Below are 288,358 nucleotides of genomic sequence, written 5' to 3' on the forward strand. Positions count from 1 at the left end.
TTATCGTTGCATGTTCTACGAAGGAACCAAAGAACAACGACTTGCCTTTCTCAGAAAGAAAATGGCGGCTGGGGCGGATATTGCTCTCCTTCCATCTTCCATTAGCGTTTCACACATCTGTGCAGTAGGTGCAAGATGCAGTGGCAGGTAGTTTGGGTACACTCCGTGAATGGGACGAAGAAACGAGGGTACATAGCCATTCCAGCGTCTGTGAGGGGCGCACACGCACAATCACTCGCACATACACACACACACAAACATAAACACGCACGCAAACACACACATGTACATACACACAAACACACACACACTCACACACACACACACACACTTAAGCACGCACACACACGCACACACACACGCACACACACACACACTCAAATACACACACACACACGCACACACACACACGCACACACACGCACACACACACACACACACACACACACATGAATAGTCCATGAGCAGAAAACAAGATACGTCTAGAGTTTTCATCCCCCTCTTTTACCTAAATTTACTCCCAAGCCCGGTCTAGTTGGCATCAGGAAACTAAAGGCGTACTCAGAGTCATACTGGTGTGCATATACAGAATGATGTACTACGCCGCATACATTTCTGAAAATCCAGACACTGCGGAAAGTAAAACTGGTACTGTAGCATATTTTGTATCTATTCAACATGTCCTGGCTCATCGAACGACTGAATGCGAAATGAAGGGTGATAGCCAACCATGGCAACAGCCTATCCCTACACATTTTGAGAACACAATGGTCCAGTCGAAAACACGCGGGAACATTCGCAAGCAAGCAATAATGCAACGTTTGAATGAAAGCATGTGAGCACGCACGCACACACACACACACACACTGGCGTGTGGGCGTGCGCACATACGCACACACACACACACACACACACACACACACACACACACACACACACACACACACACACACACACACACACACACACACACACACACACACACACACACACATTCAATCTCTGGACAGCCAGCTGTGTTGATCCTTTTTTCTTAGCTCGTCAGCAGAGCTCAGAGTTACTGGCTGAACAGATTTTTAAACTGAATGATCCAAGTCAGAGTCCTCTAACTGAGATAAACTCAGAGAGCTTTGCACCATGTACAATGTATGCCCGACGCAAATGAAGAAAGCATAGCAATATGCACTGAATGTACACCCACAATTGTTCTCTTTATAACAACGCAAACAGGCGTATTTCTCGCCGGCCGAGACACCAGCAAGGCGCTATGTCATCCATCGATCAATGCGCGAGCCTGATGTACACATGAAACAAACTCCTGAGAATTGCGGAGGGATAAAGTTTGGGATATTGCGGTGATGATTTGATGCTGGTGATGACGCTGCACGCAAAACTGGCAGGACGAAGAACCATGCCATCTCCAGCAAAATCAGTGACCACTGCAGTTGCTACAGTAGCCTATAGCTGCAGCTGCCACTGGGTAATCAGCCGTCGCCAGGGGCGAGATCAGTCACATCTGGCTGCGGCCAACTACCCTTCACTTTGTACGTTATCACTATTGCTGTCTATGTCTCTGTGTGTGCCCGTATATGTGGAGGGAGAAAATATCTGAATGAAACAGATCAAGACTCGCGCCGGATACCTGCCTCATCCACAATAATGTGTAGCCATGAGAAGCGAACCCAAAGCACACTTGGTCTACACCATACAGAGCACACCGGAATAGGACGGCAAAGGCAGCAACCTATGCACACCCTACACTTACTGCAAACCTTTGTAAAACAGTACGTTACTTTGATAGAACCGGACACCATGTTTCACCCTTGCAAACCAACACACACAAACACATGAACGCACTCACACACACACCCATGTAGCCCTCCCCCCCCCCCCCCCCCCTCCGCATACCCCCACAAGCAACCACCCCCGTCCAACCGCCCACCCACACGCACACACATACATACACACACAAACTCAGAGGGAGAAAGTGGTGCATTCGGCCACCACCGTGCCGTTAATTCAGACCGGAGCTGGTCGACTCCCCCCCCCCCCCCACCCTAGCAATTACATCACCCTAAATTCTAAATTCCTGTCTTGGAGAGTAATCAATAGAAAAGCCGCACATTTTACTTACCTGGCGAAGAAGCCACATTGCCGTTCCGCATACTCCTTGGTCCAGTGATCCTGTACTGGTCCGCTATTCATGCTCTCCACAAGGTCGTCTGGGTGACGCGGCTGCACCACCAGGATCTCTCCCGTTTGAACCACTTCCAAGACACCATCCTCGAGCCTGGACACATACTCCACCTGCACAGAACAAAACAAAGAGGAACGAAAATAATTTCACATCCGGGCGCCAATACAGAACGGAGAAGGTACAACCAGAGAGAGAAAAAATGGGATCTGTAACCTATTGTGACTATGGTGTTTAGGCTGCGGTGGTGCCCTGTACCGACTTCAAGAGGCCAAGATCCTAAAAAAACTATTTATGGAAAAAATCACTCTGAGGGGCCATCCGCAAATACCGATATTTATTTAGAAACGAAAACCAGTCATTTCTCTTTCATTAAAATGATGTAATCTGTGATTTTCGCCGCTGTGACAGCAACCCATTCGAGCTCTATACTCTGGGTTTGAGGTACTTTTGCTAACAAGGATCAAGTTAAAATCTTGTAGGACGCATCTCGCAGCTTCATAAGTAAAAAATGGCTTGTGAGCAACACCGGCTCACACTCAATCACTGATTTTCACAAATTCATTTCAGGAAAAAATTCAAAGTTTCGGTCACAAACCATCATCAGGAAAGAAGTGGGCACGCTGGTTAGGATGGGTTAATAAATGAGGAGCGCTGCGAGGACATAACAATTCACACCTGCATGTACTATTAAAACTTTAACATGAAACTCAATCACTTGGCTAACAGTTAGACCTGACTCCAAATTTGCTTCAATGCACGTATCAATGTTTTAGATTCAAAACTCACAACCAGACGGTAGCAGTGTGGTGATTTGCCGCCTGTCGCCGCGCCCATCGCCCGGATCAAGTCCTCGTCGACATCCTCTCCTGTCAGCGTCTTGAACCGGCACTCGAGCCACTGCCTGGCAAAGTCCATGGCCACCGTGAGCAGTTCTGAATGATCGCCAGTGTAGTACGCTGAGGCATCCAGGAGGACTATCCTAAGCAGCGGGGATGGCATGTTTCCAGAACACACAATACCGTAAACTGCCTACTATTCTCAAATTTTCGCCTGTAGAGCGTAATGCGAAAATCAACCATCGTGAAATCTAAGTTCAAAAGTGAGTGTATATAATTGCGTGTAACTCCGAATCACACACATCTTTGATGGCGAAAAGGCCAAAGATATTGCATATGACGTCACTATTGCCACGAAAAGTGAAAAAAGAGTAGTAATATTTCCACATAAACTCACCCAAAAAGGGTGCTCGGCAGATCGAAGTGCCCGTAACTTCGGAGTCCGGATAATCAAGGTATGAGTGTAGCGGGAAACACACATATCGCTGCCTGTGTTACACTACTGTATATACTTGGGTGTTGGCTGTTCATCCAGTATCAGTTGTCTGATGATTGCCTATGGCCATGAAACTATTAGTTACAACGAATGATGCGTGGTGCTCTGTGCCGTGTGTCAGATAGCTCTATTCGAATGAATATTGAGCACTGCATAAAGTCGGAGGACACTCATTTGTAATAATAATGATAAGTCACGCTTGCCGACTCGTACCTCCTTATCCGTCATTGAGTGCAAGTGTAACAAGGTGCTATTTATATCTGGGGAAATACGGTAGTTGATAAAGATACATCAACCCCCCCCCCCCCCCCCCTGTACAGCACACACTACTACATCACATCACCCCCCCCCCCCCCCGTACAGCTCTCTAGTTAAGCTGATCGTGGCATGGCATACTTGGAAGTTCGTCGTCGGAGCAGAGGCAGCAAGCCAAGGTTATCAAGGTGTGCGCCATCGGACAGGTTCAGCACAAAGTCAGGATACTTGCCGCAGGTGTCGCCTAGCACCACCTCTCGCAGTAGCAGTGACGGTGTGCAGTGCGTTACTAGCATTCTGTAGAAACAGAGATCAAGCCACAAGCACAAAACACAGATGCACACACATCAACACGCACACACACACACACACACACACACGGACACACACACACACGCATGCACCCACACCCGGGCCCACAGACACACACAAGCACATAGAGATACTGTATGCATGTGCAGTCAAACCTCGATAGTGCGAACAATGATAAGGCGAACGGTCCATTAGTACGAACTAGGGTCAGTCCTATGGTTTGGCCGGGCACCATATCAAGTCAAAATTGTTCCTTTACGAAAAACTCCTGTACTGGGAATTTTCGTGAAGACAAACTAATTTCAAGCGTGATTAGAACAAAATCAGCGCCTAGTGCGAACTTTCGGTACATGCGCGTGTGCTAGCTGTAGTATTTTTGTCCGATAGTCGAGGCCTCTTGTACGGGCAAAAGGAATTGACAGCATGTTCCAAGTTCGAGGACATGCTGTCATGAATTCATTGCACATTGTAAATACCTGTTGCTGGCTTATGCTTTGAAGAAAGCTTTACATGTGCCACAGCAATCACCTTCTCATAAATACAATTCATATGATACGCATATCAATTTTTGGATCGGATCTCAGTAAGAAGACCGCCTTAGGGGCCATCCGTAATTATCGATCTTTTCCACGAAACGAAAAAGTTTCGTTTATGGGTGGGTGGGTAGCGACCGGTTTCGTTTTGAAAAAACATCGAAAGCGGAAAAATCAACGCTCACTGCATCAGTGCATGCATACATAATGATTGTGTACATCGAAGTAGATCGACAGTAGACTCTAGTCTATGTCGCGCGGCCAAGCAAGTGCTGCATGGATGCACTGATACCACTCTGTACTCAGTGCAGTGAGTTCCTTTCGTCTTTGGATGACTTCTCCGACGAGGACCTAGCAGTCATCATGGTCATTCACTCTGGGACCGACGACAGATAGATAATAACGTTACTTCGTTCCAGCCGCCGATGCAAGAGAATATCAAATTACGGAGCGGGGCGCACGCCAAGTAAATTCTCACGCAAAGATGGGGAGCGCCAGCCGCTGAAGACGATGTCGTCGTAAAGACTCGTAATGTACCTGGAAGAATCTGATCGTGCTTATGCTGGGGAAGCCATGGAGAGTGATCCCCGTGTCGACAGTCTTCCGGAGACGGAAAATTAGGCCATCGACTTTCTACGTACCTGATAGACGGCAGCGCAGCGCGGCGTGCGTGCGACCTTACGGAGCTTTACGACAGCGATTCTGGGGCGATGCTGCTCTCATTTGCGAGCGAGGCACACCCACTGAAGTCTGTGATAGCTATGGCGTTTGTTTCCGCTCCGAAGTCGACTTGTTTTGGCAGTATCATGTCAATGTCGGGACTCTGACGATTTGCAAGTGTACAATTCCCGTGTTTAGACGTAGAGGTGCCAGCAGCGTATGTGTGTGGTTGGTGAAAATAAAATGTGTCCATGGTCAAGAAGTAGTACCAGACTTCCAAGAAAACATAACTAACGTTGTTACTTACTTGCACAATCACACAAAATGTGGCCTCGCTGTGTTGTAACAGCCAATCAAGATCATTTTCTGCACAAAGTCTCAAGTCAATTAATTTTTTCGTTTCAGGGGGGTGGGTGGGTGGGTGTGGGTCATAACTAAACTTTTTCGTTTCGTGAAAAAAATCGATAATTACGGATGGCCCCTTATAAGACAAACAAACTTGTTCAGTCCCTTGAAGTTCGTCCTGACAAGGTTTGACTGTGTTAGGTATGTGAGAACACACTCCTATAAGTTAACATTTACAAGAGGACGTCCATAGTTCAACAATGATGTCCAATGACCGAAACGATTGACATTTCACCCTTGGTTTTGTTTCCAGTGAAAGTTTGGAAAGGAGAAAATCCGTAGACAAAGAGAAGGCCATTTACCTTGCCATATTTCCGACAGTCTTTGTTAGTCCAGTGCTGTTACGATATTGATCAGACGACGGAAACAGCGACAACAGGAAGAACACCAGGTCAAAAGTAGCGCCAGCAATCAACAACAGTGTTCGGCTGACGACTAGGTCAGGAAACAGGTGAGGCAGAACAAGTCCGGCAAAGAGAAGCATTTGAAGCGAGAATGACCACAGCAGCTAGAAAGCAGAGACAAGAAATAAGACAGAACGATGACGTGCAATGTGCACACCAGCTTCCAATCATTATCGCACACATTGGAAAGATGTATACCGTACACAGTGACACATCATTATTTCGACCTTTTGACGCTCATCACCGGAGGCGATGATAGCGATGCCACAGCAGAAGCCATAGCAACTTGTGCTGGGATTCCACCATTCCATAGCTTGGAAGGCTGATGAATTGACAACCACTATTCAGCCTGGTCTACACCCTAGAGCTATGAAGTGGCTTTTTCTGGCCAGTGAATCCCTACTTTTTGGTCTTTTTTCATTTTTCTTCCCGCACACACATCACACCACATACTCCGGCATGCACTGGCTGTTGGTAACCACCCATTAGAATGAAAGAAAAGTCAGGAGGAGTCTGAGAAAGAGAAGAAAGACGAGTGTGACCATAACCGTCGGGAGTCGATCCCGCAACCCATCGATTGGAAATCGCTGCACATACCACTGCACCATATGGCACACACACACACACACACACACGCGCGCGCGCGCTTGCGCGTGCAGCCCTTGAATTGCAAAGTTTATTATTAACAATGTGAAGATGCTACAGGCAGGAGAAAATGCTAATTTTACACTCAGCAATAAATTAATATACTTAGATCCTCCATAGGTACACTCATGCATTCCTTACAGACTTAATGAAGAAGAAGACACTCTTTGTCCGGTGCTCGCCGACGAACCAAGCGGGTATGTGCGTGTCGACGTGCAGGCCAACGAACAGGACCAGTTCACGCAACGTATCCATCAGTGTACCCGTCAGATGACCTGCATGCAGTCCAGATAACAAGACAAGAACACAACCTTGAACGAACGACATTCAATCTTGCGGATAACGACTCTCGGTGGTGCATGAGAAAGGTGTAAATATTCGTGAAAGTGTCATGAGGTGAAAAGGGGGGGGGGGGGGCAGGGAGGGGAGGGGGGGGGGGTGTGATCGAGATAGAGTACAGTACATGGTAAAATTGCCTGTGAAGAGAGCTAGCATGGAAGCACTTATGGTCATAGCTGTACTGAGGGTGACATCCTGCGGAGTCAGATCCAAGTACTTGGACATGTCAGCATCACGGTAGTCAATGATATCAACCTGGGGACGACATAGGATGCAACACAAGCATGACCTCTACAGCATCTATAAGAAATACGCTACACCGTCAAATGCAACGCAGCACAAACGTCAGAGGAGTATAGCAAACACATCGCCACGTCTAGCCCATAAGGAATATGTCCAGTCCATTACTACTTCTCTCACCGCCAGCGAGCATCCATCACTTCACTCATTTATAACATCTCTTCCTAAACCAGCATTGTCAGTGGGCTCGAGTCTAACAGCAATCACACGGTCTGACCAAAGTCCTCCTATCCACCAAATACCTATAGAGTCAACGTTTACATCGCTGGCGATTTCACCCCATACTATAACCAAATACATACGCAGTCTCCCCAATAAAAAGTCTCCTGGTTACGTTGGTATACCAAACGAAATCCTGAAACAGCCCCAAGACAGCTTAGCATATCCGCTATCGCTGTTCTTTAACATCTCTCTCTGTCGTCTGGAATTTTCCTTCCGCTTGGAAATACGCATTGATGGTCCCAATTTATAAGAGCAAAGGTTGCCGGTCGGGCGCACAAGACTACAGTAGGCCTAGCTTACAGACCCATCTCCCTACTGTGCTGTATTTCAAAGCCGTTTGAGCTATATCGACCCTTGTCCCCGTACTTGCATACAATGCAGTCTGTTTTTTTGGCGAGGGGACCCCACAGCTATGCATCTAGTCCACGTAATCCAAAACATCATGATTTTTGAGTTTCGGAGAGAAAAGAGCGGTACGCGGCATGTGGCCTCTAATTTCCTAATACTTTGAAATTCTCCGTGAAGTCCAAATTTGAAATTGCAATTTGTGTTTGCTCGCAGTGTACATAGTTTGATGAGCTCCCCATGATATCAAGCGAATGGCCGAGGGCCCTCTTGAGTGGTGTGGGTTGCCAGTACGAACCAAGCCAGATATTGATTGATCGATGAAGGATAAATTTGCCATCACTGTAGATAAGAGTCATACTGTACCCAAGTTGGCTAGAGCACTGCTCGCGAAAAGCAAGGTCCCTGGTTCGAGCCATAGAAGGCGGAGAGACGGACTACGCGGTGCTTCGGAGTGCCAATGAATGGTGTGCCAATGAATGGTGTGCCAATGAATCATGCAATGAACACAAAGCATGACTCATCCATAAACAAATATCACGTACCACTACACATATTGACGTGGTACATTGTCCTAACTTACGAGTCTATTGGACAACGTTAAGCATTTGCAGTTGATGTCTCGCGGATCTTCTGCATCATACTTCCACTTGTTCAGCGTCATTTGACATATCCATTCCGGCTTCATGTCGCACAGGTCACCCAATCTTAGTTCTATGAAGAACATAGGTCACAGCAACAATACATGGTCATTGGCCTGCACGTCATACAGATGGAAAGTGTTGCCAGAGATAGAAAGATAGACAAAGTGTGATGGAATGAGAGTGATACTACAGGAGAGAGAGAGAAAGAGAGAGAGAGAGAGAAATATAGAGAAAAAGAAAGATAGAGAGAGGCGCGGAGAGAGAGAGAGAGAGAGAGAGAGAGAGAGAGAGAGAGAGAGAGAGAGAGAGAGAGAGAGAGAGAGAGAGAGAGAGAGAGAGAGAGAGAGAGAAAGAGAGAGAGAGATACAGGAAGAGATAAAAGAGAAATGAAAATTTTGAACTTTTGACAGAAAGAGAAGGCAAGAGAGTATGCTCCTCAAGAATAATGTATGCAAAAACTAAGACAATACCATCTTTCTGCTGGTTCCCAATCCGTTTGTCATGGCCACCTTTGCCAAACAACCAAGACGAGAATCCTCGTTCCCGCACCAAGCTTTCAGCAAAAGGACAGAACCTTTGCTTTAGCGAAGTGGTGAGGTTGCCGTCCGGGTGGAAGAAGCCTCTTCGCATACAGCCCCTGAAAGGAGAAAGAAAACCCAAAGCCAATGACACACAGGTATGAATAGACTACTTTGAAATAGGACGCATATTTAGATGCAACTGTGAAGGCAACGTGGGCAAACATTGCTTGATCAGGCAAGCTCTTTGAGGACTATCATCCATAGTGTAGCTCAAATATCCTTGGATGTGAAAAATAAACGTTGCCATTATATTATGAGTTGTCATCTGGCATGCCTTGACCCCAGACATTTTGTTTATACGGGAGGGCAAGGCCTGATTGGACTCAGTCAAGACAGTGTCGGGCTACAGGCTTCTTCGTTCAGGTGGTACTTTCCCTTCAAATGGCATTTTCAGGGCTCCAATACACAAAGAAGTTTGTGTCTACCAGAACCACAACAGAAATGCATGTGGGTTAATCCTGCTAAATACAAAACACAATACCAGTGCCAGTACCAAACATGAGTAGAAGAAATGAGCTGCGAGTGCAGCGTAACAGAGTGCAGAAGGAAATCCGAATCCTGTCTCGACAGCTGGCGTTACAGCATCTTGAGAGCCGCATCAGAGAAGTGGAGTCACTCAAGAACGGGCCAATGATGTTTGCAGCGATAAAACTGCTGAAACCAAAGTGCCCACGAGATTTAACCTTTGTAGACAACAACGGCAAGGCTGTCCTTGGGCCAGGAGAGCAAGCGGATAGAATAGCTGAGCATTACACTGGGAAATTCTCTCCTACTGCTGCAGAGCCAGCGGTTACGCCATTCACAGGAACACCGAAACCCCTCGATAAACCGATTTCCACAGCAGAGGTAGCGAGCGCAATGAGTCGTCTAAAGAACCAACGCTCCTGCGGGCCTGATGACATACCGGCCGAGCTGGTCAAATACGGAGGCCCTGCACTTGCAGAATGCCTGAGCAGCATTTTCAACGATGTATTCACTCAGCACAGCCAAGCGTCCCTTGGAGATGGTGTACTAATCGCTCTGCATAAGCCAGGTAAACCCAAAGGCCCCATGAACAATTTGCGTCCGATAACATTGCTGACTACTGCCAGAAAAATCTTGTCCCTCATCACACTTAGCCGGATCAGAGCTGACGTAGAGCGATATATATCTCCATCGCAAGCCGGGTTCCGTCAAAACAGATCAACCGCAGACATTGTGTTTTGCAAACGGATCCTGGCATCAATTGTTGAACGCTTCAACACTACCATCTACGTGCTAGGGCTGGACCTGAGCAAGGCTTTTGACACAATAAACCGCACAAAGCTGCTTGATGTCATGGAGCAAGAGAAAATTGGAGACGCGGACGGTTTACGACTGGTTAGGTACCTGCTATCTGGCATGGCGCTGACAGTTCGCGTGAACGAAGCACAGTCCGCACCTTTTGAGACACCTCGGGGGGTCCCCCAGGGCGATGGTTTGTCACCGGTACTGTTCACGGTTTATTTGGAAGCAGCCCTACGAATGGTACGTGACCGACTGCCAGCCCGACCATCAGCAGACAACATTCTACCTGAAGAAACAGCTTACGCCGATGACGTAGACTTCATCTCCACATCAAAATCATTCCTTACCAGCGCCCTACCCGTCATCGCAGGCGTCTTCTCCGAATGGGGTCTTACCGTCAATACCAGTAAGACTGAGTGGATCCGTATTTACCTGGAACCCACTTTGGGAGATGCCACCTCTACAACATCTAGAAAGGTCGGCACAACTCGTGGTAAAGAAGCTTGGCGACAGGTGAAGACACTCGGCTCGCTATACGGCTCCGGGGAGGACGTAACGCGCCGTATTGGCTTGGCCGCAAGAGCATTTGGAGACACTCTGAAGTTATGGTTCAAACACAACCTGCTTTCTACACCCATCAAAATTCGTTTATACAACACTTTCGTTCTACCAATCTTGACCTACAACCTTGCTTGCCATGGCCTGTCCCGTGCACAAGAAAAGCGCCTAGATGTGTTTCATAGGAAACAGCTGCGGTGTACCCTTGGAATTACCTACCCAGATGTCATCTCGAATGCAGATTTATATGCTGTTACTGGCCAGTGCTCTGTATCTGAAATGGCCAAGCGGGACAGGTGGAAGCTATTAGGACATATATTACGCCAGCCAAGTGACATCCCTGCGAATGTTGCTCTCACTGCTTTCTGTACATATGCTACCAGTCAGCCCTTTCGAATAGGTGCACCCCGCTCTTGCCTCACCACAAGTCTCCAGCGAGACGTCCGCCTCACACCTATCTGCATTTTTAAGCCCAGCTGCCTTCGTGATCTCGGCACCTATGCCCGCGACAGAAAACAATGGAGTAACATCTGCTCAGCCATTTAGTCTAGTACTGCTCTTCTTAAATTTGACCTTATTACAAGACTTCTTTTCTTTTTCATTTCGTTCTCCCACTCTCACACACACATGCTCACGGTTAATTCTGCCGTCGTGAGTCCCATTCGGGACGGATACGAGAATAATAATAATAATAATAATAATAATACCAGTGCTTGCCACCTTCAGCATTTTTCAGTATTTCTACAGAAAATCACGCCTCCGTTCGTACTACAGAATTTGAGCAAGATGTTACGGGAAATGGAATGGGATCAATCAGCTACTGTATAAGCAGAAATAGTCGTCTGGAATTTAATTTCGTCTCTTTCCGTCCAAGTTGCTTTTGGACTAAATAAAATGCCGGACTAATTTCGTCTCTTTCCGTCCAAGTTGCTTTTGGACTAAATAAAAAGCCGGACTAATGTACATTTGTCCAGCTTTCCAATACACTCTTATGATCCATCGACGAAAGTTTCAACCAGACCAACTCCGTTTTTTTGGAGTCGGCCGAAAATATTGACCGACGAAATTTTCGGCCTCCACAGTATGTAGAAACATGGGAAGTGCAAGCCAAGCGGTGAACATCCGTGTGCCAAAGCGAGCGCTACAACTACATGAAGTAGGACCAAAATCATAATATTATCGTGGTACAAGTCACGCATGTCATGCACAAACAAGTACAGCAAGAGACTGGCCTGTGCGTGTGAAGAAACACGGTACAAGCAATATAAACTTTTCACGACAGTACATTGGCAGAGTATGCAAAAAACACTGCAACATACGGAAAATCAACGTCACATTACGCAAAACAGACCCAGTTGGTTGGCGGCACTGCAGTACGGATTATGCGTACAGTGCTGATCAATGAAACGAGATCATGCGGGTAAAGTTTGCTCAATGACCCTTTGCACAGCCCAGTGCTTGCAGATCAAGGGCACACGCCACGTCCTTGACTCATGCCATCGGATTTCACTGAGCGGCACTCTTCTCATACTTACTTGTATGCAAGGAAAGAAAAGTTCTGCTGGTACACCATCAGGATTGGGTTGAGCAGCGAACACAGAATCATGAAGTAGCGAATGTTGTGCCATTTTTCTGATTCTTCCAGGAACACTTCCCTCTGCATAGAGAAGCGGTTCACAGGGCATGTGCACAAACACACACACACATACACATACACACACACACACACACATGTGCACAGTTGCACACGCACGCACACACACACACACACACACACACACACACACACACACACACACACACACACACACACACACATGGAAACAGATACACACACAGAAACACACACACACACAATAGTATACAATACGAAAAACATATTATGGCAGATGTGGCAAATATAATTTTTTAAATTCATCTGGTTCGAATTTTCACTGACGGCATTTGGGGTTGCTGCTGCTTCTGGCTGGCTTCACTTCGGATGGCTGTTTGGTGTCTAGATGTTTTTCAGCGCCGTCGGTGAGCAGCCTTTGTAAGAATAGACCCTTTTGCGAAGACTGCATGTAGCCCCGTTCTTCGCTGCATCGCAGGAGAAAACTTCCAAACGACTGAGCGTAACTTTCCCTTGAACGGAGACTTGACAGATGCATGTTCTGTGAAAGGTCAGCAGATGCTGAACAAGACACCAGTGGAGTCCAAACAAAGCTGGAAAGACAGCTGAAGCAACTCAGTGTCGTGCAGGCATACAGTCACCGTGACTGCGAGTGATTTTCACTTTGCGCTGGAATGGACTATCGGCCAGGGAGACGTGAAATATTTCACGACACCCTGGTCGACATGTACTGCCATGTTTACGGCTTACAGTATACAGTGTCCGTTAGTGAAAATCAGCTGGCCGCACTAACGAGCCGAGTTTCTGGCAAGGGAGGTAACGAGTATCCAGTGAGATCGTTTCACTAGTACACGCCTCACTCAAGTGCATGCATCACACCCTACACATGTCACTTCTGTTGGCTGTATGCGCCGGCTTCTGAGCCCACTTCAACCCTGTTCCAGTCAAGCCTGCCAGCCAGGATAGCACTTTTGGCTCGTTTTGGTCGCTCTACGAAGGTCAGACATGGCACTTGGTACACTAAACGTCGGTCATTGGTCGCTAGACAGGTAGTCGCTGTATCCATTGCAGTTTCTGTGTAAAACAGTCCGTGCATGAGGGAATGGGTCAGTAACAGCAGGTACTGTACACTATACTTCACAAAACCCCATCTTCCGTTCCATATGTTACCAAGAACCTGTAAAACAGAGAGGTTCCAGGCTGTCCAATAGTTCAATACCGAAAGGCAGAGCTACTCGTAGTTCAAACGATAACAAGAGGATGGAAAAAGTGTTTTAACTCCGAGTTTCACACAGTACACTGTTTTCTGATGCTGTTTTCTGATGATCGCTTAGTCCGTGACACTAAGAGTTAAAATACTTCTTTCATCCTCTTACTATTGTTTGTTAACAAGAACCAAGAGAGATTCGTCTGTGAATTATACTAGTCTTACCTCCAAGATAAAGACCGATAAAGACACATATACTATGTAGATTGGCAGTCGAGACGTATCACTGGCGGGAAGCAGTCTGGTACAGATCCATATGACGAGCAGCGGAGCGACGGAAAACAACAGAGATAAGACCGTGCACTCTCGCGACGACATGGCGTCAGTTGCCTCGCACGTCGAGCACAGCAACTCCGACAGCTCGGCATACTCGCGGCGTGCGCAGATCTGCAGGATAGTCGCAAACAGAACAAGAAGCATGGCCAGCAGCTATGTACATTAACAAGAGGATGAAAGAAGTGTTTTGAGTTTCACGCACTAAGCAATCATCAGAAAACATAGTTTTCTGATGATCACTGTATGAAACTCGGATTTAAAACACTTTTTCCATCCTCTTGTTATCGTTTGCACTACGAGTAGCTCTGCCTTTTCACGTATCAAAGGTAAGCAAATCGATGCTGTCGATGTTTTTCGTTCTTTCTGGACCATTATATTCAAAGACCATCCAAAAAAGCAAAAACAGAAATACCGTGTCGTGTAAACAAGCAGGTGCTTTCATACGGCCATTTAGGCTGGGGTTCAAATCATGCTACTCTTTAAGTTATGCTTCTCAAAACATGCTTCCATTCAAGTCATTCTTTCATGCAAACCATGCTTCTATTCAACTTACGCTTCTATTCAAAACATGCTTCGACGTGAACATCATCAGTCTACACATGCAAGTACTTGCACGTGTACTTGGCAGAGAGCACTTGGCAGAGATCAGCTTTCCTTCTATGTTACCGTGAGCTTTGAAAAATCGGCTTCTACTCCAGCCATGCCCTCATGCTTTTATACAATAGCAAAGCAAACTGCCATGGCTGGCTTAAAATGTATCCTGTAGAGGCAGGTACTGGACTGATGGCTATATACGCAGGGTTCAAATCATGCTTCTATTCAAGTTATGCTTCTACGTCAACATCTTCAGTCAACTATCACACATGAACTGTGCAACTACATGTATTTGCACAGTTATCTGGCGCAAGTCTTGATCTGTCTCATTCAGATCTTGTTCTCTATCGTTGCCATGCTATAAGAGAAAATCTGTGGGTGCGCATCCAGTGCATTTGCAGATTTGCCTGCTTCTCTTGCGACGGGCGTATACATGGGACGTGGTACTTGCACGTATGCTTCAAATGGTGCTTCTGTGTCATGGTGCGCTTTGAAAAATCCACTTCTATTAGAATCGTGTTTTTAACACTCGACATTAGGGTACAGACTTCCAGATCAACACTGGAGATGTGCGTCCATAGCGTGCGCTTGACGGGCAAGCACAGGCAAGCATGCATGTCTGTACCATGCAAAGTGTGGACAGTAAGATTAGACTGCTTGGTCACATTCAAACCAGTCTTTGTCCAAACTAAGGTTGGGTTTGTTCGGTGCGTCGTTCCAAGGTAATCCCGAAGTCATTCCGAAAGGTTTTTGGTCCTGATGCGTTTGTTGGGCATGATTTCAACTCCAGTCTCGGTAAGAATAGTGCAGAATCAAATCTGGCGATTCCAAAGAAAAAGTGAAATGTGTACTCATTCCGCACAGAATGAGTACACATTCCGCGCGGGATGAAAATGCGTGGTAGATAGATGCAGAATTTTCCAAATTCAGGTTTGGCAGTCTACCGATTATGTTTACAAATAGGAAACAGGGTGTATGATGAAGATGAATGATAGCGAGTGGTGAGAAAGATGTTTGTGTCCATCTGCAACACTCCAAACACGGTTCCTGCCATGCGAAAACATGCCTGATGTCACAAGAAAAAGATGCAAAGATCTTCCCTGGCTCTGCTATGGAGGTTTCCAAAATACTTTTTTAACTGACATAAGGGTCCATCCGGCATCAATGATCATCCATAATTTTCATGAAACGAAAAGTTTAGTTAGGACCCTCCCCCACCCACCCACCCCAATGAACGAAAAATAGATTGACTTGACAGCTAGAATACGTTCATGTCTCACATATCAATGTTTTTTTAAAACGAAACTCTCCTTCACCCACCCATCCATAAACGTAACTTTTTCTTTTCGTGCAAAAGATCGATAATAAGGCCATCGTTTTTCATATCTATGTTTTGCGTCGTCCGCGCGCATTTGTTTAAAAAATTTTTCGGAAATAAAAAAAAGAAAATGCATATGTACAGTGAGTGTACGATCGTGTGAGTCATCATGCGCGTGGACTGGTTGCATACGTCGAAGCTGGGATTCAAAAATGGCCTTGAGGCCAGCGTTGGCATATCGATTGTTCTGCAGCTGCGATCAGTATTCTATGAGCTTACACCAGACCGCATCGATCGCTTCAAGCTGAGAGGATGCGTTGTTCCACAGCTCTTTGCACCGCTGCTGAAGTCCGAGTACGATAACCCAGCGAAGCATGGACACCAAAGGTCGCCTTTTCTGTCCAAAGTGAATATTTATTCATGCTGATAACCCAGATGTTGTGCTTCGTGGTTTGATTTTTCTTTCAAATGTACACCAGGCACAAGCTATTGTGCTATATACATGCTATACAACTCTGATGAGCCTTTATTTTTGATTATTTTGCTCCCTTATTTTTCTTCAACCCCCGCATACAGTCAACTTCGCAAATAACGACTGCGGATATAACGACAATTCGCGAATAACGACAGAATTTCCATGCCCAGAGCAAAGTCCCATCCCACTGTAATACATAATTATAATGAGACTTCGGGTATAACGATACTTCGCGAATAAGGACACTTTTCTGATGCCCCGCTGAGTGTCGTTGTAAGCGAAGTTGACTGTAATTATGATTCTGGAAGTTGAACTGGCGCGAAACATAGAAATATAGAAATGGCGGCCTAATATTATAGAAAGTCATCAAGAGAAACAATAATCATTTCTTCAGAATCTTACCAGAGACGCGATAAGTCCATGGCGGCACAGAGCACCCACTAGCGAAATGAGAACGTAATGCCGCAACATAAATGATCTCCCGGATTCCAATAGCTCGTTCAGCCAGTTTGAGAACAGGCTCAAGAGGAAGCAGGTCACCAACAGAAATAGGCACACTGGCAAGTGCGATCCAATGTTTGACGGAGGTCGTACGTCAAACAAACTGCGGACTGGCTCTTTGACGGTGGTTGCGTACAGCAACTGGATGCAGAAGAGTATCGAGAATGGTGCGCAGAACGTCATGAAGCCCACACCCCATGCCAATGCGAACGCTCTGTACACCATATCGAGACATCCTAGATAGTTACTGATCTCGAAACGCGCAAACTGCAGCACGAAATTGTCGACTATGTGACGGAAGTAGCGCTGATGCCAAACGGGCGAATCTTTGCCTCCGTTGCGGAACTTCCAGTCCATGTAGGAGCTGCCAACATATCCGCCTCCGCTCACCGTGCTCAGATAGTCCACTTCTAGATCCCGCTCCAGAATACTTTCAAATGCACCGGCGCAGAACATTGCGCTGCGGACTCCCCCACCGGACATACACACTCCAAATGTCTCATCCAGTGGCCCTTCGCCATACCTCTTCCTAAAGTCAACCAGCACGGCAGTACTACCGCGACGACGTAGAGTTTTTTGTCGTCCCAGTACTGTTCGTGTCTTAGTCTCGCTACTGGTATCAAGGCATTCAAGGAGATTTCTGAGCATTGTAACGTTCTCTGGCCTCTGGATAAGATCCTGCAAAAATAACGTGCGCAAACAACCAACAAACATCACCTGGTAGATACGCGTAGATCTACCGTACATGTACTAGTAGTACCACATGTACTTGTACTTGTACTTGCTCACTGCCAAAACTGGTCACGTGGGTCTCCCCGGGAGAGGGGAGAGAGACTCAAAAGGAACCTTGGAAAGATGACTCAATTGGCCATTGAACCACCCAACGGCCGACACCCCCCTGAAACCCCCAAACTAGGGTGGACTTGAAATGATCCCACTTATGGGCTCACCACACCTCAGTAAGTGGGTGAGGACAAGGTGCAGAAAAAGGATTGACGGCATCAGGGTATCCGTCCCGGGATCCAACTGCAGGTACCCCTGCCCTCAGTAGAGGTAATACTTGGTACTAGTGTGGGTGGCTAAATCAGAGTGGATCTGATAAAAGCTTCACTAGCACCATTGATTACACAAGAGTTTATCTAGCCAGTACCACATACTACATGTATTAGTAATGATTATTGAGTTGAACTAACTAATTACTTGAAGTCAGCTGAGACAGGCTCTTGCGCCGCGCCACCGCACTTTCGCACCTGGTATCGCTGCGATGTTTCGCTGTATGCCAGTCTTTCTGCAAGTGCAACACCCTTTTCAGGCTCTTGCCGCACACACACACACTCAGAAAAACACAAAACGGACGGGTGCACCCTACCTTGTACATCTACTAGTACAGTGGTAGATCTACCAAGCCTACATGTAGTAGTAGGCAGGAGCGATACCGGTAGTCTGTATCCGTACAAAGTAATAATACTATTATAATAGGGCCTAGCCGCCTAGCTAGGGGCACGAAATAACTAAAGACAACACGTACCCTCGTTAGTCTTTTCTGAACATTCTGAGTGACGCGTAGCCAGAGTGGATACTACATGTACAACTACTTTGCAGCCAGGTATCCATACATGTACGTGGTTGGCCAGCACATGTCGAAAATGCAATTTCTCCTTGGGCACCCTGTAAGAAGGCCATAGGCCTGTTGGGTATACCCAAGTAAAATAATAAATACTACTACTACTACTAGCTCCAGAGAGCCAAAAAGAAACTTCAGGTTGGCCTCGACAGACCCGAGGAAAAGCACAATTTACTCAATTTGTTACATAATATTGAAATATGTTACAATAATAGCAGATCACCTCGTCGTGTGCATTATCGTACTTTGCAAAGGGACTGCAACATTAGCCGTCACGTACAGACTTTGTTCATATACAACGTAGTGCTTACGCGAATATCACTTTGACACGTGAATAGAAAATACCTGACCTAGAGGTACAATGTATCTTGCCGCGAAAGTGCCTTCAGCAGTTCAGGAATCGGTGAGGCCGTCCGTTGTACGATAAGGGCAGTGAAATGTTTGAAGTACTTTACGCATTCCTTCCAGTACAGTAGAGTGAACTGAATTTGTCAAGTAGTGCTAGTGGTGAGGTGAATGGACACAACCGGTTAACCAGAGGGGGGAGCCACTCTAGATGCTAATTTGCACACTTGACAATACGCATGCGGCTAGCTGTCCAAGGATAGAAGAGTGCAATGCTGTATGTGACAGCTTGGGATAGGCGACAGTGACAAATGAGTCTCAAAGATCCGCACTGACCGACAACATACAATGTAACTTCTCGCGATATACTAGTACTTAGCACTACATTGTACTGCCACACAAGTGGCTGGAAAGGTGTCCTTGTCTTGGGTTTTGCAGCTTGATATTACCGTGCCCTCGCAGTCTCTATTCTAGTCCATACAATAATGATTATTATCAAAACAGCTGGATTTACTTGTACTTGTGACAAGAAGGCTATAGACTACTATTACACTTAGATTTTCACGCGAGTGCACTATTTGACTGAGGTATGGCTGTTTGACGTCATCGACGGAATAGCGCGGAGCCAAAGGATCAAGCTGAAGTCAGTGTCCGGTAGAGATGGCAAAAACCATGGTCGTCGTAGGGCTGCTTCCGGCGCTCTTGCTCCTGGCGTGCTCACCATTGAGCAGAGCAGTGCCGGCAAGAACGGCAAGAAACGTGCCAAGTAACCCCGGGATCCGGGAAACCGACCTGGAAGACTTGCTCAACGACGTTGCGTTAGGTTAGTCTGAATGCTCGTCGAGTCGAAATTGTCTCGAGTTGGGACTCTGCATACTACTACTCGTACTTGGCTTCTGCGCGCACATTTATATTGAAAGAATACTGAATTCTATCCTTTTCCCAATCAAACCTACCAACTGGCTCCGTTATAAAGAGGGAAATGTTCGACAGTGCTATCATGTGTAACGGATTAGTACAACTGCAGAACTACGAGCAGAAGAGAACTGATTCCACTCGTAAAATATTTTCCTTCTCCTTGTTTCACCAGAAGAGAACTACAGTATACTTATACGTGTACTCTGAGGAGACGCATACTTGCCCTGTGCATATTACATTGTTCGGGGTAGGTCTACGGATTAACATGATATTGTATTCCCCCATAAAAGTGTGTCCTGATAGGAAAGTGTAGTTTAAATTTCGTATCCGAGATACTTCTCAATTTTGAGCAGTCCAAAGCTACCCCAAACATGTACCTGTACATGTACATGTACATGTCCGTAAAAAACAGTGTACTACGGAGATTCAGCATGACTAATCAGCGATCAAAATACCCAATTATGACGTCATCATTTGTATTGCCACATCACTGTTCACTGGTCTAATAAGTACAGTATTAGGGATCAATGTCATTTGTACGCAGAAATACTTTCATCATTAGGTCGTATTGATTTTAGCACATCTGTTGTCGTCATAATGTAAGAACTTGTATATCTCTCTGTTTCTGTCTCTGTCTCTCCCTCTCCCTCTCTCTCCCTTTCTCCCTCTCTCTCCCTCTCTCTCTCTCTCTCTCTCTCTCTCTCTCTCTCTCTCTCTCTCTCTCTCTCTCTCTCTCTCTCTCTCTCTCTCTCTCTCTCTCTCTCTCTCTCTCTCTCTCCCTCTCTCTTTCTCTCACTATCTCTCTCTCTCTCACTCTCTCTCTCTCTCACTCTCTCTCTATCTTTCTCTCTCTGTCCTTTTTTTGCTTTGTTTCCATTTTCTTGCACTTCGGTGGGAAGTTGCTATCTGGAAACAAAAATATGTACATGTACTCAAACGGTAAAATGTTGTGATTGTGTGTGGATGCTTGCGTGTGATTGTTTCCTTGCATATGGTTTTCATCTTGTAGATCACCAAAGGGACGAGGACGAGTTGAAGGCAAATGAGGAGGATGCTGCAGCATATTACAAGCACATTGTCAAGATAATTGAAGGTATGTCATGGTTTTATGTTTAAAAAAATGCTCTTTGTATTTCCAATACTTCTATCTCGAAATGGCCTCCCTGCTCTCTTCCTTACCCACGAACTCTTTTCTCCTCACTCTCCCGTCAACCACTACCCTTTTTATCAACCCAATGTTCTTCTTGTCTTTCTCCTTGTGGTGACAGTGAATTGTCTTCCGATTTTCCGCAGACTTTTGCCCTCAATTGATGAATTTAATTTCGATTGTATTTTGGGTATTCAACATGTAGATGAAGATGCAGAAATTCAGCAAGCCTCGCAACGGAGCAGTTTGGCGTCAACGAGTAAGTCAGTGTCAATCATAGATGCAAGTTATCTGCTTCTGCCTGCAGAGATTGGCTGCTGAATGTGGACATAAAGAAACTCTAACGCATTCAAAATGACGATGAGAACATCCGCGTGACACAATGGAAAAAATCGTCAGAAAAGAACATCAACACATTTGGGATTATTAATTTTGTTGCCAAATGGGTGGCAATGACAGATTGGGACTTATTATTAGATACCGGCTGCCTCTGCAGGCAGAAGCAGAACCGCTGCTCCTCTACGTTGTGTGGCTATGTGAACCTATACTCATGTGCTGTGTGTGTTTGGCTTGGCCATGTGCTATCCTTCGCACCATGTTGCTGCCTTCCTCCTTGCTACTGTTTTTAATACCAGGCGTAGCTGTATTGCTGCTACGTTGACCTACTTCGTTCATTCCCCATCATTTACCAGACGTAGTTAGTAATGAAATATGGAGAAAGGTTTTCTGTCATAAGGAATCGGTGTCCGTTGATTATAGATTTTGTTGTGTCATATTTCTATCAAAAATAGATAATCTTGTCTCCAAGTACAAGAGGTAAATGCAGATAAGAGGAAAGGATTTTGGGGAATTCTCTACCGAGTTACACATTTATCTCAGATGATGAACCAGTAATGAATGTAAAATATTGGACGAAAACACAAGGAACGAGTTATGAGGCAACTACCCACGACTGTAAGAAGAATGATATGCAGTCAGACAGTGCGAAAAGAGGTCGTTGAATGTCTCATTAGACTGTCAGTTGTGTGCCCTGTTATCGCACTTTCTGACTGCTTATTATCTTCATAGTTCATACAGTCGAGGATATTTGCTTCATACCTCGTTTCCTTGTGTTTTCTTCTATTATTATTTTGCTATTATAGATTTCGTCTATTTTCGCAAATTTCACTGTTCTTGGAGCCAAAAATGCAAATTCGCGAGCTTCGTCCGCCGAGGTTTGGGGCGCGGAATGTCTGATGGGGTATCTAATGTTTTCTGCCACGACAGTAATCCCAGTGTATTTCTGCTGTGCAGCTCAGGGGATGCGTTCGCCAGCGCAGGTAACTCCAGCAGAATTGGGCGTGTTTCGAGCTAGCCCGTTGCATGGTGTACTACGTCTGATTCAACAGCGCCTCAACGACCAGCACAGCAAGCAGCAACAACAGCTACAGCAACGACGGCATGCAATTCGAGCCAGGCTACAACACCTGCTACAGCAACGACGGTCTGCAGTTCCAGCGAACCAGCAGCAGCTTCGAAACGCCGCACTAGAACTACTGCTGATGATTTGTTGCGGAAGACGGTTTACTTGAACGAAGAAAAACAAGGCAAGCTCTCACAACCCGACTGCAAAATAAGCAGCATAGTTAACCAACGCTCCCTTTAGGTTCTGCAGTATGCGCTAAGTGTTTTTTAGGTACACAGAAGTCCCTGCGGGCACAAGTCTGTGTACAAGTCTGTGTACCTGTCTTCCTGCTTGGCTATATTTCTTCGTCTATGATATCTCACCTCATGCTAGCCCCATGTGCCTGCCGGTGAGTTGTGTATTTTGTAAAAATTCATGCTTTCGTTAGTGTGCAGTAACGTTGAACAAGCTACATCACTGGATATGTGCTTTTGGATAATGGCATTATGTACTGGTCTTGTTGCTTTCATGCATGGTTGACGTAACCCCGTTGTTCAACAATATCTCCGTGTTGGGAGACGCGATCCTGTTGTACAAGAAATAGAGTGCATGTTCTCAAGGTATCACACAACTCTTGATTTTTTTAAATCTGGACCCGCCTCTTGTACGGGCCAAATTCAATACAGTTCATTGAAAACCAGCTCAGCATGTCCCGGCTGTGGCCGCCTTCTCCTTGAAAAAATAGAATGAAATGCAGCAACTACAAATACCATACCACAGTCATGGACAAAAAAACCTCTTTTTTTGGAACATGTCTTGATAGGCACCCTGCAGTGCAGGAACAAACAAGCACATGTATACAGTACCTAGTGCCTGATGATATTGACTGTACATGTTTTGGACCCTGGCTAGTACTAGACGCCACTATTCATGATGTGTGTTTCCCTAGCTTTTCGGAAAAAGAATACTGAACGCGGCTTACAAAGTCACATGCATGCAAGGTTCTTGTCACCTGAATAGAGAAATATTCTTGCGAATCTTGCTGCCAGACGAAGAAGTGCCCTAGGCCTCTCGCACGTGCACTGCTAACTTGCGCAATGGGACGAGGCCGTCCCTTCAAGGGCTTGTTCTCACTTCGACAAAACTCTTCACAAAGAGCTGCGGTAACCACTGTAATCACCACCTAAACGGATGGCAACGGAAATCCGAGCCCCTGGGTGGAGCGTTCACTTTCTAGCGTCCTCTTTTTTGTAGTGTTACAATCCCACACGGGGTCTTTGCGATGTGAGCGCACCGCTTGGGGAGGGGGGGGGGGGGGGAGAAGGGAGGTCCGATTTCCGGTGCTGTAGTACTGTATACTGGTGATCACAGTTACTGCAGCGCCCCATTCAGTGAAACGAACACTTTACGTACATACATACATGTACGTATGCTGTAGTATTAAGTGACGGAAATGTGTCAAGTGATAGTCGTAATAAAGGTGAATTGACACAACTAGAGGGGTTGGCCACTCTAGATGCTAATTTTCACACTTAACAATTAGCATGTGGAGTGACTACCTGTTCAACGATAGAGGAGTATTGTGGCATTGGTGCAATCTTGTACGCGACAGCTTGTAATTCGTAAAGAATGCCACTGACCCGCTATAGTTTCTCGCAATAATGTGCTGGGCACTACAACCACCAAACCAACAGCATGCAGGTATGTCCTTGAGTTTTGCAGGTTGATAATACCGTGTCCTCGCAGCCCTGTGTGCTTGATAATACAATAATTTATCATCAAAACATTTGGATTCGCTCGTCATGTTCAGAGAAGTTCATACCTCTATAACTGGTCAAACTAAAATCAGTGTCACCTTCTTTAGTCTGTATCGGACGGCGGCTGGGAGAGATGGCAAAAGCCATGGTCCACCAAGGCCTGCTTCTGGCGCTCTTGCTCCTGGCGTTCTCAACATTGAGCTCAGCAGTGCCAGACAGAACGGCAAGACAGGTGCCAAGTAACCTAGGGATCAGAGAAAGCGTCCTGGACGACTTGCTCAACGCGGTCGGCTCGACAGGTCAGTCTGAATGTGACGTGAGAGTCACGAGTGGCTATCTTGCACACCGGTACTAGTACTGGCATGTTGCTGAAGTAGCGAAGAGTGCTGAAGTATTATTTCATTCAAAATCCAACATAATAATTATCATTATGTACTTGAAGTGTAAACGATACGGCTATGGCCTCGGAATAAAGAGGAAAACGGGGGAGGGGGAGCGGGATAAAGAAGCAAAAGACCAAGGGAGGACCCAAGAGTATAGAGAGATTCAGATGAGGATGTTGAGTCTTTGCGGAATAATAATATTTTTTTACTTCTGAATAAGAGTATAAGCGCTGATGTACTTCTAGCTTTTGAAGAAGCATTTTTGACAGGCCACATCAAGCAGTATCACAATAGTCGAATATGAGTAAGATAAAGGCCCTTGTGTCCCTCCATAGAAGTGTGTCCGGTTTAATAACTACCTACTTCAGAAATAGGACACTGAGGAGACTGACACTTTGATACCTCTATACGTAATAAGCAGTATACTTTAGAGATAATTTTAGTTTGGCTTATTGCTCATAAAGAAACCCCCAGCTATGACATCATCACGACTCATTTCTTCCTAGTAATAGTTCAATGACGGGAAACTCCACTGAGCCTGTACAAGCTACCATGGTGATCTTTGACATTTTCTTGTTGTACTGCCTACACTCTTTCTACGGCCGGTATTAATTTAATTTGATATATTTTTAAACTTCACGCACATCTTGTTGAACTTATGTGTTTTGTGGTCGGAGGACATTGTTTTCTTTGACTGGCGTGATGCAGTCATCTCCCCCATCCCCACGAATGGCGGCTTACACCAGTGCGAAATTTGGAGGGGAATCAGCTTGTTGGACGTTCCGGCAAATCTCTTTGCACCCATTATCCAGGGCCCCCTGCCAACATTCGTCGAGTCCGTGCTCCAGAGTTCTCGATTCTCAGTGCAGTTTCAGGTCGCCGATGCGTGGATATGATCAATGACTATTTCGCTTCAGCTGGTGGAAAAATCCACTGAGCATTACGTGAGTGTCGGCTAGCTTGGCTCCTTCATGTTGGTCGCATGGACGATGACCGTCTGCCCAAGTGTACCCTGCTTTCTGGAACTCGGCCTCGACACGGACCATGCAAGCGTTGGCGGCATATAGTTGGGCACAAATTCAACCGCATTCATTCACATCTCTTGGAGAAGAAATAGTTCGACACTATGCAGAACCGCGCGGAGTTTAGGGAGGTAATCCACCGTCGTCCGAGGCCCCGTGATGTCTCCTTCGAACCAGAATATTTTAGTGAGTGAGGGATGACCTGTCGCCGTACCAGCCACCTCAAATTCCATGAACCTCTCTGCCTGTCCCTGCCAAATTTATCCTTTCACTATCATTGCCTTCGGCAAAGGGCAAGTTGAAGTTTCAGGGTGTGTGTGTATGAGTGTGTGTGTGGGTGTGTGGGTGTGCGTTTCTGAACGCAATTTGTTGAATGGGAGGAGGGGTAAAAATGAACAACAGAGTGTCTAATCTATTACCAATCCTATTCCATTTTCTTCAATTTGGATACTGTCTGTTTAGATGCGGGGAATCTAAAGGCCTTGTTTAGTATCCTTTCGATGGACAACATCGGCGGGGAAGGGACCCTGAATGTTGGCTCTAAGGTGATTCCTATCACATTAGCCACAAATCCGGGTAAGTCAGAATCTGTCTTAAAATGGAATTGGCTTTTTTCCTGAAGACAAGAAGAGTCTGAAACATTGAAGTCTTTAAAAGGATGAAACATTGCATGTGTTAGGCGGTGGAAGGAAGAAGTCAACTATTGTTCATATAAATGTACTTCATAATGTATCAAACCTTTCCTTTGTCCAACTTTCCCTCGAACTATTGTAAGTTTATGTATTGGAGCTGCGCGCTCTAGTTTTTACGTGCAGAGTTTGGGTTTGCAGTTAGGGCTGCATCCCGCGAGTCTGTGTGGATTCACAGGAAGAGGGAGTTTGGAAGTCTGGGGAAATTGTTGAACGGTCGCTACCTGGATGCCAACTACACCATAGCTTGGTGGTAGAGCATCGCTGGTTCGAGTCCTGATTGCGACAGCCATTTTTACTTCAGACTTTTCCAGTTTGCAAATTTCCCTCAAATTTGTGAATAGTGTAATACTTTAGTCGAGTTATAACACTGTAAAAAAATAATGCTCCACAAAAAGGATGGCACGATATCTCCTTCATCCTCTCCCTCGACCTCAAACCATCATCTTCCAGATGCCATCTTTATCTGCACGCTTTCATCTTTCGTCTTTATGCCTCTCGTCCTTCTTCAAGTCTTTCAATGGCGAGGATGTTCTCAACCAACCTGAAAGTTAAAAAAAAACACTTTGTGAAGGGCAAAAGTGCATCTCAGATACTGTAATAGAAAAGGTTATTTGAGGTTAACGAGGTCTAATAGACAACGCACACCTTTCTATTATCTTATGTGTACTGTATATTTTCTAATATCTGAGGTGGTATTCAATTGTATGGGTGTATTATATATGCAAAGAGCGCAGTGTGGAAAGGTGGACAGTTTTGTACTACATGTATATACAATAAACTGATACACTGATGTGTGCATGGGCTCCAGCTATAAGGATATACTAGAATATTGCGTCTATTCTGTTATTGATATTAATCTCATTTCTCTGTATGTTATCTTACAAGATAGATGCGATCATACGTGCCTTGACGTTGCCGGACGGGACTGCTGTTGCTGATGAAGAGTCCGCGCGGAGAGAGATGACAGATGAGTTTTCGCTGGCTAAAAAAAGGACTAAGGGTAAGTCAGTATCTATCGAACTTGGAAGTATCTTTTGATCTGAATACAAGAGCCCTGTGTAGTGAAATTGGCAGAACCATACAAACCTTATGGCGGGCAATTCCTCGAATTCTGCTCCATTTCTTTATCCACATACCAAACATGCATGAAACTTACCAGAAAAAGTACCGAATTCTGCCAATTTTTCTGCCGGAATTATCCGCAAAGGCCTAGCACTGTGGACCATTTCAGTATAATTTTTTTACAATTGGGCATGGGCTGGGCTGTAAAAAGCAAGGTGAAAGCGCACACGGTGGACACTGGAGAAGTCAATCATCCTTCTTGACTCGAATAAATCACCAGAATGAATAGATTGGATGACATCAACTGACGACAAGCAAGGGAAACTGACTGCGTGAAAGGCAAAAGATGTGAGAAGAAGGAGCGTGCAAGTGTGCCCAGTGTCAAGAGTGCATATGCCACATTATACGAGGTAGATAACAGTAAGAGCTTTAGCTGGTGAAGATGACGCATGCATTAGCACGCATGCTAAATACTTCCCCTGCTATAGTAAAATGATGGAAAAGTGAATTCAAATCAATGTCTAAAACGAATTCAATTTTATACAAAAGAGAAAGGACCAAGGAACTACAAGTTACGCTATACTGTCCACTAACACCACCAGTTACTAACCAGTTACTAACTAGTGACACTCAGCTCATACGATAACATGATCCTGGTCCTTGGTCCTTTATCTTTTGTATAAATTAATCATTGGCTCTCCATCCGAGTACAAATTCAAATTATTTAAAAATTAATTGAAATAATACAATTCTCGAAGCATTCAGTATTCAGTAATATAGAGTAGGTATAATTATGGAGTTTAGCTAGTCGATTTTATGCTTTCATGTGACAAAGTCTCTCAATCTGACTGGAATCTGAACTCTGCGCCCAGGCCGTGTTGCACGCGTGGCCTGCTGAGGCACTGGCTCCGACGGTCCCCTGAGGCGGCTGGCTTGAGAGCTCTCCAAAACCGCTATCAAAGAAGGCTGGCTTCAATTTATCAACAGAGACTGCATCGATTCGACTGTTGATATAATATCTCTACGGCTGATTATTTGTTAAGGTTCGTCATAGGGTCGCTGCAGAGGTAATTCCGCACGTCATGTCGAAAAAATACATATGTACCGGACATAAGGTCAGTCGGAATATACACATGTAGGGGGGCTGTTCGCGTTGGGCCGCCGGCTTAGGGTCTGTCATGGCTACCCGGAGACCGTTAACAAAGTCTGCTGGTTACAATACGGCCAAAGAACTAGGAGTAATCATGTCACCAGGTAGCCGGAGTGTTTCTTTTTATCACCTTCGGACGCCACTCTTCTCTCTATCTCTCTCTCTCTCTCATCGCCATTAGTCTATTCTATCTAATGGAGTATCTGTTGAGGGCAGAAAAGTCCAGGAACAGAGAAATAGAAATTCAGCCAGGTTTTACAAAATTAGGACAGGTATGGCATGGCAAAATGTTTGGAAAAGCAGATCCCAAACCCAGATTTCTTCAATTAAAAATTGGAGTTTTGATCCTCAATTCGGCCCAAATCGGACTTTCAAAAGCCTGCGGGACTGTTTCCGATGAATGGACTGTAGGTTTCTGTCCTCATAACAATCCCAGTGTATTAATGTTTCCTGCTGCGTGCTGTCCAGCTCAGGGGATGCGTTCGCCAGCGCAGATACTTCCATCAGAATTGGACGAGGTCCGTCGTTCTGCTAGTCCGTTGCATGGTGTGCTACGTGTGCTTCGACAGCGCCTCAGCGACCAGCAACGCCAGCACCTGCAGCAACAGGCACAGCAACGACGTCATGCATTTCGAGCCCGGCTACCACACATGCTACAGCAATGGCGGTCTGCAGTTCAAGCTGCGTTGCGGCAAAAGCAGCAGCAGCGTCGACGTGCCGTATTGAAACTACTGGCTTCTGTTGCTTCGTCGCAGAGCCGTTCGAACGACTGAATACAACTTCAAGGCAAGCTTTCACAATCCGGCTGCAAGAAAAACGGCTTAAGCGCTCCCAATGGGTTCTGCAGTATGCGCTATGACAACACTCTCTCCTGCCCCAATAACCCTCTTTCTTTCTGCTCCTAGTCGTGTTGCTGGCATGCTTGGTTGATGTAACATGACGTTGTTCACCAACACGTGCATGTGGGGTGACGCAATACTGTTGTGTAAGAAGTAGAGTGTAAGTTCTACAGGTAGTTAGATAGCAAGTTAGGGCCTCTGTGTACTGATGCACACCGATGTACAATCGTGAGTTTTGCGTTGCCTCTGTCAGCGTGCCCAAATGCAATGTCTGGAAGGCATTTCTCATAAGCTGGAGAAATCGGCACAACTTGACTGAGCGCTGGGATAATGGTGCGTATGTTGGGTGTGAGGTGTGTGCGTGGGGATACTTATGGAGTGGCTATAATGATTTCACAGCGTGGTTAAATTGGTGGGAGGAGCGTCCAATTTCTAGGCTACTGTGATCTTCAGGCTGGCTAGTGGAGTTTGCTGCGGTCATAGTGAGGTGCGATACCCTTCTAAACAACAATGTTAGGAGGTACAAGAAAACGTTGATGGCTGACAAAGTTTATTGCTTCTTTAGCTAATGACGTCGCAGTAAAACAGGCACACGCCCAGCCCTCAAATATACCTTTGCAAGGTGGACCCTCAAACAAAACCTATGAAAAGCTACCACTAAAGAAAACTAACCAATGTAGTCAACATGTACAAGCGGTCTTCTTATGCAGAAGTTGTATAATTTGTATAATTTCCTTCAAGGTTCATTGGACTCAGGATCACATCCCTTGTTCCAAGTAGTTGTCCTCTGGGACGGGTCATCACCTTTTCAGAGCGGTTGTTTTGACTGCTTTTTCTGTTTGTTGTATGTTTATGCACCCTAACGCACCTCATTCGACAAAGTATTCCTAAATCACCCACAGTTTTGTATACTGCAAAAGGTTCCTAGACGATCCACGGTATTAAATACTTCAAAATTCGTTCCTCCACATCACAACATTCTTGCACGAGTAAAGTTGTATCTTCTCACTTTGGGATGTCAAGCATGGAGAACTCACGAATATCGCACCCTCTGTACGGTAGCCGTTGATGGATAATGCACGAAAAATCGGCAGATTCTGCTCGAAATGCAATGAATTTGGCAATCTTTGTGCTCCGCCCGTACTACACATCACACAACAACAGAGTTGAAAAGCCAGTGGCTGGCAATGGCAAAGTAAGCATACAAACGCTATCGCAAGTAATCCCTTTAAATTCCGCACACACATGTACATTATACCAAACATGCACGAAACATACCAGAAAAAGTAACATCTTCAATTGTTCTGCCGGCTTCAATTCCCAAAGCCTCTTACTGCATAGGGTCCGGAGGATTCTGCCGGCAGAGAAAAATTGGCAGAATTCGGTACTTTTTCTGGTAAGTTTCATGCATGTTTGGTATGTGGATAAAAAAATGGAGCAGAATTCGAGGAATTGCCCGCCATAAGGTTTGTATGGTTCTGCCAATTTCACTGCTTTTCGAGCAGAATCTGCCACCTTGTGGAGCAGAATCCGCCGGTCCCTACTACTGCACGGTGATACAGCAGAATGAGGGGACGGTGACTTCTAAGCTGTGATGCACAGTAATATTCTAGTATTCGGAATATTCTAGAATACCGACACCAGAAAGAATATTCGAACGGAGGAAGAATATTCGAATACCCGAGGATTCGTGCTGCATTGCAGCTCCAACCATAATATCCCCTTTGGTGACTGTGTTGAGCATGAGAAGGAAAAAAATATGTTCTGAGAACTGTGAAGCTTGTTCTTCGGTCAAATTTCCTCTTTCACCATTGGATATTTACTATCCACGTGATATGCTTTAAATATGGCTGTTGGGTCTGATTGAGTGAAGTGATGGAGCCAGAACAGATGCATATAGAATATCCGTTCGTTCGCCAAAGCAACATTCGAGGTAATAATTATCCGTTCGAAGAAAACACCATTTGGAGCATCACTGCTTCTAAGCAAGATTTGAACTTCTCGTCGTGGAGGTGTCCTCAACTATGGTCAGTGGTCATAAGCGATTGTGACGGTGATGTAAACTGGGTATACATGCATGTAGGTAGAAAGTTTTGAGCGCAAGCTGTGTACGCAGTGTTTCATGGAGCAGTTCTACTCGCGCGCCCTTCCAACACAGTCTCCGTGGCTGTCAATCTCAAATTGGTTCCACGAAATGATTAGACAATCTAGTACGTACAAGAGTGTAGCTACGAGCATTCCTAGCATTATCCCGCGGCAGAAACGCAGACCCTGACACCCCCGACATCCCGACAAGTGATCTTCATACAAGGCTGTTCTGCGTTGGTAAAATGTTAATCGCCTCACTCATAGACTGTGTAGTAGGCACCTGGAGACGAAGGGGGATATAGTACAAGTAGTGCATACCTTTACCAGCTGATTCTGATGCCCACAACTCTTCATAGCCACGGGCACTTGGCATAAATGCGCCAGAGCATGCATTCATACCAAATACCGAATAAGATCGGGTCCCAAAGCTGCGAGAGTGTATATTTTATATGTCGTGGCAAAGGATTGCGCTCTGTTTGAGCGTCTGATGGCTACCCATAATTATACATGTAGTACAATAAGTATGTGTTGTGGATCCTGGTTAGTGGTAGATGCCACAATCCCTTATGTATTTTGTTACTTCGTGGGAAAAGAATAATATGAATGCGGCTCTCTTGCAGGCAAGTATTCGTGTCACGTGAATAGAAGATAACGAATGCGAATGACCCGCAGAAATCTTGGTGCCAGACGAAGAAGTGCCCTAGGTCTCACGAGTGTGCACTGCGTATTTGAGGAATTTGGTGACGCCATCCATTGTTCTCACTCCGACAAAGTTCTGCCCCATTCAGTGAGAGGAACGCTTTATGTACATGTATGCAGTACTATGAAGTGAAGACAATTTGTCAAGTAATACTTGTAAGGTGAATGGACACAACTAGAGGGGTTAGCCACTCTAGATGCTAATTTGCACACTTAACAATTAGCATGTAGAGTGACTACATGCACCGCTTCAACGATAGAGTAGTATTGTGGTATTGGTGCAATCCCCCCCCCCCTCCCTTGTACGCGACAGCTTGGAATTGTCGACAGTTACAGATGGGTCGGAATGACCCGCACTGACTCGCTATAATTTCCCGCAATATGCAATGTGCTGGGCACCACAACACCACCACCGACAGCAGAGATCTCCTTGACTTTTACAGGTTGATGATTCCGTGCAGTCACAGCCCTGTGTGCTTGCCAACACAATATCTTTATCATTGCAACAGCTGGATTTGCTCTCACATGTTCAGAGAAGCATATGTATAAGCAGGTCCAGTTGAAAGTAGTGTCATTTTTTAGCATTCATCTCATGACAGCATTGCTGGTAGAGATGGCAAAAGCCATGGTCCTCCAAGGCCTGCTTCCAGCTCTCTTTCTTCTGGCGTTCTCAACACTGAGCTCAGCAGTGCCAGTTAGAACGGCAAGACAGGTGCCAAGTAACCTTGGAATCGAGGACACCAACCTGGGCGACTTGCTCAACGCGGCCTCGTCAACCACAGGTTAGTCTGATTGTGACGTGGAGTCACTAGTTGCTAGTGGAGTCACTAGTTGCTAGTGGAGTCACTAGTTGCTAGTGGAGTCACTAGTTGCTAGTGGAGTCACTAGTTGCTAGTGGAGTCACTAGTTGCTAGTGGAGTCACTAGTTGCTAGAGGAGTCACTAGTTGCTAGTGGAGTCACTAGTTGCTAGTGGAGTCACTAGTTGCTAGTGGAGTCACTAGTTGCTAGTGGAGTCACTAGTTGCTAGTGGAGTCACTAGTTGCTAGTGGAGTCACTAGTTGCTAGTGGAGTCACTAGTTGCTAGTGGAGTCACTAGTTGCTAGTGGAGTCACTAGTTGCTAGTGGAGTCACTAGTTGCTAGTGGAGTCACTAGTTGCTAGTGGAGTCACTAGTTGCTAGTGGAGTCACTAGTTGCTAGTGGAGTCACTAGTTGCTAGTGGAGTCACTAGTTGCTAGTGGAGTCACTAGTTGCTAGTGGAGTCACTAGTTGCTATCTTGCATACTGGTACTGGTACATGTATGTTGCATCTGTAGCGAAAATTGACGAATATTCCATTCCAAATCAAACCTACAATTGATAAGGCCATGGCTCCTTAGTAAAGAGGATAACGTTCGAAAAATAATTATCACCATGTGGAAAGTTTACAACTACACTGTATGCAGAAAAGACTTATAGTACAGGCATGTAGAATCATGTATTCTGTGAAAACACAACCTGGCTGGACAGGCACATAATCATTGGTTAGGGCATAGAGTCACGTGACATTGTACCCCTCCGAAGAAGTGTGTCCGGTTGTGAATAACTACCTATTTCAGAAATAGGACACTGAGGAGACTGACACTTTGATGATACCTCTATACGTAATAAGCAGTATACTTTAGAGGTAGTTTAAGTGTGGCTTATTGTTCATCAGGAAACCCCAGCTATGACATCATCACGACTCTCTTCTTCTTAGCAACAGTCCAATGAACAGAAACTCCACAGTCCCTGTACAGGCTGCCATAATAATCGTTGACATTGATTCAGATTCCAGCAGGCGGATAATAATATTGGGCAGCCATGCTCGTTTCATATCGATATAAAATGAATACAGATACAACAGATAAATAAATAGGATAAAATCTGCCATCATCATTGAACATCAACGAAGTAAGAAAGGTTTCCTAAAATCAATTTTCACGTCACACTCAACAGTGGAATATCGTGCGTGACCGAAGGTTTACCCTGCAAAACAGTTTTTTTAATTTTTTAATTTTTTACAAGGACCACTTAAATGCCAAACATGAGATGCAGCTAGGGGAAGCACGCACAACCTGAATCGTGACAGTGGTGGTGAGGATTAGGGAGCTCCGCCGACCTAGGGTGTCGATTTCATGGCCACCTAGACGCACCAAGAGTGGATGGGGGAGGGAGAGCGAGAGAGAGAGAGAGAGCGAGAGAGCGAGAGAGAGAAAGAGACCGAGAGAGAGAGAGCGAGAGAGAGAGCGAGAGAGAGAGAGAGAGAGCGAGAGAGCGAGAGAGAGAGAGCGAGAGAGCAAGAGAGAGAAAGAGAGAGAGAGCGAGAGAGAGAGAGAATGTGATCAAAAGTATACCTTATAATAGTGCGTGCCCAGAACGAAATAAAATGCTATATAGAAGGCAAAGATGTGAGAAAATAAAATGTGACACGAAAGCTGAGTGTAAAGGGGTGAGACAAAAAGTAAAGCCTATCTTTAGCACTTTATTTACTTTTTGGCTCACACTATAGAATGTATACTTTGAGTGTTCGACCTCATTTTCTCTTTGTTGCGCTGATGAGTCCAAAAAGGACGAAGCAGATTCAGTATTTCTCTCACCCTCTTACAGTAGTTGAGCACTCTCGTGTGGGGTAGTTCCTTTTCTGTTTGCGTAACGCGCAGTTGACTTGTCAGTTGGAGCACTCTGGCAAGGTAGGTTTGGGCCTGGCTTTGGAGAGATTTGTTTTTCATTGCTACAACGTTCGGCCTCATTTTCTCTAGGATGCGCCTCATGAGTCCAAGAGGACGAAACAGTTCTGTCCACAGATGGAGTAATAATTGTTCGTCATGGTAAACTTTCAGTGACAAAATTACACTCATCACTGTGACATGAAAATCGATTTTGGAAAACATTCTTGTTGTTCGTCAATATGTATTTCTGATCGCAGAACGTACCTTATTATTGCTTCTTGTCTCCATATACGGCATAAAAATGACGTAGCAAGTTATCTGTACGAATTATGAATTTTAGCACATTCGTTTGCTGTTGCGAGTTCATCTCTTCCTCTATGCCTCTCTCGCTCTGTCTATCTATTGCTCTCTCTCTCTCCCTCTCTCTCTCTCCATCTACCAGTCTTTTTCTCTTTCTCTCTCTCTCTCCGTCTCTCTGTGTCTGTCTCTCTTTCTCTCTATCTCTCTTTCTCTGTCTTTCTCTCCCTTTCTCTCTCCCTCTCTCTCTCTCTCTCTCTCTCTCTCTCTCTCTCTCCTCTCTCTCTCTTTCTCTCTCTTTCTCTCTCTAAGTCTCTGTCTCTCCCTGTCTCTCTCTCTCTCGCCTTCTATTTGCTATGTGGTTTGCTAACTATGATTGCAGTACATGTACTCTTGTAACGAAAAAGAGACAAATGGTGTATAATAGTCTGTGATTGTTTGGTTGAATCCAGATGCAGATCCGTTGCATGCAGTTGATTAGCAATTTTCCATCAGTCGAATCCGGATACAATAATATAGATTAGATTTTCATCTGATGAACCCTGCGAAAGGAGCAGTGTGATGGCTGGCTCCCACAGGTGTTTGGGCGTCCTCACGGGTATGTGTATAGAGGGTAACACTCACTGTGGTAACCATGCAGATGAGTGCGACGCGTAGCAACCTTGAAGACATTTTTCGCAATGTTTTCTACCTAGGTGAGGTCACGACATGATGTATTTGGGCCTCTAGATCCGAAAAGGGAGCTTATGTCGTTTTGCGCAGTATTGAGAAAAATGCATTTGGATTTTGAAAGTTGAGTTTTGCGTATTCAGCGATGTATAAATCACTTATTGAAACGCCCATAGCTCTGTGAAAGATAAAGATTTTGGACCTAGTTTTTTTAAAGAGAGATTTGCTTGTATACAGCAATGCCATGGTATAGATAACCCCCAAAGGGATAAAACCTTCATAAATGACGTAAAGCCCCCTCTTTTATGGATCCAGAGGCTCAGTTAGTAGTCATCTCTATTGCTCAATGCACAAAAAGCGATACAGAATGTGAGCAACCATCCGAGGTTAATAGCCACTGCAAAAATGAAAAAATGTTATTATGCCATGCCAGCCGGCTTTTATTATCATGTATGAACCTACAAAGGTGCAGGCAAACATTTTGTTACTGTACTTCCTCCGCGTCATTAAAATTGTCGCTTCGCACATCGCAATATTTGTGACTTGGCTCGTCTTAGTCAGACTGTCGGAATCGCTGTTTTCTGTGTTCGAACACTGGTTTGACCCTTCCTGCGCAATGTCTACTTGTCACTGAAGCCGTGGTGGTCTCGAACTTTGTCAGCTCTCTTCCGCACCAAGTGAATTCATCGCGCTCCGCACTATTCCGCCCCAGAGCGCATTTCGTTTTCTGGAGTTCATGCCGTCCCACATCGTTCGCGTGGGCATTTGTCGAGACTGCAAGCTCGGGTATAAGAATCCTGGTATCTCTCCTGAATACGAACTGCTGAAGTTGACGATGGCAAGAACAAACAAATTGAAAGTGATCTCGAATTCCTAAAATGCGCTACTTGTGGCGCATGTTGCTGCGAAGGTAGCAGGTCTGAAAACACCAACAAAACCAGCGAAGCGCTTGCCAAGGAAAGAAGGCGCGGAACTGCTTACCCTATCCCACTGGAAGGTCGTTACAGTGTACTTGAAAAATGCTAGCTTGCCTTCATCGCCTGCCAACTGGGGGCATGGATCGCCTGAAAACGGAATTTCTTGACCTGAATTTGAACGCGCGTCTTGTTCAGCGTATTGTGGAGTGCTGAAGGGTCTGCCTCAAAGTCTGATGAAGACGTCGACCTTAGGTGCAAGTGCAGCGAAACGGGGGGCCACAAACTAAAGCTTGGTCCGTCGACAATGCTCTGCCTCAATTATTAGCTGATTTCTTTGCCCTTCGAGTGGACAAATAATTTTCGAAAAATCGCTCGGGAAGCGACAATTTTAATGACGCGGAGGAAGTACATACCCACAGTATGCATGCACCTACAGCAGGAATGTATTGAATTTACCAGCAGGCCTCCACAGCACATGAAGGGCCTATCTATTTCCACTCACAACTGCAGCAAACGACATTGCTGCAGAAATGAAACTGCTACACGCTTTCGGCAGTATGAAACTCTGAACCCACGAAAGCAAGTTATCCGGCCAGTTCAGTAAAATAAATGAAATCTTGCAGCGCAAATGCGACATTACTATTGAATTATTAATCTCTGACTGCTTCTCGACAATCAGCTGAACAATGTTTTTTTTGAGAGCACGGGAACATTCTGAAACGCACATACCGTTGGTCGCGAAAACCAAAGATGTGAAGAGGCCTCGCTTAGAAGATCATACGAGGAGGACACAAGAGCAAGGAACTCCTAGATATACAACCCATATTACGAAATAGGAGCGAAAGCCGAACTCATCGTCGATACTTCTCCTCTATTTTTCCTTGTGTATCCTCCCTGTCTGATTTTTAAGTAGCAAGCCGGCTTCCATCTGTTTAAATATAACTTTCACTGTCGAGTAATGGATTAGATGCCACTCTGCTATCCTCCCATTGTTCTTCTGTCTTTGATTTATTATGCTTTGTGTGCCTTACATTATCCTATTGCTTACTCCAATCTAGTTTTTTGTTTGCTTCTTCGTTTTCCTTTCTTACTCTTCTTTTTTTCTTCCTCCTCTCTTACCAGTTTTCCATTCCACGGATCTCATTACTCAAGAGAAAACAGGAAACCCTTCGACAGGTGAACAGCCTTTGGGAATCCTTTAAATAAACGAGAGAGCTTGGAAGCTCAGGGCCCTACGCTATGCTTTTTTTGCCTTGATGACCTAGACAAAAAAAAAGCATAGGGATGTTATAAATTCTTTTAAAAAATCCATTTTTTTTTAAGACATAACCTGGGATTCGAACCCGCACTATCGCGCGCCCTGCATGCATCCCCCGATACACTTCGCATACATTTGTTTGTTTGTGTCACGCCTGGCGCTATCCGTATCTACCGGCAAAAAAAGCATAGGATGGTATAAATTTTTCAATTCTCCTATTTTTTTCAGGCATATCCTGGGATTCGAACCCGCACTATCGCCCTACGTGCATTCTCCCATACACTTCGCATTCATACCCATTCTTCCAAGTTGTTTCACATTGTGATCTTGCATTTGAAAGCCCTATTTGAATATGCATTGTGGCCAGCCGTCTTTGATGGCACGGTACGGTAGGGGATAGGTACGGGACAGGTACGATCGAGGGTAATACGACACCGTCTCCCGTACCGTACCGTACCATCAAACACAGCTGGCCACATACAGCTGCCCGCAATATTCAAATAGGGCTTTCAAACGCAAGATAATTGTATTGTATTTTGGATTGTATTTTATTATTTTACTTGGGCATTCCCAACAGACCCTAAGGTCTTCTTACAGGGTGCCCAAGATGAATGAAATTGTTAAGTTCCTGGCGAAATGAATTGGGGATATGATTTGTGCGAAGGGATTCGGGAAGCGCATTAAAGCGGTCAGCACCAAGGAATGAAATAGATCTGTATCCAGCTTGAGCTTGCACAATGGGTAAGGAAAGGGAATAATTGACTTGGCCGCGGGTTACTCTGTCTGTGTGAGCGCAGTCACGGCGAAGGGAGAACGTGAAGCAACTTGGAAGAATGGGTATGAATGCGAAGTGTATGGGGGAATGCATGTAGGGCGATAGTGCGGGTTCGAATCCCAGGATATGCCTTAAAAAAAAAATAGGAGAATTGAAAAAATTATAACATCCTATGCTTTTTTGCCGTCAGATACGGATAGCGCCATGCGTGACACAAACACACAAACAAATACCAAATTAAAGCTGTGTGGACCCTGGTTAGCGCCAGACGTTACTGAAGTAACGTCTTCTGCATAGCTACGGGAATAAATACAAATGGCCAAACATGGACTGCTTCTGGCTGGATTCAATCGTGTTATCAATGGTGCTAGTGAAGCTTATACAGATCCGCTCTGATTTAGCCAGCAAGTATTTCTTTCACTGGGAGTTGGATCCCGGGATGGATACTCTAATGTCCTCTAATCATTTTTCTGCGCCTTGTACTTCACCACTTACTACGGCATGGTGAGACCATAAGAATAGTGATATTTTATTGTTCACCTGTAGGTTCCGGTTTCAGGCCTGGCCGTGGCACTGCCTATGTGGTGTGGACACAGCGCTGGATTTCAGCTAAAACAACCCACTTTGTGTGGGATTGCCACGTCCTTGGCCTCGACATGTCGAAAGCATTCGACGCCATTAGTCGCACAAAGCTCCTTGGTATGTCAGCGATTACTGGACCTGACGAGACATGCCTGATTCACCACTTGTTTGCATTGTACGACACTCTCTATAAAAGTGGGTGCCACTTAAGCGGAGGCGTTTGTTAGCACGCTAGGTACACCACAGGGTGATGTGCTGAGTCCAATTCTGTTCGTTTGCTATCTGGAAGCAGCACTGCGGGAGACACGAAGCAAGCTACCACCACGCCCAGACACTGATGCAGCAGTACCACAGGAAACGGGATATGCCGATGACATTTCCTTCTATTCGACTGAGCGACAGTGGCTGGACAACTCCTTACCCGTGATAGCTGACGGCCTGGGTGACTGGTCACTCAACGTTAATTAACAGCACCAGGACAGAGTGGCTTCACATCTAGGTTCCCTCTTGGGGGAGGAATTGAGCTGACGAATGGACCAAGCATCAACACCGTATGGCCGCATGTATCCGCTCTGGATACGAAGTCAACTTGTATCCGAGGAAACCAGCATTCTTCTCTACAATGACACCGTCCTACTGTTATACAACTACAAAACTTGGGACGGACGGGGCTGCACTGGAGAAGCTGAACGCCTTCCATAGACGTCAATTACGGAACTTGTTCGGAATTAGGTATCCCGCCATCATCTCCAGCAAAGACCTATATTCCCGAACACACACACACAGCCACTCTCGCACACCGCTGCTGTCCGCCGTTTCCGGGTGCTAGGTCATGTTCTGAGGATGCCCTCAGACGCCCCGTCACAGTAGGAAATGGATAACTACTTCCGTCGCGATTTCACTATTGTGCGTGTACGCCCGAAATCGAACCTCGCCATGACAGTCAAGGCAAGTGTTGCTGCCAGAGACATGCCGCTGAAGACCATGACCGATCTGAGTGGGCTCAGAATACGCGCCTTGGACAAGCAATCACGGGGGGAACTCTCAGCCTGAGCTGGTTTTGCTCGCCGCTGCAATGCACAGGGTAGTGGCCCCAGGACAGAAGCGGACGAGGCATCATGACTTTGTACATCTATATTTATGCTGCCTCATTACGCGACCTGCTTTATTACTATTATCCATCAGCACTAGGCCGAATCCCGTAGAGAGGTACCCACCGGGCTAGCATCCAGCAGCCAAAAGTGGGACCATGCATCTATGGATATTAACTATGCTGGTAGGTAAAGAACAGAGAGAAACACCCAACACTTTTTTAAATATTGATCATTGGAAACACGAGAGGATCTGGAGGAAAATAGGACCAAAAGAACTCCGCCACCCACTCCAGAGTATTACAAATCAAGGACCTCACGCAGGATAGCTGTCGAGCCAAGGAGAGCATTATTTTGCAATTTAGACACAGAGCATTAGTAGCTGGTGATATCGATGGTGTCAAGGCATCCTGGCAACTATTTGTAAACAGTGCCCAAAGTCCCAACTACAACAGGAACAATCTGAGTCTCAACTTGCCATAGCCGATGGATTTCGCGGGCAAGAAGTTGATACTTGGCACGTTTCCCAACTTCCTTTTCAGCAACGCGTGGATCACAAGGTGCAGCAATGTCATTGATCAGGGCCTTCTTGGCAGGTCCATCAACGAGAACAATATCAGGCCGTCTGTGCTCAATGAAGCGATCGCACTGGATGATGAAATCGCACAGAATATTGATCTTCTGGTCCTGCGGAGCGATGTTGGTGTGTGAAGTATCTCTAGCTCCAGGCACGTCATCCTTACTGACCTTAGGTGCAGGATGCTCTTGTACCGTTGCATTGGTTTTGGTATGCTCAAGCATCGGATCACAGTGGTGCTTACAGTACTTGTCTTCACGTGGTATGTGGCATGTAGACGAGAGAGCAAGCAGTAGACCAGATAGGCCAGCTGATTATGGCGCACCAAGTAATCACGTCCAGCGAGCTTCTAACACTCGCATAGGATATGGGCAACCGACTCGCATGCATTCCCACACATTCGACACGGGGAGCTTCCGCCCTGATGGAAGGGTTGGGCTTAGTTGCCAAGGCCTGGTCTTGTGCCGCGATGATCAGGCTCTGTGTGGGTTCGATTCCCGAAGATTATGGTCACACACGTCCTTCTTCTCTTTCTGAGACTCCTTCTAAAAAAATGTCATTCTCCTGGTGATTACCAACTGGCCGTGCATACCGGAGCACCATATTATGGTGTGATGTGTGGTTGGGAAATTAAAAAAACACACACACCAAAAAGTAGGGATTTACTGGTCAGAAAAGCCACTTCTTAGCCGTGTGGTGTAGACCAGGCTGAATACTGGCGATCAATTCTTGAGCCTTGCAAGCTGTTGAATAGTGCAATCCCAGCACAAGTTGCTATAGTTTCTGCTGATCATCGCCTCTGGTGATTGGCGTCAAATGGTCAGATTGTGTGTGCGTTTTTAAATGAATTTTGTTGGTTGGGGAAGGATGGGGAAAGGGACAATTGAACAACAGACTGTCTATTCTAACGCCGGTCATACATGTACTCCATTTTTTTCTATTTTTGGTACTGTCCATTTAGATGAAGCAAGCCTGGTTAATACCTTGGTTGATAGCCTTGCCGGGAACCAAAACCCCGTTTCAGCCGTAGATGATATATCCAAGTTGATTCAGATGTCAGCCACAACTCCGGGTAAGTCAGTATATGTCATGATGGAGTCAGCTGTTTCTCCGGAAGACAAGAGGAGTCTGGAACGTTGAAGTTTTCGAGCATTGAACGTTGCATTTGTTGGGCGCAGCAAGATTGTGACGGGAATGGTCTTAGAGACTGCTTCTCCCATTCCCGTTGGCCTTCCAATCACATAACTACTTACACTTACATTTACGCCCCTCGAGTGACCCAGCGATTGCTGCGCCAGCCATATCGAGAACTCCAGCACTGGAAGCGTACGGACGAGGCAGCACTTGACTTGAAGGCGGCCAGTTTGGTGATATCCGAGGCATCACCAAACCGGCCGCCTTCAAGTCAAGCGTTTTGCAAAACATTCTTGCTTGCTTATAGCTTTACGCCCATGTTTCTGTAGCTGTGCTGGAACTGCTCTATTTCGTCGCCGCTATTTACCATTAGCCATATCTCCCCCCCCCCCTCCACCACCCTACACAGTGGGTCCACTGTTATTAGGCGTGTGCCTGTTTTGGTTTCTCCACTATAAATAAAAGAATACTACTACTACTACTAGCCCAAATGCAGCAGTCTTCCCGCTTCCAAGCACACCAATCGCTCCCGCAAATGGCACCACTGCGCGATGTGTCAGTTGGTGCCCCTAGTTTGTCGACTCCAGCTGGGTGTGAAGGCGTTGACCCCACGGACCAAGTGTCTCTGCTAACCCAACTGGTCACCCAGCTACACCTTTGCCTAGGGCGACAGGCTTTGGGAGTAAGGGCCCAGGATCCGGCTCTTTCCATGGGGCACTGGCACCACCGACGCCAATGGACCCTCCTGGCAAGGGCCCGGTCCTGGTACATTTAAAACCAGGCCACCACTCCCGCCCAAGTGAGCGCCCGGTTCAATACCGCCGCGGTGCTACCACTGCCACGAACGTGGGCACATTGCTTTGAAATGTCGAAAGCGCAACGAGTCAGTCGCATTGCTCGTTGACCCAACTGGTGCGCCCCCGCAGGATCCTGTGCCCCATACTCCGACATCAGGTCATGTCGACCTGTCCGAGGACGACTTGCTGGGAGAGGCCTACTATTGGTGCCGTGTTGACCCAGACGGTGGGGGAGCAGGAACATCCCATCGCCTATGCCAGCCGGAAACTACTTCCCCGTGAGCGATGCTATGCTACCATTGAGAAGGAAGGCTTGGCCATCAAGTGGGCGCTGCAAAAGTTTGCGCCCTACCTTCTCGGTCGGCACTTCACCCTCATCACGGACCATCGCCTTCTGCAATGGATCATCCAAGATAGCAGCGGGAATGCTCGTGTGGCCCGTTGGTTCATTGCCCTCCGGCTGTTTGCATTCGACGTTCTCTATCGCGCGGGTGCCAGTAATGGAAATGCTGATGCTTTATCCAGGCAGTGAGGCGGCTCAGTCTCTGTCGTCGCAAGCTGGCTGCTTGCGACTTGTGAAGACTTGTGTATTCTACCTCCTACACCTATGTTTGACAAGAATAGCTTATCATAATTGCCTAAAAAGTATGTTCAGTTGGCCACAGCACAATATAACCTTCCCCACCTAATGTTAATAAAATAGAACTTAGAGCCTTCCAAGTTGGAAGGCTGTTGGAGTGCGCGTCCGGGATGTGCTAGAGCTGGTAGTGGTCAGTGTCGTGAAATGTTATCGCATGAGCTTATTGTTTAGTCACTATCCTGATTAGTGGGCATTATAGAGTAACTTTGTAGTTCTTTTTCGAAAGAAAAGGTGTCAGCACCGACGTGATCCACACAGTCAAGTAAGCCAATTTGGTAACGGAACGTTTTCGTTCCCTTCTCATCATATGACTTGTAAGTATAGGGAATAATGGAAAAATGTCAGCGTGAGGATCTCGATCTATGCTTTTGCTGTAGCTCCATAAATTGCTGTATTTTGATATGTTTCCATTATCCTCTGTACTTACCCATGATGAGAAGGGAACGAAAACGTTTGGTTACCTAATTGGCTTCCTTCAGTTACTTGACTGCGTGGATTACGTTGGTGCTGACACCTTTTCTTTCGAAATTGGATACGCCTCAAAAATTGTGCTTACATTATTGTAGTTCTCTAGTCCTTTTCATTTTCTAGAAATGTATCCTTGGCTCTTCATCCGAGTGTATTTCGTATCCGATCTCACTAAATGGCTGCCTTTCTCTCTACTGTACATCATTTTAGTTGCGGCAAGCTTGTTAAAGGCGCTAACCGTTGATACGATTCCTGAAGAAGAACTTCCGAAAGCAAACACCGGCCAGTATACTTTGAATTTAAACAACATTCCGGGTAAGTCGGTATCCATCATAAATTATGAATGGGGCAAGATGACTTTACCTGAAGAAAGGAGCAGTGTGTAACACTGCAGTGTCCTATTTCAACAATGCAGTTTTCGCCAAACACTGTTGCTTGAGCGGTGCAAAGCATGCAAGGGAGGGTCAATAAAATATTGATAATAAGTCCTACATCCGGTATGTATTCATTGAAGTCTATTTCACTGAAAATGACTGAACGGTCTTTTTCATGGTAGCGTGTCCATTACCGCCGGCATCGCTTGCCAAGACGGATTTGAATATGTACATAATAATATTATTATGCAGAGCTCACTGACTTGTCAGTTTGAGCACTCTGGCAAGGTACGTTCGGGCCTGATTGGAAATTTTTATTTCCATTGCTATCAGGTTCGGCCTCATTTCCTCTGTGCTGCGCTGACGAGTCCACAAAGGACGAAACAGTTCTGTCCGCAGATTGAGTATTAATATTATTATGTAAAAGAGCCAGACCTGATAGGCAGTTAGCTGCAGAACGTCAGTACCTTCGGTCAGTATCATGCAATGTTATCACACGATCTGATTTTGTGATAACTGGTGGTGTTAGTGGACATTATAGCGTAACTTGTAGTTCCTTGGTCCTTTTTGTTCTCTATAAATATATCCTTGGCTCTCCATTCGGGTCCATTATTGCACACCTGATGAGCCGTCCTTATCCATGTATATATTAAAGTATAGTTGAGGAGTAAAGGACTGAACGGTCTTGTTCATGGAACCGTGTCCATTACTGCAGGCATCGTTTGCCAAGACGGATTTGAAATATAACTACATGTAATTACATGTACACACACTTGAGAGGGACGAAAAGCGTTTCTTCTGTAACTCTGAGTTGCACGGTTTTAACCGATCATCAGACAGCAACTGTGTAATTACATGTACACAAAGGCACACAATGAAAACCTTGGCAAATTAATTACGTTGTCAATTTGCCAAGGTTTTCATTGTGTGCCTTTGTGTACGCCGCTCTGCCTGAATCAGGCATTGAGCACTCTTGCAGAACCAAAGCAAATTGCCTCTGTAATTACATGTACATAATATTAGGTGTAGTAGATGAAATCACGGCGAAGCTGCTAAATATGTGATTGTATTTGTTACATGTATGCACGACTACTGAGCCTTCTTTCTGTCTTCTTCTAATTTCCGAAGATGCTGGCGAGGGCGAGACACAGGCCGAAGAGACTGAAGCCCAAGAACAAAGTATGTGCAATATGTCCAATGCATTTGATGGAGGACCATACTAGCGTGTTAGGTGCCCCGGGGGCCACTGTGTTTTTCAATGTCCATCACAGATGGACACTAAATATTCAATAGAGGGCAATATTCAAGGGATAATAATAATGATTAGGAGGGTGGGTATGCAGCAGCTCGTGGTTATGCATAACGTCGGTAGTGTGAACGTATGCAGTGGATCTGAGAATGGTAGCAGTAGATGAATGTTGCAGTTGTGGGTGCCTGCGGACAGAAATGGTGAGTACATACTATTTGAAGAGTGTGGGTAGTACAACATGTTCCTTTTGCTTGCATAAGACAGGGTCACGTGTACGAAAATAAACAGCTTCCAACACCTGCAGCTGCTTAAAGAAACTTGCTCAACATCCTTGTTCATGTTGTCATCAGATTGGGTCTCCCCGAGTACTAGTTTGTGCTTGGTCCGACTTGTTATAATGTGGGCTTCGCCTCAAAACTCAAGCATATGTAAAAAGGGAGCACCTGTACTAAAAAATCAACCAAGAGACGGTAGATAGTTAACTACTGTGTCGTTTCTTGGCCTGGCCTTCTAGTTTTCATCTCTGCTGGTGCCTCAGGGCGCATCTGCAAGTGCGTCAACCTGCAAAACGTCGACAGTTTTTTCATCTCTTCCAAGCTACACTGCGCTTCCTTGATTTGTTCACTCCATAGGCACGATTTAGACGTTCGACTTCGCCTCCTCCTCGTGCAGTACGACTGCTAGAATGGTGGCTGTAGGTGTTTTCGCTTATCTTTCCCTTCAAATGAGGCAAACCAGTACACCACCGGTCACCACCACCACGCATAAAAAATCACTTCTCACCACCATGTGCCGCGCGCGTACTGAGTCTGATATATCTGCAGTGCTGCCAAATAATTTTCCCGCAAAATCGGACACCCTTCACCGCCAAGGCTGGCCACACGGTGCGAATTTTTCTCCTCGGTAATTCTTTTTACAGAGAATTCAAAATATCGCCTGAAACACCATGAAAATTCGCTTCGTTGCCATGGTAACCCCAGAATTGTCATGAATTTTGTAATGATGAGTGTGGTCGCACACTGACTCTGTACAGACTGTCAGCGTACATGCCATCCAGCCTGATCCAGGCATGTTACTTTGCACTTCCACAGCCAAGCGCTTGCCTTTTTAGAAGCAAATGTACAGTGATTTGTAATTGTGCCTTCAGTTGCGCTGAAAAGTGAAAGTACAGGACTTCTGCATAGGAAAGTAATGATCTCCGACATTTTGGCTGCTTTCGGACGTTTCCCTTTTCGGACCGGTTTTCGGAAGACCCTTCAAAAATCGGACACTGTCTTAAAAATCGGACGGTTTGGCAGCACTGCATCTGCGTCCACGCAACATGACTGTCATGCAGTCAGACCACATTGTGTGCTCTTCCCTGCCTGTTTCACGAATCCACTCGCCCCAAAGACTGGCGATCTTGTGACGCATATCGATCGCGGCTCCGAGGACTCCGCACCATTCACGCACCGTATCCGCAGGATATCTCGATAATTCACCCTTTCTGCGCTTCAGTTTTCCTTGCAGGTTGTCGCTTGAAAGTCGACCTCAAGGGCGGTTATTTATTTCGATCCACTTCTCGATCTTGATTCGTCCGCCGCCACATCGTGAACGACTGCGAGAGAGATCAGCACACTGGATGGAGCGATGCTGGTGCTTTCTGCACGAGTTTGTGGATGACGCGTTTGCTGAAATTCTGCCAAGAAAACAGCGACTGCAGCGATTTCAATCCGCCAGGAGGCACTCGAGAATGATCGCCCAGGAGTTTCTGGTACTCCGTGACAATTTCCCATCACAGTGGGGTGTTGATTTCAGCACCAGGCCTTCTCTGTGTTGCGCGAGAAGCAACAGGAGTCCTCTGACGACAAAATTTGGACGCAAAATGCTGGAATCGACTAGGGTCCTGAGGCGCTGCCTCCGTTGGAGTTGGAGGCATTTCTTCTTCAACATCACAAATTGACAACTGAAGGACAGTGTTGGGTCGCTGGATAGTTAATTCCGTCCTGAGATTTTTTGAATTTGTTTGGTTGACGTTCGAAACGGAACGCGCATTTTATTAAGTCGGACCAAGTACGTGAAGTATGTGCGTACAGCGAATGGCGTCCCACCGTTGTCCTTGAATAATTAAAATACATAATTATTGCACTCGAAAAATTATTAATACAGGTAGACTCCCTCTAGTTCGAATACGGGGCACTTCCATAGCCCCATCTGCTTACGCTCGGTACTTAGGAATACTGGTTGACGAACATCTGTCTTTCTCAACCCAAGTGGATGCAGTATGTGCAACTGTCAATAGGAAGGTCGGAGCATTTGTCCATGCAAAGCAGAATATCAGCATTTTTGGCAAACGACTTTTCTATTTATCGATCATTCAGTCCACATTTGAGTTTGGCAGCACTGCATATATTCATTGCTTATCACAAACCCTATATGACAAGCTTCTTACTGCCAGCCGCGTAGCATTAAAGAGAATATTTTCGTTGGATAGAATGACTCCCACCACTCTTCTATACAGTCATACTAACTTGTACGCCCTTGAGAAACGCCTCAACTTCAAAACCTATGTATTTGTTTACCGCTGCCTGAATGGACTTGCTAGTCCTCTTCTGCGAGACCGCTTTACCTTGCGCGCCCATGGTGCTCGCACTGCAGCCACCACCCGTGGCCAAGTCTCTGCTGCTCTTGTTCTGCCCCCCGCTAACACCCGATATGGCTTTAGTGCAATTTCTTATTTGGGCGCTGCCAGGTGGAATACACTTCCACCGGCTTGCCGCATGTCTAGTTCACCAGCTGAATTTCGCTCATCCATCAAATTATACCTAGGGTTCCCTGTAAAAAGGCGCTGACGCCTGTTGGGAATTCCCTAGTAAAAGAAGAATAAATAATAATAATAATAATAATAATACTAATACGGTATAATTCGAACATTCCGTGTAATTGGAACTTTTTCGTCGTACCTATCTTCTGCAAGTCACTTCAAGTCAAATTCGAATGCATAATTCGAAGTACGAAAAGTGCGCAAAAATATTATCGAAACCCAGAATCGATTTTCTCGATCCTATCATCAGTGGGAAAAAATACTGAGCTAAAGGATACAACCAAAGAAACTGAAGTTAGAGGGGAAGTTAAGGCAAAATTCAAAATTTCACCAGTTGTAGTCTTCGGGGTGCTGAGTCGAATGGTCTTGGTCCGAGAAAGCTGAGACGCTCCCTTCTTACTTGAATACCAATCGAACTCGCGCACTTCCACCGAAACTGGGTGACTGTGCCCTACTAGATGGGGATTTGTATGCAAAATGTCACTAAAAGCGCCATTTCGTTCTGATGAAAGCACGGATGACCACGATTGGCCCATATTTTGTAGTCTTTTGGACGCTGAGAGGACTGGCTTTGGTCCGAAAAGGCTGCGATGCAGCATTCCTCCTTTATTCCGAATCGAACATGGTTGAACAAGCGGTCAGGTGCTCCTGGGTGCCCAAATCACCTGGTCAACACGCCAGCAGGCGACAACTTTCACACCAAGGTTCAACTCGAGTTCAACTCGAGTGACAGGACTGCACCCAAAAAAGGTCAAACAGGCTAGTAAGTTGTACCCTGCAGGCACGGTGACCAGGTGACTGGTGAACGCAGGAGCATGTGACCGCTTGTTCAACCATGTTCGATTGGGAATAAAGGAGGAACGCTGCATCGCAGCCTTTTCGGACCAAAACCAGTCGACTCAGCGTCCAAAAGACTACAACATATGGGCCAATCGCGGTCATCCGTTCTTTTATAAGAACGAAATGGCGCTTTTGGTGACATTTTGCATACAAATCCCCATCTAGTAGGGTGCAGTCACCCAGTTTCGGCGGAAGTGCGCGAGTTCGATTGGGATTCAAGTAGGAAGGGAGCGTCTCAGCTTTCTCGGACCAAGACCATTCGACTCAGCACCCCGAAGACTACAACTGGTGAAATTTTAATTTTTGCCTTAACTTCCCCTTTAAGTACTGTAATAGAAAGGTGTTAGAAATAACATCATGATAGAAGTGCAATAAAAAAATAAAATAGAAAATTCGACGGGTTTGCGTACCGGGCACGTCAAGAACAAGGAGTCGTACAACTCCCTGGTCAAGAACCACCTTTCCGCTTCCGTGGGACGCCACCACCCCATGATAAGGCGTCAGATGCGGATCCTAAACGGTGGGGGAGGATAGATCAGATCCACCAACCAGAGGCCAAAGGCATAAATCCCATTTGCCACATCCATGTTTTACTCATGCCAGGCAACGAGTTCCCAATTAACTGTGGGTCGCAGCACGGTTGGAAAAAATCCTTCCGCTTCCAAGCAGGACTTGAACCTGGTACCTCTCGTTTCTCAATCATGGTCTTAGACCAACTCACTGTGCCTGCCTGGCTACAAGTGCAATTAACCACTAGTAAAAATAATACAGCACGTATATAGCTCACATCAACCCGTTATGGACTGAACTCAATGTATGTGGAGAATTGTGCCCTCAAAATCTTTACCTGAAATTCCACGTAACTTTAGTTTCCCTGGGACAATTGTCATCATCTTGGGCATCCCGAAAGGCCCGGACGAGAGGTAGACAATGAGCCCAAACTCGAGTCCACTAGATGCGCTGGACCAGCGCTGCAAGCCAGCGAAGGCGTTTTAGCGCGGGGCTCGCGCTCCACATCGATCTTCATCCTCTATTTCACTTTCCTTGCTCGTTAAAAAAATTACGGTCATACATGTATATCTGTCGACAACGTCAAACCAGTGCATTATGTTTGGGGCAAGTTGCCCCGCTGTCAAAAGAGCCATGTACACTGTAGACAAAAAAAACAGTTAATCCTAATGTTGTCTTCCCATCTGCTGGCATCTGGTCACTGGGCGACCTCTGGGCCTATTCGTGTAACGACATTATTTTGTCTTTATTGCCATCTGAAAAGCTCTTCAAAAGTCGGAGCTATATTCGATTAGTATTATTGAAGCACAATCCTTGCCATCACTAATGCCTTGCAGGATGGATCTCATTACTCTCAGGCACCTAAGATATAATTTGAAACTGCTTGATCGTTGGTACTGTTATGCTTATTTGTTGGTAAATCTTTGTCTTTGTCATCTTGGAATAGGCAAATTGGCGGCGAAAGTAAAAGCGGCACAAGGTACGTTTCCCAACTACATGTACGTGCACATGTGTTTGAAATATTTGCATCCTTATTTTCTCTATATCGCTAAGAAAAGTCACAAAGTCACCCACCGGTTTGTCACGGAATCCACTTCGAAATAATTATAACGACTGAACTGAACGCATTCACGGGATCAACAAAGATAAGGGGTTTTCTTTCCGACTTCAGCAGGAATGATTTTGATCAACTCTCGATCTTCGCGTAGTCAAAAATAGTGAAATACACTCTTGTGTGTAGTAGGTTAGGCACCTGCCATTTCGATGTGTTCAATTTGGCGAATGACATTTAGCGACTGCGCTGCTTCACAGGTTGATTTTTACGCTGCATAACATATTCGGCGAGTACACTTCGACGAAGTAATATGTAGGCCTCAGACAGCAGTCACGTTCCACGTAGCAGTTACCGTCCCCAAAGTCAGTCATACAGTCAAAATCACTCACACACCAGTCACAGTTTGCGTCTTTTGAGAAACCAGTTGTGGTGCCCACAAACCAATCACAGAATGCCGCGACTTGCCCTTTTTTCGATCACGCGTGCACGGAGTCAGAATACATGCATTTATCACTCTCTTAGTATTGACTCCCATTGATTTTTGCTATACCTAAGCAGCCTAATATTCCTGCATATTTCACTCCTTAGGGCCATATTGACTGCTTATATTTGACTGCTTAGGGGTTGCGCAGTTGAACGGTGCGCACCCTAGTGCAGCATTGTCACTGCATGAGTAGGTGGTGGTGCAACGGTTGTGCAATCATAAAACCGGGATTCATGAGGTTATCGTTCTGGAATTTGAAATACGGACTGTTTGGCGTGATAAATCTAATATTGACTTCGTACTTGGTCAGTATAGGAAATAAAAACCTCGTAAAAGACCTCGGCTTCGCCTTGGTCTTTTACTCGGCTTTTATTTCCTATATTGACCTCGTACTTAGTCAATATTAGATACATAATTATGGTGTGCAAGTAGTACTGCTTTATGTGTCCAATAATTATTGTGTCCCGGCGATTCGATATCAATATTTTTCTTCATCCACTCCCATCCAGCGTAATGTAAGTGAAAGAGAAGACAAGAAGCAGTCGCTGGCTGGTGAATTACGCTTGCCATGACGATTTAAGGCCATCGCTGCCCTCCCTCTCGCTCCTGTTTGGAGAGCGAATACTGCGATGGGATCAGCGATACAAATTTGCAATTTCGAGTCGCATTCCGTGCCGACATCGCCACAGCTGATCTCTCCAAGCGTCCACCGCATCTAGAAAACGTCGACATTACCGGGAACAAGCTACATCTTCCCTACAAGGAGCGAAACTGAGCAAGAACACGATCGAAATAGGGAAAAATTGTTTGCGCTGAAAAGCATACTTTTAAACGCGTTCGTTCTCCATACTTTCAAATGGCAACCTACCCATGTCATACATCAGCGGTGAAAAGCATACTTTTGAACGCGTTCGTTCTCCATACTTTCAAATGGCAACCTACCTATGTCATACATCAAAGCTGGTGACTTGTTTTTGGCTCTCTGTGACTTGTTGTTGGCTCTCTGTGACTTGTTTGGGACTGGTGACGGGTATTAGCGGGTTTTTTTTTTATTTATTATTATTTTTTTTTTACTATGACTGTATGACTGGTGATAGGGGCAGTGACTGCTGTGAGAGCCCTGACTGCTGTGAGAGCCCTGACTGCTGTGAGAGCCCTGACTGCTGTGAGAGCCCTGACTGCTGTCTGAGTCCTACCTATAATTTCACCATCGACCCTGTCGCCGAATTTCACTGAAAAAACTGTAAGCCGTGGGTATGAAATCCTTTTAAATCTTGGTGAATCTATCATGGACGCTTATCCCGATTTTACTGGCCAAACGTTGCGAGGCAAACCCCAACTAGTCAAGGTTGGATATGCAAAATGAGAGGGGAAGAAACGAGACTTTTTCCGGGAGATGCGAAACTGAGCGATTGGAGCTGTCCTGCAGAGGCCGCATGAAGACAAAAAAACCCGCGACGAGTCAGGACTGCAGACCTTTACTTAGCGAGCTTGCCATCTTCCACAGCTCTGACGTGAGCAGGGCGCAGAGCCCGAAATGCAGCTGACAATGTTCCGCCTACACCAGCTAACGTGGTGGTACTGGTGGTACTGGACATGTACATGAACACGCACAGCGGGGAGGCATTTCTAATGTTTCAAGGTACAAGTATTTTCGTTATTCTGAAGGCCAGTTTAACAATCCTTTTCACTCTGTATTTTGGTACCAGGTGTGTAAGACTGCGGCGAAATGCTGTGTAGTCGAAAAAACCCTCTCCTACGAGCTGTTAGGCAGTTAGTTGTAGAACGTCAGTATCGTTGGTCAGTGTCGTGCAATGTTATGGCATGAGCTGATTGTTTAGTAACTGGTGGTGTTAGCGGGTATTATAGCGTGACTTGTAGAACCGTGGGTCCTTATCTTTTCTATAAAGTTATCCTTGGCTCTCCATCCGAGTCCTAATATTGGTAATGGCTTAAACAGAAAATCGACGAAGTGTGCCTGTCGAGATTTGTCCAACTATCGACGTGGTTTTTGACCCGCCCACGGTAATGAAATGTCACTCGCCGAAGTTGTTTTCGGCAAACTGACCTAGAACCTTTGTGTGTGGGTCAAGTGGGGGCTCTATCTCACCCGAATGTGTGGAATCGCAGAAAGTGTAAGTTACGAAGTCTGAAGAGAGTGTCGATCGGTCGCTGCTGGGTTGATAGGCACACCTTAGCTGAGTGTAAAGCATCGCTGGCCTCAAGCGAACGTCCTTGGTTCGAGTCCTGGTGGTGAAAATCCATGCTTTCTTCAGAATTTCCCTTACACGTTTTGGATTTCTTTGCCTGATGAATGCACACAGTTCGTGAAACGTCATTCAGATATGTTTCGCTTTGCCTCTCGCCCTGTGTAGGTTATCAACTCTTGTAATTTGTTATTTTGCATTGCTTTTACTTACTGCCATGGCTGGTTATCGCCTCCCTCCTTCCACATTGGCCTATGTCTCCTGGTGATGGGAAGGTGAACAAAAGTAAACTCAGAGTAGCAAAGCACTACGAGTGATCCATTGTTTATGGACATGAACGAACATTGCGTCTATCCCGGTAATGTATTCTATTCCGATATCTTTGTGTGTTAGCAATCATACAGGCCGTGGAAATCCTTGGGAAGAACAAGGTTGCTGGAGAAGAGCCTTCGGTTGGGAGGACGAATGGGTTTTCTTTCGATTTATCGAAAACGAAGAGTAAGTCTGATTATTCAAATCTGGTAGTATTTATTTGGTCGGCACACAAGAGCACTGTGCAGCATTTCAATATTTACCATTGGCCGCGGGATGTGTGGTGAAGATATGATTTCTCGTTACAAATTTCAAACTTTCTTACGAGAGTGTCGTACACACGATTTAAAATATTTATCAAGAAATCATGACTCTTGCGGCCGAAGTCGCTACCACTCTTTTTTTTAATTTGTGGAAGCAAGGTCGACGGTATTATGATTATAGGAAAGTTGTTTGCTCTCTACACCTTATTTATTTATTTCTGCACGTCGTGGCATGTCAAGACAGCCAATTGAATTGAGGAGAGGGTGAGACCAACCACGGAAGAAGAGAAAAAAAGAAAATGAAGAGCACGTACACAAAGTGGGAAGGGATTAGCAACTTACAAAGCAATGGGATGTTCAGCGAGCTATGCAGCGGAAGTGGTGACTGTGACTTTGTTTAATAGGAGATACTGAAGTGCTGTCTGACGAGGGTGCGGAATTTGGGCACATCTGGAGCTTGTCTAGCACTGGGAGGCAGTTGGAGCCACGTGGAGTAGGAGGAAAAGAAAGGGGAATTTACGAATAGGGTAGACCTAGCTAAGGGAGACGAACGCAGCTTCGGGTGGTGCCACCTGACTTGAACCAATTAAGGGACTGTAAATAAGCGGGGTGCTGGTCAAGAAAAATTGAATGTGCCAGGGTGCACTAGGAAGCATCAAAGTAATGTTGCAGATTGGTAGTGGATGCAGCAGCATACAAGTCTAGATTTGAGATATTATAACGATCTGTACGAAATATGATGCGCAGTATACGGCGATGGAGAACTTCTTGGAGAGGTCGAAGAAACAAATGCAGGAGACCTGCCGCTGGTCTTTGAGGGAGCAGAGGTCTTGGATTATGCGGGACAATTGCAGGGATGTGTTGTCCTTACGACGAAGCAGTTTGGAGACGCAGGACTTAGTTCGCGCCTTTTCTAAAAGACTTGAATTTTCCCCTCATTGAGTTACGACTGCCATCCAGAGAACATCGAATTTTCCACTGAGCAAACCTGCAAGAAAGTACGACTTCCTGATCAATAAACAGCACGAGGGTCACGCTGCACTTTGGTGTTCACAAGGTGATTGTCGCGCTGGAAACGGAGCGTCTCTCTACGTTTGCAACACTGCCTATGGTTTGGTCTTGAGTGCACTACATGTATTTATGTGGAGCTCTTAAAGGCTTTACAGAAGTGCAAAAACATTTGATCACGCGGTGGTCAGCGCACGGCCAGTTTCAGGACGAAAAAATCGTCCTTCGATCGCACAAATCAAGATTTGTTCAATATTTGTTGCACTTTTGCAGAGCGTTGCTGCTACTGAAATTCGAGTCGTTTAAAGAAGGAAATGGTTGTTGTTTGGAGTGACAAGGGTTATCAGTTCAAATTCCTTGTCAGAATCGGTAGAGTTGACCACGCTGCATTGTTTGGCGTGCTGGCGTCAGGAGCGGTGCTTGGTGTTGGAGCTTGTGGAGGCGCTTTCCGTCGTGGGGTAGGAAATTGGCAATGTTGCAATGTGGTGAAGTGAAAATATTCAAATTTGTCTATTTCCAGAAAACGTTGAACGCTTTTACGAGACATGTCCCGAGTGGTAGCGGAGATAGTCCACTGTCCTGCAGTGCATGGTTCAGAAAAATAGACGCCGTAAATGGGTCCCTCTATGGCCCTTGCAATTTGGCTAATTTAGCCATGCAATTTATTGATACTTGGAGATGATGGCCATTGCTTTCCTGGGTGTAGCCATGACTTAATGCGGTGGTGGTGTGAAGACTACTGAGATGAGGTAATGTTGGCATGGTGGTTGTTGGTTCTTAGCTCCAATGTGTACGCTGTACAAGCGCTAGTGTTTAGACCCAATATTCAGTCGTAGTTGGGGCCCATTTCGAGGTGGTCCCCAGTTCCACGGTGTCCGTAAGTTATGCAACGAACCCTTTCGCATGGATGTTGTAGACCCCAAAAGAAACCTACTTGCAAAATTTGAGCGAAATCGGAGACATGGCCTAGCCCAGCTTTTCTGGTTTTCTCAGACATTCTCTCTGAAGACACACTCATTTTCAGCCGACTCAAGATCAGCGGGTAAAGGGTGGATTCCCCCGAAACCCTGTGTAATGCGATGGAAGTGATGATTTCATGCCAGTTTGCCGTGTAGAAGTTTCAGTGGACTTCCCGTGTGCTCTGCATGACAGTCGTGAATCAATCAAGTGAGAATTCAAGTCAGCGAAAAAGCACAAGCTCCGTAGTGGAGAGCCACCAACGGTGCTATAAAGTGAATGAGTTAGCATTAAAAAAGGATCACAGTTCGCGTGCGACACGGCTGCAAGCCTAGTTTTCCGCATCTGCAGTGCCGCCACCACCCTCTAGGATCAAGGCGCAGATGTAGCCCCTAAGTGGATGGAGGTGAGTACAACTATGTAGATCAGACCCACCACAAAATGGTCAAAGACCGAAAATCCCATTCACTGCTTCCATGTTTCCCTCGTGCCAGGCCACGAGTTTTCAATTAACTTTGGGTTGCAGCACGGCTAGGAAATCCTTCAGCTTCCAGGCACGGACTTGAACCTGGTACCCTCTGCTTCTCAATGATGGGCTCAGACCATACTACTATGTCTGACTAGTATTAATAGTAATTGACAAGCAAAATCCGACTGCCTGGATAGATTTCAACTACATTACAATATTTGTACTTTGTACTGTTGAGGCAACGAACTGAAATCATAAAAACCAACCATCCAAACCAACCATGATAGCGGAAAAATGGTTAACTAACACAAAAGTAAAAATAATGTGAAGGATTTTAGTCTTCAAATCATTCATGATGTATGAGATTAGTACATTTAAATACAGCTAAACTAGAATTTGTGACATTTATGCATGGCAACGTCTGTCTGTCTTCTTCTAATGGCTCCAGATACGGTTTTGGGAGAGAAAAAGATGGATGGCCAAGAGCTAGGTACATGTAAGTCAAAGGCTTTTCTCTTTGCCATCTAACTCTCCTCCCTAAGGCTACCTATATATCTTACGGGACCTTGCTCTCACCGTCACTCTCCCCTTAGTAACCCTTTCCCAAAGATGCTCGCCACTTTTTTCGCAACTTTTGGTTGTTGTGGAAGAGAGCGCAACTTTCTTCATTTTCACGAACTACTTCGCAACTTTCCGCAACCCTGAGCAGAGAAGCGCCTTGGAGGAGACCATTGAAGTGTCCGCGATGCTCCGCTTCAACAACAACCGCTGAAAAATTGCATCAATTCATCATAACAAGTGTACTTCTAGAAGAACATGGTGTACATGATGTATGTACTAAATGCAACAAAAGTCATACACATACACATACACGTACATGTACATGTACATGTACATGTACATTGTTGGTTAACAGCATCCGTCATCTTTCTGTGAGAACCGGAACTATGGGACGGTAAGGAGGCAATCATGCCTGTGCCATTGGTGAAGTAAAAGAAGTCAACAACAACAACAACAACAACAACAACAACAACAACAACAACAACAACAACAACAACAACAACAACAACAACAACAACAACAACAACAACAACAACAACAACAACAACAGCAACAACAACAACAACAACAACAACAACAACAACAACAACAACAACAACAACAACAACAACAACAACAACAACAACAACAACAACAACAACAACAACAACAACAACAACAACAACAACAACAACAACAACAACAACAACAACAACAACAGCAACAGCAACAGCAGCAGCAGCAGCAGCAGCAGCAGCAGCAGCAACAGCAGCAGCAGCAGCAGCAGCAGCAGCAGCAGCAACAACAACAACAACAACAACAACAACAACAACAACAACAACAACAACAACAACAACAACAACAACAACAACAACAACAACAACAACAACAACAACAACAACAACAACAACAACAACAACAACAACATGTTACAAGCCGGAGGACCACTGTGTTTGGAAACAGTGACCTTACTACAACCATCCACGGTTGGCAGAGCCCCAGTCTTGCGACCATTTGAACCGGCTCTGCCAACCATGGATGGTTGTAGTAAGCACTGAACAATGTTGCTATGATATCATGCACAAGGAGTCGCTCATTTTGAGTTGCGATATCAGCAACTTTCGAGATTTTTCTGAAAATATGGATGCTTTTTCATCAACCTTCCCTTGTTTTGGCATGGTGAAGAAAACCATAAGTTGCGAAATATTTTGGCATCTTTGGGAAATTGCTACCTACCACTTAGCCCCAGGTTCGCTAGAATCACCTTTACGCAACCGTCACCTACTTCCCATCACTTTTGGCCTTTCTGTCTCTCACTCTTTTTTTACTCCTCTTCCACGTCCAAACATGAACTGCCAAGTAAAATCGCCCAATCAAGAATATTCCGGTTTTACTGTATGGATTTGATTCTATGCATGTGTAGCACTACTCCTAAATTCCATCTCACATCTCGCTTAAACAAAAAAAACTTGTCTGTATTGATGTGCGCATGAGGGGTGCATTAGGGGGAGGGGAGGGGGGGGGGGATAGATTGAGCAGTGTGTCAATAGTTTTGTATCGATTCAATATTGTTGTATTTTGGGTTCTTCAACGTGTACAATTTAGTTGCACTTCCGGTCGGGTCAGATTTGGTTTCCTACAACCAACTCCCCAAGTTATCAACTATAAAGACCACTGCGACAAATATCTACAGTCGTAAGTCAGTATCAATCGTAGTATTCTTTACAATTGCAATAACAACCATGATTTTACCAATGCTAGTGTTCTAAAGCATTACTATGATAATAGGAGCTTGAGAGAGCGATTGGAATAATGGATAACAGGGAGGACTAAGTGTAAGTTTGATGTGGCGATGACGCATCGTGATTGTGGCCCAGAGGACTCCGCACCATTCACGCACCGTAACCGCAGAATACTTCAACCTTTCTGCGCTTCAGTTTTCCAGCCAGGTTGTCGCCTGAAAGTCGCCCTCAGGTGTGGTTATCTATTTCGATCAACTTCTCGGCAATCTCTTCTGTGATCTTGTTTCGTCGCCCGCCACATCGTGAGCGACTGCGAGAGAGAGATCAGCAAACTGGACGAAGCGATGCTGGTGCTTTCTGCATGAGTTTCTGGATGACGCATTTGCTGAAATTCTGCCAAGGAAACAGCTACTGCAGCGATTTCAATCCGCCAGGAGGCACTCGAGAACGATCACCCAGGAATAGATGGTACTCCGTGACAATTCCACATCGCATTGGGGTGTTGATTTCACCAACAGGCCTTCTCTGTGTTGCGTGAGAAGCAACAGGAGTCCTCTGATGATAAAGTGTCTTCGTCACTCATTTTAGTCTTCAAATCATTCGTGATGTATGAGATAGTACATTTAAACACTGCTGTCTGCAGATTGAGTATTTTCGCTCCTGCTCTTGTACTGTAGTAGTTGAGCACTGTCATGTGGAGTAGTGCCTTTGCTGTTTGCTTTACGCAGAGCTCACTGACTTGTCAGTTTGAGCACTCTGGCAAGGTACGTTCGGGCCTGGTTTAAATCTGGCTTTGGAAAATTTATTTTCATTGCTATCAGGCTCGGCCTCATTTTTTCTGTGCTGCGCTGTAGAGTTCGCAAATAACGAAACAGCATGCTGTCTCCAGATTTAGTAAATACAGCTTAAATAGAATTTGTGACATGTACATGTATGCCAGGCAACGTCTGTCTTTCTTCTTCTTCTAATGGCTCCAGACCCGGTTTCGGGAGAGACAAAGTTGGATGGCCCAGACCTAGGTAAGTCCAAGGCTTTCCTCTTTGCCATTTAACCCTCTCCTCTCCAAGGCTACCTATATCTCTTACGGGGACCTTGCTCTCACCATCACTCTCCCCATAGCCCCAGGTTCGCTAGAATCACCTTTACCCAACGGTCACCTACTTACTTCCCATCACTTTTGGCCTTTCCGTCTCTCACTCTTTTTCCTCCTCTTCCAATGAACAGCCAAGTAAAATCGCCCAATCAAGAATATTCCGGTCTGCCTGTATGGATTTGATTTCATGCATGTGTAACGCTACTCCTAAGTTCCATCTCACGCTTCCGCTGAAACAAAAACAAAAAAACTTGTCTACATTGATGTGCGCATGAGGGCTGGATTAGGGGTGGGTGTGGGGGGGGGGGGGGGGGGAGGAGTGGAATAGATTGAGCAGTGTGTTAATAGTTTTGTATCCATTTAATATCGATTCAATATTATTGTAGCCGAACGTTTTCGTTCCCTTTTCATCATGGTTAAGTAGAGGGAATAATGTAAAAATGTCAAAATACAGCAACTTATAGAGCTACAGCAAAAGCATAGATCGAAAACCCAACGCTATACGTGTGGGAAAAAATAAAATTCAGAACTTGTCAAAAACAGGGTGAATGTTATGTCATGTTTTAGTCATGTTTTAGTCATTTCCTCATCTTCACCCTGTTTTTGACAAGTTCTGCTGAATTTTATTTTTCTCCCACACGTATAGCGTGAGGTTATCGATCTATGCTTTTGTTGTCGGCTTGTAGCTCTATAAGTTGCTGTATTTTGACATTTTTCCATTATTCTATGTACTTACCCATGATGAGGAGTAGGCATCAGCGGGTAATGCTAGTAAATTCAGCCGATTGTGCTTTTCAGAATGCCAGCAAAAACAGGATATTATGCTCGTTTTAATGCTTTTGATGCTAGTTTAGGGCGTTTTATGCTAGCAATATTATTACCAAATACAGCAAACAAATCGCAGAAGAGTACGCGAAAAAGTCTGTTTCCAAAGTAGGTATAAAGATATGCGCGCAAAAATTGATTGATCGGTGGTAGACTACTTCTACTCGTACAAAGGCAACATCGTTGTACGCAATGATATAGTTAACGTTTGGATGGTCATGTGGCACGTATAGGCACTTGATCAGGGAGTACTGTATTCTACGACTCTCTGGCCATGAGATGCTGAAAATCGCGAATTAAGCTAGTTTCTCCAAAAGAAATGCCTCATTATGCCGGGGCAATGACCCTTCTGCAAACACCCCCATTATGCTAGTTTTAATGCTAGCATTACATGTTGAGGCCTAATGAGAAGGGAACGAAAACGTTCGGTTACAAAATTGGCTTACTTGACTGTGTGAATTGCGTCGGTGCTGACACCTTTTCTTTCGAAATTGGATACGCCTCCAATTTTTCCTTATAATATTTTATTGTATTTTTGATTTTCCAATGTGTACATTGTAGAAGCATTACCAGACGTGTCAGATTTGGTTTCCATTCAAGATATCCCCAAGTTGGTAACTACAGAGACCATTGGGACAAATGCCTACCAGAGTAAGTCGGTATCAATTGTAATGTGCTATACTTGAGGACAATTGCAATGCTATCCATGATTTGACCAATGCTGGTATTGTGAATTCCAAGGCATGAATATATATACTGTCGTGGACATGGAAATCCGGTCACACGTCTAGCGGCCCCAGGGCGCTGGCCATGCAGCTGTGGGCAAGTCGTACACACACGTGCTGCGGAGCGCTGGTCGCATCGGATCAAGCTCTGTTCTGTACACGCTGAGGGCGCCTGCCCCAGTCAATCGCAGTACTACTTGAAAACGGAGCTCGAAAGAGCGATTGAAATAATGGATAAAAGGGAGGACTACAAGTTATGACTAACTGCTCACCAATGTAAACAGATTATACGAGAGAGCTTGGAAGCTGAGGGCCCTACACTATGCTTTTTTGCCTTGATGACGTAGACAAAAAAAAAGGGATGTTATAAATTTATACAAAAGAGAAAGACCAAGAAACTATAAGTTCCGCTATACTGTCCACTAACACCACCAGTTACTAAAAAATAAGCTCAAGCGATAACATTGCACGACACTGACCGACGGTACTGACGTTCTACAACTAACTGGCTAACAGCTCTAGCACATCTTGCATGCGCACTCCAACAGCCTTCCAACTTGGAAGGTTCTAAGTTATAGAAATAACATAAGGAGGGGTAGCTGATTGCTTGGTAACTGGTGGTGTTAGTGGACAGTATAGCGTAACTTGTAGTTCCTAGGTCTTTCCCTTTTGTATAAATTAAACCTTGGCTCTCCATCTGAGTCCATTCCTGCACACCTGATGTTATAAATTTTCTTATAAATTTCTCCTATTTTTTGCTCAGACCTAACCTGGGATTCGAACCCGCACTATTGCCCTGCATGCATCCCCCGATACACTACGGATACATACCAATTCTTCCAAGTTGCTTCACGTTATGATCTTGCATTTCAAAGCCCTATTTGAATATTGTGGCCAGCCGTCTTTGATGCTACGGTACAGTACGGGACATGTACGGTCGAGGGTAATACGACACTGTCCACCGCCTTGATGACCTAGGCAAAAAAAACCGTGAGGATTATTATTATTATTATTATTATTATTAGACACAATCTCATAGCATGTGAGAAGCATAGCTAATGCAGGGACAGAATCCCCTGAGACAAGGGCGTTGAGCCAGCCACGGCAATAGTAAGCTAGGAAAACAAAGCAAATATGAATTAAAGCAGAAAATGAATGGAAAATTACAAAGAAAAACGATGTTATAAATTTTTCAATTCTCCTAATTTTTTCAAGGCATAACCTGGGATTCGAACCCGCACTATCGCCCTACAGGCATTCCCTATACACTTCGCATTCATACTCATTCTTCCAAGTTGCCTCACGTTATGATCTTGTGTTTGAAAGCCCTATTTGAATGTTGTGGCCAGCTGTTTGTGGCCAGCTGTCTTTGATGGTACGGTACGGTACGAGACAGATACGGGATAGCGCCAGGCGTGACACAAACAAACAAACAAATAAACACCAAATTAAAGCTGTGTGGACCCTGGCTAGCGCCAGACGTTACTGAATTAACGTCTTCTGCATAGCTACGGGAATAAAGTTATATAGTGGGACAACATGGCACAAAACTGACGAGGAGTATTGAGACATTCAGCCACTTGAAACCTAGCTCCATAACATCGACAAGGCGCAAACCAACAACCTTCCAACTTGGAATGTTCAGGCAAGGAAAAGTCCAAAGACGATAAGGACAACGCAACGAAGAATGCCGAACGTTACTGGACGATGACGAGACTAGTTCGCCGATGGAACATATAATTATGCATTACTGAAACTCGGCGACGCAAAGCGACAAAAAGCAACATATCACCCAAATTGGGAGGCTCAAGTTCAGGTAATAATCATATCAGGGAACGCTGGAGGTCACCTATTGTATAATATACTTCAAAATGTATCGAACCTTTTCCAGCTTTCCCTCAGACTATGGTATATTTATGTATAAGAGCTCTCCGTGTGATAGATTGTTTTCTGCAGCAGAGTTGCAGGTCGATTGCAGGGTTAGAGGAGCAGTTAGGGCTGTGTCCCACGAGTCTGAGTTGATTCACAGGAAGAGTGTGTTTCGAAGGCTGGAGAAAATGTTGAACAGTCCCTGCTTGGATACGAGCTACAGAATAGCTTAGCAGTTGAGCATCGCTGACCATAACCGAAGGTTCCTGATCCGAGTTGCGTTGTATGTTGCGTGTTTTTTTACCTTTTTGAATTCGCTATACTTCATTTGTTTATTAAGTTAAGTTTTTATTTCACCCCAATGGGAGAAGCCAATGCAAAGGAGGGGGCGTTAGCCAGCCATGGCAAGTAAAGGAAAAAGTAAGAAAAATGGAAGGAACATAATAATCGGAAGAAAAGAACGCTTCAGCGGGGTGAAGTTTATCACTATGTTCACAATGGTGAATAGTGGCGAGATAAGCTAGCAAAAAAAGCGAGTGAGTACTTGTTGCTCTAGTCGCGCCAAAATCTTCTTCACATTGTTCCTTTAGGTCTAAGAACTCCCTAAATACATGAATCGTCGGTGTTCCGTGTTTTATCCAGTCGTGATGTTTGTAGCACATCGACTGCATACTGGGGTCCAGTTGCTTGGTAGACGCCTAGGATCACAGTAACGGTCCCATGACTGGATTTAATGTATTCTGGACTCCCGATTGCCTACTGAGTCCAATATAGCTTGTCAAGGCGAATTGGAATATTCCCACACGCGTTGCATTGTAGGTGCAAGTAACATGTCACTTATTTGGTACATGTATGCATGACAACGTCTGTCTTTCTTCTCCTAATTTTCGTAGATGACGTTGCCGTCGGGACAGATGATGAAGCCCAGACACCAAATAAAAGTATGTAATTTATTGTTAAGATTAGATGTTGTGCCACTCTACCCTCCGTTCTCCTTTCTCCAAGGCTGCCTCTTCCTCTTGCCGACCCTCACTATCTCCCTCAACCGAGGGTTTACTTCATGCTCCTCAAAGTTTTGAATAATTCCCTGTTGTTATTTTTTTATCTGCCTGTATTTCTCTCTCTCTTTCTCTCTTTCTCTCTCTCTCTCCCTCTCTCTCTTTTCTCTCTCTCTATCTCACTAACTCTCTCTCTCTCTCTCTCTCTCTCTCACTGTCTTCCCATTTTTTCACTCTCTCTATCTTCCTCTCTATCTTTCTTTATCTTTCTCTCTCACTCTCTCTCTCTCTCTCACATCTCTCTGTCTGTCTCTCAGTGCCTACTTGACTGTATAACAGATGAAAATACGGCTGACTTGTTGTCCGTCAGTAACAAAAATGTACCTTATGCCGTTTTGCATGAAGTCAACAAAATTTCTTTCGAAAATCTGCAGTCTATATAATTGGCAAGAGATGAGACGGATGATTGTCTCCGTGAGTCTGTGTTGAAATTAGGGTTTCGGACCAGATGTTTTCATAGTGTTCTCTAAGATAATTGTAATCTCACTTGGCCAAACATGTGATAACTTTCCTTTTTTTTCTGACAATTCTTAGTAATACATGTATGTATGGTCTTGTTTTATTCCTTTTATTCACGACTGTTCACACTGTGTTCCCAAAAACAAGCAGTACGAAAAAAAGTCATGGACAATAGGTGGCAAAAATGAATACAAACACGAACTCGATCAGCAACAAACGCACAGGAGAAAAGAAGAAAGCTTAAATTGGTAACTAATCTCGCAAGATGTGGCCTTCCGACAATGCATGCATTATTTTTATGTACAAGTAATATTTGTATTAGGATGACCCAAAGGCAAATCGCCTATCGAGGGGTTCACCGTGTTAAATGGTCGTGATATGACAAAGCAAAGAGGCAACCATTGTGCGTGTGTGTGTGGGGGGGGGGGGGGAGTTTCGAACTATGCACAGTGAAGGGATAATTGTATGTACATGTACATGACCAAGGATAGGGTATACCGGACAAAGTTGCCATTGTTGGGAGCAACGGATTGGGAAGTATAACAGAATTGTGATAATGAGTGCAAAATCATCAGAATTAGTTAACCCTTTGCGGTGCATCAGTCATTAATATTTAATATGTCGTCGATGTACTCAGTAAAACTATGCCTGCAACTGCAGAAAAAGTGCTCAACATCCAATTTCGTGGGGGGAGCAATGACACGTGTCAACAAACAATGGATCACTCGTAGTGCTTTGCTACTCTGAGTTTCATGCTGAGTATTTTCTTGAACCCACTTGATATACATTGAAACCCATCGCAATCAGTAGATTACAATCTAATTGGGGTATCGAACGTTTTCTGCCCTCGCACTAATCCCTGTGCAGTTCAGTTGATGGGTTCGCCAGCGCAGATAAAGATAACGCCATCAGAATTGGAACATCTTCGTCGTTCTGCTAGTCCGTTGCATGGTGTGCTACGTTTGCTTCAACAGCGCCTCAATGACCAGCAAAGCAAGCAACAACAACAGATACAGCAACGACGCCATGCTAGTCGAGCCAGGCTGCAACACCTGTTCCAGCAACGACGGTCTGCAGTTCAAGCTAAGTTGAAGCAAAAGCAGCAGCAGCGTCGACATGCCGCATTGAAACTATTGGCTGCTGCTGCCTTGCTTCACAGTAGAGCTCGCTCAAACGAATAATGATAATACACTAGACAGGCTCTGGCAGACCACTGTTGCACTGTACTCCACTGGAACGTATAAGCACTATCTAAAGTCAACTTTCCTAGATTTCACCATGTATGTTTTCTGCTAGCAGAAGTCACTGTTCCTGTCTAACTCTTCCCCCTCTCTATCTCTATCTATCTATCTATCTCTCTTTCTCCCTCTCTCTCTCTCTCTCTCTCTCTCTCTCTCTCTCTCTCTCTCTCTCTCTCTCTCTCTCTCTCTCTCTCTCTCTCTCTCTCTCTCTCTCTCTCTCTCTCTCTCTCTCTCTCTCTCTCTCTCTCTCTCTCTCTCTCTGCCTCTCTATTTCTCTCGTTCTCTCTCTCTCTCGTAATTAAGTGCTTAGCGATAATGTTCTGAGTAAACATGTGCTGTGTAAAACTTTCTTTCTTTCCCTTACTTCCTTTATCACTCTCAATTAAGCGCTTAGCTGTACTGTTCTGAGGACAGACAGTTAGTTCATGGATATGCTGCGCAATCATCAGGTGCCTAATGTCATAGTATTAGTAGCATTGGCTGACACTCATTGTACGAATCGCAAGAACAGAGACCAAACATTAACAGTTACATGCTTGCAATTTCTGCTGCACTTACTCGCTCAGGCTACTGCACTTACTCTTTTTCCTACTGCCGTCAGGTCGATCTCTATAACCCCTCAGTGCCTGCCACACTGTTACAGTCCCGTACTGATTTCCCGCAGCTGTGCCAGATTGTTATAGGTCTTTGTGGTCCACTTCACAACAATAACACACACAGAAGTCTCTGCTGTGAGCACGGTGGCTCGGCAATGGGTAGGGCGCGGCACGCAGCATTCCCTGCTCTCAGACCCGACACTCTAGTACCAGTTCACCCGTTTGGCTTCATATGGTCAAGAACACCAAAGTGCACCTACCCGATCTCTGTGTAGTCATAAACTGGAGGTGCATTTTGCAATCCAGTTACTGCTACATGTACATGTACATGTAGCTGGATTCAGTCCACATGGTGTTTGAGTCTCCGCAGTTCGTGTTGGCCGGCTGTATACATCTAGTGATTGCGACGCGTCATGCAGCAAACCCACAGAAAAAAATGATCACAGCTCCATGCGCATACATGTAGCTATGGACTCTTAGACCAGCCAATGATTGAATATCTACCATATCACGGCAGCGCGCACTTTACTTATGACTGAACAATAATATAGAGGCTCGGAGGCGACAATAGGTTGCTTCCAGTTCTGAACGATTATTGTGGTAGAATTCGGTAGACGACCACAAGATACCATCAGGGCTGATTTATGTAGGTACAGTCGTGTCGCTAAGAATTCACTACCTAGCATCAGCGATAATCCTAACGTACATTACATTATTGAGCAGTCCCGAAGCTCACTTTCACACTGTATGATGTCTCACCACTAGTACTCGTTGTGGGTTTTGTAGCTAGATTGTGTCCACGTCTGCCATTTCAATATCTGGCCTGGGTGAAGAACTCCCACGAAGAACTTGTGCCGCACTGATCTATGGTGATGTATAGGTTGTGGGCTCTGGTCGGCTGACAATACAAGCAAGGCAAATCAAATTATTCCCATAGCAATGCAAAAGACGCTACTTCAGTAACGTCTGGCGCTAGCCTGCATCCACACAGCTTTAATTCGGGAAATGTATTTTGTGTCGTCGGGCATGCCTGGCGCTATCCCGTACATGTCCCGGACCGTTCCATCGAAGACAGCGGTCACCTTATTCAAGTAGGGATTTCAACTGCAAAAACACATCTTAAAAACATCATTGTGTTTTTTGCCTACATGTACGTCATCACAGTTATGCGGTGTCGCATTATCGCATTATCGTTCCAATGCTTTTGGGGTGCTGCAATTGCCATGGCGACCACGTAAGTCCACCTAACTGGCAAGGCAGGGTATGGCCTTTTTTTCTTTTATTTGAAATTTGACCTGCCATACATGTATACAGTAGATCTACCAGGTACTTTTTTTTAGTGTGCTTCGAATGGGCCGGGAATGTAAGGTTCGGGTAGATTGCAGAGCTTTGATGGGAGCGGTTGTTGTATAAATACCATTACTGTGATCTGTGTCTAAGGCCCATAGCGCAGCCCTGCGTGACCATGGGAGCATTTTGACATACATATTGTGTTATAGGTTCATGTTTGGTTAATTAGAATGTCCGGATAATTAGAAGTTTTTTCTGGCATTTGGAGGTTCGAATTATCAGGATTCCACCTGAATGCTGAGATCGCTACAAGAGGACTATGAGGAAGACCAAAATAACAGGGGTGACAGGGTTGAAGCTCTGAGCAGACGGCGTCGGCAGGAGTGCCTACACAGAGAGTAAAAGATGGGAGAAGAGAGGTCCCGCCGCCTGGAGAGTCGCCGTGCTCGCTAAAGGCTACGCCAACAGCAAGAAACGACGGAGCAAATATACAGTCTGGAGACTCGCCGGCTTTGTGACAAGATGTGTCGACAGCAAGAGACCGATGAACAAGCATCCAGTCGGCAGGAGAGAATACATGATCATGCCCGAACCTGTTCGGTGTGCAGTCTGTAGGCATAGGACCGTCATCATGTGACGCACCATGGCTGGCCTTATCCCGTACATGTTCGTTATGGTGCTGGCAAAGACTGCTGGCCACATGTTGAGAAAGATTGTGTATGTATGCTAAGTGTATAGAGGGAATGCATTCAGCGCAGGGAGATAGTGCGAGTTCGAAAACCATAGAACAATTTAATTGTCGCTCCACATAATACTGGCACACACAGAGACATAGACAGCAATAGCGACAGTGAAGGGTAGTTGGCAGCAGCCAGATCATTCGCACATTTTCGATGCCTGATGTCATGCAAAAGCCCAGACCCCGTTGGACTTGCTCCTACTACTACTAGATCTGCTCGCCGTTCATACATCGCATGGTTCTCGCTTATGTTGCTTTCAACATAGCAGAAAGGCAACTCATAATACACAATTTGTATAATAGTGAGTAGGGGAGGGGGTGGGGCAGAGAAGAAGCAAATGAGGGGACTACTGGGTATGGTGTGCTTGTCGCCATTGTCAGCCACTACCTATGCTTCTCTGTTCCGTGAGATGCTAAGCAGGTCACTGGTGGACTTCAAAGACATGACTTTTGTTTTCTCTTGGGTTAACAATACAACGACCCAGGGACCCTAGGTCAACTCGTAATATTATTATGGGTGTTAGTGTGAGGGGGGGGGGAGCGGGAGTGAATGAGGAGACCGCTTTAACAGCCATAGTTAATTACATAATTAGGTACACATGTTTGTGACCCGCTAACATTGACAATGTCCCCAGGTTAGATAAAGGAGCATGGCATGGAACGGAATCTTCAGACCTACTGTACATGTCATGCACTTCCAAGTATAGTACAATCATGTACATCTATTTCGCCACCTACATCATGTGTCTTTGGTGCTAAAATCCCTAGGCAGACATACACCAGGTCGTGTAACGCTCATTACCAAGGCGGCTTTCATCTCAAGCACGCTGAGAGTTTTCCGCTTGCTTCTCGAATGGCACCTATGCATAATTTTCCCGCGGTTTTTTGTGCGGGGCAACTTCACAACCTCGACACTGTACTTGCACCACGCAGCGCAGCATGCAGTCTCATGCATGCACGCGTGGAAACTCTGATGATCGTAGAGCCCTACGTACCTGCTTCGCGTTTGCTGAGGCTGAAGTACAATGTACAAATTTTTTTCCTTTGTGTTGGTGAAGAATCAAACTCAAAGCAAGACATTTATTTCCTTCTTGGAAGGCAAGGGTTGTCACAGTTTGCTGTTGTGTATAAGTAGCAAGTTAGTTAGAGATCAGTAAGCAGCTGACACAATCATGCCAAGCAACGCTCATTGTATCGTCCCTGGCTGCTCAAATCGTAAAAGCAGCTGCAAGTTTGGTTTGTTTGAAACTGATGATGCGAACTCGCAAGGACGAAAAGTGTTTGTGAAGCGTCGTCTATGTGGATCAGATCTGGCTCGTGTTGGCTGCGGAGGAACAGCAGAGGTCTGTAAAGCTGTATCTTTTCATCGTTTGCCTAAAGATTCGGATCGACGCCGGCATATCAGGGCCGAGTGGCTTGCCAAAATACCAAGAGTCAACACTCCTCTTTCTGGAAACTCGTATGTCTGTGGGGTGCACTTTCCTGGTGGTCGACCTGTGACGGAGGACGAGCCACCTTCCCGTTTCTTGGACAAAGCCGTCGTAGTGAAGAGGAAGAGCCGTGTTTCGACAGGCGAAGTCAGTCGACCCGTTGAAGCGATTGATATTGATGACGATGTTGATTTACCAGTCACAGATGAATCGGTGCCTGAGGCTGCAACACTTTTAGCTGACCATGATTATGGTGAAGTTCCCGTTCTCCAAGAGAACAAAATAAAGACTTTGGAAGCACAAGTGGCTAAGTTGCGGTCCCAGTTGGAGCAGGCCTTGTACAATTTGGATGAATCGGAAGAAGCTTTGCGGAAATGCCAACTCCATTACTCGAACATCCGACATGACAACAAGATTGTACTGTTTTACACGGGCCTGAGTTCTCTGGCGTTTGACTTGTTGCTGGATCAGTTGCGGTGTGGATGTCAAGACATGTGCTTTGCTACTAAAGTGCCAGCTGATTTCCTTGGCCAGGACAGCCGTGGCAGACGAAGAGCATTGGTGTATGAAGACGAGTTGCTATTGACCCTTGTCAAACTTCGGCATGCTTTCCCTGAGTCAGATTTAGCACTGCGATTCGGAATAGATCAATCCACGGTGTCCCGAATATTTTCAACGTACATTCGTTGCATGTACTTCTCTATGAAAGAAGTGGACATTTGGCCGAGCCGGGCTCTGATTGATCGCTACATGCCCGACGTCTTCAAAGACAAGTACCCACGCACCCGGGTAATTATTGACGCAACAGAGTTTCCCATTGAGAAGCCAGCCAACCCAACTGTACAAGCAGCCACCTGGTCGAATTACAAAAACAGGAACACTTTCAAACTGTTAGTTGGTGTGACACCTACCGGTGCAATATCGTTTCTGTCTCCTCTTTATGGCGGGCGCATTTCTGATAAGAAACTGACAAAGCGAAGTGGGCTAATGAAGTTGATGGAGAAGGGTGATGCCATCATGGCCGACCGTGGTTTCGACATTGCCGATCTGCTACCGGAGGGTGTCGATCTCAACATACCCCCGTTTCTTGGTTCTCGAGATCAGCTTGATGAAGAAGAGGTGATCGAAACTCGGCGTATTGCTAGCGTGCGTATTCATGTGGAGAGAGCAATGGAAAGGATCAAGAACTTCAGGATAACTCACTTCTTATCTTCCGTGTTGTGCCCTTTGGCTGAGCAGATCATATTTGTGTGTGCATTCCTCACTAACTACATGGAGCCCCTGGTACCTCCGCCTGTTAGTAAGCCATCGACACAGTCTGCACACTTTTCCTCTGCTGCAGAAGTTGCCCAGATATCACCAGATGCAAACATTTCTGCAGTGGCTGTTTCAGCTGGCACATTTCTTTCACCTGCCATTACTGCTTCTGCTGCTGCTTCCGCTGCTACCAAGTTGTCATCTGCTGTAGCTGCTACTTCTGCTGCTACGAACGTGCCATCTCCTGTAGCTGCTACTGCTGCTGCTATCAGCGTGCCATCTTCTTCTGTAGCCGCTGCTGCCTATGTGACCACTCCCGTATGTTTGTTTTGCAAGCGCTCAGATGGCCCACTTCTTAGAGTTTGTAGGTCTTGTAACTCACGCTACCACCATATGTGTCAGAATGATGATGAAGATGGGCGTCTATGTAATTCTTGCTTTATGACCAGGCCGCTCTGTTGAAAGCTTTTTGCGCATGCCGATATTCCTACGTGGCCTCGGTATTTTCTTCCCCTCTTTTCTTTGTGTTATGTTGTGAGTAATGGTGCCCCTACACAATGATGCTTATTTCACTCAGGACTTCGTACTTCGAAGTAGAAGTAGTGATGCTCCTATTTGTCTGTTTGTGCTGTTCACCAGGTAGGAAATGTGGCCTGTGACTGCTGCAAGTGCCGCTTACTTTGAAGTAAATACGAATACTCATGTAACGTTCATGCCTTTTTGAACTCCGTTGTAACACGGAATGGCGAGCTATTGTAAACCAGTTGTACGTGCCGTTTTTGTAGTGGTTACCAGTAATGGCAGTATAATTTACTATAACGCACTGTTTACAGCAGAGTTCCACCGTCTTGGGTACATGTATACAACACTACCTAATCATGTACAAATGCAGGAAGCCGGTAGCTGATGGAACTATCCACCATCTAATCACGGCGTTTATATCAAGAAGGAGCTACAGAACAGGGCAGAACAGAAAAAGCTATAATAAAGAACATAGAGTGCAGCGTATAGAACAGTTCAGACGCACTTACAGAAGAAAAGATTGCCACAAATCAGGGAAGAATGTAAACAGTCAAGACTACAGGAACTGGAGCAAAGTGAGCAATGGTCATCTCAGATGACGAGGAATATATCTATTACCAAGAAACTTGATCACAGAGCCAGTTTCGGGAGAACATGATCAAAATAAAATGTTCGGCAAGCTGCGAGAGTTTTCTTGACATGCACTTCACAAAATGAAATGCGCTCAACAAAAAGATCATTGCAGGGAGACCACACTACAAAGTCACAAAATTGAAGGCCTGCAGCAAAGAGCTGCATTTGCACTTGTGTATAGTAGGCATGTGTTGTTTTGAGAGAAAGCACACCATCCTTGTTGGACAAACAAAATGATGCAGTAGACCCAGCTACCTCTGCTAGACTTTGGTCTCTAGCAACAAACGGGCATTTAATCTCGAGCAAAAGTGATGTATCACCATCCCTAACAATGCCATCGGGACTGGCACCAAACCAGCATTCATCAGCATGCACAAATAAGCCACATGCAACAACATCTATCAGCTTGCCAGACTTGGCTTGGTGGGCTACGTAGGCACATCGTGCCTCTTCTTCATGATCAATCCCCCATCTGGTTGCAGGAGTGGTGAACGCCGGCCGATCAATGATAGTTTTTATGAGGGATGACGGGTCAGTCTGAGGTCGTCGATGAGCTACAGTATGGGCAATGGAAGCTGTAATACGCTTCTTTCGTTCATTCCTCCAGAGTTCACTTGTTGTTTGGGATGCAGTGGCTTCTTGCAGGGCATTGGCTTCTTCACAAGTAAGTATGACATTGGACTCGTACCACAGCATCTGCTTGTCCTCAGTTAGCCACTCGCAGTCAGATGGCACAGGTGTCACATCACCTGATCTGCTGTGCTCAACCTGCCACTTGTCCTTCTGTTCCCCTGCCCTAGCCAGTCTCTCCTTTTTCTGCGCTTGGGCTCTGTGCAACCTGTCCTCCTTCTGCTTAGCAGCAAATCCTGAGCTACCAGCAACAAGAGGCAATGCTAGGTGGATGGAGTTGGAGTGAATGGTTGAGTTGGCGTATTCCTCCACACGCCGGGCAAAGTCCATCCGCTTTGCAACAGCACGAGGGTCAAGTACTTCTGCAGCAGAATGCTTACGTTTCTTTGGCGCAGATTTGTCAGTGGTACTGCCACCTCTACGCCACTCCATGTCTTGAACCAGCATGGGCTCACTCTTTTTACCTGCACCTGCAGGAGGCTGGTTCCACTTTTGCAGCATGTCCGTGCACGTCGGAGCGTCACTAAACCCAAGCAGAGTGAACTCGGACAAGCCATACATCAGTGCAGCTATATGCTTGCAACTGGCAGTAACACCCTTGCCAGCAGGACAAGTGCACTGAGCACCAACAACACTGGTGGCAGATCCTGAGTCACACTGAGCAACGAGCCGAAGTTTGTAGTCAGCTTTGGTCTTCATTTCAGGCTGACAGCGGGCACGGTAGTACACACGGCTGTGGGCCTTCATCAGTTCGATTTTCTGGACATAACCTGCTCGATACAGACGAATTGACTTGCTATCAGTGGCAGCAAGCGCTTTGAAATTCTTGGCAGGTCCATCGCTGGTCATAGTGTCCACGAAATAAGAAACCATAGTTTGCATGGAGAACGACAGGGAGAGTAGCCTTCCACTCGCAGATTTAATCGGCTGCCACCCAGTAACAGGAAAATCCAGAGGGTCGTGGGGAATAACAGCAAGCGCTGCAGCTGGCGGAGGTGGCCCTTCCTTGCCATCACCGTCGCCTTCAGAGAAATGCTGAGCAAGTCTGTAAACGACACGAGCAGATAAATAACAAACTCAGATTCACAAATAATTTCAAAAAAATAAGATTTTGTTGTGGGAAGAAAACAACTCACCTCGCAACTAGATCGGCTTTCTTTCCCGACTTCTTGAGACCATACTCTCCACACTTCACCTTCAGAAGGTTCAAGGTGAGCTGGGAAAAATCCTGACTGACTGCCATCTTCCTGTCAACTAATATCGAAACTGTCTTCCACTGCAACGACTGAAAACAAAGGAGAGCCTCGCGTCGAGCAAGTTGCCCCGCACAAAGGTGCGAAGTCGCGATGGCGACCTGGCCGCCATGTTTTATGCATAGGTGCCATTGATTTTCTATCTATAGAAGGCATACATGTACATTGTAGCTGTGCCGTGTGACTAAACATCCCTTGGAAATAGTCCGTGAAAGTTCGACGTAATTGGCGTGTATCCGAGCTGTTCTAAGTTTAAGATAATCATCGTTCATTGACCGTCCCTGTTCATACATGTAATTACGCATATAGGCCGCTTGCCCTTACGCAATGGAGGACACTAAACGGAGCCCTAAAAGCCTGGCTTGCGCCCAGTAGGGTAGCCTTAGCATCACTTCGCCGCCCAGTGTGACGTTGAACGTATTCGTGTACAAGTAGAATGTATAAGTAGGTTCTTTCTGAACAGTTCTGTGGACATGCATGTGAGTGTGTGTGCGAGCGAGTGTGTGTTCCTGTGTTTAATTGTTATGTGCATTTTGAGCGAAATCAAACTATAATAATTATTATTGTTTAATTGATAATGGCCGACTCTGAATTTGGACTTTCGCAAAGCTCGCACGAGAATCATGCAAATAAAACTTAGGATACCACCTTGAAGTGCCGTTCCGTTATTTCTGCGGGCTGGTGATGATCAAACCACCAATACACGAAATGTGAAGTAGTCGGGGGCCACTCAGTCTAAGTGGACATTGTTTTCAGGCTGCCTTCTAGCACAACATACATGTAGATTCATGTATGGCTTTTCACACTTGCATTATGATACACCATGATCCGGTCCTGATGATGGTGAAGAACCGAAAAATTGAAAATACATACAGTCATACACACAATCATACATGTATAGCCGAAACAGCTTGCTGTCTGCGGCACTCTTGGAAGGCTGCGTTAGTTCGGGTGCATCACACATCGCCTGCTACCTTTCGTAGTTTGGGCACTCTGGCGCTAGAGCAACGAGTTGCCTTTTAAAATTAATGTCGGTGGTGCCACCTTTGCACCATGGTTGGCAACGTGTCTAGCTTGTAGCTGCACTGATGAGGTCTTTATGGCCGAAACAACTTGCTGTCTACAGCATTGTGTAGAGTCATATTGCGTGTACGTTGGTGCATCAAATTTACAAGATACCAAACTAAAAACGCAACCCATTTACAACGGGCATGTTGGCTGCATATCAAGTTTAGGTGTCAGAAACTAGGCACCTGCTTGACAAAATTAATGTAAATTACTATCACCATCCTTACGTTTCCCTTGCCTTGGCGACAGGGATGATAATGGTGGATTGGGGTGATGGCACCAAGTGAAGTAAGACGATACTAAGTATTGCCTCTACACCTTACCCCCCAGTGTCCACTGACACAAACTTCTTTGGCTAAAATTGAAGTAGTGATTATATCTCAAGACTTGGTGAAGTTTTAGACTTCACCAACTCTTGAGATATTAGTGTTTTTGGACGCTTTGGCATTCCTTTGTGGTCAGTTCTTTAAAAAATGTCGTAACTGAACATTCATGACAGCAGATACATGCGCATGTATGTGACCTGCGAAGTTGTACTAAGAGGGAATTGGCACCAGAGGCAAGCCGGTGGACTCCTTTCGGACGTTTCCCGCACGTTCAAGGTCACGATCGCTGTGTTTGCTATTTGAGCTACTCACTCCATGGCCACAGAAAGCATTATACACTTATGTATTCTTTGTCTACGCTTCTCAGGGGTGGAGGTATTCATAGTGGCCATTGTCTCCACAATTGTACACGTACCTGAGTCCAATTTTCATAATAATAGAAGAAAGGAGGAACTGCATAACATTGGAACCGTTACCAAATGGACCCTGTCACACATGTCACCTCGGGGGACAGGCTGAATGGGGCATTTCACAAGCAAATGCACACACTCAACATCTAAACTGAAATAAAGATACTGGGTTTGAGCAGACATGATCAGCATGTGGGTGGGATATTGTGGTGTCACCCAGAGCGAGAGTCTGTAATTACCCAAAGAGTAAACTGATATTTTTCTTCTCCCAAGAATCAATGGCAAGAATCACGTGCAAGCTCATTATTATTCGGCTTAGTTAAACGCGTCACGATCCTGACACCATCGGGTATGTATCGCACCGACTATCCCAGACCCGAGTCGTTGTAGATCTCAGTTAGTTCAACTGTCTTGGATGGATCAAACATTCTTTGTACCGCAGATAGTCAAGTTTTGTTTTCCAATCTTTCGCTTATCGCACGAAACTGAACTGCAAACATCAAAGCATACAGCACACAGTTACATGTACACACGTACATGAACGTGCACATTGCACCAATAACGTTATTTTCAAAACCCACTCCCTGTAACTCGATGGAGAGCATGCCTGGGGCGGCTTTCACTTTACTATGAAATGAAACTCTCGAATAAAACCGATCAAATTTACTTGTCCACATGTATCTGCAACTGCTGTTGCTATCTTCTGTAGTGCTTCACTAATGCCAGTATTTTTATACACTCAGCCCGGTGCAATTCCTGAAGTAAAATGTCATGTCATGTCATTCTATTGTAAACTTCAAGCAATGCGTTGGCGCTTGCCAGATTGACTATTCTATGCCATTATCCCAGTATCCCGTCGTGTCCAACGCCTTGCAACACTGTCGCGGCGGGGTAATGTTGGGCGATGTCGCAATGTTGTACCTTGAGAGTTTACCATTCAAATTACATTAGATTTGCTTCAACTCGAGAGTTTTGCTGACTAATTTGCATTCACCATCCTGTCACCAATCAAAGGCGAACTGCGCGGCGGCGAGGTCATGGTGGAGCGCATTTAGGCAACATCAATCGGGGTTCGCTCCAACTGATGATATAATTGATAGAATGGTCCTATCGCGCTTGGGATGCACAAGTACGGTTGTTCGCATCGCCATTGTAGAACTGCAATCTTGTACAGTAGAAAATTGATACTTTTTATAAATACATCTACGCGATCCGGCACACTAAGTCTTCATACAATTAAAAGGAATATTTCAAGCTTTTTATGATAGCCCCTAAGATACAGTACTTATTTTCTGGCTTCTAACTTTCATTGATCAAGTAAAACTAGTGATAGAAATAGGTGAGCGAGAATACGAACAGACGGGCAACCATTGCTGTAGCAGATTGGTCTTTTTCAATATCAGCGTTCTCGAGCGCTTTGCCAGCCGTGCAGTTTGTAGTGTTGCACGGCCTGAAACAAGATGCTTTCGTGGTCTGCGATTATGCACTGTCGCGGCTCCCGTACTTGTCATAACTGAGCCTAATGTCGCGATGAGAGCGGGGTAGATTCGTGGACCTTTCCACCTCAAGTGGCGTTGATTGGCAAAAACACACTGTGGAGCGCGTTGCCCGGCATTTGAATTCGGGCTCTGGCACCCCCATGCATGCACGGCACACTAGCTGGCGAGTCATCACTGATCAAGTTATCGTAGTAGAGTGATGGGTTCGGGAATGATGCAGTTGCGAGAGTTTCCAGACAAACTAACTTGAACCGAGCTAGGATCAGTGCGATTGAAGAAACCCTGATAGCAGGCGGGCGTAGCAGGGATCGGGTTCGCCAATGGGTGTAAGTTATAAAGGTTGGCGTCAACGAGTTACATCAAAGTTTGTCAACCTGCCTGTTCCGTGTCACTTTTACTGTGCATTGCCAGTGGGTCACTTTTGGCGAGTAGAAGAAGTAACAGATAGTACGTACCTTGAAATATTGGGGTCAGAAACACGCACGTCGTTTTGTCTTCCCCCTCGAAAGGATATCACTCTAGGTGTCAGGTTCAGCAAGGACGAAAGATGGCGTGGTGTCTTCAATTCAAGTCGGCAGCAATCATACAAGTCATGCTGCTTTTTGCAGGTAGGGATGAAACTGTGTGACAGACCATGGGGCTTTTAAGGCTTGTTTGGTTAGCTGGTATTATTATTATTATACGCATTCCCGCGTTGAAGTGTAGCAGCATTATGCTGCGTCCACAGCTTCGCTTATGCAGAATGGCTTGGGATTGTATCTTAATTCGCCAGCAGAAACAGGCATTGCTGTTTTCTTGCCTGGGCAAGTGAATTGTCCAACCTTTCATAGAATGACAGTTTATAGAGCTCTTTAGTCAGCATTTTAGTACTCCAGCGAAAAATATTCACCGCCAAACCTACCACACCCTGACTTACGAACGGTTTACAAAGAAATTCACCTGGTAATGATAATAGAAACAACGGCCCTATCCCGGAGAAGCTGTCAGCGTAGATCGAGCATGCGAATCGGAAAATATGGTGGCCTGCTGTTTAACTTCAGCCCATCATGGCGAGCACGTAATGTTGATGAAAAGAAAGGGGGAATGCGGCTCGGCCAATCCCTCTCTCGCACTTTGCGTGCCAATTGGTCATGAACCACGAGTTGAGTGAAGTAAATAAATAAATAAAATCATTTTAGACACATCATGAACAAGGCAGGTTTTGTCAGTCGAGCTCCTCTTGGATAGATGGATTTCACAGTAGGCCTAATTCACAGCGGATTGGCGTCCCAGTTCAAATCCTAAATTTCATGAAAAAGTGAGTGGAGTAAAAGAGTGTGCTTGTACGACGCCAGAGACGTTGACTGTTTTCGAAACCACATGGACGACAAACACTGTTGCCAGTCATCAATGCGTCCTGTTGTGGTGCATGAGTAACGCCGTTGTGGTTTGTTGAAAGAGCAACTGGAATTCTTGGCTTCGTCGTCGAAAATTTCCGGAGTGCTCCTTTCCCGTTCCTCTAATTGAGATCGGGTTTTCGCCAGAGGCGATTTTCATTGTCCGTCAGAGTTCATCCACCACTCTCTGAGATCTGGGCGTTGTACAGTTTGCCCATCTCTCAGCGGGGAGCGCATGTTATGTGGTGTCCAGGGCTTGACTATGGTACAGCATCAAAGGCTCTAGAGCGCCGAGGCCGAAGAGTCTCTTTGGAGCATGTTTGTTTAGAGAGGGCATGACTGTGTACAGATGCCCTTCTGTGCACACTTGGGTACTTGCTGCACCTGAGGAATCCACGTCAGGCTCAAGTGCTTATTGAGTTAGGAGAAGAAACAATGTTTTATGTGAATAGTCCCATAAATATCTGCATAGAGTTCTCCCCTACGCCGCCGATATGCGGTCATATTGCACTTGCACGGTGACCAATACAGTGCTCTGTAGTTTATTAAACGGCTATTACGCCAGTAATTTATTATGTATAATCAGACAGAAAGTCTCAGAGAATCGAATGCTCTCACGAAGTTTGAAATAAATGAAATCCCTGACTGGTGAATGCTGTTCAGCGTGAAAGAGCGCGACAGACTGGCAGATTCCCAGCCAATGAAATTACGTTTGCATAGCAGATCGCTGCAAAGCCGAAGAGGGTCACTGAGTGATGAAATCAGTAGGTGCTGATATAATCAAGTCCTCGTCACACTTATCACCTCGTTCAGCTTACCCTACGTCAACTCCACATGGCTAGGGCCCCTGCGGTGGCTAGGGCCAGTAACGTAATTCCATCAACTGGACTGTGTCGTGGCAGAAGCGCCCAGCTGGAGGCGAGCACGACGAAATGAAACGCTACACGCCAGACTAATCCACTCCGTAAACCCGCCGTTCCCCCTCTGTCTGGAACAACTCTGGCCTAGCTGATCAAGCTAAAAAGTGCCGTGATTGAATGCTTGCTAACATGGTGATTAAGTGATCTCTATTTCCTGTTCTTGCATCACTCGATCAATGGCTTTGCTGCTGCTGCTGCCTTGACCCAGGGCGTCTAACAAATCACTATTAGCCTTTACACTGTACATGTACTGTGCGTCAGACTTAAACGCAGCCACAACAGCGGGCGCGGACAAAAACTATTTTTAGGTAAGGTCGTGGAAAGCCTAAGCGATTCGTCCGCTTCGAGATGCAACGGAATAAATGTCTTGTCTGACTCGTCACTGCACAACGGAGCAACAGACAGTGTTCGAGGCGAAAAATAGGCTTTTTTAGGAGCATATTGCTTTGGACATTAGTCAACCTGACTTTCGAAACGTACGCACCACACCTTGTCTGGTCTGTGAATGTGTCTCCGGAGCGCATAATGACATGGATGTGAAGTGCTCAGTCCAACGTGTCTCGGCGGAAGAGTAATAATTATGTTGTGGATACCGATATATATATATATACCTATGGAGGTCATTGGAGAACAAAAACCAGTTATTCATTTCAAGATCTTGATCTTAGTTAGACAACAACGATTGGTATATTAGTAAGCATTGCACTAGTGTGCATCACGTGTCCCCCTTGTCAAGAGGAACTGTGAGAGTTAACAATGAATAGCGACAGACATGTACACTCATGTGCATGTATAACACCAGACTTATACTGTCAATTCGCTATCATTAGACATGACAACATTCAATACAGCACGGGTGCATTCCAGGTGAACCCAGAACAGGCAAGCACAGGGTTCCATATTATCGTATTGTGTCCTCTAATCACCGGCATACTCCCCGATTCTTGACTGACCTGGAACAAGCATGCGTTTGTAGAGGTGCGGTACGAACGCTGGCAGATGTGCCGCCACTGGGAAATTGTCTGGCGGATAATTGCTGATTGTGAAGTCACACTCTGGAAGTCACAAGTTTATACACGACAATGGTGCTCTGTAATTACTATGCAAATAGGGCCCTTTGGTCCTTTCCTGTCACTAACAAAATCATTGAATTCCCATCGCTCCGGGCAGTGTGGCAATCACTGGCAACAACGAACCACTTGCTATCCCAATGACCAATATTGTAATTCCGAACTGACACACTCACAGGCGCTTCATTGTAAATTGACCAGAGCAGTGAAGAAAAATCTTTTTGGAGCCTTTCAGGGAACACGTCTCATGCTCATTGGAGGCGTACGTTCATCGCACGATTTGGAGACTACACGAAGCAATTGGCAACACCAGACAGAATAATGAACACGACCGAAGAATGTTTCGAGTCATAAAAGAAACTAAGCATTGCCTGTATGTTTCAGCTGATGCCGATTTAGCAGTACGTCTCAGTATGTCTAAATACAAAGGCCCTGCGCTTTGGTTTCACAGGCATTGAAAGCAACCCATTACGTGTCCAGTGTGTTTTCAGAGGGTTAGACATCAAAAACCCCGGTTGGCGACCAAAGACACTTTCCAACATAAAGAAGGTCGCATAGACTGATTGTGTACCGTTCCCTCCTTGAAATCTAAGTCAGCCCACTCAGATCCATTGGTCATGCTAGGTTTTTTCAACACAATCGCTATTCTATCTCTGGCACTTGGTTCTCCGGAGTTTACCACAGAAGAATGTGACAACGACAAGACGAACAGAGGCCATTTCCATAGTTGTAGATAAAATGAGCAAAACCTGATGATCTGCGGAAGCATTGGCTCCAGAACTGATATGGAGTCAGAAGAGGCGTGTTTGCATCTTTACAAATATGCAGGACCCTCAAGAAAATACCACAGCCTTTTGTGTCTTTTGTTAGACAATACATGGCATTTTCAAGTGCCCAGACGACCCTTTACTGTCAAATGTAATGTGGAAGCTTCTAAAAGCTTATTCCATAATATACAATTTTGACAGCATGCACACTTTCTGGGTGGTGAGCTTTGGGCCATGACGAGGGCGGGTCTGTGGCAGCTCCGCAAAGAGCACCCTCCCTGGGAGGTGTGCCAAGTCCACACACACACACACACACACACACACACACACACACACACACACACACACACACACACACACACACACACATACACACACACAAAAACACCCACCCACACACACATACACACACACATACACACACATACACACACATGCGAATGCTAATGTACATACATACAGGCACACATACACACATATACACACAGACAAACATATACACACTCACACACACACACGCACCCATGCTCATACACACACAGACACACCGTAAAGTGGCGTAGAAAATGAGGTGCTCATGGCCATGTCAGCTGTGGTTCCAACCATTCTCCGAATCAAGTTATGCTTCTAATCAAAACATGTTTCTATGTCAACATCATTAGTCTAAGCTGTGCAGTACATGCTGCCACGCATGTACTGTGCAAGTACAGTGTACTTGTAAGTGTACTTGGCAGAGAGCAGCAAATCGAGCTACTGTGTCAAGGTGCCCTTTGAAAAATCAGCATCTAATAGTATTACGGTCATGCTTTTTTCCAAGTCATGCTGTTATACGGTTCGCTAAAGTACACACACACACACACACACACACACACACACACACACACACACACACACAAACACACACAAACATACATCACATGCATATTTTCGCAAATTTCAAATACTTACCGCAACCTCTAACACCCACTCGACCCATGCCCCAATATTATGCTTGCACACGCACATTTATACAATAGCCATAATAGCGTAAGCTTTACTTACCTATGCCCAGTAGTTGCTCTTGTGGCTCTCATGTCCCAGATGTACCTGTATAGCATCGATTTGTCTTCGTTATATCCATTCCTTTTCAACATACACTAGTAGAAGGGAAATATTGAAACGGGAAAAAGCTAACGAAAAAATTGATTTTCACCACAAAGACTTGAATCAGCGACCTTCGCTTGAGGCCAGCATGTCAACAAATTTTGAATTTCTATTTTAATTGTAGTAGTTTCATTTATACTGATTTGCATCAATTTAAAGAAGGGGTAGTTGCAGTTTGTGATATCGTCTTCAAGTGAAATGCAAGACGAACCACAACGTGAACACCATGGTGACCCTGACGATCACCACTAGAGACTGCCGAAGTGACAAAAATAAAAACACTAAACGTAACAAGTGCAAACGAACACACAGTAGAACTATCCGGATGATCGATTATCGGTCGGGCTCAACAAAATCCAAATTGGGTGGGTTCTCGTCGTTTTTGCTGATTTTCGCCGCTCTGAGCACCATTCACGTGATGTACAAGATGTACTACAACAAGTTGGATCCACCATGTAAAACGATAGTGTCATTTTGAGGAGCTGGAGTGCTTCTAGTTCCTGTTGTGCTGCCGAAAAGAATGTAATGAATGTTTAGATAAATGTTTGACTGCTCCCTTATCCGAACTTTCTTTTCATCTGAACCCCCTGGAGACAGCTCCTTCTCCGAGGGTTGCGAATAATTGTAACTCTACTGTATCTGAAATGCGAAACTGTCAGGGATCACGGATTGGGATCACAGATTTTTTCCATACACATATACTTCAGAGGAAGTACACGGATCTCATCACGCAGCACATCTCGGTCATAAATGCCTACGTCCTGTACCAATTCCGTCAATTAGTAATGAGTAATTGCATTCTTGCTCAGCATATACTGGCACACACGGAGATATAGACAGCGGTATCGACAACACACAAACTGAAAGGAATTTGGCCTTTGCCAGATGTGAACCGGACAATGAGTGAGACATGAAAGCAAGAACTAAAAACAGAGTCTCGCAAATGACAAAAGTGTGCATTCGACTAACAGAAATAGTCCATGATGCAGAACCGATTGCAATCGTCAGATTAATTTTCCTGAATCGAGCCAGCCACGAAAAAACTCATCGTCCCACGCAGTAGTGAGGAAAAAACTGTGTGTATATCCAAATTGGCGATTTGGCAAAATGTAGACATGACAAGCACATCACGGTGAAAAGTAAAAAAAGCAGTACGTTTTAAGATGCACAATAATGAACGGTGGAAGGGCAGGAACATTGGTGAGACTCAAAACTGAGTGAAAAGTCAGGAAAAGAAATGCCGATAAAGAACACGCCAGTTATCATATTTTCTCGCCTATATTGCTGCGCACAGTCGACGAGAAATGCAACATCATTTTTTAATCTAGCGTGAGGTACAGCTCCCACAGAGAAAGGAAAAGATTCCCTGTAAAATGTAGTTAGAAATGGACGGGTTGGTGCTCCTGACCTGGTTTGGCTGTGGTTGTGAACACATGCACAGTTGGCACTCCGAAAGGGAACCGAATTCTAAAGTGAAGTATTTGCTTTTATGTACAGTTTTCCTGCAGGAAGCATTCCCTACAGCGGCTAGTTGTGGCAGTGGTGTGCAAGCTACGGCCAATGATGAGGGACTCAGTGGAGATGGGGACTGTGCAGAGCAAGCGGATCCTCAAACAGCGCAAACACCCACCACTGGTCTTCGGAACAGCTCAGCAACAATTGAATTGTGAGTTTTTTTTAATTATTCATGCCCCAGGACTTGCTTCCACAACAAGGCACATTTATTTGAATGAATCTGCTCAGCATTTGCAGGAAAAGGACTTGACAATCTTCGCAGTAACAGTACTGTACATAGTAAATGCCTGATTTGGGTGTTGGTCTGATTTGGGTGTTGTCGGCTGTAGTTCATAGAACTGATAATAATAATAATAATTCGCGGGATTCCCGTTGGCATCGCTTGAATGTTCAGAAACACACAAACTAGCCTTCGCTTCCGCAGGCCACCACTATGCCTATGCCTTGCACACCTTAGTGGCGAATGCAGACCTCACAAGTGAGTAAGGGGAGAGTAGGTGAGTCTCTCAACCAATCGGGCGTGTAACGGCCCATAACCCTGTAAACTGCATCCTTGTTACCCTCACTCCGAGCTGTGAGTACCCAGTTGACCGTGGGTGTCGGCGCAGTTCACCACGCATAAAAAGTCTTTACTCACGTAAAAAGTCTTTACGCGCTCCCTGCTACCAGCGCGGGTCTCGAACTCGGGACCTCATGATTCGCAGGCAGGCCTGCAAACCAATCGGCCATATGCGTTGGTCATAAAATTTAAAACACTCGAGCCTTCAATTCGAGGAGTTCGTTCTGAGAAAAACATATTGTCGCGATCTAGCTATTCTCCTGTTTTATTTTGTGGGATTTGGGAAACAAATTTGGAGTTCGCCAGCCCGCAGTAAACTCCTTATCCTTGCTTTATGCATCAGGTCACGAACGAGCTGGAGTGTTGCTTAGTTGAGTCTCAAACACAACTTGGTTCGTTGCATAACGATTTCCAGTGTACACCAGGACCCCCCCCCAAAAAGTACTTTTGAAATCATGGTCCAATCGCCCAGAATGCACACCATTGGGAACACAAAGCAATGTCCAGGTTTGTGATGGCCACTTGTCGTGTGCTAACAATGCACACGCACCATAAGTCCAGGGATGGAACACAGGGAGTATGATTATTAGTTATTGCAATGTTTCTTGCGTTCAGCACACCATCACTCTCGCCGTGGGTACTATGAAACACAGCAGAAACACTCTCACCTGGTAATGACATGATTGGGCCTATGTCGTCTCTCCGCCAAAGTCTTGCTTTAGTTACTTGCTTTAGTTACTTGTCCTGTCATTTTTTTCTCCGCTCAGCGAAACCAGAGTCAAGTAAAGTTGCTTTCCATCAAAGGGCTATAAAGGGCAAGCTTGTAATAGATGACCTACTGTACTACACTTACCTAGTTGCTGCTGTCTGGATCTTTGCTGAAGATCTGACACGGTGACAGATCGTCGTGCAAGCAAACTGCATGCAGTGCCCTAAAACACTGAAAATTCTGTTTAGGTTCAATAGTTCAATGGTTCAGCGCAGAGTTCAAACACTTCATAAGGCATGTAAGCATCCAGCCTAGCCCTGCTCCAAAACAACGCGATAAGATAGGAACTGAGACTAATCACGTGGAGCAAAAGGCCGCATATGTTGAACAAAGTTTATCTTCAAAGCTTTTTTTGAACTGGTTGTGCCCGACCTGCTGACTTCTTTCAACTGCAGCATTTGGCTGAAAGGTACGTGGACGTTGTGCAACGCAACATGTGATGGAGGTGAAATGTTTCGTCCAGTCATTTGCTACGGGCGAAGATCTCACGTTCGCGATCGTTATTGCCAAGCGCCCAAGCCCAGGGTGAAGGACCAGTGTGCTATGCAGCCATGCCCCGGGAAGTGGAAAATCAGCGTGTGGTCACAGGTGAGAATACTCGTGGACATGGTGATCTACGAAACATATCACCATGCTTGTGTTTTCACAAAGTGACTGGCATATCGGGTGATTCATAATAATTATTATGACTGCACTGGTTTGAGCACATCGGAAACCCGTAACGTTGCTAACTTCATGCCAAGGCAGTGTGCAATTTTAGATAGGATTCTTTGGTTCGTAAAGTACGCAACATTTGGTGCTAATTCTGCATTTCAGATGCCGGTATATGGCAGTCCACACTGCATGCATATTTGTACGAGATACCTGTAGAAGCCATCTAGTCATAATTATGACGAGGCAAATGATTAGTACTTTCTAGAGAATATTTCTCAGTCGCCTCAGTCTTAGTGATACGTCCATCATAATACAGTCAACTTCGCCTATAACGACACTCGGCGGTGCATCAAAAAAGTGTCCTTATTCGCGAAGTGTCGTTATACCCGAAGTCTCATTATATGTATTACAGTTGGAAGGGACTTTGCTCTGGGCATGGAAATGCTGTCGTTATTCGCGAATTGTCGTTATATCCGCAGTCTTTATTAGCGAAGTTGACTGTAATTATTATTATGTGTATGCGTGGTTCACTCCCTTTCTTGTTTGGTCAGCATGTACATGTACATGCATGAGGAGTTCACAAGGAAGTGACTGGTGAACAATGGTTCCGCTCTGGGTATCTTGTTCTTTAGCATAATGGTTCTGCGTCTTTCTGTTTCTTGTTCGGTAGTGTACTGCCAGCTGTGGTGTAGGCATACAGTGGCGACACATAGGTTGCCACCTGCGTCACTCTCATAGCGATAGCCACGAGGATGCCCAAGACGGCGATCGCAACGTCCGAGATACTCGCTCCACCACCAGCCTGGCACTGTGCAATCCCAGTGTACGACCTCAGAAAGTGAGGTTTTGCGAAGGCACAGCCAATAACTGTCCACTTCCAGAGCGTAAGCTTCCAAAATACACTGAGCATTTAACGTCTTTGATCATTTATCAAGAGAGGAGAGAATTTTGCAATACGGATATCTAGTGTGTAGAAATGCACCAAAAAGAGTGAACGGATCCAGTGGTGTAAGGCGCTTGACTTTCCTCCACGGGTGTCTGTTATGGCGAAATCTATAGGTTCCACCATAGTTGGTGCAGATACGGGGGGGGGGGGGGGGAGGAGTGGTGTATTGTCCTCTACTGAGCCGCGGCTGCGCATTAGGAGACCTTCTTGCATCCCGCTTGTACGCAATACAAGACCAAGATAATGTACTCCCGGAGTTTTACCATTGCAGCAACGCATTGATTCAAGCGGCACACTCCTGGCGTTCTGTACACTTCATAGCAACCATCCTAGTTTTCGTGTCGTTAATTGTGTGGCTAGCGCATTGGACTAGGACATTGGACTCTAATCGCCAGTGGATTGGACGCTCATCACTGTCTTGAAGTATTCACACCAAGAGAAACACAATGCTATTTATACAAAAGAAAAAGGACCAAGGAACTACAAGTTACGCTATAATGTCCAGTAACACCAACAGTTACGAAACGATCAGCTCATGCTTATAGCGTTACTTGTACTTCCTTGGCCGCTGTTCTTTTGTGTAAATTAATCCTTGGCTCTCCATCCTAGTCCATTCTTACAATGCTATTTGCTGGACAATATTAGCTACACGTAAAAGAAGAGCGAGTTGATTTTTTTGTGAGCCTCATACTAACTGCCTTCTGGTTTCAAACCAGGTACTTTGGTTCAAACAAAACCATGTCGTCATACGAGCAGTGTAGTGCATGAGGGCTCTGAGAGATGCTTCATGTGTTACTCCACACACGATTTCTTTATTCTGCTTCTTATATCTCTAGTAAGCAGAAAATAGTAGCATGGATGTGTGACAACACTATTGGCTTTCACAGCGTATCTGATCTTTTTTTGCATTCTGTCTCTGTCTAGGAATGCACACAAATAATAGAGACCGCCTTCAGCGTGAACGAAATCCTGACATAACACCAACACGCTCCACTAGATCAGAAGACGAAAATCGACCAAACCACCAAGGGCTCATTGCAAAGAGAAGTGTGCAGCAGGATGCAAACCACGAGCAAAGTTTGATCGAAGTGGAGCACGAGGAATTCTTCCACATTGGCGATGAGATAGTTGGCAGCTGGCGAGTTGTTACTGGGCCGTGTTCTGTTTCGTGTGGAGGAGGTAAGTGCACACTTTCTGTTTGTTAGGATATCTTTTTGAACTGTGAAATCGCGGCCTTTGTCCTCATCTCTCTTCGCTTTGTTTTCATTGCCTGGGCTCTCATTTGTCTTTGCCTACTTGTATTGCTGATGGAATATATGCTGGTTTGTATTCGTGGGTCCCCCATGGTGCATGGGCCACGTGTACTCATCTGGCCAATATGTGTGAATAATATTAATTTTATAATTGTGTGTGTGTACTTTGAATTTGACCTGTGTGGATACGGATGATCTGTCTGTTGTGTCTATTATTGGAATCTTTCCCCCGAATCTGTCCCTGTTACCTGTTCTTGCCACCTGTGCCTTGTAATAATTGTCCTTTGCATATTCCATCTGTATTAACCCATGTGACTGTCCCTTTTGTGTCTGTTCTTCCAGGAGTGAGGAAGCACAGTGCAGTTTGCCAGGCGTCCGACCACGGTAGGCATCAGATCTACAATGACGTCGTTTGCAGCCGCAGTCCCAAGCCCCGGACGCGATACACACAATGCCACAATCGTGCATGTCCTATCCTATTACACCAGTAAGCTGTGATCCAGTACATGGTATGACCCCTCTGTCACCAATAATCCATAGCTCAATGGTTAGACTTAGAGCATTGCTGGCCTCAAGGCAAGATCCCTAGTTTGAGTCTTAGTGGTGACACTCAATTTATTTTTCAGCCTTTTGCAATACAGTCAACTTCGCTTATAACGACACTCGGCAGGGCATCAGAAAAGTGTCCTTATTCGCGGAGCGTCGTTATACCCGAAGTCTCATTATCTGTGTCACAGTTGGATGGGACTTTGCTCTGGGCATGACAATTATGTCGTTGTTCGCGAATTGTCGTAATATCCGCAGTCTTTTTTAGCGAAGTTGACTGTACCTATCAGCTTGCAGTGGTAATCATAAATTTCCTGTAAACTCTGACTTGGTCTAACTTGGCCTATCAGTTGCCACATTAATTTAGCACAGGAACCATGTTTTAAATATACACACTCGTCCCCGGTTATACGAATCCCGAAGTTACCCGCTCTTCGGTCTACCGCAGGCACCTTTTGGGCGAGTTTCACTGGAGATATATCTACTCTCTCGTCGCTTTCAGTTGAAACAGTGACGTCATATGCCATAATTATATATTATGGCTTTTCCCCATCAGAAGTTACGTGAATCGGAGTTACAGACATTTTGAAGTTACGGGCAATGCCCCGTCCGGGACTGCCCAAATAAACGAGGTTTGAGTGAATAAACATCCGCGGGATAAGCATCTGCATCGCCTGAATGTTTAGAAACACAAGCCAGCCTTGGCACACAGAGACCATGTTCGAAGTTTCGTAAATTGCGTGCTTGTGCCAATTTCCACCAACTATATGGAGACGGTTAAGACGTCTGATTTAAATATAAGTAGGAAAGTACTCTCTACAACGATAACTGGTTTTCATTGGGTAAAAATATTGCTTTTTTGACGACCTTTGTAACCTTTCACAGTCCTTAGACCTTCGAAGAATTGAATGTTACACTGAACTTGTACCATAATATTATACTGCTTTTCATTTTTCCTGTGATTACTAGGTGGCTAGAGGCTGACTGGTTACTCTGTAGCGCTAGGTGTGGCAATGGCACAAGGCACAGGCGGCAGATTTGCGTGAAGATGACGATTAACGTGACCGACAACGGCTATCAAAACCCGACCGTTGAACGCGAGGCAAGCCGGGATCTCTGTGGACCGAGGTCACCGGCACGCAAAGAACCGTGCCAAGCAGCTCCGTGTGGGATTTGGATTACAGGCAAATGGTCCGAGGTATGAACCAGAATTTAGCCTAGGGAGGGCATCATAATATTAATAGGATTTACCCCTTCTGGGAGATGTGGGAGATTTTTGTTACATGAGAGACCAACCAGGTTTTAAAGAAAGGAAAGGCCAACCGTGACAAAATGTGTGGAGAAGCAAATCCCAAGCCCAGATTTTCAAGCTTAAAGCGGGTTTTGGGCCTCATTTTGGCCTAAATCGAGCTTCCAAGGCAACGGGACCAGTTTTAATGAAGGGACTGCTTGCCACTCCATTTTCACCAATTTAGATGTTAAATCTGTATCAGTTCAGTCATTTAGAATTTCAGTCATTTACACTGCATTGTTACCTTTTCTTCATTCCAAGTCCTAACACATACATGAGTGTACCTTTTCCATACTGTACTCAGTGTTCTGCTCAGTGCGGTGCAACGGTAGGACGCCAGTGGAGAACGGTGGAGTGCCGCGCACCAGACAGTGGACGCCCCTCTGCCAACTGTGCAGTCCGCCACAGGCCGATGCAGAGTCGAACTTGTTCATCCGCACGCAATTGCAGTAAGGACCGTTGAAAGCATGGAACAAGGTTGTAATGCAATGTTATGCTTTACCCCCCCCCCCCCCCCCCCACCCAGCACACACACAGTCTCCCACACAGCCAACTGCTTGCGCACATACATTCATGAATAATTCCTTTGTCCGTAAACAGGAGTTATGCTTGTGTGCCGGCCTCTTTTTCTCCCCCCTGAAACACAGCGCAATATTTTCCCCCATAGTGTATCACCGATTGGAGTAATCAGCACAGTTGTGTTATCGTCCTAAAAGTATAAGTTGGCGGTCGTCATGTATCATGTTGAGTACTCCAAAGGAGACAAACAAATTAAATCTTTACAGTTCATGTGAGACTTGGATGGAGGCTGGAGGCCCAGTTTTCCACATAATGATATTAATAGGAATACATGTACCACCCACTATCGATCAATGATGTCAATGAATGACATTAATGTGAGCCTAGCATTGTGTGTTGCCACCTCGAATTGAGTGAAAAATCTGCATAATTATCCATATTGCTTGAATAAATTTAGACGATATGGAGCCAGTCTTGATGAATCGTTGTAAGGTATTTGATGGCTGCCAGTATAGTCTGTCACCGGCGCATGTTTCATGAAATTGGATCTCACTCAGGCTGTATACTGTCTACATTCTAGTATTGTTCGCCTTGGCATACACCACTTGACTATACTTCTCCTCTGAGAGAAAACTTAGTTTTTTGATTGCTTTTCATTCCATGGGATACCTCTCACAGGAAATGCGTTTGAGATTTGTCAGTGTAATTTCAGGAATGTCCCTGAGTTTGCATTCTAAAAAGAAACAAAAACATCAAAACCACTCAAATATCTTGAAGCATGTATTGCGGTACAATTAGGGGTCACAATCCCAAAGTGGTATCCATCTTGAGCGTAATCAATATTCCTCTCTACCACTTGTTATTAGGAATCTCTTCTCTTCAAGTGGTGTAAAAATTAACATTGTAAATGACCACAAAGACTAGTTTCAAATCTAGTATATCCTGCAATATTTTTTGTGTGTATGTGTGTGTGTGTGTGTGTGTGTGTGTGTGTGTGTGTGGTTGTGTGTGTGCGTATTTTTCTCTCTGATCTTTATGTTGGAAGGTTTTGGCTGGCAATTCGACCTAAGTAACTGTAGCAAAGAGTGTGGGGGAGGTAAGCAGGGTTAATTAACATGTGGTTTTTGTATGATGGTATTAGGCATTCGTAGGGTTACCATTCTATGGAATTTGGATCATGTTGTGGAATAATATCCAATCAATCATTTTATCACCATGTGTGTATAAAGGCAACCTTAGTTGATGATGTAAGCGAGGCATTGATTACTTACAGATTAGTTTCTGATGCATTGGTCGCTGCATGCAGCAACACACGCATTCAGAATGTATTGATGGTTGTAAAAGTCTGGCGGGACATTCATTTTTTAAAAGACTTGTTGGTTTGGACTTTGGGCAATAATGCAGCCTCCCCCCCCCCCCCCCCGTCCCCCACCGCCCAAAATGATTAATGATACAATCAGGTATTTTTGAGATGGATTTCACGGTCAGTACAGTTCCTGACCAGGGGCTAATGGCGAAATGCAGCATAGCCTACCACACTAACCACTACTAGTAATCTGTTTTAACTGTCAAGTATCAAAACCAGTGGCGTGCTACTCAGGTTGTTCTAGGTGCATATCTGATGGATACACAGAGCGGTACGCACATTTGGAATCAAGGATGTTTTAACTGATTCACTAAGTGGACCCAGTCCACACTTAGGACGTGCTTCTAGTTCAAGTGACATGCTCTTCCAAAGCCTTTGTGCCCTTTAAATAATAATATCTTTGGAATTGGTGAGAGGGATAGTGCACTGCAGCCCATAACACTTGTAGCATGGAGTACCCATGCGACAAAACATTCTCAACGGGTAGTGTAGGGCTGAGTAAGGTTTTTATTGTTGTTTCAAAAAATGGTTTTTAACAAGACCACTTTAAAAGTGCCAAACAGGAATTGTACCAGAGAATTAAATCTGGCTTTGGAAAATTTCATTTTCATTGCTATCCGGTTGGGCCTCATTTTCCCTGTGCTGCGCTGATTGGTCCACACAGGACGAAACAGTTCTGTCCACAGGTTGAGTATACATGTTCATGCATGAAGCATACCTGTTGTAATGTAGGAACCGTGGAGGTAGTGGAGTTCAACTTGGGATGGCAAGTTTAGCAATGGTCTTGAACGTTCAATTTCAATGCTTCAGGTTTTGGAAAGGAAGCCCTACCAAGCAACCAAACCATTCTTGCTTATATTCCTGCTGGGAAGTCATAGAAAGGCACTACTATTGGTACATCGTACTGTGTTATATGTATTACCCCAATGTAATATGGCGTAGAAGTAATGCATTAAAGTAAAAGCTCGTTCAAATGTGACCCCAACTATAGGTTAACAGTTTCATTGCTTCTGATCTTGTTACAGCTGTGGATAGTGGCTTCATAAATCGTTTCCATATTATTTCTTAAACTTTCTAGTTTCACTATCATCATGAATACCCCTAGCCATGGATTATGACGGAAATAGGCAGCAGAGATAGAGAGAGAGAGAGAGAGAGAGAAAGAGAGAGAGAGAGAGAGAGAGAGAGAGAGAGAGAGAGAGAGAGAGAGAGAAGGAGAAGGAGATAGAGAGAGCAATGAGAAATAATATTAGGCGCTGCCGTAACAAAGCCCTAAAAACGATGTCTGGGTAAATGGGGCAGAAGCGGCCTCAATTGACAGTTCATGTGCCGGAACCATTCGCTGATGCGGGAGTGTGAGAGAGAGACAAAAAGGCAGAGAAAGAAAGAGAGGGAATGATAGAAGGAGACAAAGAGAAGAGTAACTCACAATCAAACCATCTTTCTGTCAATTCTACAGCTAAGTGCAGACAACTTGAGGGACAAACACAACAACTGACTTACCGTGACAGCCGAAAGGTTTCTGTATAGGAATGCCACTCGCGGAACGTCCAGGAATGAGTACAAGGTCGCAGTAGAGCCATTCTGCACTTTTTCAGCTAGCTACCAGTAACTTGAGTGTGGTTTTGGAAATAGTGGTCATCTGGAGTAATACGGATCCTACATCCTCTTCCCTGTGATAATCGAGCAAGATTGGATGAGGTAGAAAAATGGGCTGATTTACAGGAGTCCCTAGTGCAATAAGCACCATCTGAGAGTTCACATGGTGTCAAACGCTCAACCATTTTATCATTTTTGCATGGCTGTGTCCAGAATGTTTCCCAACCACTATTCATGTCATGCTATTCATTTGTTTTTTTCCGCACGGCTTTGACCTATTAGCTTAGCACACATGTAGATCCCGATCTTGTCTTTCTGGCCGCCATAGGAGTTACGTGCATTGCAAACAGCACAGTATCTCAGAGAATGCCACCTGATTGGAATAGCTTTGCAGTGCACACGTTGCGCCGGTTGCGGCACATAAGCATACAAGGGGACAGGCGGCACATTCCTCTGATGCGGCTTTCACCTTTATTATGATGTGCTTCCTTCAAACTCCATGCAGAAGACCATGCTAGGTTTTTGTAGTCCACTATTGACAAATGCCCCGACCCCTGACCCATCCTACCTCAGTAGTCACTGGATAAACAGAAACTCAACGAGGCTAGATGAATGCGATTTCTGGGCGACATGTAAAGAAGAGTGGCAAATAGTGTCCATGACGTCACATTTCCTAATTGAATGATCCCCTGGATCACATGTTAGTACATGGAGTGGGGAGTGAAGGATTTCGGAACTGTTTGTGGGCAGGTCTAGTCAGGAGATGAGTACGACATTTGTCATTAGCATTTCTTTGTGGGAATTGCGCCGCCTTGTTAGTAATCAATGTACAATTCGGTGCCGCATGCACTTGGCGAAATTGTTTGAAGTCATGCCACGCTGAACAGTGTTTAAAATTTCAGTTGATCTTTCCAATAAACTCTGAGCACTATACAAAGCCTCCGAGCTTTTTTATCCCGCTGTGAAACAAACGAGGCCAGTTGGAGTGAAGAATTGCAGACTTGTCACAGGAAACGCAGGTACAAAGAGGCATCATGTATGTTAAGCAAGCAACGTGTCGATATAACTGCTGCCTATTTACAATGTTCACTTCCAAGTGTTTGTGTACATGTACTTGTATTACTGGATTACGCAATGATTTCGTTGATAATCATGTTTCAGCCACTTTGCCATAGCGGAGAGTTACAAAACCCTAACAAGCACTTGCCATTGTCGACTACAATCAGTTTCATGTTCGTTGGATTTAACTGCAGGCGTAACGTGTGGGGGAGGGGGCGAATGATTTACGCACGAGGCAGCGAGGTGCACTAATTCCAAGCAACACAATTCTTTAAGCTAGAGGCTCTTCCTTGTGGAAGCATTTCTGACCTATCTAGCCCAATTGGGACCCTGCAATAGCAGCAGTGTGTGCATGTACAAGCCTGATAGAGGGTAAGCTCAATCTTCATGCTTACTTCTAGGGCGTCAGCAGGATTTTCCATCCGCCTTTGTTCAATCTTCGCAACAGATGAAGTCCGATTTTAAGATGCAGCTGCCACGGAAACATTCCAGTGATCGAGGAGGAAAACAACATTTGAACTAACCTTCAACCACACATTATGTGTTCGGGCGGAGCTTCAAAAACTGTTTCGAAGGCTACAGCCCGATAGCAAGTTATGCATTGCCCACGATCTTTTAACGGAGTTCCTCACCTAAGGTTCTAGATGTACGAATCTGAATGGAGGAAAACGAGCACCGTCATGGCTCCAGCTAGATGAGCAAGCCATTTTTTTCTACTTTCAGATACCGTGGTGTGACAAAGTGCGTAATGGGTGCTCAGATGTACTCGCTGGAAAGCTTTGCCTACAGGTAGGAACCGTTTTCGGGTGTAGGTCTGTTGAAGCACCAGTTAAAGTAGCTAGCGACACACTGGAGACCGTCTCAAGTACAGCTATTGACCGTTCTCACACGCGTGAAGGGTGCGTGATGTACTAGAACAGAGCGGAAATATCACAATGGTGCTTTTTGAGTACATTGGTTGTGCGACGCTACATGCTTTCTAGTACTACTACCGTGTAAGAACCTGTTTCCTTTCGCTGACTACCTTTCTGGGTGTGTTAACGGCGAACAGGGTGGCCTAGAGAGGCAGCGCAAGGCGCGTCGAGAGGCAATTCAGCTCGAGTCCTGTCCATTTGGCGAACTCGTCTCCGATGTCCTCCAGGCATATTGAATGAAGATCAGGCCTCTTTGAATGCTGACGGGAAGAAAGAAAGAGGAGTGAAGGGCAAGATGAAGGCTTGGAGCGCACGTAGAATTTCAATCTAATTATTGATTTGTTCACTGGCATGTTGCTTCTTGAAAAGAGTTGTGTCCCCACCATCGAAATGAAAGTGATTGCCGAAGCGGATTATAATTTGCAGGCGAACGGTCTGATCAAACATGCTGAAGACCCGAGTCGACACCAAATCGAATTGATAGAAGAAGTCTTTTGAATCCCTACCAATCACGTAGGAGGGCATGAGTGACACAGCCACACTAAACCTCAAGAAACAGCTTCAAATATTGTATTGTGAAAGTTGGGAATGTTGTGCATAGCCTACAGGACACGATATTTATCGTAGTGTAGACGAGGTCTGTGTAGATAGGCTTGAGTATACCATGATGCATGCGTGATTATGTTTTGTACATGTCGCACAATATTCAAACGTCAAATAAATTATTATTACATGGTGCGACAGAGCTCTCGGCCATTGAATAAATTGTTAATGCTAAAACCAATACTTCTCTCTTGGCTGATAACACGATTTAACATACAATGTGTTGCAAAGTACCCATCAGACCGCATGAGTACGTAAAGCAACCACGTACATGTACAAGGCGATGTGGTGTAAGAATTATTAGTTACAGGTATATGTACATGTATATCACTTGAGTTCAGTGCTACACAGCACGTGGCGACGCAACTCAAACGGTCCCTGCTGGCTAGCCCTAACGAGGTCCCAATATCCAGGCTTGTCCTCTAGGTTTTTAATCAGACATGGTCTGTCTGGAATAGGTTCAGCGGTAAAAATTCGTTGCTGATCTATTAGACTACGCATGGCAACCTTGCACTGTATTCCTCGCTTTGCACACATATTGTCCCTGCATGGAACGGGTGGTATTAATGTGTGAGTCAAGGTGTTTGCCATCAACGACTTGTGTCTATGAGCTGACGCAGATGGAGAAGAAGTGGCAACCACGACAGTGATTAGGGACATAACCGACTGAACAAATGTCGTGTTTAATGAATGGCTTCTAAAAATACTTGAAATTGAATCAACTAGCGCCATTGCCCTGCCAAACGCACCTACCATAGGAGGTTTGGAGAAAGAAACCTGAAATGCTTTTTAGTGCGCCGGATGGCTCATACAATGCTATCCAAATATCACTACACCCACATTTCCCGTGCAAATGCACAAGATGAACATCGACAAAATCTGCCATTAACCATGTCGCACAGCAATTTCCAAACTGCCAGTGAGGTTCTCCTAACCGACGCAAAGAAGATTGGAATTCGCCTGTAAACCGTGTAGTCATTTGCAATGCTAAGAAGGGCTGCGAGCGCTGCTAAATTCCTCTGCCAACATGCCTTGCGGTACGGATTAGTCGACGACGCAGGGATATCGTAAGTCATTGCCGAAGTATTTTTAGCTCGCACACTTGCTCGCCTCTTTCTTTTGCATGATGAAACTGATCACTGAGAGAAGTGCAGCTACTTCCGCCGTTGGCGAAGCTCATTTAGCTGCAGCGTGACAAGAGATAAAGTGAGTGTAATTGAGAAAGGGCTTTGGAACGCGAGCACATGGGAGTCCAGAACCCGACAGGAGGTCTGGGCTATATGAGGTCAGGAAGGAATCCAGTGCTGGTGCTCGAAGGTAGAAGTTCTAAAGCTCACCCGACGACAGTCTTGCATCCGATAGGATGACACTAGCAGCGGAAGAAATAAACCCTTACCGATAACTCGCGAACAGTCATGGTTGTCGGTTAGGATGCAACCAACAGCTAAAAACCTGTGTATCGATTGCTGAAGTTTTCCGATTCGTTAGGCAGAAAGCTGAGAGTACGGAAGCGGCCACGGCCAGCCTCCCTCGAGCAAGACAGTGCAGTAGCGGGCTGCTCACGGAAATTGATTAGAGCAAGCATCTCGACACAGGCTTGAGTTTACCAGCATTGTTTGCCTCCAGCTCCCCGGTGCCTGCAGTGCACGCATCTATTGTCGACTCGAACACAATGAGAAATCGCGTTAGTGGTACACGGACCAGCAAGACACCCTCTACCGCACGCACCATTGTAGAGCAATGACAATCAATGTACACACTAGTCTACATGATGTTTACTAAACATTACTACTATCTACTACTATCGATCATTTTACAACGCCATGCTACTACCGATGTTCTTACAAGTATGTTGAGCCCAACAAGACGGTAATGATCAGTTCAAGTGGGTATGCCACGTGTGGATAACACCAACATTGAATCCTAGCTTTAATACGCCGTACCTGTGAGTGTGTGCCCCTGAAACATAAATTGCAATGTGTCATTTTTGGACATACAGTCAACTTCGCTTATAACGAAACTCTGCGGGGCATCAAAAAGGTGTCCTTATTCGCGAAGTGTCGTTACACCCGAAGTCTCATTCTATGTATTCCAGTGGGATGGGACTTTGCTCGCGGCATGGAAATTCTGTTGTTATTCGCGAATTGTCGTTATATCCGCAGTCGTTATAAGCGAAGTTGACTGTAGTTTGGATTGTCCTGGCAGAGAAACCCTAAGACATGGACAGGGAGAGAAAGAGATTCATCAGTTTGAGACTGAGAGAGAGATGAGATCTATTGGATTGGATTGTCTGATCACATGCGTTGGACCATGCACAGAACATAAGAATCGTCGGCGCCTTTCTGGCAATCCAGTAGCACTATGCCTTCTAGTCCAGTTTCATGTTGCATGCCGACCCCGTCGGCTGCAGCTAAATGCATTACGCAAATGCAAGTCACCGAGACAAAGGACGGCCAGTGGTCTTGAGGGATCAGGTGTCTCAAATGCTAAACAAAAGGACGTGGTCTGACACGCTTCCAACCCTAGATGTTGCTTCGCTGAACTGAGAGAGATTGAGGCCCGAAGGAAGCCTCACTGGCAAGTATATCTCAGGGCAATGTGGCGTCATGGGGAGACTCAGCAAACGTCCCAGGGGGTCATCACAGCGGGAACAAATATCACGCACCCATCGTGCGGCACGTGACGCGCGGGAATGGTGAGGTTCAGGAATGCAAGGAACCTGGTGTTAAAGACCTTGTTCCCGCCGAAAACCTCGCGACACTTTCGAATACCCCGGCGTGAAACCACAGTCATCATCCAATACGCAACAAGCTCAACAGTAGTACCAGTTGCAGGCATGTACGCGCAAAAAGTAGGGAACTTAACGGTGCACTTTCGAGTTTTGACGGATGCGTCGCTCGCTTGGCTCCTGTTCTCCGTAGCTGCTGGCCCCCAAGGCATAACATCTACATCGCGCTGGCACGGCAGCTGCGTGTTTGTGTCTTATTCAACGACATCACAATATTTATCGTGTAGGCACTAGGTACTCGTCTTGCTCCAGCAACGGCAGCGACCTGTCCCGGCAGGCTGTTTTGCATACACTGCCAGCAGTATAAGAGCGACGAGCCTCTTTAGCAGCTTAGCCAGACTCCGGTCATCGAATCGACTGACAGGCCAGAAAGAAGGGTCTAGTGCTTGAAAGGGTCTGGCCACGGCGGCAACCTGGTCAGTTATAACCTTCCCCAAGAGTATCAATAGTTATATGTACGTGCGCATGGTGCTACCTCTAGGGTCCCAACACAGAGGCATACATGAAAGAGTCGTATGTGAAACTTTACTATTTTCTAAAGAATTGACACTGTGTGTACACATTAGTTGAGCGACCACACAGTCATGGGATCAGACGCTGAAACAGCAACAGAGGGAAAGTGCACCGGGTGCTGTCGTGTACCCACTGCAAGCGCTTCCAGATGCGGCAAGGGCAGCAATCGAAATTTCTGCCTGCTCATGACCGTGTCGTTCTGTCTGGGCCTCCTGGTAGGAACACTTGTGCTGACGGCAGTGTGCCGAGCGTCATTGGAGCGAGGCGGAACTATCCTTCCTGAATTTGTGTGCGGTCGGGACAAGAAGCCGAGGTCAAGGCGAGAGATTTGCAACCCGGAGCCGTGCCCTTTGAAGTAAGTCTTGTCTATGTTTTGATTAATAAAATTATATAATTATCTGCACGAGAATGCATACCGCTATGTCCGTTTAGCTAGATGTATAATAATATTATTATGGTCTCCAAAGAAAAATACATACATGTATTCATTAGACTTAGTCATGTAACGAGTTCACCAACATAATGGAAGGGGCTAAACTGTTTGCTAAGCGCGTGTAGCTTAGTTTTCCAGGCCCCAAACTCCCCATCGCGAGAGTGCCATCATGTCATCGGCCTGTCATTCTTGACTCTCCTTCGTGATGACGCCAAATTCACATTAGCTCACTCCATTTGCGTAAGGGTAGTAGTTGGCAGCCTAATCAGTAACTATCACACAACATGGACAACAAAGGGAGAGAAGTGGTCGATCGGCTGGGGGCCAACAGCGGGGTGCCTCTAAGTCGCTCTATTTCACAGCATGATAACCATAAGGACATGCAACCATCATCGAATTTGAATGCTGTATAAGTGTACGGCTTGATTGATGAAGCTAGCTGCGTGGCTGTGAGTGCGCAAAGAAGCTCGGTTTGTTAAGGCTTACAGATAACAGGCGTCCCCTTCGCGCACGAAGGCGCCTGTACTCCGTGCCAACATTACTGACTACGAACGTCTACCTCTCCTCACCATTGATTGACCCTCGAACTGACAAGGAAATACTCTACTCCTTGTCAGTGTTACCAATGTGGACATCGTTGTCTGACATCTTCACAGTCCAATAGAAGACGTTATGAGTGACAAAGATGATGATGGACATAACCTAGGCCACGAGAGTCTGACTTGAAATACATGAACATGGCGCCGATGTGCCTGGATTGAAGACACGTTAAGAATGTAACTTTGACATTCCGTTTTGCGTAAGATTGTTCAGGCACCCGTAGCTCGTTTTCCGCCTCCATAGCAGAAGTTTTGTAACGCACGAGGGTCCACAATAGACATGCTACGAACCAATGGCCCCCTTCGTTTCGGCGGACCTCTCTCCTCCGTGTCTGAGAGGTCACTTCACAGCGTTCGAGCTGTGCGGTGACTGGTCACACGCAATGCGCAGCAGCACAGGAGTTACTTGAGCTCGTAATGGGTCTGCATTACATAGCTGATTGATGACGCCGTGCCAAGATGACAACTCACTGTCTTTGAGAACAAGATCACCAATAAGGGCACTAGGAATCGCTTCCTCCATCACAACTTGAGTGTTCCTCTGACTAGATCCACAGTCATGTAGATACACGCAGGTAGGTTCCAGCCGACTTCCTGTGAAGGTGCACGCGCCAGAAAATGTATTTCTGTAGTACCGGTGTACAATGGTGTTGAGTAGGGGCAAGTGATATGCTGTGATCAATGGTTCGCCGTAGTCCCGACAACATTGCGGTAGATGACATGCTGAACAGGGTTAACTATCCGCGCGGAGATTGATTTTCGTGATCCTTTCCTGCACATAGAATTGCCTGTGACAACTGCTGAATTCAATCGTTAAAATTGGAATCGATATGGATGACCGTGGTGATGAGATTGGCTGCCTTACACGATCTTTAACGTGTTTCAGATTGTAACTTTGGAGTATTTCCATTCGCGCATAACAACATACGAACAAGTCGCGTTGTCTTGAATAGGTGGAGTGTTATCACGTCATGTAAAGAATCCACCTAGGTGGGGTTTTTCGTTGACTTTCGCTTTGAACTAATTACTTGGACCATGTTATTTTCAAGCCGTCGCGTGAGATCCATGCAATGAAGCCAGCGTGAAACTAACAAGCGTGCGTTTACTATTGTCCGTCATCACTCAATCTCTTCTCATCTATTAATATAATTATGTACGTGTTAGTGTCATCAGGGGAGCTAAACCCAGTGTACCATCTGAAGGAATTGTATCGCGCAACAAACATCATAAAGACGGCTCCGAGTACAAAACAAATGTTATTTGTACTTGGCGGATACAGAACAACTTATGCCATGGAAACCATGAAAGAATCATGAAAGACGATGACGTCAGGCAGGGGAACACTGGAACTTATACCCGCTACTCACCAGATCGACTGCTCTCGTGTCATGTGAGAATGTGTGTCTTTCCAGCTACGAGGTATTATGTGTGTGGAGTGCGGTCTGAGATTGCCCCGGACTACGACCTTCATGTTCATGCATGTATATTATTGTAGGTGTTGCATTGCTGGACGAAGGGTTGCATTGCTGGACAAAATGGTTGCATTCCTGGGCGAATGTTTGCATTGCTGGACAAAACAATGGTTGTAACCGTGAAGAACGCTAGTTCCTATACTCAGTTAGAGCACATCACTGCCCTGCACCCGAATAATGGCTTGTTCTGCAGCGAAGTGGCTTGAGTATAGGGTACTGTGATCGCTCGTTCATAGAATCATACCCACAGCGAATTGTTCTAGCTCTTAAGTTTCCTGTTTGCACGCTAGTGGCCATATTTCAGGCGTCGCTTGTCAAGCCCGCTCAAGGTCACCTCATCCTCATCACTCGCAGATCAGGGTCACAGTGATCGACGGAAACTCACGGCAGCCAGTAGGCAGATTTTTGCCTGCTCTTATGACTTGGGATTTGAAGTGCTGTGCGGTCTGGCGTGCTTGACCAGTACGAAGTGCTAGAGGAAAATCAATCCAGTGTCTCCGTCAGCAGCATCTGCTCTAGTGCGTTGTACCAAGATGGGCTGTGGATGGGAGCAGTGCATTGTGCGATACTCTCCTCCACTGCTGGCGGAGTGGCTGTCGAAGAATGCCGAGAGGCGCATTCTTGATTTCGTGCCAGGACCAGAGAGATCACTGGCGAAAACAGTTGCCAGAAGATGCTCTTCAAGCGTTCATTACAAGATTAGCTGTCCTGTAGTAATATCTAAGCGCGTTTCAACCACATGATTTTGAGAGGCAAGATCTTTCGAAGACGTACACAGCACACCGGATCATGCTGTAAAGCAGTGCTGCTGTCATGCCCATCAACATGTCCAAACTGTGAATCGTAATGGAATTGTGTTCGCCAACATCTGCTGGGACCATAACTTCATCAGTCCTAGTGACGGAGTGTGACCAGCTTGTTTTCTCGATATTGGCGACAAGCACCACTAACAAGGAGAGCTCCATGGAACAAAAGGGAGAGCTCCACGTTCATCAGGGCTGATATGTCGCCAGATGAACGTGCTTTAATCCTAACCTGATCACTACTGGCTACATACAGCACAATTACTGTTGTTGTACAATGTCATGCAGTGCTGAAACTCTGATAGCTAATGACTCTGCTATAAGCTGTAGACATGAGATCGCTCTTTTGATCCAGATAGTAACTATGGTCCGCTGGGTTAGGACAAATACATGCCTTGATTGCCTACAGGAACGCCTAGGATGTGAAAACGATACAATACGAGATTTGTCACAGCGTCCTTTGCAAAGAGGCGTGAATTACCATTGAGGGAATGACGGGATGTGTGACCTGATGGCAGCCTACTTCCCCCAGGACAATCAAACTTTGCCAGAGGGGATGGATTTTGCAGGTGACTATTTATCGACACCACGCCATCACTCAAGTGAAGAGAGCAGTTGTGTGTTAGAACAGATCCAGTGTACAAAGCTTGTTTTGATTAGGGCTGACTGTTTGTGCCCGAAGGGAGGACGTCTTACATCTGTTACGCCCTGGGCAAACGGATAATGGTTTTGTGACACGGCGTAATGTCAACCTGGGCGAAACTGCTGATCCCAGGTGCATCATCTCTTGCTCAAACGTCGTCACATTCAATTATCTTCCCTTTGTCTTCTCCGGCCAGGACATCCCGTGGTGGCACTATGCTTGAAATGGGAAAGAGCACAATTATTACAGAAACGAGTAGGCCGATACGTGGAAAATCATTGTTTTGAAGCCAAAATCAACCCACGTAGAATTCTATGGCCCGAATTTTATCATAGCACTCGCGTTAAATTGCTCAATTTCGCATTGGGGAAGATAAAGCCTCTAATAAAAGCAATGATGATACCATGGATACTGTAAGTTGCCCAACAGCGTGATTTAAAGCCCCCCCCCCCCCCCCCGCCTCGCACCTACTTTGATTATGATTGAGTTATTACGACTAGAATGGACTGGGGGTGGGGGGGGGGCAGCTTGATCCACGTATACATCCTGCGAGTGCTTTTGTGTGTGTGTGCGTGTGTGTGTGTCAGAGGTGTGGGTGGTATATTTGTAAATGTGCCTGTGTGTGTTCAGGGGGGGAGGGGGGGGAGGGGTATTCTTACTTTTCCCTGTCATGGTGATAATGAAGCGACTACGTTTAGCGGCCTACTGTGATAGCAAAGATGTATGGTACTTATTGTGTTTGGTAACGTGGACCCAGCCAATAATCTTCTCTCTATTTTGATATCCTTTTGCCTCCTTAGAGAAGTCATCGAGGACTGGGAGCCATGCCAGCGCTCTTGCGGCTCCGGGATCCGCGTCAAGCGTCGCTGCATCCGCTATGTTGACCCGGAAAGCAGAGAGCTGATAGGGGAACCACGCTGCACAGTCCTGGAGGAACAGATCTGCAATGCCATTGACTGCCCGTACACCATTCAATGGTCGCAGTGGAGTAATGTAAGCATACAGTCGTACCAATAGATCACCTACATTCGAATGACCTAGTACGAGTAGTGTACTTTGAAGGGACGTGGAAAACGGAGAATGTTGCAAATTTTATTCTGAAACTGGAGTCAAATGACTGAGCCGATAGTGCCTGCATCCAATGCGAAGGAAAATTCATGTTATCTCCAAGGCTCTCTAAACAGGCGTTTCACTCTAGTTAAGACCACTAGTGCGGAAACAAACACGATGAACACTTACAATGGTGCAAGGCGAAAGTTCCATGCACTAAACGGCATTTTCAACACTGCTAGATCTCTACCATGAACATACTCCCCCGCCCACTCTGGCACACGTATATACACATGTGGAAAGAAATCCGACCCACGTGCCAAAAGCAGCGCAATGGCTCATGCGACCCCTGCAGCCCTCAGATGGTTTCTTGGCCTGTGCATGCTAATTACATCTAAACGAATGGAAACGTTGCGATACTTTGGATTCATGGGCTGGATTTCTTTGGCCAGGACTGCAGGATGTGGACCACATCCCCCACCCACTTTGACTGGAAAACAGAATACATACTGCAGTAGTCCAACAAACTAAGAAACTGACAGCTTGTCCTTAAAGGATGTCAATTCTTTTAAAGCACCCTCCCTGTTGATTAGAGAGCAACAAAGACTTCATTCCAAGACCTCATCTACATCTAGGCGCAAACTGCCAGGAGGCATTTGAAGAGAAATGAAGCCAACGAATGCCAAAAGTGTACATCATGTGCTCTGCTAATCGTATATCGCAGCTATGCCACATACAGTGCAGCTCAACTTTAATTATGTTCATGATCATGCTTTTGAGTCCCTTTTTCTCTAGATTCCACTCACTCTGAAAGATTTCCATCAAAAGCACTTGACCAATGAGCTTATGCATACAGAGAATGACAGGTAGCTCACGATACTAAAGATTTTCTTTCACGCCCTGAGCATTGAGCGATCATGTACATGTACATATATGGATTAAGACTTCTCATTGTCTGACTGCTGCTTTTGCATACAGTGCAGCAGTGATTGTGGGGAAGGGCAGCAGTCACGCAGTCCAACCTGCCAGCGTATGATTGCAAATGGCACAGTGCTCACCTATGCCGATGGTGAAGAAGAATTGAATCCGGAGTGCGAGGCTGCGCTTCAGGAGGATGAGCTTGCCATCCGAACCTGTGTCGGTGAGAACTGTGTCTATAAATGGAGAACTGGAGACTGGGGCGAGGTGAGAGTCTACCCTTTCCTATCATTGCTATTGTATCTGTGCTTGTGGTCAAGCAACAGTATATGGCTGTACTTGCAATTGCATTGGTTCAATCTCCGGGCAGGCAGCCAGTTAGACCTTGCTAGGTCTTCGCATTGGATCAGATTGGTGTCCAGTGAGCTAGAACAAAATAATGTTTTACCATTCCGGGTTAATTAAAATGAAAACATATGTGTGTGGGGGTGCGTATTTTCCAAATTATGCTTGTTGGTTTTTACCTCCTTTTAACGTAATTGCTCAATGATTTGGCATTGTGTTCCATTCACAATTGTCATGTCGTTTATGACGCTGGTTTGCATTGTACGAAATGAAAATATCCACTGATAGACTGCGACAAGCTTGGTCACGTACCGGTGAACTTCCTTTATAAAAGTCTTGTGCTGTACTGATTCTTCTCACCCTGTCCCTTCCTGCTTGCTCTTTAGTGCTCCACAACCTGTGACACGGGTTATCTGAATCGCAACATCACGTGCTGCAGAGAGGAGACCCCAGGCGGCAGCGGTAGAACTCGTGAGCAGCTTGTCGACGATGGGTTCTGCCTTTCCCAGGCCCAGCCTTCCAGTTCAAAGCCATGCAATGCAAATAACCCATGTCCGCGATGGGTGGAGAGCAGCAGATGGGGAGAGGTAAGGCTGTGGGGGGACTGCGCATCATTCTCATGCTAAAATCATACTATAAATATCCATTTAGTAGGCTCTAGCTAAAATAGAAGCTTTTGATTGGAGTGTTCCCCTGATTATCACTCAGTACTTGACCCTCATTTGTAAAACCAGTCTAAATAAGTTTGATCTGGAAAGAAGCAGCTAGACACACCAACAATTACGGACATTATTTACTTTTGCCGAATGTTAATACCAAGGAATTATGTAAGCAATGCTTCTCTCTCTCCCTCTTTCTCTCTCTCTCTCTCTCTCTCTCTCTCTCTCTCTCTCTCTCTCTCTCTCTCTCTCTCTCCCTCTATCTATCTATCTATCTACATCTCTCTCCCTTTCTCGCTCTCCCTTTCTCGCTCATGAAACTCCTTTTACAGTGCAATGCTTCATGCAATGGCCGAGGTTGGTCCTACCGCCTTTGGGATTGTGTCGTGGGTGATCGACTAGCAACTGCTAGCGCCTGTCGACATGCAGTGCAGCACGAAATGCGAGCACGCCGGTGCCGCGGGGTGCCATGTCCGGTGTCGCCAAAGTTCGTGGTGAACGACGTCGAAGTCAGCATATTCCCGCCTGTGATAGCCGAGCGCGGGACGATGGTAACACTGAACTGTCCGGTCAGCGGATATCCTCCGCCGCAGGTCTCATGGTCGTGGTTGGACGCCGACAAACATCAATACTACGAGCGCGAGCGAGGACGCTCCCTAAAGCTGCTGCAACGCGGACAGGTGCTGCAGATTCCTGCGCGGGCCGTGGAGCATCTACTGGGACGGTTTACGTGTACTGCTCAGAACAGCCTGTTGCAGAAGACCAAGGCTGCTGGGGAAATGCTCATGGAGTCACCTCCGACCTTCAACAATGCTGGTAAGCGCTGGAAACCATCGAGACGGTATTGTTATGCTTCACATAAGGACAACACAATCAGACGGGGCAAGCCGCCTTGTTCGCTCAATTTCCATCAACCCCCTTTACAGAGTCACACAATGTCGGCCGTGTTTGTTCCGCTGTCCTCATGTCATTTATAGTATTATAGGTTTATTTTATGACATGGCAAACGTGTGCAACGGCTCGTATAGCTTACGGATTCAAAACTCAGAATGCACATCGGGTCACTTTCTAACTGGATCACCACTTGTCCTATTCAATGCTCCAACCCAACATCATTGAAGCAGCTCTACTGCAAACAAGCCATACCTTTCGTTCCTAACATTCAAAGCAGAATTTGAACTTTCCATTTGGCTTGGGGGTGTTAATAATCAGCATGGCAGGATATACAATAATTTGTGATTGCTTTGCCTAATGAATGAGGCATGCCATCATTATAGTAAGAACATAAGCTGGATTTTATTAACTTGTTGTTCAGGCGGTCAACTAGGCCAAGTGATGGAGAAGGCTACTGGAGACTATCTTCAGTTCCCGTGCCAAGTCAATGGGTATCCAAGACCGACGGTATCCTTTGAAAAGGATGGAGTGGCCATAGCTGAGGCGGAGAGAGGCTTGGTTAACGGTGGCAGCGTTTGCAATTGCATTGTGAACGACACCGCTCTGCTGATCCCGAACATGACGTTTGAGGATGCTGGAACGTACCGATGCATTGCTGAGAATCGCTTCCGGAGAGTCGTATCATCTCCCCTTATCCTCCGTGTGACAGGTAGGTTCATTCTAACGCCATGCATCAACATGCATTATCCACTTTTTTGCAAGGGATTTGATTAATTCTAAATGTAAAACCAAATTGGATGTTGAAAGAGTTCTGTTACCATACTGTAACCATTTCCCGACTTTGGCAGGTTAGTGTTGAAAAAACATCAGACACAATCCTCTCTATCCGTATTTGAGCTATGTAATATACATCCTACAACGCCAGAAACGGTGTACTGTATATTCCAAGCAGTTGCCATGCACGTCAGAGTCAATGCACGTACGTATGAATGTCATCGCCTTCACGAATCAAAAGTGATATCATGCATCCTCTAATCGTCGGGAGGCCATACCTTGGACAATTGTAGTCAAACACGGACTGAACCTCGGAAGCAACAACCCCGGATGATACAAGAAGCAAATACCGCCGAATAGCGATGCAAACTTCAGATCTAGTAACCATGTTGGCTGCACAATTAGAACCTCGCGAATTACAACAATTCTCGAGTAACAAAAATCCTCTCATGTCCACTCGATAGTCATTTTTCGCGACGTTTTACTGTATTTAAAGCCACTTTTACTCTTTGGATTGAAAATGTCACGATCCGTTCTCCTCTGTGTACACACTAACAGCTCGACGATACTGGAAAGCTATCCAGGGATCATGCTCCAAGTCATGTGGAACAGGTTAGTCGAATGCTTGAAAAGCGATTACAAAAATCCAAACAACCCAGCACACAAATTCATGCTCCAGTGGTCCAGTTTGGGGCATAGTGACTAGGCGGATTTGACCTGATAAGAACATGGATAATTTGTGTTCTCAATTTCACCTCAACTTTGTGGCAATTCTGTTTGAAATAGAACCAATAGATTTGGACTTCGAGTATTAAGATGAATGTTTGTCTGGATTGGAGTTAACGTCTGGCGTGCATGAGCAGTGTTGATCCCGAGACCCTTGGTCGCTTCAGCTGCTCTTGCCCCATATCCACTGCTTCGGCTGTCATCGATATGTGCATCTCTGTGCGTGTTTGCCGGCCTTTGCACCATGATGGCTTGTGGCTATCCTTTTAAAAAGTAATACAGATAAAGTAAAAAGAAGTGAAAATGTAGAACATTGTTACATTACCAAAATACACAATGTGCCGTTCAAACGAAGATTTTTGTCTTTACCATATTTTCCAATGCAGGCACAAGGACCTTTCATCAACAGTGCTTTGAAGAGGGTGCCGGTGTTGTCGATGATGATCACTGCGCCGGAATCAATCAAACCCGTCCGCAGCCTGTCTCATGTTATGAAGCCGACTGCCCACCAAAACTGAAGTGAGTTTGAAAGCTAGTAAAAAACAACAACACAGTACTTCCGCAAGCCCTATAATATGCTGATTCCTAGTCAATATTCAATTCCACCCTGTGCTTTGCAGACATTCCGCCCTATACCTGTTAAGGACTGTTATATGCAGAGAAGAGTAGCAATACACGCTTGACTTCTGCGCCACACACACCGAGAGGTCTGGACCCACTGACGACAGATGGCGAAAATCGAAATACATGTGTAGGTAGCACTCAGTAGTACATCAACTCTCTACAATTTTGTGTTCGCTCCTCTATATGTCATCACCTGTTTACTCCGTGCCTGTATGGCTTCACTGCAACTTTCTCTATATAACTCCAGATCATGCTCTATATAACTCCAGACCGACTTTCTCTATATGCCTCCACTACTGTTGAGGCTTTGTTTGTATGACTCCAACTCAGATTGCCAACTTCCCCATAGAAAACCGGAGTTGGAGTGACAGTCATACAGAGAAAGTCTCAACCTGAGTGGAGATACAGGGAAAGTCGCGTCTGGAGTTAGATACAGAGAATGACCTGGAGTTATTTATAGAGAATGTCGCAGTGAAGCCATATAGGCACGAAGTAAGCAGGTGATGACATAAGAGACTGTGACGACAAATAGAGTAGTGATGCCTTAATTAATAAGTGTAAAATATGCACCCCCCCCCCCCCCCTTTATGACAGAGTATACCTCTCTGTGCACTCAATACACCGCTGATATTGGCCTCTTTGTTTATAGAAATATGAAGTGCCTTGACAGGATTTGTCCCCTGTTTTGCTTTGCAGAGTGCGCTGGGGCCCATGGTCCAGTTGCAATGTAACGTGTGGACCGGGGACGCAAACACGTCGCAAGATCTGCCGCAGCAAGAGGGACCAGAACAACAGGACCGTGGAGTATCCGATGGAGCGCTGCTTCAGCGGTATGACACCGGACGCCGTGCGCGAAATCCTCTCCAACCAGGGCCAGACGCAGACCTGCCATGTGCCGTGCCCGGGTGTTTGGCGCTACATGAATAGAGGACCATGCAGTGTGACGTGTGGCCCCGGCGTGCAGCACCTGCGCGCGCAATGCATGCGGTACACCAGAAACCACGTGTGGCGCGAGACAAAGTCCGAGGGCCGGTGCCGAGATCAGCCCAAGCTGGCCAGCCGGCGCTGCTTCGGACTGCCGAGCAACAGCACAGAGTGCTTGCCCCGCCTCTGGCTGGCTATGCAGTGGGAATCCTGTGACAACTTCTACCGCATTCGCCAAGTCATATGCTATCATGGCGGCAAGAAGGTGAGGGACTCGGTGTGTGGCCAGCCCAAGCCAGTCACACGACAAGCGTGTGTACAGTGGAACATCAGCCGGTGGTCTCAGGTAAGAATGCCGACGCTAAGCACATTGTCGGCCGTACTGCACCAGCTGCGATACCACAGCCCTGTTCTGTGATGTTGTAGACCTACTTATGTACTGGTATTCACGAAATATGTATCAGACAAAGCATCATCGATACTCGCTGAAAATAGTGCTGTATACCACAAGGCAGAGCTCTACAAACATTTGGGATATACACTCTGTCTGTATATAGCTAATGTGTCCGGTTTTCAAGGGAAATTAATGTTGTGGCCCTAAGCATGTTTCTGTTCGTATCTCTTTGTCTGTGCTTGCAGTGTGTGGATTGTGTGAAGCGCCGCAATGTTTCATGCATCTACATATTGACACGTGTATCCGTGCCACATTCTTACTGTCGTGAGGTCGCCGAGGAGCCAGTTCGATTTCAAAGCTGTGGCACCTGTCCACAACATCACCTCTTGAGTGAGTTCGTACTGTTGTTTCTTGAGTGAATCTCTCAACCATGACAGGCGCAGTACACAAGCTACGACCAACACGACCATGGTCGTACCACTTATCGGCCAGGATGGTCAGCACTGAGCGCCTGTAGAGCGCTAAAAGTTGCCCTGGTGTGTCCGAAAAATCTGCACCCCCCCCCCCCCCCCCCATACCCGCGCGACACTCCCCGGACTCCTGTCGCATCACTCCTCCCCGCACTGTTATGCCACTGAGACTAGTCTTGTATGAATGGTTCCTACGTTTTAGGAAGCGATTGAATATGAGGCTGTGTGAGTCTTCACTCGGATGGAGAATGTGTGTGAGTCTGGCCTCGGATGGAGAGTGCGTGTGAGTCTGAACTCGGATGGAGAGTGTGTGTGAGTCTGGACTCGCATGGAGAAGTCTGGGCTCGGATGGAGAGTGCGTGTGAGTCTGAACTCGGATAGAGTGTGTGTGTGGCTCAGGACTCGCATGGAGAGAGTGTGCGAGTCTTTTTGACATATTCACCTGACCTTGACTTCATATACTATGTTGACGGAACACAGAACAAAAAATAAAGTCCCGAAAAACCAACTGTACCGGGTTGTCGCACCCACTGACTGTATACGATCTAGTTACGTTGGTGGAAAGTTGGTCCTAACTCGTAACATGTTTTCAACCCCTTCCCCTCTGTTCTCACTAGGTCAATCCCGGCCACCAAACACACGGCCAAACAGCAATCTCTTGTCTGGCGACCCGAGCCAATGCACCAAGCAAGGTCTCCACTACTGCTCCCGCGTCATGTCGTTGCGCCTCTGCAGCAAGCCGTACTACCAGGAGAACTGCTTCTGTGCTTGCAAGCGCATCATACACGCGGCAAGGGAAGCAGTCTAGTCACAACACCTCATAATGGCTGAAGATCTGCGGTGCGATGTATCGCACAGGATTTCCAATAATTCCAAATTCTTGTTGGATTTCCAAAATTATTGAAATAATTATACTACAGGAATTCCACCATAATATAATATTTATTGAGCCAATTCGGTAAAATTGTGCAATTTTTACTAAATCAGACTCGAAGAAGAATCCTAAATTTGAACTTGAGTAAGCCATTTTCTTGATGACTTCATTGGGGACAATTAAAATTTGTCCAATCTACTTTTGTTTTCAGCAAAGCCTGCTTTTCAACAACTTGAGACATCAAGGTATTCTTTCTGCTCTCTTAATTATCCTCTTGAGTCATTATGAGGATCGAGTTGATCACCTCTAATTTGTTGGGTTCATAAAATATTCCACCTCCCAAGGTGAAATGTTGAATACTGCCAATCGAAACTGCGGCATTGATTTGCAGCAGTCCTTGTTAAGTTTCAGACACCACATAGATATGGATCACAATGTACTTAAAAAAAACATATTGGCAACCACATTAACAGTAAAATATATGCAATAAACACACTGGATTTTCTACCGATTTTACCATTATGTTTACTATGTGTTATAAACCTGTCCTGTTGCTTGAAGAGTTTAGGATCTGCAGAAAGCACACACATAGAAATCCACAGCCCAAGTCAGAGGCGGAAGTCCCCAGTATAAACTTGTCAACATTATGGACCTTTGGACGACCACACAGGGATCTTTAGGTTATTTGTATTGCTACTGGTGCTTAAGACAATTTCGCAACTCTTAAAATGAAAGATAAGCACTGTCCAAGTACACGTTGATCAAATCAACAGTGCACATTATGAGATATTGAGTTACATACCCTCCATCACTGTCCTTCTTGGGACATGTTTAGAGCCATTGATGGCTAATGGTTTAGCACATGCAATACATGGCTGATCCTAAGCACAAGAACAAATTCTTCCCCGCCATTAATTCAGCTAGCAATGCACAGGTAAGTGGTGCCTCTGCTGTGCCGTGTGCGATGTACGTGTTCATCTTGCAAATGCTCAGCGGGGCACAAGTTATGCGTTAGAGTCCACCAACTAAACCAGGGTTTGAACAGTCAGACGTGCACAAGGTAGCACCAGACTTACAAGGAGTACTGAGACATTCCACGGCAAGGAAGTTGGGTGGTTGTTGCTTGGTGTAGTCGACTTATGGTTAGACCGTATTGTCCAATGGTCTTACCGTCCCGTTATCGTACCAAGCCATTATTCCACTGTTCCTTGGAGTGTAGCTTGTGTTCGGCTTCATGGCGCATACCTTCCCCTCTTTGGAATTATCACTAATATCAATGAACCTTCCATGTTGGAAGGCCATTGGTTAGCGCTATCGTGCAGTGCTCAAGCTCACTTCCTTGCCGTGGAATGTCTCAGTACTCCTTGTCAGTCTGGTGCTACCTTGTGCAAACCTGGTTCAATCGGTGGACTTTAACGCATAACTTGTGCCCCACTTTTTCCGGGTCTCCATTTAATATTTTCCTTGGCGCACCATGGATGCAGTGAATGGGATTTTCGGTCTTTGACCACTTGCTGGTGAGCTGGTCTACTCACCTCCCACCGCTTTAGGAGCTGCATCTGCGCCATGATCCTTGAAGGGTGGTGGCGTTCCTACGGATGCGGAAAACTCGGTTTCAAGCCGAGTCTCACGCGAACGTGATTTTTTAATTTGGCTGACCATCTCAGTGCTAACATACATGATACTGAAAATCCGCTAACAACCATATGAACAGGGGCCATGCTCCACCCTTGAATGGTCCTCGATATGGTGGTGGATTAGTATCACAAAACTAAACAAGAACCATGACCTTCAATCAAAGTTCCATGTGATCTTCAGACCTCGAAATAGAATGGTGTTGGTAACAAGGAACTGACCGATGATGCCCCGCATGCTTGACTCATTTCGGGGCCATGAACACATCACTAAGGGCCATGTTTGACAGTGAGTAGGCGGGGAGTAGGGATTAAGTCTGCATCGTTGCCTCCGCGGATCAAGATCATTCGGTTCATCGTCCTGATGAGTGATGACTGCATTTTTTTAGTATTACAATTTTGCCCGTAAACTCATACCTTGGTTATCCGGACGAACACTTCGGTCAACTGGGCACCCTTCGGGCGAGTGTGACTGGAGATATCACTAGTCTTTTGTACCTTGTGTGGAACCAGTGACGTCATACGTCATACCTATGACTTTTCCTCAAAAAGTATTGTGATTTGGGGTTACGGACATTTCAAAGTTACCGGGAGTGGCCGGTCCCGGACCGCCTGGATAAACGAGGTACAAGTTTACTTAAAAAGAAGCAAAGTGGCACTTTCACGGAGTTTCTATAAAAAACCTATCTACTAATTTCCTATCACGTATTTTCGGGGAAATAGACGTTATATTTCTCGCCGACCGAGCGGAGCGAGTGAGGCGATTAATGATTTCTCGCACAACAAAAAAATCTCTTGCGAATATGGCACCTGGTGTTTTCTCTTTTGTTGCTGTTCTTTTTGCTTGACTTCTTCAGTCAGGTGTTTTAGTCTCACCAGTGTCCCCACCCTCCCCACCCTTCATGTCTGCTCATCTTCTTCTCTTTCTTTCTTGGCTGTAGATACATGTATGTTGTGCCTGTTGTTATGCTGCCATGTTGCCACTTGAGGTTATACATGTACACCCGATTTTTCCCTTATTCATGCATTCGTAAGTGTGACGGGTTTTTTTTCGACTGGCTCGGTCCAGAGAGAATAATCTTACATTCCCAAGTGGTGGTTGTCCTCGCCCGTTTATGTTAGCCGCATGTACTCAATCTTTCTTCGTGGGGTCTGTCATCCTGTTCTTGCTCCTAGTTTTCTTCTGCATTCCGGTTTCACATGGCTGTGGCCTACTACCGTCACTCTATGTCCTCCTGCCTCTGTTGTCTGGGTCCATGTCGGTACGTCGGTGTACGTGGAGCGAGAAGCTTCTAGGTGGGACTTTTAGGATAGAGCGTCTTAGTTTCCTCATACAAAATCCATTCCATTCAGCGCCAAGAAGACGAGTGGCGACAACTTAAATCCAGGTTTTCTTGCCCCAAAATTAGAAAGAACATAGGGACTTACTCTTTTCTGGCCCTTTTGTCGAAAACAATTCGAGTCCGTGTCCTGAACGGTGGCAAGTTGACTTTCACATCAGAGTGGGTATGTTGTTCGTTTTCCCCAGGTGAGTCCGGTGGAGTCAGTATGACGACCAATGGGGAGCTCACTGGCGTAAGGACTTTTCCTGTGGGAAGATCCGTCATCTGGGGTGCGTCAAAGGCTTTGAAACTCCGCTGCCTCTCATAACGTGCTGCACTATCTGATTCAGGATAGACGGGCAGATCAGCGGACTTTGGAAAGAACACACCCGAAGTGTCCTTGTTGGCATTTGATGCTGCGTTCCCAGGGATAGTGCTTCGATCATAGTCGACTGCAAAGTCTTCGGCTTCACTCATGTCGCTCGTGTCCTGCGAGTGATGTTCGGCACACCACGGATTGTCGGTCGCTTTCGGTGAGAAGCTTTTCTTTTCAGATAAGTGAGAAAACATATTAGTGCAGTTTTCAGATGGTGGAGGCATTTCCATGAGACCAGTACTTATTGCCGATGTTGCAGTAGCAGCTTCCGACTCATCTTCTTCGGGGATGGATGACTGACTATGACTCTGCGATTTGGACGCACGAATCCAACTTTGCCGTCTCTGTCTTGTGGTTGAGCTGCACTGTTTAGTTGAGCTTGTCAGTGGGGTGCTCGGCTGAATCGTGATTTCTGGAATCGGTCGGCGACTTTCCAGCGTCGGAGGGTCTTGTCGACTAGTCCTTGAATTGTCTGCCTCACCTTCAGCATTGAATGGGTCATGGCTTGCAAAACCAGAATCATCCAAACTTCCTTCACTTTGCTCTTCGCTGCCTTGTCCAGGTCTGGGTTCTTCATCTGACGGGTCAGACATGTCAAAGATGGAGCCATCAACCGATGAGGAGAATGAGCCGTAAGGATCGGCCAGCTTTGCCGTACGGAACTTGTAGAACGAACTGTCGAAGGGGATGTTTGCAGCGGGGCCGGGAACCCTGTCCAAGTTCCTATCGACTTCGCGTGACAAGTCGGCCCAACTGGTGCGCGACGGCCAGCTGCTGGATGAAGATGAGCGCGAAGACCTAGACGACCGGGGAGATACGTCTTCCGCTTTATCCTGCCCAACACTTTCGGAAAAGACATTAGGACTGTGGAGAAGATTCTCTTGATCTTGGGCAAAAATGGCATTACTCTGGATCTCTGCAGGTGAGAAACTGACTCGCCGCTTTTGACTAGCAAACTCAAATCCACCACTCTCTATTGGCATGGGACACAGAAACAGTTAGAAATTCAAAGTACAATTAGACATCGGCGTAGAAACTTCTATTCTGAAATGATATGTGACTCCTCATTCTTGTATCTTTGTTTTAGTGTGTATTCAACTTGTTTTATTGACTTTATATGATAAATATACTGCAGATGGAGGGAGGGTCTCTGGTGGTAGTGAAAATCCGAAATAAACAGCTTTTTGACCACCATGTTACCAAACGTTGTGGGCACTAAGGAGACAGGTCAGCATGGATGCAAGCGATTGTAAAGGACATATTGCAGGGTCTTCAGGCAAATGTTTGTGCAACAGCGTTCAAAGCAGAACATCAAGATTGCTGCGGCATAACGTACCACTGTTTCTACGCTGCTTCAGAGATGATCGGCGCGGTTGGGGTACTGAGAAAACAGAGACAAAAAAAGTGACATCAATGCCATACTCTACAAAACCTGATACTCTATGCATATTCTTGGAAACAAAGTTTGCTAAAGTAAATAAGGAGAGGATCTCCGGCATGAGGAGGATCAGGACTTTCATAAGCAACAAAACAATTCCAGAACTTGCCGACTTTTTTGTATCAATCACATGCATATTTAACCTTAAAATCATTCCACACTGCCTACCCTGACTGTGGAAAATCACCAGCTACAGCTCAGTTCCACCAATACTGCAAGTCTACAACTTGCCGGCCCACTCAAATTTCGGCCTCCCAGGGCTAAAACCCATTTCGGCCGCATCAAATTTTCGGCCCGTGCTGCTTCCGCCTCTATACACTGTCACGCTGAACCTTGCAAAACAACATTTCAGCCACAACAACATTTCAGCCACAACAACATTTCGGCCACACATCACCACGTCAAAAATACCCGAAAACTCTCACTTGATAGCTTGTAGTTTTAATACTGGCCTCACTATAGCCAGTTATGGGCAGATGACAGCACCTACCCCATGGAAAGGGAACACTTTTGGGAAGGAACATAGTGAACTCCCTGGCGATGTCACCATCCATAGCCAACTGGCCTTCATAGTACAAGGCTTTCAAGTCCAAATGACCAGGCTTGTTGAAGAATGATCGAAACCTGGAGTATTTCTCCCCAATGGCATCCGTGAGTGTCATTAGCGGCGCGCTCACCACCCTGAAAATGGATGTGACACACAACATAAAACGAAGTTGATACTTGCAACATTTCCCACTGCATGAAAGTGAGGGCCAGCTCACCTACAGTTAGTTGTCACATCAAACAATTTCAAAACTAAGTATTGTCTTTCCAGTCGCTGGGAAAGAGAGCTGGGCCACCATCAAACCTCATTCCTGGGTCTACATCACAAAAGTGATTTTGAAAGTCTGACTGTATATAGTATCTGGTTACTGTGATTGAGAGTTACACGTATTCATATTTCCTTTTCCTTAAAACTGATTTTGTTCGCGTTAATTTTTTCTTTCTTTCCTGCACACATAATGTTCCCAACTGCTAGTCCACTATATACACGTGTAGTCAAGTCACCCCGCTCTGAAGGTGGTGGGAAGATCAGTTGACACGGGCGTACTGTTCTACTTTGAGGCATGGCAGTGCAATTGGGAGAGGCAATGTGATGGGCCTCAATATGCTGGTGGATACTTGGATTCCTGGGATGCAATTTGCTAAGTCACAATTAATTCCCCACCAGACACGACCAGTAATATCGTGAACGTCGAATGAAATTGGAAAGTATTTTCTCCTGATGCATACCTGTATACAGTCAACTTCGCTAATAACGACTGCGGATATAACGACAATTCGCGAATAACGACCGAATTTCCATGCCCAGAGCAAAGTCCCATCTAACTGTATACATTTAACTTCGGATATAACGACTATCTGAATAACGACAATTCGCATATAGCGACATGCTTTTAGTGCCCCGAGGTCATATTCACTGCTTGAATAACGACTTTCTGGGCTTTTGACAGCTATTTCAAGTACCTGTCAGTCAAGTACATGTACCGTAAAGTACCGTTGATCCGCCCCCTCTCTAATTCCCGCCCCCTGTCGATTTTCTCCTTGTGAAGCGACTTCGGCGTATACAACGAAATACGATGTTGAACCGACGCATACACTGCTGTACACAATACTTGCCAATCCAGGATCAAAATGTGCACAATCCAGCACATTGAGACTGATCCTCTACGTTGTTATACATCGTACTGCACTTGACAGCCTTGATCTAATTCCCGCCCCCTGCCGAAAACCCAGCTGGGAAGCGACATGGCGTGGGGGCGGATCAACGGTACTTTACGGTACCTGTCATGCAGAAGTACCAGAACCTATGGTGATGGATATTATTCATAATTAATAATTATTATAAAGGCACACATGCAAGAAAATGCAGCCAAGGGGGAGGGGGCTTTTTCTTCCTTTTTTATGTTGGCTTCAAAATTGTTGGATTTACCAGCACACCTATATGTATACAATGTACATGTAGTGGTACATGATTGTACAGTAATCATCATACATGTACATGTACATGTCTCTGGCCCTGTATCTACTGTATCAAAAAGGCATAATATTATTATTAATTTTTTCAATTAATTTCCCTTGCATATTGAATTTTTAGTTCCTTTCAACTGCAATATGAAAATAAAGTACACATTGACATAGAGCAAGAAAAGAGCTTGATTTTGATATGCATGTCATACTATACAAAATATGGGTTCACATACATTCAAATGGGACTTCGGTTATAAGGACACTTCGCGAATAAGGACACTTTTCTGATGCCCCGCCGAATGTCGTTATTGGCGAAGTTGACTGTACTTGATTCACATGCTGTTATGTTCACAAGGAAGGTAAGGGACACTCATTGTACGATGAAACTCATGACCAGAGATTGGAATATCGGGTCAAGAATGCTGGACACGTTTGAAAGCAGGCCGGTATAAAAAGGACGTTAGCTGTGTCCACATACCTGGGGAGAAGATCCAGAGCCTGGAACCAGCTGAAGCTGTTCTTGCCATTCTCAATCTCCATTGACCTCTCGTGCCAAGAAACACTTTTGGACTGGAGCAGTAAGATCTCCCCTCTCTTAGGCTCGCACTGATCAGGATACAACACCTAGATGGAGGTAAATGAAAAATTACAACAATGGGAAGCAAAGCAAAGAAGTCGGCAAGTGGAATTTTCCGCCATTGACAACTTTGGTGGTGGGCCTGATCTACTCATCTCCCACCACTTCAGCAGCTTCACATGTAACAAGATGCATGGGGTGGTGGTATTCCTATCGATACGAAAACCAAAAGCACATGAAAACCAGAGTGTCCACTTTGTTTCTTGTTCTGCTTCGGTGTCTGTCACAGCGAAATTCCGCGACTACATCCTATTTAGAGCAGATAAGTGACGAAAAGTGGAATAGTGCGTACCACTGAGCTGCAGTTGCGCAGAAAGAGATCCGCTTTAAACCTGCCCGTACGCACTACATCAGTAGAATGTCGTGATCGCGGAATTGCGCCGTGACACCAACCCATCCCTAGCCGCACACTCTGGGTTTCAAGTAATCTTGGAAATGCTCAGTCAAATTGAGTCTCATGCCAACTATGACATTTTAATCTGGTGCTATCAAGTCTTTTCTAATTGTCCGCAAACTTCAACGCAGCCATTTACCCATTTAGGAAACTTCCCTTCTCAACTAGCAAGTCATCACTCCATTGTCATGAAAATTTAATATAGAAAGTTGAGGAGCCTCTGAAGGTTGAGCAGTACCAATTGTTCACATAAACATATCGATCGAGATGAACTAACCAGGAAGTGAAACACTTCTGTTTCATCCTCGCAGCCAATGATATCCATTTCACGGAAGAACTCAGCGTCCATCTCCATGCCGGCCAGAGTGTGAAAGACGCAGCCTAGAACGTTTCTGGCGTGCAAGATGACAGGGCCAATAGCAGCGCTTCGCCTGTTTGAGTATCTCAGTGACGTGTCGACAAGGATTATTCTAGAAAGAACACAGAGAAAGGCATAGTAGACGTAGTGCATTGTGTGGAACAGATGGTCCTGTTTTCGAAACTGGAGATGCTGCGCAATGAAACCCGACTCCGTGGATGCATTACACCAACACCGTACTGAGTGCATTCTAATAGTCAATTCTCTACAGGTCTGCGCTTCGCATTTTTTCGCCAGGATAATCCTCCCAGCATTCTACAAACGGCTTCGAGGAGGTCCCTGCGATTCCCCTTGGCCACAAAGAAGACGTCGGACTGGAGAGAGGCGAAGAAAGCCAGGCCGTCGACATTCTGATCCGGAGTCTGCGCTGGTTGCACAACGACTGAAATGTTTCATGTTGCCGTGCAAGCGGAACTGATTTATGTTCTCACGATGCATATTGGGCAGTGCTCCGCCAGTGTGAGCCTGGCCAGCTTCACGGCAGCGAGTGCCGCGTGATTCCGTGTTCCTGCCCCGAGCTCCACTTTGTCACTGTGTCAGCTTCGAGCAAGTAAGTGTTAGTCTTTTTTATTTTACTCTTGAGTTCCCGTCGGCAACGTCCTCACACGCATGGCTTCCATGGAGAATCTGTTTTGGAACAACCAAACTTACCTCGACATGAATGTGGGTTGTCGATGACAGCCTTTGGCGTGGCTTGTTGAGAAGGTTCTTGCTCAAACGCACCGTTCAAAAAACGTCACGAAGTTTTTGTATACGGAGGAAGTATCATTATCAATATCTTCATAATTTTGCGAAAACTGTGGCAATACGGCCAGTGAGAAGGCAGACTTTGCCTGTGCTTCTGGTGAAGTAAAATAGAGCAAACAAATAAAATAGAAACTGGACTCGTGTGCACAAACTGAGACATTACTAATTTGCGGAAATGGAAAAGGAGGATGCGCTTGAACCTGAAGTGCAGCTACTGTGCATTAAGAAATCCGACCGAGAGTCATGTGTGCACGTTTCACCGGTTCACACCCCATATGTGGCAGGCAGGGCTGTATAGCACCCGGTGCGGTATGGACCAGAATGATTTCATTGAGCTGTACTTTGCATTTCAAGATAAGGTGGGTTCTTACTAGGGCTGAGACGGGTAGCATTTTCTTCGGGTATCGGGTCCGGGTAGTTTCCATGGGTAGCACGGGTACCCGATCGGGTAATGTTTCCATGGTAAGACCACAATGCACACTGGCCCCTTCCCTTGCGCTTTGGGTAGACATGCGTGAATTATTTGTACACGTGCACTGTACATGATGTCATCTGCGACCTCGGGTTTTCGGGTACTATTCGGTACCCGACTACCCGAGGTCCTCACGGGTAGCACGGGTACCCGCCTACCCGTGCACACCACTAGTTCTTACCTGTCAGTATTCTTCGGTCAACTGGGCGACCTTCGGGCGAGTGTGGAAATATTACTACTCTTTTGTACCATTTTGTCGAAACAGTGAGGTCATACCACCGGCTATGACCTTCACTATCAAAATGAGCAGCCTTCAACGCTTACCTATCGGTCTTCTTCCGAAGCAGCGGCAGCAGACCAAGTTTGTCATCACATCCTGAATGCAAGTTAAGGTAGTTGCCCTCCTCGTCTGTTCTGCTCTCTTGTGGCTGTGCATCGTCGGCAAGTGGAGGTGACGTGAAGTTCACAACATCATTCACCAGTAACAGAAGTGGACTTTTGTTTGCTACCGACCTGCAGGAAGTCCACCAAAAGAAGACCGACTTCCCGGCATCAGGATGCATCAGGATAAACACGTACTCAGCATACATTTACAAATCACGTAATACAATGCTGCTCATTGTAATCCGAATATGTGAGTGAAGTTATCACCAGTCAGCACCAGTGCATAGTTCAGTTTTCACAAATCCGGGTTAGACAGCACACGACATGTACTTGGCTCAAATCGATCAGATTATGATTGAGCAGCACTGAGCATGAACAGTTATGGGCCGGAAACATAAAAATCGTTCTTATTCATCACGCGTTGTCTCACGACATTAACCACACTATTATTTTCGCCCCGTATGCGAACCCGTCGAATTTTTTTTCGCCACTTGTGTGGAAGAGGCAGTTACCTGGTGCTAGTCTTGATCTGCTCAATTATATATTATTTTAGATGTTGAACGCTATCGTTGCTGTAAGGGAACATGTGTGGGTTTATATCCAGTGCATATGCAGATTCTGCGTGCTTCTCTTGTAACAGGCGTATACATGGTACATCAGCAATCCCGGAACAAACAGAATGGTCAGCATCACCCTGACCCCTGGCAAATCGGCTTCTATGACGTCACATTCACATCGCACACCTTTCCCCTGTTTGTGTGCACGTTTTTTTTGTGAATTAAACTCTTTCCAATAATTCAATCAAGTTTTATCCACACTTACCGGGCCATGGCAACAACAGCATCCCAAATATATGCCATGCTCCCAGTTGACTGCTCAAGCAGCCAACCAACTGCCAGTGTCATGACGACTGTCCTTGCAAGCCAGGTCAGTAGCCAGTACTGGCCCCAAACTAGCACCGGAAGTAACAATTGGGATACAATGACAAGGATGACCTGCAAGAAAAGAAAAAAAATGCTGAATACAACCTCTCGTACATGCTGCTAAAATACTAATTACACTGTCCATATCCATAAGTTTGAGGGATTTGCAAGGGAAAAAGTCTGACGAACAAAGGTGCCAGCAAAAAGACGACACTACGGAAGTAGCGTCTTTTGCATAGCTGTGGGAATCAAAGCGGTGTGGACCCTTGCTAGCGCCGAACAGTACTGGAGTAGCGGTCTTTGTATACTTACGGATACGAGATTCACACAGCTGCAATACCACTGGCTATAATTATAATTGTGATACTGTATAATTTAAACTCGGATACTGATTTTCTGACTGTTTATCATCTTGTTACAGTCGTGGATAGTTGCTTCTCATCAAGGGCTTTCCAACGAGCCCGAGATCTTCAAAATCGTTGAAGTAGAACCAAAGTTATGTTGGAAATTGAGTGCGCATTTTCGTCACTGCCACAAATTCCGAGGAAGCAAAAAAGCTATGGACTCCAAAGGGATAACTCGTTCAAATGTGTTTCTTCTCTTTGATACTGTATAAGTGCAAAGTTTCGTTTGAAATTAACTTTCGCTGCATTCGTTAGGGGGGGGGGGGAGGGGGGGGGACGAGATAACTAAAGTCCGTACCAAGCGCGATCACGCGAGTCGTTTTCGAATTTCACGTGAAGTTTGGAGGACCTCACTTAGTGCCTGTTTAGTGACGGTTACTTCGATTCCTTGGCCCTTCTGAACGTCCGGGGTGACAGACCTCGACCAAAAACGAAATTTAGTTTGTAGCGAAACCTGGTGGTGGAGTGATCTAACGTAAGATTTCGTGAACGAAAATTTGTATTTAGAACAGTGATGAACCAGAGCAAGATTAGGAAACTTCGCTCATCCCAGGACACCACTGTTTGACAAAAGTAGCGCTTATGTGCGAGGGTGACATGGTAAGTCTCACATACAGTGCCCAACAGATGGTGAATCTCTGTTAGCTGTATCCAGGTAAGTCTCACATCCAATGCCCAGCAGACGGCAAAAACTGCGTTAGCTGCAGCCATGTTGCTCTCATTCAAAGTAGTAGGATCAACACTTTGACCATGTGGTTGTGGTCCTGGCTGCTTTTCACAAGGTCACGAGTTTGAAACCGCACAGGCAGCCCAGAGCATGAACCCGGTGTTTTACTGCATCCATGACCCTTACATGCAATTAACTGCGTCGAGGCCAACGATCAGCTGGTACTCTCAAACCCTGGTTGAGGGAAATCTCTACTATTGTCTGTCTTCCATGCCTGCAAACTTACCGTTGTTGCGTACTTAGAAAAGCTGGCAGTCGTATAGATGTGCTCCCAGTCCAAAGAGGCCACGTCTGCCTGGGACTGAGCTATTTCTTGCAGCTGTCGGAATACTGCCTGCAATGGACCTAATACAAACGCAACAAAGAGGTGGAAACACACACTGAATGCCATGCAACAAAGTAAAGCATGAGCCGCAGAACTCTCTGCTTTGCGAATATGGTAGTTGATGCAATAATTAAGCTGACCAACATCACCATGATAATATCAAATAACATATCATATGATATTATCATGATATCCTATTTCTATAGAATTCTGTCAGATATCCAAAAAACCAAGACGAGGGGCAAGTGAACTTGAGCTCAAATTTCTTTCCTAGATCCACTTGCATGCATATATTGGATCATTATCGCCTTCTTAGGCTGTGTTTACATGAGAAATTTCAACCCGGGTCGAGTTCAGCCCGGGTTGAAAGTCTGTACGACAGACAAAAGAGGTGAGCGTTTACATGAAGACAGTTGACCCGGGTCAAATACTGATATGCCGCCAAAAGTCCACTTCTAGAATCCTGTATGGTCACGTGAATCCGTTCGCGCGAAATTTGCATGTGCAATGCTGTTCAAACCTGGCGCAAGATACACACAGAACTACGTTTGTACGATTTTCTTGACCCATGACAACCCTCCCCCAAGGGGAGGGTTGAAATCAACCCGGGGTGAAATTTCAACCCGGGTCAAGCGCAATGCGTCATGTAAACGCGCCATTCATCTTGTGTCCATGGCGGGTTGAAATCTGACACGGGTCGAACTCAACCCGGGTTGAAATCTGACCCGGGTTGAAACGCCTCATGTAAACACAAGCTTAGTATTTGACCCCACTAATTTCCCTGATACTTAAAGCAGGCAAATCTATCGCGTATTTGACTGCTTAGTCAAATACACAATATATTTGACTACTTATATTTGACTCCTTAGAACTTTTCGGACTTAGAATTTTTCTCTCCCACTTAGGAAAAGAAATTGTGAAGAAAGCAGAAATGCACAAGATGGGATTCGAACCCACAACCATGTGAATCTCATTCACTCTTCCTTACCACCCAGCCACTGCGCTACCGATGCTGACCTCAGTTTAAACAATGACCTTGATCCTGCAATGCCGTACAAGGCGGTATAGGCTATAGTATATTATTAGAATTACAAGGATAAGTGGTATATGAAGAGAAACTATCGCGTGGAGAACACGATAAATAGATTATAGACCTCATAGTTGGTCTATACAGGATATAGACCTCGTAAAAAACCGAGGTCCCCCGAGGTCTTTTACTCGGTCTATATATCCTGTATAGACCTCCTAACCGGTCTATAATCTATACATATTCAAGATAAAATACAGAATAAACCTCACTGAAAGAAAATATATTCAATAGAGTCATGCGTTACAAATTGTTTCCATCCTTACCAAGTGGCTGTCCATGTGCTGTACTGCTGAGTATGGTGGCCAGTCTCAGGCTTGAGAGATACGGTATCGAGTGGCAGTGCTCACCTTCCTCACCAGACCCTTCCTCCTGCAGTGACACAGGCACACAACAAAACTAGCCCGTGAGAATGATGGGTTGTCCTGGGCAACATTACTGCGTCTTTGAAAGGCGGGACTGAAATGAATCCCGAAATTCTTTCCTATAATGGTTCCCGGTCAACAACCCCTTGTCACAATGGCTGAAACCTTCATTTTGATTATACACCACAGAAGCAGCGGATGAACTTATATCCAAAGAGAAATTGTTCTTAGTACATATACCCCACTCCCACCCAAGCACCATCAGAAAATTCCAATTACAAAAATGTATTGAAAGTCTAATGCAACATGTGCCCATGCCTAAGTACTCTAGTTAAAATGTTGCTTAAAAAGTAGTTTCTTTGCAACTAAAATCAGGCACCAAGCACAAACTCAGCAACGCCGCTAACGACAGTGAACTGAAGCATTGAAAGAATAATATGAAGGCAAGTTGCAAGAAGGTACTCCACAGATTCACATTGATTCACTGTGAGACAGAGTGATACCTGATGACTGCTGTACACTGGTCCCTGATCAGCCATTGAGAACAACCAGTCCGGTGCTATCCCTGCCAAACGTCCCATTGCTATCCTATCTGCTGAGCACAGGAATGGGAAAGAGAAAAAGGGGACGTATTCCATCATCTATGAAAGCTGAACAGGCGGCGAGGTGACAACAGTTTTAAGACTGCAATAAACAGAATCAGCTGAAGCGACATGTTAATTAAGAAAGTTTTATTGATTGATATTTCCATCAAAGTTACTTCTTTGTCCAACACCACTTTACATCTCAATAAAACTTCGTAACATGTTGCTTCAGCTAATTATGTTTATTGCCATTTTAAACCTATGAAAGCTTTATCATATCCAATGTTGACATCATCACCACCACGGTTGGGTATTTCCGCAAGCCAGACAGTATGCTGGAAATACGCAGAATCAATATCTTCGCTAGTTGGGTGATACACAGCTGCCTCTGTACATGTAACTGTCAGGATCACCACTACTCAACTCTACTACGGTATGATCAGAATGTCGCGAACACTGTGAATGCTGTTGATGGTGGTAAAAAAAAGCGGACAATCATGTGTGCATACTCGCACAGTACAGAAACACACACACACACACACACACACACTCTCTTTCTCTCTCTCTCTCACACACACACACACACACAGAAGGGCACGCACGGACGCATTCCACACACAACACGCACCACATAATTATATGCCTAAAAAAACAGATGCGTGAATCCTACAAAACCACTACTCAGCAAGGAGAATTTATAGTATACAAAAACTCACAGGGTTTTGTAAAAATATTTTTACATACAACATACATAGGAATTGTTTGCAGGCAACCTGCCTACACTCAAGAGAGCACTGCATTTCACACAAATCCATTGGTATCGTTACAACGTTTCGGTCTTTATGACCATCATCAGGAATGAAGTGGATATGGAAAGAACAGCAGTATAAAAGAAGGAGGCAAGCAAGCAAAGCGCGGTACATAGTGACAACGCGCGTAGAGATGTGCAAAGCACGTCATGGCGGGTGTGCATTACTACACATACATGACAACACAAGCACAAACGGCGAGGAAAGTAGATACTGCGCTACAGCAGTGATGACAGCCCAGTTCCAGTCTCACACCACCAGTGAGGTGTGTAGAGCCCCGCGCCACTCGCAGTAAGGTGGTGTTATAGCAGATCCCAGCCACTGTTGTTGTTAAAGGGGAAGTTAAGGCAAAAATTAAAATTTCACCAGTTGTAGTCTTCGGGGTGCTGAGTGGAATGGTCATGGTCCGAGGAAGCTGAGACGCTCCCTTCCTACTTGAATCCCAATCGAACTCGCGCACTTCCACCGAAACTGGGTGACTGCGCCCTACTAGATGGGGATTTGTATGCAAAACGTCACTAAAAGCGCCATTTCGTTCTTATAAAAGCATGGATGACCGCGATTGGCCCATATGTTGTAGTCTTTTGGACGCTAAGTCGATTGGTTTTGGTCCGAAAAGGCTGCGATGCAGCGTTCCTCCTTTATTCCCAATCAAACATGGTTGAACAAGCGGTCACGTGCTCCTGCGTACGCCAGTCACCTGGTCACCGTGCCTGCAGGGTACAACTTACTAGCCTGTTTGACCTTTTTTGGGTGCAATCCTGTCACTCGAGTTGAACCTTGGTGTGAAAGTTCTCGCCTGCTGGCGTGGTGACAAGGTGATTTGGGCACCCAGGAGCACGTGACCGCTTGTTCAACCTTGTTCGATTGGGAATAAAGGAGGAACGCTGCATCGCAGCCTTTTCGGACCAAAACCAGTCGACTCAGCGTCCAAAAGACTACAACATATGGGCCAATCGCGGTCATCCGTGCTTTTATAAGAACGAAATGGCGCGTTTAGTGACATTTTGCATACAAATCCCCATCTAGTAGGGCGCAGTCACCCAGTTTCGGTGGAAGTGCGCGAGTTCGATTGGGATTCAAGTAGGAAGGGAGCGTCTCAGCTTCCTCGGACCACGACCATTCGACTCAGCACCCCGAAGACTACAACTGGTGAAATTTTAATTTTTGCCTTAACTTCCCCTTTAATTTCCGGGGATCGCTCCCTGATATTGATGGCCTCCCGGATCCTCCTCCTGGGGCGGTCACGCTCAGAACCTAGAACCCGGACACCCGAGAAAGTCGTTGCTCCCAATGGCAATGGGTCAGATGCATGCTTGGCCGCGAAATGCTCACCCAGCGCAGTGCCGCTCACTGTGTTGCGTGCGTCGTCGTTGTGTTCTTTTGTCCTGGTGGCGAGGCTGCGGTACGTCTCTCCGACATATTTATCACCACATTTGCACTCGAGGTGGTATACGACGTTTCGCTCTGTGCATGCTTCTGAACCCGACATGCAGGCGACACAAGCAGCTTTGGGCCGCCCCCGTTTACGGGGCTTGGACGGGTCTACATACCTGCGGCATGGTGGTTTGCGGAGGGCAGACGTGCAAATCATAGAACTTAGACAGCGGTTCCTGTAAATCAGCTGGGCATTTATCTTGTACTTCCGGAGTAATTTATGAATTTTGTTGTGGATATACTTGGTGTGAAACGGTAGGTTGAGGGTGACAGGGTATTCATTCTGCACTCTGCCACGTCGGGGGCGCATAGCTCGTTCACGTGACGAAACTATAACTGACTCTGGGAAGTTGTTGAATTTTAGGATGTTGGTTACTTTTTCTTCACTTCTTTTTAGGGTGTCAGCATTGGAGGATAGACGGACGGCACGCAGGAACTCAGAGGAAGCAATTGCTTTCTTTTGCTGGCTGGGAACTGACGAGTTGTAGTCTGATACCAGTCCGCTGTGACATGGCTTGCGGTATAGTTCATAGGATATAGATCCATCTGGTGAGGCATGGACGGTCGTGTCCATGAAATTGATGGAGCCAGTCAACTCCGTGGATTGGTGAGTGAATTTAATATTAGGATCGGCATTATTGAAGTGATCTAGGAAACTCTGCAGAAGTTCCGGACCGAGGTTCCACACAATGAAAACATCATCGATGTAGCGCTTGTACAGAACTGGGCTGGCAGGTGCACTACGCAAGAGCGAACTCTCTAGGTCATGCATGTACAGGATGGCAAAGGGGGGCGCTAGGTTATTGCCCATAGCCACACCATCCTTCTGGTGGTACACCTGCGCTCCAAACCGGAAGTAGTTGGAGCTCAGCACATGTGCGAGGAGCTCCTTGACCTGCCCAATTCGGAAACCGAACAGATCGATGCTGCCCTCGTGTTGTCGGAGGACTCTCATGACTGCTGCAATACCATCGTTAATCGGGATGCTAGGGTAAAGGGCCACCACATCCATAGTCACAATGATGGTGCCGGGCAGGGCCTTGAGGTTGGGAAACGCGCTCCTCATACACTGGAGTGCTTCAACAGTGTTCTCCAGGTGTGCTGGCACGAACTGGAGACATTGATTGAGGATGCGTTCGAGGACTATGGAGATGTTTGTAACTGGGCTGCCGCAGGCCGCAACGACTGGTCTGAGAGGAATATTGGACTTGTGATCTTTTGGAAGACCATACATTTCAGGGAAGCTGTTGTCGCCTGGCATCATGGCTGTGTATAAATCCTTTTCCAAGGATCCCTCGCAAACTCGGCGGAGTATCTTTCGGGTCTCCTCCTCCCACTGGTCGATAGTAAGCTCAACCTTCTCAAACCGGGACTTGTCCGACAACAGGGATTCTGCCTTCTCCAGGTAAGTGGTCATTTTCATTGCTACAAATTTGTTGCTTTTATCAGATTTTTCAATATCAGGGAGCGATCCCCGGAAATTAACAACAACAGTGGCTGGGATCTGCTATAACACCACCTTACTGCGAGTGGCGCGGGGCTCTACACACCTCACTGGTGGTGTGAGACTGGAACTGGGCTGTTATCACTGCTGTAGCGCAGTATCTACTTTCCTCGCCGTTTGTTCTTGTGTTGTCATGAATGTGTAGTAATGCACACCCGCCATGACCTGCTTTGCACTTCTCTACGCGCGCTGTCACTATGTACTGCGCTTTGCTTGCTTGCCTCCTTTTTTTATACTGCTGTTCTTTCCATGTTCACTTCATTCCTGATGATGGTCATAAAGACCGAAACGTTGTAACGATACCAATGGATTTGTGTGAAATGCAGTGCTCTCTTGAGTGTAGGCAGGTTGCCTGCAAACAATTCAAGTATAATGAAGCTGCGTGAGGCGTCCTTCAAAATTTTGAAACATACATAGGGTTCATAAAAACATTACAGCTTACACTGCAGGCAGCGTACGCTTAAAATAAAGTTCTAAACATTACCCATAGTCTACTTACCGTTGTCGGATATTGTTTCTTCTTCACTTTCGTCCACAGTACTTGCGCCATGACTCCTGCCAAGGTTGTCACCTCTGCTACCCGCTATGACCTGTTTGCCTGCTCTCTGCCACCTGTCCTTGGCGTCAAAGAAGGGCTTGTAAAGCAGGTTGAGCCAGTATCTGGTCAAAGGAGGTAATGAATTGCAATGGACGAAAAAAAGCCTTAGAAACATGAAGGTCAAGCGCGGTGCAGTTCGGTGGATAGTGAACTGGGTGTCTAGGTTTCTTGTTTGAACTTCGAAAAATGTGCCCACTCGATCTTTTGACCAAACCAGAGCCCACTGAGGTGAGGACCACCTGTTCCAGTATGCTCTTGGGCACAACATGGATACTATTAACATGTATCTATGTCCAAAGTTCATGAAATGGATATGGTGTCCCTTGGCCTCTACAGTGGAGATAACAATCCGCCCGCAGACACGAACGAGAACAAGACTAGCATATGAAACCTTTCATTAGTTTTCTGCATAATTGTTGCAGCAATGATGTATGGCCAGACTGGGAGTCTCTCCAATTGCTTGGTTTACGCGATGGCTAGAGTCTCACCATACACGCACACATGTAGACGTACATCCACATACTTGAACATGCAAAAAAACGCATGCACACACACACACACACACACACACACACACACACACACGCATGCACACACACACACACACACACACACGCACACACACACACACACACACATACACACACACATTGAAAGGTTCTTTCCAAAAGGAAGATCAGGCTTGGAATGCGAAATAGAAGGCCAGTTTAACACAATGTCTCCTGTGAGCATTAGAAAACAAGCACCCACCTGTATTTCTGAATATCATGGTCTTGTAACCAAGCGACCACCAATGGTTGACCAATGAGCAGCGCTGACATAACAAACAAGTATATGTTTGTTTGCAAAAACTCCAATCCCAGGCGATACTGCAGAGTGACACACAAACACAGAGAGAATGGATAGGGAGGTTGATTGTCAATTGTCCAGAATAGTCAACAAACTGGTAACTGGTCCATAATCGCATCCCCGAATACCATGCACTTACCATTGCAAACATGGCTGACTTTTAAAAACACAACACGTGTTTATCTAGCACATCTGGCATGATAACAAAATCTAGTATGATCTCTTCCCCTTAGTTTCCTGATTTTTCCTTCTAGGACCACAAGTAACCAGTTGTCCAGGCGATCTCCACACATTACCACAGCACACCAGTAGCAAAGCGACACACCCATTGCTACTCTGAGTTCCTTCATACAGCTTTGACGAGTACATGTAGACAACTCTCGCCAGTGAAGTCAGATAACGTAGAATGGCTGATAGTTTGTGAAGATCACTATCACTCTAGAAACAGTTGTTTGAAAGCACAGAATACCACTAGATGTGTCGCATTGCTGACGGTGTGCTATGGCAACGTATGGAGGTCAGCTGGATGGTGCAATGGACACACACATACAGAATCCAGCTAGTGTGATGGCTGTTGCACTCAAGACCTGCCGCCTTGTATTATTATATTGTTATTATGGCAAGCACAGCTTAGGCGTGCGTGAAATCACTTCTGCACCCGTATATGATCCATATGTCCGATGATCTTTGCCTTACCTCTAGAAGTATGGAATGAAGTACGATGCCTCCGAAGACAGGCCATCTGTGTGTATGGCAGCAGATGATGGCATGAACAAACACACCTGCATATAGAGCTTGCTGGGGCGAAACATGAAGTAGCGAATCACCTTGAAACACAGACGCTAGGCTTTCGGGGCCTGTGTCCCTTGCCGTGTGCATCAAAAAGAACTGCAGAACAGAGGACAAAAGGTGGCGAGCAACAAAAGTTAACAGTGTGAAAATAGGGAAAGGCTTTGGGAAGCTGGGAAAAAAGAGGGCACAGGTACCAGCAGAGGAGTTGATTTCAAAATGGACATAGGTGGCAAACAGGACGGGGCTCACTATTCACTTTCTCTCTTGGTAATTTGACTAAAAAACATAATTATCAAGTGACAGCAAGATGTGTTTCACTCCGAGCCAAAGGTTCATTGCTCTGCGATGAACAGAAACGCCATACCAAGCAGGTGAGTCTGGAGTGTTGATTCACACTGCGCCTTTAACCTTTTCGAAAAATCAACATCTTGTCGCAGGTAACCAGCCAGGACAGGTAACCAGCCTCTCCCCTCACCGATGAAAACTGATGGAAGCACACCCAAGGCTTATTTTTCTCTGTACTGGTCGTCATGGAGCGAAAGCAATTACCTAATCTCAGAACTCAGGGTGAACCTGACGTTGACTCCAAAATTGTTCCTGTTTCGAGCCACCTCTGTGATCCCAAATTTGGAACGAAAAATCGGGCAACTTGGAGGCAACTTGCCAACACAAAGGGGAGGCTCGCTTTGATCGACTCTGGATTCAGTGCAAACTTCAGCGTGCCTGCTTCCTTCCACAAACATTTTTTCCACGCTGATGATCGGATTGGATCTACACAATTTTGCTGTCAAACCGGTTCTATTCGAAACTGTCCACTCTACCTGAAAAAGTACAAGCAAGCTTTGGAAGTGTTCCTTTGAATCCCTGTCTAGTCGCTGTATTTGTGCGACTTTCCCCGTACACTTGGGGTCCATATTTTTATGCTTACAGAGTCCGGGGAGCACACAGTCCAGCTGCTTTCAGGGTTCAGACTGTGTGGTGGACTATTGACTGGCTACAGTGACCGGACTGCTTACTGAACTAAACATGTACTGTAAATATACAAATTTTCGGCAGCTATTTAATTTCGGCTATATTCGGCACCGACCCAAAACGCCTAAATTAAAACGCCGATGAAATTGTTCACAGCATCTGTCGCACTATACCATGCCCTCTACCCCACCGAAATGTCAAAAATCGTGAACTGCCGAAATTTTGCAGCGCCGCTATTTTGTATATTTACAGTATTCCTAAGAAGTGATGCCCACCCGAATTCCTGGTCATTCTGCGTAAGGAAAGTGTAATGCACAGACGATAATGTCGTCGTATCTTCTCTCAACGCCCCTTCCCCGTCCCCAAAGGCCATGGGCAAAACAAATACATGTATCACATCTTGAGCAAATAGCTCTATTCTCAAACTCACCAGAGAGAACGTCTGCAAGAAAACGGCTGTTAGGACGAACAGCTTGGCGGCAGCATTTCGAACCAGCGATTCCCCAAACGCTGACACACGAACCTTCTTTGCCAACACCAATAGCATGTGCCCCGCTAGCGGTCCAACTGTTGATAGCAGTGTCAGAAATATTCCGCCATGCACATTATTCTCCCGACATTGCGGATACACCCAGGACGTGGCTACATACAAGCATCGCGTGAACACAGATGCAGTAAGCTCCACGATCGGCAGGAGCATCACCATGAACACAAACCCAAGTAGGACGAGGTTGCCAAAGAAGCCAGACGCAAATGGTCTTGGTCGGGGGTCGCCGTTTTCCGTGGCGATTTTCTGATAGGCCACACACTGGCGACGGAAATAGTACTCCTGCCACAGCAGGGTGTCATGCTGGTGCCGTTCACGATCTTTCCAGCGGAGATAGGAGCTAGCTACGAACGATCCAGCATCTACGGTGCTGAGAAAGTCAATGCGAACACTGCGCGCTAGTAGCGAGTTGAGAACTCCTAGGGAGAACATTGAGTCGTACAGCTCATTGCCCGACATACACACTCCAATTCTCGTCTCGGCTGTGCTGTTCGCGGTTTGCGTCCATTCTGAGCCCTGGAACACGGCAGCGTCGTCAACATCTCCGCGGATGTTGCGATGTTCGCCATAGCCGTGAGCGGGCGGTATGTCCTGGTTGATACAGATTGGATCATCCTCCTCACTGCTTTCCGTGGCGGAACTGCGGCGGAGAGTACTCTGTTTTCTCCGCATGTTCCAGTCTTTCTCTTATCCCGAGCTTATCGAGGCAACATCTAACTATGCTAGCACAACTCCTGAGCAGCGAACCTGTTCACTTTATTTTTCGTTTTTGCAACGCCAGAAGGAGAGTTTGCCGCTTCAGATGCACGGCCAGCGCAGCACTTGTCTTCGCCAGAAAAAAATTAATGAAGAAGATACTATACTAGTAGTAATGCGGAGCCCAATATTTCGCGCATGATGAATAATTCCCTGTAGAGCTAATACTAACTTCAGCTAAACTTAACTTTAGCAGTAAAGGTGAGTTGCAGCTAACCAGCTCCGACTCGTACGAGTATTGCTAGCTGTTCCGACTCCGAGGCTGTGCTGTAGTAGTACTCCTAGTACTAGACCTACTAGCCCATAATTTTAAAGCGTTCACCACTGGCACACTGGCAGCCAGGCCAGCGCTCCCACGCACAACGAACACTGCTGCATGCATGCTGGAGATCGAGACTGACTGTGACTCTGAGTGTTTTAGTTGAAGTGAACTCGAAAGAGAAAGATGTCTTGCTAGCTGTGAGTAATTGAAAACAGAAATCCGTATCCTACGTAACACGTTCCTTGTGGAGTACTACTACTAGTAAGCACATGTAACTAAGTAACTGGGTACTTGTGAGTGAAGCTCATGTCTACGACATGAGACATAGATTTACGAGTCCTGCTGTCATATGACAGCATGACTCACTATCCGCTTAGCCTTCGCTCAAACTGTGATTTTTTCACCAAAATGTGATGACTAACTCAACACGTTCACTTCGTTATCTGAAAATCAGAATCGAGATCTCCATGACGTGTGTACATGACATGTATGGCACGGCCGCACTAAGGTATGCACACTGTGAACTACTGTCCGGCGTGTATTTGCCGACATATTGCCACTGCCAGGTGCATGTTTACCACTACACTGTGTATAAGTAAAATACTCTACAATGTGGTCTACTACTTAGGGATATACACTGTAGTTGTCGCACTGCGGTTGACCGGTCCTTGAACCGTAGATCTACTTCGCCAGCGCAGATATCCAGCCGGGGAGGCCGCGCGACAACCTTTCACCAAGCTGTACTACCGGTAGTATTGGTATTGCCAGGCAGTAGCAGCACTAGCATACACATGCACCGGTGATGCTATTCCACGGCTGTGTACGGTTAGTCGGTATTATCTGCAATCTGCCATAGCAAAAAATGACAATATTACTAGCCCTAGTACATGTATGTCGTCCTGGAGATTGTCCCCAAATCTAGCAAAAACAAAGATCATGCTCTTCCCGCCCCAGCCGGAGTTCACAACCCTCATCAATGCCAACTTTCCAAATCCAATTGACATAGTGTCTTCTCACAAACACCTTGAAATACACCACAAGCAAATCCTTAAAATTCCGCTCCGTCAACCCCGCATGCTCTCATCATCCGCCCTTATAAAATCTCTCACCCAACCCCGTTATTACATGGACGCAGTGCACACCTGGCTTCTGTTGCCCATTCTATGGGGGCAGCCTACCCATAAATTTCATATGGCACTCAATTGACCGTAACTTTGGTGTTTCTCAATGGGTTTGAGTGAAATTTTGACCACACACTCCTGCCACTAGGACATGATATACATGTACATGTACATGTTCTTGCGCCTCACTGACAGGCTTTCCAGGCCGGAAAAACTCAAATTTCCGACAAAGTGCCACGGTGTGCGAGCCACCCAGGAGCCAAACAAATGCATTTACACTTTTTTCACATTTTCGTGCTCATTCTGTCCGTGCGCGGGACCCAAACCTAAAACAAGTCCAGAAGCAGCCATGGGTGATGGGGTAGGGCCCCTCAACGAGGCCCTGGAATCTGTCACAACGGAACGAGTGGGCGTTCTCTCACAGACTCACACAGACCCAAGTCAATATTTGAATTTTTTTAGGTTTAGCACGTGCTACGAGGTCGTACCTTTGATACAACATCCAGTGCTGGGACCTCCACAGCAAGCCATTTCCACAGCGCTGCATACCAAATCCAGGATACCCTCAGAAACCGGCAAAGACTACCACTCACGTGTCACTACTGCCTAGTACTGAATCCTACCTGACTTCTTGACTCGACTCAAACTTGCCATAGTCACTAAATCAACGTCAACTACAATATTCAAGCCACATATCTGCAACGTCACGAGGGTGCTGGCCAAAGTCCAGCCGCCGTGCATGCCCAATACGTGGCTCAAAAACGTGATTTTTTGGACTTTTTGGACTTGCACACTTTCGCGTGTTTCCATGATACACCAAGTTGCGCACGGTCTGCTCAGATTCAAATACAGTGCTGCCAACAAATGACAGCGTGCAACAAAAAAATCTTTCCTTGCAAGGGCACATTTTCGGCCATAACTCTTGAACGCCTGGTCAGATCGGGACACAATTTTCAGACAATTCGCAGCTATTCATGCTCTCTCAACTGACATAGCACTCGATATATATATTTTTTAAAGCATGTCCGCGTAGGTGGCGGGGGTGCCACTTTCGCTTATGCCATTCAGGATTGATGTCTGAAGAGTAATACGATACAATGAAATGAGAGAAGTGACGTCAACAAAAGCCGTTAGCAACAACACAAATATGACTAATGGAAAACTTCATCCAAAGTATAAAATAAAATAGAATATGCATACAACATGTCTGGTCAGTCCTGTTAGGTGGGGCGGGCTCCACGCCATGCCTGTCGGTCCGCTGCCATTGTGCGGACTGCGTCAACATCTAGCGGCTGGTGGAGGGTAAGTCCATGCCATTATAACAGTTCCGTCTGCAAGACCGTTACCAAAGTCGTCCGAGGTCGACCCCTGAAGCGTTCAGTGCCCTCGTCGTTGGCCAGGCGAAGATACATATCCACTGCCAACTGTGGAGGAGCAGTTGGGGCCAAACGAAAGATATGGCCAGCGAGACTGTAGCGCTGCCTTGTGATCATCTCGCTGATGGGGACAGCTCCGCAGCGCTTATACAGAGTGTCATTGCTAATTCGTTTAGGGTACCGCATGTCGATGATGCTCCTTAGCTGGGTCCTGTGGAACGAATCCATTCGCGCGAGCTCCGACATCGGTAGGCCCCAAGTGCCGCAGTTGTAGGTAAGGACTGGGATGACGTAGGCGTTGTAGAGCCTCAGCCGAAGACCTTCACTGATCTGGCGCCTCCGGGTCCAGATCTTGAGGAGTGAGTTGAAGGCGGCGGCGGCCAGTTGACGCCTCCGAGCAGCATCTTCGGCGTCACCCAGGAGGGAGCCTAGTTTGCGGACAGTACGCCACGTTTCTTGGTTCCTATCGGGAAATCGGGCGACGGTGGTATGCTCTGTCTTGGAGGGATTAACGTTCAGGTTCCATCTCGCAAGAACTGCTGGAGCTTGTTGTTCAACTTCACTGAGAAACGTCTCATCCCGGCTCACAAAATCAACATCTTCCGCGTATGCGATATCCAGCGGCAGGTCATTGTCCACAGCAGGGCGAGGTGGCAGCTCCTGTCGTAGGTCCCGGAGAGCAGCCTCCAGGTAAATGGTGAAAAGCACTGGAGAGAGACTGTCCCCTTGAGGGACTCCGATATTTGTCTTGAAGGAGCTTTTCGATGCACCTTTCACACGAGGTTCAAGCCAGGTTTCAGTCAACAGTATACGGATCATTCGGAGCTCACTTTCTTGGAGGAAGGATTCAAGGATCCTCATCAGGACATCGCGGCGGACAGTGTCGAATGCTTTACTCATGTCAATTCCCAATATGTAGATGGACGTATTGAATCGCTGCGTCATACTACATAGCCATCTATGGCACCACACCACATCACTTGTGCTGCGGCCACGACGAAAAGCACTTTGGAATGTAGCCAGGTACTGATCAACCGCTGGCTGTATCCTCTTCAGCACAATCAGGGACATCGTCTTTCTCAACGCCGAGAGCAGTACGATAGGGCGCGTACTAGTAAGCGGCCCTAGTGGTTTACCGGGCTTCTGCAGCAGTATTAGGGTTCCTCTGCCAACTTCGAGTGGGTCATGTGTCTCAATAGCTCGGTTCAAGATGTCGGAAGTCATCTCAGCGACAATGGGAGGACTGTACTTGAGTAACTCTCCGGAGAGATGGTCAGGGCCTGCCGCTCTCCCGTTATTCAGGCTTTGGAAGGCCCTCCTAACTTCGGACGATGTGATTTGATTGGGGAGAGGGCTGGGATCACCTAGGAATTGTGGAATGTCAGGTAGGGATTTATCATGGAATTGGCTTTCATAATGCTTGATGATGAACGCCTGCTGGTCTGCAGGGTTGATAACGACCCGCTGCTTCTCATCATGAATAATAGGCTGGCTGTACGGTTTTCGCTTCAGTAGCTGGACAGCACGGAACATCTTTGCCCCACTATCATGCAGTCGCTCCACTTCCTCTGCTTGACGATCCAAGGCTCTCTCGGCATTGTCAGATTCGATATCACGAATTTCATGCATTGTGCGATTTCTTTGATTTTTTAGTGACTGTCTTTTCTGGTCATCCCTGCACTCTCCAATCGCCAGGCGAAGCTCTTTCTGCTTGCGTGACAGCAACTCAATTTCAGGGGAGAAGTCATGGTGGTGATGTTGTCTCTGCTGAGTGCCGGCCGAATCCAGTGCTGATTTGCTGAGGACTTCAGATAAGGATTCCCAGACTGCTTGGGTGCTGTTGGCTTCTGATGACACGCTGCACTGGACCTGGGTCTCCACAGTTCTCTTGTAGGATTCCCGAATTGCGACATCTGAAGCAAGCTTTCCAGTGTCAGGGCGGATGTTGCCGGCAGTGGTCTTGCGTTGGTGCATACCCAGAACACCATAGAATCTCGACATGTCCAGTCTCGCCACAACTAGGCGATGGTCGGAGAATACACATGTTCCCGCATACGACCTTGCGTCTGTTAGAAGGGGACTCTGGTTCTGACGGCAGCAGATGTAATCTATCATATTGTAAACACTCGATATGAATTTACAAATTCGATTTTTCAGCGGATTTTTGGGTAGTCTGCCACCTTAATTAAGCTTGAGTTGTGCCCACCTCATCTCATGTGTTTTAATTGGTTCTCTTCTCTAAGAACTAGAAACTCGCTCTTACTCCCTAAGTGTAACTCATCCACTCTTTTGCGCTCCCCTCTCTTTATTGCTTTTTTTGTTTGGCTCACTCTACCCAGAGAAGTTAAGGATCTGACCTCACTCCGCCTGTCTCTTGCGTCTTTGTGTTTTTCACTGTTGTTATTTGACATTATCTTTTCTTTACGGAGTTGCTGTTGCTGTTCTTTTTGCTACTCTTTCTTTTTCTCTCCCCTAATTTGTATTTATCGCCGTGGTTGGCAATCACCCACCCTCTTAATTAACATTGGCCGTTTTTTCCACCGAGTCTTGAGATTGATAAATATGGTGGTAAAGACACACCTGGCAGTATGGCGGTAAACACACGCCTGCCCACACACGTTCACTAGGCTGCAAAGTTCTGGCACAGAGCTCTCCTTCTCACCACCACCACCATCAGTTCGCGCCTGGCGCCTGGTCGATGCATGGCTGGCGGTATCCGGCATAGCAGGCTGGTACATCAAGTAGCGCATGGCACATAGATGATGACACAGCAACGACATAGCTCGATTGCGACGTACGTTTCGGCCCCGCTGGACTCATCAGGCAATCTTCTTCTTGGATGTCTTGAGCTCTGTGCCAGAACTTCATTCTCCGAGTCAAGCTAGGTATGTAGACATCCAAGAAGCAAGTACTTATGATCAAGAGGGGTAAGTAGCAGCATTCGGCCTTGTCCAGATTCTTATCAACCACCACACCACACCACCGCGGTTTCCGGCCGACCTCAACACGTTGCCACAGCACACCATCAGCAAAACGACACTTTAGTTGGTACTCTGCTCCTTCAGACAGCAGCTGTTTCGATCATCAGGATCTCGTCAGTGAAGGGTGATAATGTAGAATGGCTTACAGATAGTGAACTTCACCCTTTTGTAGGAAAAAAGAGGGAAACATAATGGCGCATCTTAGGCGCAAAAAGTGGGAAACATAATGGCGCATCTTAGGCGCAAAAAGTGGGAAACATAATGGCGCATCTTAGGCGCGAAGATTAAGGCGCGAAGATAAGGCTGAGCAAAGGCGATACTGATAGACTACACCGAGAATACTAGTAATATAAAGGGTGTTAGTGAGAGTACAGCCATGTAGTGATAGCCAGGTGTGACTTCGATAGATGGCACAGCATAGCACAGCAAGTAGCAATGCGAGAGGTCCCTGGGGCATTCACTCCGTCCACTTACTCACCACACAGCACAGCACCTCACCATTGTCACGTCACAGCCATTCTTCAGTTGCCATGATAATGCCGTAGCTAAGCAATGAAGTGACGAAGTGACAAACACATGCTCACAAAGTCACTTCATTACTGGCTAAGCTACTGCATTTTTACCAACAAATCATTCAGCACTAGGCAATTGTGACACGTTCGAACTTTCCAAATTCTTTCAAGCCAAAGTAAGAGGCATTTACTCAACTCTCTCAATACGCGCGCGTGTTAATGCGTGTTGACAGTTGCCTGTAAACTTTCTACCCTTGCCTTCGGGATTTAGAGATAACGACCCAATTCCCTTTCCAGACATAGATATTCTATATAGTGTATCCAGAGGTATCGATTCGAAAATGTCGCTCATCGCGTGGAACTACATGCAAGTCAGCGCCAGTTCTCCGGACGTGTCCCAAAATAGGCACGAGGCGAAATTAGCAACTCTAGGAGGTGCACACATTTTAACATAAGAACACAGTAAAATACTTCGCAAGCCAACTAGAAAGCCTCGTGCGGCGTTGTTATAAATTCTTTTGGGAAAATTCTGTTCCAGAGGAGTACCGAGCTCTGCAAAATCATGTCTTCCCGACCAGGTCGTGGCCCTGAACGTACTTCTAGTCACGTGACAACTGCTAGCAGTAGCGGAAGACTGCATATTGTGGCGCCGGAACGATTGACTGGTGAGGGTGACGTGCTTGTGGAGCAATGCTCTGTAGAGCAAATACAGGCTCTTGATGATTGGTCAGTTCTGAGTTTTCTTGCCGAGCGACATTTAATAGCCAACAGTCAACAATGCAGAGCTTGTTCGGCGCCCTGCAATTTGGAAAATAGTAGGAGTTCTGGCGACTTCATATGGCAATGCAGCAATATGGAACAATGCAGGGAAAGAACGCACTTGAATGTTCGTCACGGATCAATATTCGACGATGAAAGCGCTAAACTATTGACTCTTCGAAACTGCGTTCGGTCAATTTTCTTTTGGCTTGTCAGCATGGCGCTTGGGCCAGTGTTAAGGAAGCTCAGCGATTCGAAACCACCCCTTTATAACCTTCAAGCTTGGTTGCAGCGAATACGAGGACTGGTCGCGCAGCAGCTCAGATCCCATCCCAGTCAACTTGGTGGCGTACACAGATTTGATTTGGAACATTCCATAACAGTTTACGTGCAACTGGAGCCGGCCTCGGAAGACGGGAGACGGCGCTTGTTTCTGGTGGAAGAGGTCACTGCAATATGCGTGCTATGTGTGGTAAAGGATGATGCAGAACTTCAAACAAAGATCGCACTGCACGTCACCGCCGGATCTAAGGTCGTCTCTAAAGGTTTGCCACCTGGGGTTTTTGACGAAGAAAAATGCATAAATCAAATTGCGATCGAGGAGAAGAATAGCGACGGAACAGATGATGCGAAAGAGCTGGAATCCACTATCAGTCGCGTGAAACGTGAAGTGGAACACCTACAGGCCCTCAATAACTATCCCAGATCCCCACTCATGGAGATGTTTATGGATGAATACACTTTCCGGCAAAGTCTTCCGGCAAAGTCTGATTATCGTGACAATCATTTCGTTTTGTTATGTCGCATCATCCAAGAGCAGTTCCCATTTGCATCAGAATCAAGATCATGTGTACCGGCAGTGCCTTCACCATCAGCACCAACGCCAGAGATGGCAGCGGTGGCGTGGCAAGGGATGGCAGCGGCAGCAGCACCAGAGCCAGGGATGGCATCAGTGACAGGTCAAGGGACTGTGGCGGCTGTAGGACCAGAAATGATGGCGGTGGCAAGGGCGGATCCAGCGGTTGCCGCTCTGCCCCCGCAGGGGCGTGGGCCACCTGCAGGATTCAGCACATTTAAGCCCGTCACTCGGAAAAGAAAGCTATTTGATTGGAAAAAATGAATAGTTATGGCATCAGAGTCATTTAATTTTTCAATGCACTTAATTTTGTAACGTTTTTATTTGAAGTTCTCACGGACAGAAGGATGAGCAGTTGCGTTTTCGTAACTCTGATTTGAAAGTGTCTTTTGGTTTGCGTTCAAAATTTCCTTGTTTTACACATGCAGGCTCGTGGCAGTACAAGTCCGAGAGAGTCTTAAAATACATTATACAGGTGCGGCTATATGCCTCAGAATTGGCACAAAGGCAGAAAAGGTGGCATACAGGCATACAAGCGCACTGGCAGAAACATGAATGCATCGGAAAGCAAGAAAACACAGTTTACGGGCGAAACGGATTGTGATGGGTGTCAGGTTGTCTCGTGACAGAATACACTGAATATCTGCGGTTGGCGGGTGGCGAAATGCAGTGCGTAAAAAACGGCAAGAGATGCGGGTGAGAGAATCATATTCATGTTGTCGAAGACTACAGACATAAGCATGGTTAGCATGTTCTTGTGTAGATTGGACAAGAGAGAGAGATAGAAGGGGCGCCTGGTTGCACAAGGTGCAGCTGCGCCGAAATGCGTTCACATTTCACTGACCTTCTTCCGGAGGGCACAGACTTCCAGACGGAATGTCAACTGCTCATCAATAATGACGCCAAGATACTTAAAACAAGGTGCATTTTTCAACCACAAATCGCAACTGACGGGATGCCTGCAGTGTGGGCTTCCGCAGAACAAGAAACGGAGCCTTTGCCGGGTTCTCTGGAATGCAGAAACTCGCTGACTGAGTGCAAGTTTTTCTCAAGCTTTTCAGTTTTCTGCATCGGCAGTCTTGTCAGCCACATAGACATTCGTATCATCGGCATAGGGTTGGCTGGTGGGGAAGGCCAACCATGTTAGGAGAGAGTGCGTGTAGAGGCTGAACAGTAGGGGACCAAGTACAGATCCCTGAGGGACAACACAGTTGGCGGGATATTGTTCTCCTGAGGGGTTGCAGTGACAAACAATTTGCTGTTGACGGCTAGCCAGGTAACTGCAGAGCCAGCCCAGGACTATACCATCTATACCAAAAGACTGGATCTGGAGAAGAAGTTTGTCATGCTGAACACAGTCAACACCTTTACTGAGGTCCAACATCGCCACCGCGACAACATTACCATCGTCTAGAGAATGTTGCCAACTGTCAATGCAAACGGCCAGTGCGTCTTCACATCCATTGGACTGACGGTACGCGAACTGCTCGTTGAGAATGCATGGTAAAGTAGCACTAGGGGTTCTAATAATTATTTTGGACATTTCCTGGCTCATCAAACGTCTGCGAAGGTCAAAGTCAATACTGTGTAATGAAAGGTGGTAGCTGTAGCGGGCCGCAGTCTCTCGGAGGCAAGAACGCACAAAGGTCTCAGTGAACACACTGTAATTGGCAATTGAAATGTACTGGAAACTGGCAATGAAATTAACTATAACTGATTGGCAACTAAATTAACTAACTAACTATATAAGAATAGTGCGCAGCAGCTTTGATACAAAGGCAGACTCCGTACGCTAATGTACGGGGATACAGTACGGGGATATGTTATACTCTAAACACTATACGCTTTGAAGTCCCCAGCGCGCACGTGGAATGTACCTGGTAGGGGTAGGTAAGCGTTTTTTGAGCTCCAGTTTTTTTCACATCGTCTCGGACAGCCCAGCCGGCATTAGGCCGGACTGGTGGCAGGCAGGTAGCAGTGGTTTCAGTGTAGCGTAGTGTAGTTGTAGCTTGGTAGCCAGGTTGCGACAAGGAGCAATCTGTCGGCATGGGCGAGCTCTCAAGCGCGGAGCAGGTAGAGGTACTCAGTAGTATTCCCGGGATCCACCACAATGTGCTCAGTATGGTAGAAAATCTGGCTGCGTTCGTTAGTGAGTCAAGGGACAATGAAGCCCGCCTCCGGCGGAGACTAGACGATCTCTCAAACCTTGTCATTGAGCTAAGGCAAGAGGTAACATCATTGAAGGAGTCCGCCATTACGGCAAAGGCCAACAACGGCAAGAAAACGACCAAGGAGAGTTCAAAAGCTCATGTACGGGATGACCGCGCATCCGTGACCCCCTGTACACGTACAGACCAACTTTCTGTGAGCTCGGTTCACGAACCGACCCCACAGTCCGACAGTCCAAAGCCCCTTGCTCGAGCACGTGTACCAGAGGTGCATCGTGATGAAAGATCGGCAAATTCAAACCTGCTGCCCAGCTTTGAAGACGACAACGAGGACAGTGGACTTTGGGAGCTAGTTTGCAGCACAAAGCCCACGGGAAAGCGGAAAGTACTGTTTGTGGGGAACTTACCGAGTGACACGACTACGGAGAAACTCAGTCAGGGATATGTTATACTCTAAACACTATACGCTTTGAAGTCCCCAGCGTGCCAACGCTAAAGTAGCCAACCATGGAAACAATCCAACAGCGAAACTACATTGTCAAAGGTATAACAATTTCAAGCGTAGAAAATAACCGTTAAGGTATCATTATCTGGAATCGATATACATGTACATGTACATGCAAGTCATCAAGCGGCGGATAGCCGAGAAATTCGTTCTTACTCCGGGTTTCGTTCGAAAGCACTCACCATACCACCTCATAATGACAGCTGTTTCGATCATCAGGATCTCGTCAGTGAAGGGTGATAATGTAGAATGGCTTACAGATAGTGAACTTCACCCTTTTGTAGGAAAAAAGAGGGAAACATAATGGCGCATCTTAGGCGCAAAAAGTGGGAAACATAATGGCGCATCTTAGGCGCAAAAAGTGGGAAACATAATGGCGCATCTTAGGCGCGAAGATTAAGGCGCGAAGATAAGGCTGAGCAAAGGCGATACTGATAGACTACACCGAGGATACTAGTAATATAAAGGGTGTTAGTGAGAGTACAGTCATGTAGTGATAGCCAGGTGTGACTTCGATAGATGGCACAGCATAGCACAGCAAGTATCAATGCGAGAGGTCCCTGGGGCATTCACTCCGTCCACTTACTCACCACACAGCACAGCACCTCACCATTGTCACGCCACAGCCATTCTTCAGTTGCCATGATAATGCCGTAGCTAAGCAATGAAGTGACGAAGTGACAAACACATGCTCACAAAGTCACTTCATTACTGGCTAAGCTACTGCATTTTTACCAACAAATCATTCAGCACTAGGCAATTGTGACACGTTCGAACTTTCCAAATTCTTTCAAGCCAAAGTAAGAGGCATTTACTCAACTCTCTCAATACGCGCGCGTGTTAATGCGTGTTGACAGTTGCCTGTAAACTTTCTACCCTTGCCTTCGGGATTTAGAGACAACGAACCAATTCCCTTTCCAGACATAGATATTCTATATAGTGTATCCAGAGGTATCGATTCGAAAATGTCGCTCATCGCGTGGAACTACATGCAAGTCAGCGCCAGTTCTCCGGACGTGTCCCAAAATAGGCACGAGGCGAAATTAGCAACTCTAGGAGGTGCACACATTTTAACATAAGAACACAGTAAAATACTTCGCAAGCCAACTAGAAAGCCTCGTGCGGCGTTGTTATAAATTCTTTTGGGAAATTTCTGTTCCAGAGGAGTACCGAGCTCTGCAAAATCATGTCTTCCCGACCAGGTCGTGGCCCTGAACGTACTTCTAGTCACGTGACAACTGCTAGCAGTAGCGGAAGACTGCATATTGTGGCGCCGGAACGATTGACTGGTGAGGGTGACGTGCTTGTGGAGCAATGCTCTGTAGAGCAAATACAGGCTCTTGATGATTGGTCAGTTCTGAGTTTTCTTGCCGAGCGACATTTAATAGCCAACAGTCAACAATGCAGAGCTTGTTCGGCGCCCTGCAATTTGGAAAATAGTAGGAGTTCTGGCGACTTCATATGGCAATGCAGCAATATGGAACAATGCAGGGAAAGAACGCACTTGAATGTTCGTCACGGATCAATATTCGACGATGAAAGCGCTAAACTATTGACTCTTCGAAACTGCGTTCGGTCAATTTTCTTTTGGCTTGTCAGCATGGCGCTTGGGCCAGTGTTAAGGAAGCTCAGCGATTCGAAACCACCCCTTTATAACCTTCAAGCTTGGTTGCAGCGAATACGAGGACTGGTCGCGCAGCAGCTCAGATCCCATCCCAGTCAACTTGGTGGCGTACACAGATTTGATTTGGAACATTCCATAACAGTTTACGTGCAACTGGAGCCGGCCTCGGAAGACGGGAGACGGCGCTTGTTTCTGGTGGAAGAGGTCACTGCAATATGCGTGCTATGTGTGGTAAAGGATGATGCAGAACTTCAAACAAAGATCGCACTGCACGTCACCGCCGGATCTAAGGTCGTCTCTAAAGGTTTGCCACCTGGGGTTTTTGACGAAGAAAAATGCATAAATCAAATTGCGATCGAGGAGAAGAATAGCGACGGAACAGATGATGCGAAAGAGCTGGAATCCACTATCAGTCGCGTGAAACGTGAAGTGGAACACCTACAGGCCCTCAATAACTATCCCAGATCCCCACTCATGGAGATGTTTATGGATGAATACACTTTCCGGCAAAGTCTTCCGGCAAAGTCTGATTATCGTGACAATCATTTCGTTTTGTTATGTCGCATCATCCAAGAGCAGTTCCCATTTGCATCAGAATCAAGATCATGTGTACCGGCAGTGCCTGCACCATTAGCACCAACGCCAGAGATGGCAGCGGTGGCGTGGCAAGGGATGGCAGCGGCAGCAGCACCAGAGCCAGGGATGGCATCAGTGACAGGTCAAGGGACTGTGGCGGCTGTAGGACCAGAAATGATGGCGGTGGCAAGGGCGGATCCAGCGGTTGCCGCTCTGCCCCCGCAGGGGCGTGGGCCACCTGCATGATTCAGCACCTCTAAGCCCGTCACTCGGAAAAGAAAGCAATTTGACTAAAAAAAATGAATAGTTTTGGCATCAGAGTCATTTAATTTTTCAATACACTTAATTTTGTAACGTTTTTCTTTGAAGTTCTCACGGACAGAAGGATGAGCAGTTGCGTTTTCGTAACTCTGATTTGAAAGTGTCTTTTGGTTTGCGTTCAAAATTTCCTTGTTTTACACATGCAGGCTCGTGGCAGTACAAGTCAGAGAGAGTCTTAAAATACATTATACAGGTGCGGCTTTATGCCTCAGAATTGGCACAAAGGCAGAAAAGGTGGCATACAGGCATACAAGCGCACTGGCAGAAACATGAATGCATCGGAAGGCAAGAAAACACAGTTTACGGGCGAAACGGATTGTGATGGGTGTCAGGTTGTCTCGTGACAGAATACACTGAATATCTGCGGTTGGCGGGTGGCCAAATGCAGTCCGTAAAACACGGCAAGAGATGCGGGTGAGAGAATCATATTCATGTTGTCGAAGACTACAGACATAAGCATGGGTAGCATGTTCTTGTGTAGACTGGACAAGAGAGAGATAGAAGGGGCGCCTGGTTGCACAAGGTACAGCAGCGCCGAAATGCGTTCAAATTTCACTGACCTTCTTCCGGAGGGTACAGACTTCCAGACGGAATGTCAACTGCTCATCAATAATGACGCCAAGATACTTAAAACAAGGTGCATTTTTGAACCACAAATCGCAACTGACGGGATGCCTGCAGTGTGGGCTTCCGCAGAACAAGAAACGGAGCCTTTGCCGGGTTCTCTGGAATGCAGAAACTCGCTGACTGAGTGCAAGTTTTTCTCAAGCTTTTCAGTTTTCTGCATCGGCAGTCTTGTCAGCCACATAGACATTCGTATCATCGGCATAGGGTTGGCCGGTGGGGAAGGCCAAGTATGTTGGGAGAGAGTGCGTGTAGAGGCTGAACAGTAGGGGACCAAGTACAGATCCCTGAGGGACAACACAGTTGGCGGGATATTGTTCTCCTGAGGGGTTGCAGTGACAAACAATTTGCTGTTGACGGCTAGCCAGGTAACTGCAGAGCCAGCCCAGAACTATACCATCTATACCAAAAGACTGGATCTGGAGAAGAAGTTTGTCATGCTGAACACAGTCAACACCTTTACTGAGGTCCAACATCGCCACCGCGACAACATTACCATCGTCTAGAGAATGTTGCCAACTGTCAATGCAAACGGCCAGTGCGTCTTCACATCCATTGGACTGACGGTACGCGAACTGCTCGTTGAGAATGCATGGTAAAGTAGCACGAGGGGTTCTAATAATTATTTTGGACATTTCCTGGCTCATCAAACGTCTGCGAAGGTCAAAGTCAACACTGTGTAATGAAAGGTGGTAGCTGTAGCGTTGGCACGCTGGGGACTTCAAAGCGTATAGTGTTTAGAGTATAACATATCCCCGTACTGTATCCCCGTACATTAGCGTACGGAGTCTGCCTTTGTACCAAAGCTGCTGCATGATTCTTTTATAGCCAGTTAGTTAATTTAGTTGCCAGTCAGTTCATTAAGTAGTTATAGTTATTTTTCATTGCCAGTTTCCAGTACATTTCAATTGCCAATTACAGTGTGTTCACTGAGACCTTTGTGCGTTCTTGCCTCCGAGAGACTGCGGCCCGCTACAGGAGCCAACCATGGAAACAATCCAACAGCGAAACTACATTGTCAAAGGTATAACAATTTCAAGCGTAGAAAATAACCGTTAAGGTATCATTATCGGGAATCGATATACATGTACATGTACATGCAAGTCATCAAGCGGCGGATAGCCGAGAAATTCGTTCTTACTCCGGGTTTTGTTCGAAAGCACTCACCATACCACCTCATAATGACACTCATAGTAGAAACACCTAATTAATACCGTACTGGCAATATATGGGCCTCAACCAGCGAAAACAGCCCTTAGGGTCAAATTTTTCAAAATTCCTTTTTGGTTAGAAATTTGTTGAAACACATCTACTGAAGGACCTCAGCCAAGAAAAAGTTCAATATTCCGATTCAAAACGGGTGTATACACCAATATACAATATGTACTCCAAATTGGTGCAATGTATGTATACGATGTATGTTTACAATAAATATTCAGCATTCTAAGGTGGGTAGGCAGCTTGAATACCTTTGAAATAGTGCAGTAAGCAGCTAGAATGACAAAGAATAGCGGAAGAGTGCGGAGACATGATCGACTTATTTGCAGCTGCATCCTGCGTGGAGTCGTTCCGCAATGCCTTCCATTTCGTCCTGCGCAGCTGACGACACGACGTCGCTGCCGTCACTAGCCCCAGACTCAGAATTTATCTCAGGTGATGACTCCTCATCTTCCGACTCTGACGAGTCATCGACCACCTTGAGCCGCAACGCAGCAGGAGATGACGGCTGCGATTCCGCCTCGCTATCGACATCGATGTCGGAACCAAATAACGTCTCATCCTCACTCTGAACTTCAGCGGCTACTTCAGCATCCACTCCCCACCAGGCTCGAGCTAGCTGTACACAATGACTGCCGCGTGTGCTCTGCGAACAGCTCTGGCGTCCGCAGCCATCGCAACAAGATCAAGGAACACTCGAGTCGCCACTCGACACCACTTCAACTAACTTCAAATAAATTCAAGCAAGGAGATCAAGAAGAACTCGTCGCGCTGTTTGCAGTGCGATCAAAAAATCGTTGAACGTCACAAATCGACCTTTTTCTTGAAAAAATTACGAAACCTCTAAGGGTCGTTTTCGCTGATTGCGGCTCATATGTTGCCGCAGTGAGGCCATGAAGCGTTACATTGGCACATGTTTGCCGCACGCAGGGCGTTACATGCAAGGTCGCACAGGAGCCGTTACACAGGTTTCTATATTGCCGCAGTCCTTTTTTTGCTATTGCCGCATCACTTTTTTGCTATTGCCGCATCATTTTTTTGCTTTTGCCGCATCATTTTTTCTTGTGCAGTGCAAACTGCAATGAAAAGATCGCCGCACCCCGCCGGACGCGCGTTACGAACTCAACGAAAATTTGTCGCACTAGCCTGGTCGCGCGTTACGCCGCACCCCCCTGCGTTACGCGTTACGCGGCAACATATATTGCCAGTACGGTAGTCTACATTGGGTTAAAATATGGAGAGATTTCAGTGCTAGGGCTGATAATCTGTGCCAGGAGATTGCTCTCTTTTGGAGCTACCGATGATGATGAGTATACAATGTACAAGCACATGTATAGTAAAACCTGGCTTAAGCGACCACCCCACGGTGCAAACAAAAACGGTTGTTAAAGCCAGGTGGTCTTTGGATAGGCACCGGCGGATAATGCTAGCATAATAACTAGCATAATGACCCATGTGGGGAAGACCGGCACTGCCCTAGCATAAAGCCTCCAAATGTGACCTTGTCTAGCACAATCGATGTGTGAAACTAGCACTACGTCCAGATGAAAGTGTACGCTGGATGCCACCGTTGCCAGAAGCGTGTTTGGCACTGTTTGCTGCGTTTACGGAGTTGTTCAAACTGCACTGACTTGTACTTGGAGCTAAATATAGCATTGTGCACACTTTTTGCAGATTTGATTTCCAAATTTGCAATACTTGTCTTGAAGTTCAATGTCAATTTTCTTTGTGTGTTATGTTTCCACCGTGTTTGCCCTGTGATACTGCCATATTCCGAATGACTGCATAGGGAAGTCATTATTTCCCACCGCATGGATTGACATTTTTGTAGCACTTTCGGCACTGCTAGCATTATAACTAGCATAATCGCTCCAAATAACTAGCAGTGCTAGTAGCACAATTTCCTCATATAACTAGCATTATCCGCCGGTGCCTATCTTTGGAACCAGGTCCCACGGTGTCTGTGTAGAACTATCGGTGCATGTAAAAACGGTCATTAAGAGCAGGTGGTCGCTAAACCCAGAGATTGCTTACACCAGGTTTTACTGTATACTCCTACTTAGTGTTATAACTACCGGGTGAGGTCTATAGACCACTATACACGTTCGCCAGATGCATAACTCTGCACAGAACATCTTCAATTGAAAAGAAACCTGTGATTTGGGCTAAGTTAGTCTAAAGATGAAATCAGGCAATAGAGGCCAGGAGCGGAAACACATTTCGTGTACATGGTATGGTGCAGATGTACATGACATTATTCAAGTACCTAAAACAAGTGGCTGGTGTCAATAACTCCTGATGTTTAACGACGAATTCACACACACAAAATAACGAATTGAACAAGTGAGCAGGATTGCATGAATTGTGTGATGTTCGGGTTGCGTTGCTGTCCACGCAAATTACAATGTGGTTCCACACGTGTTGGAACAAACTTTTCGAGACCTTTCACAAGAGAAATATATTGGTAGCAGAGCACTGGCAGCACAGTGGCTAGTTTTAGCGTACCATACAAAGTCCACAGCATGATACTTCACAGTCCACCACCAAAGTAATCATACAATTATAGTATTGTACCCAGAGAAAGGGGTTAGCCCCTTGATCAATGCGTACATGTCGGCATTGGTTTTACCAACAAATCTTTCAGCACTGGGCAATTGTGACACGTTCAAACTTTCCTGATTCTTTCAAGCCTAGGTAAGAGGCATTTACTCCACTCTCTCAATACGCGCGCGTGTTAATGCGTGTTGACAGTTGCCTGCAAACGTTCTACACTCGCCTTCGGGATTTAGAGATAACGAACCAATTCCCTTTCCAGACATAGATATTCTATATAGTGTATCCAGAGGTATTGATTTGAAATTGTCGCTCATCGAGTGAAACTACATGCAAGTCAGCGCCAGTTCTCCGGACGTGTCCCAAAATAGGCACGAGGCGAAATTAGCAACCCTAGTACATAGGTGCACAAATTTAACAAAGTGTTAGGTACCACCTCCCGTACCTTTTCTAGCTGGCCTGCATGCACTTGCGTACTCACCTTTTGTCTCCTTTTGTTCCGTTGGCATGGGTAGCTACTTGCGCGCCCATATTTGCCATAGCTACCCAGGCCCTTTATCTTGCCGTTCAGACTTGATCTCTCTCTCTCTCTCTTTTCTCATTCTTCAATGTAGTCGTTTCGTTCGTCTTGGTCTCTTGTCTCGTCGTCTATAATAAATGTCGTTCCCCCAACCTACCTGTTCCCGTTGTAATGTCTGGATAATGTGTCGTCAGTCGTCCTGTTTCGAACTCAACATTGACGCCCGATTATTGATCGACCCACGACCCTGAGATCATCCCATGCCCAGCCGTCCTCAACTGCCATTCGTCTCGCCTATGTCAACCTCGTCTCGTCCATGTCAGTCTCGTCTCTCCTACGCCAACCTCGTCTCGTCTCTCCTACGCCAACCTCGTCTCGTCTATATCAACCTCGTGTCGTTCAAGCCATGCAGGTCAGCTACCTTTCTCTCTTTCTTTTTTTTGTATGCGTTCCTTCTTCGTCAAATTTATTTTCGTGAATTTTTTTGTAGTGTGTGTGCGCGGGGGTGTCCTTCATTAATATTAGGGGTCCGATCATGGTGAGCCACGCTCTCTTATTTATGTCGTATATTAAAGTGTAACTAGGCTCTATTAGCCGTGCAAAAAACTAGTCATCAGAATACAATTCAAGTCCCTCGTCGAACTCCAATACAGCCGTAGTTATTTTTTGTGCCATGTTTTGAAGGGGAATTTGGGCCCGTTGTTACACACTATAGTATGAGTAGTACAGGAACGTTGACGGTTGTAATGATCTGTAGTGCATTTTTTTAGTACACACTTTTGTGAGGCCCGTGCGTTGTGTGTGTGTGTGTTTTTTTCTCCTTCAGTCATTTTTTTAAATCTTTTTCTCTTTTTTTTTCTCTCCGCGAGGACGCGGGATTTTTTCATGGAGGGGTGGTATGTTAGGTACCACCTCCCGTACCTTTTCTAGCTGGCCTGCATGCACTTGCGTACTCACCTTACATGTATGTCTCCTTTTGTTCCGTTGGCCTGGGTAGCTACTTGCGCGCCCATATCATTATGCTCAGCGCCAGCACCGGGAACAGCTCTTAAACACCACCCCCAGCACCAGTCCCGATTACCTTCGACGTTCCTTCCCGTACTGTTTCCTTGAATTGTGGAACAGCCTCTCTGAGGACGTCTTTCCCCGTCTGGCCAATCACTCTCTACTCACAGCTTTTAAAAACGGTGTCAACAAACACATTTCAGACAAGCCATGGTCTTGGGACATGCTTTGAAGCCCATCATGTTGATCGTCTCACTGTTCTTTCCAGATCGCACCTCTCGGTTTGGGGATATGCATTGAAGCACCCCATACTAACGGTCTATACTGTCCTCTCTTGGTCACCACTCTCCCTATTACCTATATTGTAATTACCATTCATGTATTGCGCTTCAGATTTTCTTCCGTTTTTGTCTCTTGGTGCGTTACCGGCATGGCGATACTGAGACCTAATGGTCAGTGGAGTGCCTGTAGCCTCACCAGCACTGCTACTATCTGTGACTGTGGCGACCACCATTCAATGTCTCGTCCTCCCCTAACCGTACCCCAACTCTCTCTCTCTCTCAGCTCTCTTTTTATCTGTCTTTTCTTACTCTTTTTTCTTTGTCAGCTTTCCTGGTGGTTATGTGCTTTTTCAAGTAAATAAACAAACAAAAAATAGTTGCCATAGCTACCCAGGCCCTTATCTTGCCGTTCAGACTTGATCTCTCTCTCTCTCTCTCTCTCTCTCTCTCTCTCTCTCTCTCTCTCTCTCTCTCTCTGTCTTTTCTCACTCTTCAATGTAGTCGTTTAGTTCATCTTGGTCTCTTGTCTCGTCGTCTATAATAAATGTCGTTCCCCCAACCTACCTGTTCCCGTTGTAATGTCTGGATAATGTGTTGTCAGTCGTCCTGTTTCGAACTCAACAAAAGGAACACAGTAAAACGCTGCGCAAGCCAATCAGAAAGCCTCGTGCGGCGTTGTTATAAATTCTTGGGAAAATCCTGTTCCAGAGGAGTACCGACCTCTGCCAAATCATGTCTTCCCCACCAGGTCGTAGTCCTCAACGTACTTCTCGTCGAGTGACAACTGCTAACAGTAGCGAAAGACTGCATATTGTGGCGCCGGAACAATTGACTGGTGAGGTTGACGTGCTTGTGGAGCAATGCTCTGTAGAGGAAATACAGGCTCTTGATGATTGGTCAGTTCTGAGTTTTCTTGCCGAGCGACACTTTAGGGGGCACATCACCCAAAAATTCGCTGAAAAATCGAATTTGTAAATTCATATTGAGTGCTACGTCAGTTGAAAGAGTATGAATAGCTGCAAATTCTCTGAAAACTGTGTCCCTATCTGACCAGCCGTTCAAGAGTTATGGCCGAAAATGTGCCCTTGCAAGAAAAGATTTTTTGTTGCATGCTGTCATTTGTTGGCAGCACTGTATTTGAATGTGAGCAGACCGTGCGCAACTTGTCGTATTATGGAAACACGCGAAAGTGTGCAGAATTTTGCCCCAAGTCCAAAAAAGTCCAAAAAATCACGTTAAAAAACCACGTATTGGGCTGCACGTCGGCGGGCGAAGCCCGCCGCCGTGCAGCAGGACTTTTGCCAGCACCCTCGTGACGTTGCAGATATGTGGCTTGATTATTGTAGTTGACGTTGACTTAGTGACTTTGGCAAGTTTGAGTCTTGTCAAGAAATCAGGTAGGATTCAGTACTAGGCAGTAGTGAAACGTGAGTGACAGTCTTTGCCGGTTTCTGAGGGCATCCTGGATTTGGTGTGCAGCGCTGTGGAAATGGCTTGCTGTGGAGGTCCCAGCACTGGATGTTGTATCAAAGGTACGACCTCGTAGCACGTGCTAAACCTAAAAAAATTCAAAAATTGACTTGGGTCTGTGGGAGTCCGTGAGAGAACCGGCCCACTCGTTCCGTTGTGACAGTTTCCAGGGCCACGTTGAGAGGCCCTACCCCACCACCCATGGCTTCTTCTGGACTTGTTTTAGGTTCGGGTCCCGCGCACGGACAGAATGGGCACGAAAATGTGAAAAAAATGTAAATGCATTTGTTTGGCTCCTGGGTGGCTCGCACACCGTAGCACTATGCCGGAAATTTGAGTTTTTCCGGCCTGGAAAGCCTGTCAGTGAGGCGCAAGAACTTGTAAATCATGTCCTGAGGGCCAGCATAGTGGCAGGAGTGTGTGGTCAAAATTTCACTCAACTCCACTGAGAAACACCAAAGTTACGGTCAATTGAATGCCATATGAAATTTTTGGGTGATGTGCCCCCTTAATAGCCAACAGTCAACAATGCAGAGCTTGTTCGGCGCCCTGCAATTTGGAAAATAGTAGGATTTCTCGCGACTTCATATGGCAAAGCGGCAATGTGGAAAAATGCAGGGAGAGAACGTACTTGAATGTTCGCCACGGATCAATCTTCGATCATGAAAGCGCTAAACTATTGACTCTTCGAAACTGCGTTCGGTCAATTTTCTTTTGGCTTGTCGGCATGCCGATTTATCTAGTGTTAGGGAAGCTCAGCGATTCGAAACCATCACCTAAGAACCTTCAAGCTTGGTTGTTTCGAAAATGTCTACTGGTCGCGAACCATCTCACATCCCATCCCATTATACTTGGTGGCTGGCACAGATTTAATGCGCCTGATTCCATAAGAGTTGACGTGCAACGGGAGCTAGCACCGGAAGACCAGGGGTGGCGCTTGTTTCTGGTGGAATAGGTCACTGCAATATGCGTGCTATGTGTGGTAAAGGATGATGCGGAACTTCAAACAAAGATCACAATGCACGTGACCGCCGGATCTAATGTCGTCTCTAAAGGTTTGCCACCTGGGGCTATTGACAAGGACAAGTACAGAAATCACATTGTGATAGAGGAGAAGAATAGCGACGGAACAGATGATGCGGAAGAGCTGGAATCCACTATCAGTCGCGTGAAAAGTGAAGTGGAAGCCCAACAGGCCCGCAATGGCTATCCCAAATTCCCCCCACTCATGGAGATGTTCATGTGTGAATACACTTTCCGGGAAAGTCTTCTGGCAAAGTCTGATTATCGTGACAACCACTTCTTTTCATTCTGTCGCATCATCCAAGAGCAGTTCCCACTTGCATCAGTTTCAAGGGCATGTGTACCGGCGGTGTCTGTACCATCGGCATCAGCGCCAGAGACGGCTGCAGTGGCTGGGCCAGAGATGGTTGCAGCAGCTGAGCCAGGGGTGGCATTAGTAACAGGGCAAGGGACTGTGGCGGCGGTCGGACCCAGAATGATGGCGGCGGCAAGGGCGGAACCGGCGGTTACTGCTCTGCCCCCGCAGGAGCCTTGGCCACCTGCACGATAAAGCACCTCCAAGCCCTTCACTCGGAAGCTATTTGACTGGAAAAAGTGAATAGTTAATGCATCAGAATCATTTAATTTTTCAATAATTATCATAAATTTTACGTTTTGATTTGAAGTTTTCACAGACAGAAGAACGAACAGTTGCGGTTTCCTAACTCTAATTTGAAGTTTTCTTTTGGTTGGATTTCGAAAATCTATGTATTACACATGCTTTTTAAGTTTTCTTATTTGTTCTCCAGTTTTGTATCGCATTTTAATCCACTTTCCCTCAAACCAGTGATTAAAAATCCAATTGTGTTTGTTTTTGCCCGAATAAGTGGCTTTTCAGCCTTAAATATATTTAGAAGAATTTCCAGTGATATTGGGATCGAATAGGGCGCCCAAAATCTGTTATGTTTCTTAAAGATGAAGTTTTCTCGGATAGATATAATAAAAATTACACAAAGGCACATAATGAAATTCTTGAGCCAACTCCAACACAGCCACTTGCACATTTAGCAAACTTCACTTCTCAGCTCCAAAATGGTCTCTTCACTCCGATTCAAGATTCACATTACACCAAATTTTCGGGCCTAGTCCATCAACATTTCCCTGATGAATAGACCGTTTTTGGAGTTGAGAAGCGATGTTTGCTGAAAGAATTATAGTGTTCTCCGGTTTTTCCGAAATACATGTACTTACGCACACGCACAAGCACACACGCACAAGCACACACGCACAAGCACAAGACACACACATATCCACGCCAAACGTTCCTACCGAGCACCCACTACTGCTCCAGGCATCAGTGGAAATGCGGAACGAACGTGATCAAGCGAAAAAACTAAGGTTAAATTCTAAGTGAGTGCGCCAAATGACGATCCCGACGTACTGCGGATGTTGGGAAGGGGCGGATTGCAAGCATCCCGACCTCGGGTGGCACGGGGCAGCAAATTGTAATCAAGGCGTATTGGGAGCAGCAAACTGACATGGCCGTGGAAAATACGGTGTATCAGAAGGCACAACTTGCAATCCGCCCGCTCGACAGCCGGAAAGATGTCCAGTTGGGCATACGGCTGCATAGTGTGGACACGTGAGGACTGGGACATAACGGGCATGACACAGTACATAGAAGTGGGAATCGTCATACACACTCACGCAATTGAGACGAGATAACAAATGCAACTGCAGGGCTGATTTCTTACGAACTTCACCCTAATCAGCTCCACCACCTTCCCTGCCACCTGACTCCTCATCGTTCGTTTTATCGCCATCACCACCAGCCGTCTCATCGTCAACCGCTTCGTCGTCATCCGCCGCCTCATCGTCATCCGCCGCCTTGTCCTCATCCGCCTCTTCGCCATCCACCTCATCGTTATCCAATTCATCTTCACCGCCAGTCAGTCTCATACCATCCGTGTTCTCCTTGCTACGCCTTTCCCGTGTCTCTGTCGATAGCTCATCAGCGTCTCCAAATTGGGTTTCGTTTTCCTTCTGCCTTCTGTTTTCCTTCACTGCTCCGCGTGGGCCTTAGCCATTTCTTGAATATATCTCCATTGAGTACTTCCCAGTCGACCTCCGCGGGTTCTGGACCAACGGCTCCGGCGCTATGGTGTGGTGCGGTGTCCGCACAACCGGATACTGTGTCAAAGAAGTGAGTTAAATGTCTGTGATTGGCGGTACTGCCGTTGTTGCCGACTCCACACCATCCCCAGCCACCAACAGCACTGCTGGGGGTTCCGGTGGAGGCAAGGGCAATGGTGGGGGAAGCACATTCGGTTGGCTTACTGGTCCACCCCTCTTCCTCTGCACGGTGTGTTCGACTTGCTCCGGCTGTGTCAGCGGTAGAGGGAGCTGGTTCTTGCGCGGCCTTCCCCGCGTAGGGCGCTTTGTTTGCTAGTTATTTCTTCTCCTATTGTCCAGTCTATGTTCAAATTTTGGTGATCACTTTTTTTAATAATTTTTTCAACTTTCCCTGGCCAGGGAAAATCGGCCAATATGCAGGGAGCGGGCGATGGCAGTAAGCAAAAACAATGCAAAGTGATTAAAAAATAACCTACACTTCTGAATGAAGAATTGACTCGGATGTTGTTATTGTTGTTGTGTTTATTTTAATTCGCAAACCAAACGGGCAGATCTGCCCAATGAAAAGGTGTCGAATGTAGATAGAAAGCAGTAATTAATGAAATTGGGGAGAGATGTAATAAGGATAGAGGTGGAGAAAAACTAAGCCAGCTGATCAGCAAACAGAACGTTTGGTACTCTAGGTACTAAGGGTGTGCGGGATCATGCTGGCTTTGAACTGGTGGAGCGTGGAGATAGCACGTATATTGCAGGGTAAGGTGTTCCACAGCTGGGCGCCCCGGAACGCGAGGCAACCGTTGCCGAACCTGGTGCAAACTGACGGTTGGCGCAGACCCATGGTGGAGTGCAACCTAGTTGGGCCAGCTGACGAAGGAACTAGGAGGGCTTGCAGATCAGAACTTGCGTGCCCATTCCGAGACCTCCAAACAAGAACGATGAACTTCTGCCTGAATATCTCGGATACTCTGTATGCGTCCAATTTCAGCAGGAGGGTGCGGGCAGAGGTGTGATGTGAGAGTCCGAAAACCGCCCTTGCCGCCCGGTTCGGCATGACTTGGAGCCGATCCAATTGGTAGGCAGTAAGGAGTGAAGAGAACGCATCGGATCCGTACATCATTTCAGACATGATGATCGCTTTAAAGTAGAGAACTCGGCTCTGATGAGTCAAGCAGCAACGCAACCTCCATAGTGCTCCGATCATCTGGGCCAGTCGAGCGGTGCAGCGATCAACATGGGGCGTCCATGACAGATCCGAGTCGAGGAGCACTCCAAGATACTTGGCCGCAGTAACGACAGGAATCGGCGTGGAGAGCCAAGATTTAATTTATACAAAAGAGAAAGGACCAAGGAACTACAAGTTACGATTTACTGTCCACTAACACCACCAGTTACTAAACAATCAGCTCATGCGATAACATTGCACGACACTGATCGACGGTACTGACGTTCTACAAGTAACTGGCTAACAGCTCTAGCACATCTTGAATGCGCACTCCAACAGCCTTCCAACTTGGAAGGTTCTAAGTTATAGAAATAACATAAGGAGAGGAATATCGTGCAATGTTATCACATGAGCTGATATTTTAGTAACTGGTGGTGTTAGTGGAGAGTATAGCGTAACTTGTAGTTCCTTGGTGCTTTCTCTTTTGTATGAATGAAGAATTAGCAGGTGTTTGAAGTCAAGCTTCATTTAGAACTTAAAATCCTTTTAAAAGCGTACAATATGACTGTTAGAGGCAGGGCCAGCCAAAGAGAATGGGCAGCGAAACCCGAGATCTGGTATAAGCTGATCTTCGGGCTTCAGGCAAAGCGCAGGAATTGCGTGAACGACGAGTGGGAAGAAGCCAGTTGTATTTACACAAGTGTGGGAATGAACAACAATACGCAGTTTTCGATCCGCTTGACTAGAGATGGGGGCTGTGTTGAACTTATCATACAGCTCGGCGGAAGGAAGGTATGATGGTTCGCGGAAAAGGACTTTCCGTATCCTTTGTTGTGGACTTCCAGGGTACTCATGATTTACTTAGTAGGGATGACAAAGCGGTTGATTGATAGAGAAAAATTTAGGAGTAGTGAGACACGAGGTAACCAACAGCTTTAGTGACTTTGCTACAGATATAGTCTACATGTGCACTAAACGATAAGTCTGAGTCAATGACCAAACCAAGATACTTGTGTGCTTTACCACTATGAGGTCTGTCAGGGATCCGGGAAGAATGAAAGCAGGGGTTGGCTCTGAGTTCGGCAGGAATAAGATCTCAGCCTTGGCAATATTAGGTCTTAGTGTCCAGGTAGTCAGCCACTGATGTCGTTGATAACGCGCTGGAGACTTTCGTTTAGTCTTCGTTCTCCGTCCTTCATCACGGATATGGTCTTTCAGATATTAGTGTGATCAAATGTACATAACCAAGAGTGTGCAACTCGACGATCCCCCAGCCCACGGCGGAATATTTCTATGCTATCAGTCTTTGGCGGCGGTTTGGCTCACTGATGCCATCATGCGTAGCAAGAGATCAAAGTACAAATAATTTGTACATTCCAGCTACGGTAGTCGAAGCAGAACAACGGACGAAAGATCGACGGGTCTTGAACCTGACGAACTCTCACCGTATCTACAAAACAAGCGCGGGAAAGCATACCCACTTCATCATACTTCTGCCAAAGGATGACGCAATAAAAAATTCCGCCGCGGGTGAACCCATCGCAGCTCAAGATAGGAGTTGCACACTCTTGGTTATGCACTCTTGGTGTGATCTATAATGAAACCAAACAATCGTTACATAATATTATTATTATTACAAGCTCCAGATATACCCAAATTCCGTACCCTCGTCAGACAGCACTTCAGTATCTCCCTGTAAACAAAGTCACAGTCCCCACTTCCGCTGCATTGCTCGCTGAGCATCCCATTGCTTTGTAAGTCACCATGGTTGGTTAACACCCACATCTCCCGTACTGGCTGATTTTCTTCTCATGCCATGAGGTGTTGTCTATAATAATAATAATAATAATAATAAGTTGCTAATCCATTCCCACTTTGTGTACGTGCTCTTCATTTTCTTTTTTCTCTTCTTCCGTGGTTGGTCTCACCCTCTCCTCAATTCAATTGGCTGTCTTGACATGCCACGAGGTGCAGAAATAAATAAATAAAATAAATTATAGATACACACATCAAGATGCATAGACTTGCTGTATAACAGAAAAAGACGCACACACAAATACACTCGTAAAACATGGACGTAGGCACAAGCATACTCGAAGCACACACGACTCCGAGTATAGCTCCAGTGTCCTGATGATTGATTTGCATCATGAAACTCGTGAGTAGAGACATTTAATTACTTTTTGTTCCACCGGATTTTAGTTAGAAGAGAACTTAAAAGTTGCGACTTCGGTGGTGTTAGTGATGAAGTTGGCTGTTCCGACAATGAACACACGCTTCCTGCCGAACTTGACCCTTGTCTGACTCACTGTTGCCATCCGGAGCATATGAGGAGCACGTCTCATCTTCTACTCGGAAAACCTGCAAGAAAGCACCACTCGCTGCTCAATACAGAGTGTTTCGGGAAATTCACCCCTCATCAGTTAGCTTGAGTAGGCTGAGGAAGATTGTGCCTGAAGAGCACCACTTATGTAGTGCACTCCAGGCGAAACCATCACCATGGATACAAACTTACAGAGACGCTTTCTTCTAGCGCGACAAACACCTCGTGAGGCCCGAGGTAGCAGCGTGAGTCAGGGTCGCTCATGGAGTTGTCCTAAACAGACGTTGTCACCTCCAACAACTAGTCGCACGTCCGGGCGAGGGACAAAAATACGAACTTAGAAGTTGCGACTTCAGCGGAGTAACGTGTCACTGTTAGTGATGAAGTTGGTAGTTCCAATGCGCAACACACGCTTCCTGCCGAACTTGGCCCTTGACTGACTCACGACTGCCGTCCGGAGCACACGAGTAGCACGTCGCACCTTCCACTCGGCAAACTTGCAAGAAAGCCCCGCGCCGTGCTCAATACACAGTGTTTCGGGGAATTGACCCTCATCAGTTGAGCTTGAGGAGGCTGAGGAAGATTTCAGTTTGTAGACAGAACAATAATTATGAAGTGGTTGACACGTCGATGAGAATCAACCACGCCTCTTTGCGCAGAACATTCGCAGGTTGACTCCGATCTAGAAAAAGGATGAAACAAAACAGCGTTCGGAATTGTGACTCCAGGTGACCGTAATAAAGATAAGATAATTGGAGTGAAGACTTGAAAGCGAGAAATTGATGCTGAATGTTAACTCCTGTCGACAGGCCAGAGCCCGCCTTCTGAATCGCGCCAATCGATGTTCATCATTACAATAGCCACTTAACTTTGTGTTGCATAAATCGATCGAGGAACTTGACAAATACATTCATCTTGGGCACCCTGTAAGAAAACCTTAGGGTCTGTTGGGACTGCCCAAGTAAAATAATAAAATACAATAAAAATACAATCGAGACTGTACAGCTCGCCGCCGCTTTTCCTAACAATAGAGTATGCCTGGGCGGACAAAGCTCATAACAACGGCAGATTCTGCTCCAAAAGCAGTAAAATTGGCACATGCCCCGTTGTGAAAACACTGCACTCCAACTACCCAATCGAGTTCTCAGCTGCAATCTGCTATCCGATTACCCAATCGGATTGCGAGGAACGACGCGAATCTGACACCTCTACTAGCTGCACAGATTTTAACATAAGGACACAGTCAAACCCTGGGCAACCAGAAAGCCACCTTTGGCGATGTTATAAATTCTTTGGAAAGTCTTGTTCCAGAGTGTTGCCTCGGTCAAAACATGTTTTCCCGACCAGTTCACTACCCTGGATGTACTTCTGGTCAGGTAGAATCTGCTAGCCGTAGCGCAATACAGCATATTGTGGCGCCGGAAGGATTGAAAGGTGAGGGTGAAGTGAGTGTGGAGTCGTGCTCTCGAGACCAAATACAGGCCCTTGATGCTTGGTCAGTTCTGAGTTTTCTTGCCGAGCGACATTTAATAGCCAACAGTCAACAATGCAGAGCTTGGTCGGCACCCTGCAATTTGGGAATTAGTTGGGCTTCTGACGAATTCATATGGCAATGCGGCAATATGAAAGAATGCGAGGCGAGACCATACTTGTTTGTTCGCCACGGATCAATCTTCGACGATGAAAGCGCTAAACTATTGAGTCTCCTAGAGTGCGTCCAGTCAATGTTCTTTTGGCTTGCCGGATTGTCGCCTTCTCAAGTGTTGCGGGATCTCAGTGATTTGAAAATACCTTTCTATCATCTTCGTGCTTGGTTTAGGCGACTACAGGTACTGGTCGGAGAGCAGCTCCAATCACATCCTATTCAACTTGGTGGCTGGCACAGATTTAATGCGCCTGATTCCATAAGCGTTCACGTGCAACTTGAGCAGGACCCGGACGACGGGACATGGCGCTTGTTTCTGGTGGAAGAGGACACTCTGAGATGCGTGATCTATGTCATAACGCGTGATGTAGAAATTCAAACATGGATCAAGGTCGATCAGCACATCACCGCTGGCTCTGCGATCGTCTCTAACGGTTTGCCTCCTGGGATTGTGGACCCGGATAAGATCAGAACACACAATGAGGGGAGACATGACACACGATATGCCAGAGCGGTGGAATCCACTATCAGTCGAGTGAAAAGTGAAGTGCGAGCCCTACAGTTCCACAATGCCTATCCCCAATTCCCGCTCATGGAGGAGTTCATGGAAGAGTACTCTTTCCGGCAAAGCCTCAGACCGCTCATTGATCGTAGTGACAACCACTTCTCTTCATTCTGTAACATTCTTCGAGAGCAGTTCCCACTTGCTTCAATTTCAAAAGGAGGTGCGCTGGCGTTTCCATCAACACCAGCGCCAGAGATAGCAGCAGCAGCAGCAGCAACAGCGGCGTGGCCAAACCATACGGCAGTTCCAGAGATGGCAGGGGCGTTGCCAAACATTACGGCAGTGCAAGAGATGGCAGCGGCGGGGCCAAACAATATGGCAGTTTCAGAGATAGCAGAGGCGTTGCCAAACATTACATCAGTTCCAGAGATGGCAGAGGCGTTGCCAAACATTACGGCAGTGCCAGAGATGGCAGCGGCGGGGCCAAACAATATGGCAGTTCCAGAGATAGCAGAGGCGTTGCCAAACATTACATCAGTTCCAGAGATGGCAGAGGCGTTGCCAAACATTACGGCAGTACCAGAGATGGCAGCGGCGGGGCCAAACAATATGGCAGTTCCAGAGATGGCAGCGGCGGGGTCAAACAATATGGCAGTTCCAAAGATGGCGGAGGCGGGGCCAAACATTACGGCAGTTCCAGAGATGGCAGAGGCGTGCCCAAATATTACGTCAGTTCCAGAGATGGCAGCGGTATGCCCAAACATTACGTCAGTTCCAGAGATGGCAGAGGCGGGGCCAAACAATATGGCAGTTCCAGAGATGGCAGGGGCGTTGCCAAACATTACGGCAGTTCCAGAGATGACAGCAGCGGGGCCAAACAGTACGGCAGTTCCAGAGATGACAGCAGCGGGGACAAACATTACGGCAGAGCCAGAGATGACAGCGGCGTGGCCAACCATTTCAGCAGTTCCAGAGATGACAGCAGCGGGGACAAACATTACGGCAGAGCCAGAGATGACAGCGGCGTGGCCAACCATTCCGGCAGTTCCAGAGATTGCAGCGGCGTTGCCAAACATTACGGCAGTTCCAGAGGTGGCAGAGGCGTGGCCAACCAATTCAGCAGTTCCAGAGATGGCAGTTCAAGACAAGGTAGTGGCATGGCGAAATACTACAGCAGTTCCAGAGAGGGCAACGCCGGCTGTGCCAGAAATGGCGATGGAGGCAAGGTCAGGTAAAGCAGCGGCAGCGGAGCCAGAGGTGGACGAATTGCCAGAGATTTCAGCAGCGGGGCCAGAAGTGCCTGCGACGACTGCAGGTCCAGTGATGGCGGCGGAGGCAAGAGCGGCGCGGGTGGGTGCCGCTCTGCCCGGGCAGTCAGGTGCGCCACTTGCTCTGTACAGTGATTGTTTTAAAAGTATCTAAAAGCATCACTATGGATGGAAGGCTAAGGAAGTAAATTTTTATAGCATGCGTTCTGAATCTACTTTGAATTAAAACTGAGAAGAATTTCCAGTGATCGTGGGATCTAATGGAGGGCACAAAATCTGTACTTTTTCATGTCTGTGGAATTTTCTTTGACCGATACTAGTGTTCTTGGATTCTTTGGATATACAATAGCACGCACACGCACACACACACACACACGAACACACACACACACATACACAAGGAGACACACACAAATGCACGCCCAAGGTTCCTATTGAGCACCGCCTAGTATTTCTTCGTCTATCGTCCCGTCTATGTTCAAATTTCCGTCCTCACTAACTCTCGTTATCCGTCCTTTATCACGTACATCGTCTTTCAGATAATAATGTGATCTATAATGAAACAAAACCAATGTATTACATAAGTATAGATGCACACAGTCACCAAGACACATAGATTTTCTGTGTAACAGACAAAGATACAAACACAAAAATGCATTCGCGAACACACACTCACGCACACACAAAATGTATGAAGTGGTCAATAGGACAATGAGGATTGGTGCTTCGACTTTGAGCAGAACATTTTCGGGTTGAATTCCATCTAAAAGAGGATGAGACAAATCAGCGCTTGGGGTTGTGATACCAGGTCAATTGTGCATGTTGAGATAAAGGAAGTGAAGACTCGAGAGCCACACGTCATTGCTGAATTTTAACTCCTGTCGACATGTTGTGGCCCGCCTTGTGAATCGTGACAATCGACTCTCACCTTCACAACAGCCACTTCTCTATTATTGTGTTGTTTGAATCGATCCAGTTTGTACAGCTCACCGCAGCCTTTCACCCAGGCTTCTATCTACTGTGATTTCAGCGTTATGTGAAGAAAAATGAACTAGGCTTTACCCGAGAGTAGCCCTTGGCCGACAATGCTCGTAATATTGGTAGATTCTGCTCGAAAAAAAAACTAAATTTGGCAAAACCTTACAAACTGTACGGCAGACACGTCGTCGAGTTCTTTTCCATTTATTTATTCAGAGCCCAAACATGGATGCAACAAAGAATGCGCTCTGGTGCTATTCTTCTTGATGGCTTGGATGTTCATCATTTGCTCGCAAGTCTAGGAAATCCGAAACCACCTCAGATCCCATCCCATTCAACTCGGTGGCTGGGACCAATTTGATTTACCCGGTCCCTTGAGAGTTTGTGCGCAAAAAATAATCAATCCAGACCCGAAAAAAAAGCGTTAATGGTGCCTATGCGGCTGTGCCCGGAGGAAGGAGGCACATACAGATGCATGCCGTGTACACGGCATAGTGAGGCAGTGGCCCAGAAGCACGTCAAGGTCGAACTGCACATCCCATCACCTCCGGCCTGGGCTCTCTCTTGCCGCCTCCAAACACTCTCCACGTGGGTTAAAGACAAAACAAGATCATTATCGCCCCACATACATGCATTCTGGCAGATATAGAGACATAGACAGCAATAGCAAGACTAACAGCACACAAAATTAATAATAAATTTAAGCGTAGTTGGCCGACTCCAGATGTGACGTGAAACTCCAAACTGACTGAAGAAAGGACACCAAGTATTCCTGCATGAACTCCCTACTAAGCTGGGAAGTGTTGTAGTCCTAGTTGTAGTCACTGCTCATCTCCAGTGCTTGAACACTACTATTACCGCGTGACTGACTGACCGCACAATTATTTCTGGCGACGCGACGAGCGACTTGCGACACATGCGACGAGCTGCGAATGCGACACACGGTTCACAACATTCTTCATGTTTGTTGCGACATCAGGATAACCACATGCACAAGTAGTACTATGCACGTGCACTGCACGTGCAACCAGGGTCGAAACTGTACTCCATTTGTGTATGTCGCGTGTCGCATGTCGCAAAAGTTGAACTTTGTTTAGGGCGCGCTCAGACTGCGACCAAAACCAGCGTCCATGCGGCCATGCGGCCAAGTTGCATGACAACAGCATGAACTTGACCAAAACGTCGCGGCCACGTTTCAAATTATTTGAAACGTGGCCGCGACGTTTTGGTCAAGTTCATGCTGTTGTCATGCAACTTGGCCGCATGGCCGCATGGACGCTGGTTTTGGTCGCAGTCTGAGCGCGCCCTAAACTTAATTGCGACCGCGACCTCCGGAGGGGGGTGCCACGACTTGGCGGCAACATGATCGTAGACGTTAAGCGTATTTGTGTACAACCTGGCCTGAAGTATGTTCAATTTATCAAATTCCGGTGTTTTGATTCATGAAAATCGGCGGTTGTCGATGTCATCCTCGACATTTGCACATTTTTAAATTTTTGTAGTTGTGGTCCTGCACGCACGCATCGCCATGTATGCATTCTTTGCCCTTTTTGTATGATGTCGATTTTGTTTTTGTTTTTGTAGTTGCTTCGTTGTGATCGGGTCAGTGACCAATTTCTACAGTGTACTCGTTCAATACGATGGCAGCTTGGTCTGGCTTTTCGGTTTGGGAAATCATCTTTCTCTACTTTTCTGCGATGATGGAATGCCATACCTCAAGACATTTCAGTTACATATCATCGAAAAATACAGTTCTCATCTCGGCAACAGACGAAAGAATCCACTACCGGAATTTCCACTGCACTGGCACTTGCTCTGACCGCAAGGTCAGGAAAGCGAAAGCGCTTGGATGTCGGCGGCAGTCCCTCAAGAGTCCAAACCTACCTGATTGTGTGAATTATTTTCGTCGACTTCAAGAATACGAGCTACGAGGCACTTCCTCCAACATGCAACATGCGAGAAATTACATCCAAAACGGGCCACAACGTTATTAGGAAACGCACAAACTCCTTTAGATACGAACTGCAATTCGTAAAGTTTGTGAGACAACTTCACGTCTACGCGTGTACGAGGCCTAGTGTGAGCACGACTGCCACGTTTCTGCGTTTTGCTGACGCATGGACGCGTGCTCAGGGTCGCAGTGTGAGCGCGCCCTTAACTTCTGCAACAGGTGCCTTGCGACAGCTCGCGACAAGCATTATCTTGTCGCGACTGTCGTAAATTGCGTGTCGCGTCGCAGAAAGTTGTATTGTGAATCATCCTTTAGAAGTTGCTCATGTGCTATCCAGTAGCATGTATCTCCTAGTGCAATGTTGTGTTGTTGTATTTCTCGCCGGCCGCACGCATCGAGATAGGCGAGTAGTTAGTGCGGGGCAGGTTCTGGGCCACTTTTTGACCTTTGACCTTTGGGCCAAATAAGGCACACTGTGTCGGTCGTGCTTGGTCTGGCCCCGGGACTTCCCCCAGGGTTTGACCTTTGACCTTTGGGTTAAATAAGGCACACTGTATCGGGCGCGCTTGGTCTGGCCCCGGGACCCCCCATAGTTTGACCTTTGACCCCTGGCATGCCATAAATGTGCCATAAAGGTTCTTTTCGCCATAGGTGGCGAACGTGCACTTGTGCACGTTCGGTGCATTCGCACCGTGGAGTAGTAAAATACGTACTATTCCCTGATTTGCACATCGTAGATGTGCATTGCATGCAGTGAATGACATATTGCGCATGCGTGCATACGCACGCGGAGGGTGTGACCTTCAGTGGTCCTATGCGTGTGGAAAAGACGCAGTGCAACACAAGGTGTACTAGTACACGTGTCATTATACTACTCCCTGATTCGCACTTCGTAGCCTGATGTGCAGCAAACAAGTAAGTGTTAGTTAGTTCACGTGCCATGCACTCGTTTTATTCGCACATCATAGATGTGCACTGACAAGTTGCCCATACAGAGCATGCCTAATCGGTTTTTCGATCGGTTAAGAGAATGTTCAAATTCGGCCATATTATGAGCTCCAAGATCAGAATTCGGCTTGACATAGTACTTGAAGTCACCGTTCCCATTACGTCATGTACATTTACATACACCCTGTTGAAGCACTGAAGCATCGGTTTTCGGCGAATTCAACATGCGAATTTTTGAACATTCGGCGAAAAGATGGGTAATTTCTTCAAAAACCACTTTTTTCCGCGAATTTTTCGGCCGGCCGATTTGGGAAATGCCTACTGTCCATGCAGGTGCAATAGATGCATATTTCTATTTTGATCGGAATTCAGTAAGAATCAACCGGCTACGCCCGCAGTATCATGCATCAAAACAATTATTGAAGGGGTGTCACAGTGAAGCAGTGTTGCTACGCACCACAAATCCCCTCTGCACTGTACCGAATCTATACTGGAGAATCCAGAGTGGCCAGCAAAGAGTCACAACCCGCGGGTATCCAGTCACACTAAGGCATGTCCACCATTCCCCACATATTCACCGTAACAAAACACAATACTGTTTACTATAATACACTTTTATTTAAATTGACTTGGATGAGTCTGTAGAAGAGAACACAATGCACGCACACGCACGCATGCGCGGACACACACACGCACACACGCACACACACACACATCTAGGTTATAGTGCTATACACGTATCTAGGGTTTAGGAAGCACGAGAATATGTCGAAGCACCCACACATACCCCTTCATGCAGTGTACTTCAGTAGCCGAACACATTACGACCGCTCAGGACCATCACAAAACACATTACGACTGCACTGTTACTACACTACACACACAGTTACTACACTACGCCTGTTACAAGTACTTACAAATAATTTTGAAAACAAATGGCACATCCCGAAGACGGCAGCTAGCTCCAGACCTTCATACATACATCATCATCATCTGTAAAACCAAGCATGAGCGCACACAAACACTATTAGTGTCACGAATACGGAAGCAGGGTAAGACAAGAGGATACGAAACAAGTAAGTATCGCTATAACGAGGGGGATAAGTATACATGTAGACAGAGCAGTGCTTACTTACAGGGTCCTGATACGCTCCATGGCGTCCCGGTAGTCGGACTGCAACAGCAGCCCGACCTGCCGGCCCTCCCAGTAACGGGTTCGATGGGCCGCACCCGCCAGGTGTGCGGCCACGGCTTGGCCTCCCACCAGCCTTTCTCCACTGTAAAAACGAAAGAAACCGCAGAAAGCACAGTGTCATAGAGCTCTTTTGTTGGGGGAGAGAGCTGGGAGCACTGCACACTTACTATTTGTCACAATATATTATGAGAAAGAGGCGGCGCTTGACGCACCGCCTCAGGTGCTGAAACAGGGGTATAACCCCTGTAAGTTCCACACCGCGGTGACATGTGAAAGCCATACTGTAATGATACTGAAGTGAAGGTGTGAACCGCAAAGCAAGGCCTTTACCTTCTTCCTGTCGAATTCGTTCTCCAGCTGCATAACGACATCATCCGCTAAAATCCAATCATACCAAGTAATGCAAAGGTCATCAGTTGACCTTTTGGACTTTTCAACTCTTATCCAAAACCACCAAGAGGAAAAAAAACAGGATAATAATAATAATCTTTATTTCAGGATTACCCAAAGGCTAACGCCTATCTGGGGATGAAGAAGACGTCAGTTGTAGAAGCGTTTGTGGAGGAGTTGTTACATTATTCTCAGTAAATAGATATGGCTGATACATTCGGTGTAGACGTGGACGACCGGTCGTGGTCTCTCACCACGGGTCCTTTACTAATAGAAAGGCGGACGCCAATAAGAACTGTTGTGGACTTGGCAGATCAAAACGCGCAGCAAGAAATTTGGCACGTCGATGGTAGACTCCATCGGGAGGACGGACCAGCTCTTGTTGATAGTAGGGGAGTGTCCGCCTGGTGCTATGGAGGTCGCCTTCATCGCATTAATGAACCTGCTTGGATAGGACGGGGTAGCATCGAGTACTACCTCAACGGCGTCTAGAGCCGGCGGTCCTGCAGTCAGTTATTGTGACGCCACATACTGTATTCTGCGGTGGTATCACCACGGAAGGCTCCACAGGGAGAATGCGCCAGCGGTGATACGCAGGGAAGGTAACAATCGTGTACGGGAGTGGTACCGATACAACCTTGGGCATAGGGAAGATGGACCTGCTTTCATCTCTCAGGAGGAAGAGGGTGTCTATCAGTGGTACCTCAACGGGGTGTATTACGGTGACCACCATCAAGACCAGGCAATACACCTGCCGCTTGTTGATGTTGTTGTCGGTTGTTGTCGTCGTTATCGTCGTCGTTGTTGATGTTGTTATTAGTTGCTGCTGTCGGTTGTTGGTTGTTATTGGTTGTTGCTGTCGGTTGTTGGTTGTTATTGTTGATTGTTGTGGGTTGTTGTTGGCTGTTGGATGTTGTTGTCGGTTGTTGTCGGTTGTTGTTGGTTATTGTTGGTTGTTGTTGGTTGTTGTTGGGCGTTGTTGGTTGTTGTCGGTTGTTGTCAGGTGTTGTTGGTTGTTGTTGGTTGTTGTTGTCGGTTGTTGTCGGTTGTTGGGTGTTGTTGTCGGTTGTTGGGTGTTGTTGTCGATTGTTGGGTGTTGTTGTCGGTTGTTGGGTGTTGTTGTTGGTTGGTGTTGGTTGGTGTTGGTTGTTGTTGGCTGTTGTCGGTTGTTGTCCGTTGTTGTTGGTTGTTGTTGGTTGTTGTTGGCTGTTGTTGGTTGTTGTTGTTTGTTGTTGTCGGTTGTTGGTTGTTGTTGTGTGTTGTTGTTGGTTGTAGTTGGTTGTTGTCAGTTGTTGTTGGTTGTTGGGTGTTGTTGTCGGTTGTTGTCGGTTGTTGTTGGTTGTTGTTGGTTGTTGTTGGCTGTTGTTGGTTGTTGTTGGTTGTTGTTGGTTGTTGTTGTTTGTTGTTGGCGGTTGTTGGTTGTTGTTGTTGTTTGTTGTTGTTGTTGGTTGTAGTTGGTTGTTGTCAGTTGTTGTTGGTTGTTGGATGTTGTTGTCGGTTGTTGTCGGTTGTTGTCGGTTGTTGTCGGTTGTTGTTGGTTGTTGTTGGCTGTTGTTGGCTGTTTTTGGTTGTTGTTGGTTGTTGTCGGTTGTTGTCGGTTGTTGTGTTTTAATCGTTATTTTGTTCATTACCCAGGAGGATGTTGCTATGATCCAGTACCATTTTTTCGCATATATGAGACATGTTTGTGTAACGTTAGTGTGACGTGGGGTCTGCTGATTGGATGTGAGGTGGTGAGAGTATGCTGATTGGCCGATAACAATTAGTGGAAGGGATAAAGTAATGCGCTGCTTGTGCAGCGTAACCAAACACATGGTCTGTGGGAAACACCCTAGTAAAATAAATAAAAATAATAATAACATGAATTGCCACCGGCACTTGAGAGACTCGAGCCCCGCCACCTTGTTCAAATCGGACTTGGTAGCTTCATACTGGAACTTAATCTTCTTCTTTTTGAGGTATGACCGTACAAAACGCGCTTGGATTTTTTCATTTTTTTTATTTTTTTTTTATTTTTTTTATTTTTTATTTTTTTCATTGCAACTTTTTTAGCAGATAGCAACTTTTTTAGCAGACTCGTGAAACAACGGTGAATCTGGAACGAATAAATGGTCCATGTCAAAGGCATGACGAGTCTCGAAGTCTTCACATTCACGATGGAACCTTGTCATGATTGACGCATTCCTTGATGGTGCGCACATGAAATCACCCTGGCTCATCTTTTCCAACTCCATTCTTTTCACATCCTGCAACCCATACCCTACTAGTATCAGTGGGGATGCTAGAATCAGAAGAGGCAAGGCAGCACTCTTCCGTGGATGTATTACTCGACACAACACCACCCATACTTGTTTTCTAGAAGTTTTGACTATAATGATATATTGCAGCAGGAAGTAGTATACAGTCAAATAGGATAGGATAAGAATGAAGTATCAACTGTCTGATAAAGAATGCAGTTCATTAAAGACTTATTGGAAGGTCTCTACCAGCTGATCGTCATGTTGGACGGCGACACTGCATAATGATATGAAGCTCTCAGTTAGCTGTTTCAGTTCCGTGGTAGAAAGTGTCATGTGTGCGTCCAGAGAACGATGAAAACATCTGGGGTCCACGTTGATGCAGACGATTGGAGCAACAGCAAGACGTACCTTCAACGCTTGCTCGTCAATGTCGAGGGAGACTGCCCCGGGGTAGATGAAAACATCTTGTTCCACATCCAGTTCGAACCAGCTGGTCGGGACTAGCTTGCTTTCACCGTTGGTGTACACCCGACATTGACCGTAGGACGAACGTGATGGGTAGAAGTTGGTCTTGATCTTCTCCACACGTCCTCTTCGGAGAGTGTCACGGAGCGATGGACAAGTCTTGATCAAGTTCGTAATGATGAACTCAGTGGACTCATTCAGTTCGATGTAAACCTGTCCTTGAGCATCTTTGCGAGCTGTTGCCGTACTACCACAGGCTGGTAGAGCTCCTGAAGGGAAGTACATCTTATAACCAGGCTTGTAGAAGGATCTACCTGATGACTTGTAGGACAGTTGCATGTCCTCCTGAAACCCATCTACCACAATCTCTTTGTGGAGCTTGGTAGGAGCAGGTGACACATAGCGACGCTTAGCCGGTACTGCCTTCGAAGAGAGCACAACTTGAGGAGGGTCAGCAGGAAGAGCGGAATTCTTCCTCACCCGCCGCTCGTATAGGTTATCCATCTTCCAGGAAGCGAAGGGAGAACAACTCATCAGCACTGTATTCGATGAACGAATGACTCGACTACAGGACAACCACCCGTATTTATACAAGGCAGAGACGGAGGCGGGTTGAAGTGATAAAATATGTGTCAGCTAGGTCAACCAATCACCATCAAGCCCACCAAAAACATTTGACCACTCAGCATTGAGCCCACCAAAAACATTTGACCAACCAGCATCAAACCCGCCAAAAGTATTTTGTCCAATCAGCGGCATGCCCACCAAAATCATATCTCATCTTAAAGATTCCTTACATGATACCGCCACTTTAGTGAACTGATACAGTATGGAAATAAGATCAGAGTCAAACGTGTGCAAGTTCTGAATCACGTGATCAAGTGAATAGGTTTCCCAACAATAGGCATCAATCAATGATACCATAAGAGATGTATCAGATGGAGATAAAATCAGCAAATTCGTACGCAACGTGGACAGTTGAGAAGAAGACACCATCCTGGTCGACTCCATGAGACGCAGTACATATAGGAGTGGAAAATGCTGAGGAAGAGGTTTCATGATTCGACTGAACCTCAACCATGATACATTGCTACGAGGTAAGTAGGAACGCAGTTTACGTAGTACATCCACATTCGTATCATATACTATGCAGGATAATGCTATAGCATAGTTTATACTCTTGTACAAACAGGATTTTTTCATCGCAAGTATCTGCTCCCGAAGAGTGTGTACGCAAAGCTGATCGGATAAGAGTTCAGTTTTCGAAAGAAAATGCAAAAGATGACGATCCACACCGCTTAACCCCTCATGTACCGCGTAAGGCTTCTTCATCAAACTACATCTCCTATGCACATCATCTTCAGGGAAGTAAATCACCGCCATGACAAGTCCACACGAAGAACACACGTATCTTCCTTCATGTAAAACATGATCAAGATGTTGACACTGTTTTTCCTCCCCGTATTGCTCTTCTTCTTCTTCTTCTTCTTCTTCTTCTTCATCCTTCTCATGAAGTCTCCTTTCACGTACATAAGCAGGTAAGATCTTAAATTCAGAATCCATCTTCACTCCTCACCAACATCCTCATTATGACAATATATCCAGCATGATATCTACTTTATATAACCAATCCTATCCAGGGCAATTATCAGGTACAACCATTGGGGTAGAGGACCTCATACCCTCTCCGACACGTCGGAGAGGGTATGAGGTCCTCTACCCCAATGGTTGTACCTGATAATTGCCCTGGATAGGATTGGTTATATAAAGTAGATATCATGCTGGATATATTGTCATAATGAGGATGTTGGTGAGGAGTGAAGATGGATTCTGAATTTAAGATCTTACCTGCTTATGTACGTGAAAGGAGACTTCATGAGAAGGATGAAGAAGAAGAAGGGGAAATGGGGGGAAATGCTCACCATCAAATGGTGGATAAAAACCGTTTCGACTGCTTTTTAGACAGTAACGGGTAAAGAAAAAAGGAAAAAGAAACTCATATAATGCAATTCGAAGAGATAGGCCCCCAGTACAGTTGAAGAAGAAGAAGAAGAAGAAGAAGAAGAAGAAGAAGAAGAAGAAGAAGAAGAAGAAGAAGAAGAAGAAGAAGAAGAAGGAGGAGAAGAAGAAGAAGAAGAAGAGCAATACGGGGAGGAAAAACAGTGTCAACATCTTGATCATGTTTTACATGAAGGAAGATACGTGTGTTCTTCGTGTGGACTTGTCATGGCGGTGATTTACTTCCCTGAAGATGATGTGCATAGGAGATGTAGTTTGATGAAGAAGCCTTACGCGGTACATGAGGGGTTAAGCGGTGTGGATCGTCATCTTTTGCATTTTCTTTCGAAAACTGAACTCTTATCCGATCAGCTTTGCGTACACACTCTTCGGGAGCAGATACTTGCGATGAAAAAATCCTGTTTGTACAAGAGTATAAACTATGCTATAGCATTATCCTGCATAGTATATGATACGAATGTGGATGTACTACGTAAACTGCGTTCCTACTTACCTCGTAGCAATGTATCATGGTTGAGGTTCAGTCGAATCATGAAACCTCTTCCTCAGCATTTTCCACTCCTATATGTACTGCGTCTCATGGAGTCGACCAGGATGGTGTCTTCTTCTCAACTGTCCACGTTGCGTACGAATTTGCTGATTTTATCTCCATCTGATACATCTCTTATGGTATCATTGATTGATGCCTATTGTTGGGAAACCTATTCACTTGATCACGTGATTCAGAACTTGCACACGTTTGACTCTGATCTTATTTCCATACTGTATCAGTTCACTAAAGTGGCGGTATCATGTAAGGAATCTTTAAGATGAGATATGATTTTGGTGGGCATGCCGCTGATTGGACAAAATACTTTTGGCGGGTTTGATGCTGGTTGGTCAAATGTTTTTGGTGGGCTCAATGCTGAGTGGTCAAATGTTTTTGGTGGGCTTGATGGTGATTGGTTGACCTAGCTGACACATATTTTATCACTTCAACCCGCCTCCGTCTCTGCCTTGTATAAATACGGGTGGTTGTCCTGTAGTCGAGTCATTCGTTCATCGAATACAGTGCTGATGAGTTGTTCTCCCTTCGCTTCCTGGAAGATGGATAACCTATACGAGCGGCGGGTGAGGAAGAATTCCGCTCTTCCTGCTGACCCTCCTCAAGTTGTGCTCTCTTCGAAGGCAGTACCGGCTAAGCGTCGCTATGTGTCACCTGCTCCTACCAAGCTCCACAAAGAGATTGTGGTAGATGGGTTTCAGGAGGACATGCAACTGTCCTACAAGTCATCAGGTAGATCCTTCTACAAGCCTGGTTATAAGATGTACTTCCCTTCAGGAGCTCTACCAGCCTGTGGTAGTACGGCAACAGCTCGCAAAGATGCTCAAGGACAGGTTTACATCGAACTGAATGAGTCCACTGAGTTCATCATTACGAACTTGATCAAGACTTGTCCATCGCTCCGTGACACTCTCCGAAGAGGACGTGTGGAGAAGATCAAGACCAACTTCTACCCATCACGTTCGTCCTACGGTCAATGTCGGGTGTACACCAACGGTGAAAGCAAGCTAGTCCCGACCAGCTGGTTCGAACTGGATGTGGAACAAGATGTTTTCATCTACCCCGGGGCAGTCTCCCTCGACATTGACGAGCAAGCGTTGAAGGTACGTCTTGCTGTTGCTCCAATCGTCTGCATCAACGTGGACCCCAGATGTTTTCATCGTTCTCTGGACGCACACATGACACTTTCTACCACGGAACTGAAACAGCTAACTGAGAGCTTCATATCATTATGCAGTGTCGCCGTCCAACATGACGATCAGCTGGTAGAGACCTTCCAATAAGTCTTTAATGAACTGCATTCTTTATCAGACAGTTGATCCTTCATTCTTATCCTATCCTATTTGACTGTATACTACTTCCTGCTGCAATATATCATTATAGTCAAAACTTCTAGAAAACAAGTATGGGTGGTGTTGTGTCGAGTAATACATCCACGGAAGAGTGCTGCCTTGCCTCTTCTGATTCTAGCATCCCCACTGATACTAGTAGGGTATGGGTTGCAGGATGTGAAAAGAATGGAGTTGGAAAAGATGAGCCAGGGTGATTTCATGTGCGCACCATCAAGGAATGCGTCAATCATGACAAGGTTCCATCGTGAATGTGAAGACTTCGAGACTCGTCATGCCTTTGACATGGACCATTTATTCGTTCCAGATTCACCGTTGTTTCACGAGTCTGCTAAAAAAGTTGCTATCTGCTAAAAAAGTTGCAATGAAAAAAATAAAAAATAAAAAAAATAAAAAAAAAATAAAAAAAATGAAAAAATCCAAGCGCGTTTTGTACGGTCATACCTCAAAAAGAAGAAGATTAAGTTCCAGTATGAAGCTACCAAGTCCGATTTGAACAAGGTGGCGGGGCTCGAGTCTCTCAAGTGCCGGTGGCAATTCATGTTATTATTATTTTTATTTATTTTACTAGGGTGTTTCCCACAGACCATGTGTTTGGTTACGCTGCACAAGCAGCGCATTACTTTATCCCTTCCACTAATTGTTATCGGCCAATCAGCATACTCTCACCACCTCACATCCAATCAGCAGACCCCACGTCACACTAACGTTACACAAACATGTCTCATATATGCGAAAAAATGGTACTGGATCATAGCAACATCCTCCTGGGTAATGAACAAAATAACGATTAAAACACAACAACCGACAACAACCGACAACAACCAACAACAACCAAAAACAGCCAACAACAGCCAACAACAACCAACAACAACCGACAACAACCGACAACAACCGACAACAACCGACAACAACATCCAACAACCAACAACAACTGACAACAACCAACTACAACCAACAACAACAACAAACAACAACAACAACCAACAACCGCCAACAACAAACAACAACAACCAACAACAACCAACAACAACCAACAACAGCCAACAACAACCAACAACAACCAACAACAACCGACAACAACCGACAACAACATCCAACAACCAACAACAACTGACAACAACCAACTACAACCAACAACAACACACAACAACAACCAACAACCGACAACAACAAACAACAACAACCAACAACAGCCAACAACAACCAACAACAACCAACAACAACGGACAACAACCGACAACAGCCAACAACAACCAACACCAACCAACACCAACCAACAACAACACCCAACAACCGACAACAACACCCAACAATCGACAACAACACCCAACAACCGACAACAACACCCAACAACCGACAACAACCGACAACAACAACCAACAACAACCAACAACACCTGACAACAACCGACAACAACCAACAACGCCCAACAACAACCAACAACAACCAACAATAACCAACAACAACCGACAACAACCGACAACAACATCCAACAGCCAACAACAACCCACAACAATCAACAATAACAACCAACAACCGACAGCAACAACCAATAACAACCAACAACCGACAGCAGCAACTAATAACAACATCAACAACGACGACGATAACGACGACAACAACCGACAACAACATCAACAAGCGGCAGGTGTATTGCCTGGTCTTGATGGTGGTCACCGTAATACACCCCGTTGAGGTACCACTGATAGACACCCTCCTCCTCCTGAGAGATGAAAGCAGGTCCATCTTCCCTATGCCCAAGGTTGTATCGGTACCACTCCCGTACACGATTGTTACCTTCCCTGCGTATCACCGCTGGCGCATTCTCCCTGTGGAGCCTTCCGTGGTGATACCACCGCAGAATACAGTATGTGGCGTCACAATAACTGACTGCAGGACCGCCGGCTCTAGACGCCGTTGAGGTAGTACTCGATGCTACCCCGTCCTATCCAAGCAGGTTCATTAATGCGATGAAGGCGACCTCCATAGCACCAGGCGGACACTCCCCTACTATCAACAAGAGCTGGTCCGTCCTCCCGATGGAGTCTACCATCGACGTGCCAAATTTCTTGCTGCGCGTTTTGATCTGCCAAGTCCACAACAGTTCTTATTGGCGTCCGCCTTTCTATTAGTAAAGGACCCGTGGTGAGAGACCACGACCGGTCGTCCACGTCTACACCGAATGTATCAGCCATATCTATTTACTGAGAATAATGTAACAACTCCTCCACAAACGCTTCTACAACTGACGTCTTCTTCATCCCCAGATAGGCGTTAGCCTTTGGGTAATCCTGAAATAAAGATTATTATTATTATCCTGTTTTTTTTCCTCTTGGTGGTTTTGGATAAGAGTTGAAAAGTCCAAAAGGTCAACTGATGACCTTTGCATTACTTGGTATGATTGGATTTTAGCGGATGATGTCGTTATGCAGCTGGAGAACGAATTCGACAGGAAGAAGGTAAAGGCCTTGCTTTGCGGTTCACACCTTCACTTCAGTATCATTACAGTATGGCTTTCACATGTCACCGCGGTGTGGAACTTACAGGGGTTATACCCCTGTTTCAGCACCTGAGGCGGTGCGTCAAGCGCCGCCTCTTTCTCATAATATATTGTGACAAATAGTAAGTGTGCAGTGCTCCCAGCTCTCTCCCCCAACAAAAGAGCTCTATGACACTGTGCTTTCTGCGGTTTCTTTCGTTTTTACAGTGGAGAAAGGCTGGTGGGAGGCCAAGCCGTGGCCGCACACCTGGCGGGTGCGGCCCATCGAACCCGTTACTGGGAGGGCCGGCAGGTCGGGCTGCTGTTGCAGTCCGACTACCGGGACGCCATGGAGCGTATCAGGACCCTGTAAGTAAGCACTGCTCTGTCTACATGTATACTTATCCCCCTCGTTATAGCGATACTTACTTGTTTCGTATCCTCTTGTCTTACCCTGCTTCCGTATTCGTGACACTAATAGTGTTTGTGTGCGCTCATGCTTGGTTTTACAGATGATGATGATGTATGTATGAAGGTCTGGAGCTAGCTGCCGTCTTCGGGATGTGCCATTTGTTTTCAAAATTATTTGTAAGTACTTGTAACAGGCGTAGTGTAGTAACTGTGTGTGTAGTGTAGTAACAGTGCAGTCGTAATGTGTTTTGTGATGGTCCTGAGCGGTCGTAATGTGTTCGGCTACTGAAGTACACTGCATGAAGGGGTATGTGTGGGTGCTTCGACATATTCTCGTGCTTCCTAAACCCTAGATACGTGTATAGCACTATAACCTAGATGTGTGTGTGTGTGCGTGTGTGCGTGTGTGTGTCCGCGCATGCGTGCGTGTGCGTGCATTGTGTTCTCTTCTACAGACTCATCCAAGTCAATTTAAATAAAAGTGTATTATAGTAAACAGTATTGTGTTTTGTTACGGTGAATATGTGGGGAATGGTGGACATGCCTTAGTGTGACTGGATACCCGCGGGTTGTGACTCTTTGCTGGCCACTCTGGATTCTCCAGTATAGATTCGGTACAGTGCAGAGGGGATTTGTGGTGCGTAGCAACACTGCTTCACTGTGACACCCCTTCAATAATTGTTTTGATGCATGATACTGCGGGCGTAGCCGGTTGATTCTTACTGAATTCCGATCAAAATAGAAATATGCATCTATTGCACCTGCATGGACAGTAGGCATTTCCCAAATCGGCCGGCCGAAAAATTCGCGGAAAAAAGTGGTTTTTGAAGAAATTACCCATCTTTTCGCCGAATGTTCAAAAATTCGCATGTTGAATTCGCCGAAAACCGATGCTTCAGTGCTTCAACAGGGTGTATGTAAATGTACATGACGTAATGGGAACGGTGACTTCAAGTACTATGTCAAGCCGAATTCTGATCTTGGAGCTCATAATATGGCCGAATTTGAACATTCTCTTAACCGATCGAAAAACCGATTAGGCATGCTCTGTATGGGCAACTTGTCAGTGCACATCTATGATGTGCGAATAAAACGAGTGCATGGCACGTGAACTAACTAACACTTACTTGTTTGCTGCACATCAGGCTACGAAGTGCGAATCAGGGAGTAGTATAATGACACGTGTACTAGTACACCTTGTGTTGCACTGCGTCTTTTCCACACGCATAGGACCACTGAAGGTCACACCCTCCGCGTGCGTATGCACGCATGCGCAATATGTCATTCACTGCATGCAATGCACATCTACGATGTGCAAATCAGGGAATAGTACGTATTTTACTACTCCACGGTGCGAATGCACCGAACGTGCACAAGTGCACGTTCGCCACCTATGGCGAAAAGAACCTTTATGGCACATTTATGGCATGCCAGGGGTCAAAGGTCAAACTATGGGGGGTCCCGGGGCCAGACCAAGCGCGCCCGATACAGTGTGCCTTATTTAACCCAAAGGTCAAAGGTCAAACCCTGGGGGAAGTCCCGGGGCCAGACCAAGCACGACCGACACAGTGTGCCTTATTTGGCCCAAAGGTCAAAGGTCAAAAAGTGGCCCAGAACCTGCCCCGCACTAACTACTTAGGCGAACAATGATTTATTGACATCTTTGGTTGGAAATATGGCATCTGAGGTGTCTTTTTAATCGTTCCTAGTGGTTTTCGATGCGGCCACTTTGCGCTAGGACAACCCCTTTTCTCTTCACTCTGTCAAAATAGCCGACAGCAATTCCCCCTTGGATCAGCGGCCCTTGCTTCGGCATTGTGACTGTGACTGCTTCAAACATTTCACTAGGCATGGAACACTAAAAAAATTGGAGCATGGATGCCAGAGATAGGAACTTTTAGATGTGGTGTGTTTCAGTAAAAACGACCCATTTTCGCGGGTCGTTATTGGACAGGTGACAGTACGCTGCAGTGGTAAAACTAAAAAGGGCTAAGAACGTACATAAAACCAGATAATCCCAGTCACCCAGTGCTGTAGACAGAAAGCTGTTTCGGCCATAAGGGCCTCATCAGTACAGCTACGAGCTAAATAGGCCAAGCTACCTGCCGTGGTGCAAAGGAGGCATCACAGACATTAAAGATAGCGCATTGCTCTATCGCCAGAGTGCAAATGCGTGATGCAGCAGCACTAGAGCAGCCTACCGAGAGTGCTGTACAAGACGAAAGCCCCGATTATAATCTTGATTCTGAAAAGGCTTTTAGAGGTCAACGCGGCCACCGTCTGAATGGAGCACACAGATTTGGTATTCTTTCAGTCAGTATGGTGGAATTATCATTCACGATTGTCTTCATCATTCAGTTCCACCCAAATACATGCGTGACAAAGTACAGCAAGGACAAGAACTATTACAAGCATTAGACAGGAGAAGGATCATGCATGCAATGTGCAGTCAAGCAAAGAACACAGGATCTGAGAATCAGTGCTGGACTGCAAAGGACTAATTCGCTGAGAATTGGTCCACTTCACAACCAGAACAAGACAAAACTTTCTTCCATTCTCTGTGACATTGAGGAAAAGATGACCACCTTGTTAGATGCGTCATATGCAAAGTTTGTGAAAGCCTTCTTGTTCAAGAAGACACGCAGGGGCGACTCGGAAACACCGTACACTGTCACGGCATCCAGTTTGGGGGTGTTGGTTTCCAATGAACCCTGACAAAACACAGCATGCAACAATCAAACTTAGCGTGATGCAGCAGTAAAGCAGCAGCAACAGCAAAGGCACCACCAGCCACAGCTTAATTTTGAGCAGAAACCACAGCTGAAACAGAAGGCAAAATTGGCCCACTTGTCAAGCAAAACAGCACAGCACATCGTCAACTTTACGTATAACGACACTCGGCGAGGCATCAGAAAAATGTCCTTATTCGCGAAGTGTCCTTGTACCCGAAGTCTCATTATACGTGTATGTATTACAGTTAGATGGGACTTGCTCTGGGCATGGACATTTTGTCGTTATGCGCCAATTGTCATTATATCCCTTGTCGCTATTAGCGAAGTAGACTGTACCATCAGAAATGGAAGGCTACCTTCACCTGTGGTCACTAGAATCTCAGCACTGCTAGATCAGCATAGCCAGACTAGCATTGTAAGACTAATACTGCCATCAGTGCTGCTAGGTTATCAATGCTAAAATTAGCACTTCTGCGCAACTGCAATCCAGTCGCGTCAATCAAGTTCGCGCAGTTCTAGATCTGCGAACACTGGCCTGCGAAATGGTTCAGGGCGCGAACTTGAGTGACGTGCCTGGAATGCATTCAGCAGGACTGCACTGGGTCCGTTGTTTCATATAATAAGCACAATAGAACAAAACAACAAGGACAATCGAGGCTTGTTTGCTGCGACTTGAAGTTTCATGCTCTCGCAATCATCAGGCAGCATAATAAGCACAACAGAATCATCACTGAACAAACCTTGGTTGTGACCTTTGCTTGAAGTATGCATCCAGATGACTCACACGTAGTGGTGTAGGTGATAAACATATGACTGAGCAGTACAAAAAAAAGAAAACAGGTCAATGCAAAGGACCCGAATCACCTTTCAACCTGCTCTCTCTAACAATATCACATGGACAAAAATGTGGGCGCAGCATGTGAAGCCCGAGTTGAGAATTTGGAGAAAGGAGGGGTCTTGCTCAAAAGCAGACCTGGTACATCACGTAATGTTAAGTGCCCGTGTATGTTGTCGCATGGTTGCGAGGGCCTTCTGGCATATTATTGCACGGATAGGTTAGCCTGAGGGGCAATAATTATGCCATCAGGCCCGCAGCAAACAGACGAAAACAAATATATCACATGGCCCACAGATCAGACCATTGGTCTGCTGTTGAAACTAGCCCAACTGCCAACACATTTCGACTACAATAATTATGTATTGACGTGCTATCAATCATTATCAAAACAGGAAAAAAAAGGTATTTCCCCTACACCTTAACAAAAAGTCTGATAAAAGTCATCAGAGTGTATACAGTACTCAAAACCGAAGACTTAAAAAAGATCCAGCACGACATCGTCATAGCAATAGACATGGTAGCCACAATAAAACACAGCTGAAACATCATACAATACCATACCACATCATTTCAGTTTAAAAATTAAGAATGCTACAGCACATAGTTGCTGCATGTTGACGTGTGTACCATGGTGTACCAGGGAGTCGTCAAATACAGTGCAACAAGTGTTTGATGACTCCCTGGTGTGTTATTCTGAGCACTCTTTTTCTATTATTGTTCAACCAGATTGCCTTAGCTTGTTTAGAAGAACTACACAGTGGAGTGAGCGCCCTTTACGTTCATCTCTGGCAGAATTCAGGTGTAAAAAGAAACTTGTCCATTGACTGCACTACGCCAGTACATCTAGCTTGCAAAATATAGGAATTGCTGATGAGTAGCCTTGGCATGCCCGTTGGAGTCACTGGCCCTGCAATGGTTGTGTACTTTGCTCGCACATGCATGTATGCGAGCTGCATGAGATGGCATTCTAATGTGCAGTACCCAATACACGTTGAACTGGAAATTCGTATACAATGTAGGCATTCTACAAGTTTTACGTCTAACATAGAACCATGTCCAGAGCAGCTACATGAACACAGTCATGTCCAAGCCAAACGTCCTCACGCTGATATCGGTCCAGAGTAGTTAAACATGTATGTAAAAACAGCGGAAAGAAAAGGAAATTAGGCAGCGGTTCATACCTTGAGTCACCAAGGGAGTCACCATCATCCAAAAACAGATAGCCCAGTGACGATTGGTCTTCGTCTAGTGCAACAAGTAGGTTGAAGGGATTTGTACGGGTGGCTTTAGTTGTCAGAGCTGGTGTTTGTCTTGGAATCGTGACACCACCACGGATGTGAAGCTGAGACAGGGCATTATAGCATCCAGAGAACACAACACTATCAGGAATAGAGTGCTGATGAACGGCTTTACGCCACCATACCAACTCCCAATCTGTTGATGAATGAGCAAATGCCAATGTTGTGTGCATTTAAATAAGTTCACACAGCACTATACATTCAATTTACTTGACATCTGTAGAACTATGCTACACTGAAACTGGTGCCAGCAATACTGGAGGAGTAAAGTGCATGATGCACTATGAAAAAAAGTCAGTTCCGAAATTCATTTCAGATGTTGAGTTCCTAGCCGACCAGACATGGCACAGGCAATTACTACTCATTAGTGAAGAAAGTTTCTGCTGCATGCATCGGTGACGATTGACTTGACACTACACTGACTCACGACTGCGTCTGTTGAACACGAGAAGCCCATCGAACCTCAACTGATGAGGGGTGAATTCCCCCAAAACACTTTGTATTGAGCAGAGAATGGTTCTTTCTGGCAGGTTTGCCGAGAGGAAGGCTCGAGGGTCTTCTCGTGTGCTCCAGACGCAGTCGTAAGTCAGTCAAGTGTCAATTGACTCTGCAGGAAGCGCGAGCTCCGACGTAGAGAGCAGACACTTTTTCATGAAAAAGAAAGAAGGGAAAGATGGTAGGAATGTGGCATGTAACATACATTGATGTGATCCATTGGAGCGGAGAGAGATACATAGGCACCGGTGGATGACTGCTCGGCACCATCGTAGTAATCAAACCAACGCTCAGCTGGAAAGTACGCATCCACACTAGTAGTACCTGCAGCATTGTAGAAATGAAAATGCCGCACAAAATGAATCCGGCTTGTCAGATACGGCAAATGAAGTAGTCACTCGTTGGACATCCCACCCTCACCCCAATTAATGTGCAACAAGAGCTGCAGCAGAACCAGCAGCAACAGCAACAACAGCAGCAGAAACAGCAGCAGAAACAGCAGCACCAGCTGCAACAAAAGTAGTAGCAGCAGCCGCAGCATCAGCATAACAAGCAGAAGCAGCAGCAGAATCAGCAGCAGAAGCACCAGCAGCAAAATAAGCAGGAGAAGTAGGTGCAATTCAACTAGCACCAGCTGCCAAATCAGTATGCCCTAGAGCATCAGCGCTGTTGTACACTGAGGTAGCAGCAACAGCAACACCAACGGCGTGTGTGGTGGTGATAGTGCAACAAGCGAAAAGTTGCAAGATCAGAAAATATGAGTGATACGGTTTACAGGCCTGGTCCAACCACAACACTACCTGGACCTATCCTTATTGCAGAATGCTAACTGATATTCTCCACATTTGCAGAGATCCGTAGTTGAGGTTGTTCTGTGTAATGGTCTCGGCAATCACATCAGTTTCGGAAATCGACTGCCGCCATCATTAGCCACTCACCTTGTGTTAAAACAGGAGAAACCAGTAAGCCAGGCCCGACCAGAAACTGCTTGTCAAGCGCAAAAGTATTGGGATCCGTTGGAAACTCAAAGAAGAGAGGTCGCGTAACAGTCCCCGTGGCCACAGGATCACCATCCACAATGTCCTTGTTAGCAAGGTGGAATAGCGTATAGTAGTATGGTAGGATAGAGTAGCGTACACCCAACACTTTGCGACTGATTGAAGCCACTGATTCCCATATATATGGCTCCTGCATACATGGAAATTGTAATATGAGCCAGAGCAAGCGAAAAGGGACGTTATTCCGATTTTGGTGCATTTTGAGTTATCAACAGATTGTTGTAGCCAGAAGATGTACGAATCACATGGAAAAAACGATTGAAAATCCATCCACGGATAGCAAAGTTACGGGCATTTATTCCACACTATTTTCCTAAAACATGGTATGAGCACTTTGAAATGCAATGTTGAGAGGATTGATGTGGATGCATGGAAGAAACCCCTTATTGGGTGTGTATGTGCATGCGAGTGTGCATCTACATGTATGTGCACGTGTCCGTATTTGGTTGTGTACGTGTCCTTGCATGTGTGTGTGTGTGTGTGTATGTGCGTGTGTGTGTGTGTAGGTGTCAACAACGACAAGGTATGGGATTGCTCAGGGTCGGTCTGACTGGCGGGTGTCTGCCGTTGAGCCGAGCCTCGGCGGTCCTTCCCATGACCAATCTCAACGCGTGCACTGTCTTATCTGCCACCGTTCGTTTCGTCGGCCAGGTGACAAAGCAAGACACAAGTGTAGCGCAGAGCGAAGTCTTCCCATCCAGGATCAGCGTGGTGCTGTGCAGTGTGGTACATGCATGAGGTGGTTTCACTCTCGTAGTGGCTTGTTTGTCCCTGGAACCATCGGAAGCGTCCGCGCCGGCATCACCTATTCCGCTCAATGTCCCAGCTTCTCTCTTTTGTGTGACATGCAATCGACAATTCAAGTCAGTGCCTGGTTTCAGACGTCACAAGGGCGACTGCGGCCATCGAGCAACCAAGTCTGATAGAGCGTCGTATGGTGTTCGCTGTTCTCGCTGCAGCCGTCAGTTCCGTCGACAGAGTGACCTGAGTCGTCATCTCCGTTTCTGCTCCTGACAATGTCCCTGGCTCCTTTCGGAGTGGTGTGGCCCTTGTGGCAACCAAGCTACGGTAGTAGTAGTAGTGTAGGTGTGTGTGTGTGTGTTTCTGAGGGTGTGTAGGTGCAGGTGTGTGTGTGTGTGTGTTCGTATATGTGTGGATGTGGGAGTGTGCCTGTGTGTGCAGATGTGCACGTGTGTGCATATGTGTGTGTGTGTTGGGGGGGGGTGAGAGTGTATTTGTGTGGATACACCAGTCCAATGGCTCAATAGATAACATCATAGGATGCTATACTTATGTTAACATTTCACCCACATCTCACCCCTCCCCCCCCCCCCCTTCCCCACACCCCAGAGCAAATACTAATATCCTGTGGTGTATCGGTGCTTCATGGCTGTCTTGCCCTCCCCCCTTCGCCTCCCCCCCCCACGCAGACACCCGCGGCCCAGAAATCTGTTTCAAATTGAAACATTCAGTCCAGTTTGTCATTCTTACAGCCGAACGACTCTCACAAACATGCTTGCAGATCTTGGTACGTGTTAAAGTGTGACTCATTATGTTGCAAGAGACATCAAGCACTCACTTGTGAAGCTGCTCCTTTCATATTGTGATTGCGAGAAAATGGATAGAATGCACCGAGCTGCATCCATCGACCACACAGCTCCTCTGTAGTGTTCCCTGCACACACGTCAAACAAGAGCAGCAGAGGGAGAGATGTAGATATCGACTGTGCAATGTTGATAGTTGCTGGATACTAGCGCATAGAAGCAGACCGAATCCCTGAACTCACCCATCCACACACCCACACACACACACATGTAACAAGATGGGTGGGGGGGGGGGCATTCTCCATGACGCCTGTTGACTTCATCAGCGTTCAATGGGTTAAGTCAGGTGCACTGAGTAGCCTCCACACAGAGACCAACAAATTTTAGAATTCAAAAGTTAATAAATTTGATTCTAGTGAGCACACTCTCAGACCAGGACTGAGCAATCACATCATGGCTCACAGGAACCTGGTCTTTCCGCACAGTACATTCGAGCATGTTCCAGGACCTTTTTTGCGGCAATTTTTCGAGAAATACTTTTGTTTTAGTTTAGGTGATACAGGCCCTTGGACGTTTTGTGCTCATGCATGTACTACTCTCGACTACTCTCGATTCAGGTCTCGGAATGCACAGACGTTCCTGTGTGCACTACTCTGGAGATGAACACAGTCGTCGAGTATCTTGTTACGCCTGCTCGCGACCTACTTTAGTCATCATAGAAAATTCCCAAAAAATGGACAGTGGGAGGAAGTGTGCACACACATTTGGAGCGCATGCATTCAGGCGCATCATTTGAAACCGAGCCATGTAATAGGCAGGTCCCGGTCAAGGAGAGTGCGATATACATGGCGGTGAAAGATGATGCAATGTACACCACCCTAGTGCTCTAGAATTTCAAACAAACCGGGTACACGTGTGCCTGGCATGACTCTAGCAAACGGGTCAGTCCCGGGTACATTAAAGTGCGGCTATTGTACATCAAGGAATCTTAGGGCTTCCTGAAAGTGACCAGGAGTTCTTTTTCTAACCGGGGTCCAAGTACCCCCCAACTGGGTCGCTGACCCGGCTGACCAGGTTATGGACCAGGCACTACATAATTATGTGTATTTGACCCGGTTCTGGAGCAGACACTGTAATTGAAATGTAACTATAACTGGAAATGAAATTAACTGGCGATGAAATTAACTGGCAATGAAATTAACTGGCTAGTCAAAACTGACTGGCAACAAAAGAATCGTGAGCAGCAGCTTTTATGCACGGGCAAACTCCGTACACTAATGTACGGGGATACGCTAACGTACTGGGATATAGTAACGTACGGGATATGCTATACTCTAAACACTATCCGCTATACGCTTTGAAGTCACCAGCGTGCCAACGCTACACATGTAGTGACATAGGTATGTGATGCGGCTCTGGAGCAGACACTGTAGTGACTTAATTATGTGACCCGGTTCTGGAGCAGACACTGCAATGACATGATATCTGTAACGGCAGTTTCCTATCACAGACGTCTTACCTATGAACCCGCAGATATCTGACCCCACTAGCGGGATACCGAACAGCTGGAAATTCAACATTCCCGGAATGCTGTTGTACAGATCATCCCAGCTGGCATGGTTATCACCTGCAGACGATAAACAGTGACGTGAAACAAGTCATGCATGTAACAGGGCTTTAATAGTAAGGGGTTTTCTCAATAGTTTTTTATAGGCACTGAAATGAACATCATTCATTGGGGGGGGGGGGGGGGGGAGAACGAGCAAAAAACTTAAGTCGCCAGACACTGTACATAGCTATCCGTATACATGTACATGCATGCGATTCTCCTCGTCCAGCATAGCAACTTGTGTTCATTTTAGAGGGAGTGGAGGGGGACCGAGTATGAAAAGACCAATGTTCGTTTCAGGGACGACAAAACAACTTTTACGACGACACCTAAAGCAGGTCACTACGCACACAATGCCATGATGTAGACGTCAGAAACAGAAGATGCAAAGTGGAAGAATCAGTTTGGGCAACACACCTATCTCCAATACATACATATGCTCTGGTAGCACACTTGTATGCAGTTGTATTTCGCAGCCGGCTCGCACCAATGAAACCCCATGCTTACTGCAGAAAGACTGGCTAGGGCAAGTCCACAGCAACATTCTACTATTACATGAAACGTGATATAAAAACAAGAATGAGAGTGATACGTACTCCGATGATGAGCCAAGGAAACTATTAGATTGAAGCAAGGAAAACAGTGGGGCACAAGTTATGCGTTGTGGTGCTGCTCTGGTGCTACCTTGTGCACGTCTGACTGTTCAAAACCTGGTTTAGTTGGTGGACTCTAATGAATAACTTGTGCCCCACCGTTCTCCTTCTGTTAATATAATGGAAGTGATGTTATGATGATTATATGTATGGCTATTAAATGAATGGCTAAAGTGTAGTCTGTTCATAGTGAGAAAATAAGAATAAAAATGATCACACCTGTCCAATGTCCTGTGTGTGAGCCGCTGCCAGGGAACGTTGACCTTGAAATTATCAATGAGCGCTTGCCCTGCAGAGTCTGCAATGCATTGTTCGTTGCAATGGCCTCAGTCACTCCTGCAGTCATGCACGCGCACATACACATCCATGCGCATACACACACGCAGGCAGGCATATAGGTCCCATACATGTACACCACATACACATGCATACACATACACACACACAAACATGCACACAAAACACACACACACACACACACACATACATACACACACACATACACACATGCACACACACACACACACACACACAGGTAAATACACACGCGCAAACAAACCCAAACAAGTTCATAATGCAAGGCTATTGTGCTTGCGTCTGAAGCTTGATCGCCTCATTTAGGAGAAAGGGTTTGCAATGAGTATTGTCTTAAAATTTGAAAAAAGTCAAACCGGAGTCAATTTTCTCCTCAATGCAACACATCCCCGCATATTCGACTGCCCACACACGTTCTATGTTTGCAGGTAGCAATAACACTGAGCCCACACGGATGAACCTCCCATATCTCGCCCTCTTAAATTTCAAATTGACAAAAATATTCACGGTTCGCTCAAGACTCGTCTGTAGAACGAGCTTTCTGCATCTGTAACAACACCGCCAACCTCAAAGATCAACCAAATTCACAAACACTAGCCATAACTATCGCACTTTCTGACTCCACAGTATCTTGTTTTTAGTGTTGGGGAAAGTACGGAAAACCTGTTACATTTTGGCCCTTTATTTTTAATCTAATAATTGGCTCTACATTCTAGGATATTGTATGTGGCAAAAAGAAAAACAACCCAACAGACTTAGACGAGTACATACCATATAGATTGTGTGCATTGTACTCCAAAATACCGCCATCATGGACACAGTCCATATCTAAGGTCTTAACGTTCAGTGGACTGTCTCCACCATGATTGTGAATAGCATACGGCGGATTGACAGCGTCAAACCCAGATCCTGCATGGTGTAGAACGAAAGAGGAAAAGGCATTTAGGCTCACTATAGCCTACGCTTCAGAGTTAACAGGATATACACAGCGGGATAAATGCGGGCCCTGTAAGTGGAAATATTCGAACATGGAGAATTGAAATTAGCAGGAAAAGCGCGAGCTTCCACGAAGGGAGCGATGCACAATTCCCACGTATCGCCGAAGTCATGCCTATCTCTTCTTCACAAGTTCACATCGTATTCAATGTTATCTTTGGCTGTTATCATTTCGGCTTATACGAAAGCTATACGTGCTAGCATATCTACATTGCGTTGATGTCAACTTGGAGAAGCTACTAATAATGATACTAGGAAGAGTGGCATTCAATGATGTTCAATGCTGATCCTTACTTTCCTGCGGGGCGGCAATGGCAGCCTTTGCAACGGAACTACCGAGATCATCAGCACAAGAACCATTGCATAAGCTACTGATCTCATTCATGTCAATCCACAGCCCGTCCACTGGTAAGACATCCAGAAACTTCGAAATCTGAAGACAACAAGTAAAGAAAAGAGTGATATCTGTCAGCTAGCAACTGCCTCAAGGGCGAGAACAGTGGCAATACTTGGACTATGCAATGTCCTCCGAACAGCTACAGTTGCGCTCATTGAACTCTGACCCAAATTGCAAAACTGGCGCCCTGGCCCACTTCAAATTACATCACTCTACATGTACTTGCACGTGTGTGCGTCCAGCCGCATTCGTACCACATACAGGGCCGTGCAAGTTGGGGCGATAGACACGCACTTTGGGTCGGATTTCACCGAGAACCATAGACTAAACTTACGTTACTGTACATGACTTATTGTAGTTCCTCCGTTCCTTTTTACTTTTTGCGACTGTATTATTTGAATCTATTTCAATTCGTACTGGGTGATAAACAGATTGGTTGTTTGAACTTGTTTCTCTGGCCAGTCTCAATAGAGAACACCATACATAAAACGAGAACTTTAGTTGCATCTAAGCGGTGTACAAAAATGGACCCCCCCCCCCCCACTTCGCTTTTTCGTCGAATTGGAAGTAGCCATTGAACTTAAAATGCAAGTACTTACTTCATTCTTCCAATATGACACTGCCTCTGAGCATAACACAAGAACCCAAACCCACATACACATTCACATCAATGCAAAAGAACATACCGGTACGTACTTGTGTTTGCATCAGGAGAATCATTTACACCAGAACTGTAGCCATTCATTCGTCAAGTCTAATGGTCTCAATGGTAGATCTGCTGTACGGACCTGCAGTGTACCCACAGTCCATTCATAAAAGGATGACCGCTGGCTCTAAAGATCTAGTAGGCTCCCGTATTTGGTGATTTGTACGGGAGAGTGCTGCTGATTTTGAGACTCGAAAAGGGTCCAAATACGGTACCCCAACTGAGGTTCGAACTGGAACCTCACAATGTGCTGGTAAGTGGAGTACTGTTAAGTGGATTTCCATGTTTTTCCAAATCAGCGTGTTGTGGCCAAACCTCGCCGAAATCATATTCTTCATACGGCTTTCTTTTCGGAGAAATAGACTTAAAAACTAGAATTGGAAGAGCACTCCTTTGGGGTTTGAAAAACAATGGGGGAGAAATTCAATATTTTTGAATAGACTGTAGTGTTGGAAAGACATAATAGAGAGGGTAAGATGCACGTTATTTCCGACGTGACGCGCAATTTCACGTCGAATTTGACGTAAAACTCCAAATTTCGACGTGAGCTGCAGATCACTCGCATTGTTTTTCGGCGTGCGAGCCAAATAACCCGAGCTGAACTGTCGCGTCACATCAGAAATAAAGTGGACCTTAACCTCTCTATTATCAGATCCGATACTCAGGCAGCGCCCTCCACATCCACATCCACTTCTGTACTATAATCAGAAGCACATAGGCCACAGTCAGCCACTGTCCACCGAGAAAAGTGGAAGATTTACAGTGTGGCAAGCCAGTAACAATGGTATCTTCCTAGATAGCACTGGGTGTGTTCAAAACAGGGGGTGAGGTGGTAAATGTGTGTGACAAGAGAGCTTGCCTGATCCAGCACATCTGCTTCTAGTTGCCTCACATTTCATTTACAGTGCACAGATTTTCCTACAGCGCACAAGGTGCTTCAGCCATACTTCACTGACGCAAGACCCTGGGGGGGGGGGGGGGGGGCAGATACCGTCATTATGCCATCGGGAGATATTCATACAATAATTATACGGAAAACTTCAAAGCACTTACTGGGATTGAAGAAGTCAGGGAAAGCAGTTGTCCCCGGCCATACCCTGCCAATGAATATCTTGCCATGTCTGTCCTGAACGCATGGAGAAGCAGATGTCGACATGTGAACCAGTTGCAAAGGTGATGAAATAGAGCATGAGTTTCTGCGGTTAAGTAAGCCGAACAACACTACCGTTGCTCCTTACGTCCCTTTCCCTTGACAGTTGAACCAGCTTATAAGGAAAAATGGGGTAAAAATACAGTGCTTAAGTCTGATCACATCAATCAAGTATCCGCTGTGAGCTGCCCACTGTCCAGCCCTAGACCTGTAAACACTGGGATTGTACCTGATGCAGGGCTCACACTTGACTTCAAAGGTTCAATTTAATTGACCAGCCCTGCACTAACAACAGTACCTTGATAAAGATGTCCTGCTCTTTGCCATCTTCATAAGCTGCATAACCATCTTGGTTATGAATACCAGGATCAATAATTATCACTGCAAAGAATACAAAACACCATTCGTTCTGTTTGGCTCCATGCATGGATGCATAAACACAAGGTAATTCATGTCGAGACAGAAACTTCTATTGCTGTAGTTACAAGTTTGTGTTCACATGCAATTATCGACTTATGCACGCACGCACGCACGCTCACACACACGCACGTGCGCGCGCACACACACATACACACACACACACACACACTCACATACATACACACACACACACACAATAACCATATTTTGCCCACAGGTCAATACAAGTTTTCGTCGTGTATTTCTGAAGCATCTTACCATAGCGCTGACCATGGCCATGGAGCTTGCTGACAAAACTGATCATCTCCTTCCTGGGGTAGTTTGTTGGCGAAAGCGTAAAGTCCTTGTTCTGTACGACAGTGCACGTAGACAGTCACAGAACAAGTACGTTCCACACCAGCTATCATTTACCGGCTACCACATCGTATGGTCCCATTTCAAATCTGCCCCTCTTTTTTGATAGGTGACGTTGGCTGCACTTGAAAATGTCGTGATTTCATTCTACTCTTATCGTCTTTTTCTTCCTTCCAGTATTATACTATTCCTCTCTTTATACGTGCCCTTTTCATATTTATCTCAAACCAAGCACTACTGTGCTACTCTGCCCCTCCAACAGAGTTCATTGATAGCTTGTCCCTCAGTAAGCCACCTCACAGGCTTATGTTCAGGAATTCGTTTTGGTAGATTCCCTTTGATAGGTCATATGCCAAATATCGTGCAACTAGACTTGTGAAGGCATTGCAGAGTAGTTTTGCATAAAGTCCAAAGTTGTACGAGTGCCTGTGACTTGTGCTCCTGCAAAGCTCAGGGCCTACCGTGTACACATCTTTGTGTACGCGTGTGCAATGCCCTCCCAAGTCTAGTTGCACGTTATTTGGCATAATTATCATCTATTTGATCTGCACCACATGGCTTACTAGTTTACTCACCGCATCCATGTAGTCAATGTCACTCCACATCGTATCCAGAGGAATCTATCAATGGGAAACATGCATACACACACACATACAAGCACACACACACACACACACACACACACACACACATATGCATCCAGGCTCACACAAACACATGCATGTACACACATAAAATGTATGCACACACAGATTTACATGTACATGCACACACATGCACACACATGGGCAAACGGGCACACACACGGACGCATGCGGTCGCACACACACGCACACACACACACGCACACACACACACACACACACACACACACACACACACACACACACACACACGGGTATACACATGTGAAAGCACAGGGATGAACAAGGGGACACCCACAGGGACACAAACGGGCTCACCTACGTTCACAAACAAACACACGCAGGGGCACATGCACGTGGTCAAATCCCTGCGCACACCCACCAAAAAGGCTAAAGAAGGTCCCAAAAATGGGTTAAAATCCGCAGGCTTCCACAAAGGAACGCACATACTGCAACCAAAAGACAAAGTGTCCGCAGTCATTTCTGCAAATAGTGTTCAATACCCTAACGAAGGCAGAACAACAGAGAATAAAAAGCTGTCTCGTTACTTTGAGTTTCGTGTTCGAAAACAATCAAATCAGAAGAAGGTACATGATCAAATGATCCGGTACTGACAATTTTGTCCCATTGTGCAAACATTCCCTGCAGCTTTACACATCAATTCAGTTTGCTATTCCCTAGCTTTACAAACCACAAAATGGCAACATTCCAGTTCACTATGGACATTGTCTAATCTCAATACCAAACTCCCCTCCATCCTCCTCCCCTCCCTCATCTCACCTCATCTCACCTCGCCCTCACCCCTACCCCCCCCCCCCCCTCACCCCTACCCCCCTCACCCCTACCCCCTCACCCCTACCCCCTCAACCCTACCCCTCACCCCTACCCCTCACCCCTACCCCCCTCCCTCGCCCTGAGAGTAACCAGTACTAACCACCCATCTGATTGCCATGATCGTCAATAAATGCTGAAACAACAGAAAGCCTGCACCTTACTTGGCACCAGCTGGATTTTATCATATTGCTAACGCATCCTCATGAGTTGCTTCATAAAATAATCAGAATACCAAGACGGCACTTAACAATCGATTCTTGCACGTGTCAAAGGTACAATAGGAAATTGGGGGAGTGGGGTTGGGGGGGGGGGGGGGGTGCGCGAAATGTCAATATTCCAGTTGCATCACATGAAAAAATCAGCAGAATTATGATATTAAAAAGTTAAAATACGTTTATAGCAGCAATTACCTGGTGGGTCGCATATCTAGACACCGCCGTCTCGAGAGCCTGGACGTTTTCGTATCCGTAGCGGCACTGGTGGAAGCCCAGTGCCCAATAGCTACAACACAAATCAACCAGCAAACACCATTCTATGAGTGGATGATACCGTCACGTAGATCTTGGGCATAGTTTCCATACCTGGTCTCTATCCCTTCCCCCTGCACCCCCCCCCCCCCTCTCTCTCTCTCTCTCTTCTCTTTATTCTGTCCTTCCTTCATACGCCAGAAGGCATTCAATAAGTGCATTTCAGAAGCTGGGCACGGGATCTTCAACAACTATAGTCTTCTTCCAGAACTTTCATCTGTTTGAAACAAGTTGAATTGTTTTACAAACTAAATCGCGGACCATGAAACTGCTCTAGACATAATATTATCTTGTCACACTTTCAACAACTGTAATTAACCCTGAAAAGGTTCATGCAGCTGATAATGCAATGCTCAAAATGAACAGGGAAATGCAGGGTGGACAACCAATCTGGGTGCAGCTCGTACTCTGGAGACCACGGTGTGCAGGTATTGCCAAGCACTCACGGTGGCATATGAGGACGTCCGATGACTTGCTGGTATTGAACAACCACTTCTTCCGGAGTGGGGCCAAGGAAAAAGTAGAAGTCAAGGACGCCTGACAGTAATGACATTGGCACATACAGAAACCTATTATACCGTTGTGCGGAGCCACTTCAAAGCGACTGCATCCAGCTCATACCAGCGCATGAACATCATTATAGAAGAATTGAAGGAAAAACAAGGAGATGACATAGTAGTTTACTTTTGAAGCTTTCATCTCCATTTAATTAGATATACATAATAAACTGCGTGCGAAGGTTCCCACCAAATCTGGTAGCTTCATGAGTTGGAATCTTCAGTGCAAGTAATCTGAGGCGAAAATCTGCGTGACCCGAATAGTCAGTGGCCTATCGTGTTCACAACGTACCTCCAATCACCTTGTATGTCAGAGTGGACTGACGGAGCTTGGACTGATGGAGCGTAACATCCATGCCGTTGCTGTTGCGTAAGAACACACCGTGCGCAGCGCCTGACCTGCGAAGGTCCATGTAGAAGGGATGTGAGCCATCTGTAGACGTGCACGATAAGAACCACCATGCACACTGTTAGGAATTATACCTGTAAGAAATGTCCCGCGGAATCTCTGCATATCGTTCGCAGTACGTACTGTAATTCCACGAATATATGTTGCCCCTTTTTAGACTCAACTTCAGGGCCCGCACAGGGGACGCGCACCTTTTTGGACTCAACTTCAGGGACCACAAAGGGGACTTACAAATCGAACATCATTTACTACTGAAGTGAATATATCACACCGATAATGAGATGCACCTGGAAATGGGGGTGCAACTTACAATCGAGTGCGACCTACTATCGGGGACATACGGTAATTACGTGGAAGTCTGGTGTGCTGGCCCTGCTCAGACAAGCATTTCAATACTAGAGTCCAGCCATCCAAAACTCGCCCCAAAGTGTCATGCTCTGGGCAATCTTCAGGCATCAATGTAGCACTTACACAGATTAACGTTGGGAGGAGTAGGCGTATCAAAGTTCCACATGGTATACGTTCTGCAGAAGCCAAAACGCAAAAAGAGAATGTTCACTCGAACAACAGCGGCAATCTTGAAATGTATTACGGGCATCAATAGCCCATGCGTTTTTTTTTTTACTTTCATTTCTGATAATCAGAATGCATCCGCCATGGGTTGCATACAAGAATCGGCAAGAAGCTCTGGAGAGCTGATCATGCATACAGGCAGTGCAATGCATGAACATGTTAACCAATAAAAGCTGCTTCGCAATGAAACGGACTGTCCATGACCAACATGGCGGGAATCTCGCTAACCTTCACCCATTTCAACTCAAGCCCTTGCCGAAAGCGGTACTACATTGAGACAGAGAATTACTTACCCCGGGGACAGCTTTAGAGAATGGACGCGTTCTCCGAGACCATAGATGTTTGGACTTGAAGGTAGTCGAGTGGCGATGGACAGGTACTGATCAAAGAATGCGACTACATGCCATGCATGCACACAATAGAATGTCACACAAACAGAGCAAGACATGGCAGAAAAAGTCACTACGTCCAAGTAAGCATGGTAAGAATAATTTATAGCTCACTTTCCTTGAAGTCCTTCATTTTGAGTGAGACGCTAGTCATTATGGTAAGGCAAGATGGACAAAATGCCAGTGTGTTGGATGACGTATAATAGAAAGGAAAACCTGACCCAAGTACTTCCGAATTTTCTTTAACCACATCCATGAGGATGTGGTTAAAGAAAATTCGGTGCTGAAGAACCTACAAAAAAACGTTTATTCGTCGCTGCCAGCTTCATTCGGTCCGTCAATTCAAAACAGTAATATTCTTTTCATTTGATCCGACAAGTCCACACGGGTGGAGTGGAGTATGGCTTTTAAACTGTTCGTGCTCTCGACTGCAAACGTCGTGCGGTCTTGTTTGATCAAATGAGGAGAAACGATTACTGCTGAAAATCAGCTACCGTATTTACCAGAGTAACACGTTAAGCCGGACTTTGAACACTCAAAATTCACCCCAAAAAGGGTGTTGTAGCCTATACTCCGATGATTATATTGTTAGGTACCTCCTCCCGTACCTTTTCTAGCTGGCCTGCATGCACTTGCGTACTCACCTATTGTCTCCTTTTGTTCCGTTGGCCTGGGTAGTTACTTGCGCGCCCCGGCATATTTGCCATAGCTACCCAGGCCCTTTATCTTGCCGTTCAGACTTGCTCTCTTGTCTCACTCTTCAATAATCACCATGTAGTCGTTTCGTTCGTCTTGGTCTCTTGTCCCGTCTCTAATAAAATTAATGTCGGTCCACCAACCTACCTGTTCCCGTCGTAATGTCTGGAATGTCGTCCTTTCTCGTATTCAACATTGGCGCCCGATTATTGATCGACCCACGACCCTGAGATCATCCCATGCCCAGCCGTCCTCAACCGCCATTCGTCTCGTCTATGTCAACCTCGTCTCGTCCATGTCAGTCTTGTCTCTCCTACGCCAACCTCGTCTCGTCTCTATCAACCTCGTCTCTCCTATGCCAACCTCGTCTAGTCTCGTTCAAGCCATGCAGGTCAGCTACCTTTCTCTCTTTCTTTTTTTTGTATGCGTTCCTTCTACGTCAAACTTTTTTTCGTGAATTTTTTTGTAGTGTGTGTGCGCGCGTGTATTCATAAAACATTACCAAGTTAGGGGTCCGATCATGGTGAGCCACGCTCTAATATTTGGATGTTTAGCAAAAGTGTAACTAGGCTGTATTAGCCGTGCAAAATACTAGTAATTCACCTTCCTCGTCAAACTCCAATAGTTATTACACACTATAAAAAAATAAAAATAAAGTAAATTATCGTATCCGTTCCCGAAGGGAACTCACGACGGCCGCTAACACCCGATAAACCCTAGCGGCAGATGCAGCGCCTAACGGTGGGGGTGAGTGGGTAAGTCTCACAACCACTGGCACAAGTGCCGAAAGCGACCCCATTAGCTGCATCCATGTACCCCTTGTGCCTGGCCACAAGTTCCCAGTTGACTGTGGGTAGCAGCACGGCTGGAAAAACCGCTCCCAGGCAGGACTTGGACCAGGTACCTCTCGTATCTCAATCATGGTCTTTGACCAACCCACTGTGCCTGCCTGGTACACACTATAAGTAGTACAGGAATGATCTGTAGTGCATTTTTAGTACACACTTTTGTGAGATCCGTGCGCGCGTGCAATATGTGTGTGTGTGTGTGTGTTTCTCCTTCAGTCATTTTTTAAAATCTTTTTCTCTTTTTTTTCTCTCCCCGAGGACGCGGGATATTTTTTCATGGAGGGGTGGTATGTTAGGTACCTCCTCCCGTACCTTTTCTAGCTGGCCTGCATGCACTTGCGTACTCACCTTTTGTCTCCTTTTGTTCCGTTGGCCTGGGTAGCTACTTGCGCGCCCATATTTGCCATAGCTACCCAGGCCCTTTATCTTGCCGTTCAGACTTGCTCTCTTGTCTCACTCTTCAATAATCACCATGTAGTCGTTTCGTTCGTCTTGGTCTCTTGTCCCGTCTCTAATAAATGTCGTTCCACCAACCTACCTGTTCCCGTCGTAATGTCTGGATAATGTGTCGTCAGTCGTCCTTTCTCGTATTCAACAATATTAACGGTGATATATGGGGTAGAGGTCTGCATCTCATGGCAAAAAATGGGGGTGCGGCTCATACTCCAGTGCGGTTTATTTGCCGGAAAATATGGTAGTTGCCTTCTTATGCATCTCCATTTTCCCCAGCCCCAGCCAATTCGGGGTGCTAAACTCGCCTGACGCACATGACCTGTACAGGCGCACAGCAGCTGTCATGCAGACTCACGCACATGCACACAATGGTCACTTCAACAACAGACGCAATCTTGGAACGCATTGTACGCATCAATAGATAAGACGTTAACTTTCTTTTCTGAAAATGAGTTCACCCCAACATCCCTTTGTACATAGCCGTTAGTCTTGCTATTCTTTTTACTATTGCCTTGTCTCAATGTGGTTACTAGGCAGATGTCTGTTATAGTCACATCAAAATACTGTAAATAATATCCACACCAAATTCTCTTAAGAGAGCATGTCTGAGAATACCAAAGTATGTGTGCAAGTGGATCTCTCCGACTTCGCTCAAAATTTGCAGGTAGGTTCCCTTTGGGGTGTGGATCGATTGTGCAAAGCCCTTGAAAAAGGTTCTGAAGGGAACCTTGAAATTTGCATACCCCTCAAAAATGGCCGAACTATCACGGCATTTACGGGTCTAGAAAATAGTCACGCCACAGCGTATTCGAACAAGCTATGAACAAAACTCCATCAAGCCAACATTGCCTCACCTTAGAAGAGTTCCCGGAGCAGTACCGCTTAGCCACGCCAGGATCCCAGAAGACGAAGTCCATCACCCCCTGACGCCACAAATGATCGTCTTGAAAATAGCCAATTTACAAGCGCTGGCATAACAGCTAGCTACGTCCTCAATTGGCAGGCAGATAGTAGAACACCTCTTCTAGCGCTGAGGACATGTTCCCCATCTTCCTTTTGGGGTTTCTTGAAATAAACTTTTTTGAATTTTTCCTCTCGAACATGCTGAAATACGGCCAAAGTCATACCTGCGCAGGAAAGCTCGCCCCTCCGCGACGTCTCCTCAGCAATTTCTACTCCAACACTACTCCCAAGGCCGCAGAACAAAGTGTATTGTTGACTCTGACAAGGAAAAGCAGCGGTGATCACTTGTCACTCCAAACGACAAGCTTCTCCTTGCGCCACCAATAATTTTTTGTGCGACTGTTGATATCATGATGCAAAAGTGACTGAAGTCCTCATGAGCTCAGCGCAGTTTTTGAATTTTTATTGCAAGATGCACGGTGAGATCGCGTGCTCTGTGACGTAGGATGACGCTTCCTGGATCACGATACGCGCGGTAGGCCTTTCCGGATTATGTGTTTGCATATTTTTGCATTTTGGGGGTCAAAATGCATTTTGCCCATTTTGACCCACTTTGCGCCAGGGAGTCGTAAAATACCGGTATTTTACGACTCCCTGCAAGCGATAGGTACTTCACGATCACCATGAATGATCACCATGGTGCCAAAAGTCACGCGACTAACTGTCGCCATTTTGTTACCATGGCAACGGTGGCATTTTTTGTGCTTTTTGGGTAAATTTTTGCATTTTCTTTAGAAAAAAATTTGATTTATAGGGGTTTTTCAAAACACTTTCCATTTCCATTTTAGACCAAGAAAAAACGCATAATCCGGAAAAGCCTAACGCGCGGCCATCGATCGCGAACGTGTCTGGAACGCTACACGGAACAGACCATGATGCAGCGATGGCAGAGGTAAGATGAGCTGCATTTCCTGCTTGATCTGCTGAGAACCCCCACAAACTGTCCTAGGAGTGTTGCAATGGCAGCAAGCCGTTGAAATATGCCCCACGTACAGCATGGAGAGTTATTCATCTTTCACACTTACCTCCTGCAATCCCGAACATAGTCCAACACTGGACCAACAGTAAAAGTCCCTTGTTTTCATGTCATTGCTCGACGAAAGTCGAAAGCTGCTAGCTCGGTCGCTTTGCGTTGACTGGCACGCGAGCAGCACTGGCTAGCTGCACGCGCACTTGTCGCGTGAACTGCATGACAGATCTCTTACGTCATAAAGAATGTGATTTCATCATCATTTCACTGGTCTTCGACCTACATGGTCAGCGAAAGGCCCGGGTCGTAGGCTACAACACGGTCAGCGTGTTCTTGACTTGAGCGCAGCAACAACACAAGTGTGATCACTTCCAGACCAAGGCGAGTAACAAGCGCACTACATGTAAGGTGACTCTGAAATCTCGTGAGCCGTGATCCACGCGACTTGGCATTCTACCGTCACAAGGCACGTGATTTCACTGTGCCTCTTGGAGTAAAATTCAAAAACTGCGCTGCAGGACTTCAGTCACTTTTGCATCAACAGTCGCACAAAAAATTATTGGTGGCGCAAGGAGAAGCTTGTCGTTTGGAGTGACAAGTGATCACCGCTGCTTTTCCTTGTCAGAGTCAACAATACACTTTGTTCTGCGGCCTTGGGAGTAGTGTTGGAGTAGAAATTGCTGAGGAGACGTCGCGGAGGGGCGAGCTTTCCTGCGCAGGTATGACTTTGGCCGTATTTCAGCATGTTCGAGTGGAAAAATTCAAAAAAAAGTTTATTTCAAGAAAACCCCAAAAGGAAGATGGGGGACATGTCCTCAGCGCTAGAAGAGGCGTTCTACTATCTGCCGGTGTATAGTTCTGGCCAATTGAGGACGTAGCTGGCTGTTTTGCCAGCGCTTGTTAATTCGCTATTTTCAAGACGATCATTTGTGGCGTCAGGGGGTGATGGACCTCGTCTTCTGGAATCCTGGCGTGGCTAAGCGGTACTGCTCCAGGAACTCTTCTGAGGTGAGGCAATTTTGGCTTAATGGAGTTTTGTTCATAGCTTGTTCGGATACGCTGTGGCGTGACTCGTTTCTAGACCCATAAATGCTGTGATATTTCGGCCATTTTTGAGGGGTATGCAAATTTCAAGGTTCCCTTCAGAAACTTTTTCAAGGGCTTTGCACAATCGATCCACACCCCAAAGGGAACCTACGGTAGTACCTGCAAATTTTGAGCGAAATCGGAGAGATCCACTTGCACACATACTTTGGTATTCTCAGACATGCTCTCTTAAAGGGGAAGTCCGGTGAAAAATTTAAATTTCAGGGTTGGTAGAGTTTCGGGCGCTGAGTCGAATGGTGTTGGTCCCACGTGTCTCCGACAAAGCGTTCTCGAGATATTTCCGTTTGAAAAACTGAGTTTCGGGGGCTGCGCCATGACGTCATGCGGCCGCGCCACACCCTCTGCAACGTCATAGCGTGCAGCTAGGTCAAAAGGAGTGCGTGAAAGCAATAGTGTCAGTGCTATTTCAAATGATTTGGCGACTGATATTAGGTGGTGCAAGCGACCCCGAAGACCTGTAACTCCTTGTGAGAGTGAGGATGCAGCCATGGCTGACCTTCATGAGTTCGGTCTGGGGCTGAGAACCTCGGTATTCAGCTGAAGAAATGGCCGCGCGGGCCCGTCAAGAGTTACTGAGTTTCCGACTGATGAAGAAGCAGCAGCTATTGCAGACGAGGCTGATGAATTATCAGATCGCTGGAGAGCAGGGTCGCCAAAATGGAGAAGAGTGATGCGAGTGCTCTAAATGTTGTTCCATACCGATTAGATTCGCTTAGACTCCAGTGGCCTGCCACATGGTGATGTTTTGGTGCGAACTTGGAATATTTCGGACTACTCATTTGGAGAACAGTGCAGGCTCTTTGAACCACGGGCACGACTCTTCGCTCGCAACGCTATGGAATCTGACAGTTCTAGGTCCGGGAGCTGTTCCCTGTTTTGTCACTTGTCACGGTTGTGCACTCATCGCTGTAGCATAAAATAATGAGGCAGGAGCGGAAAACTAAAATTTTCTTTCTCAAAGCACAATCACCGGCACCGGCAAGGAGAAACGCACGTTCTCTGACTACATGACTGTACAATACGACTGATACGAGTGTAGTACATGACAAGTCCGTGTGTTGACTAGTTTTCTGAGTCTTGTGTCAGTTGTGACTCGAGTCTTGTTGTAGATACTACCCCAGCACGGCAGTGCGGGAGTAGTTCCGTCTGTGATGAGTTTGTTGACTGCACCACAGCTAGATAACACACTGCACGCACTGCATGCACGCAGCGCACAGCGCGTAGAGGCTGACGGAAAAAGTCCAACTCGGAAACGGCTAAAATATGGTATAACCTCGAGGTTTACCGAGCTGAAAATCACAGGGTATGTAGTGTTTGTAACACTGAATCGAATGATCTTGGTCCGAAGAAGCTGCGACAAACAGTTCCCCAATCGAACGCGCTCCGAATATGGCCATTTTTGTACACAACTAGATGGTGTGGCTACCTGGCTGCACGCTGTGACGTCATCACCTGGATCTGGGTGATGCGCGCTCAAATTCGCACATGTTCGATTGGGCGTATCTGACGAACCATAAGCCGCAGCCTCCTCGGACAAAGACCATTCGACTCAGCGACTCGAACTCTACGGACTGTGAAATTTAAATTTTTCACCGGACTTCCCCTTTAAGGGAATGGGAGTTACAATACTACACAATAGACAGTAATAGTACAGGAGCCAAGTGGGCAAAATGTGACTTCCCGTTCCCACTTTGGGTGTACCACGATTTTTTGGGCTCATATGATAGAGGGCCATGTGTAGATCACCCTACCACTTGTTGTCATTCTCAGAACTTTCTGAAAGGTGGTGAAAATTGCGATTGAAATTGCCTATGATTACCATGGCAACCGGATACAAAATTAGCATTTGTGTCACTTTGTGTTACTTTTACGCCACTTTGCTATTGGCATCTCCATGTATTTATTCCAATCATTCTAACTGAAGTGTTTTGAAGCGAGAATAAGAACTCTTTTCTTCTTGGTTACCATGGCAACCACGAACGATCTACAAAATGACAATAAAAAAGAATCAATCAACTTCAGAAATGCTACCAAATCAGAAGAACAACTGTCTATTGGGATAATCCTGAAACTAAGAGCGTCAACCTGCTATTTCAGGCCTGAAACGTAATGATTGATACCTGGAAAAGACAGTGACACGTACATCACGTTCCGCACGGACACGTACATTGTAGGGTAAAATAAAATTCCAAGCAGCAAGTACATGTAGTCTGTACTTGTGTCTAAATCTACAAGTATGGGGAATGAACTGTAATGCACCAACAAGAAGGGATTTGTGTATACTGATATCATATGAGAAGACAGCGCACGTCATAATAATAGCGATCTTTATTAGGATGAACCAAAGCCAGGCCTATCAAAGGGTTCACCGCATTGGAGACGTACATGGTAATGTTCAAACTAGAAAAGTTTGTAGTACAGCATATACAGAACGGCAGTGGGCCTTTTACCTGTTACACTGCCCCTTGCATTTGGTGGGCAGAATGCAATGCACAAGAGGTACAAAGGCCCGGAAAATCAAAGGCTTATTGGTACCGCGGTATTTAACGCTCCTACATGCATCTCCTCTGCTTGGTTATATTCCGGTGCTGCCTAAAAGTTCTGCTTTCCTCCAGACCAAGGCAGGTGCCAACATATTAAACTCAGCACGGGCAAGATCATGACATGTTTGCTCCACGACTTGCTTACTACTAGTATCTTCCAAAATTACAATCCATATCCTGTCTCTAAATATGGCTAAGCTCAGCTGTCATCTGATCCTGGGCGGCATTGGTTCGGCCGTGTTCAACGACCAGTGATAATGCATGTTCCTGGATCATGCAATTTCTGCTGTCTTAGCGGGTTCCGATCATGTCATCTTGGAATTGCCGACAGCATCTTGACTCGGATGTAGCAGATTAGCCAAGAGCTTGTATTTTTGCCAGGTAGCCCTCGTTGAACTAACCCACAGGAGTCAATCAATATTTCCAGGATTTACTCGCTGCAAATTCAAGTCTGTCTTATTGCCCAACATGCCTTGAAGCGGTGCGTGTGCTACTTGCAGAACTTGAGTAGCTATAAAGTCGGTGGCAGGCCCCGGCTGCATGCAGAGGATAATTAGAGCAAACAATGATAACTGCAACACACCCACATACACCCGCAGGCCGACAACCTTCATTGCACAGTTATGGGTCCACACACGTCACTTTAGTCCAGAAGAGTTTCGGCCTTTGAAAGAAACTACTCCGGGGGATGTAGTACAGGACTATCTTTGGGCAAGAAATTAATAATTCCAGAGATTGCCCCCACCTTGGCGGCCAAATGGTAACATTTTCAATAGGCACAGTTCGCACATGCAGAAACAGTTCAATGCCACATGTGCATGTGAAGCTCACCTTCATCAGGGCTGCACCATTTTGCAGTAACCAGTCACTGTCCTGTAATGTTGTAAGTCGAATAGAACTCTGCAACAGGCTATAGTATCAGCTGCTTTTATGATAAATTGATGAGACGGTCGATGAAAGTGGCTCTCTTCATGATAAATGCCGATGACACCACCTACTACTAGTCTATGGGTAAAAAGGATGCAAGTAATCCTAATCTGCATCGCTACGACGAGGGGATACAGAAAATCTCAAAATCATGACTTGAATAAAGCTGCTTCACCACTGCTGGATGTTGCCGGATTTCTTTCCATGTGGAAACTTATTTATTCATTTGCTACAGAACAGAACATTTGCTACATGTAGATGGAATCGGACGAGCAGTACCTTGTTCTGTGGCTCTTTCGTCTTCCGGTCGTGCAACGCCGGAGTCGAAAACAGATCAAGGACTGCTAGTTCCTTTCTTGTCACAGCGAAACTCCGAAAGCGAAAAAGACTGTACTAGCGTACTGACGTCATGAGGTTGTACGCACCCAAGATTCAAAACGCGTGCACTCTACGCAAAAAGTTCTCGAAAATGCTTGAAATTACTTGAGATTTGCGAGGCCTCGTCATAGCCGATCGACGAATATTTTTGGAAGAAGAAGCCCCTGGAAGTCGACCTTCCAGAAGGTTTCAGAAATGACAACAAGTGGATTCCCCCTCTACAAGACACTGTCTCGCGATTTGTATCAAAAAATCGTGGTACGCTCAAAGTCGGAACGAACTATTTTTCCTTGAGGTTTTCACCCACTTGGCTCCTGTACTATAAGAACTTACAGCCATCGGAGCTTGTGGTTGCCGTTGAGTCAAAAATGATCTCGCCATCAGATCTCCTATAAATCCGATGAAAACAGAAGAAGTTGAACTCGGATGGTTAGCTAATATACAGTCAGTATCGCCTATAGCGTTGGTGTTTGATTTTGAGCATTTTATCACTATAAGCGATATATTACTATGACCGATACTGCATGCAATGTATGCGAGTGGGGTGTCAAGCGACTCAGCGCGCCGTGCACATACGCACTACTTATATGTACAATGTCATGTAGCTGGCTGTAGCTCCTGACACACAAAATCAGCATTTCCTCATGATGGAGGCATATTTTGGCAACTTGTACAAGCAAAACTCACCAAACAACACTCACTGGACAAGTTCTTCACGAAGAAGTAACACCCTGTTCTCCTCTGACATCGATTGATTTTACATCAATCACTATAACCGATGGAAAAATAGTGTAATAAAGGTCTTTGGAAAATATGAATTTGATCACTATAGGCGATATATTACTATAGACGATTATTACTATACGCGATAACTGTGCATACTTAGTTATGGCAAATGAAAATGAATTTGAGAAATCGATCACTATATCCGGTATATTACTATAGCCGCCAACCTTATAGGCGATACGGACTGTAGTTATGATGAAGAAAGGAAAAGGACAAGATGTTACGAGTTATGACAAACTGTCCACCAACGTAACCAGAGAGAAGAAGACCATTATTATCAAGAGTCCATAACCCAAGAGTATGCAACTGTGATCTCTTTTCTATGGGCCAACCGCGCGGCGCGCTGCCTTCATTACATCATTCAGCTGCAGTCCGCGCACTGCGGAAAATCAAACACCGCACTTTCCCTCTAGTTTGAAATGAACTTTCGTACGGAACTGGAGTTCACGCGCCAGAATTCAGAGATTGTGTAGGTACTGGAACGAATCGAGCAAAAACGGATGGGCTCGTGCGAGAAATTGAGAGTTTGAATGCATGCTTTCAGAGCGTGATGAAGGCAAGTTACGTAATGAAGGCAGCGCGCCACGCATGCACCCATAATCACAGTTGCATACTCTTGGGTTATGGACTCTTGTTATTATCAATAGACCTTTTGCGCGGTGTACAGATGTACGAAGTTCAGTACTAGGGCGTAGGTGTGTACAGACCTGTTAGGGTGTTCATTGTGTGCTATGCATGCGCATTTGACCAATTTTAGCCTCATAATTAATGGCAAACAATCCCTTTTCCAACTTCTTCACTTTGGTTAGAACTAATGACTAGCTAGATCTTTGTCAGAAAAAGGTTTTCCTTTGCAATGCCTTCAGGGCCCATTTCTTAGTGGAAATAGCAGAAAACACAATAGGGTCCTGCACATTCAACAACACCCATTAGGTTCTACGGGATTCTACGGGATTTCGTGCATCTGTACAGGGCGCAAAAGGCTTATAAACCAGTGTCTGCTCCAGAGCCTAGTCAGGCGGGTCAGCGATCCTATTGGGGAGGGGGGGGGGGTGAGGGACTACTTGCACCCGTTGGGAAAAAAAAAGACCATGTCACCTGTGACCCCGCCCGTTGAGAAGATTGACCCGATGCTTACCGCCCAATCTTGATAAAGAAAACCTCGCCAGGTTCAGCGATAATGACAGTGTACATTGGGTTTGATGCTTGCTTGGTAGGTGCGTCAGGCACAGGTGAGAATCTTTAAGAGACATACAGTGCGAAGAAAGATTAATTTGAAGAAGAGAATATGAGAGAAAGCAAGAGAAGTTCCGAGAGGAGAGGCAGGGAGGTAGAGAGAGAAATGCAGATGAGAAAAAAAGAGAAAGGGAGAGAATGAAACACAGAGAAAGAGGGCGAGTCAAAGACATACATAGAGAGATTGACACAGACAGATAAACATGTAGAGATTCAAACAGATAGGTAGGCAGATGGACAGACGGACACCCAGACAAAGATACAAACAAATAGGCGTACATATAGATTCTAAAACAAGAAGGGAAAGATCACCTTTTTTCCACATCCATGTCAATCAGCGATGCAATCCAGACAAACTTACTTGCTTGGTATTTCCCATCTCTGGCTGGTATCATCCGTAAACTTGACATGTAGTCGCTGGTCAGTATCAAAGTCAATTTGCAGCATCACAGGCGTAATTGGAGTGCCATAGCGACCTACATTTACATTGCCAGCGTTAACACATTCATACATACAAATAAAGGACGAAACAGCTCTATCCGCAGATTGAATACATACACATACTTCAGCACCCACATGGGAACAATCGTAAACAACGCCTACATACGAATATGCAGGCACGCACGAACAGCCGGTGACATACCCACACATGCACAAACACACACGCACGGGCGAGCGCATGCACACCCAAACTCGGGAGAATGAAGTTGAAGACACCACTGCATATTTATCAACCATAAGTACAGCTGCAGTGGTGTCTTCAACTTCATTCTCCCGAGTCAAGCTCCGTATGAAGACATCCAAGAAGAAGATTGCATTAATGAGTCCAGCGGGGACGAAACGTACGTCGCAATCGAGCTATGTCGTTGCTGTGTCATCATCTATGTGCCATGCGCTACTTGATGTACCAGCCTGCTATGCCGGATACCGCCAGCCATGCATTGACCAGGCGCCAGGCGCAAACTGATGGTAGTGGTGGTGAGAAGGAGAGCTCTGTGCCAGAACTTTGCAGCCTAGAGAGCGTGTGTGGGCAGGCGTGTGTTTACCGCCATATTGCCAGGTGTGTCTTTACCACCATATTTATCGACTATTTGGGTCACTATTACTCATGCCATCATGCGTAGCCATATGGCAGCGGTACTCGATTCAATGCCTGGGAAACACTCGTCATGGTACATGGGCACAGGCAGCTCACCCAATCTTTACTGTATCACTGAAGAGAAAACTATAACCGAATCTAAACCCCCTTGTAACCTATTCCTTTGCTCGACCAGAAGCAGGCAACTACACTTCGGCATCATTTTTACAGCGTTCATTAGGAGTAACCCTTAAAACATACTAAAGAAACCAACCTGAGGAACTATTGGTGTTGAGAGATGCCTACAGGGATATACGCAGTCACATACACAGGCACATACACATAAACCGGTCCATACACAGACACATACAGAGGCACATACACATTCACACATACATGTATAGACAGACAGACAGACAAACATACACACACACACACACACAGTCACACACACACACACACACACACACACACACACACACACACACACACACACACACACATACACACACACACAGAAAAACACCTGAGGAACTATTGGTGATGATAGATGCCTACAGGGATATACGCAGGCACATACACATAAACTGGTCCATACACAGACACATACAGAGGCACATACACATTCACACATACATGTATAGACAGACAGACAGACAAACATACACACACACACACAGTCACACACACACACACACACACACACACACACACACACACACACACACACATACACACACACACAGAAAAACACCTGAGGAACTATTGGTGATGATAGATGCCTACAGGGATATACGCAGGCACATACACATAAACTGGTCCATACACAGACCCATACAGAGGCACATACACATTCACACATACATGTATAGACAGACAGACAAACACACACACACACACACACACACACACACACACACACAGCAGAGGTGAGGTAGCAACGGCAGCAGCAGCATAACCAACAACTGCAGCAGTACATTATGGCTATGCTGTCCAAGTCACCTTCAATCCAGTAGGCGTGTCCCAAACAGCGGTTACAATATATTCTGGGCTTTCAGTGCCGGGTAGGAAGCACTGATGTTGATAATTCTAAAAACAGACATGAAGGAAAAGTTCTTGTGAGAAGGAGAGCTCTGTGCCAGAACTTTGCAGCCTAGAGAGCGTGTGTGGGCAGGCGTGTGTTTACCGCCATATTGCCAGGTGTGTCTTTACCACCATATTTATCAACCATGAAGGAAAAGTCATACACAAAAACATTCCTATTTTGGATCCTGTGATATATTTTGACTCCAAGCACAAGAACTAATTAATGTTTCCATAGCGGTCTCATGTCCGAAGGTCCTCATTATCAGGTGCTCATACTTCATGGTGCGAGTGGACCTGGCCACAGACAATTAGACCATCATGGATGCGGAAAAATCGGCCTGTAGCCGAGTCTGACGCCAACTGTGATTTTTTTAGGCTAGGAGGCCAACCTCCCCCCCCCCCCCGCTCTCCGGCGACTAACAGTACTGTATACCGTACAACTTGTCAAGGCGACCACTTGGATAAGGCGACCACCTGTCCTAGAACACCACTGAAACCAGGACCAGGGGATGTTATTTCCAGTCAAATGACCCTGGATAAGGAGACCACCTGGTAACAGAGACCACGTTTTCCAGGTCCCTTGAGCGGTCGTCTTAGACAGGTTTCACTGCACTGTAAAAACAGATGTCGTCAAACAGAATTGGCATCTACTGCTATCATTTTTGAACGCACAAAGCCGGGTACATACATTGCAAAGTGGATGCACCAAAGTTCACATGCTTACATGAAACTTGAGCCAGGCACATCCCATGTCCTGGCATTGCTGAGCTTGAATGCCACTATACCCTAAAGCAATCAAGCAAAAAGCCCAAAGCTCACATTCCACAGGCGTGACCACAAGCATTTTACGCATTTTTTTTTGCATGCACGAATGTACGCACAAACATACACAAACACACAAGCATGCAGGCACATGCACACACGCGCACACACGGGCAAGAGCACGCAAGAGCACATGCACGCGAAATCGGAAATCCTCCTACATGTACATGTATGTCCCATGGAATGTTCGTGGATGAGAATTGATCGTTTTAAGGCGTTGACATTTCCAGATTGTCACAACAACAGCTCGATAATTGGTGATATTAAATTGAAGTGCCACACATCGTTACCCAAAGGCCAGGAACATACCACAATTTTGCTGGACTCCTTCTGGAAAACTATCAGTAAGTGCTGGACTGCCAAGCAAGTCGGTCAATACCTCTGCCGGAGGAAAGGACAAGAAGGAAAGAAAAATAATATATAGTTCAATTCAAAATGGTGGGAATGCACAATGTCTCCGGTGTCTCTCTCTCTCTGTTTCTCTCTCTCTCACTCTGTATCACTCTGTCTCTATCTCTCTGTCTTCTCTGTTTCTCTGTCTGTCTCTGTCTGTCTCTGTCTGTCTCTCTCTGTCTTTCTCTGTCTTCTTTATCTCTCTCTCTCTCTATTTCTATTTCTCTCTCTCTCTCTCTATTTCTATTTCTCTCTCTCTATTTCTATTTCTCTCTCTCTCTCTCTCTTCGTCTCTCGCACTGCCGATCTTTCTCCACGTAGGCAAAATTTCTTAGAATATCCCGATAAAACCCCAGCTCACTTTTATTTACATGTAAACCATTCCTACCGGAGTGAACAATTAATGTACATTGATGCTAACAAAACTCGGATGCTGAGGCAACAGTGAGATGTAAAGAGAAATGCACCTACATGTCCCTAGTTGTGACAAACAGTCCGCCAAAGTAACGAGATGATAATTATACAGCCAGTTATTGCGGCAACAAGGCACAAACCTGACAAAGATATTGAGACATTCGACGAGTTCCAGGTTCCAAGTCGTAAAGTCGTTGGTTTGCACTCCCGTTGATGTGCTGGAACTAGGTGTCAGGTCGCCGAATGTCTCATTATCCTTGTCAGTTTTGTGCCGTGTTGTCGTACTATCTGACTGCATTATTTTCCCGTTACCTTACCTTGGCGGACTGTTAGTCATAACTCGTAACTATTAAACGAAGTAGCGGTGAGGCATCCTGCAGCTTCATAACTCGAAGAGAATTGGTGAGCACACATGCTCATTCCCTGGGCACTGCAAATTCACAACTCATTTCATTTTACAGAATCATTTTCAACGTTTCGGCAAATTGCCATCATCAGAATGCAATATGAAGTGGAAGTCTGCCAAGGAGGAGTAACTAATAATTACTTTAATATACAATGTAGGTCATTTTCTCTTTACATGCATTCTTGACTGTATAATTTCGTACATTTAGCATTTCCTCACTTCTACGGTCAGTAACACTTACGGGCTATTCGTTCAAGTTCCTCAACGAAACCATCAGTTGTTCCAATGTCTGGTTTTGATGCTGAATCGTGACACACCAAGAAGAAAGAGTGTATTCAAAACCTTCTCTCAGACTCAAGTAAACAAGGTCTTCATGAGTAGTTTGAGGGAAAGTTGCAAAATAGGAAACATCCGACGACACAATTGGTTGTCACCACCAGGACTCGAACAAAGGACGCTCGCTTGTGGCCACTAAGCTATTGTGTAGTCGTCATTTAAGCTGCAACATTTTAACATTTCCCTCTGACTTCCAATGATTCCACACAAGCTGGCAGGATGCAGCCCTCATTGTAACCCACGCACTTGAACGTCACGTACAACGTAGCACGCAAGGAGCCCCAACACATGACATATTCAATAGTCGTTTTGAAAGTCGAAAATGGGAAAAATCTGAAGAATGAAATTTACAGTCTCCACCAGGACTCAAACATGGCACCATCGCTTAAGGCCAGCGATGCCCTACCACTAAGCTTTGGTATAGTTTTCATTCAAGCAGGGACCGTTCAACATCGTTCGTCAGACGTTGAAACTCGTGCTTCCTATGCAACCACACATGATGGTTCCACCAAGACAAGCACAGGTGTGCTTCTCAGCTCTGCCGCTCAGCTCAGCTTCACAGCTCAACCTGAGCCTTTCAGCTCGTTTTCGTCTTGGCTGCGCACACCTTCCCCACCTATGTTATTATTATAACTTAGAACCTCCCAAGTTGGAAGGCTGTTGGAGTGCGCATCCCAGACGCGCTAGAGCTGCTTGCCAGTTGGTTGTAGACCGTCAGTGCCATTGGTCAGTGTCGTGCAATGTTATCGTATGATCTGATTGTTTTAAAGTATTTGGTGGTGTTAGTGGGCATTATAGTGTAACTTGTAGCTAATTGGTCCTTTTCTTTATCGTAAAATAATCGTTGACTCTCCATCCGAGTCTTAGTTACCTCTTCACCTTTCTAGGATGTGTCCAAGGAACCACAAACTGTTTTGACCTACCCAAGCAATGAGCAAACTTTTAGCACCCAAGGAACGACCATATTATAGGACGTGCCAAAGTATGGCAGACTATTAGGATGTGTCCAAGGACGCAATTTCAAATTTGAACAACAGACATCAGGTCCATGTACAATGTACATGACGGATTGTACATGACTCCTGACAGCTTTCAGTCTCGGTAACAGATTGCGTGTTTGATAACATCAACATGAATAATCGTTGAAGAAGGGTTTGGTGCGACTTCGGTGATAATTGGTGTATTACTCCCTGCGTGGGAGCTTGCGCTTTTCCTACCGACTCTCTGACTTGACTGACTCACGACTGCCATCCAGCGCACACAAGAAGTCCATCGAACCGCCCACTCGGCAAACCTGCAAGAAAGCACCACTCCCTGCTCAATGAATATGTTTTTGTTTTAAAAAGCACACTCCGATTGCGTTGATCGAAACATTAGCTGCACTGAAAAGGAAAGCAGGTTGAAACGTTCTGGCTCGCTGTATGGTGCACAGCCCAGTGCGGTGCGCTTTTGCGAGCCACAGTCACGAGCCGATCACAATCACACATGAAGCATTGTTCAAATAAAGATTAGTTGTCGACAAACCAACTTGGCTATCTTTGATTTTCTGTCTGTATTGCTGGTGCATGGTCAGTACCTTCAAATTGGCCATTCTGCACTGGCTGCTCAATTATAATCTGAAAGCCACTGTACTGGTAGCTGTTATGAATAGTGACATACCAATCTCAAGCGTCAGTCGTACAAATTCTAATCTCTTCGCTATTTGCCACGGGTGTGCTGCTATGCAAGCTATGTCGAGGAGTATTTTCAAATGCAAGCATGGCATGTCGCCATCAAGTCTCTATTGTCGGCAACTAACCTGGCAATTGCACTCTTTCGATGGCGTGGATCGCTCTTCGTCACAATAGTATGACATTGTTATAGCTCGCATGGCTAGCTGGTCCCACATGCATTTTTTGCGACACCCCACTTTCGCACCTCTTGAGTTGTCGCTGCCTGCGACACATTTTCAATCACACTCGCAGTGGTGGCCTGCGGAACCGAAGGCTATAATAATTATTATAGTTTTTTTGGTATTGAGATTTTCTGTCATAATAATTATTATGTAAGCACATTTGCTTTGCCCGTACAAGAGGCTTGTTTCAAGGCTATAGCTTGTGTTTTTCTGAACATTCAAGTGATGCTAACGCGGATCCCGCGAATATTATAATTACTATTACTCAAAGTCGCACACAAACACAAAACAGCAGTGCAGGCTATGCCCGAGCGATATGAATTGGGCCTGATTTTATGAGGCCACCAGCGATATTTTTTAGCTCCCTTTCAGTCACATTGCTACTGTCTTCCTCTCCTGCTTTTAAAACTTTGTTTAAAAGAAACCATTATTTCTAGCATCGGTTCTCTCACAAATGAATCCCTGATTAGGTCTGTTATAACTTCGGGAAGCCCACTCTTGTTTTAGTGCCTTTCCTGTGTTCTATTGGCATCCCTGGTTTTCGACCTATTGATTTTCTCCCTGTTCTTTGATTTAAATTCTCAGATTTTATTTGAGTTTATCTACTTCTATTTTCATTATTCTATTGGTTTGGCGAGACTCCCATGATAGGTATCCGCTTACCTCTGGAGAATCCGTAAATAAACAATACAATGCAATACAATGGATTCTAAGGATTCTCCATAGACCTTAGCCTTATTAATTAATCAACGGGGGCTACGTCAAAATCTTACATGGATGAAGAGGAAGAAGCCTAAGGGATAATAAAAAGAAAGGAATGGAAAAGACGTTGCGCTGCAGCAATTTTACCGCGCTACATGTATGACAGCAGTAGAAGTAAGTAAATTATCGTGTCCGTTCCCGAAGGGAAAGCAGTACTCTACGTGAAATGTATCCAGAAATACCTGACCTGTACATGAACTGTGAGTAACAGCTTGTACATGTACATGTACGTATGCCACCCTGAGCCATCCTGAGGCAAAATGCACTTACAACAATTACCTTGAACTAAGTTCATGTACATGTACATGAACAAACTGGCGTAGACAGTACATGTACATGTACATGTACTGTCGTACAGTTTCATCTGAAGTCCGCGGCGTTGCAAGCACTGCAAGAAGCAATATGTCCCCCCCCCCTCCCCAGCACCAGCAAGAGGAACAATGCAACTGAGGTGCAATTTAGTAGCTGTGCAATAATTTTTTGTCCATCCTGTTCAATATCAAGGGACGGTGAGATATGCTAGGAGTAAAATGTTTCCTTTCAAGCCATACACGATCGCGTTTGTATTGTAAATGAGAAGGAATGACAAAAATTAGGTTTTCCAGGGCAATAGTACCCGAACCATCTGGTGGGCTCAGCTGTTGTACACAGGTATACACAGCAATTGTCTGGATTAGCCCATTATCTCTTCAATTTGCTTCATTACACAGCCGAAAATCACATACCGGTAATTATAGAACTTAATTTAACGGTAGTAAACTTACTTCATCGACTAGAACCTTGTACCAAGTATAAAGTATGTGTGGAAAGGCGCCAGGAAACATACTCACTTTATACACATACACGTACAAGTACATGTATGTAGACGCATACGTGTATATACGCGCTCAATCGCACACGAACAAACATACACACAGCCGCACATAGAATACACACACACAGTCACACACGATCTGTGGCGCTGGTATTTCAAGGATACAAGAGCAGTTCAAGAGAAGGCGAGTATAAAACAATGTGCTACCTCGTGAGCAACAAATGAGCGATGTGAAACTCTACTTCAAATAAATATCCCGCACACTGTGACATCCTCCTCCATTGCTGCTCGAGAGCTCATGAGAAGCTCACTCGTTGACCATTAGAACTATTCTGAAAAGGTTCTGCAAGGTACAGGACAGCTTGTCAGGCAACAGTGCCCACTGAACAAGTTTCTCCCTCTACACTTGTTTCTGTTCCTTTGTTTTTCCCCAAGAGTAGAATATTGTCCAGCAGCATCGGATCAAGTAGTCGCTAAATATAATCTGATCTATCAATTCTTCTCCGGAGAGAGTTCCCTTGTTTCGCCCTTAGCCCCGTCTTCTCAGCAGAGCTATGAATTACTGGCCAAACTGATCACGATGAAGTTTAGTGAGCAACCAAGCCTTGTGTACACTAGGTGGGCGCACCAAATCAGTTCAAGCAGCGAGAAACAGCGAGCTTTTGTACAAGGGAAGGTAACTTTGTCGGTTGATTACCAGAAGTAGAACTCGAACATTGAATTGTTAATTTCCTAGGGAGACGGTTTGAGTCATTGCCCATTGCATCACTATTGCCGCTTTGAAAACTTACCTTCCAATCCCAAGTTGGGCAAGCCTTCCAGGTTGGTTTCATGCGGCCCCGTTAGAGTTTGTTCCATTCTTGCCGTTCGGAACGGCTCCGCGGTGCTCACGATAGCGGCGCTCAACTGTGAGAACACGTATACTACCAGCACGGTAATCACGGGTTGGATGACTAGAACGTTCATCATCTCTACTACAAGTACTAGAGATGCCCTGAAATGGAGGCTAATAGAGGAGAGTGAAATGCTCATTCGTGAATCACCCAAACCGAGTTGTAGTGTTAGCGCTGGCGGCAACGAGTGAACAAACACGGCGCTGGATTTTGCAGGTAAGTCGCAGCAAGGTGGACCGTGGTTCTGCCTCGGTGCCGTCACTGCATGTCCTCGATCACCGACGCTAGCTTCAAAGTATCACATGAAGCACATAATTATCGCAAACCTCGAACAGGTAAAAGTACATGTAGCTGCTCTTCGCATTGTACATTCAGCTTGCTGTCTACAGCATTGGGTATATTGTACATGTACATGGTACAGCCTAAAAAGCTTTCAAGAACTTAGCACTGGGTACATGTGACTAAATTGAAAAGCAATCGTCTGAATAGTGAATACACATTACGGCATTCCGGACTCTCAAACAAATACACAACTAGCAGTGGACGTCCATAGGCATTGGCGAATAATGCTCGAAAAGGTGGCAGATTCTTCTCGAAAAGCATTGAAATTGGCAGAACCATACAAACCTTATGAGTTATGGTGGGCAATTCCTCGAATTCTGCTCCATTTCTTTATCCACATACCAAACATGCATGAAAACTTACCAGAAAAAGTATTGAATTCTGCCAATTTTTCTGCCGGCATCATCCGCATATGCCTAGTGGACGACAAATATTTATATATTTATTACAACATCTCAAGACTCGGTGGAAACACCGGCCAATGTTAAGAGAGTGGGTGATTGCCAACCACGGCGATAAATAAAAGTAAGGGGAAATACTGTGCGGTGGACACGTCTAGTTTGTTGTTGTTGTTGTTGTTGTTGTTGTTGTTGTTGTTGTTGTTGTTGTTGTTGTTGTTGTTGTTGTTGTTGTTGTTGTTGTTGTTGTTGTTGTTGTTGTTGTTGTTGTTGACCTTATTTTTGAATTTGAATTCGTTATTCTCACGATGGCACCATCGTCAATAGGAGATAAGTTTATGAGAAGGTGAGATGCTGTGGGTGGGGCTGTGGGTTATGCAGATGGAAAGTGATTTACATCACTTTGAATTTTACAAGTATGGGACAGGGTGGGCTTTGCAGGAGCAGATTGAGTTAATCAACAGTGAGCAGATTTCCTTCTTGAAAGCAGGTCGCGGGGAGACGTCACGAATGCGAGCAGGGAGGGAATTGTAGTATTCTTGGGACCTATACAGTGGGGAGTCTTTACAGCGATCGGTTCTTGTGGGTTGGAGGTGCCAAGTGCGTGCGTGTCGAAGGCTATATTGGGCCGTAACTTGAGCGGTGGTGTTGAGCATGCGTATGTGTTGTGGGGCATATTTGTATTTTATGGAGTGTGCAAGAAGGGTGAGCTTCACTTTGCGGCGAGAGAACATTGTCGGCCATTTGAGCCGATGGAACAGTGTTGAATGATTCAGAGGAGTGTAGAGGGGGAGACGGAGGCAAATTATGGCCGCCTTGCGCTGGATTCGCTCAAGGCGGTCAAGGGCTGTGATTGAAAGCGGGGTGACAGCTGTTGTTGTTGTTGTAGTTGTTGTTGTTGTTGTTGTTGTTGTTGTTGTTGTTGTTGTTGTTGTTGTTGTTTGAAATCTTTGATTCTCACGATGAAGTGTGACCAATAAGAGAAAAAGAATTACAGGCACGGAGATCGGAGAAAGAGAAATCTAAGTTTAGCTGCTTGCTGAAATACATGTAGTAGCGATGGTAATAGGGAGTTTATCACATGCGCGGGATATTTATTTGAAGCTGGGCACAATGGGGCTATACTATAGATGTGCTGAGCGATGTGAGCAGGTACATACGGAAGATACGACAGGAGGTAGGATGTTTGCTCGTCTGGGTTAATTTGCCGGAGGCTGAGTGGGATGCTATTAAAGAGATCAAGAGAAGCATAGATAGGGGAGTCTCTTAGCCTGTTTGTACGTGTTGTGGGTAGCTCAAAGGTTCGGGGTAACCTGAGCGTGCGAATGGGTTGTATTTGGTGTAGGTGAATTGCAAGAAGGTGTGGTGGTGCATATCTATGGTGCACGCTATGTGCAAGAAGAATATGGAAGAGGGTACGCCGGCTGCTTAGTGATGGTCATTCGAGCCGGTGAAGCAGCACCGGGTGGGTTCCGTGTTCAAAGAGAGGGATATGCAAACAAAGGCGAGCGGCGCGCCGTGGGATGTGTTCGAGCCGGTCATTGAGGGTTGCGGGGAAGGGTGAGAGGACAGTGCAAGCATACTCAAGAATTGGACGGAAACATGTGAGTTCCACTGGACCAGCACAGATTGGGCTGTATGATGAGGCCAAGGTGGTGATGCCTTGAGGCCACAGTGAGGTTGGTGTCGTTGAGTGTGATTGACAGTGGTCTGGGAGGTGGACGGTTGGTGTGGTGAAAGTGGATGACAGTGGTCTTACTTTCATTGACCAGGAGATGCCAATCCTTCAGCTGTGCGGCGGTTGTCACAGTTAATTGGAGGTGCTCTTCGGAGGCTAGAAATTTCTCGTGAGCGGCAATGATGGCTGTTTCGTCTGCAAACTGGCTGCACTCGGTGTTGGCATTAATTAATGCAGGCGGTTGGCAGATCGACTGTGTAGGCCGTGAAAAAAAAGTGGCCCTAAGACAGAACCTTGGGGGACCCCGCTGGAATGTTCAGCCAGGTTGATTTGCTGCTCTCCACTTGAACACGTTGTCGTCTGTACGTGAGATAGGAGGCAAGCCACTGGAAGCATTTTCCATCGAGTCCGAGGTGGGCCAATTTTGCAAGCAGTCCTTGGTGTTACACCCGGTCAAACGCCTTAGATAAGTCAAAGAAGCAAGCGATCACTGTTTTCCCAGCGTCTATTTTCATAGTGATTTGTTGATGGATTAACCGAGATAGCTGCTGTGTGGTGCCGTAGTTTGGGTGAAAGCCTGATTGGCCGTTGGGGAGGTGAGGTTGGATGTGCTTGGAGATCCGGTCAGTAACTCTTGCACTTTCTACGTCACGCTGAGCAGCGATATCGGTCGATAGTTGGAGGGCTCGGTTTTGCTGCTCTTCTTGTGGATGGGGTGACTGTTGCGTCCCTCCACTCTTGCGGGATAGTGCAACGTTGGAAGGAGGTGTTTTAAAAAGGGTTGCTAGGGACGGCGAAAGTGAACTGACCGCCTCTTTCAGTAGGCGGATTGGTATGCCATAACAACACGGGCTCTTTAACGGGTCGAGGTTAGACAGTAGCTTTGAAACCTCTGGAGTTGTTGTTTCAAGTGTCGTGAGACCAGGTGTATTGGGGGTGGGGAAATGAAACTTACGCCGTCGCAAGTTTGACCTAATGAATCTTCGTTGGAGTTTGTCTAGCACACCCAAATCAGACGCAGGTAGCCGTTATATTAGGCTATTCGTACTACTTTACAATACGCGTCACGTTTTGGAATACGACGAACTGGCAGACGTCGTTTTCATGCAGGTGCATTCACACACTACGCACGCACACGCTGCTCGTACAGCTGTGTGTACAGCTTCTTTTGGACGCAAACTGCTGGGAACGACAGAACGAAACTCGGTACAGGGGTCTGGATACGTCGTCTACGTTTTCGTATCAGGGGTACGATTTTCCCGCCACGGTCCATGTTGTCATGGCTATCCGGACGAAAACGTCACGTTTTGGGCGTAGTGTGAATTGCTCATTATATTAGGCCCAGTATGCCCACACCACAACATCATACTCTTTTAGCGGTCGAACGTAGCTCTTGTAAAGGAGCATCATGGCGTTGGGAGTAGGGCACTGGGCCATGTAACACAGCAACGTGATTATCTGATTGAATTTTCCACTCATATCTACAAGTAGGAAATCTTTTCAGTATCCAAAATGTCCTCACCGTACACATTGCACCAGTAAATCAAATGTATTAGTTTCTGGAATCCAGCAACCTTCCTGATTCAGCTTAACTTCCGTTGCTTAATGGTTCCGAACTTTAAAGTGACCACTGTACGTAACAGTGGTGTGCGCTGATGTTCTCCACTGAATCTCCACTATAAGTCCTAGAGATGGGCTCATACCCCAGTGTGGCAATTTCCTGTTGTCTAACCCACAAGGCGAAGTGAACACTGGTATGTACTGTGGTGTTTTGGTATTCCCTAGTTGACTTGATTCTTTTCATTTATTCTCGAATTGGATTTTCCTATTTATTTGATTTGATTTTCCTATCTACAATGTACTTGACTGGATTTGTCGCCATTGCCTTCTTTGCTTGTGCTTTTCGACTTCTTCATTCCGCCACCCAGTTTGTGATCAAATAAAGGCAAAATTCTCAGTATGTAGTGTTGTAGTCATCTGGCCGAAGTCTATAATCATGCTTTGATGCTTTGATTCTGGAATTGACAGTGACTAGAAATTTTGGTAGTGCTTGTCACAGTCACTGAATGGCATTAATTTTTATCGGAATGGGTTTACTCCCATATTGTAGCTCGCCTATTCCGCCGAAATGTGACACTTGACTGACTCACGACTGCCATCCAGAGCACACGAGAGGTCCATCGAACCCATTCCTAAAAATCATCGCCGAAGTCGCAACCACTATTGCGTACTGAATGACATGCCAGAAGAGAGGGGAATCACCTGGGAATCGGCTAAACCGGCGTGAAAGTGTATGATTGTACATAATATGTACATCTATCACGGATGCACTACTGCGCAAGTGGGCGATCGCTTCTCTTTCCAGCACGAGGCTGGAAATGTTCTGACCATTCGTGTACAAAAATGATGAAGTGTACATGTACGTAGTGTACATTTACATGATTGTACAGACCTGGCACTAAGTCTTGTACTGTTACTGTAGTCTGTAGTCTGTAGTTGTAGTTCAGGTTGCAACATGCCAGTACATGTACAGTCAACTTCGCTTATAACGACTGCGGATATAACGACAATTCGCGAAGAACGACAGAATTTCCATGCCCAGAGTAAAGTCCCATCCGACTGTAATACATTATAATGAGACTTCGGGTATAACGACACTTCGCGAGTAAGGACACTTTTCTGACGCCCCGCCGAGTGTAGTTATAAGCGAAGTTGACTGTAGCACTCTTGCGTCTTGGTCATAGAAAATACAACAGTTAGTAGAACGTGTCCCGGGCACGCCCGCGTAACTAACTAACTACTACAATATAATGCTATTGTTGCTCGAGATTCAAGTGCTGTACTTCAAAGCAGAACCAAGAAGGGGACGTCGCCAAGTCATCCCTCATATCAGGCTTCTCAGAACAAGTGCTCGCTCGCCGTTTCACCAGTGAGTGTATTCAATTTTCTTGTTTGTTGTTTTCTACAAATGTACATCGCGACCCATTCCCAGTTATGATTTAGGACCTGTATCTGCGCCTGGGTCCTTGAGAGTGGTGGCATTCCTGCATCTTGTCTAAGACTCTAACCCAGTTTCAGTCAATACCCTAGAATCCCGGAGCTGGCTGCTAGGTGCGCAGGTGGTTGGTCGGGTAAGCACTTTCATGACCTTACTCCTTAGCGCCTTCTCTCTTCTTATGCGGTAATGGCCCAAAGGGACGTGTCCCAACTCAGAATGATTATTTCGCAAACTACGCGTACTAGAGTGCAACCATTACGATCTCAAAATACATGTACAATGATTTCACATGTACATGTATATGCAATGATCCGAGCTACTGAGTCTGTATAATAATTACTAAGTACTATACATGTACATGTATCCGATGACTCGTTTTCTGTAATTCTGTTGATGCTTCACAAAATTGATGTGTTATTTTGCCCCTACAAGAGGCTAGGCATGGGCGTGTAATGCTAGTTATTTGCAGCGAAAATGCTTAAGTCAATGCTCATAATAATATGAGGATATTATGCCACTTGCATGTACATGTATAATGCTCACACTACTCCATAATGCCAGTTTGAAAGTTGGAAAAGTCGATTTAAGAAGGCCGTCTTGGATCAAGGCCAAAGCGTAGAAGAAAAAAACTTAAACAGCAGTGAGCATGTTGTCTGGAACAATCCACTGAGAAGGTTGATTTGCAACGTCAAGTCTCCGGACGAAGCCGGACGGGTTCAGATGCACGATTTTCGGAACCGGACCTAGCCAGCTTCATGCATGACACCGTTGTCGACCGGCAATTATGCTTGTTATGCCAATTTTGCTTGCGAAATGGTGTCATAATGCCAGCATTATGCCACCTGCAAAAAAGGGACCATAATGCCAGCCATAATGCTAGCATTACCCGCCCATGCCTACAAGAGGCTCAATGAGTTCATTCCTAAAACAAGCAAAAAACATGTACATGTCTACATTGTATCTCTGCGGGGCTAGGTCGCCAGGCCAACTTGGAATAACCCCAACCTTTAGTACAGAGCCTACCATCATGTATATTCACTGGTTTGAGGTAAAGGCGCAAACGGGAAAAGTCTGAAGATCAAATTGACTGTCACCACCAGGACTCGAACCAGGGGCACTCGCTTGAGGCCAGCGATGCTCTAACCACTGAGCTATGGTGTAACGGTGTAGACGTCACTGTAAAACCGGAAAGTCTAACGAGTCACAAAGTCTTACGTTTTAACGACCAATTATTTTTCGTTATTTGAAAAAAAAACGTTATCGTTAGATGTGTGTGTAAAGATGTGCATACAGATGGGTGGCCAGGTAGCCATCGTTAAACGTTCTGCACGTAACCGTGCCAAAATTACAAAAACGTTAAACTTTTTGGTCTTTAGACTTTCCGGTTTTACAGTACTTAGCAATTCCCAAACCCATATCTTTGGTGCAGGACATGGGGATAAAATTGTAGGACGATACATGTATCTAAACTCCAGATCTGGACGACATGTGGGGCTGAGCGAACCTGATTAGCGTTTTTGGCAACAGCTCCAGAAGAAGAAGAAGTGTATGGGGGTTTCTCATGGTCGCCATGGTTAGCCTTGCTCATAATTGTATTGGACTTTCCGTCATCATCAGGGTCCGTGTGTTTTCAGTTGGAGTCTAACATAACGGTTGTCGCAAATACCCCTCACAATGTGTTGGTATGCTTGTCTGTTTTGTGCCTGTCTGAATGTGGGCCACGACTGTGGATATTTATAGGGACATGTGGCTGACTTGTTTTTGGAACCGATGCTGCGGGGGCTAGCGTGTGGACATTCGAGTGATCGTGCGCATTAGCCCCCGACTCCTGAGTCACATGTTCAGTTCGCTGCGTCAGTGTGAGGTGAATTATTATTCAAAAACGTGCAGACGTGGATATAGCTCCTGAACACGGATGTGCAAATCATGTCGTGATTGTGGCACGGAGCCAATGCCATGTTTACTCATCTGTTTTATCGTGGCGTTCAGGATGCACAATCTTGATGTGCGAAACGAATCACCCTTCTGCACCAGTTTCTCCCGGCTCCCTACATGTGGTGTGCCACGTGTTGGCTGTCAACCTAATTACTTGTCACCCGCAAAGTCCGACCAGGCCGTCCCAGTTTAATAACTTTGTAGTGTTGACAGACTGTCATGGTTCCTCTCACGGGATGGGAAAGCTCATTATGTCAGCATAATGCTCTTGACAAGCGGCTAAAGTAGACAGTTCAGGCAGCTCAAGCCCCTGCCAGACCTTCAAAGCTGGCAACTCTCACTCACAATTTTGGCATTACTGCTGAGTAGATGTTCTGCGTATGGTGTCACTGAAGGGGAAATCACTTTACCCCTAACACGCTCCGCGTTCACGCACTTTTGTCTTTGCTCACTGCACACTACTTGATGTACATTATTACAATGTGCTACGCCCGACATCACGAGGCCGTAAACACTATCATTAAATTTTGGGTTGTCACGCATCCATCACTCTATTATTGCTAGTCGAGACGACGCACGTGGGGCCTGCAAGACCAGCACGAATCTCAAGGGGTAAACAAGTAGTTGCAGGACTGGTGTGCGGCGAAAATGCGTGCCAACTGCCAAGTAATAGCTAGTGATCACTCGTACTCAGATCAGCTAGACCAGTGGTGGTGTTTTTTGTACGGTTCCTCCACCAAGGACGGCAAAACCCTGTAGCAGTAGGCTGTACTGCATGCTAGTGACGTAGATCTACTAGGGCCAGGATCGCGCTACGTATACACGTAGATCTACTCGATTTGACTGTAAACCTACATACATCCTTCAACTTTAGTTCAGTTCAAGACTTCAAGACATCTACCTGATTGTAGAGTCTATGGCAGCAAATCTTCGTGCCGCACATGGATTCTGTACTACATGTATCATCGAATGACTATGTTGTCGTAGACCAAGACCAGGCAAGCACTCCCTGTACTGGCTTGGTGTAGACCTACCCAGCTAGCTACAAAAACGAGTGGCGGCCCAGCGATGGCAGTACTGACGCCGAGCGCAAGGAACATCAGTCATCACCCTGAACTCTGTTCCAGGTACGGAAATTGGGCCACACTCTCGCGGCAGCGCAGCGTCACGGTCGAGGCCCGCTATAGCATCGCTTGATGAACTAATGGTTGTGGCCGCCGTGCATTTCCAGTAAAAGTCCCTGGCTTTGGCCTTCAGGTCGTCAATTTCGTTCATCACAACTGAACAGGGTTCTACTTCCTATCCAAACAGTTTCAAATGCTCGCTCGTCAGTGAATTATCTCTCTCTCTCTCTCTCTCTCTCTCTCTCTCTCTCTCTCTCTCTCTCTCTCTCTCTCTCTCTCTCTCTCTCTCTCTCTCTCTCTCTCTCTCTCTCTCTCTCTCTCTCTCTCTCTCTCTCTCTCTCTCTCTCTCTCTCTCTCTCTCTCTCTCTCTCTCTCTCTCTCTCTCTCTCTCTCTCTCTCCAACACCTTCCTCTTCACCAGACCCCGGCGGGATTTCTCTGCATGTCCAGCCACGACTGTATCAATGTCGCCTCAGAGTCGTAGCTGAAACGAACGTGTGGCATTATGAAAACGGCAAAGCAAAAACAAGCTGCAGCAGCTGGAAACAGCAAGAAAAAATGCGATCCGAAAACTCCACCGATCGACTCTCACACAACAAACACTGCGAAAACGTGCTTTGTACAGGGGTCCTCAACTCACGTTCCGCGTGAATCCCACGTTCCCCGTTATCGGCCATTTTTCGTCACTCACCTTGGCAACAAGCATGTTTACGGCGTGTTTACGTGGTTTTCTACCTAGTCTGGACAGGCCCTAAGGTCAGTCCACGATCGTGCGCGCGATGCATCGCGCTGGCATCAAACACACATTCATGCCACACGCAAGGGTACAAAGTGCACCAGTGCTAGCTTCGCTCTATGACTGAGCAGACACCGCGCGCGCATGTGATTGCACTTTTGAACGCAGGGATACGTATTCATGACCTTTTGGGCACTGCAGGCCACATATGCAACAGATACACGTGTGTGCCCGCACTGCTCGGCACGGCCCGGTCTACACAGACTACCATGGACTACAGTGTGGATCTATGTTAGAAGACGCGTCGACGGCAGATCGTTTTCGGTTGCCCCGATTATTATTATTATTAGTTACAATACTTGTCTTTGCCTTGATAAGTGCGTTGCAGAAGGCAGTGAAGGCTGGCAGTGGCAGTGACTGACTATGTGTGTGATGTAATTGATGTGTGTTCATGCGAACTCATTGGATCAACTCCGCGTTCCAACGTCAAGTACTCAACTCAGGGAAGGATGTGGCAGATACGCAACTGGCGGTAAAGCCACGCAACTCACGAACGTTCCCGTCTGGATTGGCCCCCTGGTGGCAGAGGAGTGGGTGAACTGTTCCGCTCGGCGATCAACAAGATTTCTCCGGAATCCTCTAGCCCCAACAAGCATGAGCATTGCTGGTAAGACTAAGAGAGAAAACCGAACTGTCGTCGAAGTTCACCTGTCTGTGATCATCATGCATAGGCTTGGTATCGAACCTACCCCCTATTCGCATATCGTGACAATGAGTCCAGAGTGAGTGTATGCGCGATTTGAATACGCTAAGTCGTGTACAAATAGCGCGAAGTATTGGAAAATAACATTTACGGAATAGTGATAAAATTTCATGAATTTTAGACGCGTGTAACCATGATCTTCCTACGAGTAAAATCATGGGCTAGCTTCCTATCGACGAGTGTACTAGTAGTAGCTCCCACCTTAATCTTCTGCAACACAAATATTATGTTATCAAGCGATTAGCTGGAACAATAAACTGGTGTGATATTCTCGGTCATCAGCTGGTTATGGCATTGGTTGGAATACACCAACGGGTACCTGCTTGGGGTGAGCATTGTACACGGTGTGCAGTGGTCATAAGCCAGTGTTCATAACTAGGGTGTGGTGCGTTTTCGAACCGTCGTGATCAGATAGCTGGGGCGTCGGAAGGTATTTTAGCGCGGTACGGTCAGCCATCTGAAGTACAAAATTACTCGTGTGGGAGGGAAGGCTGAGCCAAACATTTTGGAAACCCAGATCAGTGTATTGTGTCGATTCGCGGCGTACCTGGGGTGAAAAGTGGTACAGTCAATGCCGTAGTCACCGTACCGTGTCCGACGCCCCTGGACACGCATTCAGGCTTTCACAGGACCGGGGATTCGAGTCCCGATATAGGCTGTGAAGCCTTCGGACTTCGAGTCCAGATTTGTTGCATTAGAATACAATCATCATTATAGATATGAGATTTTTATGGACCAGCACTGAAACGGTGTTGAGCGTGTACTAGGGTCTATCCAGTATTACAGAGGTTTGTTGTTGCCGGTGTGGCTGTAGTTCATAGTTTCGCTGGAAGTACTCGGCAACACATAGTGCCTGAATTGGGGTTGATTTCTGTCCACAAACATCCTTTGCATTCGACTAGAATCAGCAGCATTTTACGTACTATCATAATGCATTCAGTTTCCTCTGAGACAAAAATGCGATAATACTCATAGAAAGGACACACTTCAGGCTCCACTATTCCTGTTCCTTTTCCTTTGCCGGTACTTCACCTGATGAGAAGGCTTGAAAGTATAGTTGTGAAACCAAAAACTTTCAAGATGTTCGAAAGGAGCCTGAAGTGTGTCCTTGTTATGAGTGTAATGCATTGCACTCTGATTTTGGGGGCTGTGTGGTGGTTTCGTCTGGTATTGGTATTTGACTGACTTAAAGGGGAAGTCCGGTGAAAAATTTAAATTTCACAGTCCGTAGAGTTCGGGGCGCTGAGTGGAATGGTTTTTGTCCGAGGAGGCTGCGGCCTATGGTTCGTCAGATACGCCCAATCGAACATGTGCGAATTTGAGCGCGCATCACCCAGATCCAGGTGATGACGTCACAGCGTGCAGCCAGGTAGCCACACCATCAAGCTATGTACAAAATGGCCATATTCGGAGCGCGTTCGATTGGGGAACCGTTGGTCGCAGCTTCTTCGGACCAAGACCATTCGATTCAGAGTTACAAACACTACGTACACTGTGGTTTTCAGCTCGGTAAACCTCGAGGTTATACCGTATTTTAACCGTTTCCGAGTTGGACTTTTTCCGTCGGCATGCAATGGCCTCTAAGGCTCTAGCAATGCGCTGCGTGCATACTAGGGTCTAGCTATAGTGTAGTCAACAAACTCATCACACACGGAACTACTCTCGCACTGCCGTGCTGGGGTAGTATCTACAACGAGACTCGAGTCACAACTGACACAAGACTCAGAAAACTAGTCAACACCCGGACTTGTCATGTACTACACTCGTATCAGTCGTATTGTACAGTTATGTAGTCAGAGAATGTGAGTTTCTCCTTGCCGGTGCCGGTGGTTGTGCTTTGAGAAAGAAAATTTTAGTTTTCCGCTCCCGCCTCATTATTTTGTGCTACAGCGATGAGTGCGCAACCGTGACAAGTGACAAAACAGCGAACAGCTCCCGGACCTAGAACTTTCAGATTCCGTAGCGTTGCGAGCGAAGAGTCGTGCCCGTGGTTCAAAGAGCCTGCACTGTTCTCCAATTGAGTAGTCCGAAATATGCCAAGTTCGCACCAAAACATCACCATGTGGCAGGCTACTGGAGTCTAAGCGAATCGGTATGGAACAACATTTAGAGCACTCGCATCATTCTTCTCCATTTTGGCGACTCTGATCTCCAGCGATCTGATAATTATATCAGCCACGTCTGCAATAGCTGCTGCTTCTTCATCAGTCGGAAACTCAGTAGCGCTCACTCTTGACCGGCCCGCGGCCATTTCTTCAGCTGAATACCGAGGTTCTCAGCCCCAGACCGAAGTCATGAAGGTCAGCCATGGCTGCATCCTCACTCTCACAAGTAGTTACGTCTTCGGAGTCGCTTGCACCACCTAATATCGGTCGTCAAATCATTTGAAATAGCACTGACACTATTGCTTTCACGCAATCCTTTTGACCTAGCTGCACGCTATGACGTTGCGGAGGGTGTGGCGCGGCCGCATGACGTCATGGCGCAGCCCCCGAAACTCAGTTTTTGAAACGGAAATATCTCGAGAACGCTTTGTCGGAGACACATGGGACCAACACCATTCGACTCAGCGCCCGAAACTCTACCGACCCTGAAATTTAAATTTTTCACCAGACTTCCCCTTTAACCCTGTTTCATACTCTAGCTAAGGTTTTCGCCGATGAAAAGTACGAGATGATACGCCATTCGTCCCAGCTGGACTTTACGTTGTAGCCAGCATCTTTTGCAGTGTAAATTCTATCTGAGATGTTCTCACTGTTGTCCTGGCTGCTACTGTGTTCAAAATCCGTTCTTCTTTTGTACGTACCCAGGCTGACTCCTGAGAAAGATGAGGCGCTTTCGAATCCTGCTTAGCGTGTGCTGTGCTGTAAGCCTGTTTGTGCCTGCCACTGCGAGGCCCCTACAATCAGCCGCCAATGATCCCGATGAAGGCGCACTGATGACGGGCACTCGGCACCAGAAGTTTGTGAAGACGAAGAAGTGCCGCTACCACTTCCAGCAGGCGCGGACCGAGTCCTGTGAACACCACATGTGCACAGTGGATCACTCTCTGTACGAAGCACACGGTTGGTGAGCCTTTGAAACTGGATGCTCATTTAATGCATTTCATGATTATTGTGTTTGGTAACAATGAAGTAGTTATCCACCTCCACCACTTCATTGGTTTAACACACTGAAAACTGCTGCTGCTCACCCTTCTAGTACAGTACTGGGTAACAGCGGTGACAATTGTATTGTGAAACGGTGGTCGATACATACATGTAACTGGCCCAACGAATGGTCTGTAACTCGACATTGGAGACCGAGAGAACAATATAGATAACAAACATAACCTGGTGGTAGAAAATGATAACCACCAAAAATGATCTTGATCTCGACTATATGGGAGTATGCGTATGTGTACGTGTCTTAGCTTGCTTGCTAATGTGTGTTTCACATGATACTGCCACATGGCAACAAAGCATTTTCACATTCTCACTGGCCTAATTTTGTGTATGTTTATGTGTGTGTGTGTGTGTGTGTGTGTGTGTGTGTGTGTGTGTGTGTGTGTGTGTGTGTGCATGTGTGCATGTACGTGTGTGTGTGTATGTGTGTGTGTATGTGTGTGTGTGTGTGTGTGTGTGTGTGTGTGTGTGTGTGTGTGTGTGTGTGTGTGTGTGTGTGTGTGTGTGTGTGTGTGTGTGTGTGTGTGTGTGTGTGTTGGTTCATAATGTTTTCAGGTGTCTATCATGATGTCCTCGAAGATGATTCGGTGTGCCACATCACGGCGCCCGCAGGAGTTACAAACCTGCGCATCCTGTGCCCAAACCCATATGCTGAGAAACCGGCCAACGAATCCTGCCAGGAGAACAATCCGCATGATGCTGATACATGGTGGGTTCAAGATCGACATAATCGCTACATGGAGCTAGAACTGAGTAGAAACTCGGTACCTGATGATTTGTACGGGGCTGCTTGGGAAAGCTTCGATCGCTGCAGCTGCAACGTCAGCGGAAGCGGCCTGCCGGAGTTTGAGGACGAATACTCCACGAAATGTAGCAACTCTCTTCTCATACACATGCTGAACCGGACCACAGCGGGACGGTATCGCTGTAAGTACTATGCGCCAGGAAACCATCTCGAGGCCGCCGGATTTCAAGACTTTATCGTCGACATAATTCCCGACACGTGCAAGATGTGCAACGACCACAGTACCTGCCACCAGTTGCCCATTTCGAGTGTGCTGCAGACAGCGTCTCTGACGTCCTCAAGCCAGCAGGCATACGGCGATGGTTTTACTGCCGACAGGTCGTACTCTGTGAAGTTGGGCCAGCCATTCTGCCTGCATGTCACGAAACCTGCAGGTAAGCATCCCTCTGCTGATGTGGTCTTTCTAGTTGCTTGCCTCGCTGAGTTTTGGTTTATGCCCTGAATGACTGTACTGGTTATGGATCTGTATCATCTTGACTTCTGCAATGCGTGATAATGAAATTATAAAGTATCCATACTTCAGCAATGGTCAACTTGGCACCAGTGAACACCCAGCTGGTTAACAAGAATATTGTTTAGGGCACGAGTCACGATTTTTACTTCTCCTACGGTTTGAATAGCCGGCAAGGAGATGATCGTTTTAAAATCGCACTCAACAGTACCGGCCGAATCGACGCGACATTCTCCATGTCCATGTCCACGACATGTCGATTCAGCTGGTACTGTTGATCGCGCAGGGACGTAGCTTTTATGGCGGTGCACGGCCGCATATGTGTAGGATGGCTGGTGCATGTCAGTCATGGTCATTATGTGCATGCTGAACCTAGGTCAATGCCTGCATGGGGCCGGCACGCGGCCCCATGCGAGCTACGCGTCTGTAGCTCCTAAAGTCCCCCTCCACATTTGTCAGGCTTGCGTTCGTCACCCTGCAGATTTGAGAGACGAGCTGTGCCTGCCTTGTTTTTCTCGTCGCACAGAGATCAAATTCCATCCGCTGTGGGACTATGCCATAGCTCAGAACGATTTGCATCCGATCCGGCTGATGGCGCCAAACCTGGAGCACTCCCGCATCAACATGGTGCCGTACGCCAGTATCCATGGAGATGACAACGACTGCCTGGTGATCAACACGATGATGTACAATTTGCAAGGAGATTACCTTGTCCGCCAGCAAGGTGGAATTTCAGAAGACCCGCCATCGCTGGTCATTCGACTTAAGGCTGACGATTCCCCGCCGTCGCCCTGGACTACTGTTCAGCAGGCAGCGATCGGGGGACTGGCTGGTGTTGGTCTGCTCGTGACGGTCTCTCTATTCTTATGGTGGAGACTTAGTAAGCGAACAAACGAGTACCGACTAGTTCCAGTTGGAGATCAAGTCCCTCCCCATTCTCTTCCACCATCTCCAGCTCAAGCTGAGACTGACCCACCTCAGTCCACCACCACCAGCAGTGCCCATGCACCCTATGCGGGCAGTGAGTACGGCGGTTCCTCGGGCGGCAGCTCCCGCTATTTGCTTACAGAAGGTCGAAACCCGGGCGACGGCGACAGCCTGGATCGAGACAGCATCCTGCCGCCACCCCGGTCTAGAGCATCTACACGATCAAGCACTGCCAGTCAACCGTACACTGTGCAAGATTCAAATGTAAGGAATTGTTTTTTTGTCTTTAAATAGTGCCAACCACATTAACGCGTTTGGAATAGTTTGGGGACATCAAATCAACTACGAATTTCTAACTCAAGTCGAATGACTTGGTAAGCAGATAATATCGGATGAATGTGACACAGAATGTTCATTACTCACGGATATAATAATCAGTTCTTTGGTTATTGAATTGAGATGTGACCTGGTAAAAGTCTCCGTCTTTCTTTCTCTCTCACCATAAATCCTTACTATGGGCCACTTGTCTATTGAATATTACATTGTAGTCCACCATCCACCATGAAAGGCCAGAGTTTCTCACAGTTCACAAACTGGAATGCTGAAATGGTCACATAGGATCTACCTGCACTTTGACTCCTTACTTCTTAATACACCTTTGGGCTTCAAGATTTCTGATATCATCCGTAATGACAGCCTCTTGCTGAATGGCGTCCACTGCACATTCTTGCATATGTGTCTCTATGTGTGTTTGTAAACAGGCTCCGAAGCCAAATGCGAAAATTGCGGTCGGTGCACCAGGGTTTGTCCCATCCGGCAGAAGTGCAGAGACAAGCTTCTCTCAACCGCCACAAGATGTGGATCCAAGTCGGGGACTGCAACGAGGGCAGGAACTTTCCACTGACTCTGGGAACGGAGTGGATTCCGTGAAAGTCATTGCTCCGAGGCCGAACGCGAGAGACTCCACAATCAGCGTGGGAGACTGCGTAAGTTATTTTGTTGGTTAGAATTTCACAACACCCCCCCCCCCACACACACACACACATAATTATGCATATACAAGCTTACACATACACAAATTGCTAGTTTAGGGACTGGCTGCTGAATGACGGGTCCTTGTGAAGAAGAACTCAATACTGGGTTGTCAGAGATATTAATTTCTTCGAGTTTGTTTTCGCGGTCTGAGGCATGAAACGATAACCTGGAAAGATAAATTGACGCTGCACAGTGCGCCTGCAATATCTTGCGCTTCTCCAGAGATATCACCTTCAATATTACGTTACACAATGCCTGTTGTCGGATTGTATTTTCTTGCCATAGGGAAGCAGCCGAACTTCATCTAACGCAAGCGCATATAGTGGTGCCCACTTTACAGATCACGGGTCTTCAAGGGTAAGCGAAATCCACTTGAATCAGGAAATATATGATATACTTTTATGTGAAGCAGTGATTTGTATCATGATTGAATGCACGATGGTAGTGACTCCCCCAATCCAATCCTAACTCGATCTCAAAAGTTCACTTGATGACTGATATTTTCAAAAATTGTGTCACAGTGGAATGAATTACGGGGCCTTGTGACGTAGAACCCAACACTAGGTTGTCTAAGTTACCAAATGCTTCGGGTTTGTTTTCAAGGTCTGAGGCATGAAGCAACAACCTGGAAAGATGTATTAGACGCTGCACAGTCCGCGTGCAATATCTTGCGATTCTCCAGAGATATCGCCTTCAATGTAACGTCACACAGTGCCTGTGTGCTGAATGCATTCTCTTTCTATAGGGTGGCAGCCGACTTTCATCTAACGCCAGCGCGTATAGCGGTGCCCACATCACAGATCATTTGTCTCCCAGGGTACGAATTATTCACTTCAATTTGGAAGAATGGGATGCACTTGTATGCGTAGCAGTGATTTGTATCATACTATGATTATATGTACGGTGGTAGCGACTCCTCCAATCCAATCCTAAATCGTTCTCCATCTCAACATTTTCTTTAATGATTGGTATTTTAAAACTATCGTGCCGCAGTATAATGCAAGGATCTTTGCACACTGGATGCATGTGAACGATTCATTTCGATAGGCATGTACTTCACTATTTTGATTGCTACTGACAGGGAAGTACACCTTGCTTTTCACTCCTCTAGATTCGGCGACAGTCCAATCTTGCCGGACCCAGCAACCAGAGCTCTCTGGATCGCACCGGTGACCACTCCACCTTGCATTTTGTAAGTTGAGCTCAATGCAAACATTCATGAGTTTCAGGGAGGTGAATATGGCAAAACTGAAGAGAGTCTTACCTTTTTCATCTTCAAAGATTAGATATGTAATTAATAAGCTGATTGCACTCCTTGTTTTTTGGTGGCTGGTGTTTGGGATATCGAAGGAATGCACGAAGTTTAACCCTGGTATGCTCTACTTAACTGACTTGCTTGATATTTCGTTGCAATCACACCCTCATGGGCGAGCAGCTATGTTGTTCAAAAGAAACAATTCAGCCGCTCGTACCTTTCTCCGTGTGTTGCAATGTTGCAGGAAGGCAGCAGGTCCGGCTCAGAGGCCAGCCAATACCGGGACACCAGGAATCCCTCAAGATCACAACAGGTATGTGTGTTTCGTATGCGAGGCATGTTGATTTCAGTTGACTCCAACAGGCATGAGTGACTACAATCAACCATCCACATAACAACTCTCAATCCTGAATCAGAAAATTCTCCTTCTTCACGAGCTTCCGCCATGTCCACATTTGGCTCTTTTCCATTCAGTAAGTTTGTTGGAACGTTATTGAAGGCGAAACACCGTCGGCTTTTGCTCATTAATCTGTACGATATGCCTGTGCTAATGGTGTGTACGGGTAGTCTGGTACCAATGCTATGCGTGAGGACCTCCGTTAGACGTGTACAGAATAGTACACGAAAACCTGAAGTCGCAGATGACATCAGGTACAGTGCACGTGTACAAGTTCATGTAATACTCCGTATGTCTACCCTGGTCTTGTCTACCCAGTGTGTAAGGGAAGGGGTGCATTGTGGTGTCACCATGGAAACATTACCCGATTGGGTACCCGCGCTACCCGTGGAAAACTACCCGAACCCGATACCCGAAGAAAATGCTACCCGACTCAGTCCTATTGTGTGTTGCATTAATAGCATGAGGCATCATGGATTTTACCTCCTGCAGGCAGTCATGTTTAATTTTAACTTTGGATTTCACAGAACATGTTTAGTCATTATTTGCATGTACATGACACTAGGATGAATCGAAGCGGTGCTGTAAAACTCGACTAAAACGGTCGCCCCTGGCCCAGGCAGGTCCATCTACCGGGCACCTTTCTGACCGATCCAGAGTTGCGAAAAATTGATGATAACACGCCCCAAAACCTTTTGATTGTCTGACATGGATAATGTATACTTGCATACAGTAGGTATGTGTGTTGTTAGTTAGGGAAAGTCCCTAGTTACAGACAATGCTCGGTCCCAACCTGACCGGTTTGGGAAAGCTTCACTGCATTTGAGGGTTTTCTGTGTGTATCTGGTCTGAGAGTTGGCAACCGCCACAATAAATCCGTTACTTTTTTGGTTTCTGCTGTTCTTGTGCAGAGAGTGAACTTGGCTGCAGGCAATCCTGCAGTGGCTGCGATGCACCAGGGTAGCAGCGAACCTGATCCTCTGTCCAGGCAGCAGGTGAGCCTAACCTTGCACCTCATGGCATTGGCCTCCTCTGGCTGCCCACGATGCATAGTATCTCATGGCACGATACGGTTTTGAGCGATTTCAGCCAATCAGCAGCGGGTGTTCTGAGCAGAGTACTGTAATTTCACAAATTTCAGGTGTACTTTTATTTTCGGTACTTTCGTTGCATCTGTTTCGTACCTAAAATTTCGATCAAACACTAGCACACATAATCCAATAGGGAACTGCTTCTCTGTACCGAAAATTTGTATTCACCAAACCGGCCTTCTGCCCTCATACCGAAAATATTGAGCACCGAAACTTTCTGAAATTAGCGTATGTAGAGTGATAATTGTAACCCATTAGGGACAATAATAAACCCCTGTTGTTTACTCGGTTCCATAATATACCCGTCTGGGTTCATACGGTTCATGCCAAGAGTGAATATAGCAGCCTTTTAGTGTTGGTCACGCTCTATTTGGGACAGCACCATGGGATAAATGGGTGATACCATTCGTACTCTGTGTACACGGTGTCCCTCATATCTCCCCTCGTGCTAACGCATTCGTCAAAAATATTCAGCAGTATACCCCTCGTGCTCATGGTATATTCCATACATAAATTTTACCCCAATTTTGAGAGCACCATGTCATTTGATTATGGCGTAGAAAATGTATGGTCTTATAGTGCATCCAGTGAACGTGTGTTACCAGTAGGGTACTGTAGCCGGAAATAAATTACTTCCTCCGCGTCATCGAAATTGTCGCAGTTTGACTTTTGATATAAAACGGGGTATTTACTCTCCAGCACTCGTACCAGAGGCAAGGAATTCGACATAGGCGATAGTCATCAGTATAGGCTGACGGCAAAGGTCTATTTTCTGTTATTGGAAGCTGGAATTTTTGAACTAGACGCAATTTCTTCGCTGATGTCGCTGTGATGGTAATTTCGACCCGCTGAGATCAGTCAGGCGTTGCAGCCTGCACATTTCTCGTGCTGATGGCCATTCACTCAAGCCTCATCACTGTTTTACCTTAGCTGGGGTGAGAATGACTTCGTGGAACAAGTGGCAGCGCTTGGAGAAACATCGAGGGGTCAGCAAACTAAATGCTTGCAACAGCGATAAAATTTGTCGCTCTGGCTGAGACACTCAGTACATGATTGTACCTGCAAGAGCCGTGTAGACTCTACATGTAGTGCTAGTGATGCACGCGCAGGTGCCGTACCGGGCCATGGTATACCAGTGATGCTGAAAAAGAAGGCGCTCTGGACGTGATAGTACACTTACCTGCATGAGCTGTGACCACACAGCTAAAATAAATGGGCATGCCACGGCTAAAAAAAGTTCATTTAAAGATCGAGGTGATTCCGCCGACGGTAATCAACCGACCTCGCAACGATCGTGTATTCTTACTAGGCTTCGTTGGTGGTGAAGTAGAAATCATCCAGAGCTAGCAGACGACAAGCATAGCAGCTCTTGTCCTGTGGAGAAAGTCAAAGCGTTTGAGATGAGGCGCGACCAACTTTCAACCTTCCTTGAAATATTTCAGAACGATATTTTTGCGTCCATTGACATCAGCGACGACGAGGACTTCATCTCTGCATGAAAACTCTCAGTCCAACTGTCCTGGAACGTTACAATAGTCTTCAGGCTATCATACTGTATAATAAGTTTTGAATGGCTTAGCTTATGGAGTTGTCAGTAACAACTGACAAGTCACTAGTCAAACTGCGACAATTTCGATGACGAGGAGGAAGTCAATTTATTTCTGAAGTTAAAAAAAAATTATAACCTTTCTGCCAAAACTCCAGCCGACTTTCCCACCTGGGATCATACTTTAAAGAGCCACTGCGCGTATAAGGCACGTGGCAAAGGAATTCTCACAGTGCAGTCTCATGCCTGAAATAGCAGTTTCTCCAACGTTAATACCAGTCAAGCACAGTAAAACCTGTGACTAACGACCACCGCTTGGGGCCAGAGAAAGCGGTCATCAGTGACAGGTGGTCCTTAGTTAGAGGTTCGCACAACCATAATGAATGCGAGACCATCCATGCCTGGCGAAGTGGTCTGTGGTGCCAGGCTGGTCGCTAGTCACGGTGGTCTTTTGTTACAGGTTTTACTGTAGAAGGAACCTTGTTCTCATTGTTATGGATCATATGCTACTTAGTCTCACAACACATGTTACAGCGGGCAAAAATATACACACTATGAATTCTAAAATTAAAATAGAAGAAATCACATGGAAACGGGTTATGAAGCAACTATCCACGACGTTCATAACTCGTTTCCATGTGATTTATTTTATTTTAATTCGATTTACTGGCTCAGTATCCGAGTTAAACCGTAAATTCTGTCTGATCTTGCGTTCTGTGCACCCAGCCAATACCGAGGTCAACAAGGAGTCCCACCACAATCGTGGAGGAGGCGGCTGCATCTGCAGGTGCCAGCACTGCGATGCCAGATGCCGGTGACGTGGCGGGGAAGGGCACGGCATCAGCGGCACTCGGCGACTTCAGCAGTGATATCATGGAGGGCGGGCCTAGACTGCCACAAACCAGGAGTGCCTCTCACATCCCCGCCGTCAGCCATCAGCAGCAGAAGCATCCCGCGCAGGCTGATCAGAGAGAGGGGAACAAGAAGCCGCGATTCTCCACCCTGAAAAAGCACTTGCCAGGTGGTGCGGAGTACTCACGCTTGGAGGACGATAACCAAGATGGCCTCCCTGTGAACGACGACGGCAAGCGGAAGCTTGTCACCAAGCCACCACCAAACTATGGTGGCACTGGTCGGTCTCGTTCCACGCCGCCATGTGAAACTCTTTGAATTTGTTGTAACCAAAACTTGAAATCGCAATGCAGTACCTCAAATTATTTTCATTTTGATTGCCAACAAAATGATGAGTGCGCGCGCACTCTTCAAAGCAGGTTCTGTGCATGTCGCTCATGAATGCGTCATTTCAAGTGACATTATCTGTGTGTGCGTGTGCGTGTGTGTGCATGTGTGTGTGTGTGTGTGTGTGTGTGTGTGGGTGTGTGTGTGCGTGTGTGTAGGTGTGTGCGTGTGTGTGTGTGTGCGCTCGTGTTTGAGTGTGTGTGTGTGTTTGTGTGCATGCCAAGCCAATGTGCCCGGTATGCCCATTCTTGTCGCTGCCTTCCAGTACAAAGACAATAATAGATGGCCTCTATTTTCAATTTCGGGAATTTTTTCTCAAAGAAAAGAGTACTTACATGTACATGTGTCGAAAGCGGCTAGTAATTCACAAAATTTGCTGCCTGCACTCTGCAGACTTTTTTCACTTTAGTCTTTCCATACCATCACAATCTCAATTGTGCATGCTTACCAGCACACCACTCCATAACTTGATTTGCACCTTTTCACACCAAACTATATTTCTGCCTTGATGTCTTCTTGCTATACCATCATTCTACATGTAAGTGCACAAGACAATGATTCTATTCTCTCCTTTTTTTTAGTAGTTTTTTCCTTAATTTTAAGTTGGTCATTGCTCAGTGACCATTGACGCCCATCGCCAGAGGTGATGATAGAAATGTTACAGCAGAAGCCAGAGCAACTTGTGCTGGGATTGCACTATTCAACAGCTTGCAATGCTGAAGAATGGACCGCCACTATTCCGCCTGCTCAGTGATGAGGCGTGGGTGCTTTGCATTCGCCTGAAGAATTTTATGTTACAATGAACCGCATTGGTGATCGAAAAATGTTTATGGCTTGGCAAATTTAATACTGTATATTTTTTAGTAATGTTGTAACATATGTTGCCCAGGACAGTGGCTCAACTTTACTTCAACCAATCCTCTATTTGTTTTGGCTCTCAACACCGCATTGTGTCCTTGCAAATGTTTGGTAATAGACCCTGTGTTGGTTTACCAGTATCGTAATAATATTGCAATCAGGGGATGGGAAAGGGGGGGGGGGGGGGTGAGAAGTAGGTTGAATTCTGAGAACAACATTGAGTGGATCCCAACACAGCCTTTTTTTGCATTGAAGCCGTCCTTTACAACTTTTCTCCAGTAATGCTAGAACGGGTGGTTTTCGGATGCTAATCGTCTGCGTTCATACGAGGGAGACGTAAAATACCGACTTCCTGGTTCATATGTATTGGAATACAGGAATAGAAACACAAAAAGGGAGGGGGGCAACAAGACATAAATCGAGGAGTAGTTGACCACAGCCAGCTTTGAACTGAAGCGGTTCCAATATTGTGGAATGGACCGTTTCTACTTGGAGTGAGAAGTAACTCCACCGTTGGCATTTTACACAACACTCATCGCTTTTTTCTGATACATGTACATGTACAGCTGTACAACAGTCACGCTAAATGTCTTTGCTATGAACAGATGAATGGGCACTTCTCCTTCTGATAATTATTAGAGAGTAGAATTCAAAGAGTGGATTGTACTTCCTGATGACGGGCCAGGGCTCGCAAATTTGATATCAAAACGGATGGGGGCGTATTCGTAATAAATAGACCATTGAAGGTGAGTAATGATCGACTGATGAGTAGTGGTAGAATGGGAGTACGGTAGCGGAATTGCTTACTTTCCCACACGATTCCGAAACTAACGTGGTAAAAAGGCCAATCGATAGCTGGCAAAGTATTGGATTCAAAATCTTGCTTGAAGCCATACAGAGCTACTCGGAACATGATGATGCTGACGTGACAAAAAAGGATCGGGTGCTTATTTTGTTTCTGAGCTGATTTTGGGCAGCGCACCTTGATGGAAAGAGAGTGTCTGCACAGTTTTAGATTCGGCCTTATAGTGTCCTCCGAGAGATAGAGACGCAGCTTGCATCACTATGCACATAATTGACATTGGTGGCAATCGTGCTAACTCCTGCGCTCATCCTTCATCATGCTCCTCAAAGGAACCAACCTCTCGCCAGCATTTGGGGGAGGAATGGTTAGGTGATCAGGTCCCTGATATGTTCAACGTCGCATTTTGTATTGCTCCGTGTGAGTCCACAATGGGAATTCGACTTCGGGACTTTGAGTAGAATTGATTCTGTTCTCCTGCCTAAACTAACAAAATGTGTTCGAAACCTTACCTAGTCCAGACCAAGGGAAAGGTGACCTTTTGAACCCCTCAAGAATGCTCCTAGAAGCTACAATATACTGGAGATCGATGCTAGCAGCTGTAGAACATTGCCCAGCGAATATGGATCAACGATGTGCACAATGAACCGCTCCATGATATACACACAGCCGTTTCGTTCAAGTAGTTCGCCACGTCTGGTTCAGTTCGCATCTTGTGCATGCGTTTGTAATGCGGGCATTGCGTGTCATGGCCCCACAGTCTCACTCCGGGTAGAATGAAAGACTACGCATCGCAGGTTCCGTATACTTCAATCATACTGCCTTACTGGAACCCAAAGGCCAAAGTCTGGCGTGTGACAATGACGATCATGTTCATCTCCGGTCGAGCATGTAACTGCAAGTGCAAGGCTGAGTTCGCGAGAAGTGGCCACGTCGTGAACTATTTTCATTTACAGCTAGCTGCCGTAAGCAATGCGGGACTCCATCCCATATTCCCATACCGGTAGTTCCCAGTCCATACCCGTCCTGTTGTGTCTCCCCTGGCATAACAGGTCGTGCCAGCAAGCAGTGCAGACCCTACTTGACACACCACAGGATTCTTGGACAAGGCTAGACGAGTCCTGCAGTCAACTCCTCTTTGACAACTGGATCCTCCACTATGCGTCAGCTACGGAATAAAATAGTTAAAAATACCCTCAGGTCTGCGGGACGCGTGAGTCATCATCCCCTTGCATTTGTTGGCTTTGCTGTGTATCTGGTGCATGCTACTCTGTACTCTACTCTCTAGTATACAGTAGTCTATAGTACCGTTGTTTCCAAACGCACGTGCAAGCCGCGTCTTGGTCGTTCGGCTAGATCTAGAATCCATGCCATGGAGCCCTGTAACTGGCCTGAGCTAAGCTGACAATGTCGACAGGTCAGTGATTCGAGGGCAAAAGTACGCCGATCGTGTGCGACTGGGTCAGCTGCAGATCAGCACAAACTAACCTTCGCATCCGCAGGCCACCTGTTCGCCTGTCCTTAGCGGCGAATGCAGACCTCACATGTGCAAAAGCGAGTCAGGCGAGAGGAGGTTGAGATACTGATGATAGCGTGGATGAAAAGTCGAAAAAGTTTCCATTGAAACTATTTATCCTAAGTGTTCCAGGTCCACCGGTTTGAGAATATCCCGCTCTATCTTTATCCACCTATCAACTCTGCTAGAGTTTAAAATTTGAAGGTACTGCTACGAAGCCGATAAGTCGGACACATTCGCACTGCTGAACGATTGGAAGGGTAGATAAGATCGTATCGCGGTATCGTCCAAACTACCCAGTTTGAAAAGCGGATAGAATCATCCAGGCTTGCCAGATCTCCACAGGGTGCAGGACTGGCGGTACTACGCCGGGCCTCGTAAGACGAGTGGCGACGCTAACGTAAGCAGCTTGATACTCCGCCTTCTGTAAGGTTGGAATGTGAACGAAACAATAATTGCTGGTCAACCATATTACACACTTGAATGTAGAATGAAAAGGTGGCAGCGCACTGAGCGCAGAGAGGGAGGAGAGGGTTGCTGAACTTGCTGTAAAATATCCGTAGTGTTAGGTACCTCCTCCCGTACCTTTTCTAGCTGGCCTGCATGCACTTGCGTACTCACCTTTTGTCTCCTTTTGTTCCATTGGCCTGGGTAGCTACTTGCGCGCCCACATTTTCCATAGCTACCCAGGCCCTTTATCTTGCCGTTCGGACTTGCTCTCTTTTCTCACTCTTCAATGTAGTCGTTTCGTTCGTCTTGGTCTCTTGTCTCGTCGTCTATAATAAATGTCGTTCCCCCAACCTACCTGTTCCCGTTGTAATGTCTGGATAATGTGTCGTCAGTCGTCCTTTTCCCGAACTCTACAGCAGTCTCTCGTCTAAAGTGTATTGTGTTGTTGTCTTAGGCTACATGTATTATATCGCTGACGGCAATATTCAAGTGGTGACCGTTTGAATGTAAGCGAGACTTCTATGAAACTTCAGTAACTTTGTCCTTCCGTTTGTGACATTCTCGATATTTCAGGGAATCACCTACATCTGTTGGCTCAGGACAAGCATGATGAAGACCTTCAGTATTCTCACGCACCTCGCGATTTTAGCAGTGTTTGTAAGCCAAGCTCTCTCGATGTCAGTCAGATCGGCCACAGTTGAGGCCGATGGAGCCACAAACTCGACCGAGTTGCGCCACCAGAAGTTTGTCAAGTCGCAAAAATGTCGCTACTTCCTGTACGAGGAGAAGACGCCGTCGTGCCAGGACAACATGTGCACGGTGGATCGGTCACTCTTTCAAGAGCAAGGTGAGACTGGCTGACATTGTAGCGGTGCTACGTATGTGCGGCCACAACGTCAGCTGCACGTGTGATGATGTGAAGTTGATGCATCGATGAATGGAAAACTTTCAAATCCCACTGACGGCTGTGGCAAGAATATAGCACAGTGTATTTAAACTAGGGCTGAGTCGGATAGCATTTTCTTCGGGTATCGGGTTCGGGTAGTTTTCCACGGGTAGCGAGGTTACCAGATCGGGTAATGTTTCCATGGTAACACCGCAATGCTCGATTGGTAAGGATCAGGATCTGGGATCCTTCAGAGTAAACTGAACACTTTAATTTGGACCTTGACTGTTGCCATGTTGACAAAGTAATAAAATGGTGCTCTCAAGTTACCCAAAAGGTTGAAAGTCGTACTCATCGCGTGCGTCGTACAAAAAGTCAACAAACTCTATCTCGATCCACGTGTGCGTACCACAATGTGTGCAAAAAAGATTTTTACTCGCCATATACGCACAAAGGTCACATTTGGATCTGTTGGATCCGGTCAACCCTGCTCCTCGAGGTGGGTTGACCAGATCCAAATCCGAAGGATCCGGATTCGACAATTCCGTGCGAATCCAGTGAATTCGGTGGATTGGGATCCCGATCTTACCAATCGAACATGCCCTAACACACTGGGTAGACATGCGGAGGGGAATTGGTACACGTGCACTGTACATGATGTCATCTGCGACTTCGGGTTTTCGGGTACTATTCTGTACCCGTCTACCCGAGGTCCTCACGAGTAGCAAGGGTACCGGACTACCCGTGCACACCACTATTGTAAAGCAACGACAAAAAAAGTACTCCCCGAAAGATAGTACCACCCCCGAAAGTTAGTACTCATGTGGCTGCTAAGTTCGAAAGTTAGTACGTACTAACTTACGGGGAAATACGGTGACGATCGTAATGGTGGATATGAGAATTAGGAAATGTGCCTCTTATCAGCTTATGTCCTGCTCCCCGCATCAATCTGACAGTCTGCTTTCACTCTGGTTTGTGCTCCTTTGTCGCTACAGGGAACTTTGACGATGTCCTGGAGGATGACTCTGTATGCCTGATCACGGCAGCCACAGGGACTACAGATCTCCACCTGTTCTGTCCGAACATACACGCGGACAAGCTGTTGGGAGTACCCTGCGCGACATCGAACCCACACGACAAGGACGAGTGGTATGTTCAGGTAGCGGGTGGTGGATACGAGGCACTAAATCTGATAAAGGATGCTGGACCAGAGTTCGTGTATGCTGCGGCGTGGAATGACTTTAGCTACTGCAGCTGTGACGTCGGTGACAGTGGGCTGAAACCATTCAACGACGCGTATTTCAACAAATGCAGCCGCTCTCTGCATATACATGTCCTAAACGAAACCACCGCCGGTCGATATCGTTGCCAGTATTATCACCCGGACGGGCGACCGGCCGGATTTCAGGATTTTATTGTTGAACTCGCTCCCAACAAGTGTAAAATGTGCGACGACAGGTCCTCCTGTAAGCAAATCGCTATGCCCCGGAACCAGCCAATGCCCCTTCCGACCCCGTCGAATGGGAAGTACAATGGCAATGGATTCACATCGGACACATCGTACTCAGTGAAGCTTGGTGAGGCGTTCTGCGTGCAGGCAACATCAGACGGTAGGTTCATTGTAATACAACATGTCTGGCATCTCATCTACTTCATTGTTAACTTTTTTTGTTTTCTGCGGAGTATTTCAGCATTTCCCGACAGCTACTGTTCTCTCTCAAATTGAAGCCCCTCTTAAATAAGAACCCCCTCGGAGGTGGCATAGAAAAAAGGGAAAGCCCCTGCTTTCTAATAGAATGAGTCTTGCAGTGTGATGTTCGCTTCTGCTTAAATGCCTGTAGATGTGCCGTTCAGCCCCACCTGGGATTACGCCATTGCTGCGACTGACCACAAGCCCGTCAGGCTGATGGCACCGAAGCTGAAAAACAACAGAGTGAACATGCAGCCGTACGCGTCCGTATATGGCGACAACAGCAACTGCTTGGTAATGGAGACGATGACGTATGGCCTGCCGGGTGACTACATGATCCGGTACCAGGATGCTACCATGACCGACCCTCCGGCGCTGGTGTTCCGACTCGCTGTGGACGAATCCCCCGCCTCGCCGTGGAACACTGTCCAGACGGCTGCCATCGGATCAGTCGCCGGTATTGGATTCCTCCTACTTCTAGTCCTAGTCGTGTATTCTCTCTTGCTCTGCAAGCGTACATGTAGGCGTACATGTACGCGTAGGCGTAGGCCTGATGACCCGCGGCCGCCAGAGGAGGCTAGGCCACTGATTGATGATGGAGTACATGGGGGATCAGCCCAGGCGCGTGCATTGCGAGGGACAGGTGCCATTCCTAGCCCAGGAGCAGACGATGGCAGTCCTTGCAGGAGTGAACCTAACAGCGCAAGAAGCAGTCGAGCCAGTAGCACCGCGGGTAACGCCATTGCCAGCTTCTCCAACGACATCGGTGTCGAGGACCCCCGTCTCAACCAGAGCGGAACACACGTGACGGGAGAAAGACAAGGTCAGCCTGGTCGGCGGCAAGTCACCGCTCCACTGCCGGGCGGAAACAACCGTGTAAGTTTGCGTTTATTTCATAGTTGAAGCACATTCGAGCAACAGGTGTCTCATCAGACAGAGCCATTTTCTCATTGTAACACCACTATTCTATCTTAAAATCTACCCCCCCCCCTCCCCTCCCCTCCAACAGGGCATTAAGTGCTGCCGAGTGGTCTGATCTATTACACACTTTTCGGAAAAACACTCTCCTGGAGAGGGACGTGAAAGAGGACATTTGCGCTCTCAACAGAAACTTTAAAAAGATCTTACTCTGTGTAACTATAATAGACTATTAATAGTACATTGAGTTGGAAGCCTGAAGGAACCAGTCTGAAAGCATAGGACCAAGGCTGTGGCTTTCAAAAATGTCTAGGCTTCCAGCGCATGCTTACTGCCGAGAAGGCAATTTCTACTCTACAGCCTAGCCAGTTAAAAATGGTTTCCACTGGTTCTCAGATGTTGTGGATACAAGCAATATTTTAGTTAAAAATGGTTAAAACCTACAGAGCTGTGCCAAGTGAACATCCTCCCTGCGATTACTTTATCTGTTTGTGGAAGAGATCTTGAGCCAGGGCTATTCTTTTGCAAAAATCTGAAAGGTTGCATGACTAGAAGGATAACCCTTGGGCAGAAAATAAGTTCAAGTTAATGATGCAGAACTTGGTGGCTGCCTACATGTGAAAATGACCATTATGAGAACTTGCTGACAGTTGATAAATGTGCTACCGTTGACAGCGGATAAGAAATGTGTAGAGTATTCTGCCAAGTGTTCAACTGATATGGGTGTACTTGTAGATGCACGCCCGTGTGTTTGTGTGCGTGTGTGTGTGGGGGTTTTAGGGTGGGGGTGTCTGTGTGCATACGTATGCACGTCTATGTGTTTCACAGACTGTGCCTGTACCTGTGCGCTCGTGTGTACATATATACATGTGCACATTTGAATTTGTCTAAGCATGTGTGTGTGTGTGTGTGTGTGTGTGTGTGTGTGTGTGTGTGTGTGTGTGTGTGCTGTCTATACCGTGCGCTGTGCGTATGCGAACCTCCTTGCTGCAGACTCGGCCACGTACCCCTAAATCACACGCCGACGAGACCGACCCCTTGCTTGCTCAGGGGAAGAGGACAACATCACATGGACCCACTATAGCAGTGTCATTAGAAACGGCCTTCAACTCGCCGGTCGAAGATGTCATGCTGGGTACAGCCAATACTGTAGAGGACACGAGGGGGCTTAAGCAGGGACAGCCGATATCTCACAACTCTGCAGCTGGTACTCCACCCATCAAGGTCATTCACCCTAACCGTCGCAGCCTTCAGTCACAGCTCGATGAGGGCGATACCGTAAGTTAAAGCCGTTGAAGGACATCGGGATCGGCCATAGAATATAGTAATACCTGCATATTTCCTGCATCGTGTTCAATTCCTTGTTGTCTGCAAAAAAAAGCATTGAGAACGCCTTCACCTCGTCCCCACAGCTCCTAGCACGAACAGCATAGTGAAGCCCAATCCATTTCCCTGGCTTCTCCACCCAGCTAATTTCTACCAGTTCTGAGGAGTGCAATGTTTGTGTGCATTTGTGAAGTAGAATAGTTAATGTTTGAAAGGGAAAGGAGAGAAGTGAGCTAGAGAGGAATGGAATGAGTGAGCTTAAAGGCAGATAGATGGAACAATATGTTGAAACCGAGTGTGCACATGAGCGAAGAACAGATTGTGCGTGTGTGTGTGCATGTGCGTGTGTGTGTGTGTGTGTGTGTGTGTGTGTGTGAGAGAGAGAGAGAGACAGACAGACAGACAGACAGACAGACAGACAGACAGACAGACAGACAGACAGACAGACAGACAGACAGACAGACAGACAGACAGACAGGCAGACACACAGGCAGACACACAGGCAGACAGGCAGACGAAGAGGGAGAGAGAGACAGTGAAGGTTAGTGAGGCGGAGTCATGCAGGCCCTCAGGGAGGAGTTAGTGGCACAGGTAGTTTCTATCCATGTATCTTCCTTATAGCAAATGCAACAATACAACCGGTATGGTCGAATCCTTAAAAAAACCCATCAGGATGGCAGTGGATTACCCAAAACATTGAATCTTTTCATGCATGATTTGAACTACAGGGCAGCAGCAGGACAGGATCAGTCGCAAACAATGAATCACCCATCCCTCAGAGATCCCATGTGAGTAGAATATGATTGGCGCATGTTTAGAGCTTGAGGGGTCGTCTAAAATATCATTTTTCTCACAACACAAAATCGTTATGGGTTGGGGAGGGGTTTGACCAATTTCTTTTTAGAAACTTGGATTCATGCACACCGTCCATGCCTATAGGAGCAGTAACGCACCTTTTTTAAATATTTTTTAATCTTTTATTCTCACGATGGCCTCTGGCCAATTAGAGAAGCACTTGCAACTGTTGTTGTACATGTATTATGTCAACATTTTTTTTACGTTCTGAGGGGTAGGGAGGGAAGGGTTGGTTGGAAACGGAATTAATTCGTTTTGTGATAATCTGTCGATATTAATTTTACGGATGGCCACTTACTCCTAATGATTATTATCATCATCCGGGACCACTTTATTTTTTTTCCCACTTAGTGGGGAAATGTTTTTGTACCATGACACGATCATCTTTGATTTCTCTAGGATGGACTGCGATGGAGAGCCAAGGATATATTTGTATAAAAGAAAAAAAGACCAACGAACTACAAGTTACGCTATAAAGCAAAGTGCCATGTTATCACATAAGCTGATTGTTTAGTAATTGGTGGTGCTAGTGGACATTGTAGCGCAACTAGTGGTTCCTTTTTCTTTTTTTCTCGTTTTTATAGATTTTTCTAGGACAGAGGAATTAGTGAAAAGGAAAAGGACAGATGGAAACGAGTTAAGAGTAACTCTCCACCACTGTAACTAGGTACTATATACAGTCAGAAAGTGCAACAACTAGGCACAAAACTGACAGAGTACTGAGACATTCGACGTCCTGACACCTAGCTTCAACACATCTACGTAGCGCTAACCAACAGCCTTCCAACTTGGAAGGTTCAAGGTTATGGAAAGACCAAAGAGGGGAAGGCAAGCGCAACGAAAACGAGCACAAGCCACAGTCCCAATGGAACGAAGAATGTCGATTGTTACTGGACGATGACGAGACCAGTAGGCGATTTGACAAAGCAGTCTAACTACAATTCGAAGCAGCAAAGCAGCACACCACCCAACTTGGGTGGGTCATAAATATCAAAGATAAGTAAAGAAGGGGGAAGCTTTGCGAGAACGAATTGTACAAGCCAAAAAGTCGTGGAGAGTTACTCTTAACTCGTTTCCATATGTCCTTTCCTTTCTACTTTTATTATTGGCTCAATAGCCGAGTTTCAAATTAGTGAAAAGCACACAAATTATGGATAAAATTAATGTAAAACACCAATAATCTTTCTTGAATTGAGGATGGACTTTTTGGGTCGTAATTCAGTTGCAAAGTATTATAATGCGGCCTTGCAAGCTACGGCGTCTCAGCAGAATTTTATATCCAAATTAGTGAAATACCCGCAAAAAGAATTCCATTCATGAAAATATTGCCGGCATTTGTACAATTGGCTTGGAAGCTAAAGATATTTTTGTCTTGTGTGTTCTCAGCGGCAGCGAGCTCTAGCTAAAGCAGGAAGTCGCAGCTCCCTGGAACGGTCAGGGGATGGATCAGTCACACCAATCCCCGACATCATGGTCAGTCACTTGAATTCCACAACAATTGACTCACAGGATTTTTCAGTAAAGCCTTTTTGCAGTATGAACATTTTGAGAACGTTTTTACGAAGTAAACATAAGCAGTTGAGCATCTCCTGGCAGTGACCTCGACATCCAAAATGATAGGCCTAGCCCGAACAATAGGATACAACTGTGTTTTGTTTGTTTGGAAGTAATCTAGACGGGAGATTGTTTCGGGCAGTGATGTGTGATTGCGCGAGAGATAATGATTGTGACAGGGGGGGGGGGGGGGGTCTGCACACCATGACGAAACCGGCATGACTCTGTTTTAGCCAATTTCTGGCAGGAGTTCAGTAATCAGTGATCAGTGTATAGGAGCAGCGAGCTGAATGGCTGAGTGCTAGGGTGATCAGAGTCTGCCTGTTCCAGCACAGTATAATGGGTGAGCGTCAGGCGGAATGCCACCGCTGCTGTTGTAGGCAGGGAGTGATTCAGCCACTAGAGTTCATGATGCGGAGGTTGGGTGTTTCAAGGCAGACACACACACACACACACACACACACACACACACACACACACACAGCACATGCCCGCATTCCTAAATGTGTCGCCACCAGAATGCACATGGTATTATAATAACCACGCTTGATAAACCAAACAGTCTGTGTTGTAATTCCATATTGTAGGATGGCAGCAGCAGATCAGGTTCAGACGCAAGCCAGTACAAAGCCGCACGGACTCGCAACAAGTCGCAATCTCCCCCGGTACGTTTGTTATTAACCTCTCTAGCCTAGCTCACGTAGGATTGTGGCACCTGCTGGCAAACAATGTGATCACATCATCATGAGTCACATCGACTGTTCAACTTTTATAACGAGTTCGAACGCGAGTCATTTTGGATTATAATAAAATTATTTTGTGTCCTCTTCGCGGGCCACAACCCCCTCCCCTATAGACAGCTTACATAACTGTGCAGTAAATCTTCATAGTTCGGCCTTCATCATGGGAGAAAATATCGTTCAAATTCCATTTTGCTGTACAGGTCAGGTTTTCATTGCTTGTCAAACAGTCAAGTGTAGATCATGACATCATTAAATGATGTTATGATCTACACAATTTTTGCACTGAGCTGCCCCCCCCCCCCCCAAGCATTACGATCAACGGGAACCACTCCCACCCTACAGCAGCCGACTAAATCGGTTTGGTTAAGTTTGAACAATTTAGTGCAACTATCCAGCGTTCAAGAACTCTGTCTTTATCCCACGGTTTGGCTCGTCCAAAAAGCGATATTTGCAACGGCACAAAAACAATCGATTTCGATTGAAATTTTCGAAAGTTTTATTGGTTCGCAAAAGAAGATCATTCAAGTTTGAACAATGCTTGCGAGTTCTTGTACCAACCTCTATGTGTAGCAAGTAGTGTAGGGATTCAACTGACTGTGCGCTTCTTTCTCATCATATCTCGTACAGAGAGGAAAACTCCAGAAGGGTCGTCAACAAACTCCTGATGCCGATGATAGCACTGAAGAAACGCAACTACTTGGACGTCCTCTGGTGAGTACCAATCCGAAGTGGTGATCTCATGCCCTACACTTCTACCGCTATATCTAGTCATCACATCCTTGGTTTTTCCCCCAATTGGCCTCTCTCCTTCTTTCTGAAGTGAAGTAACCGCTGTCATTGAGTTACAAAAGTTTAAAAAAAACCAATGCCAATGTTGAGGCCTCACGTGCTGCAAAATTGAAGGTGACGTTCGACTCACGACTACCACCCACACGACACACAGATGCTTTGAATCCGTCCACTCAACTAACCTGAAAAGTACTAATTGTCACGCTGAACATTTGCTGGAGGATGAGTACCCGGTTAGGTTTGGGCTGCTGCAATGGTGTACAGCATACTTCTCCTGCAACAAAACAAATAGACTATTCAAGCTCTATACTTATTGGGGAGAATGAACATTTTTCACCTTGCATCGCTGTAGCGGTTCACCATGGTAACAAGCGAATATACTCATAAGCTCTAAATCGAAGCTGCTTCATGGATACGACAGCCGTCTGGGTGCAGAAGATTTTCTAGAAACCATGGAATAACATTGCTTGGACATATCTTTTGGATTTCTGTATACCGAAAAGTCCGCTGCAAATGCCCACCCCATTTTTGCAAGATCTGCTGGCCTATACGCACTGACCCCATGCACTGTTAGTGACAGAAACCGTACGAAAGTGAGTCTCCAACCGTAGTGCGAGAGCTCTTTTCTACGGTAAACTATGTCCACTTCCCCGGTTTCAAAATCTATTCTGGACCTAGCTATGAGCTAGCTCGTTGTGATGATTACGACTTTTGTTGTTTTATTTCGCAGATCCAAACGGGAGTTTCTTCCGAATAAAAAGGTAGCACTTCTGACGGTTTTTCAAGCCATCTTTCAAATCACGCAACAGGCAAAGAAGTTTTTTTCCCGTGCACATCGGTCCAGAGTTTTCAACAAGTTAGCAGCGACTTTGTAGCTGATGCCGTAGCTTCTCTGACATCCTCCCTGTTCTCCTTCCAATTACAATACTCCAACCTCTCAAGTCATTGAGTCACATTGCGCCAGAAGAATCCTATCTTCCATGAATCACCAATGCGTTCAGGGAGCGCGACATCATGGCACTGCAGAAATTTTATGATTTGAAAACCAGATAAAGATGGATTCTACGGCATTTCAACAAGGAGAACGATCTGATACAAAGACGACTAATTTATTGAATGCGAGGAAATCACGACAGGACTTTTTATTTGATGCAAGATGATGAAAATCGCTTTTGCAGAGCCTCCTGATAAGACACAGGCAGTTTTTAGGCGTTTCAGTCGTTCTCGTACACATTCATTCTTTATGACGCTTTTGTACAACTTTATTTACCTGAAAAAGATGAAAATAGTATGGACCCACTGGGGTGGGCGTTTGCAGCGGACTTTACGGTGTTTGCTCTCGAACTCGAACATGTAAACGTAGCAATAGCTAACTTCTTTGCATTCGAATTGCTGTCTGTTTTCTCTTGCTCTTTCTATGACACAGTCGCCGGAACGAAGATCAAAAAGCCCCACAATCCCCGAGGAGACAAATACCTCGGAGGTGGGAGCAGCGCTTGCTGCAGCAGCAGCTGACTCCATCTGCAGGAACATCATCGATGTCGGGCCCAGGCTGCCGCAGACCAGCAGCTCCTCCAGCATTCCCAGCATGGTGGAGGAGACCGGCAGAAGCCAGAAACCGTCGGAATGGTCCCCGCGCCCGAACAACGGCAAACACTACAACCGCCTACGGGATGAAGAGAGTGACAACGACTCCAATGCGGTCACAAACAGGGACAGCACGAAAAAGATCACAAAACATCCGCCTGGAGACGGAGGCAACCGGCGGTCTAGGTCAACACCTCCATTCTGACACTGTAATCTCTTTTGCAGTTTGGCAGCAACTGGGAGCGCACTTAGTCATGGATCATGAACACTAGCGGAAGAGCAGCGTTCGAAATATTCGAGTACATTTCCGAGACTCCATCATCCTTTTGTTTCTTGTTTAGGCCCGCGTGCAGAGAATTCATAGTGAGTTTAGAATTCAGTAGTGAATGGCAAATGTCTGAGGATTGCTGCAATTCGTGAAACTTGAAATTACAGCTACACAACCTTTCGCTTCCGTCTGTGTATGTGTATCGTCCTATTTATCATCTTATTGTATTCTTCCAAACTCTAGTGATCATGATAATAACAATCATATGTCTAGAGTCATTAAGCTTTACAAATCTTGTTTATTTCAGTCGGGTAAGCTGGACGGATGCGTGAAACGTCTCATTAATTTCTTTGCCGTCCGCGTGATTGCTGGCTGATCACGCGCCATGTGATTACCGATCGTACATTGATCTGGACCATTTTTCTTTTGTCCGCGTCAAGTATTTTATAACATTTTTTTAAGAATAAGGAGAATATCTACAAAAGGAGATTTTGTATGCCTGGTGTTACGTGTATCTTTGACAGGCAAAGAGCTACTGTGAGTTTTAAAAGCAGTTTAAAAACTGTTGTATATGCCAGCATTGCTTGGCGTAAGTTATTGGTGATAACAAGTATGACTATGACTGTGGTCTTCGAGAAATGAGATAATGAGATGATTTTTTCCCTTCTTTAGCGATCCAAGTGACTATTCTGCCTTTGTCCGAGCGGCTTTTTAGAGTAACGTGCACAGTGCTAGCCCACCACTTGGGGTGCATAATTTTGCAACTAGCTTACCTCACACAGCCGGCGCAATCATAGCAATACATTGTAATAATTATTATAATAAGCGGACCATAAAACTATAATACATGACATGTTGTATTGTTATAGTTTTATGGTCCGCTTTGTCGTAACAATGCACTGGTTGCTGGAACTCGCCAAACCTGGTGCATGTGTCCATGTATACAGCTTTTACTATCTCGGGACATCATGATTACCCTGCTAACGAGTAAGGAAGGAGAGGAGTGTACCCTTTTTTTTTGGTGGGGGACCTAATACATTTTGCAGGGGAGATAATCAATTTTAAAAAGAGACACGTAGTTTTTTTCGGGGGGGGGGGGGGGGATTATACATACTTGGGACAGTGGAAACCGGTTTATCCCAATTTGGGGGTGGGGGTGATACCTAAAATTTATTCCAGGGGAGATTGATCGGTTACCTACATGTCATTGGCAGGGTACTAGTACTTTGAAGTACGCCCATGGGGTTTGGGGGGGGGGGGCACACCATTGATGCGGTGAGCCAAAAATGGGCCTCTATACGTGACAACGATAGTCCCAACATCAGGGAATACGCAGCGCTGATAGATTATCTGAATACGACATGTTCAGGCTGTCTAAGATCATGACATACTCAAAAGACCATGCAGGAACTCAAATCCCCATTTTGCCCTGGAAAAAAATCAGGTCACGGTATGCGTCACCTGAAAATTACGTTGAACTATGGAGCACACTATCAGAGCTGCAACTTTCATAAATACACTTCAGGGACTCGAACAAGTTGGTGAAATGTCCATATTTCTAAAAGATAATGCAGGAAAAATCCAAGTTCTTCTCAAGCAGGACAAAACATTTAGAATCAAGTCGAAAAAGGTTGATGAAAGAGCAAATAAAAAGAACTTGGAGATGAGCTCTATGCTGTTTGCGTGTGTGTGTGTGGGGGGGGGGGGGGATACCTTCACTCACTGTTACGTGATATCAGAAGCAACATGCCTACAGATTTCGGATAGATACCAGCAGAACGAAACAGTACAGGTAATGATGTAATAGCAGCTCAAAAGACCCGCCACTGAGCTTGCAAGTGCGGTCGAGGAAGAGTTAATCCAGGAAAAGATAAAGAAACCAATATGTACACCTATATGCTGACAGGAATAATAACAACAAAGCGTCCGATTCTCTTTGCGAAGTTTCTACGAATACAAGATCCGCTACTAGGGCAAGAGGGATGCGGGGGGTTGTAAAATTATCAAGCAGCCTTTATCTGTATCTAGATCGTTCCATAACAAGAAAAAGAATGCAACAGAATATAGAGTATTGGGTTAACATGTGCTCATTCCACGTTCACAGGCATCTCATATGCCGCCCGCACTATTTGAGCACTTTCACGGCTCTCACGGCGTGCAGCCTGTGCATCGGCATACAGGCCCTCGAGTTTCTTCATCAGGCGCATCATCGTGCACCGGGCCTGGCTGTCGTCACACCAGGCCTCCTCTAGGTGCGTCACCAGGTTGGAGATGTGGCGTGCTTCGCGCCACTGCTCCGGGATGGCGGGACGACACTGGTCGACAACCACCACCTGTCGCACGTCCTCGAGCTCGGGATCGGACGGCACCATGCCCTGATACGGCTGCTCGTACTCCATAGCTACCCCTTCGATGTGCGTTCGCCGACACACCTCCCACAGAACCAGAGCAAACGAGTACACGTCGGTACGGCGAAACGAATCAAACTTGTCGACGCGAATGGTCTCGTTGAGAATCTCCGGCGCCATGTAGCGTCGCGTTCCCACGCGATAATTGAAAGGAATCTGCGGGATGAATCCGTTCACGGCCGTGTTGACACGTGAGTTGCCCATTGAGCCTTGCCCGCTGTCCTTGTCCGTCGTGTTGCGGCGGAAGCCCATGTCCGACTGCTGCGCCAGCGCCTTCTGCGAGTTCCAGGGCATGTCGGCGTCGTTCTCGCGAATGGCCAGCCCCAGGTCGGCAATGCATGCGGTGCCGTCGCGCCGCACCAGAAAGTTGCGACTCTTCACGTCGCGGTGCGCCATCGCCGGCTTGTTGTTCTTGGAGTCGGTGACGCTGGGGCCGGCCACACTGCTGTGCAGGTGCGTCAGGCCACGGCTTGCCGTCATCATCAGCTTCAGGGCCTTCTCCACGGTCAGCTGCACGTTGGGATTGGTGATGTAATCCAGCATGCTCCCGTAGTGGCAGTAGTCCATTACCATCCAGAATTGCGTGCTCATACCGTCGTCGCGGCTGTCGCAGCCGATGAAGCCCAACACGTTCTCGTGCCGCAGCCACGGCGTCTTGTAGATGTCCACTTCATGCATGTAGGAACGGTCGTGCATGGCTTGGAAGATCTTGACGGCCACCTCCTGGCCTCCACGCCACGTGCCACGCAGGACCGACCCGTACCGTCCGTTGCCTATGTTCTCCTTCGGCACGACCTGAAATCAATGCAGGTGAAAATATGCACGCAGATTTGCACAGACACAGACACAAACACACAAACACACACGAATACACACACATACAAACACACACACACACGTGCACACACACATATTATAGAAACACACACACACATACACACACACAAACATGCACACACACAAACATGCCTCTTTTAGTAATTTCTGAATACCAGATACTCGACAAATCGGAAGGGACACATGAAAGACGTTCAGAAGGAATCCTCTTCGAAAGATGTCTAAATACTTACCTGTTGAACTGCGAAAGCCCCCCTCCCTCCCTCCCCAGAGTCGACTTGGAAATAATCCCACGTATGGGCTCACAACATCGCTATAAGTGCAAGAGTACACGGCGAATAAACACCTCTGGTGGCATGAAGCTATCTGAACCGTCCTGATTATTCATTGTGAGCCCATACGTGGGATTATTTCTAAGTCGACTCTGGGGAGGGAGGGGGGGGGGGGGCTTTCGCAGTTCAACAGGTAAGTATTTAGACATCTTTCGAAAAGGATTCCTTCTGAACGTCTTTCATGTGCCCCTTCCGCTATAAGTGCGCGAGTACACGGTGAATAAACATCTCTGGTGGCATGAAGCTATCTGAATCGTCCTGATTATTCAAAGTCAAACGTATTCAAGGAAGTCAGGATATCTGTACAGCTCTTCACTTGTCCAACACAAAAAGAAACTGTCTCTTTACTGCGAGTCACTTGACATGCTATTTTGGCCTGGCCCATCTTTATGGTGACAATTTTTCGATTGCGGAGCTGGAGAAGTGCAGAGTATGTGTGTGTGTATTTGTGTGCGCATGCACGCATGTGGTCGTGTACATTTGTGTGTACGTGTGCGTATATCCATGTGTGTGTGTGTGTATTAAATACCATGTTCATGTTCGAGATTTACACCTGGCCACAACCATACGAGCGTGAGTCATCTTGATATCGAATGCAGTGAGAGGCGCTAGTGCAAGTGCAGCGCTGTGTGTGTGTGTGTGTGTGTGTGTGTGTGTGTGTGTGTGTGTGTGTGTGTGTGCGTGTGTGGTGTGTGTGTGTGTCTGTATGTGCATGTGTCACTGTGTGTGTGTGTGTGTGTGTGTGTGTGGTAGAGGCGGACCCATATGGTGCAGTGGTATGTGCAGCGATTTCCAATCGATAGGTTGCGGGTTCGAGTCCCGACGATTATGGTCACACACGTCTTTCTTCTCTTTCTCAGACTCTTCCTGACTTTTCTTTCATTCTCCTGGGTGGTTACCAACAGCCAGTGAATGCCGGAGTATGTGGTGTGATGTGTGTGCGGGAAAAAAAATGAAAAGACCAAAAATAGGGATTCACTGGCCAGAAAAATCACTTCAAATAGCTGTATGGTGTAGACCAGGCTGAATAGTGACGGTCAATTCTTCAGCCTTGCAAGCTGTTGAATGGTGCAATCCCAGCACAAGTTGCTATGGCTTCTGCCGTAGCATTGCTATCATCGCCTCCGGCGATGGGCGTCAAAGGTCAAGGTCAAGGTAGAGGGGACGGTTTCAAATAGGACATAGGTTGCAAACCGGAACGGACTCAATATTCACTTTCTCTCTTGGTATTTTGATTAGAAAACATATGTCACAGTGAGACTACGATGTGTTATACTCCGAGCCAAAATTTCATGGCTCTGCGATGACCAGAAGCGCCATATCAAGCAGGTGAGTTTTTGACGTGTTGCTTCGCGCTGCGACTTGAGTTTTACGACTTTCGAAAAATCAACTTCTTGTCGCAGGTAAACAGCGGCTCGCCTCTCGCCAATAAAGCACCGCATACCGATCAAAACTAATGGAAGCACACACAAGGCTTATTGTTACTCTGTACTGGCCGTCGTGGAGCGATAGCAATTACCTAATTTCAGACCCAGAGTGAATTAGATGTGCACTCTAAAACGTGTCCAGTTTGGAGGCACCTCTGATTTGAACTTTTTTGAACTGAAAAATTGGGCAACTTGGAGGCAATTGGTCAACACAAAGGAGTGGCTCAGTTCGATTTACTCTGGCCCCAGAGCAAACTTCAACATGCCAGTTTCCTTCCACAAACATATTTCGAGTGAAAAATCAACGCAGATGATCCGTTTGGGTCTATGCAAATTTGGCTGTCAAAGCGTCCCGGTATCGAGCCGTCCCCTCTACATGGTGTGTGTGCGTGTGTGTGAAGCACACGTCCATGACTTCGCCAAATAATCTCAACCAGAGAGTAGTAAAATTATAATTATCGTGTACCACTATACTGTGCCTGATCTCAACTGATGATGTAATCGCGTAATAGGCGATTCAGACTGCGGCCAAAATCACGTCTGAACTTGAATTTCCATGGAGCTGCAGTCTTGTTTCAGAATGTTATGCACAATCCCTGATCAAATCTATCTGAGTCGTAGAAACGTGGTCACATTTGGCCGTAGTCTGAATCACCTATAACCAGTACACTACTGACGATATATTCGTCAAACCTCTACACTACTGATGATGTACTCGTGTAACCTCTAAACTACTGATGATGTAATCGTCAAACCTCTACACTACTGATGATGTAATCGTGTAACCTCTAAACTACTGATGATGTAATCGTCAAACCTCTACACTACTGATGATGTAATCGTGTAACCTCTAAACTACTGATGATGTAATCGTCAAACCTCTACACTACTGATGATGTAATTGCGTAACCTCTAAACTAGTCTGCACAAAATTAATGTCATGGAGCAGGAGCACTCTTTTCGAGCTACCTGGAAAGGCCATGTTTCTCTGTGAGTGTAATGCTATTCTGTACAATTGCAATTTTTCCACAGTACACCTGATTACTGTGTTTGGACAGGTGACGTTTACTTGTGTTTATAGAAATTTTTTTAATGATATCATCAAAGCTTCTTACTGTTCTTGAAAGCGTCAAGGGTGCCATGCGAGTGTGACCTTCCCCCGTTATCGAGATCTCGTCACTGTTGAGAACAGGCGGGTACGGCTCCCCGTCGATCCAATCTATGTCGGGATCGTACATTCTCGAACTGGGTTGATTCGATTTCCACGATTTGCTTCGAACGAAGATGACGATCGTCACTAAAAATATCGACCCAATGACGACAGGAAGAGTTATAGCCACTGGCAGTTCCCATGAAGCTGCTCCGACTTTCTCCGTCAACGCTGGCAGCGAAGTCGCACTTGTAGCAGTCGGGGTCGACAGGACAATGGCCGTCAAATTGGCCGGAGGGAACGCTGCGTTGCACAGATCGTGGTCGGAGCAGCAGTACAAGATAGTGTGATCCGTCAGCAATTTGCTGGCTCTAGTGCATGCATCGGTGTCGACGAAGTGCGCTGTGCATTTGTACTGCACACGATGGAAATCGCCCGTCTCCGGGATGAACCCGTTGATCTCCGCCACGCACATATGCCCGTGTGGTATGGCGTTGCGATCCTCCTCGCTGATTTCGCACGTCTGCGTGCCTTTGTCGTCCTTGCATTGGTCCCCAGAGCATTGCCTGCATATTAGCGGCTGTCCTCGGCACGCAAGCAAGAGCTGCGTAGCGACCAGAACTGCACACAGCAGTGCGCTCATCTTCGAAGTTACTATGAACAAGGCCACTGGTTTTTTTGGTATGTGGATTCCTTGGCGAAACCTAATGCAATCACTTTCAACCGGGAACTGTTTCTTTCCCGTTTCCACACTTTCCTCTTTGTGAACATCTCGGAGGCCGAGGGAGCTGGAGAGCTAGCTCTCTTCACAGATCTCGCGTACACGGCAAGTGCAGCAACACTGCAACACTCCAACAGCTAGCTACGAAAGCCTGCACGTGAAGTGTCTACCACTTATTGCACATGACTAGTAGTACTAGCGCTGGGGAGTCGAGTGGGGTGTGCGGTGCGGAAACACAATTTTTTTCTTGTAGATCTACTTGCTCGACACCATGCCACCAATGACAGAAGTCGTCATCATTATGTACCACCAGTCGCAGTGCAATGCACTCACACGTACCAGATCTAGACTAGATCTACACACACAGATTAATTTTTGTCAGTGCACAAAGTCATTGTCATTGAACATTCTAGTAATGGCCAGTGCATATTAGGAGTGATCACGTACTCATGCTGACCGTCACCGATCAGGTGATGTGGCCACTTGTTGTTGCTTGGACTAGCCAGAGTCAGAGATGGACAATGTTTTGAACAGTTTTTAGGTGTACATGACACTTGTAGCACCATCTTGACTTACATGCAGCACTAGCCTACTAGACTACCGTCGCAATCATCATTGATTTGAATTAATTGCTTGGCATCTTTTTTGATGTTTTACAGCATTTACTTTCGTGTTCTTCCAAAATGACTTGAGTACTAGTAGAACTCAGAAGTGTATCACGTCATGACGTCACCAGGCATGATGATGACAGAAAAATCATATCGACAGAAGTAAGTACAGTACTCAGTAGTAAGTAATTTTAGTTGGAGGAGGACTGCATTGGAAACAAGGCGGAGTACATTGTCACTGTGTACACTGCACCTCAATCAGTCAATGGTATTCCTTGGTGCGCAGATTAGCCCTTGGCGGATTATGCTGGTATAATTACAGGCATAATCAAACAATACTAGTGGCCATATTCTGCATACAAATATAGTTAACCTTTACAGAGTTACGATTGAAGATTTTATTGAGACTTGAGCCTTTACTATAGGGAAGTGTTTTGCCACTAGCTCAGCTGGAGGAAGCGATGTCCCACGTCGCCGGTGCACGTGGCGACGTACACGTACATGTACATGAACTTGCTGAACGGTGGATTGAACCATTTATAATTATGATGTTTCGGTGACGACTCCTTTTATTCTAGGTAGGTGAGGAGAATGTGTAGAAAAAGGATTGACCGCATCAGGGCATCCCTTCCCGGGATCTAACTCCATGATACCCCTGCCCCCAGTGAAGATAATACTTGCTATTACTGTATGAGGCCTAATACATGTACATTACACATGTACATGTACATGACTATTGTACATAATATATTATACTGGTATCTACAAGTGATATTGACTGAGTACGAGGCCATTTGACATGTACATGGCCGCCCTAAAGGACACCAGCCCACAGGCTGCAGATCGCCTCAGAAAAAAGCTGACGGAAATCTTCAAGCGCTTCGACCTAAGAATTACCATCGAAACGAACTTCTTGGATGTCACGATGAACCTGGACACCGGGAAATTTCCACCCTTCCGAAAGCGAAATGACAACCCGCTCTACGTCAACAAGCAGTCCAATCACCCGCCTGGGATCACCAACAACATCCCTGCTGCTGTCAACAAGCGCCTTTCCGCTATATCAAGCGACCCGGAGGCATTCAACCATGCAGCCCCCGTGTACCAGACCGCATTAAAGGCCAGTGGATACACCGAAGTGCTGAGCTTTCAGCCCGAGGCACATGGGCACAGGGGCAGGAAGAACCGCAGCCGGAAAGTCATATGGTAACAGGTTCAACCCTCCTTACTCCAAAAACGTCAGCACAAACGTCGCTGGTAGGTTCCTGAGCCTTGTCTCCAGGCACTTCCCGAAAACATCCAAGCTTGGGAAGGTTTTCAACCGTAACACCCTGAAAGTGAGCTGCAGTTGTATGCCCAACATGGGAGCTGTCATCAGCACCCACAACAAGAGCAACCTGCGAGAGCCAGAACAAACCAAGGCATGCAACTGCAGAATCAAGGAGTCCTGCCCGCTGCGCGGAGAGTGCCAGACGAAGGAGATAGTGTATGAGGCCACTGCAGAATCTACCAGCAAGATAAACATCGGCCTATCAGAGACACCTTTCAAAGCCCGTCACGCCAACCACCTGACCTCCATGCGTCATGAAAAATACAAAAACAACACTGAGCTCGCAAAACATGTATGGCAGCTGAAGAGCGAGGGAAAGCCGTTGACCATTACATGGAAGGTGCGGGAGAAGAGCCGATCATACAGATGTGAGTCAAAAAATGCAATCTATCTACCGCGGAAAAATTCCACATCCTGACTACAACCAACAAGCTCCTACTCAACAAGCGGTCTGAGATGGTCTCGAAATGCAGGCATGAGAATAAGTTCCGCCTCGAAAATTTCACACCTATCAAATGAACTGACCAAGTACTGTACTGCACTTTGCTTGAGCAACCATTATTTCTAATAACACAATCCGTTGGCCTGTTGTTGGCTATGCCACTCTTTTCACGCCAGCCCGTCACCAAACGACTCCCTACTTGTAGCGATCTCACTGGCCCATTGCCCGCCATACTCCTGGCACCTCCACCTATCTGCTGTACACTGGCTCCCCAACGCCTCTTTCCGCGCTTTCATGCTCACACGTACACCTGCCTGTTGCCCGCCACCCTGCTGGCACTTCTTCTACTGCCGCGCCTTGGCCCGCGCCAGCTTTCTCCCAATGCCTCGAACCAGATTTAGCGCTGAATTTGTTTATGCTTTTGGCCCTATGTGTATATAAGCATACTGTTGGGTAGACCCGAGTATCAGTTGTCTGATGATTGCCTAACGGCATGAAACTCAGAGTTACATGTACAACCAACCTGAACGTCCTCCGCTGAGTCTGCTATGTACATGTACATTGTATATCTGACTAAGTACGAAGTCAATTTATATTTTTACCAGGACAAACAGTCCGTATTTCAGATTCCAGAGCGATAACTTTATGAATCCCAGTGTTGTGCAATCACAACCGTTGCACCATCACTTACTCATAGTCGAGACCATGCACTAGGCACCATTCAACTTACGGACCGGCGGATTCTGCTCGAAAAGGTGGCAGATTCTGCTCGAAAAGCAGTGAAATTGGCAGAACCATACAAACCTTATGGCGGGAATTCCTCGAATTCTGCTCCATTTCTTTAACCACATGCCAAACATGCATGAAAATTGCCAGAAAAAGTACCGAATTCTGCCAGTTCTTCTGCCGCCATTATCCGCCGGTGCCTAATTCAGCTGCGCAACCCTAAGCAGTCAAATACATACATGTACAGTTGCCAGCACATACAATGTACATGCACAAGTCATGTACATGTATACAATCAAGTACATTATCACTCCCTTAGTATTGACTCCCATAGATTTTTGCCATACCTAAGCAGTCAAATATTCCTGCATATTTCACTCCTTATGGCTATATTGACCGCTTATATTTGACTCCTTTTTAGCGATTGAACACATGCTTTGGTTCGTGATAAATCTATTATTGACTTCGTACTTGGTCAGTATAGGAAATAGAAGACCTCGTAAAAGCCCACGGCTTCGCCTCGGTCTTTCACTCGGCTTTTATTCCCGTAGCTATGCAGAAGACGTTACTTCAGTAACGTCTGGCGCTAGCCAGGGTCCACACAGCTTTAATTCCCGTAGCTATGCAGAAGACGTTACTTCAGTAACGTCTGGCGCTAGCCAGGGTCCACACAGCTTTAATTTGGTGTTTGTTTGTTTGTTTGTTTGTTTGTTTGTTCGTTTGTTTGTTTGTTTGTTTGTGTCACGCCTGTAGCTATCCCGTATCTGTCCCGTATCTGTCCCGTATCTGTTACTACAAAGGCTGTACAGGATTGTACATAACAGATGGCCACAATATTTTGCTGGTTTCCGTATCTTTCCCGTACCGTACCATCAAACACAGCTGGCCACAAACAGCTGGCCACATTATACCTCTTAATTCCCGTAGCTATGCAGAAGACGTTACTTCAGTACCGTCTGGCGCTAGCCAGGGTCCACGCAGCTTTAATTTGGTGTTTGTTTGTTTGTGTCACGCCTGGCGCTATCCCATATCTGTCCCGTACCGTACCGTACCAACAAAGACAGCTGGCCACAATATTTTTGTTTGTTTGTGTCATCGGCGCCGCGGCATGCCTGGCGCTATCCCGTACCTGTCCCGTACCATCAAGAGTACGGTACCATCAAGAGAATGAGTATATATTATGCGAAGTGTATCGGGGGAATGCATTCAGTGCAGTAACATTTTGTGTGGATTTGTGGGCGAGGCCGAGATCCCACTAGCAGGCTGGCTGGGCCGCCTGTCGACCAGCCCGGGAATCGCATGTAGGCCGATAGCATAATAATTATAACGTGTATACAGTCATGTAGATGTATAGCAGGGAGTCATATTATGTAAACGACTCCCTGCTGTATGGGGAGATTTTCTGGAAAGAAATACAAAGTAGGAAGACGAGTAAATGCAATTAGAATGGATGTTAGCTGCCGTCAGTATAATAATAATAAGAAGAAGAACGCCCGTAATCGGCGGAGTCAGCGCCAGTCCCAGGAAACGTCAGGACAGACATCCCGTCGACTCCAGAACGCCCTTGATCGGCAGAGTCAGCGCCGGTCCCATAGCTATGCAGAAGACGTTACTTCAGTAACTCATTGAAACGTTCTTGCAATACAATGATGTAGCTAATCAAAGGAAAACACATTTCCATCAGTTCTAACACCATGCACGATGAGCTAGGCAACAAAGCATAGCGCAGGGCCCTGAGCTTCCAAGCTCTCTCGTTTGGTATTTGTTTGTGTGTTTGTTTGTTTGTGTCACGCCTGGCGCTATCCGTATCTGACGGCAAAAAAGCATAGGATGTTATAAATTTTTTAATTCTCCTATTTTTTCAGGCATATCCTGGAATTCGAACCCGCACTATCGCCCTACATGCATTCCCCCATACACTTCGCATTCATACCCATTCTTCCAAGTTGCTTCACGTTATTATCTTGCGTTTGAAAGCCCTATTTGAATATTGCGGCCAGCTGTATGTGGCCAGCTGTGTTTGATGGTACGGTACGGTACGGAAGACGGTGTCATATTACCCTCGATCGTACCTGTCCCGTACCTATCCCCTACCGTACCGTGCCATCAAAGACGGCTGGCCACAATGCATATTCAAATAGGGCTTTCAAATGCAAGATCACAAAGTGAAACAACTTGGAAGAATGGGTATGAATGCGAAGTGTATGGTAGAATGCATGTAGGGCGATAGTGCGGGTTCGAATCCCAGGATATGCTTGAAAAATTAGGAGAATTGAAAAATTTATCACATCCTATGCTTTTTTTGCCGTAAGATATGGATAGCGCCAGGCGTGACACAAACAAACACACAAACAAACAAATGTATGCGAAGTGTATCGGGGGATGCATGCAGGGCGCGCGATAGTGCGGGTTCGAATCCCAGGTTATGTCTTAAAAAAAAGGATTTTTTAAAAGAATTTATAACATCCCTATGCTTTTTTTTTGTCTAGGTCATCAAGGCAAAAAAAGCATAGCGTAGGGCCCTGAGCTTCCAAGCTCTCTCGTTTCCTACATGTACATTGACCTCGTACTCAGTCAATATTAGATACATGTACATCATGACATGTAAGCAGTCAATATAGCCCTAGGAGGGAAATATGCAGGAATATTTGACTGCTTGGGTATAGCGATAATCAATGAGAGTCAATAATGAGAGAGTGATAAACATGTACATGTACATGTACATGACATTGTACATGTACATGACATTGTACATGTATGGGGGGAATTCCCGGAAGGATACTGTAGTGACTTTCGATTTGCTACAGTTCTTCTCTGCTTGGCTTCCCCTATTTATGTACATGTACATACTTGAGCCTCCCAAGTTGGGGGGTGTGTTGCCTTGCGTCTTCGAGTTGTACTTAGACCGGTTTGTCCAATGGTCTTAATAGTCTCGTCCTCATCATCATCCAGTAGCTAGTTACTTTCGACATTATTTGTTGCCGAAGGCACATCTTCGTGGCGCATGTCTTCCTCAGATAGGAACTTTCCGCACCTGAGCCTTCCTAGTTGGAAGGTTGTTCGTTTGCGCTTCGTAGATGTTTTGGAGCTTCATATACATGAACATGTAGGTGTCAGGTCGTCGAATGTCTACATGTACATGTATGTTTTGCCTTGTTCTAGCACTATTAGTCCTGCGGCCCAAATCTAAAAGACGTTGTTTTGCAAGTCCCGTTTCAGTCTCAAGCAGACAACCTGAGCTTTGCATGGGTGGAAAGACCATGTCCTAGGGATGTCGAAACGGCTTGTTGTCATGTCCAGAACTAGGGCATAAGCTGGGAAGAACCAATTTTAGGTTTCGTTACGGAAGTCGTTATTTTACGTTATTTTACGACTCCTTGATTGAAATTGGCAGCATGTGATACGATATTTTATTGAAAATTAGTGCAGTCGATGTGAATTTGTTCTTGTATTTCGATGATTCGTAGATCATGGTTGCCCTTTGCCGAGCGTTCATTTCCTATTGATGGTGATTAGAGATGGCACAGATTGATTTGTTGTAAAATTCGACCAAAATCACCCCCAAACATGGATCTTTCGTATGAGAGGATTTCATTTATTGGGACACGATCTCGACAACACCAGCGGAAGAGAGCTAGCACGAGCGAAGCAAAGGACACCGGAAAACGGCAGAGTGATAGCGATCATAAGCTGATCTTAGCAAACGAGCGATATGGAAGATGTTGTAAATAATAGCGCAGTAGTGTATTTGTCATTTGCTGCAGAGTTGAAAAGTACAATTCAAATTCAAATCAATTCAAAAACTTCAATAGTGCGGTCCACTAGCCTTAGCTTTCAGACTCACTGTCCGATTCACAGTCCAATCCACTATCGAAACTGCCTTCACCCTCATCATGGCATTGTATGCATGCGCGCGTGCGCACACACACACACGTACACACACCGCACAACACATGACATTGTGCGCGCGCGCTCGCACACACACACACATACACAAACCACACACGCACGCACACACACACACACCGCACAACACATGGCATTGTGTGTGCGCGTCCGCGCGCGCACACACTCACACATCACATAGCACGCTAGAGATCAGCAAGAACCTGCTGCGACCGTGGTTGAGATGGCGCTGTAGAAGACACCGCAGCCGCCACTGGTTGCCTCGCACCCGAGGTTATAGTCAAAGCCGTACTAGCCAACACATCTGTACTGGAGGCTAATGTAGTACCCAGAGATGAAACGGATCCACTGGTGTTCACCTGACGCGGCGGAGTAGCGGATCCTTTGAAGCCGAAATGAGTGGGCAACACGACATTGGCGGGGACAAGCCCAGTGGATATCGCAGCGGGCCTATCGTAACTCCTGGCAGTGAGCCTATCGTAATTCCTGGCAGTGGGCCCGTCGTAACTCCTGGCATTGGGCCCGTTCTCTTGCCGGACACTGGGGTGCGCAGTGGACGTGGATGCGGGCAGGAAATCTGCGGCGACCGGCTGGACTGGGATGGTTGGAGCCGGGCCAGGTGCGTTACTAGTATGACTGTTCGGCAATGACTGGGTATTACCGGCCATCGGACCGTTTGCAGACGACACAGACAAGTGGTTGCTCCGTGAAGAGTGCGCCTGTATACCCATGCCACTTACCATACATGTCAATTGCTGAAGGAAACACACAGTTCAAACACAAAACGCAAATGAAACACGCCAATGAAATTCGATCCTTAAACAAGTCAAGTTCGCATGTCCGCGTTATCACGGGCTATACAATTGTGTTTAGAAAACAACCAGTTTATAATTCTGTCTCTTCTTGCATAAAGTCAGCCTAGAATACTGACGTCAGCTTTGGACATTACTCTGACTCGGACCACAAGCCCTGATTTATTCTGACCTACATGTGTACCGTGTGAAGTAGCGCGAGAGCCAAGCTGGTCGTAATAATACGTGTAACAGCCACGAACGTAATTCAACCAAAGAAGACTACCACATTACATGAGCATGAACACTTGCATTCCATTTAATACATTCCTATGTTGTAGATGTCAGGCACTGTAGTGTTCACGTCTACATACACATTGTGGCATTCCTTGGCCACCCAGACATTCATGATAGAAGCGCATCGTGTTATGTTATGCATGCAGCATGTGCCGTTTCCCGAGCGCGCGTGTGAAATGAACTTAGCGGCTTTTAGTTGCTGTGCATGAGTTGAGTCTGAACTCATGATCTGGTGTGTACATGCAATCATGTGATCTTGTAGTTGAGCGTATGTGTTATTTGGATTTCCTTGGTCATGACCAAACAACAAAACATAATCAAATTATTTCTACACATCCAACAATGCCAAGAACTCACCTGGTCCCCAAGTAGCTCATTATCTTCTTTTTCAGCATGAAAGTTGGATACTAAGGCGGAGTGTGATGGTCGGCCAAGCTGGTGCCGTTTGCAGTTATTGTACTTATCCGTGAGAAGCTTCATGGGCAAGGCCCTTGCAGACTTCAACTCGGACAGTATATACAGCACCAGGCTGTCAAATGTTTCGTAGGCCGACGGCTGGTCACTCCCTTTGCCACTTCGTTGCCGGTGCATAGTGGCCAGGTGGGTGAAGGCACTGTAGCATGCTCCGACGTTGATAGTGGATTTCCGCTGCAACGCAATCTGGGCCATTCTGGAGCGAAAGCCAAAAATCTTGCGTTGTTCTCCAACTCTGCTAGATGCACATGTCATGAGGCACAAGTCTGCAGATGTGGATTCAATCATTGTACATCTCTCCTTGTTCTACGCTTTGCTGGTACATGGTGTCCCATCATCACATACATGTATCTCCTCCAATTCAGAATGGCTTGAAAAGTCATGGCCACGTCCAAGTGGCAGCCGACCCAGCAACGTTTTGTTAGTGTATGTACTGTAGCACTTGCGGTGGTACCATCCGCGGACGCTCTCGCACAAGAAGGTATAGCTCGTCCTGCCTGCATTTAGCAGCTTCAAACAAAGTTTCCCAACTCTGCAAAGTAAATCGGGTTTGCTTTTCCTGCGATGCATTGAACGCAATGGCACAAGCAAAATTCCCGCGATACAACGCCATTCCCAGGACGAGGCCTAAGAAGCTCCACGGCCTCTTCCTCCATCATGTCAAAAGGTGTTTACCATGCTGTGAGCGGTGGGCAGGAGGCACTCAAGCAGCGCGAAACGCAACTACTATGCAACTACCAAACGAAAATGCAATTCTACATTTAAAAGAGTATTCTGTCGGTGTCGTCGTCATCTTCAAAAATTTGAAAAAGGCGCTCCTTTCCGTGAACTGTGCACCCCCAGATGGTGCGCAGTATCGCCGACGAGAGCGGAGAAATTGGCTTCTCCTGAGCTTCTGCCCTAACTCTGAAGATGACAACAAGCGGAATCCAGGTCAGGTATACGTAACATACTTTAGGCCGTAGTGAAGAACCCAGGTTGTCTGCTTGAGACTGAAACGGAAATTTTTTTTGAAGTTTGGGCCGCTGGACTATATGTGACTGCATAAGATCTCCTTACCTTTGTGGACTCGTATTCATATCCATGTAACTAGTAACGTTATTGGTTCTATCTCTTTTGTATATATTCAATCTGCGTACATAATTTTTACAAGATAGCCATATACATGTACCATCATTGTCACTGTGCAAACGGCGGAAAATCGCGCAGAGATGCATGTAGTACAGTAGGCCTAATGTACAGTCATGTCCATGGCTGTACGTTTACACACACAACAGAGGCGAAAGGTTGTGTAGCTGTAACTTTAAATTTCACGCATTTCAGCGATCATCAGACAGCAGCATTCACTATCGAATCCTCTACGAGCAGGCCTAGATATTTGATGGTAGTGTGGAAGTTAGTGCGTGTGTGTGAAGTGAAGACGTAGCATGGGGAGAGTGGTATTGAGTTGTTTGTGAGAGTTAAAGGATACACCGGTAGGTGAAAATAGAGGCGATAACAGGGCAGTGTTACCGAGCCATCGAAGGCGATAGCGACAGTAGCGCAAGACCATGGCAGGCGTGAAGAGGGAGAGAGAAAGCACAATGGCGCCAAACCTGGTGCAAGTTGCGCCATTTTGAAAAAAACAACTCATGTAACTGATGGTGGGAATTTGGACATGTAATTACTTGTTCTCGTGTCTGCATTTCGTCGTTTTCGATACCAGCTCCGACTTTTGTTGATGTTGACCGTTTTGTCTGCTTCCAGTATCTCTAGTTTCTCAGCCCAGGCATAGGGGACACCGCTTGGCCGCGTTTGGGTAGGCCGGGGCCTTGGTGACGACTGACCATTTGACAGAGTGCGGAGTGTTCTTCAGCTTGAGCTTCCATATGCACTTGGACAGCTGCGTGATTTTTTCCATCCTCACATGCAGCGTCGTGCTCATGTGATTGTTGTCGCTGCTCTCTTCTCTTCTGCTCTCTGTGCTGGACTTTTGCCTTGTACACGATGCATCGTACTTGGCAGTCGCCGTCAACTGGGCAGGTGCTTTTGTCTCGGCGGTTACATCGTTTACATGTATATATACGTGGACACAATGTCATAGTGGATCTGATACATGTATTAGTTCATGACATTGTATACAATGAGAGTTCACTTGCACACCAGGTTTAACAAAGTGTGATGCACTGCTAGTGACTATGGCGGTACATGTATGGGGAAGGTAATCTAGCCAGAAGCAGTCGGCGGTCAACAGGTATGTAGAGGTACGTACATGTACAGTATACTTGAAATAAATAGGATATGGGCCCTGAAACCAACACACGCGCACACATACACACAAACACACACACACACATACACACACAAGCGCCACACACACACTTGCTATCCAAGTACGAATCGTGACACCCTAGGTTCCACTACTGACCACTACCTGGGCGTAAACAAAGCGCATGTCCCTTCGCACTGCCCGGATAATCCGTACGTTGTGGTCTTCCTTCACCATACTTTTACATATACATGTACATGTACATGACATGGTGAACATGTACTCAGTACATTGCACATGTATACATGTACCTGTACATGTACATGTACAGGTACATGTACGTGTTTTGCCTCATCTGTCGTCCTTCTCAAGAGACGACTTGAGCTTGTATTGCCATCTTCCGCATTTTACAACTTCCAACTCGATGGTAGTAACATTAATACAATCATGTCCATGTACATCCCACATCCCAAACGCTTGTGGTATCTTCGCTGCCAATCTATTTTCTATCACAATTTCAGCTAGGAGCCATGTCAGTATAATTTCCCAATCTGGAGCATATATTATTGTACTTGTATAATGTATTATGTTGTACATGATATAATCCAAAACTGGTAAACCAGTACTATTAGATAAACCTTGTTGTAGTTCACGCAATTGTTAGATTGACAGCATGAAACAAGGTGGAGGACACTGTGTTCGAAAACAGTAACCTTACTATAACCTTCCGCGGTTGGCAGAGCCCCGGTCCCTGCGGACCATTTGAACCATATGGGTATCCCACCCGGTTATGACCCTCGTTATGCTAGGGGATTAGGGGACTACTCCTGATGTCGTCTTGACAGTGTCATGGTGATGACGAAAACTGTTTACAGCTGACGAGCTGAGAGAAGGACGCCATGGGCAGAAGTTGGAAATAAAAAAAAGAAGTTTTTAACTTGTTATACAAGTTAAAAAAGAGCGAAGACAACAAGACGACATCAGGAGTAGTCTCCTAACCCCCTTGCATAACGAGGGTCAGAACCGGGTGTGATACCCATTATGGTTCAAATGGTCCGCAGGGCCCGGGGCTCTGCCAACCGCGGAAGGTTGTAGTAAGGTCACTGTTTTCGAACACAGTGTCCTCCACCTTGTTTCAATTCATGCTGTCAATCTAACAAAATATACACTGTACATGTACGTACAATGTAGTGTACATGTACAGTGTATTATTATGACTGTACATGTATTGTTCAATCATCTTCTCTTGGAATGCCAAGCTAATCTAGTAATCAATCACGTTCATAATCAACATCCTGTGACGTTATCGCCGTGCTTACCCGCATGGTTGTACGGCCATGCTCAAGACAGGTCCATCGCCATTTCTGTTAGCGCTCCATGGTGTTCGGTGAATACATGATTGGGCGGTGAAACGCTCGACCAATGCTTTGCACCAAGTTTGGCTCTGTGATTTCATGAAGTCATCGGAGAGAGGGAGGCTTCTGCGCGAGACGTTACAACAAGCTGAATAGGTTTGGAAAGTCTCCAAACGAGAAACACAGGGAAATACGCATTACTAGTATAGCCAGTGGCCGTATTCTAATCGTGGAGCGCATGCAATTTCTGGTGCAATCATGAAGAGTGACACGAGGCCTCCTGCTGCTAGACATTATGTATGATCAAAGAAATTCTGAGCATTCGTGGATCTCGAGATACACTTCAGTGAATGAAAGCTATGGCACGGGACCAGATATCTTTCTGTGCTGAACGATGACAGTGCCAGTGGCCGATTGCAGAGGCTGGCTGTTGGCGTGACGCGTTCAACACGCCATCATCGGCAAGGGCTTGAATGGTGTGAGCACAATGAGCGTGGTGGGTGTAGATCTACTCGCTGTGGCTGGCCAGGAGAGACTTCTCATACCAGGGGCGGTTTGCATTCCTGTCCACGGCATCATAAGAAGTCACCCGTTCACTTCACACTGCTCACCACAGGGCGAAGTACGAATGCTTCCCTGTACCGATCGCCACTGGCGGCTGTTGACAATCGGGCTGGCGGTTGCCGGTGAACACTGCACGCGCAAGGGGCAGTTTGTTGATCGATGGTCATGAACTGAACAAAGCAGGAATGAACCAGATCCCGATCGTTGCGACCCGGGAAGCTCACAGACAACAATACTGGCTGTGAGTGGATGTTACATCAGACAGGGTAGGATGGTGTTTCGTTCAATCATGGTCTAGGACTTAGTGTGTTTTTAGTGGATAATAACCCGGGGGCCTTTGGGCAGATAGCGTTGCTCATGGATGTCTTTCCTGTACATCAGCATTCGTTTCTGCTTGCTGGATGACCGAGGAAAGCTGCGCGCCATGCACTGCCTAACGGGCTGGATGTGCGTCCCAGGAGATAAGGTTGAAGAAGAAGCGTAGAGAATCGCATGAGTTCAGAACAGTAGTGTGAGCGCAATGGACGAGGAAGACGGCAGGCAGGGAGCGAGCGCGACACAGTCGTTTCGATGTACTTCTGGAGCCACTCCTGCGAACATGACAGGAAAAAGAAAGATGTGTACAGGTGTCGGTTGGGTGACCACCGTGACACTAGTTGGCTTGATGATGCTAGTGATTCTATCGCTTGAGTTTTGCATTAACACTGGAGATGAACTGGATCCTCTTGATCGAATTGACGCGCGTAGGTATCCGAAGAGAATGGAAGTTAGGTTACGGTCCTCCAGAAGGCGTCTCAGGCTGCGCAGACTTCTTTTACAACGTGAACTAACCGAGCAGTTTCCGCAGAAACCAGCCCGTGTCTTACTCGAGCTTCGCCAGGGTCGTGGAGACAGCGATATGGATAGCTCAAGCGACGGCCAGTGGATGAGTGTGGAGTCCGCGAGCTCTGAAGGACAAGCTGGCCAGGATGGGAACACCAACTGGTTCAATCGCGGACCCAATCCTGATGCGGGTGACGAAGACGGAGATGGAGACGGAGATACCACGTACGACACACGCATGGAGACCACACCATCCATGCCGCAGAGCACTCCACCTACTGGTACCGGCGGCGGGGGTGATACCGGCGGCGGAGGTGGGGACAGCAGCGCTCCGACATTACCTCCAATCACCGAGACAACCCCTGTGATGTGCAACGTCTGCGATTCGGTACTGCTAATCAGCGAGTCTGCACTTCAGGAGCTGCAGGAGCTCTTCAGAGTTTTCGAGACCACCAGCATCTTTCAGAGCACCACCTTTGGCCAGCAGTTCAGCATGAACCCAGTCCCACGGCCGTCTTGTGGCAGTGTGAGAATGACGGAGGGTAACACGGCGCGCATACGATTTGCGGGCTCCAGCGCCACGGTCAGCCTGAACTCCACGCGTCCACCGCTCGTTGTTCTCACGTCAACACATGATAGTTCATTTTTCGAAGGCATCGGTGCGTTGCGCAGCGAGATCAATACAGTAACTGGCGCTATCGGGGCACGCAGAGTCCAGCGCACGCGCGGCGGAGAGTTCGAGTTATTTCCTCCAACACGACTGGTAAGTTGACTGTAACCCGGTGCAGTCATGATGTTTAGCAAACCTACACTATCATGAATTTCACGAAATGGCGGTCGTGGCTCTAGCGATAATTTTACCGTTCATGCTATATTCGACGGTCGGCGCGTAGAGGGCGAGTCTACTGTTTTTGATGTGTTTTCGAGACACGGTTAGCAGTTCGGCTTCTGAGTCCTGACTCCTGACGCAACGATCGACTTGCGACGTAACCCTAGTTGGAATCTTACCGTTTCGTTCTCCCGCTAAAAAGAGCTTTCTATCGTCGAAACGGTACCAAACCGACGGTATTTTGGGTTTTGGGTACGAGTGCCGTTAGATCTAGCGCGTGAACTGTAAAATGCCATGTCTACACACACAAAAAACGGTACAGGCCGACCGTCGAAACTAGCGTGAAGAGTAAAATGCTAACCATGTCTATTATGTAGCAGTGTTGGTTGTTCTCCCCGAACCTTTTTTCTATTTCACTCAACTCGTGTCCTATGACCATTATTTTAGCACATGTAGTGCGACAAAGGTGTGATAGCCAACGATGAAGAAGATACAAAAAGAAGGAGAATGGGGAGAAAGGAAGGATGACAGCATTCACAAGCCTCCAGGAAGACGAGAGCCTATGTTTGCTGCATGTGAGAAAGGAAAGCAAGCCTGAAGCTTGGAATTAATTTGGAATTCTTAACTTCCTGAGGAACCAGCAACGCCGGTGGGCGAGGAATAGTGAAAGGTTTGTTAATGTGAATGAAATAGCACGAGTGAGTGAGAGACAAGTACGAGTTCGCCGGGATAAAGCAAACCGATTGAATACTGAGTTATGAGTAGGGATGTTACTGAGGCGAATTCTGTTTTAAGATAAGGATCATCCGATCTATGGTGTATCATTTGGATGATCATTCACAAGGTCCTGACTTAGATTACACCAAACCAACGCTTGACATGCACACTGAGAAATGTGCACAATATACGTGCGATTAAAATGTAAGCCACTAGATCCGAAAGGTGGGCTTATGTCGTTTCGCGCAGTATTGAGAAAAATGCATGTGAAAGTTGAGGTTTCAACATAAAGCGTTGTATAAGTCACTTATTGAAACCCCTCTAGCTCTGTGAAATTAATAATGAGCAATAATTATTATGTTCGCATGAACTGATTGTCTAGTAACTGGTGGTATTAGTCGACATTATAGCGTAACTAGTAGTTCCTTGGTCCTTTGTTCTTTTCTATAAATTTATCCTTGGCTCTCCACCTGAATAATCATTCCAAGATGCTTATGGTCCTGGACAATCTCTATGATAGACGAGCTGCCAGGACATGGGGTACTGTACCAGAAGCCTTTTGGTCTGTTCCTAGCACCAATGGAAAAGATAATTACTTTACTCTTTAGTCTTTGACGAATTAGGCATCAGCGTCAGTCAGCATACTGGTTACAGGTAATGGCGGTATTGATCTTTGCCTGGACTAGAATGATGTCATCCACCAACAATACCCTGGCCTGCAACTACTTGAGGCTGTCACGGTGGTGTCATCAGAGACCATCAATACATTAGAGACAGACATTGGCGGATTGTGCTTGAGTTGACACCTGACTGCCTCACGGCTGCCATCCAGAGCACACCACAAGCCCAGAGAACCTTTGACTATGCTAGATTGCACTCCACCATGGATCTGCGCCAAACGCCAGTTTGCACCAGGTTCGGCAAGGGTTGCCTGGCGTTCCCGGGCGCCCAGCTGTGGAACACCTTACCCAGCGATATACGTGCCATCTCCACGCTCCGCCACTTCCGCGCCAGCATGATCACGCACACCTAGAGTACCAAACGTCCTGTTTGATGATCAGCTGGCTTAGTTTCTCTCCACCTCTATCCTTATTACATTCGCTCCCCGGTAGTACATTGGGTACTGCACTTGCCTGCGACCCGAGAGGTCGCGGGTTCGAGCCCCGCAGTCGCACATCTGACTGCAAAATCCCCACGACGCAGCTCACCAGATCAAGGTGTGGGTCCTCTGCACTCAGTAGAGTCAAGTCGAGCGAGCTGCAACTCCCGGTGCCGAAAGGCGGGCTCATGCCCCGACATGGCTACTTCCCCTTGTCTAGCCCCCAAGACGAAAATGATAGTAGCCGACTGGCCGAAATTAAAAAAAAAAAAAAAAAAATTCCCTCCCCAATTTCATTAATTACTGCTTTCTATCTCCATTCGCCACCTTTTCATTGGGCAGATCTGCCCGTTTGGTTTGCGAATTAAACTAAACACAACAACAACTACACTAGTACTAGTATGCAAGTCTAACGTTACAAGAAAGAACCACTCCCTGGTCAATGCAAAGCATGTCGAGGAATTCATTCCTCAGAGCCTTCCGAGTTGGAAGGTTGTTGGTTTGCGCTTCGCATACATGTACAGTCCCGCTCAATGAAATCCAGCCGCGTCACTCAAGTTTGCACCTTGCACCATTTTGGAGCCCAGTGTTCGCAGGTCTAGGGCTGCGCAACGCCCGGCGTGTACTTGAGTGACGCGACTGGATTTCATTGAGCAGCACTGTATGTGTCGCAGCTACTTGAACAAGTTGAAGTACAGTGCTGGCAAGTGAAATCCGACCCCTGCACGCTGCGCTCACATCGCAAAGACCCAACACGGGATGGTAAAACTTCGAAATAGAGACCGCTAGAATGTGAGAGCATCGCTAAGGGGTCGGATTTCAGTTTCCAGCACTGTACAATGTACATGTAGGTGTCAGGTCGTCGAATGTCTCAATCTTGGTCAGCATGTCTTGCACTCTCGTGATCACAATCATCAATGGGTTTCTCTCTCTTTCCTTTGCTGCCTTTCCAGGTATGCCGACATGAAAACTGCGACCCCTCCGCCACGCCAGCTTCTTCAGATAGTCCTATGCCAATGACAGCCGACACTCCAGCCACAATGATCTGGCCTGATCCGACGAGCGCGCAGCTGAACCAGGCAGCCAACGTTATCCTCTGCGACTCGTCCGACTGTCGCGCAACCCTACCTGGCCAGCCTGCACTGCCCCAAGCCTGTGTCGACATTCTGGTCGAGATAAATCGCAACAATTTAGTCACGTGATAAGCTGTGTGCCAATTGCAACAGCACGGAACACGTATTAATTGATTGCCAACAGTGATGTTGCACCGAAGTGTCCCTTATGAGGTGACTCGCTGCCAAAAGGTGGCATACGACAAGTCACTTGCTTTGCTAGGGCTTTACGCTGCGTGAGCATCAATCAAAGGCATCCTATCTCAGACTCCAGATCTGGATAAACACAGGTTGATTGGCTGGAGCCAATGCAGCCTGTGATGCAAACGAACAGCACCTCCCTCATCGGTAAACGTGTTCTTAATGATAATAAGCATCACCTTGAGCATTCTTCTCTACTTGAGCACAAAGTGTGCCAGAACGTCAACGTCGTTGTCACCATAAACTTCTCTGTTTCAAGTCTTGAATTTGTTTGGCACCTCAGATGAACGGAGGCCTGAACATCAATTTGCCTCCACAGTTGAGCCTTATTCCATGCATACACTGCTGAAGTTTTGAGCACCCCAAGAGTTATTATCCAGAGAATAGTGTTGATGCACCACGTGTTGCAAGAGCCATTGAGCACATTGACCATCCATTTAATTAAACTTTTTTTGTGACATACTGTCATTACGTTCCCCGAGCCGTGTATCACCTCACAAATGTAAAGATCGCATCTTTCTAAGAACTCAACCCTCGTCGGTATGGCTGCGGTCGTTGTGAACTGCCAGCTAACGAATGATTGATTGGTTGCTATTTCTAAAGAAGTGTCTGCGCAGACGCAATCCGCACAGTCAAGTAAAGCCAATTTAGTAACCGAACGTTTTCGTTCCCCTCTCATCATCGGTAAGTACAGGGAGGAATGGAAAAATGTCAAAATACAGCAGCTAAGAGTTGAAGCAAAAGCATAGATCGCAGACATCTACGTGTTCAATCCAAGTCATTGAACATTCAGTTGAACAGATCAAAAACAGGGTGAAGGTGAAGAGACGACTTTAACATAATGAAAACATCATGAGGAACAGTGTTCCCTCACACTTTACGAGGATTACCGCCAAACAGCTGAAGCGACAAAACTGTGTTCTTCTGAAAACATACGTGTAGTTCTGGGGATATGGTTGTTATTTTGTTTGTGTTTTGCTTTCCGCGTTCGATCAATCTCTTCAAGTGTAATCTGTCTGCCTTGTTTCGAGCTGTGAGCGAGTCACGCTCGATATGATTGTGCATCCACAAGGCAAAACAACAGAGACCGAAAGCATTCTCGTGACTTCGAGTTAAAAAAAACACTCATCAGACGATGCAACATAATGCCCTATTCGCTGGTTATAATTATAAGGTAAGTGTCATGTAGAGTAAGGCAGTGTAATAACCATGATAAGGGATATCCCCAGCGCTGGAATATACTGTGAGTAATCGTATTGTGATTGTGCATATGTAGAAGCAAACTGGGAAATGACACACACAGGGGTGGGATAGAGCAAACGCGTCGGGGAAAAAGGTCAATCATTCTTTATTCATGCAATTGTGACTCGATACCTGTGAGGGGCTATTTCATAGTGCATCGAAAGGAGCTACCTCACCATACACCATGCACGCTTGAAATAAAATGAATTTCCCCGCTCAGATTTGACACATCATGTGCATGTATGTACATGTATGTGTGTGTGAATGTTACTGACGTTCTGAAAGGACATAGTACTGTTAAACTGTCCTGTGGTGTTATGTGAGCACGATGTAGACCATGCTTAGCAATGACCATGCTTTTACAAATTTTGTTTCCATTTCACATTTTTCATTCGTGTTGGGTTTAACTATTCACTGTACTGATGCATGGTGATGATTGTGCTTCTCTTTGCCCGTAAAAGAGACCTTTTCTCAATGACCATGCTTAGTTTTGATTACCAATACCAATAATAACCTTCATATCTCTCAGGTACTGGTATAACGGAAGAGTTGCTGCTTATCCTAATTTGAAACGCAACTTTGATATGACATTGTTTGGAATCACCTCCCGTGATTTGCCTACTTCAGAAACAAGCGTCGCCTAAATAATGAGAATCACCCCTCGGGCGCATGGTGGTGTCAAGTTCTCTTACGTCATAGTAGCACTGTTGGCATGCTATGAACATCTGATCTCTCGGATTGATTGCATGCGAACAGCTGTGAACACAGAGAGTCAGTTGTCTGTGTCATGTGACAAGTGGATGCCTAGGGCCACGTCTCCCAGGACAGCCAGAGGGCACAAGTCCTGGTAGGTAGGGTGATGACGCCACCAGCATCACTAGTATGCAACCTGCATTAATTATGGAACCCTGTGTTGACTCGCAGGAAATTCGTTTGCGCCGTCTAACTTACTCTTTCTTTCCAAGTTTTGTTCAAGACAGTATTCATCCCGTCTCGCAATAATTATAATCTTCTCTATATCCACAGACTCCACTGTTGCCATCCATCATATCCATGCATCCTCAAAACACTCCATCAACTGAACTCTTGGTTACCCATATCAATGTCTATCTGTATCGCTATCTGTGAATGATTGTTGTAATTGGCTGCTTTCAAGCAATGGCGTCAGCGGATTATTAACACATTGGTACTTCTCCACCTGCACAAATCCGTTGATCCACGACCTTCAGAGAGTGCTCAGTGTCGTAGAGCGAGAGAGAGAGAGAGAGACAAAGAGAGAGTGTGTGTGTGTGAGAGAGAGAGAGAAAGAGAGAGAGCAGAACCCCAGCATCAGCTGACTGGTGATTGCCTTTGCTGCACGAAACTCGGAACTAAAACGAACCTGACCGCCCTCCGCAGAGTGTGCGATGCACTTCTCAAATTTTGTAAAAGTGGAGGAAAGTAATTTAGTTGAAATATGAAATAGGAATCGCCGTACTCATGGCACACATACATTGCAACCGTAGACGTGACATCATGTCTACGGTTTGAGATTCTGATGTTGAATCTGCACAGCCTTATACGCGTACATGTACATTTACTTGTACGTGTAGATGGTGAGATACCATAATAGGCATGATCTGGGATTGTGACCTATTGCACTTGCAAACACCGCATCATCATTCGTCAGTAGTTTCTGGCTCCATCACTTCTGTCCCTACCTGGCCATGTTGCCCAACTCCCTCAAGCCGTTCACATAGTGCTAGTGGCACTGGGGATGGGCACACCGTTGTCTCTGCTGGCCTGCCACGTTGCTGTGATGTCAGCATGTCTTGCGATACCGTTTCCAGTACAGAACATGTTTGTGTTGCAAGTGCCCTTCGTAGGGTGTATCTTCGCGTATAGTAGGGTGAGGATGGTCCCTGCATGAATTAACCAGCTTTTTCCACGCACATGAACATGTACAAAACTATTAATTTTATGATCATTTTCACCGGAGGGTGTACCCAGGGTGCTGACAGTGCTCAACACCACGGAGGCAGAGCGTAATACAGAACAGAAAACCAGGGACAATCAAGGCTTGTTTGCTGCAGCAAATATAACGCTGTGTACACTCAACACCCTGCTTCAGACATCATTATCTGTAGCATCACACTCTGCCACTGGCAAAAATGTCATCTCACACCTGAAGACATAATATTAAGATGTATTGTTCATTCTCGCTTGGTGCATGATGGTATTGGACTTTCCTCCCTCGATTTGTATTTTGCAATTATAATCTGCTCAGGACACCTCCAACTAGGCATGTGCGGATAATGCTGGCAGAAAAATTGGCAAAATTCCGTACTTTTTCTGGTAAGTTTCATGCATGTTTGGTATGTGGATAAAGAAATGGAGCAGAATTCGAGGAGTTGCCCGCCATACGGTTTGTATGGTTCTGCCAATTTCACAGCTTTTCGAGCAGAATCTGCCACCTTTTCGAGCATTATCCACACACCCCTACCTCGAACTAGGGTCAGTAGTGAGCGGCTTATTCTGCTCGAAAAGGTGGCAGATTCTGCTCGAAAAGCAGTGAAATTGGCAGAACCATACAAACCTTATGGCGGGCAATTCCTCGAATTCTGCTCCATTTCTTTATCCACATACCAAACATGCATGAAACGTACCAGAAAAAGTAACGAATTCTGCCAATTTTGCTGCCAGCAGAATCCGCCGGACCCTACCTCCAACTCGCAACACACAAAGTCCTCGGCTACACCACGTACAACGATTGTTTCCAAATTTTTTACCAAGGAGGGCATCGTAAGGGATAATACCGGTGATCTCTTTTGGCTAAGGAATCCCCGTTTGTGACGAATTTTATCCACTGATGATGTTGATTTGAAAAAATGTTTGTCTTGGAAATACATACTTATATTTAATACTTGAATCCAATCTAAAACCGTTTTCATGTAGCGTGTGTGCCATAAGTACAGCGAACATATTTCCTATTTTAAAAGCAGTTTAATAACACTGTGTAATAGCACTTTTGTACTATAATTTATGACGTTCGTCCATCGTCCGTAAAGGGCTCAATTTGCCGAGAGAAAAGAGCGGAATACACTGACAGAGGAACAAGCAGTTGCTTTTTAGTAACTCTGAGTTGCACGAACTGAATCGGTCATCAGACAAAAGTTGATTCTGTCACTATTTACATGAGCTCTATAACTCGCCCAGGGGGAAGATTCTTGTAAACCGACACGAGGAATGTAACAAAGAATGAACCCGATTGTGAAATTCACAATTCACTTGTCTGCTTGGACCTTCAGGTGGTTGCAACGTGCCACAAGGTTGTTCACACACCAACAGGCCAGTTCTAGCCTGCCCTACATTAGGCTACAATGCCTGGAAGCCTTCATTCAATCTCGATTATTGCGCCCGTTCATGTGTGTCTTGTTCTGCCATATTATGATGTGCTATCAGAATCGAAGGTGCGTCCTCTATCTCTGCACCTAACCAGTACTTTCTGTGACGTCATATGGTCACGTGCTAGACCGATGGGCGTCACATGACCATGGGGAATGAGATGGAGCGGCTGTGTGAACGTGCGCCTGCCTGCGACCACAGGTCAGGTGTAGCAGTAATGGGCTGCCAATTCTTGACAAAACACGCAATTTCACTTCATGCTCTGGCCCGGAGCGGAATCCGACACCTTCTTTAGCCAGGGTGACTGGTTGTCCGACCAGGCGTACGTCAGCCTCGGGGCCACAATTCACCACAGGCGCTGTCAGCCTGGAGCCAGTGGTTACAAAGGGCAAAGGCCAGAGATGTCACGCCACTGTGGGAGCTTCGAATGGCTGGCACGTAATGACTACCTGTGCAAATGTCGAACTACATTGTACAATGAACGTAGGGAGTGCGACCACTCTGCAAGGGCCGACCACAATCATCCAGGACAGAAAGGAGTTACAGGTGCCGTCATGAAACGTAAAAGCTGTGGACACCGACTGTAAGTGACAAACAAGGACTTGTCAACTGACGCGCTTATCGATTTGGGTGGCTGATTGTGACGTGAACTCAGGAGAAAGCCAAACGTCCTATCTCTTGGTCACGTCCCATACGGACAATGACAGACTCTCACATACAGACATTTGTAGTGAGTGCCATTGATTGGCGGCGTGCTTGTGTGTGTGTGTCCGTGGTTTCGCCATGCAGCGTCGACAATAGGAATTGGAGAAGTTTGACTGCACGAATTCTCGATTGACAGGCTGGAATTCCAACAACATGCACTGCGTCCATGTGGCCTGTTATCCATCAACTTCATTGACGGAACGAACTCTGTCTTTTCAATGACATTCGAGGTCCGTGACAAAGCACTACAAGTCCGACGTTGAACTAGCTCTGGCAATGCAAACAGTTACCGACATCACCCCTTGATGCTGGAGGCTTCTTCGCATGAACCCTGCGTGATCAGAAACGGCTTTCTAAGCAGGCATCGTGTCCGCAACCATCTTGCCCGGTACCTCCTCACGTTTTCAGTATTTACTGAAAGTTGCTGCAGGCACAGCAAGGCTGACACTAGCCGTAATTACGTGATCGCAGCCTTCTCAGGATTCATTACATCGCACTTTGGAGGGTCGATCTCATTATGAAGCGTGGCCGAGGGCGACCAAGCAAAGCTTCCCGTGCCCAGCTAAGTGCCCGCCGACAGGCGACCACCGCCTCATCATCAACGTCCGACGCGGAGAGCGAGCAGCCGTCTAGCGCAGCTGCAATGGGCAACCGGGTGAATATGGCGGAAGAATACGACCGGCTCGGTCCGGAAAAGACAGGGAAAATGTCATTCCAGGTGAATGAGCAGGTCCTATTGCGGGGCACGGGAAGCTCTATCTATTATGCTACTATTCAGGCGATCCATTTCGACAAGCGCCAGTGTGATGTTCTATTGGACAACGAGAAGGTCGGTACGGCGGAGTTCTCTCAGATTTATCACGGTAAGTTGCGATAACCAGTTAAATTGCTTTTGAGGTTTACGAGATTCTCAAAATGTTGCTTTTTACCACACAATCATATGCATCATCCTTTCACGTGGCTTTCGGCTATTTACACGACAACTACATCTCTGTTGCGACGGCGGTACAGTGAGCTCTCGCATAGCTTCTTTGATGCGTTGCTGGGCACGCTATATTAGGCATGTCACTCACAGCGCTGTGACACTAGGGGTGTTAGTGGGCGTCATGGACGCCTCGAACGACCGGAGAAGAAAGTCCATTTATTGAGGGTACTACATGTACAACCAGTAGCAATTTCAGGTCCTTTACTCGTGATTTTAATGTCAGCACAAACTTAATGTCACCAACATGCAATGCCTACGGAGCTGGACATCCACGTTCATCCACATGATATCATTATGGGAAAAGCTTCCAGGGGCGGGATAATAGCATTAGGCATCTAGTCGGGGCTTTTCCACGGCAGGATCATAGCGTGAACCACCAAGGTAGAGGGTGCGTACCATGTACATCGAGGGACTTTATGCAGCACATCCGTGGGATTTTAGGTTAATCCCGAGGTATACGTGTGAATAAAGCTAAAAGAAGAACAGTAGAATCATAGCAGAAAAAAGGGAAAGAGAAGAGAACAGTTAGGATCAAACGGTGAAACCTATAGCTTTCGGAGTAAAGCGTTGTCGACTCTTGATTTCGCTAGGTTCTACTAACAATAATTATTCGTAACGTCTTCTGCATAGCTTCGGGTATAAGCCGCTGTAGACCCTGGCGAGCGCCATGGGGTACTATTCCTAACGTATTCTGCACAAAGAAAAGTGCCTGCTCCAAACGTAAGAGCTCGCGCTCCCTGCAGAGTGACTTACCTGACACACGACTCCGTCTGGAGCACACGAGACGAGACGCCCGTCGAGCCTTCCACTGGACAAACCTGCAAGAAAGCACAACGCCCGCTCAATACACAGTGTTTCGGGGAATTCACCCCTCATCAGTAGGGCTAGAGTAGGCTAATGAATTTTTGCTCCAAGAGCACTGCATTATCTCGGGGCCAAAGCATCTCTAGGGATACCAACTAACTGACTTGCAGTGACGCTCCATTTACAGCGTGACAAACACCTCATGAGCACCAGCCATAGGCATATGCGGATAATGCCGGCAGAATTATTGGCAGAATTCGGTACTTTTTCTGGTAAGTTTCACGCATGTTTGGTATGTGGATGAAGAAATGGAGCAGAATTCGAGGAATTGCCCGCCATAAAGTATGTATGGTTCTGCCAATTCACTGCTTTTCGAGCAGAATCTGCCACCTTTTCGAGCATTATCCGCCAATGCCTAATTTGTGACATCGGCGGTAAAAAAATTATGAAGGAAGGGTTTTGATCAGGGAGTAGGCATTTCCCAAATCGGCCGGCCGAAAATTCGCAGAAAACTGTGGTTTTGAAGAAATCACCGATCTTTTGGCCCAATATGCATTTTTGGCAATGAATTCGCCGAAAATCGATGTTTTTGTGCCTCAGCAGTATGCAAATGCAATCCCTGTAACCATTATGCTCCGAAAGGTGACTGTGACTTGAGATCGGTCAGCAGGAAAGGACGACGAAATCAATGGCTGTGAAGAAATAGCCGATAATTGCGCCGAATTTGCAAATTTTGCACTGAATTCGCCGAAAATCCATGGTTTAATGCCTCTAAAGGGTGCATGTACATGTAAATGTACACTGTATTACGAGCGGTGAATTCAAATACTGCATTGAGCCGAAATCTCACTTTGGGGCTCATAATAAGGCCGAGTTTGGACATTCTCTTAGCCGATCGAAAAGCCGATTAGGCGAAAAAATGGGCCGATTTGGGAAATGCCTAGCAGGGAGTGTTTGTCCAGTGGAAGTTCCGACGGGCAGGACGCGCGAGTCCCGATGTATGAGTAGGCACTTTCCTCGTGAATTCCAGCAAACGGTGTAGCTCATATTCTGCATAGCTACGGAATAGAGCGCTGTGGACCGTGGCTAGCTGGAGACATCACTAATTGGAACATGGTTTGCATAGCTTCAGGGAGAACAAAGTGCTGGTCAGTGAATTCCGATCGGACGAGTGAATACCACGCCCGTTACAGTGCAGACGTAAACTTGGGCGCACTGTTATGTGAACTGGGGCCGTATTTTACATTCTGTCAGGGGCACTTTTACCACCGCTACTCTGCTGTATATGTACATGCAGTCCAACAGCAACTTTGTACGGCCAAACAAAACACAATTTGCCATTTATGGAGGGGAAGAACACAATTAAACTTCTGAGAACAATTGCATGACAGGAAGAATATGATAAGAAAATTGGAACGCCACTCAAATAATGGCAAAATTCAGTACATGCACCTTTTTTATTATTGTAAGCCGTTGCCGCTAACCAGGTCAGCCTAATTTTTCGTTGTACAGTACTGAGTTGCTTTGCCGGTTCAACAGAGGAGGACATTGCGCCATCCGCTAATTGGCTTTCTCTGCGTCTCGTCTTCTGCCCCTAGTTTCCCAT

The 288,358-nt window shown here is 46.2% G+C and overlaps 14 protein-coding genes and 1 long non-coding RNA gene across 22 annotated transcripts in view; 8 read left to right on the forward strand and 7 right to left on the reverse strand.

The window, feature by feature from the left end:
- LOC135819565 (uncharacterized) overlaps positions 1-17,739 on the reverse strand; it is an 18,561-nt gene extending 822 nt beyond the window's left edge. Inside the window, exons 1-12 of one of the 2 annotated variants that reach the window (XM_065332794.1) lie at positions 16,943-17,739; positions 14,043-14,264; positions 12,534-12,655; positions 9,064-9,230; positions 8,533-8,663; positions 7,265-7,337; positions 6,885-7,018; positions 5,997-6,202; positions 3,926-4,081; positions 2,984-3,176; positions 2,135-2,307; positions 1-208 (exon numbers count right to left, since the gene is read on the reverse strand). The exon at positions 1-208 is cut by the window's left edge and continues 822 nt beyond it. In XM_065332794.1, the coding sequence (XP_065188866.1) occupies positions 16-208; positions 2,135-2,307; positions 2,984-3,176; positions 3,926-4,081; positions 5,997-6,202; positions 6,885-7,018; positions 7,265-7,337; positions 8,533-8,663; positions 9,064-9,230; positions 12,534-12,655; positions 14,043-14,264; positions 16,943-17,689 (2,517 nt within the window). In that variant the 5' untranslated portion in view covers positions 17,690-17,739 and the 3' untranslated portion in view covers positions 1-15. Of the gene's footprint in view, positions 209-2,134; positions 2,308-2,983; positions 3,177-3,925; positions 4,082-5,996; positions 6,203-6,884; positions 7,019-7,219; positions 7,338-8,532; positions 8,664-9,063; positions 9,231-12,533; positions 12,656-14,042; positions 14,265-16,942 lie in introns of both variants that reach the window. The other variant, XM_065332793.1, reaches the window with a different exon arrangement.
- A 1,708-nt stretch (positions 17,740-19,447) lies between these two features.
- Positions 19,448-23,160, forward strand: LOC135818888 (uncharacterized). Its single transcript, XM_065332085.1, has 4 exons — positions 19,448-19,833; positions 20,938-21,021; positions 21,281-21,334; positions 22,369-23,160. The coding sequence occupies exons 1-4, from the start codon at positions 19,671-19,673 to the stop codon at positions 22,644-22,646; spliced, it is 579 nt and encodes a 192-aa protein (XP_065188157.1). The 5' UTR covers positions 19,448-19,670; the 3' UTR covers positions 22,647-23,160.
- A 1,034-nt stretch (positions 23,161-24,194) lies between these two features.
- LOC135819566 (uncharacterized) lies at positions 24,195-29,679 on the forward strand. The gene is made up of 4 exons (XM_065332795.1): positions 24,195-24,515; positions 26,084-26,197; positions 27,203-27,313; positions 28,994-29,679. Exons 1-4 carry the CDS (start codon positions 24,350-24,352, stop codon positions 29,296-29,298), a joined length of 696 nt encoding a protein of 231 aa, XP_065188867.1. The 5' UTR covers positions 24,195-24,349; the 3' UTR covers positions 29,299-29,679.
- A 2,769-nt stretch (positions 29,680-32,448) lies between these two features.
- On the forward strand, positions 32,449-66,849 carry LOC135819568 (uncharacterized). Of its 2 annotated transcripts, XM_065332796.1 has the most exons (12): positions 32,451-32,933; positions 41,968-42,078; positions 44,256-44,360; positions 45,548-45,598; positions 50,768-50,800; positions 53,960-54,064; positions 57,024-57,071; positions 58,721-58,810; positions 59,835-59,876; positions 61,337-61,426; positions 64,263-64,310; positions 65,754-66,849. In XM_065332796.1, exons 1-12 carry the CDS (start codon positions 32,693-32,695, stop codon positions 66,065-66,067), a joined length of 1,278 nt encoding a protein of 425 aa, XP_065188868.1. In that variant the 5' UTR covers positions 32,451-32,692; the 3' UTR covers positions 66,068-66,849. The 2 variants fall into 2 exon arrangements, with proteins under 2 accessions (XP_065188869.1, XP_065188868.1); XM_065332797.1 differs by lacking the exon at positions 58,721-58,810 and having other exon boundaries at positions 32,449-32,933.
- Positions 66,850-72,225: 5,376 nt separating this feature from the next.
- LOC135819569 (uncharacterized) lies at positions 72,226-74,580 on the reverse strand. The gene is made up of 2 exons (XM_065332798.1): positions 74,361-74,580; positions 72,226-74,269 (listed from the first exon to the last, which is right to left on the reverse strand). The coding sequence occupies exons 1-2, from the start codon at positions 74,465-74,467 to the stop codon at positions 72,592-72,594; spliced, it is 1,785 nt and encodes a 594-aa protein (XP_065188870.1). The 5' UTR covers positions 74,468-74,580; the 3' UTR covers positions 72,226-72,591.
- A 3,261-nt stretch (positions 74,581-77,841) lies between these two features.
- Positions 77,842-112,882, forward strand: LOC135819570 (ADAMTS-like protein 3). Of its 2 annotated transcripts, XM_065332801.1 has the most exons (21): positions 77,842-78,106; positions 78,290-78,388; positions 84,554-84,722; positions 86,295-86,487; positions 87,224-87,437; positions 88,424-88,678; positions 89,095-89,239; positions 90,268-90,496; positions 90,894-91,038; positions 92,154-92,204; positions 100,170-100,305; positions 104,701-104,893; positions 105,929-106,135; positions 106,600-106,800; positions 107,205-107,688; positions 108,188-108,475; positions 109,099-109,152; positions 109,653-109,785; positions 110,587-111,160; positions 111,454-111,598; positions 112,296-112,882. In XM_065332801.1, the coding sequence occupies exons 2-21, from the start codon at positions 78,328-78,330 to the stop codon at positions 112,484-112,486; spliced, it is 4,068 nt and encodes a 1,355-aa protein (XP_065188873.1). In that variant the 5' UTR covers positions 77,842-78,106; positions 78,290-78,327; the 3' UTR covers positions 112,487-112,882. The 2 variants fall into 2 exon arrangements, with proteins under 2 accessions (XP_065188873.1, XP_065188872.1); XM_065332800.1 differs by lacking the exon at positions 77,842-78,106 and having other exon boundaries at positions 78,139-78,388.
- A 91-nt stretch (positions 112,883-112,973) lies between these two features.
- Positions 112,974-135,345, reverse strand: LOC135819571 (uncharacterized). 2 transcript variants are annotated; one of them, XM_065332803.1, is made up of 15 exons: positions 134,194-135,345; positions 132,696-132,887; positions 131,901-132,019; positions 131,052-131,212; positions 126,722-126,810; positions 126,120-126,225; positions 124,668-124,786; positions 123,210-123,382; positions 122,328-122,516; positions 120,644-120,836; positions 119,814-119,959; positions 117,813-118,003; positions 117,221-117,265; positions 115,615-116,857; positions 112,974-113,123 (listed from the first exon to the last, which is right to left on the reverse strand). In XM_065332803.1, the coding sequence occupies exons 1-15, from the start codon at positions 134,980-134,982 to the stop codon at positions 113,117-113,119; spliced, it is 3,762 nt and encodes a 1,253-aa protein (XP_065188875.1). In that variant the 5' UTR covers positions 134,983-135,345; the 3' UTR covers positions 112,974-113,116. The 2 variants fall into 2 exon arrangements, with proteins under 2 accessions (XP_065188875.1, XP_065188874.1); XM_065332802.1 differs by having other exon boundaries at positions 126,722-126,813.
- LOC135818889 (uncharacterized) lies at positions 118,599-119,237 on the reverse strand. Its single transcript, XR_010553804.1, has 2 exons — positions 119,150-119,237; positions 118,599-118,831 (listed from the first exon to the last, which is right to left on the reverse strand). It is a non-coding gene; the product is annotated as an uncharacterized LOC135818889 (long non-coding RNA).
- A 47,737-nt stretch (positions 135,346-183,082) lies between the features above and the next one.
- On the reverse strand, positions 183,083-219,232 carry LOC135820114 (uncharacterized). Its single transcript, XM_065333423.1, has 29 exons — positions 219,010-219,232; positions 214,654-214,713; positions 213,509-213,580; positions 213,102-213,163; positions 212,294-212,380; positions 211,566-211,593; positions 210,575-210,689; positions 210,116-210,217; positions 208,525-208,580; positions 199,211-199,313; positions 198,816-198,868; positions 198,228-198,368; positions 197,825-197,915; positions 197,262-197,352; positions 195,949-195,993; positions 195,278-195,368; positions 194,898-194,980; positions 194,503-194,575; positions 193,343-193,368; positions 192,641-192,779; positions 192,122-192,259; positions 191,255-191,371; positions 190,293-190,400; positions 188,809-188,903; positions 187,110-187,359; positions 186,377-186,495; positions 185,560-185,720; positions 184,281-184,353; positions 183,083-183,519 (listed from the first exon to the last, which is right to left on the reverse strand). The coding sequence occupies exons 1-29, from the start codon at positions 219,185-219,187 to the stop codon at positions 183,331-183,333; spliced, it is 2,946 nt and encodes a 981-aa protein (XP_065189495.1). The 5' UTR covers positions 219,188-219,232; the 3' UTR covers positions 183,083-183,330.
- Positions 219,233-224,237: 5,005 nt separating this feature from the next.
- LOC135819572 (uncharacterized) lies at positions 224,238-241,907 on the forward strand. 4 transcript variants are annotated; one of them, XM_065332806.1, is made up of 12 exons: positions 224,238-224,458; positions 228,813-228,988; positions 231,895-232,149; positions 232,804-233,427; positions 234,031-234,695; positions 235,193-235,417; positions 235,752-235,823; positions 236,212-236,283; positions 236,578-236,658; positions 236,966-237,034; positions 238,030-238,113; positions 240,482-241,907. In XM_065332806.1, the coding sequence occupies exons 3-12, from the start codon at positions 231,912-231,914 to the stop codon at positions 240,923-240,925; spliced, it is 2,574 nt and encodes an 857-aa protein (XP_065188878.1). In that variant the 5' UTR covers positions 224,238-224,458; positions 228,813-228,988; positions 231,895-231,911; the 3' UTR covers positions 240,926-241,907. The 4 variants fall into 4 exon arrangements, with proteins under 4 accessions (XP_065188878.1, XP_065188877.1, XP_065188876.1 ...); XM_065332805.1 differs by lacking the exon at positions 224,238-224,458 and adding an exon at positions 224,503-224,660; XM_065332804.1 differs by lacking the exon at positions 224,238-224,458 and having other exon boundaries at positions 228,563-228,988.
- Positions 241,908-244,225: 2,318 nt separating this feature from the next.
- LOC135819573 (uncharacterized) lies at positions 244,226-255,920 on the forward strand. The gene is made up of 10 exons (XM_065332808.1): positions 244,226-244,570; positions 245,194-245,467; positions 246,502-247,116; positions 247,348-248,072; positions 249,108-249,392; positions 250,169-250,228; positions 251,682-251,768; positions 252,437-252,514; positions 253,220-253,303; positions 254,808-255,920. The coding sequence occupies exons 2-10, from the start codon at positions 245,227-245,229 to the stop codon at positions 255,171-255,173; spliced, it is 2,541 nt and encodes an 846-aa protein (XP_065188880.1). The 5' UTR covers positions 244,226-244,570; positions 245,194-245,226; the 3' UTR covers positions 255,174-255,920.
- Positions 255,921-256,774: 854 nt separating this feature from the next.
- On the reverse strand, positions 256,775-262,320 carry LOC135819575 (TGF-beta receptor type-1-like). The gene is made up of 2 exons (XM_065332809.1): positions 261,356-262,320; positions 256,775-258,439 (listed from the first exon to the last, which is right to left on the reverse strand). The coding sequence occupies exons 1-2, from the start codon at positions 262,031-262,033 to the stop codon at positions 257,324-257,326; spliced, it is 1,794 nt and encodes a 597-aa protein (XP_065188881.1). The 5' UTR covers positions 262,034-262,320; the 3' UTR covers positions 256,775-257,323.
- A 6,469-nt stretch (positions 262,321-268,789) lies between these two features.
- On the reverse strand, positions 268,790-271,373 carry LOC135819576 (uncharacterized). The gene is made up of 2 exons (XM_065332810.1): positions 270,569-271,373; positions 268,790-269,878 (listed from the first exon to the last, which is right to left on the reverse strand). The coding sequence occupies exons 1-2, from the start codon at positions 270,971-270,973 to the stop codon at positions 269,309-269,311; spliced, it is 975 nt and encodes a 324-aa protein (XP_065188882.1). The 5' UTR covers positions 270,974-271,373; the 3' UTR covers positions 268,790-269,308.
- A 3,693-nt stretch (positions 271,374-275,066) lies between these two features.
- On the forward strand, positions 275,067-280,333 carry LOC135818890 (uncharacterized). The gene is made up of 2 exons (XM_065332086.1): positions 275,067-276,437; positions 279,273-280,333. Exons 1-2 carry the CDS (start codon positions 275,373-275,375, stop codon positions 279,519-279,521), a joined length of 1,314 nt encoding a protein of 437 aa, XP_065188158.1. The 5' UTR covers positions 275,067-275,372; the 3' UTR covers positions 279,522-280,333.
- Positions 280,334-285,232: 4,899 nt separating this feature from the next.
- LOC135819577 (uncharacterized) overlaps positions 285,233-288,358 on the forward strand; it is an 8,420-nt gene continuing 5,294 nt past the window's right edge. The window contains exons 1-2 of the mRNA XM_065332811.1: positions 285,233-285,826; positions 288,351-288,358. The exon at positions 288,351-288,358 is cut by the window's right edge and continues 100 nt beyond it. Of these exons, the coding sequence (XP_065188883.1) occupies positions 285,481-285,826; positions 288,351-288,358 (354 nt within the window). The 5' untranslated portion in view covers positions 285,233-285,480. The remainder of the gene's footprint in view (positions 285,827-288,350) is intronic.

This window comes from Sycon ciliatum, chromosome 6 (genome assembly GCF_964019385.1).
Source record: "Sycon ciliatum chromosome 6, ocSycCili1.1, whole genome shotgun sequence".
NCBI lineage: Eukaryota > Metazoa > Porifera > Calcarea > Leucosolenida > Sycettidae > Sycon > Sycon ciliatum.

What these genes read in the sequence shown, in the direction of transcription:
- LOC135818888 (XM_065332085.1), top strand. Translation starts at nt 19,671, where the DNA reads ATGGCAAAAACCATGGTCGTCGTAGGGCTGCTTCCGGCGCTCTTGCTC. An exon ending in GCTCAACGACGTTGCGTTAG is followed by an intron (nt 19,834 to 20,937) that starts GTTAGTCTGAAT and finishes TTCATCTTGTAG; the next exon opens with ATCACCAAAGGGACGAGGAC. An exon ending in GAGCAGTTTGGCGTCAACGA is followed by an intron (nt 21,335 to 22,368) that starts GTAAGTCAGTGT and finishes TCTGCTGTGCAG; the next exon opens with CTCAGGGGATGCGTTCGCCA.
- LOC135819566 (XM_065332795.1), top strand. Translation starts at nt 24,350, where the DNA reads ATGGCAAAAGCCATGGTCCACCAAGGCCTGCTTCTGGCGCTCTTGCTC. An exon ending in CAACGCGGTCGGCTCGACAG is followed by an intron (nt 24,516 to 26,083) that starts GTCAGTCTGAAT and finishes CTGTCTGTTTAG; the next exon opens with ATGCGGGGAATCTAAAGGCC. An exon ending in GGCTAAAAAAAGGACTAAGG is followed by an intron (nt 27,314 to 28,993) that starts GTAAGTCAGTAT and finishes CGTGCTGTCCAG; the next exon opens with CTCAGGGGATGCGTTCGCCA.
- LOC135819568 (XM_065332796.1), top strand. Translation starts at nt 32,693, where the DNA reads ATGTATAAGCAGGTCCAGTTGAAAGTAGTGTCATTTTTTAGCATTCAT. An exon ending in GAATTTAAACAACATTCCGG is followed by an intron (nt 44,361 to 45,547) that starts GTAAGTCGGTAT and finishes TAATTTCCGAAG; the next exon opens with ATGCTGGCGAGGGCGAGACA. An exon ending in TGGCCAAGAGCTAGGTACAT is followed by an intron (nt 57,072 to 58,720) that starts GTAAGTCAAAGG and finishes TGTACAATTTAG; the next exon opens with TTGCACTTCCGGTCGGGTCA.
- LOC135819569 (XM_065332798.1), bottom strand. Translation starts at nt 74,467, where the DNA reads ATGGCAGTCAGTCAGGATTTTTCCCAGCTCACCTTGAACCTTCTGAAG. An exon ending in AAAGCCGATCTAGTTGCGAG is followed by an intron (nt 74,270 to 74,360) that starts GTGAGTTGTTTT and finishes TGTCGTTTACAG; the next exon opens with ACTTGCTCAGCATTTCTCTG.
- LOC135819570 (XM_065332801.1), top strand. Translation starts at nt 78,328, where the DNA reads ATGGCGTGGTGTCTTCAATTCAAGTCGGCAGCAATCATACAAGTCATG. An exon ending in TGTCCTATCCTATTACACCA is followed by an intron (nt 89,240 to 90,267) that starts GTAAGCTGTGAT and finishes TGTGATTACTAG; the next exon opens with GTGGCTAGAGGCTGACTGGT. An exon ending in CCGGAGCCGTGCCCTTTGAA is followed by an intron (nt 100,306 to 104,700) that starts GTAAGTCTTGTC and finishes TTGCCTCCTTAG; the next exon opens with AGAAGTCATCGAGGACTGGG.
- LOC135819571 (XM_065332802.1), bottom strand. Translation starts at nt 134,982, where the DNA reads ATGCGGAGAAAACAGAGTACTCTCCGCCGCAGTTCCGCCACGGAAAGC. An exon ending in AGAAACAATATCCGACAACG is followed by an intron (nt 126,814 to 131,051) that starts GTAAGTAGACTA and finishes TCCTGTGCTCAG; the next exon opens with CAGATAGGATAGCAATGGGA. An exon ending in TTTCTAAGTACGCAACAACG is followed by an intron (nt 123,383 to 124,667) that starts GTAAGTTTGCAG and finishes CTTTTCTTGCAG; the next exon opens with GTCATCCTTGTCATTGTATC.
- LOC135820114 (XM_065333423.1), bottom strand. Translation starts at nt 219,187, where the DNA reads ATGATGAACGTTCTAGTCATCCAACCCGTGATTACCGTGCTGGTAGTA. An exon ending in TCCTCCCAACGTTAATCTGT is followed by an intron (nt 198,369 to 198,815) that starts GTAAGTGCTACA and finishes GCACGTCTACAG; the next exon opens with ATGGCTCACATCCCTTCTAC. An exon ending in TTCTCCTGTTTTAACACAAG is followed by an intron (nt 186,496 to 187,109) that starts GTGAGTGGCTAA and finishes ACAATGCTGCAG; the next exon opens with GTACTACTAGTGTGGATGCG.
- LOC135819572 (XM_065332806.1), top strand. Translation starts at nt 231,912, where the DNA reads ATGAGGCGCTTTCGAATCCTGCTTAGCGTGTGCTGTGCTGTAAGCCTG. An exon ending in GCATGTCACGAAACCTGCAG is followed by an intron (nt 233,428 to 234,030) that starts GTAAGCATCCCT and finishes CTCGTCGCACAG; the next exon opens with AGATCAAATTCCATCCGCTG. An exon ending in ACCACTCCACCTTGCATTTT is followed by an intron (nt 236,659 to 236,965) that starts GTAAGTTGAGCT and finishes GCAATGTTGCAG; the next exon opens with GAAGGCAGCAGGTCCGGCTC.
- LOC135819573 (XM_065332808.1), top strand. Translation starts at nt 245,227, where the DNA reads ATGATGAAGACCTTCAGTATTCTCACGCACCTCGCGATTTTAGCAGTG. An exon ending in ACAAGTCGCAATCTCCCCCG is followed by an intron (nt 252,515 to 253,219) that starts GTACGTTTGTTA and finishes TATCTCGTACAG; the next exon opens with AGAGGAAAACTCCAGAAGGG. An exon ending in AACTACTTGGACGTCCTCTG is followed by an intron (nt 253,304 to 254,807) that starts GTGAGTACCAAT and finishes TCTATGACACAG; the next exon opens with TCGCCGGAACGAAGATCAAA.
- LOC135819575 (XM_065332809.1), bottom strand. Translation starts at nt 262,033, where the DNA reads ATGAGCGCACTGCTGTGTGCAGTTCTGGTCGCTACGCAGCTCTTGCTT. An exon ending in CCTTGACGCTTTCAAGAACA is followed by an intron (nt 258,440 to 261,355) that starts GTAAGAAGCTTT and finishes CATTGATTTCAG; the next exon opens with GTCGTGCCGAAGGAGAACAT.
- LOC135819576 (XM_065332810.1), bottom strand. Translation starts at nt 270,973, where the DNA reads ATGATTGAATCCACATCTGCAGACTTGTGCCTCATGACATGTGCATCT. An exon ending in ATGAGCTACTTGGGGACCAG is followed by an intron (nt 269,879 to 270,568) that starts GTGAGTTCTTGG and finishes TGTTTCCTTCAG; the next exon opens with CAATTGACATGTATGGTAAG.
- LOC135818890 (XM_065332086.1), top strand. Translation starts at nt 275,373, where the DNA reads ATGGACGAGGAAGACGGCAGGCAGGGAGCGAGCGCGACACAGTCGTTT. An exon ending in TATTTCCTCCAACACGACTG is followed by an intron (nt 276,438 to 279,272) that starts GTAAGTTGACTG and finishes CTGCCTTTCCAG; the next exon opens with GTATGCCGACATGAAAACTG.